This window comes from Sminthopsis crassicaudata, chromosome 3 (assembly GCF_048593235.1).
Source record: "Sminthopsis crassicaudata isolate SCR6 chromosome 3, ASM4859323v1, whole genome shotgun sequence".
NCBI lineage: Eukaryota > Metazoa > Chordata > Mammalia > Dasyuromorphia > Dasyuridae > Sminthopsis > Sminthopsis crassicaudata.
In genome coordinates this window covers 77,272,369-77,560,726 of record NC_133619.1, presented here as the reverse complement: position 1 = coordinate 77,560,726, position 288,358 = coordinate 77,272,369, and the positions used below count along the sequence as shown (strand labels likewise).

Genomic DNA, 288,358 nt, shown 5'->3' with positions numbered 1-288,358 from the left:
TCTGCTGAGAATGAGGGGAAAAGTGGGAAGTTTGAAAAGAAGTTTGGAACAGCCATTGGAAAGAATCCAATTACAATTAAAACTTGAATAAATTTATTTCTTTAATGTAAATATTCTTTCCACACAGGCTCAAATCACACTTCTTGATCTATGCAATTCTTGCCCACTAAGAATCTAGCCAACATGCAAGAGGCATGAAATTCTCAACCTCAAGTCTATGGATTTGGATTTTTTTTATTATAATATAACTTTACAGTTGTAATATAAGTAAATTTTTGTTTTGAAATGTATTATGAAATTCTAATATTGCACTAAATAGAATGACTTTTAAAGCTGTATAATTTCACAGATTAATGTAGATCTGAATGTATAACTTTTGTTTGTCCCAAATGAGCAGTGAGTTTCCATGCCTTCCCCCAACACAGAGAAGAGAAAATCAGTACTTTATTTAAATATAAACCTTTCTGGCAAATCTGAGATGAGAATATGGCATTATAAAGTTTAAGAAAATTAAGCAGGGGCAGCTAGGTGGCAGAGTGGATAGAGAACCAGCCCTAAATTCAGGAGGACCCGAGTTCAAATTTGGTCTTAGACACTTAATACTTCCTAGCTGTGTGACCCTGGGCAAGTCACTTAACCTCAATTGCCTCAGCAACAACAACAACAAAAAATTTGGTTGAAAAGCTGCCTTACTTTCCTTTTTCTCAGACACTGAAATCATTTCTTCTAAGAAGGGTGGGAAAGGAAATGTGTTTGATAGGAAATAAAAAATATTGTATGATGGGTAACTGGTGACTTATGTGCAGTTATTTTCACTGTTTTATTTGACCTTTGGTTTTTCATTTATATTAACAAGTTTTTCCTCTTGTTTTGCTTTGGTTTTGTTTGGGATTCTGTGGAACAGTAATAAGCTAGCCATTTTGGAAAGTAGTAAAGCACTGACTTTAGCCACTTCCCTTCTTCCTTTGTTCTAATAAAGTGCAGAAGTGATTCATTTGTTTTCTATTATTTTTAGATATGTAAATTAATATTTATTTAAAACACAACTGACTACAAACCAGTTAACTATTGCATTCTGCTTTTATGTTGGTTCTGTACTGTTGCATTGTATGAGTAAGACAGCAAAAATGTGAATTAAAATATTTTAATAAACATCAGCCATGAGTTACTTATTTCTTCAGAAGAATAAAACTGCACCTTTAAAAATTATAATTCATTTTACATAGTTGGTTTTGTCTGTAATCCTATTTCATGCATTTAAAAACAAGGTGATAAGAAATGGTTCATAGACTTCACCAGACTGCCATCAAAGGGATCCAAGACACAAGAAACCCCTATTGCAGTTCTTTTCACATTTTATAGTAATCAATATATCACTCAAGTTTGCCATCTGTTTTCTCTCACTCTTGCTCATTTCTTTTACAGTCATATTATATCCATTACACTACTTTTCATGTGTAGGACATAATCAGAAATATGTTCTTATGCCTACTACATATTTCCATATTGGCCTTCAAATCACTTAAAAAATTGGTTCTTCAGATATTCTGAAAGTTCAAGTTTCCTATCTAAACAATCACTAGGGAACACTTGTTTGTTTGTGTTTTTAAGATGGACTCCAGTGTTGTTAAACAGTTTGGTATTATTTAAAGTATTCTACAATTGACCCAACCTCCATTCCTCCTTATATTCAATTCTCATCCAATTCACTTGCAGTACATATTTATTGATGATATACTACTCAGGGAACTAGCCTTCTTACTATATATCATGATCTGAGAGAGGTTAGGGGAAATCCATTTAGTTTTTCTAATATGAAATCAAATCAGTCTCCTTTTAATAATCCTGGATCTCACTGAGGAATTACTGTAATAGTCTTGGGCTTGATGCAATCAATATGGCATCCAACAGAGACATAATTAGGAATCTTTACACCGAAGATAAATATTAATATCACAACCTATGCCGGGGATATCCTAGGTTGAACAAAGAAATGGAAGGAGAGATCGACACATCTCAACACAAAAACACTAAAAGTGCTCTTAAAACTTTATAAATTCAGCATCCTTGAGCAAAACTTTGGTCATCCTATTCTAATTGCAGCTTTATAATCCAGAAACAAGAACCAAAGGAAAAATCGCCTCCCACAAGAAATCCATCTTCCCTATGAACTCTGCTTAGAATATCTTCTAATGTAGCAGTGAATATTTTGGCTAAAAATATGCACTGGTTTTATCCCTCACCTAATATTAATAAGCAGAGGGATATTATCTCTATAATTAACATTTATTAAGGAATCTTGTAAGATCTTAACAGAGATTCCTTGTGGGAGAAGGGAGAACTTCTAATGATAACAGAGTCACCATATTTGAATCTCCAACACCTCAGCCTCTGGGGTGCTATAAGAGAAAAGAGACAAGGTAGTTAATAAGATGAAGTCAAAAAGAAAACCATTGGGAAACCTACCTGTTCCCTCAAAATATTTTTATCCAAGTTAACCTTTAATGTATGTACATATCATTATCACAAAGATTTTGCAAAGATGAAAATATAAGGCTTATGAGCCAATAGTTATTAATATTTTTACTTGCTATATAAATAATATACAGAATTTTTCCATTATTTTAATATCTTTTTCTCCACAAGAGATCTCATAAAATGCATTTCTTTCATTGCTTTCAGCACAGATTTCCTCAGTGTATATTTGATTTAATCCAGCCACTCTTTTGGACTACATGCCAAATCTATTTTCTCATAAACCACCACAAAGACTGAGGTGTCAAGATTCAAATATGGTGATCATTAAAAATGATAATATATTGTTATACAAACAGGTAACCAATCTGTTCTCTTTTCCAGATATTTGTTGTCCTTCTGACAGCTTTATCTATGAATGCTCCTGTGATAATTTAGCTTACTTTGGTCTACTGTCAAGCTTTTCTTAATTTGTTTCTGCCTCCACTGCTTCTATTTTACAAGGTAATATTAATTGTAATCTTCCATCATCATCATCCAAAAATGAGCTTATCTCCTAAACTTTTAAAAATATTGCCCTTGGCTACTGCCTCTCTGGCACTTGTCAAGGAGAAAAAATATTTGCTTGACAGAATTCAGAGTTAATTAAAGATGAGTAAAACAATTGCCTTGAAGTACTGATGACCCAATTAAGGTTAGATAGTAGAACTCAGAGAGAGGACCTTGGGACTTGAGTGTGGACCACAACATAGCATTCTTATTCTCTGTGTTGTTGCTTGCTTGCATTTTCTTTTCTTTCTCAGTATTTTTTCTTTCTTGATCCGATTTTTCTTGTGCAGCAAGATAACTGTATAAGTATGTACACATATATTGGATTTAACATATACTTTAACATATTTAACATGTATTGATTTATCTGCCATCTAAGGAAGGAGGTGCGGGAAAGGAGGAGATAATTTGGAACAGAAGGTTTTACAAGGGTCAATGTTGAAAAATTACCCATGCATATGTTTTGTAAATAAAAAAAAACTTTAATAAAATAAAAAGGTTAAAGAGTAGATATTGTAGGGACCCAGTCAGCACAGCTTCATGATTTCCTCCAATTTGTTGAACTGCTTGTGTATAGAAGTAATAGGAATAATATTAGAGGAATTGCATGGGTTTCAATGATATTAATTAAAGAAGAAAAGGAGGAAAAGAGATTTAAGGATGGGGGAGGAAAGCATTATTGAAATTGCTGACATTAGATTGTGAGCTACTTGCTTTTGCATTCCCAGTGCTTGACTCAATCCCTGGCACGTTCTAATAGGTACTTAATAAATGCTTATTAACTTGACTGCTAATAGCTTCATGACTGGGTAAATACAGAAAGTGAGAATATAGTAAACAAACCTTTATTAAGAGTTTCCTGTGTTCCAAGCATGTTTTAAAAGCTAGAGAGACAGAGACTGTCCATGCACCAAAGGAGCTCACATTTTAATGTTCTAGGCACTGTGTTGAGCATTTTACAATTATTATCTCATTTGATTTCATTCTAATAGGGAAAACACTTGCAAAAAACTACATACATATATGTATATGCATGCACATATACACATACCTTATTGTTGTTGTTCAATTGTTTTTTACTCAGGTCCAACTCTTCAAGACCCCATTTAGGATTTCCTTGACATAGATACTGGAGTGGTTTGCTATATCCTTCTCTAGCTCATTTTACAGATGAAAAAACTCAGGTAAACAGGCAAACAGACTTGCCCAGAGCCACGTAGTAGGTGTCTGAGACCAGATTTGAATTCAGGTCTTCCTGATGTCCTATTCTTTTTGCCATCTAGCTGCTCCATGTCTAAGTGAAAGCTAATCTAAGAGAGGAGGCCCTAGGTGTGGGGCGGGGAAGGGGGCGGAGGTATGCCAGGAAAGGCCACCAGTGGAGATGGGATTTATTTAAGCTGAGTCTTGAAGGAAGCCAAAAAATGAGCATGAGCAAGCAGAGAATTCCAGGAATGGGTAATAGCCAGACAATCAAAAGAGTCCAAAGCTAGAAAGTTGTGTGTGAGAAACAACAAGGTCAATGTGGAGGATATAAGGAGTATAGAGTGTCCAAAAACTGGAAAAATAGGAAAGGGCCAGATGGCAAAGGACTCCATTTAGGGTTTTTGATGCAAATATAAATGCAAAACAGCATATTTTATACTTTATTCTGGAAGTAATAGGGAACTCCTAGAATTTATTGAGTGTGCATGTAGTGACGGAGTGACAAAGAGCTGCATTTTAGGAAAACTAGTTCGACTGAGTGAAAGGTGGATGAAGTGGTGAGGGATCTGAGGCAAGGAAACCAATTAGAAGGTATTTCAATAATCCAGGTGTGGGATGATAAAAGCATGTTCCAGGGTAGCAGTTGTGTGACTGAAAATAAGGGATGTATTATACAGTAGGTGTTGTGAAATATATAAATGACAAGGCTTGACAACAAATTTCACATGTGAGATTAAGCAGAAAAGAACAGGATGATACAGAAGATTGTGACATTCTCAATAATAACATAATGACTTCTGGTTTTGAACATGCTGAGCTTAAAATGTCTATAGAACATCCAATTTCAATGTCCAGAAGGGAGTTGGTGATGTAACAAGAATGAGAAGCTCAGGAAAGAGATTGAGACTGGATTTATATTTTGAATTATTTGTATGTATATGATCATTGAATCCATGGGAAGTGATGGGATCACCAAGTAAAATCATGTAGAAGGGAAAGAGAAAGTACAGAACAAGAACTTGGGAGACACTATTTTATGGCTGGCTAAAAGAGACACAAAGCATGAAGATTGTGAGTTGGGTACCTTGCAAACCTTTCATTCTCAGACTTCAGATATATTTCTGCACCACTTACTCCTAACTTACTCCCTCTCAACTAATGAATAGTTAATTTTCATAGAAAAACATTTCTTATGTTAAGCTCTGTGTTTTATAACTACATTTGCCCCATGAAACATGAATCTCATTTAAGGGGTCCCACAGACATTTTTTGTTCTTCTCAAGATTTTGAACACAGTCTGAACAGAACAGAATAATATTTAAATAAATTTATATAATGGCTTCCTGGATTGGAACAAATCAGTGGGATAAAATCATTAGAAGTAAATAGATAATCTCCAGGTGGTGTTCCTGCAGTTTTAACAGTTCACCTCAATAAATAAATATTAATTAAGCACCAATCTGTGCAATACACTGTGACAAGGAGCTTCGAACAATATGAAGATAAAATAAAACTTTAAAAATAAATAGATTCCACCAGCCCTGAATTCAGGAGGACCCAAGTTCAAATCTGCTCTCAGACACTTAACACTTCCTAGCTGTGTGACCCTGGGCAAGTCACTTAACCCCAGCCTCAGGGGAAAAAATAAATAAATAAGAAAAGACTCTTCTGGACTTTTCTAGATCTTTGACCTAAAAAGAACTCTTTTTTTTTTTTTTTGGCTCTTTTCTAGATTCTTAATTTAGAAATGTCTCTTTTCTAGATTTTTGGTCTAGAAAGCACTCTTTCTCAAGACTCTTTTCTCTATTATAGGTCTAGAAAGGTCTCTCCTAGACTTCTAGATTCTCAATCTAGAAAAAAAAAAAAACTTTTTTGTACATTTTTCAATCTAGAAAGGACTCTTTTCTAGATTTCTGCAAAATTCTCAATCTAGAAAGAACTCTTCTAGACTCTCTTCTACATTCTCAGTTTAAAAAGTTCTTATTCTAGATTTTTGGTCTAGAAAGTGGTTTTTTCTAGTCTCTTCTAGATTATAAGTCTAGAAAGAACTCTTTTTTTTTAGATTCCAACTCTAGAAAACTTTTGCTTAACTCTTTTCTAGACCATAGATCTAGAAAAAACTCTTTTCTACACTTCCAGATTCTGTCTTGAAAGCATACTTTTCTAGATTCTCAATCTAGAAAGTATTCTTTTCTAAATTTTCAGTCTAAGAAACACTCTTTTTTTAGCCTCCTCTCTAAATTCTCAGTCTAGAAAATGCTTCTTCCCAGACCCTTTTCTAAATTTTCCATTAGAGAGGTATTTTTTTCAGACTTTTTCTAGATTCTCAGTCTACAGAGAACTCTTTTCTAGATTCTCAATCTACATAGAACTCTTTTCTAGATTCTCAGTCTAGGTAGTGTTCCCTTCTAGATTCTCAGTTGAGAAAGTATGGCTTTTCTAGACTTTTTTCTGAATTTTAAATCCAAATCCATGCATTCATGTAACATATATTCTAGTTGAGAATAAATATAAATAAATATAAGAAGTATAGTTCCATATCTATTTTGAGTCATATATAGGTTTTCCCATAAGTCTTAGTGAAGTTTTAATACCTTCATAAGTATAAATACTATAAACTTTTTTAAAATAATATTTAAAAGGTTTTTTACATTGCTAAAATTTTGACATACTCCTTATTAAAATTCATCATTACTATCTTGAGCTAGACATCACTCTAACCAGTTTTTTTTTTAACATCATCAAAGGATATTTTTTAATTATAAAATTTTTTGACAGTATATATGCATGAGTAATTTTTTATAACATTATCCTTTGTTTTCATTTTTCCAAATTTTCCCCTCCCTCCCTCTACTTCCTCCCCTAGATGACAGGCAATCCCATACATTTTACATGTGTTACAGTATAACCTAGATACAATATATGTGTGTAAATGCAATTTTCTTGTTGCACGACTCTAACCAGTTTTTGAACTTGGTAAAAAAAAAAAAAAAACTTTCATCCAAAGCCATTCAGTAAAAAGATTGTAATACTAGTCTTAAGATCATCTAAAAGTGAGAATTTGATGCATATGTGACAGTCTTAATATGTCCCCATGAAAAAAAAATGTAACAGAGATAGATCAGGTGACCAAGATGACTAAACAAGAAAAACTCTTTTATCCAGCTACTAATCTGAGAAAGCAACCCCCAGGAAAGTCGATTAAAATTTGTTTAATTCACAAAACTAAATGAATGTAAACAAAATTTTAATAATTAAGCTTTGACATTCTAGATGAACTGAACCAGGCACAAAGGTGCGAGGGTATAGGACATTGGAGGAGAAAATAAGTATTCCAGTTTACAATGAACATGTGATCCTTGGACTGGAATGTAATGAATAGAGTACTAGACCTGCAGTCAGAGCTGAATTCAAATTCCATCTCTAATGTTTATGAACTGTGAACTTGAACAAGTTATTTAAACTCAGCTGCTCCATTTGTAAAAAGGTTTTCTCACAGAGTTTTTGTGAGGTTTATATGGAATAATTTGTGTGGCGTGCTTTAAAGAAAATATTTTTGTTATTGTCCAGTCATTTCCGATTCTTTGTGATCCTATTTGAATTTTCCTTGGCAAAGATACTAGAATGGTTTGCAATTTCCTTCTCCAGTTCATTTTACAGATGAGGAAACTGAGGTAAAGAGGATGAGAAGTGACTTATCTAGAGTCACATAGCTAGTTAGTGTCTGAGTCAGAATTTGAACTCAGGTTTTCTTGACTCCAAGCCCCAGTGCTTGAGCCACTGTACCACTTAGCTATAAGGGATTAAATAAATGACAATTGTTGTTATTATTGTTAGCATGAAACGTCCTGTTAGCATCTTGGGAGAACCAAAGCAATGGCAATGGAATTAAGATGGTCCCATCCTTCAGTATGGAACGGATTGTGCTGATCAGCCTCACTGATTGGCCTTGCACAGTCCTGGTGCACCATTCCCCCTAAAACCATTATTCCCTTGAAGATTCAGTACGGTCATTTTCACTCGCAAGGACCTTTCTTTAATAGACTAACCTTCACAGCAGGCCATTTGCATGTGCTGCAGAGCCTTTCAAGTCTCGGGCTCTCTTGGGAGTCATTTTTTAGTGACAGTTGTGGTTTTATGACACTTTTTTTTAAAGACTTGTTCAGCTCCTTGAAAACCACAGAGCTCAAAAGTTTCCAGACGTGATGCCATATCATATCCTTTGCAGTTTCTGATGGCATCAGCTCATCTGGTTGCCAGCCACAAGACAGCTTCCATTGACTTCTAGTGAAGTCAACATTTAGATTTATTGACTGAGAAGAACGTTACTGACCGAAGCTTCACCCAGCTCAATATTTGCCTAGGGACAATAAATCTTGGTGCTGACCAAAAATGAAAGTCAATGGATATGTATTGTTAAATACTTTGCTTTGGCAAGAGGAATCAATTGCGCTATGGATTTTTATATAATTTTATTTTGAAGTGGCGTATAAGGCTAGATTCATGAAACACGGGATGGAAACTATGATAGGAACACTTGTTCATTGTAATCCTGTAGTTAAATGTGGTACTGTGTGCAGCGCTTTAAAAAAAAAAAAAGAAGAAGAAGAAGAAGCTGTCAAATGTCATCTAGAAAGGCTGTTTTATGTAAGATGATGTCATCATAATGGCAGAGGGTGTTAAGTCCTTTGTGAATTCCCACAGGGTATTTGTCCCGCATGAGAATCAATTACTGAAAAGATAAATGGTGCATTAGAAGTGTTTTTTGGCATATATTTCACTCCTGATATATGTTGTTCTGCTGAGGAACAAACGATTTAGATAAACCTCAAGGTCATGTTTAGACCAGAGAGATGTTTTTTATTAGCCAGGCAGTGACCATCCTGATAAGAGAAAAGAACAGCTGGCCTGAACACTGTAAAACACTCCTCTCCTAAGGGGACAGATCTAAGCAGCTTACCTGGCCAATGCTGATCACCCTGGTGTTCACGGAAAGGTGATATTATAGGCAAGCTGGGAAAATAATTTGTATTTATGGAGATGGATGTCTTTGGCGCTGTCTCCCCTACAATTTATTATTCTGGGGCCTCTCGATGAATATTGCTTTGAACTAGAGCCACCTCTCAAGGCTCTGACCTCAAGAGGATGCTCTTCACAGTAGTTTTCCAGCAATCACAAATCCATAGGGTTACTGGGACTGGATTCCTTTCCTACTGAGTTTTATGGACTGATTATTGTTCTTTGTATCATGGTCTCTGTCTCTCCTTGTCCTTTAGGACTCCTAGAGATCGCAAATATGGTAAGGGAAGGAGAAAATGTGAAGGTTTTTGTAGGTGGCAGGATGTGTTTGGGGCTGATTCTTACTGGTTCATCTGTGCTTTCTGCTAATCAACAGGGTTCTGAAGTCCATTTCCTTAAGGTATCTGAACTGTTTCTCCTATTAATGTTTCCCTCTCAGCATCCTACAGAATAACTACCAGCTCAAGACCTAAAAGCTCTATAAATATTGCTGCAGAAACTCCGTGGAATTCCAGTTAAGATTGTTTATTAGTCCTGCTACAGCCAGATTCCTTATCCTTTCCAGTTTGTTGTCATTCAGGACCCAGAACTGAACTGCATGCAGCCTAAGAACTCAATATTTTAGCCTATGTGCCCAGTATTATTGGACCAAGTTCAGCCCAGCCATGACCCATTATCCCTTCTCAAACTTCTGCCTTATTCTTCCAAATTTTTTATTTAACTTTTTAAAATCCATTCCCAAAACTTCAGATTATAAAACACTTAGTTCTATGATTCCCATTTGGGTACAGGCTTTAGGCAAGATGGAGCATCTTTTGGTTTTGGTATCTAGAATGATAGATCTAGAACTGGATAGAACCTAGAACCAATTAAGTAAGGAAATTGAGGAAGAGAGAGATGAATGGCTTCCCTAAGATTGTAAAGGAAATCACCATCTGAGAAAGGATTTGAAGCTGGACCTGCTGACTATTATGTCAGTGTTCCTTTCCCCGTAATAGGCTGAATCTTGATATACCAGCAGGTTTGATAAAGCCTTTAAGATGGTTTAGAGACCTGGGAACAATTCTACTTGTTCTGCTAATGGTGGAGGCTGGGGAGATGTTGTAGAATTTATGGAATCATGGAATTCTGAACTGAGTACAAGGGGCAAACAGGTTGTAATTTACAGAGACAGGATTCTGAGCTTTATTGACATCTCAAATCCATTGAAACTTGAAATCATCGTTTCTCAAATATTCCCCCTCTGGCTGTTCATAGGCAGAGTTTACGAGACTTCCTGGAGTGCTGTGGTAAAAGAAGCCACCTTGAGTAAGATACCTAGCAATCCAAGGAGAGATATATTTTTCCAAGGGGAAGAATATTAGGGGTTTCAACTTACTCCTTATTATGCAAAGCCCATGCACCCGTGTCACTTCTACTCAGATCTAACATCTCTTCACCACTTTAGAAGCTTGTACTTCCCTCCCTCCTGCCTGAACAGTCACAGCTTAGAATAGTTTGTTCTCCTGTCCCCTTTTAACCTTGTGAAACTCTTGACTGTGTGAAATCTCCTTTTCTCACTTACTGAATATTCAAAGACCTAAATCCCAGAAGGTTAACTAATGTGAAGATTCCAACTTTTAAGTTTGGTAAGGATGTTGAGGTTTGGGGAAGAATGTAATTTTTTTTAAATGGGATTTTATCTTCAGTTGCTATTCTGAGACAACTTACTTCTTTAATAGGGCTGCTTTAAGGCACAAATGGCTGAGTGGTATAGTGGATAGAACAACATGCTGAGAGTCAAGAAGACTCATCTTCTTTTGAGTTCTGATGGATTCAGACTTTGCTAGCTATGTGAACCTCAGTTTCTCATCTGCAAAATGGTCTGGAGAAGGGAATGACAAACCACCCCATTATCTTTACCAAGAAAACCTCAAATGGAGTCACAGAAAGTAGGACGCTCCAGAAAAAAAAATGCTGAACAAGAACAAATTATAAATATTGAAGGCTCTTGAGATAAAGAAGGAACCATTCCAAATTTCTATGAAATCTCTTGCTTTGTAATGTCACACTCAAATTGATGATTATTCCAAACAGGTATGGAGATTTGGATAGCATCCACACCCATGTTTTATAAGTGGATGATGCTTTTTCCCTTCTTATAATATCAAATACTCTGAGTCACAAATTTTCCCAAGGCTCTAGCAAAAAATTAAATTACATACAAGTCATTCCTCAGTGGATAAATGGTTAAAGGATATGAACAGACAATTTTCAGATGAAGGAATTAAAGTTATGTATAGTCTTGTGAAAAAATGCTCTGTCACTATTGATCAGAGAAATACAAATTAACACACATCTGAGATACCACTTCACACCTCTCAGATTGGCTAAGATGACAAAAGTTAGAGGGGATGTGGGAAAATTGGGACACTGATACAATGTTGGAGGACTTATAAACTGATCCAACTATTCTGGAGAACAACTTGGAACTATGTCCAAAGGGCTATAAAACTTTGATCCAGTAGTGTCACTACTGGATCTGAATCCCAAAGAGACCATAAAAGGGGGAAAGGACCCAGATGTACAAAAGTATTTGTAGCAGCTCTTTTGTAATGGCAAAGAATTGGAAATTGAGTGAATGTCCATCAATTAGGGAATGGCTGCATAAGTTATAGTAAATGAATGCAATGGAATATTATTATTCTATAAAAAAAATGATCAATAGAATGATTTCAGAAAAGCCTGAACTTACATGAACTGATGCTGAGTGAAGGGAGCAGAACTAGGAGAACACTGCACAGTAACAGCAAGATTAAGTGATGATCAACTGTGATGGACTTTGCTCTTCTCAATAATGTGGTGATTTAAGACAATTCCAATAAACATGGGGTGGAAAATGTCATCCACATTAGAGAGAGAACTATGAAGACCAAATTTGGATCAAAAGCATACTATTTTCACTCTCTTTTGTTTTTTGTTTTGTTTTGCTTTGCTTTGCTTTTTCTTTCACTTGGTTTCTTTTTTCTTTTTTGGTCTAATTTTCTTACAAATGACAAGAATTGTACGTGTTTAACCTATATCAAAATGCTTGTTGGCTTTAAAGAGAGGCGTCTAAAGGAGGGGAGAGAAAAAATGAATGTTGAAAACTATGTTTATATGAATTTGAAAAATAAAATACTACTGAGAAAAAAAGAAATTTAATTACAGGTGATATAATTGACCACCATTGTCTTTTCGACTAAACTATGAGAGGTAGCATAGCCCAGTGGAGAGAGTATAAGTATCAAAGCAGAAAGACTTAGGGTCAAGTCCCATCAATGACATATGAAATATAGGCAAGTCAAGGAAAGGAGGGAGGGAGGAAGGAAAGAAGGAAGGAAGGAAGGAAGGAAGGAAGGAAGGAAGGAAGGAAGGAAGGAAGGAAGGAAGGAAGGAAGGAAGGAAGGAAGGAAGGAAGGAAGGAAGGAAGGAAGGAAGGGAGGGACGGAGGGAGGGAGGGAGGAAGGAAGGAAGGAAGGAAGGAAGGAAGGAAAGAAGGAAGGGAGGGAGGGAGGGAGGAAGGAAGGAAGGGAGGAAGGGAGGAAGGAAGGAAGGAAGGAAGGAAGGAAGGAAGGAAGGAAGGAAGGAAGGAAGGAAGGAAGGAAGGAAGGAAGGAAGGAAGGAAGGAAGGAAGGAAGGAAGGAAGGAAGGAAGGAAGGAAGGAAGGAAGGAAAGAAGGAAGGGAGGGAGGGAGGAAGGAAGGAAGGAAGGAAGGAAAGAAGGAAGCGAGGAAGGAAGGAAGGAAGGAAGGAAGGAAGGAAGGAAGGAAGGAAGGAAGGGAGGAAGGGAGGGAGGAAGGGAGGGAGAGAGGGAGGGAGGGAGGAAGGAAGGAAGGACGGGAGGGAGGGAGGGAGGAAGGGAGGGAAGAAATGACAATTGTTGAAGGGCCAGTAATAAAATATGCATACTTATGTATTTGGTGGTAGAATTGTGAATTAGGTTTTCTTTTTTTCATCCTGAAGGAGGTTGGGAGAAAGAGGAAAGCTAGGATTGAGATTTTCAAAAAAGAGCAGAAGAAAGAAAATGGGATTATCGAGAATTTTTTAATATACAAAAGTGAACAGAAGGAAGACCAGAAAGAATTTTTTAAAGTTTAACTTTGAAAAATACAGGTTGAATTTGACATGAAAAGAATTTTCACATACATGAAAAGAAAAGCAAACTGCCTAAAGCAAATTGTAACATACTGGGGATACAATTCCTTTCACCAAAATAAATCATTAAATCGATACAGTCTTAAAGTAATTTTAAATGCCGTACCACCTCTTCCTCCGTCATCACAGTCCCTTCTTCCTCTGAAATCAGATAGCACTTAGCCTTTTTGATACCTTACCACAGACGTGTCATCTTTCCTGTAGGACTGTAAGTTCCTTAAGGTCAAATACAATGCCTCATGTATACTGATATTCCTTAAATTGCCCTAGCATGATTCCTTGCTGCATACTGTAGCAAGCACTCAGTAAATGCTTGTTGAATTAACAAATAAATATACACTATATAACAAATAAATATACACTGAAGCTAGTTCTTCAGGTGGATTTGTTTAAAATGGTGGAATTAGACTTTACTAGATGCATCTCCTCAGTCCTGTGACACAGAGCCCTAAAGATGACCAGGGTTATGCAGAAGGACTCCAAATATCCTGATTTCAGAATGGCTGAGATCAAACATAAAAAAATACATTCCTGAATACATATTTCTATGTGCTTATTTCTTCATATATCTGTACTAAATACATAAAAAGGAAGGGCAGAGAGATCATTCCTCAACAAACAGGCTGTAAGTCACTTTTTTATGACTGAATCAACAAAATTCTGCTCATAAAGTATTTCAGATGCAATTTTGTGCAGCTCCAACTGTGTCAGAAACTTTCCTACAGTCAAGGAGGAAAATAGAAATGGATTGTTTCCCCCCACTCTCCTATCTGCAAACTATTTCTCACACATTAGGAAGTTGTCTGTGTTAACATGAGGAATGTGACATCGTCCCCTAGAAAACCACTAGTTACACTTTGGTCAAGTGACTCTGAGACTACAAGGGGCAGAGCGCTGAACACTCTAAGGTTTTGTGGAAAAAAATCCCAGAAGGCTGTAATTGTCAGAGGGGTTTAAATAAGTATATTAATCAGGAATGGCCTGCATAGTACACTTAATAATAGCTTCCCGTGCTTTTTGATGAGTGCAATGAATGATTCTTTGCTAAAAAATCCTCCATTTGGGAAATGGCTTTTCTTGAAGTCATTCAGAAATGGGGAATGCTCAGTAGATCTTTGGTCAATATGATTTTATGGTTTGTTTGCAAATAGTTAAACAGCTATTAAACCTCTCTCTGCCTGTCTCTTTGCCTTTAAACAAACCACAGATCCTCTTTTTCTTTCTTTCTCTCTCTCTCTCTCTCTCTCTCTCTCTCTCTCTCTCTCTCTCTCTCTCTCTCTCTCTCTCTCTCTCTCTCTCTCTCTCTCTCTCTCTCTCTCTCTCTCTCTCCCCCCTTCTCTTTCACTTCTCTCCTCTCTTGTCCACTCCTCTTTTTATTTTTTTTCTCCCTCTCCTTTTCATTCCCTCCCTCCTTCATACATACTGTTTCAAATCAGGCAGGCCAAATTATGTTCTGTGTAACACACACGCATACACATGCACACATAGAGAAATCCCAAACATCATGGTTTTCCATCCCTGTTTATATTAAATTGAATTTCCATGGACCTCACCTGTCTCCAATTTCTCAGAGATTTACCTTTAGCTATATAGTATGTGGCCTTATTGAACCAAGATTTATGACCAAGGTGTATATATATCCTGTCTTGATCCACTCTTGATTTCAAACAGCTCAATAAAATGGGTAAAAATTTAGAAAGTTTTCTTTGCTTGGTGATTGTCCAACCTACTATATTTTTATTTCTGCTAGATTGGCAAGAGTGGGAAGGTAAGATTGTTAACCAGGTTTATTACTCACACACAATTCAGGAAGTCTAAGTAAATACAATCCAGCTAAGCAGACTTACAGAACATAGTTCATGATCTCATATGGTCCACCGGCTCAGGCAGGAAGTCTCTTGCAGGAGCATATTTTAGTAGCTACAAGCTGAATTGCCATTTTGATCAGAAGCCAAGCCCAGATTCTTTTCCAATGTCACTCCTGGGAGAAACTCTGAAGCTGTGAGCCTTCTTCTGGGAGAATTCCATCAAACAGTTACACAGAACATGAATTTGCCCTGCCTGGTTTGAAACAATGCAGAATAGAATAATTTTCACTACCTTTATCTAGATAGCATAAGAAGGTTTTGGTTGGGATGGATTCATATTTCCTGTTATGATACACTTGGGCAGTTTTCTACCTTCTTCAATGTGTTAGCTGAAAAAATATTTAAGGAAAAAAGTCCTTAAAAGATAAATGTATTCTGGGTTGTGCTTTAAGAAGAATAAGGGGAAAGGAAGCAGATAGTGAGACAGAAGGAGATTTAGATAACCAATATATATAAGCTCCCAATCCCTAACTTCTTCCCCATTAGGAGATTGAATTTCAAGTCTTCGATCCTCAGAATAAATTTGTATTAACCGAATTGTCCCCAAGGACATAGACAATGTTTTTAGCAGTTTTACAGCTGTTCTCAAATTCAGAAATATCTTAATTTTCATTAACTTCCTCATTTATAAAAAACAGAGTAACTCAGGAGTTTCCAACTTTCTGGGCATATAAAAAAGACTGACCAACTTCTTTCCAGAAGCATGTGCTTATTACAGAAACAGATGAGCTTTGGAATGGGAGAGACTAGCTTCTTTCCATTGGAAAATGAGGAAAAGCAGTGAAATCAGGAAGAAGACAGTGATAAAAATGACACAAAATTTCTGGCAAAAGTTTGCTGAAGAAAAGTTATAGAACACAGGAACAAAAAAAAGTCCTTGCAAACAAAAATCACTATTTTAAATCTAAGTGACAGTTTAGTCTACGTGGAAATACAGGTCTCCCATGTTGCATGGTTTGAGGGGAAAGGAGAAGGCCCCCTCTACCACAGAAATACATTTTCCACAAATACCTGAAAATCCATTATTATTTATTTATGATAAGCATCTATTTTCTCTGTGGGATCTTCTCTTAAAAGCCAAATGCTCCTAAAAATAGTCTCAGAATTTGGAACTAGAAAGGACCATAAAGAAAAGTTCTCTTATTGATAGTTTAAGGAATCTATGGGAAAACTGGGGAAAAAACTTCCCCAGTAAATATTTCAGGTAAGTGTTGAATATAGGGAATGAATACAGATACATAAGACTAAGACCATTAGATCATATATTGATTCATTCATAAACTAAAAACCAAAGGTGGTACTGCTTATGAAATATCAGGATTCCTTAGACTGGATGAAATTCCAATTTCTGTGCAAGGCAACATACTTCTCTCATTGAGTGTTCTCACCATTATAAATGTGAAGTTAGAAGGAAGCCATATTCATCTGAGTTAATGTATTCTTATTGGTTTTTCTTATGATTGAATACCTTTTATTAATAAATATGCCATGGCCCACAAGTGTGTCATTGTGTTCTAATCCCAAGCCTGACCCCCTGGATTGTCCTGAGGGATGTGTTTTCTAGACTCCATCTTTGCTTTTATCCAAGCATGATGCCCATGACTACTTCTTGTTGTAATCATTCAGATTTGTTTTTAATCCATCTTAATTGTACTTTCATACACTATATTTCCATCTTGTCTTCAAGAATCCACCCTCAACTGGGAAAAAAACTTTCCCATCAAATAACTCAGGTAAGGATTGAATATCCAAGACACATAGGAAATGAATACAGATACATAAGACCAAGACCATTCCCCAATGGACGAGTGGTCAGCAGATATGAATACATTGTTCTCAAAAAGATGGATTGCAAACCATCAACAACCATATGAAAGACTGCTTCAAATACTATTTCACACTTAGAAAACTGGCAAAGATAACAAAAATTTTGAAACTCAATATTGGGAGAGCTGTATGAAGACAGGCATGCTAATAAATGATTTGTGGGAACTGTGAATTGGTTCAACCATTGTAAAATGTAATTCAGAATAATCTTTAAAAAGCAACTAAAATATCTACATCCTCTGACCCAGTTATTCTCTTCCATGAAATTCAAAGACAAAAAATTCTCATAAATACCAAATTATTCATAGCACTACTTTTGGGTTAACAAAGAACTGGGAAAAGCCTATAGATTGGCTAACAAATCATGGTGTGTGAATTTAATAAAAGTATTACTGAAGTATAAGAAATGACAAATACAAAAATTCCAGAGGAGCAAGGAGAATACTTAAGTGAACTGATGCGGAGTAAAGCAAATCAAACCAAGAAAGCAATATGCAAAATGATTACAACAGTGACAGCAAAAAATGCTGAATGCTAAGTGATTATATTATCCAAACTTGACAATGAAGAACAGTTAAGAAAATTCAGCACCCTCCTTTCTTGCAGAAGAGGGGAATTATGGATGTAGAATACTGCAATTATTATCAGACACAGTTGATGTATCCATTGGTTTTGCTGAATTTTTTTTTCCACTTTCTTGCTAATGTTTTGTTATAAAGGTTGGCTGGGTAGGTAAAAGACATTCAGAAATGCAGGTGATATAAAAATAGAAGATACCAACATTTTCTTTTTTAAGAAAAAATCAACCTTCTTCCCTTTTATGAATATCAGAACAGCACTTAGCCAGTGTGCAGGACAACATCTGTTACTCGTGATTTTTCAAAGGTCATGGACTATTTCTATGTTCCTGTTGCATCCACACCAAAACAAGGATTCTGAGCTGTTGCAAAGCTGCAACCTGACTGTCACTCAAGTGATCTTTCAAATACTTCAGGTATTCAATAGAGAAACCATTGTATAGAAGTGGGAGAAACTCCTCTTTTAAATCTAGAGTATTTTTTCTTAACTTTAAATCCATTTCCTAGTCTTCTAGACCCTTCCCTACACATAGTTGTGCTGATTCAAGGTTTCATTTTCAATGAAAAATTTGATCATTAAGAAAGTACTATTTGCTTTACCATTACCATGAGGGCACTATTGTTTTATGGAAGTAAAAAAGTAACTACCCTACTGATAACGGGGAAATATTAGAAAATAGGTGACTGACTGCTGATCAATCTCTTCTTTCATTTTGTGGTAATTGCTCATATTGTGGTAGGGAAGAAAAGTAAGCTGATTTGTCATTGGGTAAAAATTAATATCTTTGTACCCTACACAAAATGTGTGAGCAATATCCTTATCCATTTCTTGATTTGGCAGTGGGTTGCTAGGATATTAGACAGGGACAACTGTCCTTGGGACCTCCCCAGCCAACCTTCTTCCCAATAGCTAAACCCACTTGCTCAGTAACTCTTGACGATGCTTAATTGGCCGTGGCTATTATTAATAATGATATAATGTGTATGTACTCTGCCTTAGGCTTTATATCCATTGGTATTCTATCCGTTTAGCAGACATATAATTAGAGAAATAGAGCCTTGAAGTGACTTTCTCAGGGCCATAGAAGAAGTCAATGGCCAAGCTCAAGGATAGAATCTAATTGAAAATGCAATTCCCAGAATTCTCAGCTCTAACAGACCATTGTCCTGTCCTCTGACAAGGATAGAGATACACTATTGAAGCTGTTTAGGTGAAGATACTGATACATGACCAAGCAATAGATCCAATTTAGAAGTGAGCAGGAGGAAATGAATGTATTTTAACCACTCTGCAGGGTGATCACTCAACAGGCAGCCAGGGATGCTGCTCAGTTCCATGCACGTGCATACCCTATTGATGATGGCCATTTAATCACCTCCCTGGGTGATGGTGGAAACATCTTGTTCTCATTCATTAGATCACAGTATTTTTTTTACATCACAGAAAAGTGCCTTAGACAAGGTTCAGCACACAATGTCATTGACAACATTGCTAATTGAAATCCCATCTTAACTGTTGTGCCTACATTGAGGAGACCAGCCAGATATAGCAAGATTTTTCATAACAACCTTCCTCTTGATCCCTCCCCAGACTCCTGAACCTCAATCCATTGGCCAGTTCATTTTTTTGGTAGATTTTCAGCAACTCAGGGGTGGGGTACCACAAGTAATCCAGAAACCACAAGGCCCTGTCAAGATTTGGTTAACAATTGTTAAGCCCTCTACAATGGCTGATAAGGGAGGAGTGATCAGGGAACAAGGTCATTTGAAATATAATGGTTCATAATTTATATTTGTATTGATTCATAGATTGTTAGGTTTGGTTACAGACCATAGAAATCACTTTTTCTGATCCTCTCTTTTTACAGATGAAGAAACTGAGTCCTAGAAAGTTTAAATTATTTAGCCAAGGTCATATATTGTCCCATATACAACCTTGCTCTGCCATAGTTAAACTCTCGGGAACTTAAGCATGGAAACCCGCTGAATTAACTCTACTATGTCCCTAGAAATTTCCAAGTACATTTCCCTTGCTCAGAGGCTACTTCCCAGTGCCAGTGAGGTAGATCTACTCTGTCTGCTCTGTTCCTTCTAAAACTATTTTGGCCTTACTTCTCCATATTAGGATAATACCCCCTAGGCCTGATATTCCCACTATCACAACACTATTGAGTTGCTGACTTGGAAGATTAACTGTGGCCCAAAGGAAACCATAGCACTAATGATGTGCCAGTGAAGAGTTTATAAGGCAAAAAAAAAAATTTTAAATAGAGAGGCCACAGGTTCCTTGGAAAGGAACACTTTGTCTCTTCTAGACCAGTCCTTGGTCACGAAAGTACATAATTTATTACCTTTATCTTGGGATATAACCCAAGGAAGCAAGACATTCTGTAGTCAACCAAATTTCAGCCAGCTTGGAAATGTCGATTGTGTCTGGAGATTGCACAAGTTTAGTTATTTTTTAGCACTTTGGCCTGTCATAAAAATGCTCTCTCAAATCCCAGTGTTTCTCCTTCGCCCGCATAATAACTTCGAAATGTATTATTGCTGAGAGACTCCACACTGCCAACAAGTCCCTGGAGAGATGGTTTAGCAGAAGAAAAAACTTTTTACAGTCATTGCATGAGAGAAAGTCACTCATCCACTGGACCTAATCAAGTTTTCCAAGATATGGCCCAGAGCAGGCACCCAGAGCCACAGTCTTTGTATTTGTTCTTCTTCAGGGTGTTTTTGTTTTTTTGTTTTTTTCCAATTCTCTCTTTTAAAAAAAAGGGCATAAAGTTATATACCTTCTCTTCCATTGCAAACATAATAGGCAGTACTGAATGACTGTTATTATGTGAGCACTAATAGAGAATCTAACTTGTAAGTAAAAAGGACTTACCAGAACCGGAGGACTAATTAACAGGTCAGCCTGATAATGTACTAACACAGTAGGAAATGTGTATTTAAAAAACAGGGTTGAGTTAGTACAGCAGGCTGTCTGCTGAATTTTTAGTTGCTCTTTCGGCTCCGTGGCAGAGTATTAGCATCAGGGGAATGGAAATCTCAGTTCAAGCCCCATTAGTGACTTCTTCTCACCTCAATGAATCATGCCTTATATACTGAACTGAAGTCTCCAGAGGCCAAGATTTGGACTGAGTGGCTTTCTCTTCCATTGCTTAACTTAGATTTTAATATTTCTGAACATATCCAGTATGTAATACATTTGATAGGAAAACTAGATTCATATACCGTCTCTAATATTTACTCACATGGCCTTGGGCAAATCCCTGGACCTCAATTTTCTGGATTGAATTAGATGGTCTCTTCCAGGTCTATCACCTTATGATGTGATCAAGAAGTAAAGGTCTTACCTTCTCTAAGGCAACGTGACAAGGATCTTTACCTCTTCCTCAGTGAGTGTATATGCCGGGGCACTTCCCCCAAACATATACAAGCATTTCCATCAACAAAAGTCTCCTCAGTTTTACCAAATGGATGAATAAACATGTATTATTTAAATACATATATGTTTAGATGCAAAACATACTTCTCCTACACATTTTTTATAGAAAACATTTCATTATTCATTTATTTATATGCTATATATTTCTCTAAATTATATCTGTATATATAGGATTACATGTGGAGAAGTTGGTGTGTGTATTCTTATTTATCATATACACATTATTAGTTGGACTTGTCTATCAAATGGAAATGTCCAAGGTGCTATGTCTGTATCTCTCCAGCACAATAATCATTGATATTCATGATCTAAAGAGACTTTAAGATTCTGAAATGGCTTCTGAATTATCAAAGAAGCATCATATGTTCAACATAGTTTTAATGTTAACTTCATTTATTCTAGATTTTTTAAACTGATAATTCATGCATTGTGTATATAAACATATGTATATTATGCATATAGGATGGCTCCCTTTTTCTTCCTTCTCTTCTTTCCCACTTGGTTTCCCCCCAACCAAAATCTGTCCTCTAGAAAAGAGCTTATAAACACCAACCTACATGCTGTCTGCAGTGCTAATGGGACTTTTCATAGAGATGTACCATAGGCAGTTGAAGATGAAGATCATAAGACAAATTTCGATCTAGAAGGGCTCATAGACATCTAATCTAGCCTTCTCACTTTAAAGAATTAGGGGCCGAAGTCCATGAAGGGTTAAATAATTGGCCCAGAGATAATAGAGCAGTGGATAGAGTGCCAGACCCAGAATCTGAAGCCTCATCTCCCTGAATTCAAATCTGGCCTCAGATACTAACGAGTTGCGTGATCCCAGGCAAGTCACTTAATCTTGTTTGCCTCAGTTTCCCTATCTGTAAAATGAGCTGGTGAAGGAAATAGCAGAACTATTCCTTTATCTTTGCCAAGAAAATCTCACATTAACGCACAAAGAGTTGGACACAATTAAAAAATGATTGAATACACACACACAAATAATGAATAGCAGGGTTATATCACAGAATAGTGTTGGAGCACAGAATGTAGCATTAGAAGGAACCTCAACAGCCATATAATTAAGCCATTACTAGAAAGAAATTCCACTGCAAATTTCTTGAGGTAACAAATCTAGGCTTGAAGAGGTCCAGGGAGGGGAAATCCAACACTTCTCTTAGCATAGTACCTGGTATATGGTAAGCACTTACTAAATGTGTATTGATTGATGGAGTAGATTTAACAGAGATTTTTTTCATTCCAAAATCTATGTCTTATTGAAAACAGCCAGAGTTTTGAAGAATCATTTTCTCAGGTGCAGTAGTGGAATCTATAGAGCAAATAACATTACCAAGAGGAAGAAGAGGAGAGAGTTAAGGGCAAATCCACACAAAGAGATTAGGAAGATGATCAAAAGTACAAGGAGTGGTGAGAGAAAAGGGAAACCAGCAGATTGGGATGTCACTGAAGCTAAAGGAGGAGAGCTTAGGAGAAAGCTGCTCATGAGAGAAGACTGAAACAATCTTCAGCTCTGGAATATCAGACTTCAGGATACAGGTTGAGAAGATGTTTGGGAGAGCTTGGAGTGCCCTTGATATCACACCACATAAATGGAGGCCCATAAATGCATTATTGTTAAATGCTGACTTCATGTGGCTGGATATTTCCTTTAGACCAAAGCTTCTCACCTCATGATCCATGGACTTTTCTCCCTAAGGGACTTAGGAATAGATAGTGGAAATTCTTGAACTTGGGTGAGAAAAAAAGCCATATATTATTTCAATTTAATTAGTTTACATTATAACTTTTTACATTTTATTTTATGCATTTAAAAACATTATTCTGAAAAGAAGGGGCCATAGGTTTCACCAGATTGCCAGGGGAGGTATATACAGGAAAATTGCAGAGACCAGCTAGAACTAGATCCCAATTGTTAAATTTTCAGTGTAAACATTTATATCTCGGGAATCTGCAAATACTATAAGTCAGGGTTTGATTCTTTTTTTGTTCATATTTTAGACTTAAGAAAGTGATAGAGAAAATGTTAGTAATATATATTAAAAGCCTGTCATGGGTACACTCCCCCACCTCAACCACTGACAGTTTTTAGACATTTATGAGCACACTATTGGGTCCATGATACCAAAAAAATGGTTAAGAACTTCTGCTTTAGTTGGGTGTTTGGAAGAAAGAGGAATCTTTATTTAAACTACTGGATCAATGTCAGCTTCCTTAAAGGACATTAACTTGAAAAAAATTCTGAATTATCAGGTTTTTTTGGGGAGGATATATTACTGGCTAGAAAAACACAGGAGTCCTCTATACAAACTGAAATACTGTCAATAACTTTAGTTCAAATTATTGGATTTCAAGCTTAAATATAGATAGAATTCCTAGAATATTCAATTAACTAACTTTCCATATGAGTAGGGAGCCATACTTTCACGGGCTTCCTTATGGTGGTGATGTTCACTTTTTTAGTTGTGTTCAACTTTTTGTGATCTCATTTGGTGTTTTCTCAGCAAAAAAAAGCAGGAATGTTTTGTCATTTCCTTTTCCAGCTCATTTTACAGATGGGGAAACTGAAGCAAACAGAGTAAATGACTTGCCCAGAGTGACACAGCTAGTACAAGGGTCTGAGGCTAGAATTGAACTAGAGGTTCCTGATCCAGTGCTCTAAATGCCATCTAGTAAATAAATGACTAGTTTGATGACGCTGACCTGAAAAAAATCATAAAGTTGGGAAAGGAAAGGGGATCAAGATTAGGTTCAGTTGGCTTAGCTGAAGGGAAGAATGATTAAATTAGAAAATAAAGGAAATGGTAAAATCATAGATGCCCAATGAGAATATGAGATGAATAACAATACTGAGTCCAGGAGGGGAAATTTATGTATTATAAGCAACAGATTGGTAAAGTGTGATGAAGCTAGATAACCTCATTATTTTCATCAAAATGTTGCAGTTAAATTTAAAAAGCAACTGTAATCAAAGTAGAAATTTTTCTCTATTGCTGTCTATTGGTTTAGAGACCCTTTGTGTTTCTGTGTTTCTATGCTATAATATCATTTCAAGTCTTTGAAAGAATAGAATATCACTTTTAATCACAGCATCAATAAACTACATAATGACTATCTGTTATCTTCATGTTTGATTCAAGGACCACCCACAGAGCTCTGAAGAACCCCGTATGGCCCTGGAGGGGTTTAGCACCCGTAACAGAAGGGAAAATAACTTTGGCAGCTTCTATAGTGGCTCATGTTTATTGGAGGGGGATGAAAAATATGACAGTAAGAGACTGTTTCAGTTGGCTACTGAGTAGCACATTAAGCAACAACAAAAACTGTGGTTTAGCTAGCCACTTCATAATGGTCCTGAAATAATCATTCACAGCACAGAGCAGGCAGACAGGAAGATAGACATACAGAGAGAAAGAGGATCAACACATAGATGTTAGATAATAGACAAGTAGATCATAGAAAAGTAGATGATAAAGATATGCAATAGATAAATAAGCAGATAAATGATTGATAGGTGATTGCTAAATTCATAAGTCTGACAAATAGATGACAAATGACAGATAATAGATAGACAGGCAGAGATCAATAGAAAGCTAGATGAACAGATGGACACATGGATGGATACCACAGCAAATAGATAGGACAGATCAATAGACAGATGGATGAATGATAGACATACAGATAAAGATAAACAGAAGGACAGACCATTATATAACTATATGGACATAGATAGATAGACAGACAGATAGATTAGTTGACAGAGAGACAGATAGACAGAAGGACAAATCAGTAGATTGAGAGATGGATGGGCGGGCAAACAAATAGATGGATACAGAGAGAAGCAGACAGGAAGACAAATCAATAGAAAGACAGATGGAGGATGGACAGACAGATAGACAAATGGACAAACAGACAGACAGAGAGATAAATGAATGGATGGATGGACAGGCAGATAGGTAGGTAAGTAGGTAGGTAAGTAAGTAGATAAAGCATTTATTGTTTACTATGTGCCAGGCACTGTGCTAAGTGGTAGACATGCAGATAAAGCAAATAAGACAGATATTGCCTTCAGTAATATCCTCCTCCATGCCTGGCACGGAGGTGACCTCAGGTTTTAAAAATCTATGTCAATGGAGCGCAAGCTCTGGCAGGCCCTGCCAAGTTGGCAAAGCTCCAAGGGCAAACCTGGCAACAGACTCTGTGTCTGTCATCTGAAAACCAGCCCTTCTAGATTCAGAGAGACTTATCACTGGAGAGAAAGCCACTAAGTAATAAATGTTTTCATCTATAGCAAGTCACGAACACCATCTACTAAGGAAGGCATGGAGGGGTTGTGATCTATATCAATGTCAGTAATAGCAATAAGTGATGCTTTATGGTTCGCAAAGTTCTTTATACATATTATCCCACTGGGTTCTCACAACAATATTATGAGATAGAATTAAGCTCGTCTTAGCTCTGAAGAAACTAGTCTCAGAGAAATTAAGAGGCTTGGCCATGGTCAAAAAACTGATGTGTCTACACTAAGAGTCACAGTTGTGCTGTACTCTGGCACCAAATCTCATTCCCTAAACTATGGTGCCATTCCTCCTTCTATCCCGAAAGAAATCCCATCTTCCCAAAGTATTAAAGCAACCCTAGAGAATGCTTGTCTAGGCTCCATCCCTACCTTTACTTAAAGGCAAATCTTGCCTTTCTTGGCAAGAGCTCACCTTTTAAATAAAGATATGAGAGTTTCTGTGGGAAACTAATTTTTCAGAAGGACTTCAGAAGTTTCACATTAAGGATGAACATCCATGAAATCCTAGGCAACTTATCCATAAGCTATCATTTTCCTTTGAAATAATGAATATAGCAGATACCAAATGGAGCTCAAATAGACTGCTGGAAAATTAATAAAAGCCACATGGCATGCATTCCACCTGTACTCTTGGTCTTATGAGCTTACTTAGAACTGCTCACTTTAATCCATTCTCCCTTAAAAGGGGATGAGCTGGAGTTCATTACATAAATTTTAAAAAAGACAAAAAACATGATTTGATCAGTGTGGGTTCTTCCTCTACATCTTAATTAGTGGTTTCATGAATTACTGTGGATCTGACTATCTGAGGGTCGTCAGACAAAGGACACATAGTCCATCATCAGACCTATACCCAGAGCCTTTTCATCCTGATAGAATCTGCCAGATCTTATGCATTGTTGGCATAGGCTTTGACGACTTAGAGTTCTTGCTGACGTATGATGAAAAATTAGAATAAAACTAAAGTTAAAAAGGGTCCCAGTTGCCAGTTATGTCAGATGTGCTAAGCCTTTTTAGTGTATGGTAAAGACTTTCTACCCCTTCTCAGACATAATTTTTATGTGTATAAAATGAATAGCTTTACAAAGGAAATCAATTATGTTTAAATAGATGCACACACACACGCCCATATGTATGTGTGTATATGTGTCTTTTACACGGATTCTTAATCTGGGATCCATTAATTTGTTTTATATGTGTGTGTATATGTGGATAAATAGATAACTACATAGACAGATACATGGATAAATGGCTAGATAGATGGACAGGTAGATATCTATATAAATATATAGAAACATACATAGATATGAAGATATGTCCACATATGTGTAGAGAGATCCCTATCTGTCTATCTATATCTCAAATTAATAGACATCAAATAAATCAACCTTAATTCAAAAAAATAAGAATTCCTGTAATTTAGGTAAAATGTCATAAAAACCTTCAAAATAGCTTCCAAAAAGATCATGTTCCATCTATTGACTGTTGGGATTCAGGGTCTTGAAAACAGGGTATACCTTTAGAGATGCCCTTCATTTTGTTAGCTGATGGAAGCCATATCTGCTGATTAGTTAATTTAACAAGGACAAAAAACTGACTTCAGAAGGCACCCTCTTCATGACCTAGCCTCATCTGCCCACCAATTAAATATATTAATTTTAAGATCAGGTAGAGTCCTTTAACCAAGTTATGTTATGTTTTCAGTTAAACTTCTCTATTGGGACCACTGAGACATTGTGGTAAACGAGGAAGAATACTAGAATAAGAGTAAAAGAAACAGGGTTTTAATTCTGGATTAGCCATTAGCTATATGATACTGAGCAAGTCACTTCATTTCTTTGAGTCTTGGTTTCATTGTTTTTTTTTTTTTTTTAAATTGAGAATCCTTCCTTCTCTGAGTACATTTTTGGACTGTTGCACTAATCGATACTACAAATTGTAAAACATTAGCAGATGTAAAGTATTGCCTCTAGAATGAGAGGTTCAAATCTTGACTTTGATATTTACTAAATACGTGATCTTGGATCATTCACTTTACTTCCTGGATGCTTAGTTTCCTTATCTGTAAGATGAAGTGGTTGGTCTTTGAGCTACCTTCCAGCTCCAAAGCTAGGATACTATTACAATTTTCTCTATATGTCTGATTTCATTGGTGTAGGGAATGCCATGAGGAAGCTTTTTTCACCAACATAGATATTATTGTTATAATTCATAATGCCTATGTAATATAGTACGAAAGGCATTCAAATGCCCCTCTGCCTAAACATGTCCTTCAATGGCATTGCCATAAATCCTGCAGTTTTTGCAATTATTCATTCCTTTGAGTTAGGTCATTGAAGGCCCTGTCAGAATGTAAATATATGTTTCAGGAGAGATAATACATTAAGGTATTGTCATTCATGAATACCTTATTATGAATTAATTCATCCGATTCAACAAGTATTATTATTTTAATAATTTTTCACCAATTCCACATAAAAACAATTTTTAACATTCATTGGGTTTTCTTTTTAATTTAGAATTCCAAATTCTATCCCTCTATCCCCTCCCCCTTCTTTGAGTAAATAAGGAATCTGATAATAGAGAACAAATATATTGAGTAACTCATCTGTGTCAGGAATTATGCTGAGTGGTAAGGATACAAAGACAGAAAGGAAATGTGCATTGTCCTCAAGGAGCTTATCTGAGGAATATATCCATAAAAGCAAAGTCATTTTAAGAGTTAGAGAACATTAAAGACCAAAGGATAGGGAGACCTTGAAAAGGGGCAGTATTTGAGTTTAGTTAATTTGCTTCTTCCCTCACTCTCCATGCTTCTCCACATTCTTGTTGTTTTCTTTCTTCCAGCAGAACATAAGGTCTCTTTCCCCTCTCCTTCTCTTCCCTCCTTCTGTTCCTCTCCCTGCTTTCTTTTCTTTCCCTTCCTTCTTCTGTGTCCGTCTTTCTTCCTCTCTATTTTCCTCCCTCTCTTCCCCCCCTCCGTCTCTCTCTCTCTCTCTCTCTCTCTCTCTCTCTCTCTCTCTCTCTCTCTCTCTCTCTCTCTGTCTCTCTCTCTCTCTCTCTCTCTCTCTTTCTCTCTTTCTTTCTCTCATTCTCTGTCTTTTCTCTCCTCCTCTTCCTCTTTCTCTTTATTTCTGTCTTTCTATCCTTCTCCTTCATATACATCTCTCTCTATATATATATGTATATATATACACATATATTTATATACATATATATGCATAGATACACACATATCATTAGAGCAGATGGACCTGAAGAAATGGAATAGAGAACAGAGAAGTTTAATGATATATCAGAAAGTTTTAGAACTTGGAAGGTTTCTTTTAGAAGCAGGACTGTAGGAACATTTAGGGGAAATGGGATGTTAAACCTGAGGTAGGGATGGCAGATTTTCCTGTATCACAATTTTGCCAACTATGGATGTAAATGTCATATTAATTCCACGGCAGAGCATGAGTCTGCCTCATGGTGGCCTTTTAAATATCAAAAAAAAAAAAAAAAAAAAGAACACAAAAACTGACATTAGAATAGGTTGCAATCATACATCACAAACTAGCTCTATACAAGGGGCCAAACCCTCTTTGAACCGTGGTTTCCTCATCTGTAAAAGGAAGGAATCTTGTAAGGACCCTTTCTGCTCTAACTTTTTATAATTCTAAATTTGTTGAAGGGAATGATAAGTGGAATGCCCTCAAAAGTTCATCTACAGATATAATATTTAAAACATAGAACATATAAAAATTCGGAGAAGCAAAGTGTAGTAATGCTGAGAGCTAGATTCAATGCCAACAAGACCTAGTTTAAGCCCTGGGTTTAACTCATATGAACTCAGGACATGGGCAAATCACTTAACCTCTCTATAAGCTGGGCAATGATAGAAGACTAATTTGAAGGCAGGTAGGTGGATAAAGGGATAAAGTGGATAAAGGGCTGGATGTGCAGTGAAGAAGATCTGAGTTCAAAATCAGTTTAGATATTTACTAGATACGTGACAACCGCTATGTGCCTCAATTTCCTCATCTGTTTAAAAAAAAATGGGGATGATAATAGCTAGCTCTCAGGATCAATGTGAGGATAGAATGACATAATGATAAAGTGTTTTGCAAACCTTAATACAAATGCCAACTATTATTATTTCAAATTGTAGGTGGGGTTGCCCATTTGCAGTGGGGGAAAAAATAATGTTGCCTATACAGAAAAAAAATTATAGGTCCAGACATCCCTTACCCCCCCAAAACAAAAATTAGAGAAAGCATTGTAAGAAAAGAATCCAAATTTGCAGAAGTCCTTGAATTACTGGCAAAATGAGAGAATGCTGTTTAGGTGAATGGATCTACAGTTGGCCAGGAAATTTTAATTAATTATTTTTTTTTTTAAAAGCAAAGTAATTTTTCTGAAGAGCAATGTACCCAGCCAGGGAATGTACTCTAAGCCAAACAAACATCCATCATACCGCTGAAAGAAGGGATTCGAGGGTTACTGCCGAAGAATTACTGAAATCATCAGCTCTGTATGTGTGTAGAATTGTTCCCTCAAGGAAAGCAATGGAAGCTCTGTCATGTGCGACTCTTAAAGCTGAACTGGACATTGTGTGAGGAAAGCTACCACAGGAGACAATCATGGATTGGTGGAGACTAGATGGCCCAAGAGCTAAGACCCTTCTAGACTTTGCCCCTGTGATGTGAGACATGGCCGCCATCAAAAGGAGAAGCAAAGCCACCATATATTTGGTCAGGTTAGAATGGGACAGGATAGGAAATGTGAGAATATCCTTATGATGAATGGGCTCTTGGGGGCAGGTATTACCATAAAGTAGTCATGTTTCTTATTAACAGAGTGGACCCTCCTGCTGGTGGATCTTTAATAAGCAGAAGCAGTTACATGTGATAAAGCCTGGACATCCTGGAAGAATCCCATACTTGGTTTTTTCCTAGAGACCTTTCCCCTTGAGCTGGCTACTCTACTTGATAGACTTACTCTTATTTAAATGAGTCAGTGTGAGTAGAAATAGAGTGGTAGACTTGGAGTTAAAAAGAACTGGATTCAAATCCCACCTTTAATACTTGTTAGCTGTGTGATCACAGGGGGCTTACTTCATCTCTGATAGTGAACTGCCACATCTATAAAATGAAGATAATAAGTCCTTACCTTGTAGAATTACTGGGGAGATCACATGAAAGAGGAGTAGAAAGCACTTTGCAAATGTTAAAATGTTATATAAACACCAGTCATTATGATTCATCATAAAGTCAGTCCTGATAAAATAAGGACCCAGAGACATTAAATCTTAGAGATAAAAGGGATCTCAGTAATCTTCTACTCCATCCTTTTGATAAATCAGGAAACTGAGTCCCAATGAAGTGAAGTTGCCATAGATCATGCACAAAGCAGACCACAAGCTGCTACCATCTGACTTCCTTAATAGGAACAACCTGAAGTAAGAGATGGTCAGACACTGCATTAGGAAAAATCTGAAAAGAAAGAGTTATGTGAATTAAATAACCCTACTCAATTTTGAAGGTCTTTCTAGAAAACTAATAGGAATTCTTCGTCTGAGGTGGTCCATAGATAGATTTCAGGGGTTCCTAGAATTATGGACTGGAAAAAAATCACATCTTCATATTCATCATCTTCTAACTGAATTTTAACATTTCCTTCAATTATTTAAAAACATTAATGTGATAAGGGGTCCGCAGGCTCCACAAGACTGCCAAAGGGGTCCATAACACACAAAAAAGCCAAGGATCTGTGCACTAACAGGAACAGATCAACCCTCCTGAGGATAAAAGGATCCAGGGGCTAACTATTGCTTTCTCTTAGGTGGTAAAGCTCAGTGAATTACCTGCAATGACAAGATCATCACCCAGCCGCCTGCCACCCATGTGAGCAAGAGCCAAGCACAGCACCTCCCTCTAGCTCCAAAATGCGGCACACCACTTAACCAGCTTTCAGGGTTGTGGAGCCTTTAATCAGAAGTCCCTCCTAATAGGCATTTCTCTTCTTTTCCCTCCTGTCCCTTGCTTCCTTTGGAAACTACAAAAGGTCCCCAAGAATCTTTCCCTCCTGCCTCTCCCTTGATCTCAGGTTCAGAAGTCCCCAAGGAGTCAATAATCTTTCCTTTCCCTCCACTTCTACTGATGTCAACTGCTAACCTTGTTACATGTGCCTCAGCCAGGCAATTTGAGCCAATCACAGCAAGCTAGAAGGAAGGTGCATCTTGCCCTTTGAGACCTGAATATTTATCTATGAGAAACAGAAGATAAGCTCAAGAGATCCCTTCACATATGAAAAAGCTGGGGACAAATAATTGAAAGCAGGTAGAAATGACAGGGTTTTTTCAACAGAATTTTTTTTTTTTTTGCTCAGATTTTTGATGATGATGGTAATGATAAATAATTCATCATCATCATCATTGGCTAGAATTTATATAGTACTTTAAGGATAACAAAACACTTTACAAATATCTCATTTTATCCTCATAACCACCTTGGAAGGTAAATGCTACTATTATGTATATTTTATAGATAAAGAAACAGAGGCAGACTTGTCCAGGGTCACATAGCTAGTATCTGAGGTTGGATTTGAAACAGATTTTCCTGACTGTAGGTCCAGCACTCTAAGTCTGCCTGACTTACTTGATTTTTTAGTGTATCAACTTCTTCTACCAAAGCAGATGAGCAATTCATCTATAACTGATAGTCTTTGAGACTTTTTGCTCAGAAACAGAACTTGAAATGAGACCTTTCTGCTATCAAGACTGGCTCACTATGTCCCCTTTGCTCAGAAACAGAACTTGAAATGAGACCTTTCTGCTATCAAGACTGGCTCACTATGTCCCCTTTGCTACACTGACTCTCAACAGAATAGGAAAAGTCAAACTCATAGCCTTCATCACTGACTTGCCAATACTTCTCTCGATGGTTTACATCAGGGTTCATAAATTTCTAACATTTAATTGTTCAAATAAATTTGGGAGGGGAATGGAAGAGAAGGGAATGAGAGGGAGGGAGGGAGAGCATCCTTTATTCATTTGTTAAATATCACAGCTAGAGGTGAGATTGAAAAATGGTTCCTTAGGGTTTTAAGACAAGACCAACATTTGTTAAAGTGTTCCATCTAGCACCAGCTGGTGACCTCCAGGACATTATATTTGAGACCCAGGAATGTTCCAGAAGGGGATGCAAAATCAGGGTAGCCTTTCTGAGTTCTAAGTAATGTGACCTTCTTCTTACTTTAATGATTTTTTTTTAAAACTGAGGCTTGGGTTTGAGTTTGTGATGCCATCCCCTGTTCTTTGGAGGCACTGCTGCAATTTCAATAATCCCATGACAGATGGGGTAAGTATATTTTGTTAGAAGTTGGCTGGACCTTTTCTTCTGTTCGTGAACTTAGAGTACCACCTACTGGACATTCCTGAGAAAAAAAACTACTTATAGGTTAAAAAAAAACCCGCTTTCCTGATGTAGACAGGACAGTATGTGTTTTTCAGATGAAGACTCCCTGGAGCATTCTTAGACACTGACTAAACACTGGCTTCCCACAAATCTTCAGTCCATCGTGACTGGTTCTGACCATTTGAGAAGGATTGCTCTTCCTGACGATTAAACAGGGCTCAGGTGATTTTGCATACTTCCCAAAGGAATGTGAAGATAAGATTGAGCAGAATAAAAATGATCAGAGTTGCAAAACCCTTCAAAATATCAACTACAAAAGGTTATAACAAACAGCACTTCGGGGATGGCTTTCAGCTTTCATGAGATCTGACTACAGGGGAAGGCTAGGAAAAAAGGGAGAGAATGGGGAGGAAGAAAAGAGAGGAGAGACAAAGTGAGGGCATAGAGAGGGGGTTATGGGGTTGGGGGGGGAGACAAAGAGAAAGCTTCCAATCTAAGCACCCTAGAAATCTCTGAAATGCTTTGTTGCCACCCTAGAGTAGAATGAGTCATTCAATAAACAAAATCGTATTTCAAATGGGGAAAGTAAGGCTTGAGAGGGAAAAAAAATCAAAGGTATACAAATATTTGGGGTAAGGGGACTTGCATTCTTTTTCAGGGAGTGGAAGGATGGAGAAGGGAGGAGCCAGAAAGGAATTATAAGTGGGAGAGGGATGAGAAAGAAATATTGCAGTGGTCAGTAGTAGGAATTAAGAAAAATCACTTGATTTGGGATTCACTTGACCCGGCAATGATGGAATTTCCCACCTCACCTAGCTTTGGAGTAAATCACTCTTGAAATGTCCCAGAGATAACAACAAACAAAACATTGCCTTCTATAGCATCTTTCATGCAAAGTGTCCCAAAGAGGTTCAGCAGAATGGAATTGAGCCCAGTGCTGAAATGAGAAAGCATATATGCTATAAAGGAGCATTCTATATAGAAGCAATCAATCCAAGGTGATTCATGCAATCAGTCAGTCAGAGGTGTAAATCCCGCGAGGGGAATGAGGTAAGCGCCTGGCCAGGATGCCTATTTTCTAGGGGCAATGAATGAATGGATTCCCCCCTCCTTCCCAGGCTCCAATGCTTTTAGCAATTGGCACTGTGGCTGGATTTATACCACAGTCCTTGTAAATTGTACCTTCTCTCTCTCCATTTCAAAGGTTTCTTTCAATAAAATGCAGATGGAATTGTTCAAGAGTTGCTTTTCATGTGTTTATAGGTTACTTCTGCTCCACTGCTTATGCAGGTGCTTGTCCCTAGGCTTCTTTGTTTTTTATTTTCTCTGCCTATTAGGGAAATAGAAACATATGGATTTCTTGTTTGGGCCCAGTGGACCTTATACAGCAGTATCCCAGTTGCCTTCCTCACACATCTTCCCATAATCACATGGCTTTGAATTAGGCTCTCAATCCCAAATGAAAAGGCTATGATGGGAAGCATTTTGGGAAAAGTTACATGCCATTTGAATGTTGATAAGATATTTACAAATATGGACAGAAATGGGATTAAATCACTAATGAACAATGGTGTTGTCATGTCATCCTAGCAATGGCAATATGGGTAAAAAAAAAAAATGGCAGATTCCTACCAATGCTCGGACAAGCACAGAAGATTGATTACAAGGTGTTGCAGAAGTAAGGAAAACGCTCCTGAAATACAAACACATTAATCTAAAGAGAACCACTGGCATATGAAAAACCTATATGGAACACCTGAGGGAGCCCCTTCTCTGTAGATGAGTGTACAGTACAGAAAGACAGGTATGGCAAGGTGAGAGTGTTCCACACGTAGGTGGAACTTAAATTATGTGGGTTAGGCTATTGCATTGCATTGCCCTGACACAGTGAACATAGCCTGAGTTCATATCCAGCTTCAGGTACTTGCTAGCTGTATGACTCTGGACAATAGCTTCCAGGCTTGTTGTGGGGGTCAAATGAGATAATAATTGTAAAACACTTAGCACAGTGCTTATAAGCTCTATATAAATATTAGCCATTGGGGCAGCTAGGTGGTGCAGTGGATAGAGCACCAGCCCTGAAGTCAGGAAGACCTGAGTTCAAATCTTACCTCAGACACTTAACACTTCCTAGCTGTGTGACCCTGGGCAAGTCACTTAACCCCAATTGCCTCAAAAAAAAAAATTACCCATTACTATCTGGGAGGGAGGACAAGAGGAAGAGAGATGTGGAAGGGGACAGAGGAGGGAAAAGAGGGATTGACAGAAAGAAAGGGAAGGAGAGAAGGAAGCAAGAAGGGAGGGAGGGAGGGAAGGAGGGTGAGAGAAAAAGAGTCGCCATCCTATGGAAGAAGAATGGAGATGATCATCTTGCCATACTGATCATAGAGCCAGCCTCTCTATGGAGAAGAAAGATGGAAAGAGGTTTATAGCCTCAATCCCAAACATGCTCCATGGGATACTTTCCATTGCATTTGTTTTAATTCAATTCAACAAAATTTTATTAAAAGCCTATGTGTACATAGAAATACAAAACAAATGCAAAATACAAATACAAAAACAAAGTTGAAAAAATTCCCTATAAGACACCCTCATCTTCATCTCAATACTCCTTTTTTTTTTTTTTTTTTTGCAAGTGGGAGGTTTTGGGGATCCGTCGGTGTGGAAGATTATATAAACTGCCAGATGCAATGATTGGTTTTGCAGAATTTTTTTCTTACACCTCATTTTTTTAAAGTTAAAAGTTGACTATGAGAAGAGAGGAAAAGGGAAACCAAAAGAATTGTAATTAGTAATTGTAAATCAATTACAATTGGTATTTTAAAAAAAAATACAATTGGTATAAAATCCATTTTTAAAAATACAACAAGCAAGGAACTGAAAAAAAAATTTTAACAAAAACATTCCCTCTCCTCAAGGAACTTACAATTTATTTAAGGAAACTTAAGCTACAATATTGTAGTATAACATTACTTATTGCAAATAATTATAACACCAAATTATGCACATATGTTATTGAAATATCTTATGTATCCCAACCAGCTGGAAAAGATAAGAAAAAACCTGCCCATGAGGATGTCCACTGCCCCTAATAAGAAGAGATTACTTACTTACTTAATTAATTAATTGGTAAAACTTCCCTACTGAGAGCAAACAATGTCTAAAGATGCTGTCCGAGTCAGCTATCTTACTGGAAATTATCGCTTCATAATTCTCCTTACACACCATTCTGAAGGACAGCTTCTTTATCAGAAAGGTGAAGAAGTGAAGTACACATATCTCAGAACTCATCTGATGCTGGAAGCAAACACCAAATGTATGTCCTAATATCCAAAACATTCAAGGTCTTTCGTGGGCCATTAGAAATGGAGGCAATATCTCCTGGTGCGTGACTCAAGCTGGATCTTTTCATATTGGGAACACTGCTAAAATATCATCAAACAAATGGCTTTGTTGTTTTTTTTTCCTTCTTTTTCCATATCCTGAAGCCTAAAGGAAGTGTCTGATTGTCAGTCTCATAGATCAATGATTCTCCCACTTTTGTTCTTTTACTATCTGTAGTAGTAATATTACTAAAAATTATTGAGTATCTGTCCAAAAAGTTTTTGCCAATTTGAGTTATATTTGTAGATATTAACCATATTAGAAATGAAAATTAATTTTAATTTTGTAGATCCTCTTAGAGAGTTTCAGGATTTTTTGGACCACACTTTGAGAAACACTTTTATAGATGACACCCAATAGCTGAATTTAGGGTGATTTTAATATATATTTAAGCATAGATAGATATGTATGTACATGTTGCTCAGTCATTTTATTCCCGTCTAACTCTTCATGACCACATTTGGGATAAAAATACCTGAGTGGTTTGCCATTTCCTTCTCCAACTTATTTTACAGATGAAGAAACTGAGACAACCAGGATTAAGTGACACACAGCTAAGTGTCTGAAGCTATTTTTGAACTCATAAAAAAATGAGTTTTCCTGACTGCAAGCCCGGATGCTCTGTGCACTCTGCCATCTAGCTGCACTGTGTGTACATATGTGCATGTATATGCATGTGTGTGTGTATGCATAATCCCAAAAGTCTTAGAAGAATTTAAGCTTTAGTAACTCAAAACTGCTCTAAGACTTAGGAGACACTGTATTTGCCAACTGCATCAGGACATGGGTACTGCAGAGCCTCCTAAATGAGATTCATAATCCCTATAATAAGTTTATATTAATAATAAATCTAGAAAAGACTAAGTATATGAAGCCTACTTATTGCCTAGATTATAATATGCAGTTGAATAATGAAAGTATAGAGCTCATCTATTGGTATATCTCCATCTCTTCCTCTCCCACCCCATGCCTTTTCACTGACTATCTCCCATTTAATGCATTCTCTCATATCTACTTCATAGAATCCTTCTCTTCCTTCAAGATGCAACTAAAGCACCAGACCTTTCTTGATCCCCCTGGTTTCTTATGCCCTCCCTTCCTATCTTACATTTATTCTTCATGAACTCATATATATACATGATGCACAATAGAATGTAAGAATTGGGATTGTCTCATTCTTCATACTTGTAAACACCTAGCACAGTGTCTGGTACATAGTATGTATTTAATAAATGCATGTAATAGAGATTCAGACATAGCTGTGTATATAAATACATCTATCTATGTGCTTATTGTTTATCCTTTATTTCAAGGAAGACCAATAATATTATGGGATGATATCTTGAATCTTGAATTCTCTGTGTGTGTATGTGTGTGTGTGAGAACTGGATTTAAGTGAGACAGAATTACACAAAGTTGTCATCCCGACATCAAAGTCCAATAGCAAACAAAAAGTAGGATGACTGGTCCAGAATGCAAAGCATTTTTGATGAAGTTCTGAGTGCTCCATGAGGTCCACTTCAGCTGTCTTCTTGGCTATTGGAACAAATTGGTCTCATCTGCCCATTCCTCTAGAGACGAGTCTTCATTTGCTTTTGTGTAGACATCCCCCTAACTCACCAAACAGTTGAAACTTGTTGATACCCCCCAACAAGGTTTAGACTGTCTGGGGTGTGACCACTATGCATGCTACAGCTTCTTAGAACTACAGGGGAGAGTTGGGTTACAGGTGGACACCAAAAATGTATAAGCAGCCCTGAAAAGTGCTTGGCAAGCCCTCACAGCAGAGAAGCTAGTCATCCCTTAATACTTCATATGTAGATATATATTATATATGTGATAATATGGATGATAAGTTATGAACAGGCATCTAGATGGCATGGTGGATGGAGCACTGGATTTGGAATCAGGAAGCATTTTAAATCCAGTCTCAAATATTTATTAGCTGTGTGATCCTGAGCAAGTTACTTAATCTCTGTCTGCCTGTTTCCTCATCTATAAAATGGGGATAATAATAGGATTTATCATTTAGAGTTGTGACAATAAGATGAAACATTTGTGAACCACATTTCAAATCATAAAGTGCTATATAAATGCTAGTTATTTTATTATCATCGTCATCATTATTTTTACAGAAGTGAACAGAATGAGAAGGAAGTGGATTGTGGGAAATAGCAAAGTTCTTTTGATGACCCCTAGTTTTTTTCCCTAAAACAAAATATTCTTCTGAGTTGATGCACAAATGAGAGATAGGGAAACTACTGTGTTTGAAAAACTAGAATTGTGGTGACACAAAGGACAAAAAAGAGCCATAATAAAGCTTGCAGCCAGCAGATTACAATATATTGCAAACAAGAAATTAGGAAGGAGAAGCAAAGTGAATGATGTTGTCAAAGAAATGAATGAGTGAAAACTAAGATAGGTTTATCATGTGGTAAGAGTTCAGGAAAGCCAATGAATAGACCATGTGCTTCCCTGGTATTTTCTTTTTCTTTTTTTAAATTTTAAAAATTTTATTAAAGTTTTTTTTTACTACAAAACATATGCATTGGGTAATTTTTTAACATTGGCCCTTGCAAAACTTTCTGTTCCAAATTTTTCCCTCCTTCCCCCGACCCTCTCCCCCAGATGGCAGGTAGTTCAATACATGTTAAAAATGTTAAAATACATAAATCCAATAAAATAAAATAAAATATGTAAATCCAGTATATGTATACATATTTATATAGTTATCTTGCTGCACAAGAAGAATCAGATCAAGAGGGGGAAAAACAAACCTGAGAAAGAAAACAAAATGCAAGCAAATATCAACAGAGTGAAAATGCTATGTTATGAACCACAATCAGTTCTCACAGTCTTCTCTGGGTGTATATGGCTCTCTTCATCACTGAACAATTGGAACTGATTTAAATCATCTCATTGTTGAAAAGAGCCACGTCCATCAGAATCTTCACTGTTATTTTCAAGAAATCAGAAAAAGGAAGATTCCTCACTGCTCTCTCCCCACAATTGGATGCAGTCCCGTGGGAAACTCATGTCCAATAGTAGCACAAGATCAACAGACATGGCTGGATTGCAATCTGCGTCGATGAGATCACTGGTTTTTGAGTATAACAGACAGACTCTTCTGTTCTCCTCCTAGGAGAATAATGTCTCCATGACTGGGCAGTGAAGCAAAAATCTGAGTTGTAGAGGATGTTCTATTACCTAACTGTGAAACCTTGGTCAATAGAAATGGTTATACTTGCATTCTTCACAAGATCAGTGATTTCATTGATGTGAGCATTCCTATCACTTAGGCAGATTGAAATGCCTTGGTCAATAGTTTCAGGAATTACTTCAACCATAATTGCCTCCCCGGTGACCAACTTTTTTAATGATGGATCTCTTTAGCCTTGGTTAACCTGATCCACCGGAGGGCAATCTTGGGATGGATCACAGGCTTATATTCCAAGGATTTACTTGGAGAGGACATTCTACTGGCAAAGCTTTCAAGAACCTGAGCCCACAGCACTATGGCAAAATACTAGGGAAGCCTTTATAGTGGAGAAATAATGATAATAATTGTTATTATTAGAAATCTGCCTGGGTCTCTGTTTCTCCTCATTCCTCAAATGGGAAATTTTACTGGATGACCTTGAAGGTGCCTTGGAGTTTTAAGTCTCTAAGTCTCTAAGGACAATATTAGAATGTGCTGTCTGTGATACATGAAGGTGTTCCTGGCCAATTGGTTTTTCAGAATGTTCCAATCCAGATGGCTTCGTCCAATCGCATTCTCTTGCCAGGTCCCCTTGTGACCACCAGCCCACAACTAAGCAGCAGCTGGCCAGGAAAGCTCAGTGCTTGCTTTTCAATATCTAATCATTTCCTCATTTTGTTTCTTTTGCCAGGTTCAAGATACAAACAGTAATAATTAAAATAATCTTCTGTGGTATCTTTCACCCTGACAAATAGTTCTTCTCTCTCCTTACATAAACAAATTAGAAAAATAATACAAACACATATAGTTCTGTAGAGACAGAGGGAAAGCCTACTGTATAAGGCATCCAGAATATGTCATGAGTTATATTGTGTGCCAGGAATTGCTGTTATTTCAAATGTAATTATTTCAGCCACCCCACCCCCTAGGTTCCCACTGGACAGGGACTCTTCGGATGCGTACAGATTCTATTGTATGCACATGACTGGTATTCAATAAGTGACAAATACAATTATAATAATTAATAATTCATCTGGATAATACACAATCCCACCCCCCCTCCCTCCATACACACACGAGTAATGCCAGACAATGCAATGCAGCCGATCTGGACATTTCTCCAGACTGGCTGAAAGTTGCTTCAAAAGGTCACCTTGAATAGATGTTTGCAGCTGCCTATCAAAGAGAGATCATGGGTGAGAAAGCTTCATTTTCATCTCATTGCTTCACATTTCAAATATTTGGAACTGTCTACAGGTCTCTACCCAGAGATAGAAAGGCTCTTGTTTACAAAGTTGATAGAGGTCTGCAGTTCTCAGGAGCCCTGGAGGAGGGAGGATGCCCAGAATCCTAATATTTAGTCCAGCTGAAGTGCTTTCTTTATCAATACATAACACACACACACACACACACACACACACACACACACACACACACACACATACACACACACTTGAATTAAGTGAGATTTGCATTCAGAACCTACTTGTTGTCTGGGCTCCATTGGAGCAGTGGAAAGAACCTTGAATCATGCAGAGTTGCTGATTTAAGGCAAATTGGTGAACTTCATTTGGCTAATCCTTACCAATAATGAACCAGATTGTTCATTTCAGACACAGTCACAAAAATCAAAAACTCAAGCAGGTTATTAATATCCTAGCATGTCTTCCCAGGAGAAAGCTAGTGTTGTTCTCTTTATCTCTTCTATGTTTTCCTTTTTTCTAGCATTCTTTGATTTTATCACAATGCAGGTAATTCTACCCTATTTGATCAAAACTCATTCAGTTGCCTAATGAATTTCAATTACCTCTTCAAGTTTTTCCAGGTAGCATCACCTCCGCCGTGATTCTGATTGATTTCCAAACTGAGATTAAAATTAGACTTCGTAGTTTGCAGATTGTCATTTGTTTTCATTTGAGATTTTTCTGTTTGCCCAGCTCAATGTATACAGTTGCCAGACCTAGAGTCGGGAAGACTTGAATTCAAAAGCTATAGCTGTGTGAACCTGTATAAGTCACTTAACCCAGTTTGCCTCAGTTTCCTCATCTATTAAATGAGCTGAAGAAGGATATGGCAAACTACTCCAGTGTCTTTGCCAAGAAAACCCCAAATGAGGTCCTGGAGCATTTGAAACAACTGAGCTGTCATTTTTTCATTTATACAATGAAGATAATCTCTAAGGTACCACAGAGTTTGAATTATTCTAAGATCTGATAATAAACTCTAAATATAGGACAAAGAGTCCATTAAAAGTTGATGGCATTACACCAATGGACTTTGGGCCTTGAAATATAGTGACAGAGCATACCCTTTGATCCAGCAGCCTCACTGCTGGGTCTGGATCCCAAAGATATAATGAAGGAATAGTAAGTTGTACATAAAAAAAGAAGAAAAAACTATCTTTACATGTGTTTGGAAAAACAAAATACTATTAAAAAATATATAGTGACAATTAGAAATGGTGACATGAATAAATAATCTGGGGAAATTTTGCAATTAAACAAAGTATAAATAAAAATTGTTCTAAGTACTTTTGAAATATATGAATATAATATATATTTACTATCATAGAGGGAAAATATTAGTATAAACATTTTCTAATAGAGCTTGTATTTATATGGCACATAGTACATAATTTGGGAAATCCTGTATTAGACAATCTCTACTTATTCAAGACTGGTGCTATCAAAAATGTGCTATCCAAGTTACCTCTACTCAAATTATTACATTTTCAATATGAGGATTTACATCTCAGAAGTCAGAAAATACTGCAAATCAGAATTTGATTTATTGGTTTATCAATTGTCTAGGTTTAAGGAAATGATGGAGAAAACATCAATAATGTTCATTAACTTTTAAAATGTGCACATATGCAAAAATCTTTGTAGCAGTTCTTTTTGTAGTGGCAAAGAATTGGAAGGTGAGAAAATGCTCATCATTTGGGGAATGGCTGAATAAGTTATGGTATATGAAAGTAATGAAATATTATTCTATAAAAAATGATGGACAAACTGATTTTAGAAAGGCCCTGGAAAGATTTAACTGATGCTGAGTGAAACAAGCAGGATCAGGAATACATTATACACAGTAATAAACAGTAAGATTGTGTGATGATCAACTATGAAAGGCTTGGTTCTTCTCAGTGGTTCAGTGATCCAAGGCAATCCCAATAAAATAAATAGAAAATGTCATTTGCATCCAAAGAGAGAACTATGGACAATGAATGTAAATCAGCACATGCTATGTACACTAATTTTTTATTTTCTTTTTCTTCTGCTTTTTTTTCCTCTCATGGTTTTTTGCTTTTTTCTGATTTTTCTCTCCTAACATGATTCCTATGGAATGGGTAATGGGTATTTTTTAAAAATTAATGTACATGTAATATAATATACATGTAAAGAAAACAATTAAAATTTAATAATAAAACATACCCCCAAAAAAATTTTAAATGTGTTCTGCATACATTTGCACCCCCCATCTACATCCCAGATATCTTTTTTTTTTTAAATGATTCTTGGTTGGCAGGGATAAAATCTATGATCTTTAAGCTCTCTTCTGGTTCTCCTGGCACATGACTGTATCCATGGATATATTCCAAAAACTGATAAGTTAAAATTTCAAACATAATTTTGCTGAATGCAAAGTAATGAATAAGAGCATCAGTCAGAGAATCAGCTTTTTATCCCATCTCTGCCCAACTTAATGTTATTTAAAGTAACATTAACAGCTAGGTGGCACCATAATGGGTACAATGCTGGATCTGGAGTCAGGAAAACTCACGATCCTCAGTTCAGATTTGATCTCAGACACTTACTAGCTGTGTGACTCTGGGCAAGTCATTTAACCCTATTTGCTTCAGTTTCTTCATGTGTAAATGAACTAGAGAAGGAAATGGCAAACCCTCCAGTATTTCTGCCAAGAAAACCCCAAGTGGGGTCCCAGATGATGATGATGATAATTCTCTGTAGCCCCAAAGAGGCCTAATCCAGTTAACTGCATATTGACTTTTATTCCAGAGCCCCATCTGTAGAATTACAGATATCACTACTCCTAACTCCAATCTAATGCTGAAGAAGGTTTGAAAGAATTCCCAATAACTGAAATGGCTGGAAAATGACAAAAAGTCACTTAACTGACTTCTCTGAAACTGTGTTCTTTGATTATTGAGTATTTATTATGTAGGTTAGGAACTGAACCTGTGATTTCACTGGAATAACCAATTCCTAAGTGGAGAAACTCCCTCTCTCCACACAGGGTGAACTTTCCTTGCATTTTATCGCCTTGGAGAGTTGTCTAGACCACTGAAAATACAAGCCAGTATGTGTCAAAGACAGGACTTGAAGCTGTATCTTCCTAGCTTCAAGATAAAATCAGCTCTCTGCTGACTCCTAAACTGGCTCTCTTTGTTACCATTATTGAAATTAATTCAAACCCTAATCTGTAAGATGAAGGTGATGCTGGAATAGGTCCCACATATCTGCCAAAGCAACAAAGCAAGATAATGGATGTAAACCACTTTGTAAACCTTAAATCTTTACATAAATAAAAGTTATTATTTGGAATCATTTTTTTTTCTAATAATGGTAGCAGTTTCTCTATACAAGCCAAATCTATCATAATTTTCCCTTCAGAGGAAAATGTATATAAGCAAACATTGGAATTTATGAGGTAGGGGGAGTTTGATTGGCAGATAGCCATCAAAAGAATATTTAATAAGAAAGTTCAGTTAAGCCCCTAATTGATGCAAATATTCTCTAAATAGTTGTTGGGGTAAAAAAAAAAAGAGTTTCCTCATCTATATAAATGTTGAACTTTTTTTGTGTCTACTCCCACCCCAACCTGTAGGAAGTACTTTGTATATATTTTGTCTATAATGTAAGCATTGCAGGGGGCTGGGAAACATATAGAGTTCCTTAGTTTTTTTTGTTGTTTTTTTCCTCCCCTCTGCTCTCTCATGCTTCTGTTTTCCAGTGGGTGTCAAAGGGATTCTGCCACTGCTTTAACCCTTTCTGGCCAGGAATATTAAAAGGCATCTTCTACTGTAGCTAAGCTTTTATTTTTTCTCATTGCATTCCAGTCATATCATTTTTTTTAAATTCCACTGCTTAGCTAGGAAGCACTCTAAGAAAACTCCATTGCTTGAGCTTCTTATGTAATTGATATCCAGTATCCTGAATGGTCCACTGTCATTGGCTGGATGGCAATGGTCTTTTGAGTTTTTTCCTTTTTTTTTTAAGAGATTTTATAGGGGCAGCTAGGTGGTGCAGTGGATAGAGCACCAGCCTTGAATTCAGGAGGACCTGAGTTCAAATTTGATCTCAGACACTTAACACTTCCTAGATGTGTGACCTTGGGCAAGTCACTTAACCCCAGCCTCAGGGAAAAAAAAAAAAAAAAAAAAAGAAGAGATTTTATTAGTATCTTTTATTTTGACATCATTTATATTTCACCCAATATCCTATCTCCTCTTCTCTGAGAACCATTCCTTAAAATATAAAATTTTTAATAAGAAAAAGGTGAATAAACAGTAAAATCACTCAACACAGAAAAAAATCTGATTTATAGGTTCTATACCTCTGTGAAGGACATGATGGGGAGGAGGAAGAAATACCTCCTTTGGAGTCTAGTTTGTTTTGTCTTGTTTTTTACAAAGGGACATTTACTTCAAAGATATATTGAGAACAAAAGTACACATATTTTTCCAAAGATCTGGGATATTGGGAGGTGGGGAAGATGGAGAGAAACATTCTCACATATTACGAACATCTCTGGAGGGTGCTTTATTACTTTAAAAACTATAAAAAACTGCCTTAGTAGTTTTTCTATAACTGTGGCATAGGACAAACTCAACAGATGGATGTTTTTATATCTTTGCTACTGCTGGAATGAGCCAGGAAGGTTCCTCAGGACTTTACCCCTCACCATCTGGCTTCCAGTGAAGACCAGCATGGACTCCACTCTGGGACTTTTGGGGGTCTCAGGCTGCTCCTGACTTTTCAAAGGTCACAAAGTCCTCTCTATCTCTAATCTCCTTCAACCCAAAGTAGGACATAATAAATGCAAAGGCCAAGGTTGGCCTTGGGTAGGAAGGGCTCACAGCTTCTCCCCTTACAGTACTGTCTCTGTCATCAGAATTCAGGGAGACAGGAAATATTCACACCACAAGTATAAAATTTATTCTTTTTTCTCATTTATCTTTAATATGCATTGCTTTTTGAATCATGTTGGGAGAAAAAAATTAGAACAAAAGGGAAAAACCATGGGAGAGAAAAAGAAAAACAGAAAAAAGAAGTGAACATAGCATGTGGTGATTTACATTCAATCTCCTGGATGCAGATGGCACTTTCTATGCAAAGTCTATTGGGATTGCCTTGGATTACTGAACCCTTGAGAAGAACCAACTCTTTCATAGTGGATCATTCCACATTCTTGCTGTTGCTATATACAATGTCTTCCTGGTTCTGCTTGTTTGGCTCAGCATCAGTTCATATAGACTTTTTCAGGCCTTTCTAAAATCAGCTTGTTTATCATTTTTAAGAGGAACAATAATATTTTATTATCTTCATATATCACAACTTACTCAGCCATTTACCATTTGATGGGCATTTACTTATTTTCCAATTCTTTACTACCACAAAAAGCTGCTACAAACATTTTTGCACATGTGGATCCCTTTCCCTTCTTTAAAATCTCTTTGGGATATAAGCCCAGTAGAAACACTGCGGTCAAAGGGTATGCCCAGTTACTTTGGGCATAGTTGCTCTCCAGAATGGTTGGATCATTTCACAACTCCATCAACAATGCATTAGTATCCTAGTTTTCCCACATCTCCTCCAACACATCATTATCTTTCCCTGTCATCCAAATGTATTCTTTATAATTTGACAGAATTCAGTTTCTATTATTTTCCTAGTGTTCTTTTTATTTGCATTGTAGTAGCTGCTACAAATCAGCTACTTAAAATCATTAAAATTTGAAAAACCTCTGAAAAGATAATCCTTTCCTAGGCAAATCTTCAAACAGAAACCGTCTGGTAGGTTTTTTGATAGAATAGTAAAAAGTGCACTCCAGGAATCGAAATTCTGTCACTGTGACCTCAGGAAAATTTCATAATATTTTTATGCCTCAGTTTCCTCATCTGAAAAATGAAAAAGTAAGTTAGATACTGTGCCTTGTAAAAATCCTATCTAAAAATAAAATTTCATGAATTTAAAGAAAACTCTATATTTTATGGCCCCCAAATACTTATTAAATGAACCTCCTCTGTGCAGAAAAAGTGCTGTGTTCAATGCTGAGATGAAAAGTCCAGATAAGATCACTTGGACTATTTTCATAGTGTAGTGTCTAATAACAGAATATAGTAAGGTGATTATGAAGGGAGTGGTGAATAAGACTCCAGGTCTTTGGTGGCAGGGAATGGCATCACGAGAGAGCCTGAATTTTAGTGATTGGGCTGTTTCCTGGGCTGCAAGATAGAAGGAGCACTGAGAATGGACTTTTTGTTCTTAAACAGACTTTTTATCCCTTGTCAGATACCTTCCATTGGCAAGGTTATTATAATCCCACAGTTTACTGTATCCAATCAGAAAACCAAGTTATGATGTCAATCCCTGAGATTATATTTCCCCTATAGAAGAAGCTATCTATATCTTACCAACTCACTAAAATCTATGGAACTCTAACTCCTTTTTAGGGTGTCTTTCTCCTTGTTATAACTAAACTTCTTTAAGAATTTAATCTGGGGGGCAGCTAGGTGGTGTAGTGGATAGAGCACCAGCCCTAAAGTCAAGAGGATCTGAGTTCAAATCTGATCTTAGACATTTAACACTTCCTGGCTGTGTGACCCTGGGCAAATCACTTAACCCCAATTGCTTCAGAAAAAAAAAAAAAAAAAAAAAGAATTTAGTTCACATGATCCCTAATTCTTTTTTAAGGTTAGACCACCTTACAGAGCTGAAGGTTCACTAAGAACTTGCCTCTTTAATGGTGTCCTCCCTCTGGTTAATTGGGAATTCCACTAGGGACATTGTCTTTCTCCTTATTAACTTCTAAAACTCCCTTTCTTTGCTAAAAACCCTTGTGGATTTAGCCTGCTCTTAACAACATAACAAAATCTTTGCCCTTTGATCTGGAGAAGGTCTAAGCCTACAAATTCTTTTGAGATACCTCATGACAGCAGCTCATAACCCCAATATACTTTTGACTTAACAATTCCTCTCCCCAACATTTGGTGGCAAAATCCTACCATTTTGGAGGCCCAATTGAAGTCCTAAAATCCCAATATATTTGGGGGTTCAACACCTTACACCCCATCATTTGGTGGGCAACCCTAACATTTAGGCTATAAGCAACAATTGTTACTCCAAACAAATCCTCCAAGAAATCTAAGAGAAGTAGACCACCCTGCCAAAGCCAATTAATCTAGCTAACAAAAGGCTTTACACCCTGATACCTATATCAGGTAAGAACACCCACTTCCTTGACTGAGTTACTGAACCAATCAATCAAGGGTATAAAATAGATATGATCAACCTACTATTGAGTTGGGAAGGAATAAAGTGTTTCTAGCTATTGGATGAAATTAGATGATGAAATATATTGGGCTAACATGAAAGAATAAGATATACCTCTGGGTCTCTATATGTCAGAGAAGGAAATTCCAGGAGGAGATTCAATTCTGGCAATTGCTTTGAGAATTAAGCTTTGAAGAGACAGGCCCTTGTTCCTGTAACTGGAGTGAAGGAAAGATGGAATGGAGTTGAAATGATCCCAGAGGGAGCAGTGCATTCCCGTCCCCTTTCTATTTAAGCATATCATCAAAGAGACTAGACCTGGAATAACTCTTTCACCTAGCAAGGCAGTGAATGAAGACAAAATAGATACACTGAGGAAAGGCAGCGTTAGGTAGGGATTGTGACCTCTTCAGGGTAGAGTAGTGCAGCTTTAAGATTCTACACTTTTGGCGCCCAGCAGAGAGACATAAAGCTCAAGGGAATTTCATGAGCATTCCAAAAAGGGAGGAAAGAACTTTCGTCCAACCAAAAGCTCTGAGTTATTACCCCTTGCTCACTTGTCTCTAAACTTGGTCACATTTTGTCCTAAACTCTGTATGCACTTATGGAAATGTGTTCCAGACTTTGGAAGAGGAACATTTTGTACCATCTCAGTAAACACCCTTTCTAAAAGCTAATTATCTCTAACTAGCTAATTGATAATCAATGGTGAGCATGCCAGTAATAGAATTAGGAAATTCTTCAAAACCTTTCATTATCCTTGAAACCCTGAGGGATGAAGAAATCAGCTGCCCATTATAATCTTAGCCCGGCAGTGTGAGTGCACATTGGGAGGAAGCTTTATAGGTAAGAACTTCTATAATCTCATGAAATTAACCATGCTCCCACCACACCTTCCTCTACACCCATCCCAATTATTATTTACTCCAAGAGAAATGATAATGATGGTAATTTGAGGAACAGAGAGATAAATAACTATGTTCTGACCATAGCTATGCTTTATCTCCCTTATTGAGAAACAGAGACTAAGGACAACACACCTTTGCATAGTTCAAAGCCTAAGAACAGAGAGGAACATAAAACAAACAGAAGAAAAAACTTGTTGCTCAAGCATAGATCTGCCATAGCCCTTGCTTTCATAAGCCATGTTGGAGACAGTGAAAGAGTGAATCCCGGGAGGTCAGGCCTGCATAAGCAAGTGAGGTCCAAAGAACACATAGTGTGGAATCAGGAACAAAAGCTATCAATGTGGGGACCAGGCACAGAGAGTGGAAATTCAAGAATAAGAACAGAGAGGAGAGACTTACCACTGAGATGAGGTAGCTTCAAAAGCAAATAAAACCTCATCAGTAGGTGAGAAGACTGGAAAACTGACCCACAACTCCTGGTATTCCCTTTTTTCCTTTTTTTTTTTTTTTTTTTTGCTATCCTAGATCAAGATGCCTCAGTCATCAACAATTCTCCTTTTTCCTTTCCATAACCTACACATACGAGAGAAGTTTCTAGATATAGTAGGGAAGAGGAAACTCATAAAAACATTTTGCTTATATTTACACTATGTTAAATTAAACCATTTAGCTTCAGAGAGTTGATTGCTAGTACACTCTAAATGTTGAGAGTTTATTTGGATTGGAGGAAGAAATTCCAGATAAGAAATAAGAGATGTGGCAAATGTTTTTTTTTTTCCTAGAATTTTCTAATAAATGGGGGCCATATTTTGTTATCCCCTTGTCTAAATTCAGAATCTACATGTTAGTGACAGGGTTGTTGTTATTGTTTTTGTTGTTGTTTAATTGTTCCTCTCCTCTCCCGGGATCCACACACACTGAGATGTGAGAGGCTTTACCCAAGAAGCAACCAGGGGGATCCTGCCTATTATCACTGTTGCTTGGAGCAGAGCACCACCTGGTGAGCTAATGATAGATTACACTCCTTTGCTGATTAATGCAGTGACATTATGCCTTCCTTAAGGAATATAACCCATTCCCAGTGTGAGCTCCTACACTGCTAGAGGGCCCAGGTGTCTCATGAGCTACCCACCAAGTGATCCACACAAACTAGAGTACTGTGGGAAGGACTGAATCTATGATTTCACTGGCATTGTGATATAGAAAACTCCTCTCAGTTGAGATTGTGTGTGTTTGATGAGCTTGCTTCAAGAAACACTTGATGACATGTCATGGAATGCCCCGTTCTCCACTTCAGAGTAAGATTATTTCCAGTCCACTAACCATGAAGTGAAGAAACCAACATAAAAAAAGACTTGATTGACTACTGAGTCAGAACTAGAGTTTTTACTAAAGACTCCCTCAGGGGGAAATCAGTTCCTTTCCTCTTTCTTTGGTGTCCAGTAAGTCATACTGCTGGAAACTTCTGGGTGGAATAAGGGCTTCAGGCATCTAATATTAGAAAGAACACACTGGCATGATGTAGGTTGAGGAGAATTGATGGGTGCCATGATTTAAGCCCTCATTCTAGTATGTTCACCCTATATTAGGTGTCATTGCTTGTTATTACTGCTCACTTGATTGATGAACATCAATTAACTTTTACAAAGAGTTATTTGTTGAGAAAATATAGCAAGAATATAAATGTAAAATATTTTCCCATGTACTCAGGACACATACATCCTATATATAAAAGAAGTGCTATATATCGTGCTATAAGGAAATATAGAAGCTTCTTTCCTATGGAAAGGCAGTTCAAACTTAACTCAGCTACATAAAACCTTTGCTCCATCAGGCTCATTTCCCAATTCAAATTTGGCATAGAATTTGGATAGATGTCTTTGTTGTTGCAGGACCAGAGTGTTGGCTGCAGGGTCAGTACATGAAGGGACTGGATGATGGTTGCTTCTTCAGGTTGAGCTGACCATCTGTAAACTCTAGTTTCAACTCTGGCTCCCTAAACTCTGGGCTCATTCTCCTGACCTTTCAAAGCTCACAAGATTACAGCCTAGTCTATTCTTTCTCTAAAATATCTCCACTTTAGCAGGAAAGAAGAGATGCAATTGGGGCAGAGGAAAAAATAGTCATACACTCACAGTTTCACATGTGAAAACACCCAGAGTGAAAGCACCCAGAGGTCCACTTGTCCTACTCATCCCAGCTAGATACCAAGGAAGAAAAAATGGGGAGCTTAGCAGCTTCCATTGAGTCCTTGATATAAACTCCCCAGTTTTAGTTAGCAGCCAATCAAAAATCCAGAGCATGAAGTAAAGGTCAGGGTCTCTTCCAGGCACTTCCACTGAATCCTCAAATAGCCAATTCCTTCATCTCCAACCCATATATCAGTGCTGATGATAGTGTCTATTTTGGGAAAGGGGGGGTCTTATAGAATTAACTCTGGAAACTAAGAGGTTAAAAAAAACTACTATAAGTCACACACAGTATATGTCAAAACAGAATCTAAACCCAAGTTTTTTCTGGCTCCCAAGCTGGTTTTCGATTCACTAAGCCATGATGCAACTCAGTGTCATATTCCATATTGCTCAGAATATATTATGTAGGAATCACCTCCTGCATGTATTCCTCTCACACCCAAACTTCCACTGGGTCCCCAGGAATGGTATGAAGCATGATCTCAAAAGGGGAGGGGGGAGGCACAGCCCAGCAGCTACAACCCAGAATTTGAATGTTCAGCCTCTGCCCTTGCCCATTGCCCAACATGGTTCAATAAGGTTTATGGTGATCATGAATTTTAAAAGAAAAATAGCCAAGATCTTGGGAAGATTCATTCACCTTCAACACCAAGGGACTACTACATTGATTCAGAAAAGTTCTGGGAAGGCACACATATTTGCTAAGAAAACTCACCTGTATGTGACATCTAAGCTTTTCATATGATCAAATTTCCTGTTAGGTAGCCAGAAACCTGGGTTTACTTCTGAGATCCAATGGTGGCTGATATAATTAGGTGTTTTATTGTTCATTACTCCCTCTTCCTAACTGCAAACTAGCCAAAATTCTTCTCTCTCTGCCTCTTCTCTAGAATGCACTCCCTCCTTAACTCCATCTCACAGAATCTTTCCCTTCAGAACATCATTCAAAAACAACCTTCTAGATGAAATTCTTTCAAACTCTGTATTTGTGTCCCCCACATGTAGCGTAATATTGTTGATTAATGCCTTTGTTACTCTCCATTAACTGCTTCTCATAGGACTATTCAAAAGAATGGCAAAGCAGCAAAATTTGGCACACTGGACAGTGCTGAAGTCAGGTGTAACTGAGTTCAAATTCAGCCTCAAATACTTAGTAGCTGTGTGACAAAGTCACTTAACCCAAACTGCCTCCAAAAAATGCAAAACAAAAATATGGCTAAGTTAAAATAAGCCGACATATTGGTTATGACTGACAATAAATACAATGATTCTCATTCCAGAAGGCATAATGATTGGCAAAAATAAATATAGGAGGAATTTTTCCCATAAGAAATACAACTCTAGTCTGCAGCCTAACCATCTTCCCTACACAAAGAGGCAAGTGGGACTTCCAGCTTTGAACAAACAAAGCAGCCCACACTATCCCATCTGGCCCCCTCTCTAATATTACTCCCCCCAATGTCATCCAAACTTCCTTTTGTGGGGAAGAAGCCTGGATGTGCAGGTGGAATCTGTGGCTTGGTACCCTCCACCATCCAGGGCTCTGGTCCCCACCCAGAGTTTGGGACTGCCAGGAGTTCTGGGTCCTCTGGTGCTTTGCCTCCGCTTCGGCTTCCACTGCTAGCAGCTGCTCAAGCCTGTTCCATGCTCCTTCCATGATACTATTTTAGGAGCCAGGAGATTACATTGTCCTGTAGGAATTGCCCTAAGACCTGCCCAAAAGACATGAATGAACAACCTTAGCCTTGTGGGCTCCAACCTGACAGTCCCCGTCCACCCACTGGGGAGGAGCTGCCATAGCCAAAGACAAAAGCAAATGGCAATAGCAAGCAGTGGAGTGAGCCCAGTACACCAGGCCAATCTCACAGTCCTACTGCTCAACCAATATAACAGCCAAGTCTGACAAACACTGAGCAAATATTAAGTGCTGAAGCACTTTTTTCTCCTCAAAATGCATCAAATATCGAATTCGGTGACAAATGCCAAGATACTCCTGCATATCTATAGATAAGCCTGGGCCAATCACTTAGTCTTTCTTAACTTCCATTTCCACATCTGTTTGGTTTTTTTTTTAAGGAGATGGGGGATGATAATATCCCCCAAATCTCAGTCTTTCTGAGGATCAAATGAAATAATGTATGCAAAGTGTGTTTTTTTTAAACTCCTGATAAAGTGATTCTCTGTCTCACAGACTATACCTCCCCCCCTTGTATATTCCATATTCTTAGGTACCAATGCGAGATGGAAATATTAAAAGATCACTTGTCATAGATCATACTCAGACAAAACTTTTCTTTTAAATAAATAAATAAATATGTATATTTATAAATATATATAAATATATATATATATATATATATATATATATATATATTTCTTTCTTTTTTCAAGGGGAGCAGACTCATTGCTTTGAAGTTGTTATTGTTGTGATATCAATCACATTAGAACAAATTCATTTCTTTCAAAATAATCATTATCTGACAATAAATGCATTCAGCCTGCTTACTTCTGGAGCTGTGCTGAGAAGAGAAACAGAAGAGAGGACTCTGAAAGAGGGCTAGAGACATTTTGATAAATTATGATTTTTAAAAGAAATAATCCTACCCCCTATGTAAAAAAAGTGTGAACCCAGAAACACTTAAGTGCATACAGAGGCTGGGAGAAAACTGGAAAGTATCCTAACATGCCCGGTTTGTAACAAGCTGGTGTAGCAAAGGTTCAAGCACCACCTGGTGATTTGCACAGAAAGCAACTGTAGCAGTTGATTCAGTGGAGAAACACTGTATAAGTGCATTCTATCCATTATGGAAAGTGTTTTAGCTTTTTAAGCTTTAAAGAGCTATGTCAGCATGCACAACTATTATTTTCAGAGTCAGTTACTAGCCCCTTCTTTGGTTAGAAACACATTACAGTTACGCTAGTGTGAACTCATAGGATATGTATGTGTATGTATATGTAAATATACACAAATACATATATACATATATATATTGTATGTATGTACTATACTATGCACACTACAATTTAGTATTATTATACTAGGATGAACTCATATCCAAATGTACATAGATATACATATCTATACATATAGATATGAATGTCTATACATATATTTATGTATATGAATGTCTGCACATATATAGCTCTATGTGTGTACATATTGTACACGTGTGTGTGCATATGTGTATATACATGCACACACATACACTAGCATGTAAAAACATACTAAAGAGTTTGGTAGGCTATTATGCTGGTGTGGATACATACATACATGTGTGTAGAAATATGTGCATATGTGTAAATATGTGTGAATATATACACCAACATCTAATAACACACTTCAGTTTGGTGAGCTATTATGTATGTCTGTGTGTGTGGATATATGTATTTATATTGTGTATACTACAGTTTGGTGGACCATACACATATACGTATATGTGTATATAAATATGTTTGTAAGCACACATATATCAACATGGAAGAATACACTACAATTTGGTGGGCTATTATCTAATGTGAACTCATAGGAGATATGTATGTATGCATGTATTGTATATGTGTATGTGTACTTACATGTAAAAATAAATATATGTAAATATGTGGAAACATACCCACATATATGCCAATATCTAAGAACACACTATATATGTATGTATATATGCACGTAGGTACATGTACACACATATACTGACATTTAAGAACACACTAAGTACAGTTTGGTGGGCTATTATGCTAGTATGAACTTACCAGGTACACACACATATACATATGTGTACATAAATACATGGAAATATATACACACATATACCAACATCTTAAGAACACACTACAGTTTGGTGGGCTATTATACTTGTGTGAACTCAGAAGATATGCACATATACATTAATATATACATATCCCAACATCTAAAACACTTAAGCTTAGACACATTGCATTACCCTCCTAAAGGAACATGAGTTGAAAGTGATAGACTGAATTTGAACCCAGATTCAAATCTACTGTGCTTTGTACTCTGCCAACTGCTCTGACAAGGTCTAATGAAACAATAGAATGATGTAATCCTTGTACTTAATTAAGGAACTGCCATTCAGTGGATGCAAAGCAAGTGCAATGCTACTCCTTGCTACACAAGCCTATTATTCAAAATAGTTGTCCTGTATCCCAGAGACTTGCCGATAGGTGTAAAGTAAGACTGTTGAAAAGGAAAAAAGAAAAAAAAAAAAAAAAAAAGGGATAGATTTTCTCTGTCTTACTTCAACTACAAATTTTCTGGGCTATACGACCATGACAATTGATTTATTTTTCATTTAATACAGATTTATTTTGTGCAGCTTTGAATACTCTCTACCTGAGAATGGAGAATTTTTACTTTAGCAAAGCAAACACCCAATAAATATGATTGGATATGAAATTTGTTAATCTGCACTTCCCCTGTTTGGAGATAACCAGGTTTTCTGCTGCTCCATTTGACATATCTCCAACATTTAGCATTTCAATGTTAATCTAAATGATGGGTGATCCAAACCCATTTTCTTCTCAAAATTTAGAACTGACAATAAAAAACAATTTTTTTTAAAAATTCAATCTTTACATTTTCCAAAGAGCTAATCAGGACCCCTAGAGAAATCTAAGATCCATTATGTTAATCATAAAGGATGCCCCCTACTCCAGAAAAGAAAAAGGATTTTTAAAAACTAGACAGTAAATTGCCAGGTCTAATGGATTCACCGTGTGACCAAATCATTGTATTATTTCTCATGTTTGAGGATATATACACATTTCATGGATAGGTTCACTGGATGCATCAATACTCCTGCTTTTACAGCTGTTGGCTGTTCTAGTATCTAAGGTCAAGCCTGCCAAAGATAGAGCCCAGAGTTCTTAACAGAACTGGGCCAAAGGCATGAACAGATAAAAGAATTTTTTGTTGATATTATCCTAATACTTCAAGAACTCTCTCCACCCTGCCCCAGGGTGGAAAAGTGCCTGATGGGAGGAAGGGAAGAAAGGGGAAAAAATCTCTCCAGCTCATAATAGGAGGTGGGGAGGATTAAGGGATGGTAGCAGATGATGAAAGGTTCTTAAGGGTCTGGGAAGCCTGAGATGGTTCAATGAGGCGGGATCATAGGATTTAGAGTTGTAAAGGACTTGAAGGGATCCTCTAATCCAATCACCTCATTTTACAGATGAGGAAGCTAGTGCCCACAGAGCTGTGATGACCTTGTCCTTCCTCCTCAGAAGCCAGAAGGTGCCCTAGCACTAAAGTTTACACTGGCTGGCTGCCCCTCCCAAGTAGTTTCCAGCTTTGTCCTTCCCTTTCAACTTTCATAAATCTTCTTCTGACTCTCAGTGACCATTACTTGCACTCCCTCCAAGGAAAACACAAGCTTTTATCTTTGCACTTTTCTTATACCATATACTCAGAAAGCTCTCCTTTCATCTAACTATAACTTAAATATCAAATATAAGCTGGCCTTCCAGGCAATCCCTGAACTACTGTATTCTCCTATCCCATTTCCCTCATCAGAAGCTTTTTCTCCAGCCCTGTTAATCTGTTTACATACAACTTGCTCATTTCTATGGCCAAGTCTTTGAACATGCCATTCCCTCATCCTGGAATGTTCCCCCTCTTCTTTTCAATCCACATCCTCACCTCCTTCAAACCCCAAATCAAATCAAGATTCTAAGAGGTCTTCCATACCCTGAGAACAAAATAATGGCTGCTTGAAGCAGACGCTTTGATCTCTGTTCAAGAATGTGCTTTGTACCACAATGTGGGAAAGGTGGAAAACACAAGGCAGATCCAAATCTCAAGAGTCTCTTTGGTCAAGAAAACGGGAATTGCAGTAGGATTTTCTTATTCTGAAACAAGAATGAAAGGCATTATCTTGGAAGAAAATGGAATATTTGCTCAGAATTAAATCTAAGAAATAGATCACTGGAACTAAAAATGATTTTTTTACTGGTCTTAAAAAGGAGGAAAAAGGTCATGTCCTACTTGGCTTCCCAAATATGTGAAAATTTGCTCTAGTTAATAAGCTCCTTATGAATTTTCTTTAGTTAGTACATCTAACTATAACAAATCATATTTATATCAGACTGTGAGGTTTGCAAAGCACTTCATCACAATAAATTTCTGAAGAATTCTGAGAAGCTAGGCAACTTCTTTGTGGTTAGACAATTTGTAGGGATCTAAAGTATGATTTAAACCCAGGTCTCTTTGAATTTAGCAATCTTCCTTGATACCACACTGTCTTTCAATCAAATTATAAATTCCTTTAAAAAAAGAAATCATGTTATAATATGATTAATTCTGTTGGACATGGCTCTCTTCAACAATGAGACGATTCAGACCAGTTCCAATGATCTTGTGATGAAGAGAGCCATCTACATCCATACTATAGGAACTGAGTGTGGTTTATAACAGCATTTTTACTCTTTTTATTGTTGTTTTCTAGCATTTTATTTTCTTTTTTCATTTTTCTCCTGTTTGATTTGATTTTTCTTGTGCAGCAAGATAAATGTATAAATATGTATTCATATATTGGATTTAACATATTTCTACCATGTTTTTAAAAAAAAGAGAAAAGAAAAGAAATCATGTCTTCTATATCAATGGAATCAGGCCTCTACAAACAACCCTTTGAACTTGGTGAACTCAGGTAGTAAAAGTTGTTGACTGACTTTCAAAGTTGGCTATTCAGGAATTTTTTGTACAGGAAACCCAGCAGTTTCTATAAAATTGTTTGAGTACTGAAAATAATGATCCTTACACATTAGAAAGGGAAATTAGGAAATACCTCTTTCTCTTCTCAGACTGATCTTTTTCCTATCAAGGTGTCATTTGGGATGGGCAAAGGAAAGGAAAAAGAATCTCAGAGCCTCAAATGAGAAGCACAGCAGCTTAGGAAGGTTCATTACACCTGGAAATGAGATAGACAATCCAAAAGCAGGAATCACTATCTATCTTCAGAGCAGAGGAGAACTTACCCAGAATAACAATTTCAGGCTAAATCTCAAAGGCAGCTAGCAGGCAGATGGTGAACTAGAGCCAGCCCGAGAAAGCACACAAAATAAAGTCAATGGATCAACAAGTGTTTATAAAGCATTTATTATATACCTGGCACTGGGGAAGAGGGAAGAGGGTATACAAAGAAAGACAAAAGAACAGCCTCTGACCTTGAGGAACTTATTTTGGAATAGGGGAGACAAAAGAAAAATGATTTAGGTACAAATAAGATATATGTGGAGTAGATGAAAAGTTTTCTCATAGGGGAAGGCACTAAGCAACAAATGCAACTGCTTTTGAATGCAGGTTGTATTTTCATACTAATATTTAAAACTCTTTGAGAAAAAGACAACAGGTCTAATAGAAAGAACTTAGAATTAGAGCTGGAACCTGATTTCCTCTCTACCTCTGTGTGAGTTCTCCAGACCTAGAATTTCTTCATTTGTAATTTTTTTTTTTAATTTTAGATTATGCTTCCAATTGTTCAGTTATTTTCAGATGTATCTAACTCTTCATGACCTCTTTTGGGGTTTCTTGGTAAATACTAGAATGGTTTGCCACTTCCTTTTCTAGCTTATTTTATAGATGAGGAAACTGAGACAAATAGAATTAAATGCTTTGGGTGTACACAACTAGTAAGTGTGTAAGGCCTGATTTGAAATCAGAAAGATGAATTTTCCTGACTCCAGGCCCAGTGCTCTAAATTTTGTATTACTTATTTGTCCTAAATATGATTCCAAAAACTGCATCCAAATTGAAAAGGGTCTCTTTGTCCCTCCATATTCTTTTTCTGCTAAGATACATAGATGACATTTTGGAAAGGTGTGGTTTACATATAAACTTGAAAAATAAGAAGCTGAAAAGTCTGTGGCGTTTAATAAAATCAAGACTCATGACAAGGTTTAGTCAGACAACAATGACTTCTGAGTTTTATTTCCCTTCCTGTACTATCAGTTAGTCACATATCATTTCCCCAGTGTGAGCTATAGTTGGATTTTTCCCCCATTGGTTCAAGTGAAACTTCTCTTGGGACCTGCAGTTTCCAACAACTTTCATTTGGTGTAAAAATGATGATACCTGAAACTTGAAAAGTTACAAGATTTAAGGCAAAGAAAAGACAAAAGAGCTATTAGGCAGATTTCTTGAGAAACCAATTAAAAAACTCACAAAAATGACTGGAAGTAGCTTTATACTGAAAATCTGGGACTGTGAGCCTTCGAGTTGTCAAGATAATTGAGGAAAAGCAATTTCCTAAATGATAATGAGCTAAAGTGGAAGAAATGGATTTCTTTAGCACTGGAAACAGGTTGTACCGAAATATCAAATTTAGGGAGATCCCAGTGAGACAGCTTGACATATGTAGCTCTGAGACTTTAAAAAATGGCATCCTACACAGCAAAGTCTGCTACAGAAATCAGAATGAAACTTGACTTTTAAAAAGCTTTCCACACACAGTCCCAGAAGAAGGTGGGGCCAAAAGTAAAGAGGTCAATCAACCACATGAAAGGATAAGGTCTTTGTTCTGACTTTAACCAAATCTCCTTGATGTATGGGCCGGCAAGAATATCTAAACTTTGAACCTTTGAAACCCATGAATGAAAGTTTTAAAAGGGAACAGATTGGACTGCAGTCCCTAGGAGTCCCATCTTCAATGAGGTTTCAGAATATTAACAAGTAGCATTGTTAGCAGAGTTGTGAACTGATCCAATTATTCTGGAGAGTAATTTAGGAGCCCCAAAGGCTATCAAACTTTGATCTAGCAATGTCTCTCTCTCTACTGGGCCTGTATCCCAAAGAGATAATAAAAGAGGGGAAAAAAACCTCAAATGTGCAAAAATGTTTGTAGTAGCCCTTTTTGTAGTGGCTAGGAATTAGAAACTGTATGAATGCCCATCAGCTGGGGAACAGATGAATAAGTTTGTTATATGAAAGAGGTGGATTTTATTGTTCTATAAGATATGATGAGCAGGCTGATTTCAGAAAAACCTGGACTTACATGAACTGATGCTAAGTGAAGTGAGTAGAACCAAGAGAACATTGTACACAACAATAACAAGATTATGTGATAATCAACTGTGACGTACTTGGCTCTTTTCAACAATGAGGTGATTCAGGCTAATTCCAATAGACTTGTGATGGAAAGAGTCATTGGTATCCAGAGAAAACTATGGAGAGCGAATGTGGATCACAGCATAGTATTTTTACTTTTGTTGTTTCTTTGCTTGGTTTTTATTGTTGTTGTCCTCATTTTTTCTCTTTTGATCTGATTTTTCTTGTGTAGCATGATAAATGTGGAGATATATTTAGAATTGCACATGTTTAACCTATATTTGATTACTTGCTGTCTGGGGGAGAGAGGGAGAAAAAATTGAAACACGAGGTTTTACAAGAGTGAATGTTGAAAACTATCTTTGCATGTATTTTGAAAAATAAAAAGCTATTATTATATATCCCCCCCAAAAAAATTAATAAATATCAAGAGCAAAGGGCAAAAAGCCTGGCGCCCTGTAGGAGGCACAACCAAAGTCAGGACAAAATGCTTATCTTTAACCTGGTCATACTTTATATGTCTCCATGATACTTGAAGTTTTCCCAGCGCCCACTGCTGTTGTTGTTTTGTGACCCAATGGATAATAGTTTGCCACTGCCTTCTCCAGTGCATTAAGGGAAACAGAAGTTAAGTGACATCCCCCAACATTCCACAGTTTGAAAGTATCTAGAGCAGATTTGAATTCGGGTCTTTCTGACTCCAGTGCCAGAGTTCTATCCAATCCAACTGCCCCACCTGACAAGTATCAGTGATCTATTCTTGTTAACTGAGCCGGCCAGTGGGAACTGCCTGCTATAAACAGCTCATCATTCCTTCCAGGAGAGCTTGGAGGCAGTCCATAGACAGGGAAGGTGACATTCAGTTACAAAGCAGAGAAATAATTTGATTAAGATTCTTCCTAAAAAGTGGAAATCTTCAACATAAAGAAGATCCAACTCACTTCCAGTTGATCAATGATGGACAGAGGTAGCTACACCCAGAGAAGAAACACTGGGAAGTGAATGTAAATTGTTAGCACTAATATCTGTCTGCCCAGGTTGATTGTACCTTCGGATTCTAATGTTTATTGTGCAACAAGAAAATGATATTCACACACATGTATTGTACCTAGACTATATTGTAACACATGTAAAATGTATGGGATTGCCTGTCATCGGGGGGAGGGAATAGAGGGAGGGGGGGTAATTTGGAAAAATGAATACAAGGGATAATATTATAAATATATAAATATATATAAATATATATATATATATATATATATATATATATATATATATATATATATATATATATAAAAGATTCTTCCTAAAGGATCTAGTGTTAAACCTGTTGGTTTTTAATCAATCAATGAACAGGTATTTATTAATTGAACTAAGCACTGTGGTAGGTATCCAGGATTCAAAAATAAAAAATGATCTTTATCTTCAAGGGGTTTTCTTTCTAGCTGGAGAGGAAAAAAAATATATGCATAAATACACATTCTCCTGGTGAGAAATCTGCAATCAAAGGAATTTATCCACCCCCTAGGAAAGATCAAATGGAAAAAGAATATCTATTGTCCATATGTTAATATTTGAATGGATACTCAAATGGGTCACCCAACAAATGAACAATGAGCTGAACCCAGAGTTGAAAAGAAGGAGCTAGGAGGCTGGGTTGCTTTGGGGGATTTGAAAAGCACTTTTACTGATGCCAGACTTTCCCCAAGATTGGGGGGGGGGGGCGGGGTATGTAGTGAAAGTGAAGAGTGACAGCCAGATGGCCAGACACTTACACTGGAATCTCAGATCCCTCTGTGGTGAACTTTCAGGAGGACGGGGAAGAAAGTCATCTGGATACAGAAGGTTAAAAAAATGGAGGAGAGAAAACACTAATATCTGGGGAAACAGGATGGGCTTCATGTAAAAGGTAACACAAGCAATGTTCTGAAGAAAAGAGAATTCTTAGAGGTGGAAGTGAGGTAGGAGTGCTTTCAAGGCATAGGAGACAGTACTAAGGGATGGAGGAAAAAATGGGCTTCAAATGTAATAGCAAGAAGACCAATATTGTCAATCAATGAACATTTATTAAGCACATGCCAGGCACTATGCTAAATGCTGAAAATATAAAAAGAGACAAAAGAGTGTCCCTGCCCTCGAGGAGTTTGCAATCTAATGGGGGCATACATTGTATTGTATAGGAGGATTGGAGAGGTAGATTGAAGCCAGAGGAGCTTATCTTTGATCCAGAGTTTCAGAACTCTTAAATGAATGGCTTCTTTTCCAGTACTATACCTCCTGAATTTCGCAAATAAAATAAGTTAACATTCCAAGCTCCAGTTCCAAATAAACCAAAGTCTCAATAAGAAAGAAAGAAAGAAAGAAAGAAAGAAAGAAAGAAAGAAAGAAAGAAAGAAAGAAAGAAAGAAAGAAAGAAGAAAGAAAGAAAGAAAGAAAGAAAGAAAGAAAGAAAGAAAGAAAGAAAGAGAAAGAAAGAAAGAAAGAAAGAAAGAAGGAAGAAAGAAAGGAAGGAAGAAGGAAGGAAGGAAGGAAGGAAGGAAGGAAGGAAGGAAGGAAGGAAGGAAGGAAGGAAGGAAGGAAGAAAGAAAGGAAGAAAGAAAGAAGGAAGAAAGAAAGAAAGAAAGAAAGAAAGAAAGAAAGAAAGAAAGAAAGAAAGAAAGAAAGAAAGAAAGAAAGAAAGAAAGAAAGAATTGAAGAAAGAAAGAAAGAAAGAAAGAAAGAAAGAAAGAAAGAAAGAAAGAAAGAAAGAAAGAAAGAAAGAAAGAAAGAAAGAAAGAAAGAAAGGAAGGAAGGAAGAAAGGAAGGAAGGAAGGAAGGAAGGAAGGAAGGAGGAAGGAAGGAAGGAAGGAAGGAAGGAAGGAAGGAAGGAAGGAAGGAAGGAAGGAAGGAAGGAAGGAAGAAAGAAAGGAAGAAAGAGAGAAAGAAAGGAAGAAAGAGAAGAAAGAAGGAAGAAGGAGAAGAGAAAGAAGGAGAAAGAGAGACACAGAGAGAGAGAGAGAGAGAGAGAGAGAGAGAGAGAGAGAGAGAGAGAGAGAGAGAGAGAGAGAGAGAGAGAAGGAAAAGGAAAGGAAAAGAAAAGAAAATCCCACCCACTTTATTTTATTTTATTTCCCCAGCTATTAGGAATAACCCCCTTTTATTTTCTCTGAATTAGGTGTGGTTTGTGATTGGAGCCTAGGGGAAGGAAATCTGGGCAAGGAGCCAGGGAAAAATCAGTCTTTGGCTTTAACTCTGATTCTGGTTCAGCCATTAAGACAACCAATGTGACCCTTAAATAGGACCCAGCCTCAATTCCCCACTCTGTAAACAGGTATTACAGTACACGTAGCAGCTGACCGCTGTGGGTGTGGGAATAAGGGAATGCTGCTTAAGGAAGGGGTTATTCACTATATTTTCATGGCTATGGGATATACATGTTCTTACTCTTTCTATTTAAAAAAAAAGAAGGGAGGAGGAGAGTAATAGATCATTCCAACCCACACAAAACACAAATATAGAACGGAAACAAAAACGGAAATGAAAGGTGAAGGAGAGACTTCACTTCAGAAAGTAATAAAAATTGCTATTCTCCACCTCCACCCTCCTTTTCCTATTCCTTTTCTTATCTCCCCCTGCCTCTCAGCTCTCTGTCCGTTGTATTCTATCTATAGATGGACCCTGTACTGAATACTACAAAACAGGCTACTTTTTACTTCTAAAAGGAATTCAATAAAAATGAAATACATTAAAAGCCATGCTTATAGATTTTTTATTAAGATCTTTTTTGACTAGGCTTTAAAAAGATTCTCTAATGTTGGTAGAAGCAGCGGAACCAGTAGTGTGTCTTACTCAAGGATTTGAGATGTAAGAAAGCAAAGCTGGATTGTCTACACAAATAGTCTACCAGCCAAAAATAAGAATTCAGACTTTTGAGGAAGTCCTGCTCATGATCGTTCTTCCTCAGCAGACTCTTGGTTACTGTAAGGGAGCCTTGAACAGTTTGGACACTGAAGAGACATGACCCTGAAGGTTTTCAAGAATTTTTCATGGACAAATTTATTTTTGGACATAATCAATGCGTATTTGCCTTGTTCAACTATATAAATATATTTTCCTATTTGATCTGGAGTTTATTGAATAGGTGGGCTGCCATACTGCCATGGCAGGATCTTCCCTGCCTTTAGGAAGATTATTTTGGCAGTTGATTGAAAGATGGATACCCTGGAGAGTTTCCTTCTTCCCAAGCTGCCCTAGATGGTTTTTGAGGCTTTTCATGAAAAAACCAAGTCTTTTATATACATATTTAAATAATAATAATAATAATAAGGGATTTTTTTTTTCTCCCCACCTCTCCTCAGTGTTTGAATGGAAGTGGGAGGGTATAATAGGAAGGCCTAACTCAGGTCTGATGTTGGAATGAAATGAGACATGGCACTTGGAGATCATTAGTTAACAAAACAAGATTTCCTTAACCTTAGCATAGAAAAAATATTTAGGATGTAGGATTGCTTAAGGGAAGGAGGGAGAAAAAATTCAGAACACAAAATCTTACAAAAATGAATGTTTAAAACTATCTTTACATGTATTTAGAAAAAATAAAATGCTATTCAGGGGAAATAAAAGCAATTAAAAAACTATACTGTAGCACTTAGCTTAGGTAGACATGACCCTGATCTGCATATGGAAATGCATCCTATTAGCAGGGCAAGAAGTGGAAACTTGTGAGGTCTTGGAATATCTGTCAAATGTAAAGGTCCTGATTTCATGTGAATGGGTCTTTTATGCCCTCAGGTAAAGAAACCTTGTCATTATAACCAGAAGTTATAGGAGGCTGCTTCAAAAATAGTCCACCTGAGTTTTAGCTCCTTAGATAGATCAATCAAGTTCCAGAGACAACTTAATCATCTCTTAGGGAAAAACTAGTCTAACTAGTATGGCGAAGATTTGAATATTGTTCCCACCAGAGACAGAAACACACACATATAAACTCAGAGAAAATACATTTTTGTTCATTAAAAATATTGACTATTTAAAAAATAATTTTTCATTAATTCGTTAAAAAAAAAAAAAAAAAGGCAGGGGGCAGCTAGGTGGCGCCGTGGGTAGAGCACCAGCCCTGAATTCAGGAGGACCTGAGTTCAAATCTGGTCTCAGACACTTAACACTTCCTAGCTGTGTGACCCTGGGCAAGTCACTTAACCCCAGCCTCAGGGAAAATAAAAAAGCAGTCATAGACAGGGGGAAGAAATTTCTATAGAAAATTAGATAAATGGTGATTGGGCTAGAAGATGTTCTCCTAATGTTTATGTAGCCTTGTCAATTAAGAGGTTTTAAAATGTAACAGGTACTAAAGCTATGATGTGGAGAAGAATCTTGGGAAAGGTTCCTATCTGTTCCAAAGCTTAGTGTTTCTGCTCAGTGTTGACAAACAATTAGGTGTACGTTGGAGAATTAGAATACTGAGTTTGCTATTTACTAGTTCTTTGAATTTGGGCAAGTCATTTTGTTTTTTAAACTTTATTTATTTATTTTAATACGCATTGCTTTATGAATCATGTTGGGAGAGAAAAATCATTGGAGAAGAAAAAAAAAAACAGAAAAAAAAGAATTGAACGTAGCATGTGTTGATTTACATTCAATCTCCATAGTTCTTTTTCTGCATGCAGATGGCATTTTCTGTTCAAAGTCTTTTGGGATTGCTTTGGATCATAGTTGATCATCAGGCATTCTTGCCATTATTGTATACAATGTATTCCTGATTCTGCTTGTTTCACTCATTATCAGTTAATTTTTCCAGGCCTTTCTAAAATCAGCTTGTTCATCATTTTTTATAGAACAATAATATACCATTACCTTCATATATCACAGCTTATTCAGCCATTCCCTAACTAATGGGCATCTCCTCATTTTTCAGTTCTTTGTTACCACAAAAAGAGTTGCTACAAACATTTTTGCACATGTGAGTCCTTTTCCCTCCTTTATGATTTTTGGGCAAGTTATTTTAATTCTCTGGATTTTGGTTTGGTCCCTTTATTTATTTTGGGTGAGGCAATTAGAGTTAAATGACTTGCCCAAAGACACCTAGTAAATGTTAGATGTCTGAGGTTGGATTTGAACTCAGATCCTCCTAACTCCAGAGCTGGTACTCTACCTACTGCACCGTCTAGCTGTTCCTTGTCTCTTCAGCTATAAAATGAGAGGTAGTTTGCTACAATGGACAGAGCACTGACTTTGAAATTAGGAATACCTGAGTTCAAATCTTGCCCTCAGAATTTAATAGCTGTGTGAAATCTCAGAAACGCAGCCATTGTCAACTCCATACCATTCTTAGTGGCAAATGGTTCACTTCTTTAGTCTAAGTTAGTATAATAGTGCATATTGTCCAATCAGAATCTAAGGTCTCAAGCCACCACCCACTGGGAAAACTCTATCTTTTCCCTAATTTGGTTGTATTGCAATGATCACTAATCACTTAACCATAGTAACATGAAACTGATGGCACAAGAATGATATTTGAATGTATGTAACTTCTTTATTCATGACCATAGAAGCAATAAAATCAATTCGAGCAATTACTGCCTGGGTTACTAGCCCACAGCTTCTCTCAGGCTGAGGTCACCCATCGTCCCCCTTTTACAAGAAAGCCATATCCACCAAGAGTGGGCAAAGATCCCAAATGTTAGGTGTAGATGGAAAGGTCCGTGGCTCTTAAGCCTGTAAAGCCAAGGACACTGGATTTATTATTCTCATTTTGCAGATGAGAAAATAGACTCAGGTTAAATAGCTTATCCAAAGTCATACACAACTACTAATGGGCAGAAGAGAATTAAAACTTGGGTCATCCGACCTAAGGCAGTTAGTAGTTTTCCACTATATAACAGGATTCTAATCCAAGGGAAAGAAATCAAGAGCAAATACACTCTTATAACATCTGGCTCTGGTTTGCACTTGGATCTTCTATCACTCTTGTTGAAGTTTTTGCCAAAGTCGATGGCTTATGGAATTTGGTTGCCTCATTTCATTAGGAGAGAAATGAAGCTTCCCAGCTTCCCATGCAGAAAGCAGTAGGTTCAGGTCACTAATTATGGGATGAGTAAGCTGGGTTCTGAGGATACTTGGATTTAACTCTGGAAGGAATGATTTGCAGTATCACATGTGACCCTCTTTGTTTTACTTTGTATATGTGTTTAAGTTCTGAATGAAAAGAAAATTAAAAATCAACTTAGTCCAGTTACTTTGTGTAGGGATGAAGAAACTGAGGTTAGGGTCCTGCAAGTGGCAACTGGGACTGTTAGGATGGAGGTAAACATGGAGGAGAGGATGCATAGATATCCAAAGCACAAAGCAGTTGTATAGTTAGAATTAAATTCCTACTAAGGGCCAGGTGCAATGCTACGTGCTGGGGATAGAAAAAGAAAACAAAACAAACCCAGTGCCTGCTTTTAGGAGGTCACATCTTCTGGGGGAAACAAGAGGAAAACAACTATGTACAATAAGGATTAATCAGGAGTAGTCTGAGAGGGAAGGCACCAAGATAAAAAAGGACTACCATAAGCATCTTGCAGAAGGTAAGACTTTAGCCGAGACTTGAGGGGAGCCAGGGAAGGTAGGGGGTTATGAAGAGGAGGCCTGGGAAACATCAGAATAAGATAGTGCTTGTAATCTCTACAATAATAATTGACATAAATTTGTATTGTAATAAAGTTTGCAAAGTATTTTAAATAAATTACTTCACTTGAGCCTCACAAAAACCCCTGTGAGGTAAGCACTACATATATTATTTACATTTTACAGATGAGGAGACTGAGGCTCAGCTGTTAAGTGACTTCTCCACCATCACACAAATAAGAAGTATCAAAGACAGATCTGCTACATTTTGCAGCCTCTCCATTTAAGGGGAAATAAAAAAAAAATAAAAAAATAAAAACTCCTTTGAGCTTTAGGAAAAGGGTGACTACAAAACCTTCCTTGGTAACCTACTATAATGTTTAATAGCCCTGGCAGTTAATTTTTCTAATTAAAAATTGATAATACATTTATTCTGTGTTGCAGCCAAACTAGAGTACTTATAATTACCAAATTCAGCACAGGTCATCTCCCATGTATTTAAAAGCCCTTCTTTCTTACCTCTGCCACTTCCCTGCAGGCTCATCTCAAGTGCTGCCTCCCAGATTCTAGTGCTCTTTCTCTTCTCAAATTATTGTGCATTTATTTACCTGTGCAAATGTTGAGATCTCTCAGTAGAATGAAGCTTCTTCAAGATTGGTTTTTGTTTTCTCTTTGTATACCCAGCTGCTGGCCCAGGGCCTGGCACATGTTATGTGCTTAATAAATGTATGTTGAATTAAATTATTTTTAGCATTATTCTTATATCAAAACTTCATCCCAGTCTTCTGACATCGTGATTTCAATTAAAAAAACTATATAACTCTGGCTCTGATGCAACTGTCCCAAAACCTGGAAAGCCCAGCCCTGGTTTTTGCCTTTGTATTGCCAATGCTTTGCAGGGTGCCTCAAATATAATAGGAATTTAATAAATGATTGTTGGGTGGGATTTAATTGGAGTGAACACAATAGTAATCTGCAGAATGAAAAGGATGCAAAAGAGAAAGAAAAATTCTCCTGCCTGCTTATTTCTTACAGCTGAGTTCAAGGGGAGGGGAATGAGAAAGGTGTTGGGGGAAGAGCCTCTTTACAATCCCCTCTGGTCTTCCTGTTGGTGGACCTCATTGGCACCTTTTTCAGTGCTCATACATTTTAGTAGGGAACATATCTTTGCACATATTATTTACATACACAATACTCATGGGCTTGAGTTGAAGAGAAGGTCTTGGAATCCTGTTGTGCATTGAGTTTTGCCTATTTTTCTTCATTTGAGGCATTATTGGTCTCTCTAGAGCACACATCCACATATGGCTTCATAAACCCTGCTATCCCAGTCCCAACACTTGCACTAGGATTTAAAAACCTTAGTAAAGCTTCCTCTCCTCTCTCCTGGCATTTCTCCCTTCCTCCCCTCAGGATTCTGCCTATTTTGCATTTCATTTGCATGGATACACCCGATCTAGCTTTGGTCAGGGAGTCTGGGAAGTCAAATATTTCCTCTGATACTTAGTAAGTCTGTGACCCTGGGCAAGCCATTTAAACTTTCTGGACCTTAATTTTTCATCTGTAAAAGATTTATTCATCTGTAACAAGATCTATAGCATCTACCCAATAGGATTGTTCTGAAGATCAGATTAGATCATATATATAGGTAGGATGCACTAGTAGAGAAACTAAGGCTTGGGGGTCACTTGAACTCTGGAATTCTGAGCTACAGTGGGACTAAAGTTGACCATGTATTTTTATTCAGTCTGGCATCAATATGATAAGCTCCTGGGAACAGGAGATAACACAGCTGCCTGAGGAACAGCAAACTGATCTATTCAGAAAAACAGTGCAGGTCAAAGCTTCCATGTCAATGGATGGTGGGATTTGGCCCATGAATGGCAGCTGTAACTCCAGTGGAGGCATAAATATGGAAATTAATTTTTTAAAAAAAGTATATGTAAATTACTTTGCAAAATTTAATGTCAATTATGATGGTGATGATGATACTTATCCATAAGATAAGTCTTTTCTTTCCCTGAAAATACAGAACTCTTACAGACATTTCTCTGATCCTGGGCTTCTTACTCTCCAAAGTGCATTCTAAACCCCTGCAATTCCTCTCACTTATATGGGAAATAGTAATCTGAGTCAATTTTCATCTATTTGTGTCATTGAAAAACAGCTGAAACTATTCTATCAGAAAGAAAATGAGCTTTTTAAAAATTATAAATAAATATAAAGGAATAAACAAACATAAATAAATGAGCAAACAAGTGAGATTCTAGGGATTTAGGGATACAGGTGGGGACATGTAATTATTATACTCTGGCAGAAAATATCACCAACTTCTAAAACAAAACAGCACAGGATTTAACTTTCCAAAGCGCTTCCAAAAGAAATAACTTTTTTCTTAAAACAAATCCACTGAATTGAGGCAGCAGCATATTGTTTTTTCCAGGTATTTCAAGAAATAAGGAAAAGCCACCTTCAAACCACTGAGAAATAATTTTCTGATGTCACCGTGGCACCATCTGGTGGCCAAAAGGGAAATTATCTCGTCTACAATCTAGACCACATTTTAATGAAAATGAATATTGAAAAATAATATTGAAAATTGAAAAAAATAATGAAAACAAAAACTGTCCTAAGTACAAGTTTGACAAGCAGGCAAAGTTATGACTCCTTAGAACACAAGGTTTTGCAAAGGTGAATGTTGAAAACTATCTTTGCATGTATTTGGAAAAATGAAATATTATTAATAAAAATTTTTTTTTAATTTATGGCCTTGAAGGAAAATTGAAACAAAGGAATTAAAAATCTCTTGTTCTAAACCTACCCAGTAGAGAAAGGATTAAAAATGTTTGGATGCAATCATTAGGCCATAGGTACGCCTGCCTTCTGGCAATACAGAAAGGAAAGGAGAAAAGGAGGTAGGATAGAAATCAATATTATTCAGCCTCTATTATATATATCAGGTATTGTGCTAAGCAATTTACATATATAATCTTTCTCTCTTTCAACTTTCACAATAATCTGGGGAGAATAATCCCATTTTACAGTTGAGGAAACTAAGGCAGACAGAAGGCTGAGTTGTCCAGATTCACAAAACTAATCTGTGTGTGATACTGAATTTAAATTCAGGTTTCCCTGGCTCTAGTGCCAAATGCTATATCACCTAGATGCCTCAATGGAGAGCATAATATATCCAAGATGGCCCTTCTGTGATTTTTGCCATATCATTCAATAAATCCCTCAAAAGGAGTCCATCTAACATGCTGAGGGTCTTATAATTCTCTTGATATCAGTAGAACACAAAGGCTATGCAGGGACAATAATGACTCAACTTTTTCTCAGATGACATTTTTTGGACCTCTTCTCTTGCATAATTTTTTGTTTACAGAGTATTCTACCTGTCCATGTCCACCATAACCTCTCCACTTCCCTTTGGAAGATACTCAAATTCAGTTTGTCACAGACTCATAGCCATATAACATTATCAGGAGAATTATTTGTCTTTCATTCTTGACGAAGGAAGTGATATCATGACATGCAAGTATCATGCCTTGTTTTTAAGTGAGAGAGGGTTGTGCAAAGTCATTGTCTCACTTTCCCTCCGGAGCCATCTGGGTCCAGCGGCCACATACACATCATACTAGAAATGTCCCCAGACTGAATGGGAAACTTTGGCCTTTTAAGCTAAGATCTATTAGGTCTTAGTTTGATTGAAGCTGCAGCCATTCAGGAATGAAGGTCCCATAGCAATTGAGGCAAAGAAAGTCTTCTTCCACCTAGTCCAATCAAGAGAAAAATAATCTTTTTTTTTTTTTTTTTTTTTTTTTTTAATGGTCCTTTATTTCAGAGAGAAGATTAGCTCACTGAAAAAAACTGCTGGACCCCCCTTACTCTCAGAAGTATATTGAGCCCAATAATCAATCAAGAAATGCAAAAGTAATAAACATAAAATATGCCCATAGTTTAGTAATATGGAAATTCTATAGGTTTACCAGTGATGTTGAGTTCTCTATTGTGAACAAAAAAAATAAACGAGAGAACTTTTCTTGACAGTAAAATTGAAGAGGTAAACAAGTGGAGTGAGAGCAAAGCCACAAATGAGACCCTACAAGAAATGGTGGGGTGTACGTGCCATTTATAAGGCAGCATTTTTCAAATTCCTCATCTTTAAAAAGAGGGGATTGGACTAGATGGCCTTTTAGGAACTTTCCAGGCCTGAATCTATGATCCCGGGATACTCTTCTGGGAACTGGGAATTAACTTTGGAAGATTGATGGCAGCAACAACGGCAAACCTAGCTGAGCAAAATGGAAAAGAGGAAGGAACACTACTTGGGCAAATGAGGCAAACAACATATAGATTATCTTTCTAATGACTACATCAAACACAATCTAGAATGGGCAAGAAACTGGAAACTGAGTGGCTGCCCATCAGTTGGAAAATGGCTGAATAAGTTATGGTATATAAATGTTGTGGAATATTATTGTTCTATAAGAAAAGACCAGCAAGATGATTTCAGAAAGGTCTGGAGAGACTTCCATGAACTGATGCTGAGTGAAATGAGCAGAACCAGGAGATCATTGTACATGGCAACAACAATATTATATGATGATCAATTCTGATGGACATGACTCTTTTCAACAATGAGGAGATTCAGGCCAGATCCAGCAATCTTGTGATGAAGAGAGCCATCTGCACCCAGAAAGAGGAATGTGGGAGCTGAATGTAGACCACAACATAGCATTTTCACTTTTTGTTGTTTGTTTGCATTTTGTTTTCTTTCTCATTTTTTTTCTTTTTGATTTGATTTTTCTTATGCAGCATGATAATTGTAGAAATGTGTATAGAAGAATTGCACATGTTTAACATATATTGGATTACTTGTCATCTAGAGGAGGGAGGTGAGGGAAAGAGAGGAAAATTTTGGAAGACAAGGTTTTGCAAAGGGCAATGTTGAAAAATTATTCATGCATATGTTTTGAAAATAAGTAAATAAGCTTTAATAAAATTAAATTATTAAATTATTAAAAATTTAAACAATAATCTAGAAAATCTAGAGCTGACTTGCTTGTTACCCAAAATGGCCCATTGATGGAAAAGACCACTTGTAAGTGGGTTAAGTGCCTCTGCTTTAAAATATACATTTTAGAAACATCCGAAAATATACCTTGCTTGATACCCTTTTTAAAAGTCTGATTGCCAACAGGATATTGGAGGTGGTGAAAAAGAAATCCATACTACAGAAAAAAGCAATCTAAGGAGAAATATCTACAGCTAAAAACAAGACAGATAATATTAGTTTTCTTTCTATCATTCATAAGAATGTGACAGTCTGCAAGTTTAGAAGAGTTTTTGTTCCGCCCTCTTTGTGGTGGCCAGAAACTGGAAACTGAGTGGATGCCCATCAGCTGGAGAAGGGCTGAATAAATTGTGGTATATGAATGTTATGGAATATTATTGTTCTGTAAGAAATGACCATTAAGTCCTGGAGAGACTTACATCAACTGATGCTGAGTGAAATAAGCAGAACCAGGAGAACATTATACACTTCAATAACAATACTATATGATGATCAATTCTGATGGATGTGGCCATTTTCAACAATGAGATGAACCAAATCAGTTCCAATAGAGCAGTAATGAACTGAACCAGCTACACCCAGTGAAAGAACTCTAGGAGATGACTATGAATCACTACCTAGAATTCCCAATCCCTCTAATTTTGTCCCCCTGCATTTCTGATTTCCTTCACAGGCTAATTGTACACTATTTCAAAGTCCGATTCTTTTTGAATAGCAAAATAACTTTATGGACAAGTATACATATATTTTATTATTTAACTTATAGTTTAAATATTTGACAGCTGCCATCTGGGGAAGGGGGTGGGGGGAGGAGGGGAAAAGTTGGAACAAAAGGTTTTGCAATTGTCAATGCTAAAAAATTACCCATGCATATATTCTGTAAATAAAAAGCTATAATAAAATTTTAAAAAGAGGGTTTTTTTTTGGTATTGTCGTGAGAATAAATACTATTTCACTGTTGTGCTACAGTTCTCTTTTAATGCCCTGACCCAGTTTCCCTAATTGTCCTCAGGTTTGTTTTTTTGTTGTTTTTTTTTCCCCCTGAGGCTGGGGTTAAGTGACTTGCCCAGGGTCACACAGCTAGGAAGTGTTAAGTGTCTGAGACCAAATTTGAACTCAGGTCCTCCTAAATTCAGGGCTGGTGCTCTATCCACTGCCACCTAGCTGCCCCCTGCCTCAGGTTATAACCATTCCCTTTTAATGTTAGGATAAAGGTCTTATATCTTAGACCTTAGGCTGTAGTCACTCCCTCTTAATGTTTGATGGGATAAAGGTCTTTATCCATTTTAGACATCATTAGAATATCAGGAGTCTCTCCAGTACCTCCCGGTATGTCATCCTAGGTGCCTCCCCCCATTAGGTCAGCCTCATCCAGGCACCTCCCCCATTAAATCATTGTTCTTGTTACCCCATAAAAGAATGCTGTATCCAATATTCACAGCTGGATTCTTTGAGTCTATAGTTTCGTTCAGCCCTGGGACCAGTCATGGATCCATTGATCCATTGATAAATCTCTCCATTTAATAAATTCTCTATTGAATACTCTCTAATCTCTGTCTTGCTCAGTTTCTCCGCCATTACATCATTATAAACCTAAATAAAGTGATAGAAGATAGGAAGTACAAGATTTAATAAAAAAGTCTTTCCTTCTTGATCTCTCTATATTCACCTGACTTTATGACCCACTCCTTCTCAGTGAGGTAACCTCTCTGCTTCAGAATTTTGCAATGCTGCGTTCTTATGGTTCTCCATTTGAGGCTCTGGGGAGTGCTGTCAGACCCTCCCTGTACAGGCCAATAAACTGAGGTTGCCCACCAAAATGATGCAATACAGGGTGATATCCCAAAAGTATATTAGGGTTACAGGCTAGTATTATGAAGTGTCTCAAAAGAATTTGTAGGTATAAACCTCAAAACCAAATGGCAAAGATTTAATATGGTGCCAAGAGTTGGCTATAAAAGGAGAAAGATGCCCTGAGGCAAGAATACTCAGCTGACTGGTTACCCTAAAAAGAAGTTACTCAAGAAAATGGTATTTACACACATATATTGTATCTAGGTTATATTGTAACACATGTAAAATGTATGGGATTGCCTGTCATGGGGGAGGGAGTGGAGGGAGGGAGGGGATAATTTGGGAAAATGAATTAAAAAAAAATAAAATAAAATAAAAAAAAGAAGTTACTGTGACATTGTGTCATTTAACAAGCAGACTAACCCCAAAAAGGAGTTGAGGAAGATCTAATGTATGAGCAGGTCTTTTATAGGGGAAATATAATCTCAAGGGTTTGACATCATAACTTGATTTTCTGAGTGAATACAGTACACGGTGAGGTTATGATGATTTTATCAAGGCTAAGTAGGACTTAAGAACAAAAGGCCCACTGAAGGCTGAGATGATCCTATCAGTGTTTCTCCAAGCTTGCCTCAGGGAAGTAGGTAGGCTTGCAGATGGTTTCCAGATTCTAGCTTTCTCAGCTAATACCCACATGGCTACCTCATCTCTCCCACTCTGATTCCTAATAGACCACTCCTCAATTCATTTCTGATTGATAATCTTGTCAGATAACTTTATTTTTATTCTGCTTAAAATAGATTATTTAAAAGTAAATGCTTCCCTCAAGGTCTTCTCATTGATCTTCCTCTAGGTTCCCTCCCTTGGGAATCTGATATAAAGGACCACCATGGTTTTAATTGTTACCTTCAACCAAATGACTTCCAAGTCTGTTTCTACTCTGAACTCTACCCTGAATTTCTAAGTTCCAGCTGTTTGCCAAATATATCTTCATGTGAATGTCTAGCTAACTCTTCAAACTCTACATATCTAAAATGGAACTATTTTCCTTCAAGACTCCCTACTTTTCTTCAAGACCATTTCTTCCTTCAAGACTCCCTACTTTCCTTCAAGACCATTTCTTCCTAACTTTTCTATTTTAATTGATAGTGATAGTATCCTAATAGATGGTAAGGTTGATTGGAAGTCAATAAATCAAGAAATAAGGCTAGATGATTAAATGGCGAATAAGCATCAGATGATGGTGGGCAATTGTCAGGTAATTGACAGTTCCTCCAAACAAAAAGAGAGAAACATATACACACACACACACACACACACACATATATATATATATATATAATTTTATACAGTCTTAGGGCAACATTATAGGCTGCAAAAGGAGCCTAGGAGGTAAGGCTTACTCAGCCACTTTCCACCTTTTATTTGGAAGGTTAAATAAGATAAATAAGATAAGATAATTTGGGGGGGAAATGTCTTAATCTTGGGGTTGTAATTTGTTCATCCAGGTGTTTCATTAATTGCCCAAGATTAGATTTATTGTGGTGGTTCTTTGTAGTTAATCCCATCAGTCCATCTAGGTGGGATTATCTAGATGAAAGAAGTAGTCTTTAGATAGTAGAGCTTTTTCCTGACAAAACCTAGTAGTTTATTCTACTCTTGAATAAAATACACACTGAGGGTCTGTACCTCTGTGTAAACCTGTACAGGGTTCTATTACAAAAAAAAAAAAAATTGAAGTTACTTTTATTGAGGAGATATTCCTAACAAACTCACATTACACAGATTTTATCTGTTTCCTCCATAAAATCATTCCCCCAATGGATAAGTGGTACAAAGACATAGACCGTTTTCAGTCACATAAATTTTTTCATTAATCATGAAGCAAATGCAAACCAAAACATCTCTGAAGTTTCCCCTCCCTAGCAATGATGACAAAACATGGAAATAGGGCAGGTGGGGCTGAGAAAAGATAGGGTACTAACATACCCTGTGATAGAGCTATGAAATGGTCCAATCATTATAGAAAGCGATTTGAAATTATGGCTAAAATGTCACTAAAATGATTACATCTTTCCAACAGTTAGATGGCTCCCATGGAAATCCAAATATTCACAGCAGCCCTTTGAATAGTCACAAAGAACTGGAAACAAGGCAGATTTCCATCAAATGAGAAATGGCTGGACATTGGTGATACATGGATATAATGGAACATTACTATGCTGTAAGAAACAATGACTATGACGAATACTGAGAAGACATATGAACTGATGCCAGATGAAATAAGTCAAACTAGAACAGCAATATGTGTGATTACAACTGTATAAATGGCAAGAACAGTAGCGCCAACCAAATCAATGCTGAATGCTGCAAAATTATAATTATAATGGCCAAGCTTGGCCCCAAAGAAAGCCAAGATACTTTTTTTTTGGAAGACACATGAGATCATGATTGTAGAAAACAACATATAATGTCAGATTTTTTCATATGTTGGCTAGTTCTACTGAACATTTTTAATCTTTTTTTTTAATCATAAGACTGAATCTCTGGAAGAGTGTAAGGAAAAGGATATAGTGAGAAATATATGTAAGATTAAAAACAGAAGATATCAACAATATTTTTTTAATCACTCTGAGGATACGTTTATCAAATTCCTTGATCAAATCCAGATAAAATATGACTAAAATAAAATTCTCTAGAAGCACCAGCCCAGCAAATCTGTCAAAAAAAAAAAAAAATATATATATATATATATATATATATATATATATATATATATATATATATATATATATATGGAGTCTAAAATGACCTGTTCTTGATGGAACTAGCCCAGATCTTGGGAATTATCCTTACTTTTCTAGATACCTATCTAGTACCTATCTGTACTAGTATTTTCCCAGGGATTGAAATCAGCTCACTGACCAGTAGTTTTGTGCCCTTCTCTTTTTTGAAAAATTGGTCAATTTTGAGGATTCTGGGAAAATGGTGAAGTAGATTGGTAAATTTCAAGCTCTCCAGATTTCCAACACAAATAAAACAAATTTGCACCTCAGAGTGAACATAGATTGATGAAAAATCAAAAAGACTTGGGGGAGAACAGAGGTCCTCCAGGTACTACTCAAGAAGTCCTGAAGACAGACCCAGAGCATGGGATTAACCCTTTTGAATTGCAAACACCTCAGGCTAGCTCCCTAGAACAGTCAAGAGGGGACCCTTGGGGCAAGCTGGGTGTGGCGAGAGCTTCTACAAGAATCACAAAAACTTTCACCTCCAGGACAAAGTATGGAGTCAGAAAGACTGATCTGCTAATCTGGAATGCTAGGCCCAGATGTGCTGCTTAGATACAGCCCTTGGCAAGAAGGAACCAGCTCACAGGGAGTGCAGAAGCAGCGGAAGGGAAGCTGAGGGCACTTGCAGGAGGGTGAAGTTCTTGGTTTGGGGTTCCAGGCCAGAGGGGAGAACTATAGTTACCACCTTGCGCCATCTTCCCTCATGATTAGCAGTGCTTATATATATACCTCTTACTTAAAAAAAAAAAAAAAAAAAAAATGAACTGGCAAAGAAGAAAGAACCCCACAATAGAAACCTACTATGGGAAGAGAGAGTTCATTTTCTGAGGTGCACACTGAAGTTAAAAAAGCTTCTACCCCAAAGAGTACTGTGAAATGACCCAAGGGAGAATTTATACAACACAAAAAAAGCATTTAACATTCAAATGAGTGATATTGAGGGGAAAAAAATAAAAATTTAAAACCATTCAAGAAAAATAAGAAGTTTATGAAAAAAAAAAACTAATCAACAAGAAAAGGAGATTATTTTCATCTCAAAGATGAAAATAATTCTTTGGAAATTATAACTAGGCAGAAGGAAGTCAGTGAAGCTATGAGACCAAGAAGTAACAGATTTAAAAGAATGAGAAAGTAGAATAGAATGTGAAACATCTAAGAAAAAAGACAGATTTGCAGAACACATTAAGAAGAGAAAATATAACAATAATTAAATTGCCTGAAAGTTGAGACTCAAAGAAAAAGAACCTCAACACAATAATGCAAGAAATAACTCAAGAAAATTATTCTGGAGTGATAGAATATAAGGGGAAAGTAGAAATAGAAAAAAAAATCCACTGATTACCACTTCAATGAGATCCTTTGTAGAAAACCCATAGGAATATTATTTTTTTTTAAAATCCCCAGATCAAAGAAAAAAATTTACGAGAAACAAGAAAAAACAAAAAACAATTCAAATATGCTAGAGCTACAATTAGAATTGTACAGGACTTAGCAGCCACAATAAAAAACAATAGATTCTGGAATCATATCTACCAACAATCATATCCAACAAAATTACCTATAATATTGAATAAGAAAAAATGGACATTCAATGGAACTTGAAGATTTCTAGGACTTTTTCTCAACCAAACCTGAACTCAATAGAAAATAAGAGCCAATATCAAAGATCACTTTTAAGGAACTCAATATGGATAAATTGTGTTTTGTTTCTTTTTAACATGGAAATATATGGTTTAAGATTGACATCAATAATAGGGTAAGTCAAAAGAAAGATTGGGGCAGAGTTAAGGTAAAATCAGTCATTATATTATACAAATGAGATGCAGAGGAAGAATAGACATAGAGGCATTAGAGGGAGAAGGAGGGCTCATAGTTCTAAAAACCTACTCACAGGAATGGGTTAAATAGGCAACACTACATAGATACCACTAAGCGTATATTACCCTCCAAAATCTATAAAGAAATAAGGGGAAAGGGATGGACAGATGGGAAAGCAAAGGAAGAAGATAAGGGAGGGATCCATGGGTAAGGGGAAGTTAAATAATAGCAAGGGTAAGGAGGGGAAAAAAATGTGGAACACAAGGTCTTGTAGGAGTGAGTGTCAAAAACTAATCTTTGCATATATTTTGAAAATAAAAATCTATTATTAAAAAAAATTTTTTAAAGAAAAAAATTACTAAATCTAGAGATACTCAAAAATCTCTTAGAAAAGTTATGTCATAACAACTTCAACAGGGAAAAATTGATTTTTGACAATAATTATATTTTAAAAACCTCTTTTGGAGTTTCTTTAGCAATATAAAGAAATATTATTTTCCTCTAAAGCCCTTTCCAGACTCCTGGGAAAAGGACCCTGAATAGGTGAGTGATATTTAGGACAAAGGAACAAAAAGGTTTTTCTTAGGGAAATAGATTAATGAGATAACAAACCTTTCAACCAAGAATAATTCCAGTCCAGTTTACCCTAGAAATGCTTTGGCTATTGGCCCAATCTCTTCTAGTGACTGGCAGGCAAGCACTCACCCTTTTCCACAGAAAAAGGATTAAGATAGCCATGGAAGGGAGGAGGAGGTTTAACTCCAGAAGTGGTCCAGGAATAATGGGACCATGATTTGGTGAATTAATCTGTTAAATAAATAATGATGATTAATCAGTTGTAGATAGTTAACCCTGACAATATGTTAAGATATCTTTTCCTTATTCAAAATTCCTATAAATGTTATAAGAAATTTCCTAGAAATCATGTTCTAGGCCACTGGAGGCATGAGGAATTATGCCAACTTGGACATCTCTTTCTCTACAAACTATTAATGTCTTGCATTATTAAATAGATATGATACTAACAGAAGAACCTAAATTGCAGAATACACTATTAATATTAATATTTTTTCCTTGATAACATGAAAACTAGAATAAATGAAGCAAAAAAAAATTTTTTTTTTAATCTACTGAGGAATTTATAAGAATTCAAGTCATTCTCCAATTGATAAATGGTCAAAGGAGATGAAGACAATTTTCAGATGAAGAAATTAAAATCATTTCTAGTCATATAAAATATACCCTAAATCACTATTAATCAGAGAAATGCAAATTAAGACAACTCTGAAATACCACTACACACCTCTCAGATTGACTAAGATGACAGGAAAAGATAATGCGGAATGTTGGAGGGGATGTGGGAAAATTGGGACACTGATGCGTCGTTGGTGGAGTTGTGAAATGATCCAACCATTCTGGAGAACAGTTTGGAACTATGCTCAAAAAGTCATCAAATTGCATACTCTTTGACCCAGCAGTGTTCTACTGGGCTTATATCCCAGAGAGATATTAAAGGAGGGAAAGGGACCCACATGTGCAAAAATGCTTGAGGCAGCCCTTTTTATAGTGGCTAGAAACTGGAAACTGAGTGGATGCCCATCAGTCAGAGAATGGCTGAATAAGTTATGGCATATGAATGTTATGGAATATTATTGTTCTATAAGAGACAATCAGCAGGATGAATACAGAGAGGCTTGGAGAGACTGAGCATACTGAGTGAAATGAGCAGAAACAGGAGATCATTGTCCATCAATATTATACAATGATCAATTCTGATGAATGTGACTCTTTCAACAATGAGATGGCCAATGCCAATTCCAATGATCTTGTGATGAAGAGAGTCATCTACATGCAGAGAGAGGACTGTGGGAACTGAATGTAAATCAAAACATAACATTCTCAATTTTTTTTGTTGTTGTTGTTCGCTTGCATATTGTTTTCTTACTCATTTATTTTCCTTTTTGATCTGATTTTTCTTGTGTAGGAAAAGGATTGTATAAATATCTTTACATATATTGGATTTAACATATTTTAACATGTATAACATATATTGGATTGTTTGCTATCTAGGGGAGGGGGGAGAGGGAAGGAGGGGAAAATCTGAAACACAAAGCTATGCAAGGTTCAAAAAAAAAAAAAAAAGGTATTGAGGAAAGATTTAGGAGAATAGCTAAAAAGAGAAAGTGGCAAACCTTGCTGGAGAAAGAGTCCCTAAAAACTAGAATAGAGCAAATAGAAACTGGTGACTCCATGAGACAAAATCCAAAATTGAAAAAATAGAGATAAAGAGGAGCTGAAACAGAACCTTAGCAAAAAGATAAAGAGGATGAAGAAAGACACAAGTGAGAGAGAGAAACCAGCAGAGTATAGCATCAAAGACGATAATGGTATGTTGCAGTAAATCATATCATACGCCACAGACAAGTCAAGAAGAATAAGGACCTGCCAAAAAAACACAATAACAGCTAGCATTTATATAATGTTTTACATATATCATTTGATCATTATAACAACCTTGGAAGATGCCACATGCACACTACAGAGTTATTGTGTTCAGACCACTGTAATAAAGTGAATATCATAATAAAAAGAGACACAAATTTGTTTTCAGTGGTATTTAAAAATTATGTTTACATTATATTGCAAATATAAAATAGCATGTCTAAAAAATATGTGCAAAAGTTTTGTTTTTTTTTTTAAAGTACACACCTTCATTTAAAAATACTTAACTGCTAAATAAAAATTGCTAAGCATTATTTGAGCTTTAAGTGAGTCATAATATTTTTACTGGTGGAAGGTCTGGCCTTGATGCTGATTGACAGGAATGATGGTTGCTAAAAGTTGGGGTAGCTATGACAATTTCTTTAAATAAGACAGCAGTGAAATTTGCCATACTGACTCTTCCTTTCACTCAGAGGCCAATGTAAAGTCATTAATTAGCCTGATTTCAATATGGGTGTGACTGGGAGAAAAGGGAAACCAAATGAGAGTTAAAAGGTGGAAAAAAGCAGTGATGGCTGATCACTTCTCTGCTGGAGCAGTCAGAACACACACGACATTTATTAAGTTTGAGCATGGTGCATGATCCAAAAAATTACAAAAGAAACATGAAAGATTATTGATCACATAACATATAACAAGAATGAAAAAATAGAAATCTCCTAAGAATTACCAAAAGGTGACATGGAGACACAAGGTGAGCAGAAGCTGTTGGGAAAATGGCACCAAGACTTGTTCAACAGCAGATTACCACAAACATTATAACTGTGAAGTACTCAATAAAGCAAAGTGCAATAAAATGAGGCATTTCTATATATTTCTTCCTCATTTTACAAAGTTTGCCTAGGGTCATACAGCTAGTAACTGTCTGAGATTTGAACTCAGTTCTTCCTAATTCTAATTTTAGCACTCTGTCCATTCAGATATCTAATTTTATTGGGTTTGGTGATAAAATACCCATTAATGGCCTTATAAAGAATTGTTACACAAAATTGTTATAAAGTCAAATCAGATTTTTTAAAAGTGGAAAAGAGGGACAGCTAGGTGGTGCAGTGGATAGAGCACCAGCCTTGAATTCAGGAGGACCCGTGTTCAAATGTGCTCTCAGACACTTAACACTTCCTAGCTGTGTGACCCTGGGCAAGTCACTTAACCCCAGCCTCAGGGAAAAAAAAAAAAAAAGTAGAAAAGTAGGGATGAAGTGGGAAAAAGGGAGAAAGAAGGAGAAGGAAGAGGAGGAGGAGAGAATATGAAAAATATTATTTGGCCATACCATCTCTAAGAAAATCAATGAGTCAGTCATAGGAAGATCAGCAAGTAATAAATTCTACCCCCTTTTTTATATACCTGGATGACTTTTTAAATGTAGGGTAGGAGCAGCTAAATGATGCAATAGAGAGCATCTGCCTACAGTCAAGAGGACCTAAGTTCAAATTTGACCTCAGACACTTGACACATTAGCTGTGTGACGCTGGGCAAGTCTTTTAACCTTGATTGCTTCAGAAAAAAAAAATGTAGGATAACAAGAATGAGGGAATTTTTGGTCAACACTGGCTGTCTGGTCACTGAATAACATCAGAAAAACTATCTATAGAAAATAGAGAAAACAGCTGTGGTTGGACTTACTGCTTACAGCTATTTAGGTCTTTGTTTTCCTTCCAGGGTACACATGTTAAGTCAGTAGAGTGAACTATCCAAGGTCTCAGGAAGTACTGGTTATGGTGGATGTGACAGGGAGGGGGAGAGAGGAGAATCAAGATGTGAGAACTGGGGGATGAGAATGGTTAGAAGTATGGGGAGAGGCACTAAGATTGCACAAAAAAGATGTAAATATAGGGATAATATTTAAGTATGAGGATCACTGAAAAGAGAAGGGGAAATAAGAAGTGAATATTATAAAGTCATGTTCTTAAAAGTTTGAGTGAAAAGAGAACTGAAAAATAAAGGTGATTTAAAATCCTTAAGCTTTGGAAAACTCAGAAGGAAAAGCACCAAAATTAAAAAGTTGCAATAATCATTAGCAATATATTCTCAAATTTTAGTATTAATGTAGATGGAAAGATGAAGCAGACCTGGCCCTTACTTAAGATCTCTGAACCTGGTTAGGATTACTTCTTTTTTTTTTTTTAATTTTTATTTTATTTTATAATTATAACTTTTTTTGACAGTACATATGCATGGGTAATTTTTTACAACATTATCCCTTGCACTTACTTCTATTCAGATTTTTTCCCTTCCTCCCCCAACCCCCTCCCCCAGATGGCAGGCAGTCTTGTACATGTTAAATATATTACAGTATATTCTAGATACAATATATGTGTGTAGAACCGAATTTTTTGTTGCACAGGAAGAATTGGATTCAGAAGGTAAAAATAACAGTTTACACTCATTTCCCAGTGTTCCTTTTCTGGATGTAGCTGGTTCTGTCCCATCATTGATCAATTGGAATTGGATTAGCTCTTCTCTATGTTGAAGATATCCACTTCCATCAGAATACATCCTCGTACAGTATCATTGTTGAAGTGTATAATGATCTTCTGGTTCTGCTCGTTTCACTCAGCATCAGTTGATGTAAGTCTCTCCAAGCCTCTCTGTATTTCTCCTGTTGGTCATTTCTTATAGAACAATAATATTCCATAACATTCATATACCATAGTTTACCCAACCATTCTCCAATTGTCCAATTGATGGATATCCATTCATCTTCCAAGGATTACTTCTTAGAACATCAATTTCTTCATTTATTGAATAAGGGTAATAAAAACAGGTATGTGTACACTGGATAAAGCACTGAACTCACCACCTCAGAGTTGACTGTATAATCCCTTGGCAAATCACTTGACCTCCCTGTATCTCAGCTTTTTCATCTGTAAAATGGGTTTAAGAATAGTAGCTATTCCCTTCTCTCACCATAATGGTTGTGAGGATAAAATGAAATATTTTTGTAAAGCACTTTGCAAATCCTGAAGTACTGTATGAATGCTATTATCATTATTTTACAAAGATCATTATAAGGAAGTATTTGACCTTAAAGTTCTGCTGAAATGTGAATTAATCCAATAATGCTGGTGATATATAAGGATGATAATAAAATAATTGGCATACCAGGAGAAAAATAAGCTCTCTCCCTCCATATTGTACAAATTTAAACTGAAAATAGAAAATCAAAATTGATTTCGAACTTCAATCTTCTCTTTCATTCATAGTATCTTACAATCCATGATTAAAGTAACAACCTTATAAGGTACTATTATTATTTCCATTTTACAGATGAGGGAACTGAATCTGAAAAGGGATAAGTAAGCATCTCTTGCTAGTATGTAGTCCTTTGCATGTCTGTCTCTGCCAGCAGCTCCTTGAAGAGCAGGGACAGTTTTTTTGGTTTTCTTTGCAATCCTTCAGAGAGCTTGATAAAAGCTCATTGATTATCCCTAATCCCCCTGAACATTTGCATTTGTCCATGATTTGCCTTATAGTCCATACCAAAAGAACCCAGTTAGAACCTATCAGCATTTCAGAGATAACACCTACAGATATAGACTTATTTCCAACATGCACATTACACAGAGAAAGATGGTAGATATGCATATAGAAGTGAGCCCTAAGGTCATAATAGAGATGTAAGCTCTGAGATCCCTTCCAGTTCTAAAAGCAGGTTCTTCTTATTATCTATGTATCTATGTATCTAGTTTGGGCAGTCACCTGGATGTCAGGTGGCTAAAGCATGATAAGAAAACCTATGTTCAAATCTAGCCCCATATAAGAGCTAGATGGGTGACCTCTTTTGTTCTCAGTTTCTTCATCTGTAAAACATGGACAATAACCATATTTATCTTCCAGAGTTGTTGGAGAGGTGTTTTGCAAACATTAACATGCCCTATAAATGGGATTATAATTAGTTATATGTATTTATTGGTTTATATATATTATATGTAACAGGATCTAGATTTCATCGGGTCAGGAGCTCCAAGTAAGGAATTTCTTGTTCTAATTACATTTTCTCTCAATTTACTGTTTCAGAACATTGCTGGGGGGCACTGAGTACCCAGAGGAGGTTAAATTTGAATCCAGACCTTTAGGACTAATACTGGTTCTCTATTCACTAAGCCACTCAGTTTCTCTGTTTAATATAGAAGGCTTAAAAATATTAAAGTAGATGAAACCTTGAGAAGAAAGGAGCAAGGAATAAAGATAAACATAAACTTGGGAAGATAGGGGGAAAAGGCTATTTATATTTAACCTTTCAATTATTTTAAGCTGTTCCCCTCATCTACCTATGGAGTTATGCAAATTTTTCTCTGGGTTATACTTAGAGGAAATCTTTTGATTGAAATTGGTATTCTTTTCATACATAAAGGGGGGAACCACCTACTTAGATGCGGAGTATAAAATCGTTAAGCTAGAATACACAGCAGGATATGCCTTATTGGGCATGAATGTGCCAATGATTGCTTTGTCCTTGTCAAGTCTTTACTGTAATTATACATCTTCTTAGCGATTTCAATGGAAATGAAGCTCTGAGGGGTTCTTAAGGAAGAGATGCACAAACCACAGAGCAAATCTCTTTGACTCAGATTGGTAAAAGCCAGGTAACTTGGGACTCCCCTCAGCTTGATTCCTGGAGAATAAAAAGAAAAGCATCTAAAATAAATCTCCTTTTTAGGGAGGCCTTTAAAAACCTTCAAAAGCAGACAAGGCTAAATTTACATCTCTTACCTCCACAAGCTACCATCTTTTCTTATAAAAACCCAACTTTGAGGTTCATTAAAAATGAACTGGGGAAAATGTGGTTACTGCAATATTAGGGTGAGCTTACAAATGTAAGCAAGAAAATATTTAATTACAGTTAAGCAAAAAAAGAAAAAAGAGAGAGAGAGAGAGAGAGAGAGAGAGAGAGAGAGAGAGAGAGAGAGAGAGAGAGAAAGAGAGAGAGAGAGAGAAAGGATCAATGCTATAATGTAAAAACTATACTGTAAGTGCCCAGAATTTATAGTACATCTTATATTGTCCACCTACTAAAACTGGTGGTGCAAGGTGGAGTGTTGAGCTTGGAGTCAGAAGAGCAGACACTACTAGCTGTGTGGCCCCAATCATGCCATTTTACCTTTTTGCCTCAGTTTCCTCCACTGTATAATGAACATGATCACTGTAATTTACCTAACCTCTGATGGAGTAGTTCTCTCCCTTCCAGATTTCACACAATGCTATATCTACAGAAGAAAGTATGCTGTATTGGAAGAAGAAAAGGAAGATCTGACCTTGAATTTCCATTCTACTACTTATTATGTGCCACTATGGCAAATCACATCATGCTTCATTTTCCTAATCTTTAAAATGAAGGGCTTGATCTTGATGAATAGTTCTTTTTTTTTTTTATGTTAAACATAGTAGAAATATATGTTAAATCCAACAAATGCACACATATTTGTACAATTATCTTGCTGCACAGAAAAATAAAATTAAACAGGAAAAAAATGAGAAAGAAAATAAAATTCAAGTAACCACAACAAAAAAGCGTTTAATTGCTATATTGTGAACCACACTCAGTTTCCACAGGCCTCTCTCTAGATGTAGATAGCTCTTTTCATCACAAGATCATTGGAACTGGCCTGAATCTTCTCATTGTGGAAGATGGCCATGTCCATCAGAATTGATCATCATATAGTTTTGTTGTTGAAGTATACAATGATCTCCTAGTTCTGCTCATTTCACTCAGCATCAGTTTATGTGAGTCTCTCCAGGCCTTTCAGAAATCATCCTGTTGGTCATTTCTTACAGAACAATAATATTCCATGACATTCATATACCACAACTTATGCAGCCCTTCCCCAAATGATGGACATTCACTCAGTTTCCAGTTTCTTTCTACTACAAAAAAGTACTGCTACAACAAACATTTTTTGCACATGTGGGTCCCTTTCCCTCCTTTTAGGTCTCTTTGGGACATAAGCCCAGTAGAAACACTTCTGGATCAAAGGGCACACAGAATTTAATAACTTTTTGGGTATATTCCAAATTGCTCTCCAGAATGGTTGGATACATTCACAACTCCACCAACAATGTATTAGTGTCTCAGGTTTCCCAAATCCCTCCAACATACATTATTGTCTTTTCCTGTCATCTTAGCCAATCTGAGATGTGTATAGTAGTATCTCACAGTTGTCTCAATTTGCATTTCTCTGAACAATAGTTTTTTTGGAGCACCTTTTCATGACTATAAATGGTTTCAGTTTCTTCATCTGAAAATTGTCTCTTCATATCCTCTGACCATTTTAATGAATAGTTGTTAACCTGGGTTCTATGAATTTTTTATATGTGTGTATGTGTGTGTAACTCTTATATAATATAAAATATAACTAATATAATTGATTTCTTTTGTGTTTCTTTCCTTTCTTTCCTATGTCTTTTATTTTGTGCATTCAAAGACATTCTCAGACATGGTCCATTGGCTTTATCAGACATTGTCAAAGGGGAATGTTCCACAAAGACATGATCTCTAAGCTTCTTTTTAGGTCTGTGAGCCGATAAAACTCTGTGGCCTTTATTCAAAGTTGTTAAAATGTAAACCCTATGTGGAAAAGTCTGCTTTTCTTTTGTGCTTGCAAACTCCTTTGCTTTGGACAATGCCCAGCAGACACTAGGCATTTCATAAATGCTAACTGATAGACTGAAGTCTCATAGACTTTTCACCTTTAGGTCTAAAAAGCTGCATAGAGAACTTGATCAACTTGACTTTTTCAGCTGAACAAAAGTACCTTATCCTTGACTAGGTTAATGGCAGAGCAGCTCCCCAAGCAATCCAGTGGCATCACAAGCTTAGAAATGACAGATGCACAGTTTACCAATATCCAATAATATCCAGTCTTCTCTGTTTGTTCCTTTTATCTAATGGCACAAAAATATCCCTTAGAAAATTTCTGTAGGGAAATTACAGGAATAGGATTATGAGAAATGTCATTATATCTGTTTTTAGCCAAGCAGGAAAGAAAAATACACACATACAAATGAAATGAGTATTCATAACTACCATCAAACATGCATTTCCCAATTGTGTTATCAAAGAATTTAGAATAAAAATGAAATAGCGTTTTAATATCCTACATTTCTGTTTCTGTTGGAAAAACCCATTTGGTATGTTGAAGCATGGGGACCTTAACTGTTTATCCTCTGCATATATTAATCAGTTTGCCATTTACATTTATGCCTTTTATTTATATGTATATTTGTTTTTCTTATGAAAATCATAAAATATATTTTTCCCTCAAAAAGGCAACAATATCCTTACACATTGGGGTTTCCCTTGAGATTCTCAGCTCCCTTTTACATATTAAGAAGAAAAACAGTTTTCAAGAAAAGTTGATTATTAGATTTATTTGCTTTAAAAAAATCCATTTTCAAGCTTAAAAATGAATTAGAGTATAAAGAGAAATTACTTGGAAAAAGCTGACTGTCAAGTCTAGGTTTAAGTAACATATCTCTGCTACAGTTTACTTTTACAAAAGATGTGATCTATGAGATAATGCTGTATTAACTGAAAATTCTCAGGGAAAATGGTTTCCAGCCCTGAACCAATTTTGACATAAGCATTTTCAAATACAATAGAGTTAATAGAATATCATCAGTTTTCTGCCTCGTGATAATAAAAATAACATCAGCAGCACAGTAGATAAATTCTGTTTGCATCATCTGCAAAATGGGGATAATAATACCACCTACCTCAAAGACCTGTGAAGATTAAATGAGAAAATATTTGTAAAACACTCAATTCAGCGTCTAGCACATAGTACCAAATAAATGAAGGAAAGCTAAATTTCTGATAGAAGCTAATGAACATAAAGATGCAATTTTTTTTCACTATCCAAGTTCACAGAACCCAATCCCAACCCTATATAACCTGTAATCTAGTGATGGATGGACAGACTCCAAGGTGAAAAATCCCAGTTAATAGATCATTTGTATATTCCTACCTCTTTCAATTTTTTGATAATTTTCAATTTTATTGATGTTTTTTGTTTTCATATTAACATGCATTTATAGATTATATCCAATTTCTGAGAGATCTCTTATAACAGTTATAACTCTTATAACAGTTAAGTAAAATTAAATTTAAAATTAAACTAAAATTAAACTCATCTGAAAGTGTATATACATTTTACATCTATATGACAACCTCCTCTAAAAAAACAAACAAACAAAAGGAATCAAAATCTATTTTCTCTCCTTCCTACCTCTAATTCTATTGAAAAGGGGGAAAAAATTCTTGAAACAAACATGCATTCTATTTCCGTAACATTTTTCTAATAATATTTATATAGTCCACCTACTATATGTAAGACATTGTGCTAAGCACTTTACAAGTATTACCTCATTTTATATTCACTGCAGCTGTGGGAAATAGGTGTCATTATTATCCCTGTTTTACAGATGAAAAAATGAAGCCAGCAGGGGTTAAATGACTTGCTGTGGCTCAAACAGCTGATCAGTGTCTAGGGCCATATTTGAAGTTGAACTCTCTTGATTCCTGGCTCATTGTGTCTCTCCACCAGGTCACTCAGCTTCCTGTCCTAGGTGGGGGACCTAGAACACTGGAGCACAAAGAGGCTTTTCTAATATCACGGGAGCTAAAGGGAAGTACAAAGTTCAAAATTTCCCTTCTTTCTTTGACTTAACCACCTGATAAATATGATTTACTGGTTTTGTTGAGCTCAATCTTTTCTTTGTAATTCACCAGACTGGGGATGCAGTTCCACTAGGGCCATATAAGTTCCTGGGAAAACAGCCAGAAACTAAAGTCCACTGACTTAACTGTCTTTTTCTTTGAGTGTTTGACCATTAACTCATGGGTTTAAAAATAAGGACTTTTTTTCCTCTCTAATATTTAATTTTTCTACTATGGGCCCCTGTGTATTAATGAAGACTTACTTTCTACTGGATACTCTCTTCTCATACACTAAGGATTGGGTGCAAAATAGCAATAAAAATTGTGTATATGTGCACATACATGCATGCACTACATCACATTCGTGGGAACACATACTATGAGGTTGTGAAGGGTAGCTAGATAGAACATGGAATAGAGCACTGGGTTTTGAATCACAAAAGTTCCTGAGCTCAGATCTGGCCTCAGACACCAGCTGTGTGACCCTGGGCAAGTCACTTAATCCTGTTTGCCTCAATTTCGTCGTTTGTAAAATGAGCTGGAAGAAATGACAATTCACACTGGTAACTTAGCCAAGAAAATCTCAGATGGGCTCAAAAAAAGTTGGACTTAATCCTATTTACCTCAGTTTTTTTTTTTTTTTAATCTGTAAAATGAGCAGGAAGAGGAAATGGCAAACTACTCCAATATCTTTGCCAAGAAAGCCCCAAATGGGATTATAAAAAGTTAGATATAGCTGAAATGACTAAACAACAAAAGAGGCTGAAGGAGGGTGCTTGCCATTTATAGATCTGATGGAGAAATACAACCTACAACTTAGATAATTGGGGCTATATTTCATAATATTCTAGATATTAAGAGGTATGCTATGGCATAGTGGGGAAAACAAACAAACAAACAAATAAACCACTGATTCCTCATTTAGTCAGGAAACCTAGAATTTATTCCTGGTTCTGCAAATAATTTTGTGAGCATGGGCTAATTTCTCCATTTCTCTTAGCCTCCATTTTACCATCTGTTTAAAAAAATATATAAATATTGACCTAGATGATCTCTTAGGTTTTTTCCAATACTAAAAATAAGTGTCTGGCAAACAGTAGGTGCTCGATATAGTTTGGGGACCAGTTATGTGTTATCCCTTCCAAAGATTTTAACAGAAATGGAAAGTAAAACCGAGGAAGAGCCTACAGAACCACCCAGAACAAATCAAGTCCCACTTTCCCAGGAAAGACTTGAAAACACTTCTAAGAAATCATCATGTCGCACCATCCCCTTCTTCCACAAACCATTAAAAAAATGCTCCTCTAGACAAATTTACAGGAAGGGCAAAGCACTTTTAATTAATTATGTGACAGCAAAAATCAGGTATAAAACAATAGAGCTGGGGCAGCTAGATGGCTCAGTGGATAGAGCATTGGCCCTGAAGTCAGGAAGTCCTGAGTTCAAATCTGAAATCAGACATTTAATACTTCCTAGCTATGTGACCCTGGGCAAATCATTTAACTTCAATTGCCTCAGCCAAAAGAGGGGGAAAAAAAAAAAAAGCTTTTTCTCTCCCTCCCCTACTTCCACTCAGAAAAGTTTTTACTCCAAATTCTCTTCTCAGCATGTATGTGACTCTGGGTCCTCAAGGCTATGCCAGTGGAGTGTAAGGTCTGTCCAACTGGAAGGATATTGCATATGGGTTCTATGGCAGACTATGAACCCCATCTCTAAGCACCAGGTTAATTAAGCTCCAAGGCTTATCACTGGAAAGGCATCCCCTAGTGATGAATTATTTAGCCACAGCAAAATACAGTCAACATCTACTAAGGCTTGAAAATGCTGTCCTGAATATTTTAAGGTGCTGAAATATGAAGTCCTCAAGAAGCATTTATTAAACTCCTACTATATGCTAAATCCTGGTGATAATGTGAAAAGCAGCACCTGAATTCAAGGAATTCACAGTCTAATGGAGAGAAAGGAAAGAAGTAACTGATTAGTCACTAATTAAACTCGTTTTTCGATTATAGACATCAAAATGTGAAAAAATTTAAGTGATCTGGCTGGGATTGATCCTGCTGCAATCATGCAATGTTAGTGAATGGTAGAGCATGGATTAGACCCTAAATTGGTGCTCTTAGATGAAATGCTAAGTCTCGTGATATTCAATAACATATTTATGAAATTCATGGATAAGAATGCAAACTATAAGGGGTAAGAATTAAATTTAAATAGTCAAAAGATTAGCATTAAAATGACAGAAATATAGATAAAGGACACTAATGAATTTGCTAATTAGGCCCTTTGCTACACATACATAGCAATACTCCAATGGACAGGTAATCGCATCTAATTGGTTATTTCCTCCAACAATGCAGATCAAGTCCTCCATTCTCATTCCCATCTTTTCACTAATCTTCTATAGAGGGTTCATCTAGTGTGGAAGAGACCTTTCGGGTGTGCTTCTGAAACTGACTGGATATCATCGGAGCTTGGTGGCTCACCATTGGTCATCATCCCTCATTCTGTTAAAAGCTAACTCTTAACGTGGGGGAGATTTGATCTGCAATACCTAAACTTATTATTTATTGTGATTTAGTCCGAGGGTGTCTTCCCAACAAGTCTATCTGTTATAGCAGAAAGTGTGGAAAGTGGCCCAGCTAATAGGAAAAAGAAATAACTGAAATATTCAAATCACTTCAAAGCTACTTCTGTCACAAAACCTTTTCCCAGAGAGGTTGGGAAATTAAAAACTATCTTCCTTTACTTCCCCAGATCATTCAGGTCAAGGTATACAAGCAGAATGATATATTTAGATAGAAGACAAATAGCCATAAAGGGAGATAAATGATTTATGGTTTGGAGAACAAATAGATTCAATAATTAGTCCCTGAATAATTGATTAATCAGGCTCCTAAGTGGTCATTTCTGCAAACATTCTAATTGGTAATAAAATTAATTCAGAGATTTCCCTAACTCCAAAAGATAAGTGGGCATACAGGTATATTCCAATGGAAGAAAACTTACTTTACAAAAGTGTACACTTAAGAAATTGGGACTAAATTGAAATATCCATGAGTGAAAGTGGCTGCCACAGACAAGAGAATCTCTTTCAGATACTATAAATAAGAGCTCCTCAATCTTTTCCTTTCAGATTATGCTTATAAATTTCTATATTTGATACAGTAAATTTGGAGAAGTGCTATAAATAAAAGATGTACTATGTCTGATAATGAAAAGTAGTACAGGATGAGGGGGGGTTCAAATTAGAAGTCCCAATTGTGTCCACCTTAAGATGGTAGGAGTAAAGATAAAGATCGACAGGGGAAGAACAAATTATCCACTATGAAGGTATACAGGTATTATATCTTTGAAGGTAATGCAGATGGGAAAGAAGGTACAAGAAAGTTTACTACAACACAGCAATAATATCTGAATTTTTATTTCTAAGGATCCTTACAACTCTTAGAAATGAGATAGGACTTAAGCTGTGAATTGAATGAAAGGTCATATTTATACAGGTGAAAAGAATGAGAAAGAGCATTTCAGACACTGAGGACAGCATGAAGAAAAATATAGGTATGGGTGTGGCATTTTTAAGAACAATTTGCAGCTTCTCAAGGTGGGAAATAAAGTGAAGGTTCAGCACTGTACTGGGTACTATGCGGGATACAAAAATACAGTAAGCCTGGTCCTCAAGCAATTTTTTAACTGGTTAAGGAAAATTAGAGTAATTAGAATCAAATCTTAATATGCATTGTACTGACAATAAGTGTGATATGGAATACTATATATATATTGTACCCCTAAGTATAATAATGGATATGTTACCCTATAGTTTTGTTTCAATTCAATTTTGTCATTTGTAATTTTTAGATTAGTAGTTGGTATAGTGATTGTCTTAAACATTAAACTTGACATATGTAAGAGCTATCAGGACTCTATTCTGTTCAATTCATATTACATCAGTAGTACTTTGTAAATCAAAGTAGATTTTCTACCCCAGTGCACAGTAGTATGGCTATAATATCTTGCCCCATTAAATGGTGCTTTGTATTATATAAGATACTGGGGAAAAAGAAAAGAAAAGAGAAGGGAGAGACCAAATTATAATTTAAATAAATGAAATTTCAAGAACTAGATGTGTCCTGAAAGACAGGGAGCTTGCTTGTTTAGGCTGTTACCCCTTGTGATACTTTCTTTTATTCTCTACAAAAATTTAGATGGATGTCAAATTGCCCAGCATACCACTGAGTTAGTTCCTTCATTCAAAATGTTGAGCCACTGGGCAGCTTCTCATTCACATGGCTTTCAAGTAACTGTAGTAGAGAAAGATTGGATAAAGATGGATTTCCCAGTGAGTCAGCTCTAAAAAAGGAACAGATTAATACTGCTTTAAGCTTCAGATCCACATATTCATGAAAGGTATAAATTAATGCAAATAGTAGGTTTGCAAATAATGCAGGCTGATTTTTTAAAAAAAGAATTGCTATTAAATTTCAACAAAGCAGAGAAAAAAAAGTCCATAGAGGTAGTGATACGTTCAAGAGGAGAAGTAAAAAGAAAATACATTCTTTTCAAAACTCCAATTTTTGCTTTCACTTGCCAATCTATAAGGTTCCAACAGTACCCGTTCAAAGATGTCAATTCAACATGGACATTAAGCTAATGAACTTGTCACATAAGAGTATGATTTTTTTTTTATTTTTAAAAATCTGAGTCGGGACAGCTAGGTGGCGCAGTGGGTAGAGCACCAGCCCTGAAGTCAGGAGTACCTGAGTTCAAATCTGATCTCAGATACTTATTAGCTGAGTGACTCTGGGCAAGTCACTTAACCCCATTGCCTCAGCAAAAAAAAAAAAAAATCTGAGTCAAGAACTAAACTAGTACATGGTTTCTAAACGTCTATACCTTGTTTTTGGAAAACATAATATACAAAGGTGGGGGAAGAAACCAAACAAGTAGTCAAAAATGGACAACTCCACCTCTACATAGAAGAGTAGGACTGAATTGATCAAAGATTATAGATTTAGAGGTAAAAGGGATCTTAGAGACCAGTTCCTCTAGCTCCCTTTTTTGGTAGATGAGGAATCAAGAGGCTCAGAGAGGTTTCCACATTTACACAGCAAGGATTTGATTCCAGGTTTTCGTTACTTTAAGTTCAGCACTTGGTGATGCTGATGGTCTCATCAATTTCAAGTATCCCCATCATCTATCATAACTTTTAAAGGGACACAAATGGAATGAACAAAGTTCTACATCAAATTACAACCTCTTTATTCAAGGATGATGCAAATCTAGCATTTATTTTGTAATCTATTAAAAATAGAAGGACAATACCAAAAGGGTAGAACACATGCAGGCTCTGTACACATGCACATGCAAACACAAAAGAGAGCCTTTTATGGGATCTTGTTGCATGAGGATTGCTAATGTTAGTTTATAAATCTGGTCTTAATCTATTTAGTGGCTCTCCATATGTAGGTGGTCCTCAGACCCACAGGCACACAGTTGCAATTGCTAGGACTAATCTTGAGATAGGAACTGTTGTTATGTCTCAAAAGAAGTCTTCAAGAATCCAAGGTCACCTCTAAGCCAAGAAGAAGCATTTGAACAGGACTTATGGGAAGAAATGAAAGCTGACTTCAGATATTTAAAAGGCAGTTTCATGGAAGAGGAATTAGACATGATTCTATTTAGCCACAGAACCAGGAACAATGGGACAGCAGTGGGGAAGAAGAAAACATAGGCTTTATGTAAGGAAAAATTCACTTGCCATGCAATCCCAGAATATATGACTACTTTGGGAAGAAGTTGGCTTCTTCTCCCTTGAGGTTTTTTAATGCAGTTTGAATGTTCACTAGATGGGAATGTCACAAAGAGGGAATGTCACAGGATGGACTGGATGAGGTCTCTTTCAACTCTAACACACTGGGATTTTAATGAATGCTTATCCATATATATATAAATAAATAAATGAATGAATATGTGTGTGTGTATATGTATATATATATACATATACACACACACACATATTCATTCATTTATTTATTTATTTAACTATCCACAAAAGCTTCCCATACAAAGAAAAGGAAGGGAAGAGAAATACTTCAATCAATAAATACTTAAAAGTAGATATAAGGCAAGCTTTTTTGCTTCATCTTTGAATAAAGAGGTTATAATTTGACAGAAAAAACAATTTTTGTCTTTGGGCATGCAGTTTTCACAGTTAAACTTGTACCTGTGGAAATCTTGTGATCATTCAAGAGATATGGTTTTCTGATGAAGTAAACATTGGGGATAATTATGTCAGGAAATGAGAGCTTAACACAGTTTTGGGGAGGAACAGTAACTTGTTAGATTTCAAAATTTCAAAGTGTTGCAACATCAGTAAGTTGGTTACCAACTACTAAATAAATTAATCTATTAGTTATAGAGGCATGAAGATAAAAACCGGATAAGCTTATAAAAAAAATAAAGTTAATGCCCAGAAAGCACTAAATGATACATAACAGTAATGTACCAGCTAGTACTTAAACTATATATATATATATATATATATATATACACACACATAAAGAATAAAAATGCCACAAATATAAATCCCCAGTAATGGAAATTACACTAAAGTAAAACGAGGCTATTTCACAGCAAGATTTATTAATACATCCAAAAGAAAGAAAGAAAAATCATTTTGTCACACTATATACAGATAATACATACAGTGTTTTATACACATATTACATCAGTTTTTACACAAGAAAAATATACATAAAAATGTAAACTTTTGTATACAAAAACCCTTAAACAAATTAAACAAGGACCAGATAACAAAAGGAGACCAATCCATTATTATTTCATCAAATTTTTTTTTTAAATGGTCATACAGTACATTCATTGAGATATATATGGAAAATGTGAGCCAAGTCTTCTTGTTTAAAGGGAAAATACAAACCGGAAGCCTCCCTGCTCCTAAAATGTGGTCCTCCAGCACACCTGCTTTAAGCCACTGGTATGAATTTTGATCAGAACTGGGGGCTCTGGCCAAAAACCATTTCTCTCCTCATCTTGCTCCCACACATTATTTCAAAGCGCTCTCTGCAGAAACAAATGACATCGGGTTTGTGTGCACACTAACTAAACTTTCAGCCACTACTAATACAGAGGAGAATTAAAGTTTGTATGTTCCCTTTAAGCAATTATTATTTTTCTGGGGGGTTTTGTGAGCATTTTCAATATATGGCATGTTAGCAGATTTTGTGTGCCAAGGTGAAAGGGGACAATGAGAAAGAAGGATTGAGGGAAAGGACTGCTAGTCCTTGCTACCGTGTAGCTACTTTAAAAGAAAGAAAGAAAGAAAGAAAGAAAGAAAGAAAGAAAGAAAGAAAGAAAGAAAGAAAGAAAGAAAGAAAGAAAGAAAGAAAGAAAGAAAGAAAGAAAGAAAGAAAGAAAGAAAGAAAGAAAGAAAGAAAGAAAGAAAGAAAGAAAGAAAGAAAGAAAGAAAGAAAGAAAGAAAGAAAGAAAGAAAGAAAGAAAGAAAGAAAGAAAGAAAGAAAGAAAGAAAGAAAGAAAGAAAGAAAGAAAGAAAGAAAGAAAGAAAGAAAGAAAGAAAGAAAGAAAGAAAGAAAGAAAGAAAGAAAGAAAGAAAGAAAGAAAGAAAGAAAGAAAGAAAGAAAGAAAGAAAGAAAGAAAGAAAGAAAGAAAGAAAGAAAGAAAGAAAGAAAGAAAGAAAGAAAGAAAGAAAGAAAGAAAGAAAGAAAGAAAGAAAGAAAGAAAGAAAGAAAATGAAAGTGTGCAAGCTGTCATTCCAGGCGTGCTGCCTCCTACTGCCTTCCCCACTGCAACTGGTTCATATTCTATAGCATTCTAGCAGCTCAACAACTCCCATGAGGTTTTTTGTTGTAAGGCTGCTTCTTATATCTGGTTGTGGCTAGGCTAACTTTTCAAATGACAGAAACACAAACCTCTCTCGGACAGTCATAAGGAATACTCTCAAATCCACAGCTTTCTGTAGCATCTTGAAATTTACGATTGTCCATCTACCTTTTTCTGTTACGTCTTGAGGAGATAATCTGTTCTGCCATTCAATCACAAAATCAAACAGCAATTAAAGGAGTTTTCTTAATATTCTTGCAATCAGCATGATAAATCACTGAAAAACACTTGAGGCTGTAGGTCTAATGAAGAATTAGGCCTATGTCCAGTATGAACAGTCTTAAAATTCCTTTAACAGAATTCTTAGTGAAGATAACTTGTAATTAAATAAGTGAAAGGCTCGCTTCAGACAGCTTCATGAGAAATCCACACTCTCTTAAGGTGTACTTTGAGCAAGGCTAGGTAACAATGAGGTGATATTTTCTCCCTGCAGCAGGAGGAGATTATTTAACTCTCCTCAGTCAAATCAATTTTAGTTATCATTATATATTAATGAAATAAACAGGCAACCAATGGTGGACCACTATTGATCTAGGGGATAGTAGACAAAGTGTACTAAAGGAAAGATTAGGGTATCTTTATAATTGAAATGACCAGACTGGTTGGAGCACATCTCTGTTTCAGAGACAGGAAAAACCATACAAGTTCTTCAAGTGCACCTCCAGCTCTCTCTCTCACTCCCTTTGAATAGATGACAACTTTTAGGAATGCTTCCCATATGATTTAATTTATAGCAACAACAGCAAGGAAACAAATAAAAAATAATAAATAAATAATTTCCCAATGACTTTAGATGATTTAAAATTTTAAAATGTTTTTTAAATAATTTTTTATAATGTTATATTTCTGACAATTTGTTACATACACCTGCCACTGCAGGGACAATATTCCAGGAGGGGCAGCATTTTGCTAAATGTAAAAGATTGCCGTCCAAAACTCATACATATACATGTGTATATACAGTATATCCACACTACTTATATACATATATTAATATACATATGCATGAGTATATATCAGGAGAACAATTATTCATTGCCTCTGAATATCTATATATTCACTCACATAATATATACTAAAGACATACTGTGTGAGTATATATGCTAGTATATGTACACATGCTCCAACATGTATATATACACTTTGTTTAGTGTGTGCATAAGAGTTTAGAAGGCACAATTATAAATGGATGTAAGTTTTCTATAAAACTGCAGCAAAGTTAAAACTCAACATCACTATTGTAAGAATATCAAAGGCCATATTGCCAAGAATTTATCACATAAGAATGAGATTTCACTAGAAAGAGATGAGAATTTAAAGAGCAATTATAACATGAATTAAGAATATGGGTTAGCCACAGATTTTTTAGCTGTCATTAAAAAAGTGAAAATGGAAAGTTAACTATAATGTGAACCAAAATTTTCAAATGCCAAATTAACAAGAGAATAAAGGAGGGAATAAACATGTATTCTCTACAGACACTAGTGTAACTTATAAAAACCTTTAACTGTTACAATTCTTACTCTTTCAGCAACAACTTCATAAAATTTTCTAGACAAAATTCCTAAAATGGTGGGACATTTTTTCAAATAAAACAGAATTTAAACCCACCTTTCGAAATCTGTGCAGTGTATGTTATTGAGACCTCAATTTTCTAGGAAACCTCTGAAATAAAGGCCTTTTTTTTAAAAGGAACAAACAACAGTGATATCAATGAAAGACAGGATGGTTAAACTAAATATTCTGGGCTAGAATGGAAGTGATTAAAGTGAGAGGAGATTTGAAGTTTTGCTTTTAAATGATGAAAGTGAACAACAGTTGGTGATGATGGTAATTAGGACCAGGGGAAATGGACAATAGAAATAATTTTTATAGGGCATCAATTGATTATAAACAGAAAAAAGACCAAGGGATTTCTATCCTAGAGAGTTATGGTGATGTGCCCTAGATAAGAATTTTATCTGGTTTACAGTTTGATCTAGAATCCCACCGCTGACATATTAATCTTTTTAACAAAGGCTATTTATCTATTATACACACACTTTTGGGGAAATATATGTATATAGTTCTATCTATATACACACATATACATACGTGTATATATAGATTTAGATTATACAAATGTATAAATAAACATAATACTTTTAATCTTTCCATTGACAAGGGCAAGTTTACATTCAGCAAAGTGCTACCACATCTGATATACACATCTCTGTACAAATATACATTAAAAGGGTCTTTTTCCCTCCATTGCTGAATGGGGAATTTATTTTGGTAAATCCCATCACAAACAACTGAAGGGAGAATGGCACCAGTACAAACTCTCTTCTTTCATTTGCATGCTTATGTACAAGAAATATGCAGGAAACAAATTTTCTAAAATCCACAGAGAGAGTGAACTTGGGAGATGCTGGAAAAGTACAACTGTAAAAAGAACCACATACAGAGCTTTTCTAGGTTTTGATTGCATTTAAGTAAATGTGGCTTCAAAATCAAATATTTGTGTTTTACAAGAAGCTGTTTTAAAAGATTTTTTAAATACATGATTTTCATTATTAAAAATATGAATGAGAAATTCAGTAACATCTATGGTTTTAATTACTTCAGACTGCTGGATATTACAGTGAAGTATAACAGAACAATGACTTTAAAAACCAAAATAAATAGGAATGTCTCATTTGAAGTTAACTCTTAGATAAAGTTCTAAGAGAAAGCATCATCATCTCCTTGGACAAAATACAGGAAATAAAATTGTCCTAAATCCAAAATGGATAACCCAGATGAGATAAAAATATGTTTAAAATAATTTAAACTTTCCCTAGCTTTGAAGCATAATGAAATGATCCCACCAACTCCTCAGGAAAACAAAGCAGTCACCTATGAAAACTGCATCCTTTAAAAAAAAATGCCAACCACAATACTTGTCAAATTGAAATAAGGGTGATGGACAATGTTTTCAAAGTTAGAGTATAAAGTAATTTACTATTAACTTAAAAATTTACAACGGATATCTGGTCCCACTACCCCACAATAAAATACAGATAACACTTCATTTCCTCTCTCTCATTAATTAAAAAAAAAAAAAAAAAAAAAAGAGGGGATAGAAGGGTGTCTTAGAGCCTGGTATTTCTCATGCCATTTTAAAAAAATGGAACACAATGCAAGTCAATCAAAAGATTTAAAATAAAAAGCACATGATATCAGAGCTAGCCTTTTAACAAAACATAATAAAGAATTTGGTGTATTTATACAATAGTGACAATGAGAAAATAAGTCCAATCCCCTCAACTAAATAAATCATATTTCTACAATACATTCCATCACCTTGTGTTGCTACTTTTCCCTATTTTACCTCACACACACATATACATCTCTCTTTTCTCTCTCTTTCTCTCTCTCTCACACACACACATACACACACACACACACACACACACACACACACACACACACACTCCCCCAATGCATATTTTTGCATGTGTGTAAAACACAAATACATACATGCACACAAGTAATTTAATTCTATTTTTAAGTCACAGTGGGAATTCCTTAGTGAGGAGGGGTAAAAAGTTCCTGAATAAGACACTGAGAACATCTAGATTTGACATTTTCTCTCTTTTTGATTTCCCAACTTACAGAATGAACTGTAAATTAAAGAATAAATCTATAGGAAAAAAAAAGAGGTCTTACAAACTTAGTTCACAATTCCAGCTACAGTAGTTGGAGTTTTTATTTGATCTATGTATTTCTATTTACCCTGTAACTAAGCTTCTAGCCGTCTTAAGTGTAAACCACGATCATTTACTAAAGAATGAAATACTCAAGAATTCTATGAGCAGTAATAAATGGGCTAAAAGATGTTCTACATTTTGTGGCTGCAGGATACCATTTTATTTTATATATCTGCAAGGTAGCAAAGAATAGCTATACACCTTGACACGGCAGAGATCCAGTGTAAAAAGGTGCTTCACTAGTTTGTTTTTCACCAAAAAAAAAAAAAAAAAAAAAAAAAAAAAAAAAAAAGCTCGTATATAATTTTATAGCTATTAAAACACATAGGAAACATAATTCATTACACTCAATACAGCTTTAGTATAAAACTTATAATTTATGAGGTGATGTTAATAGCATAAATTAATATACCTTTTTCTCTTAAAATCTACAATAAGTATTCTGAAAGCTCATTGGGGAAGGGAACTTTTAAATAAAACTTTTAAAGCTGAGCGTGATGGAAAAATATTCTGTATGCTGAAATTGAGATGAGAGCTCCAAGGAGAAAGCAAGAGTCCCTAGACAAGACACTGCGGACTATAAAACTCAATGTGTTTTCTCTTTCTTGCGCTCTCTTTGATGATATTCTACCTTTATTTTCTTTTAAAACTATTTAGGTTTTTGTTTTTTCTTTTTTTTTTTTTTTTATTTATTAAATTGCCCTTATTTCCACAAGGAATCCCTGAGACATACTCAAACTGTACAGTGAAAATAATCATCACTGTTCAGAGGAACTAGTTCAACCCATCCAAGCAGATGAAGATACTATCAACAAGTATCAAACTTTCCATCATTGCAGCATTGATCCATTGGAACCAACTGTACCTTAATGCTGAAGATTGGAGTCATTTCAGGGCAAATCAGTCTACTCCCAAAGTAAAAGCAATGGTGTGGCATTTAGCTGCATTGAAGCCTTCTGCACTGCATGTTGAAAATTTTCCATGGGGAACTCTGGGTGCATATAGAGCTTACTTCAGTGGTCCCCAGCTTTAAAAAAAAAAAAAAAGTGAAAGATGTTTCTTTACTCAGACCAGAATAAAGTATAGCTCATACACTATGTGTATGTGTTTCATTACTGAGAAGTGGGCAGAGGCAAGTAGGCAGAAGAGAAAGAAAAGAACTGTGCTGTCTTAAATAGATTATATATAGATTTCTAAGTTTTTCTCATATAGATTTTTATGTAGACTAAACTCTAGAAGATCAAAAAACATGTTAGACAAACTAGCCAAAATCCCCCAGGGATAGGAGATGATGGATAAAAAGCAAATGATGTCATAGTCTTCCTCCAAATTGCCATATAGAATATATTTCCTTCTACCAAATACAAGATTCGTAACACTTTATTATTAAAGATCTAAAGCAAGTGATACCACAAAAAGAAAAAGTGAGGAAAGCCAACAACCAAAAACAGTGAAAAGGTTTGCTGTTTAGAAAAAAAGCTCCCTGAAATCAATTCATATTCAGCATTCACTGACATAGCAACTGGCAATGAGAAGAAGACTCCATATTGCTATGTGTTTCTAAATTTTTTTTTCCTAAATAATATTTGGAGGAAAAACAAGAGCTACATGAACAAACTCAGCTCCTTTCCAGTATGCCAGTAAAAATCATCCATTGAGAGCTATTCTTTCCAAAATAGTCAGTTGTTTTTAACATGGATTTTCTCTTGGCCATGGGTTAAATCATGAGTTTCAATCTTATAAAATGTTACCCTACAGAAACGGTTACATGATTCTACTTCTATGTAGACTGACTGGGAGAAAGAGAATTGCTTCCAAATTGAAATAAAACATCTATTTTATTTCTGAGCTGTCACACATCTATGGTGTATGTGTGTGTATGTGTGTGTGTGCGCGCACACACATACACACACATACATACAAATAAAAACATTTGTTTAATATGATAGCTATTTGTTTTAGTCAGGAGAAAATTACTCCAAAAAGAATATACTGTTGGTCAGACATTCAATATAAATGTTTGATATAGGGAAACCTTTCCACTTATTCACAACTACTTACAAATTTTGAGGTGACTACAAAAGAATCTATCTGTATTATTCTGACTACCCTAAAACCCCAACCAACCTTTGGTGTAGTCTGAGGGGCCATGGAGAAGGGGCAGATACATATGACACTTGTTAAATGTGACTACATTTTCTTTTAAGGTATCCTTAGAAATGTCCACAAAACCCTAGGGTTCTGTAAACCACATTTAGAAAAGGACTGCACTTAAGGCCTTAAAATACACCAGATTTAAAACTTTTGGCATACTTCATTTACAAAGGAAGGGGCAAGAACTGGAGAAGAACAGGAGGAAGAAAAGATTATAGACATTAAAAGTTAAAAGAAAAAAAACAATTTAAATTAATTGCAAAATTACTCAACAATTAGTGTTGTAAATCTTCCTACCTGTCCTTTTTGCAAGCACTTTACACACATTTTACTCAAAATTGGCAGAAATAGCTATTGTTTTATTCCTGTCATCACTAATACTCCCTCTTAAATGTTGTTCAAGGATGAAAGGGAAGTTTCTAATAATGAAATACCTATGATTTTTGAATTACTATGATTATAATTTCTTATACACATGTGCCCAAAGTTGTAATTGCAATTTAGATGGCTGGTTGGTATCTTACTTAGTAAGAGAAATTCTTTGATATAAGTAATTATTCAAGAGGGAAACTGAAGGGATACCAATGTGCGGCAAATATTTAATTTTCTTACCTTTTAATGAATAAAACTTCCCTCTATGGATTAATGTAATCATAGGCTGAAAATGAGCTCAAATTTAGTGTCATTAAAGAAAACAATACTGATTGATTGATTATATTCTGAACTTTCTAGTTTGAGACTCACTGAATCTTTAAGTATGCAGTCAACTACATAAACATTTCTTCGGAAGAAATAAATTCCCTACAGAATTATTGGCTGAAGAAAAAAAAGCTGTTAGCTTTCTTGAGACTTAAACTATAAGCCATACCACCACCAAAAACAAAAAATAAAATAAAACAAATAAAAAACACACACAACACTTCTTATATGATCTCCATATTCACTACCTTTTTTTTTTTCCCAACAAATTATAATTTTCTCATGGAGGAGCATTTTATACATATGCCACATTGCTTGCTAACATGAAATTGCTCAGAAAAGTTATTTACAAGCAATTTTCCCACATGTGGTAGGTTACTCAAGAAAATAATCCTTCACTATATAACCTACGGAACAAATATTAGAAAATCCTTCCATTGCATAGTCTGGTACTTGGTGGGTTAAGTGTAACTGCCATTCATTATTGTGAACAACTTGTATACTAGCTACATAACCTACCCAGATGTGCAAAATGCTAAGCCAATTCCACAGAGGAAATGAAATAGTATTTTAACTCAAATAACAATAATAATTATTGTGTGGGGGTAACAAAGGAGAGAAAATACAACTTTTCTTCAGATGCTATATTAGATTCGTAATCTAATACACAAGCAGAAGATAGCATACATTGAAATGGTGATTCTGACTCCTACAGCATAGGATAATTCCATTAACTGCAGCAACTCTGTAAACGAAATCAGTATAAACTGTACCTAACTGGCCTTTACAAATGGTCCCAAACCACTGCAGAAAGAAAGTGACTATTCTTGTATCATGGCATTATTCTACTACGCATTGTGTACCTCAGTCTAAAATACCAGCAATTTTCCACCCAAAGAGGACCATATTCCTAATGTAAGATTTGCTTTTTGATGCCAGTATTACCTCTAAACATTCCACAGAAGTAGCTAGTTTTTAGATTTTCAAAATGGAAAAAAAAAAAAAAAAGAAAGAAAAAAGCTTTATTCCATTGTTTTATATAAATAATATATCTACCAAGAGATCACAATTGCTACACTGACTCTTTGGCAAGAGGGTAATTGTTCTAACATTTTTAGTATTATAAAAAATGTACTTCTCTTTTCAACCAAGGGAACAATCCAGGCAAATGGCAAGCGCAAATCAAATCAAAAGCTATGCAATCTTTCAACTGGGTGAGATGAGAAGAAAAGGGAGTATTTGCACTATCTTCAACCCTGCACCAGTGCTTTCTAACGGTGTTCCTCCCTCTGGCCTCAGCACGGGGGACTACATGAATATTAACTTATAAGTTTTTGGTGTGAAGCTATAACTGGCAACATTCCTGATCATTGCATGCCTCCTCACTGGAAAGCAGAAAAGGGCTTTTTGATGCACACAAAACAGAAAATTGCAAACAACAAACATAATGTGCAATTTATTACAGGTTTTGTTAATGAAGAGTTTTAAGCAGCCAATGCACAGGACAAAGAGCCAGGATAGATAAAATTCCAATCTATGATAACAATGATTATGAATTTCCTTTTGTTCAAAAAAGGAGAGGTGATGAGGAAGACATGTTATTTTGTAACAAGCTTTAACTAGTACACAATGGGAATTAAGTGAAATCTATAGGAATGGATAATAATTATCCAATGATGCTTAAGTCTGTACTAAAAATTGGAAAATAGCCCAGCAAACTAAATGACACTTTCTAAGCTGAGGTTAACTACCCATGATCATCCCAATATGTATATTAAGAAAAGCTCACTAACATAAAGTTCATTGATGAAAAGCTATCAAATCATCTGTCTTCCTCACCACAGCAGAATAAATTTACGCTGAGAAATCTTGCTTCATAACATAATTTATAATTTAGAAATTTCTCAATCTGAAGACAAGACAAAGCTATTCAAAAAATAAAATTTTCCAACCAACTTTTCATGATTAAAAAAACTAAATACATTACAAACATTTTTTGGCCCATAAAAGTAAAGGAGTTCAATAAATACTTGTTTTAAAAGTAGGGCATATAAGGATTAAAGACAGTCATGACATTTCCCCTCCATAAGCTCAGGCACATGGTTTCAGCATTATAAATGCTGATCACTGCCATTCCTTTAAAAAGCAAAGAAAAGAAGCTTTCAAAAGAAGGGAGTGGCTAAAACTAGCATGGCATAAAGAGATACATACATGAAGTAGGAAAATATATCCAAAACTTCACTCATTTGGAAGGAATTAAATTCAAATATTCCCTGACTCAAAGGAACCTATTGTCCCACCTCACTGAAGATTATGCTCTATCTGGTTTTGTATTTTTTTTTTAAATATATAAATTAGATTAGATTCGGTAATAAACAGCCAATAACCTATCTCATGAGATGGTGAAACCTCTCTGCAAAAAAAGCAGAAGCAGATTGCTTTTAAAATCTCTTTCATCACACATCTAAAAGATACAAAAAGCAGGCAATAGGGAACCCTTGTATGTAATTTTACAGTCACTAAATTACTAAATCACCCAATATGTTAATCCTATTAATCATGAATCAACCTATAACCTTGAAAAATTTCCCAAAACCAATTTTGAACTTCCTTTGCAAAGAGAACAACACAAAAATCCAATTCTATTTATACTAACAAATCCAAATTTACTTGCACCTAAGTATTTAAATTATTTTAATAAAATTAGGAGGTAGGTGAATTTAAGAATCAGTTCTAATTTCTGGGTTGGCTTAAACAAAAACTATCTGTGTATCCTTCAGGTATTACAATTATTTCATAATTGGAACATTGATTTCATGTGTGTTCAACATTTTACAATTCCTATTCCTAAGAAAATGAAAAATTTCTAAAGCAAGAGATGGCTTAAGGAATTCATAGATTCCCAATTTTTGAAATCCATTTGACTTATCCTGCTTCACATACCAAAATAATTTGTTCAATTACTTTTGGCAAATAGATTTCATGAAAAGGATTTAAAAATGAATGCTAGCCTGATAAAACGCTGCAATGAGGCCACAGAAACTTACAACGATTCTGGCCCGTTTTTTTTCCTGGGACTGTTGAGTCTCTCCTTCTGTTTACCAGTTCAACTTTTCCTTTGACTTTTTCCCCCTCGGACTGCTAACCTTCAGAAGAAAAGGCTGCTGATTGCAAAAGTGCAACTCATATGACCAGGTCAGTTCCCTCACTAATCAAGAAATTCAAGTTAACAAGCAGTAGGAAAGAATGATGGATTTCAGTAAGGTTGGGAATTGGGACAATGAGGGAAAGTAAGCAAAAACCACCTTTTATCCTTATTAGAAAAATATGGGATTGTTGCTTCCTGCCTTTACATTCATACACACAAGCACACGAGGACAAACATACATAGAGGAGGTCAAAAGACGTTTTCTCCTTCTTAAGCACTGTCCTACTTAAGAATGGAAGTCTAGCCTCAATGCAGTGTCTCAGCAGACTAGTGCTAAGTCAGAGGCCTAATCCACCTCTCCACACCATTAGCTATTTTCTTCAATGGGGACTCAGTAAATTAGCAATCTCTCCAGAACCGCCTCTTATAAAATCTGGCAATGGGATGGAAAGTATTGATCTGAACCCTAGGAAGTAGTAAAGGGCACTGGTTATCTGAGGTATCTTCTCATTTCTCAGTCTCACTGCTAAAAATCAATGGCATCCAGTCACTGTGCTGAACCGCTAAGGAAAACGTGAGGGTAACGTGAACCTGTCGGGAGGAAAGGAGCACCGTGGACAGAGCACACGTGAACACTGCAGAAAGGTTCACTTCGGGGGACCCGCCGGGCTTCCCGCCGGCCCCGACCTTATTTTTCAAATGCAGAAGAAGGGGAAGCAGGAGGGGATGCCTACAGAGGGAACTAAAGACAGAAAACACGGTCCCCACCTGCCTGCACACACACAGACACGCCGCTCAGTTAGGGGAGCTGAAGGGAGAAGATGAATTATTGGTACTTGTCGTAGTGGCCCCTGTGACCGTGAAGCCTGTGGGAGGGGCTATCGAGCTGTGGCTGGGCTGCAGGTCTTTCGGGATGCCGCTGTGGGAACTCAGCTGGTGGCCAAAGGCCGCACTGAACTGGGGGAGCTGCTGCTTGGGAGAGGTGGAGGCCATCAGGTCGGCAGAAGGCGGCCCCATGCCGCTGAAGCTGGTCTGGGGCAGCCCCGGAAGCACGCTGGAGCTGCTCGGGGTCACGGTGGCGAAGGCAGGCTGTGTGGTCTCTGAGTTCGAGGTGGTGGGTGGCGTGGACAGGGACGTGGAGAGGAGGTGTCCATCTGCGCCGAGAAGGTTGCTGAACGGAGAAGGGTCACCGAGGTTGACGGGGAGGTTGCCCCAGTGAGTTCTGGGGTTCACTACCCCGCCCAGGGGCACCTCCAGCTGGGTTGGGAGCAAGTGCTGCGCCATGATGGGCATTTCTGCTGAGAAGGTAGCTGCCATGTTATCACCGGAGAAGGTGGTGGCGTGGGGAGAGGTGATGTGATCGCTGTAGGGAGACGGCACGTGCTCGCTGTCGTAATGGCTTCCGTGGGGCGAGGAGTGTGAATGGTCGCTGCTATATTGCTGTCGTGAGGTGATTAGGTCGTCTGCCTTGCTCAGCAGCTGGGCAGGATGTGGCCTCTGGGAGGTATGGCTGCCGTCAGGAAGTCCGTGAAACTGTCCTGGGAAGGCTCTCTCCCCAAGCGTGCTCTGGCTTATCAGAGTAGCCGGAGTAAGGCCGACAGTGGCTGGGGCTGAAAACTGGCCCTGGATCTGCCCTGCCAGGGGCGTCGGCGGGGTGGACAAGGTAGCAGAACGGAGCAAGTTCTCGTCCAGCTCTAGGCTGGAGAAGTTATCGTGCACGATGCGCCCGTTCAACAGCTCCCCGAGGTCTGTGTTTACTTCCCGGCTCAAGGACTGCATTCCTGAAGCTCCAGTACCCGTGGAGAACACCCCTATGCCTCTCTCTGAAAGCTCCTGAACCGGCACCCCGTCTGACTGGGTAAGTACTCCAATGGTACTCAGGCACTCAAGGGAAGTTACAGCCTGCAAAGCCCGCTCGAGTTCCTCCGCCTCTTCTGTTGTAGGAAGGAGGTCTCCATTCTTACCTAGGGAAACAAAGGCCACCAAAACAATCAACCGGTCATCTGACATTGGCATTTAAACAGTGCTCTACTCAGGGAATAGAAAGAAACTATTTCAAGAAATTGGACTGGAAAGAGAAAAAAACAAATATTAAAATGTGGCACACAATTCAAATTTCACACCGTCATAGCAATTGAATCATCAACTTAATTGTACACGTGTGAATCAGTCTACAACTCAAAACTAAAGCAATCAAACTACTCAATGTCAGTTCAAAACTTTTAAATGTTTATTTGCTTATGGGCTTTGCGTATAGGCCCAGACAATAGCAACATAATAAAACATAGCAAGCATATCATATCAGTTGAGTTTTGAGACAAAAAGTTCAGAAGGGGAGGTCCACTCTTAGCTTTTCCATGCTGAGGCTCCTCCACCTGGAGTGGCAAGCTGTGAAAAACTAGAACAAAGAAATTCATTTATATTTCATGTCAAGACTTAAGGGTTTGGCTCACTTCATAGACTTTTTAAAAAAAATTATTTTCTTTGCTCTTTAACTCTCCCCTCTAATCTTCCATATACTCCCAAAGCTTTTATAAACTGAAGTCTATGAAACTATTTTGCTCTGCTTTCTGATGGCATTACAAGCAATTACCCCAAGGGAGAAAAAGCTCCAATGCAACCAAGAGAAATATTCAAAAAGGCATGAAATGAATGACTACAAAATTAAATTGTACAATGTCCAGGAAAGTTTCTAAAAAAGAACAAAACTTTAGTGGTATAAGCAAACATAAATGTATACTTCGCAGTGAGGTTGGGGTAATTAAATTAGGCCAGGTATTAATTTCTTTGAAGAGCTATAATAAACTTTTTTTTTGACATTTAAAATGACTAATTTCAAATGACAATTACAAGGTAGAGATATCAAATAATGAATCTTGGTATACCAAAACAACACCAGTCATACAGAGAACAAATACCAAAACTTTTAAAGAGAGTAAAAACAGCTTTTAGCATTTTGCAATCTCTACCTAAAATAAGATACTATTAATTGATAAGAATGTTTCAACTACATCTCAAAAATTAATTCCTTTCTTTTCAACTCATTTTTTGAACCTGCTTCCTGAAAAACAAATAACTAAAACAAGAAATTTAAAATACCTTCAAAAAAATCAAAATCTTGTAAGTCATCGGGTAGCCGTGGCAGGACATCTGAAAAGTCCTCCTGATTTAATTCCAAGTCGTGTGGAATGTCAGTGATCTCATTGGCAATGTCATCAGGCAGCTCGTCAGTACTCAGCTCCGGTGTGGAAGGGCTCCTGGAAGAAGAGAAGAAACTGCATGTTTAATCACTTCTTATGTTTCTTATTAAAACAGATTTGTTCATCCTCAGAATGTTTTCTTTATTAAAAGAGGAAAATCTTAATATAGGAAGTTTCATATTTTCCTATTTGAATAGAAAACCTACATGAAATGAAAGTAGACAATTCCTAGAAAACAATGGCTTGACAGAAACTACCCTGACACTGTTCTATAAAACAAGATTCTGATCAATAAGCATTTGGTATATAAGAACCAATAACCTTTCCAAAAAATTACTTACATATTAAAAATTACATTAAATATACCCATTTGAAAATTTTTACTGGAGGTCATTTTGATTATTATTATCATCAAATTTGCCCAAATACAGGGACAACAAGAGTCAGTAAAGTTTTGTCAAGAGAATTTCTCAAATACAGAATAGGGATGTTAAAAGGAGGGATTTTTCACCTGGCTCCTCCCATTTAAATAGGTTGTTCTTTTATAATAAATAAAAGGAAAAATAAAAACCTTTCTTTCTCCTTTTTCACTGAATATACATCTCAAAGAGCAGTTTGTAAATCCATTTCTACCCAAATTAGTAATGTGTTAAAATTATATAATTTATTTATTTGGTGTCCATCAAACTACCAAAAAATGCCTTTATAAAGATAGGAGGGGGGAAAAATAAAATTCATTTGGAAGAATAAAAGATCAACACATTAACTGAATCCATTAAAAAATGTAAAGGAAGGGAGCCTAGCAGAATGAAATCACATTGCAAGATGATAATCACCAAGACAAGAGATAGAATGGTCAATCAATGAGATAGATTAAAAGTATATGATATACTTGAGGTAATAAGCACAGTAGCCTAGTGTTTAATAAACCCAAAGATCCCAGGTATGGGAATAAGAACTCACTATTTAATAAAAACTGCATAGATCAATATTTCATACTACATAACAAAGAAAGGCCAAAATAGGTATACAATTTTTACATAAAGGGTGACAACATAAGCAAATTAGAAAAACATGATTTATATTCTTTTTTGCCTTTTTAATAGATGGGGGAGGGGTTAAAGAAAAGAAAATTTGGAATTTAAAAATCATAAAAACTTATTCCCAAGTGCTTTTTATGAATATCTTATCTGTTCCTAACAACACTGTGAAGTTAGCAGGGAAAGAAATGTTCTTCGTATTTTATATGGAAAAACAGGTTTACAGAACTTTAAAGACTTAGCCAGAGTCATATGGTTATGAAAGGGAAGAGCCAGGACTCTCTGGCTTCTGGCTCCTAGGTTCAAATGCAATGCTCTTTTTACTATCCTGACATACAATTCCCTAAAACACAAGTGGTAAAATAGAACAATTAGATAGCACTCCCCAACTTTCCATTTTTGTACTCGTTCTCCTTATTTTATAGAAAGTTTTGCTTTAGTTCTAATATAGCTAGGTGTTATGTAGATTGAATATTATAACTAGATATTAGTAATTGAAATATCTCTTTTAAAAAAATTAATCTGAACTTAAGATAAAACAAGCATTTCCATAACATAAGAAAATAGGAAAAAAATAAAGATAACTACACAGGAAATTGCAAATCTACTATGTATAATTTGCTATTCCTATTAAATATATATTAAAGTTATCATGGAATTTTTTTTATTATCTTTTTTCCCTTCTATCTTCCCATCCCTGCTCTAGAGATAGACACCATTAGACATACATATATGTATCACACACACACACACACACACACACACACATGTATTTTATACATACTTTTATCAGTTCTTTCTTTGGTGGCAGATGGAATCTTCATTCATAGAACCTTTATAGTTAATTTGGGCATTTATAATAATCAAAATGACTTAAGTCATTTCACAAAGAAAATTTTGTAACACAGATTCTTTTCCTTTTTTCCTAATCATTTCTGGAAACAGACCCAAGGAGCAGTATTGCTGGATTAATGGGCTTAGGCAGTTTTAAAAGTCTTTGGGCAAAATCCAAAGTTTTCCCCAAAATGGATTGAATCAGTTCACAATTCCATCAACAATGAATTAGTGTACCAATTTTTCTACATCCCCTTCAATATTTGTCACTTTCACATTCAATCATTTTAGCCAATCTGATAGGTGTAAATTGATATCTCAAGGTTGTTTTAATTTTTATTTCTCTAATCAATAATGACTTAAATGCATGTTTTTCATATGATTGCAAACTATTTTGATTTCATCATCAGAAAACTGCCTATTCATATCCTTTGACCATTTATCAATTGGGGAATGATTTATAATTTTATAGATTTGAAAAAATTCTTCATATATTTGCAATATGAGACCTTTATCTGAGAAACTATAAAATTGTTTTCCCTAATTTTCTATTTTGGCCACATCTGTTTTATTTGTGCAAAATTTTTTTAATTTAATGTAATCAAAAAAAGAGTTTTTGGAAGAACTTAATAAGGACTTCAGAAATCAAATAAGAGAGATCGAGGAAAAATAAGGGAAAAAATAAAAGCAATCCAAGAAAATCAAGAAAATTATGAAAAGAAAGTTATTTAGATTTTACTATCTGTAAAAACAAAAAGTCATCATTTTTTTTCTGCCAGAATGGACTACTCCAAAGGTACAGGTATTAGAAAGACTTGGAATAGTATTTTTGAGACATAATTTTCTTCATCTCACCTAATCACACTCTACCTCCTGTAAAGAGGAATAAAGACTCAAAATATATAATGTAGGTAACTGACCGCAGCTGGGAGATTTCCAATGGCAGTGAGACGCTGGTGGGCATACTGAGGTTTCCTTGGGGCACTGCAGGGGGAATGGGCTTCTGCGGCCGACGTGGTCCACGTCTTCTTTTCTTCTTGTGTTTTTTGGTAAGTGCAGGTGGCTTTGTTTTCTTCCTGGGTTTCCTCTGCTGCTGGTGCTGAACTTTACGGGAGCTATCTCCTCTCAAAAAATTATCCTTTTGTAAAGAGTATGAAATGAAAACAGTAGATATTATGGTTTCAGTTGGCCTGCTTATTATTATTTTTAAATAAAAAAAGCCCCCAAAGTCCCCAAGCTTAAAAATAAGAAAACACTCATTTTTATTATACTTGTTGATTTTAGTAATGGTTTCAAAGGAATTCTTCATTAACAATTTACATAAAAGATAATCATATAAGAGCAACAAAAGAATCACTAAAGGTAAATTCTGCAGTGTCTCATCTAAATTTTCTATGTTCTGCAGCACCAAGCCTAGGGCTCTGCAACATAGAACTGAATTAGACTACAAATGGGTTTCTCCAAACCAATTGCCAATCTAAGATCATTTATTCTAACCTTCATAAATATTTTGGAACACAGAAACCAAATTAATTGTATCTATACAATAAATACATAAGTCAGGGCAAAAAATATATTAGTGGTGGCAGTTCTAAGAAATGCTTTGAGCCCCATGCTTAATATATAAAGTGAGTTTCAAGAAAATGTCACCACGAAAGATGTTGGTAGATAGAGAAAATAACTTTATTTAAAAAGTTCAAAAGTACAATGTCATAATATGCTGACAGTCAAAATAAAGCTCTATAATCAACATTATGGGAAATTTGGGTCACTACAGGTAGTCAGGTATCTATATAAAGAATGTATATAAGAAAATTTACTGCAACAAATATGGAAACTCTCAACTTCCAAAATAAATGGATTGACAGACCAGAAAGAGTCCCTCTCAACATCAATTTGGTCTTTTTTGGATGGTTTATGTTAAAGCCTTCCCTTGCAAGATGAATGCAGAAGTAGCTCTGAATAAGAAGAGTTGGGAGATCTGAGTCTCACCTCTTCAATTGTAACCTTGAGCATAGCTCAACCCTTTTGAGCTTCTATTTCCTCATCTAGAAAAATGGTAGGGAATAGTAGAACTCAGGAAATACCCACACTTCTCTCTTCTAGCTCTGAAGTACCAACCTTCTCTTTCTCTTCCTCTTCAAAATTATCAATAATAATAAACAGGGAACAGTAGCAGAATGAGACCCCTGAAGACTTTCTCTTTCCCTCACTTCACTACCTACATAGGACTGACTGTGCACAAGCTCTCCCACTTTTACCTTCAGCTGACTGGTGCTCTTTCAGACTACTTTTGTCAAAATGTATTGGCAGTTATTTCCTCAAAATGAGTAGAGATAATGGAATCGTAAGGAAGAAGGAAGAACTGGGGAAACAAGAAAAGTTTATGGTGAAGAGCTCAAACAGAACTCAGAAAACCAAGCCTGTCAGAACATGGCCTCCTTGGTCAATTATACCTTCTTCTCCCTCTCTCCCCACAGAAAGAGCTCATATCATGATGGAATTTTTTGGTCCTTTTTTCTTTTAAGCGTACATGAAGCTTGAAGCTGATTCTTTCTGGAACATGCCTGAAGGCCTAATATTCAAAGTAGTCTAGTGAGTCCCATAAAGAGTCATCCATGAATGGGAAGGATAACTTTTATAGTTTTACTATTTGATAAAAATTTAAAATGATATAAATTAACTTTTAATGATTCTCTAGCTCCCTTTGGATGGAAATATACAGGATACTATTTAAGAGAACTACTTTTAAACCCCTTTTAGAAGCACTCATTTCCCTAAAAAAGTGATATTACTTACAAAGTATCTTATCAATCCAAAGCAGGTTCTAAAATATTGCAATTTTATTTGGAAACATTTTGTTAGCCTAGTTGGTTATTATATCCATTCAAAAATATTTAACAGATATTTAAAAAGTATTTACTATATGCAAGGCATTGTCCCCAGAATGTTAGAGCTAAAAGAAATCTTAAAGAACATCATTTACCCTAAAGCTCTTTAAGTGATAGAAGAAGAAAATGAAGGGTAGAACTGAGAAAGCTGGTGACACACTGGAAAGAGCACTGCACCAGATCCAGGAGAAACTAAATTCAAATCCACCAAACACTTATTAGTTGTATGACCCTGGACAAAGTCATTTACTTCTATTTGCCTCAGTTTCTTCAACTATAAAATAGGGATAATACTAGCACCTGCCACAAAGGGCATTTGGAGGAGTAGATAGGATATTTGGAAAGTACTTCATATTGTGCCTGGCACAGAATAGGCATTACTCCATAAATGTTAGCTATTATCTTTATTATTATAATCCTGATCATTTTAAGTTGAGGGAACCCTCTATTTTTAAAGCATTAAGACAATATTTCTTTAAAGAACTTTTTTTAACTTGAATACTTCACTAAGTCATATTGACTTCCTTTCTCCTACTTTATCCCCCCCTCAATTGCTCTGAATCTTTGGCATGGGCCAAAACAATAATTAAGCCCATTTTTTTCAGGATTATATAAAAGCAAATGTGGAAGAAACTGTAAATATAAAAAAATTTTAGAACGTACTAGGTTTGACATTGTAATGATGTGAATTAAGAAAACATTTATACATGTTTCAGGAATACAGAGAGATGGGGGAAAGGGAGAGAGCAGTTATTGGTAGGGAAGAGAATACTTAGTTTTTTCATTTGCAAAGTGAGTGAACAGGACACAATAACTTTTAAATTCTCCTTCAACTATAAATTTGGTGGTCCTATTACCAAAACAGGAACTTTATTTCTTCTAGGGTTTGGTTTAGTTGGTTTGGGGGCAAAATCTGAACCTGGGAATACATTAATGTGGGGAACTCTCTTTAGCAATGCAGGTAGGTAATTTTCTGGAACTTAAATACCTGCCTAAGTAAAATGAGGTGGTAAAGTGATTTACCTTCAGTTACAGAGACAAGATATATCAGAAACAACACTGGAACACAGGCTGAACTTACCATTTTTTTGGCATGTTCTTCACACAGAGGTGTCTGGTGCGTAATGTCAAAAACTGGCACACAACACTGCTGTCCATCAGCAAACTTAGCTGTGCAACTGGAAAAGAGCTGCTGAGATCGGTTCAAGAGGATATCTGTGTTTTTCAGTGTCAAGAACAACACATAGCAAGTAATGATGGAAAATTCTATTTAATTTTTAAAATAATAATAATAATCATCATCACAAAATCACGAAATATATTTGAAATAAATATGTAACATTTACAATAGAAAATTTACCTCTTTTTGTTAAGAGAGGTGGGAGGCTATTAGTCTGGAATAATGCATGTGCTATTACATGTGCATAACTTATTGTTATCTGAATTTTTTTTTTTCGAATTGTTAAAAACTCTTACAAAGAGAAAGTATATTGGAAAAGTAAAGGGATATATTCAGAAATGAATGTGAAACTTAAAAAGAAATCAAAAAAATTTTTTCTAAAGAGAAAATTTTTAAAAAAGTATTTCATACTGCTTGTTGAATATAACTTTCTGAATTTTATCATTAAAACTAAAACTAAGACATCAGCCCAACTACTACCACGGAGGCAAATGGTAAAACTGAATGGCCAGGCATTTATTTGAATATGTTTCTGGAAGTAGTCCATTTTGCTAATCATCTTCCAACTTTCCCAGATTCCTTTCACAGTATACTTTCTGATCAGTTTTGTCATTTTAGAAAATTATGGCCAGTATGTAAATTTCCTTGGAAATTCATTAGTTCATAAACGCCCATGATGGTAAGAAGCTTTTTCATAAAAAAGAGAATATTTTCCCAAGCAATGTAGCACAGAAATTAAATTTCAAATACAAATAATAGATCCAAATCACTGAGTTACCAATTAGTATAGAATTGAGTTTTATATTTCACATTTCCAAATAAAAGCCCTACTTTCAAAGATGTAAGATGGCATTTAATACCAAAATATTGCTTTAAATAACTATTCAGCAACTGTCTCCTAGAACTAAGTTCATGTCCTTCACTATGACTTTAAATACTGTCCAAAGCAACATGGGCACAAAATAAGTTGAAAAACAAAACTATCAAAAATACTAGATTTGAAAATTCAATATTCTTCTAGGGGTGAAATTTATACCCAAAGAAATACCTTTTCATATTTCATATGTGAATTATCAAGGATTTTTTACTTTAGAGTAAATGTCAAATAAGCTGTACAAAAAGAGAACTCAAAACTATGAGTACTAGGACAAAAAGAGACAAGAAGTAAGACGTTTTTTCCAGCTTCTACCATCAAAAGAATCAAAATAGAAAGCTTGTTAATAAAGAATATAAGACTCTTGTAATAGCTAGAGGTAGAAGAACCTAAGCTTAAATGTCCTTCACTTAACCCCCAATGAAAGATATCTTATCTAGAGAGTGATACGAAACTTTTGCCTTTCATACATTCAAGACTACCTCTACATTCACTAACTATAATAACTGCTGACACAACTTGATCTCATTGCAAAAAGTGCATTATAAAATTAAATGATTATGCTATGAGATCTATAAGCAGTTATTGAAACTGTTGAAATGTTATCTATAGATTTTCTTCAGTGAGTACAAATATCAATTCTTAAAATACTACTTGTATCACTAATAATTACAGAAATGCAAATGAAAGTAACTGAGACTCGATCTCACATTCATTAGATTGTCAAAAGTGAAAAGAAAAAAAAGTAAAATGACAAAGGGGCTATGGGAAAAGGGTATCTTAATGTAGTATTAGTAGAGTATTAGTAGAGTTGTAAATTGGTATAGCAATTCTCCATAGTAATTTGGAACTATGATCCAAAAGTTATTAAACTGTTTCCACTCTTTTGACCTAGTGATACTACTGCTGGGTACATATTCCAAAGAGATCAAAGAAAGGAATGGGGTTCCCATGTACAAAAATATTTACGAAAGCTCTATTAATAGTAACAGAGAACTAGAAAGTAAAGAGTTCTTGTTAATTGGCAAATGGTTGAAACAATTATGGTATATGAACTCAAGAGAATTCTATTATGCCATAAAACATGAGGAAAAGGATGGGTTCAGAGAAAACTGGAAAGACTGGTATGAACCGATGCAGAGCAGCATCAGGAGAAAAATCTATACAACAACCACACAATAAAGACAAACGATAGGGAAAGACTTAATAACTCTAATCAACATCAACCAACCATAATTCCAGAGGACCAGGATGAAGTATGTGAATCATCAATTGATAACTTGATAGATCCAGGAAGCAGAATAAGACATATTTATTATAGATATGGACAATATGGTATTTTTTTTTTGTTTGACCAAGCATAATTCTGATAGTATTTTTGGTTTTATTTTTTCCTTTCCTTTTTCCTTTCCTATAATTGAGAAATTATAGGAAGATAAAACAAATGCTTCTTGTGCTGCTACTACTGTGTTTATTCTGAAATGACTATTTAATACAGAACTCCAGTGATTTCCTTAAAAGGAGGAAAGAATAGAAAATTAATTCTTATGGCTATCATAAATAATAATAATGATAGGTGATATTTATGTAAAACCCATTTAAAACAGTATATAATCCTAATCTCAAGTTCAATCACTGAATAATGAAAAACACAATACAAATAGGTTGCTGCTTCCAGCACACATTGAATTCTAATTAGAGGATACGTTGAAAACAATGTCTGGTGAACGGAAGAGCTTTATTAGTGCATGGTTCCCCCTTCACCATTCCACTACATGGTGCTGGTTCCACCTCCCTCAATTGAACCCGGTTTGTGCTAAGGGAAGAAAAAAAGAGAGGAAGTGATTTCATGAAAAAAAAAAAAAAGTTAAGCATTTCAATAAAATGTTACTATAAAATATAAACTGTATTATTAATACAGATACTTATATTACATGTAATTCACTAATGTTTATTATACCAGGTTTTTAATTATAAACTATCATTTCAATTTTGTGCCAAAATATGTAAATAATTTCACCTGAATTATTTGTTAAATGTATTTGTCAATAAATAAGTAGAAGAATGAAAGTATCTTAATATCAACTTATAATCATATACTTTATTTAAATTTAATCACATACCTTAAATTTCATATATTCAAGACTATCTCTACAATTACTAATTTAATAATTGCTTATACAACTCAATCTCATCACAAAAAATTCATTATAAAATTATGTAGTTATTCCACAGGATCTAATAAGCAGTTACTGAAATTGTTGAAATGTAATCTATAGATTTTCTTCAGTGAGTACAATTATCACCTCTAAAAACTACATGTATCACTAATAATTACAGAAATGCAAATTAAAATAATCTCACAACCATTATTTTATTATTTTAGTTATAAAACTCCAATTTTTGGCTCAAATGGGGGAAAATTTTAGGAATTTTAAAAAACATTCAATTTAGTATGTTAAAAGCACACAGTGGCCTATATATAAGAAAACAACGGGAAACACACAATCAAATAATTCTTTCATATGCATACATACAACAAGATTCTAAAAAACAAAGCAAAGCAATTTATATAAAGTGGCTTCAAAGATATTCTCTATATTGCTATATTTAAATAAGAATTTTATTTATATTCTTTAAAATGATGTTCTTATAACTATACTGTAAAATCTACTAAGTAGAACAATAATATAAGTTAAAAAAAAAACAATGTTTTCAATGAATTTTCAAAGAATTGCTTTTCATGTATAAAATTTTACTTTAAGAGAGTTTTGTAGAGACTGAATAAAGTTAGTTAGTTGTAAGACAATAAATTTGTAACAGGTGTTAATATATTTTCCACATATCACCACAAAGGCTAAAAATAATTTTTTTCAGTGTTTTGGATAACCAATTACAAATGATCAAACTGTTAATAAGTAGTAACTACACAGCAAAATGTCTGTGAAACATCAAATTTTGTGTGAGGTTTGTTTTTTTATTTTGCTCCTTTAATGGAAAAATTACCTTAAAATGTGTATCTGGTTAAAGTGTTAACTCCAGGAAAAATAAAGTTATGTTATGCAGAAATGTGATCAGCTGTAATTCACTCTTTTTATTAGAGTATACATCTCCTGGATATCAGTTACAGTAACAAATACACAACCAAAACAAAGGTAAAGACAGCAATGCTCCTACAGAACTGAATATGGCATCTTTGCACTAACCTGGTTCCAGTGCATGCAGCTTTTCGGAGTTCCTGTATCACTTGCCCAGCACATTCTGGTTCTCTACTGGCCGCCTGCAGCAAGGCTTTTCGAAATGTATGCCGACATTTCTTCTGACGAGATTCTGCCCGCTCCAGGCGGCAGAGGTGCTTATATTTCTGCTGAAAGTAAGTGCAAAGTTGGGTCACCCTGGAACTCCTGCTGTCTGTATCATCATCATCTGACCTAGAAAGATAAAGAAGAGGAAAAGAAAAAAAAAAGTAACTTTATCAAGCTTTCTACTCATTTTATGTAAGTAAAATTAGGATAATAGAGAAACAAATTTTCTAAGTATACAATGTGCATTAACACCCATCTATCATAACAAGGCTAAAGAGAATTCCACTAAATAGGAATAAAAACCCAGCTTTTCATAAAGGAATCAGACAGTGTAAGACACTTTAATATGCCTTCTGAATTTTAAGATGCTTAACCTTCTTAGTACATCATAATTAGAGACTGAACCAATACATCATAGCATCGTCTTTGACATATTTGTTAAGGAACTTTGGGAAAAGAAAGAAATCCATATCTTTACCTTTGCTTACTGTAAATGTCTCAGTAAAAGACATGCCTTTAAATCAAGCAACAGTTATGAGGAAGCACTCAGCATAATTTCATGAGAGAAAGGTCACAACACAAAAATACTTTGAATTTTAGCAGCAGAATATCAGAGTTGACCTTTTTCAGATATCTGACACTGTTTTTTGTTTTTTTTTTTCCTTTTTCTGAGGCTGGAGTTAAGTGACTTGCCCAGGGTCACATAGCTAGGAAGTGTTAAGTGTCTGAAACCAGATTTGAACTTGGGTCCTCCTGAATTCAGGGCTGGTGCTCTATCCACTGAGCCACCTAGCTGCCCCCTGACACTCTTTTTTTTGATACTATATTCAACTCCTCCCCCTCTTCAATATAAAAGTAGCAATCTCTGAGCTGATATTTTACTGCACTTATTCTGACAAATACTTAGTCTTCGTGAATTATCAACTGACTTCTGTTGTGATGAAAGAGAGAGCAAGACTACAAAACAATTTCAATTCCTAAGTTTTATTGGATTTATGGAAAGAAATGGTCAACAAGCTAGGAAGGCATGGGGAAGTTGTTCTCTGTGTCATGGAAAGGGACTGTCCACATAGATAATCTATACTATAAAACTACAGAGATAGCACTCTAGAATCACATAGGATCCCAGAATCTAGTATTTCAAAGATCTTTGTAACCTATGGCACTAACTTCTCACTTTGAAGAATTCTGAAGCCTCATATGTTCTTATGCAATTATAATTCAGTTTTCTCTTTCCATCTAGAACTAAAAGCCATGTATTTTCTTTCTTTTGTGATACCACCTTGCCTAGAACAGCACAATATACTACTACTAATTTTTTGATGATTAAAGTAGAATGTCAATGCTTTCAAAAGTTTTTCATAGCCTCTTAGTACACACAGACAAATCAAAGAATCCACTTTATTCTTTCAGTCATTCAGTAAAAATGTACTGAATGACTATTTTGCTATTTGTGATAGGTGCTAATAAAGAAATATAGAACAAGTTTACTTCCCTCAAGTAACTTACAATCTTTGGGAAGAAGCATGTATTTTTGGATGCATGCATGTAAGTGTATACCAATATACATTTTAAAAATTTAAATATTTACATAGGTGTATATATGTGAAGATACACACACACATATTTGAAAATACACACCATATTGTTAAGAAGGAAAAGTGGCACAACTGATAAGTGTTAAAGGAAGTCAAAGATAAGACGTTACTGCTGCAGTCTGAAGTAATCTTAATGGTTTCTTGAAGAATGATTATTAAGGAAGTGAAAAAGGGCATTTTTGGAGGAAATACAGCAGAGTACAGTGAAAGACCACAGAACAGGTGGTCAGTTCCACTTCTGCCATTGATTAAATTGATGACCTGGCCAAGTTGCTTAGCTTTTTAGCTTACAAAATGATGCAACTGAACAGAGATCCCTTATATCTCTAGATAGTTATAAGCAATAATGGTTCAAAGGACAGAAAGAATGGAAGATGAAGAAAAGGCAAAGAAGATTATGGCCTTGAACTAGGACAACTCAGCAAATGGTCATATAATGGCTAGGAAGTCTGTAAGGAAGAGCTGAATTTCCAAGAGGGAGATGAAGACATTGGTTTTTAAGGCGATGATGGAAAAATAAGAAGCTGGAATGTGGCTAAGAGTTCAGAGCCAGAATTGGTCATTTGAGACGCATCAGCAGAGATGATATTTTGTAAAGAATAGATATTTTGTAAATGACTAGGAAAGTCAGGTACAATGAAGGGATATAGTTTCCTATAGTAAAATATTTTTTAAACTAAGTAGGGAGTAGGTTACTTGAAAAGCAAAGGGGGAGAAAATGGCTGAAGAGGATGTTTACAGAATTGGTCAAAGAGCAGAGATATATAGATACTACATTCACCATTCTAAAAATAAACTGTGTGAAATACATGATAAAGAAAATTATCCCTGTCATATTCCCTTCAGATAACTTAAAAAGTCTAGGGGAAGAAACATGAAAATGCAAAGCATATATCCATAAATTTTTAAAAATAACAAAAAAAAAAAAAAGTAATTAGTGCCGCAAAGTAGTTATGAATCTACCAAAGTCAAGTTCTTTCCTTGTTTCTATAAAGCAGGGGTTCTCAAACTACAGCCCGAGGGCCAGATGCGACATGCTGAGGACATTTATGTAGCCTACTAGGTTATGGAAAGTGGGCTCAGGGGTGGAGACAGAGTGTGAGCTTTTGTTTTTACTATAGTTGGGCCCTCCCACAGTCTGAGGGACAGTGAACTGGCCCCCTATTTTAAAAGTTTGAGGACCACTGCTATAAAGTATAAATCTCGGTTTACAAATCTCCTGACAAATCACCATACTCCTACATCACCCCACTGACAAAAAACCTTAGATATATGATCCACTAGAGTCGTTTAGTATTTCTGGATTATCCCTAGAAGATAGCAGACCAGAGCAAATCCCACTGAAAGCTTTCCCTTCATATATGCATAAAAAGTTAAAATAAATCACAAAAGCAAAACTGATGCAGTTTGGAAAAGTTCCTACAGTAATGTTTGTCTGAAGTACAGGACGGGATGTGGCAGACCAGAAACATTTGTCTAGGGACTGGGGAAAAAGAGAAGAGACAAAGAGTTTTAGGAAGTGATTAGCTAGATGATTAGCTAACTGTAACTAATAGCCTCCAGTTTTTCAAATTTTGCCACAAGTTTTTTCAGTAAGGGGATAACTAAGTCAGTAGTAATATATAATTTTATAGAGTTGATTGAACTACTGAGGGAGTCCCTCAGATAGTGGGGGTTGGACTCAGTTCAGATCCTCAGGACCTGAAAATCTTGCCAAAGGATCCCACAATCTAGTGTTTGAAAGTCCTTCATAGCTCACTGGTCCAACCCCCAATTTTACAACTAAGGAAACAGGACAGGAGTCAGCCTGAAAAGCATTTACTCAAAACAGAGGATTATGGGTATGACCCAAATCTGCCAAGATATAGAATAATGAAAACCACCCAGATCTGGGGACTGGAAGGCTAATGCCAATTCAGATCTGGGCTGCCACTGAGTGATCTCAAGTAAGTTGCTTTCCCTCTCAGGATTTCAGTGATCTTGCCTGTAAAAATGGAGATAGGAGAGGATAGGAACCAGAAAGATGCTAAGGTTCCTTCCAATTCTAGAGTTATGATCAGTATATAAACCTTAAGAAGTACACAGGAATGTTTTCTCCACAAAAGTACTGACTCTCAAGCTTTCCAGTGGTGCTGAGACCACCTTGGGATCCTCAAGGCTCTGTCAGTGAAATACAAATTATGTTAGGTTCTACTAAAGTGGAAAAGCTTTGAGTAGGATCTCTAGGGCAGATCATGTTAACTCTCCATGGCTGATAAGTAAAAAGAAGTTCATTAGGAGAGTCAGGATATCTATCCTTATGAAGAATTTTAGAAACAATGACAAAATCACATAAAAAGAGGAGGCATGAAGGGACTGTATTTTACATGGATTAAGGAAGTATTCACAAGGATGAAATCAGAGACTCATCAGTGTAAAAATAAGTATAGATATATAAGTAAAGGCCACCTTGTAATCCTATTTTTGAGATTTTTATCTTTAAATATAGCTAATGATCTTTATAATAGAATTCTTTTTGCCTTTTCAACTACAATTCAAAATGAAACATGTTATCCCTTTAGAGTAGGGTTGTATACTCCCAAAATTGAGATTAAAAAACAAAAAGTTGGTAAAACACTGACTGTCCACGGCATTTCCTTATCCAGATATACCCTTCAAATGAATAAATAAATAACAATAACAACAACAACAAAAGCTCAGAAAAAATCCCTTAGAAAACCTAATATCTGATGAAAACTACAAACATAAGTTTTTGTAGTGCTTGAAGATCTATTATAACATTAATTTTCTATAAATAACATATAGTCAAAGATAGCATTCCCATACAAACTACTACAAAGAAGGAAGGAAAAGTAAAACTGCAACAATTAGAGATTTACCAAAAGAAATCCCTTAAGTTTTAGAATTACCTTATGCCTTCCTATTCTAACCAGGAAGGAGCTTATTGAAGTATGATGACAAGCACATTCTCCCAAGAAATCTTTTACAAACCACATTTTTTCCCCCAGTGTTAATTATCCCACATCCTCAGAAGGTCAAGTTTCACTTTTACATAATGACTGTTAGCTAACAAATTAACTCTAAGGGAATCAACTGTCTATACAAGCAGAAAGCATTCTGGGAATATAGCATTACTTCTACAGTAGCCTGCTTTTTAGGCCACTAACCCTATTTCAACTTAAGCCTTTGAAGAAAATAAGATGACATTTAAAACTTTCTTTTTTTTTTCCCCCTGAGGCTGGGGTTAAGTGACTTGCCCAGGGTCACACAGCTAGGAAGTGTTAGTGTCTGAGACCACATTTGAACTTGAGGCCTCCTGAATTCAGGGCTGGTGCTTTATCCACTGCGCCACCTAGCTACCCCCGACATTTAAAACTTTACTTAAATTTTCATCCACTATTTTTCTTACCTCAAAAAGGTTTAAATATATATCTTAAAGACAGGATTTATATTCCCTATAACACAACAATGATATTCACTCTATGTGATCTAAGTAAAGATATCCATAAGGAGATGGGTATATTCTATTAGAGCAGATGTTACTAAAATAAATACAGCTTGGTGCATGGGACTGATGGGATGAAGTATTTCTCAATATTGAGTCACATGTTCCCAGGATGAGACCTTGGGGAGATCATTTACTCTCTGGAGGAATGAGCTTTGAACCTGAGATACAGGAAGTTGCAGGAAGTGACATGACCTGTGGGAGGCAGCCAGCATTGGTGATCATTGGTCAAGGATGGTTGGAAGCAGGTCAGGTTCCAGGAGCACATTTCGGGAGTCCGAAATAGCTCCCAGGTGTGTGTCTGGGCCTCTCTCTGCAGGATTAAATACATGTTTTCTCTTTGTCCCTGATGATGTCTCTGATTAGTTACTTGGATTGGGAAGGGGGTCTTGCACCTGACCCGTCCCACACATTGTTATGTGGAAATTACAGGTTCAAAAAAGAATTTTAGGAATATACTTTTAACGCCCTCTGTCCTAAAACGTCTAGCTATCAAGAATAGCTTAACTTTGATGAAAACACCTGTTGTAAATTCTTTAATAGGAACAGGGCAAAGAAAATAGAAAGACATGGAAGAAAAAGTTAAATAGAGATATCTTTTATACCTCTAGTTAGAAAAGTTCTTAAACAAAAAAATGATAAAATCACAAAAGATAAAGGACAATTTCAATTACACAAATTTAAAAGCTTTTACATGAATATAATTAATGCTATGGAAAACTCAAATGCAGTAGAGAGGAAATCTTTGCATCAATATCTCTACTTAAGATCTGACATATCTTAGATATATAGGGATTTAACATAAATATGTATTAGAAAGGTCAATTCCCAAGAAGGTACTCTAGTAGCATATTGGTAGGTAGGAGAATTGGTCCAATCATTCTAGAAAATAATTTAAAATTATGTAAATTTTCAAAAAACTAAAAATAAAATTTCCACAGCCTTTGACTCAGATATATATATATATCACTGCTAGTCAATGTCAAAAAACAGAAAGAAAAGTTCCATGCATACCTACTATTGAAGAAAGACCAGCTCACAAGAAGAGCTTTTTTGTTAATGTCCTAACATTTCCATCCATCCCAGCACTTTTTGAAGCATTCAAAGACCAGAAACAAAGCAGGTGCCCATTGACTGAGAAACAGCCAAAGGAATGTATATGTATATATGTATATGAATATAACAGATTAAATTGCTGTAAGAAATGATGAATATAACAAAAAGAGAAAAGTATGCAAAGATTTAAATGAATTGATGCAAAGTAAAATAAACAGAACCTAAAATAATATTACAAAGATATAAATGGAAAGACCATGGGGGATGAGTGGTAAGGAAATGGTCACAAAATTATAAAGACTAAAGTTTAATTGTAAATAAAAAGCTATTAATTTAAAAAAGAATTTTTAAAAATCTCCATAACCTTTTACTAATATTATCTCATTTGGTTCTTACAATAACCTTCAGGGAATATATTAGGGTTATCATTTTACAGTTGAGGAACCTAAGGTAGAGAGAGGTGAAATGACTTGCACAGAGTCACATAGTTGGAAAGTATCTAATAAACTTTGATCTCAGGTCTTTCCTGACTTCAGGCCTGATGTTTGATCCTCCATACTAGTTGTCCTTTATGCTTATGATAATAATAACTAATAATTCTCATGAGTTAAGTAATGTGATTGACTTCTATTTCTCTGCTTCTACTACTATGCTTCTTTACTTCAGTAAAGTTAGAATGCTTTTATTAAGCAAATCAACTTTCTTGCTTGTCAGATTGTTCTTGCAATGTGAAAGACTAAAAATTCAGGGAAACATACTCCAACATTAGGATTTGGTTTTGCCATAGGGTTTGTGATACAAGGGGCAAAAAATGTGATTTTTACTAATGCTGTCATCTAATATGATTAAGCCTTTTGCTTAATCTGACCATTGAGTCAATAAATAAATTATAAAAATATTGTATTTGGAAATGCATAAAACTGAGAAATAGTTTTCATTTGAGGAATAGTTCTACAAACTGTGGTGTATGAATGTCTTGGAATGCTATCGTGTAAGAAACTGCAAATGTGCAGAATTTGGAGAAACACTATTCCTACACCTGGGAGCTAGGGATCACTTCACAAGAAGAATATTGCAGGTAACATCATGGTTATCTCTACAATATGTCATCATCTCCACTTCCTCCACACCTGAATCTTGGAACCATGGAACCACCCAGGGTTCTGATAAGCCATCTTTGACTATATTTTGCCAAGATCCAGGATTCCAACACACATTTAGGACATCTCCAAACCACACCATTATTGTACACAAAGTTCTCACTCTCTTTTTGTATTATTGTTCCCCATTAGAATATAAGCTTTTTGAGGGTTAAGATTGCCTTGCTTGCTTGCTTGCCTTTATCTCCCCAGTTCTAGTATATTGACTGGCATATAAGCATCTAGAAAATGTATTATCCATCTATTGGATTTTTAGGTTTTTTAATCTCTTTTTTATTCTTTGTTATAAGGGGTGGTAAGGCAAATGCCTTGGGAAGAGTGGGTGACCAAAAAAATACTGATAAAAATATATTTTTTGAAAAAGCAACAATAAAAAAAAGGAAAAATTGTTTTTTGCTGTACTATGATGGATCTGTGATCTAATCAATGTCAATACCTTTTAAGCACTGGTATAGACAATCAAGAAGACCAGGATTCAAATCCTACCTCGAATATTTATTTACTAGCTGTGTGAGCTTGGAGCAACTCAAAACTATCTTAGTCTGTTACCTATTTTACATAATGGGAATAATAAAACCCACTTTACAGGGTATTTGAGGTCAAATAAGGTGATATATGTATATACACACATAAAATTGATAATATCTATCTAATAGATATGCTTTATATCTGTGCTAAAAGAAATGTTGACATTAATTAGATCATAGATCCACCAAAGAAGGCATCTTTCTTTATTATATTTTCCTTTAAAATCAGACTTCATTAAAAAGACCCTTTTCCTTGTCAAGATTGACCCCTCTTATTTCATGCTTCTTTGATCCCATTTCCTCCCAAATTTTCTAAACAATAGCTTCCAGTATTATCACTCTCTTTTTTCTTATGTTAAGGCTCCTTCAAGCAATCTACAAATACACCCATTCTTCTACTCCCATATCTCTACTCTTCTCAGCTAAAAAACTTGAGAAACTTGAGAAAGCACACTAGATGTCTCACCTCCCTCTATTCTCATTTTCTCCTAAACTCTCACTATTCAATTCAAATTAACTTTTTCCAAACTTGGCAATGCTCCCTTTAGTTTTGTTATTTTTTTTATAATAAATTATTTATTTTAGTTCTGAATTTAAACATTAAAGAAAACAGATAATTTATTTCTATGTACAGAGTAGAAAGGGGAAAAGGATTATATATCAAACTCTAGATCTCTATTATATAGGTTATTTAAAAATTCTATATTGAATTTGAACACTAGTCCTGAAGTCAGGAGGACCTGAGTTCAAATCTGGTCTCAGACACTTAACACTCCCTAGATGTGTGACCCTGGGCAAGTCACTTAACCCCCATTGCCTTAGCAAAAAAAAAAAAAAAAAAAAAAAAAAAAAAAAAAATTCTATATTGAATTCAACCTGCAGCTTTCAAAGTTACTTGCCTAATTCTTTCTGAAGTCCCATATATTTTTTTCTTTGGATTAAAAAAGGTGCCAAAATGACCCTTCCTCATTCTCTAAATTTTTATTTTGCATTCTATCTTTGATCCTCAACTTACTTCTTTTCCCCATAATAGGAAAATGAAAATTCTTATAATATACATAGTTAACAAAACAAATTTTCACATTAGCCATGTCCAAAATATAGGTGTCTTTTTCTACATTTTAAGTCTATCATCTTTTTGTCAAGAGGTGGGTAGCATACTTCATCATCAGTCTTCTGAACTCATTCATGATTAGTCATTTCTTTGGTTAGAAGACTTAAATCTTAAAAGTTGTTTGTCTTTACAATGTTCTTGCTATTATATAAGTTGTTCTGGGTTTGTTCATTTTATTATTTCAGTTTATAATAACATGCAAAGATTTCTCCAAACTTACTTTTTGGCAATTTCTTACTGTACAATAATATTCCATTACAATACAATAACACACCACTAAATTCATATGCCATTTATTTAGTTATTTGTTTAGTCATTTCTCAAATGAGATATCTCTTAGATTCAGATCTTTTTCACTACAGTTTTCATAAATATTTTCATAAATATCTTAGATTTCAGATGTTTGCTTCCACAAACATTTCTATAAATATTTTCAAAAGTATGGATCCTTTTCCTCTTTCTTTGAATTATTTCGATGACAGAACTAGTAGTGGTATTGCTGGATCAAAAAGCATGCAGTTTGGTGACTTTTGGAGAATAGCTTGAAAGTGCTTTCCAGAATGGTTAGATCAATTCACAGCCCAACAGCATATTAGGGTGTCTCTTTACTGCAGCCTTTTCAACAGCTGTCACTTTCTTTTTTGTCAACTTTGACAATCTGATGAATGTGAGATGGCATCTCAAAGTTAATATAATTTTCATTTCTTTATTAGTGATTTGGAATATTTTTACATGTTGTTGACCTTGGATTTTTTCGTTGGAAAACTGTTTGCTCCTATCCTTTAATAAACTTACAAATCTGAAAGTTTCTTATACATCCCTCTTAGATATACAACCTGAATCAGAGAAACTTGCTGCAAAGATTTGCAGCATCTTTTCCCTTTTGATATTAACTGTGTTAGGATTACCAGGTAAGAACTCAGGTTGTCTGGACAGTGACAAGGTGAGTCTGGATTGGGGAAGGACAAGAGCTGGAGGAGATTCAGAGATTCAGAGCCAGGATTCAGGAAGAAGAAGAGGCTGGCTGGAGGCTCCAGAAGCCTCCCAAGAAACCTGCTCATAGAGGAAAAGATTATACAGAAAAGAAATCTCCTCCCAGAGAAGGATTACAACTGAGAGACAATCAGAACATTACAAAGACCCAAATTTAAAGTGCTTGTTATAAAATATTCTACTCTTCCAACTTGGGAGACACTCATTCTTCCTGCTCTGGGGAATTCTTTTTTCCTTTCTCAAAATCCCCACAAAGTTCACATTTAGGGGTGCTGTAATTGGTAGGAATATCACTCCCTTTCTTTTAGGACAGCTGCTGGGTCAGTTCATTGCTGGACTACTGCTTAGGGACAGCATCACACTAAGCTTGACAGCTGACAATGGATTCTGTAACCAACTTCTGTTACTTTGATTCTGATAGTTCTTCTGACCTTTTAAAGAATTCAAGATAGGAACTTGGTTCCATTTATGGTTCTGAGTCCCCTTTGACCAGGAAAGAAGAAATAACAGAGATGGATGAAATAGTAGTATAATGTAGGTCACGCGGTGACCTCTCTTCCTATCCAGATGTTTACATCAGTTCTTGCCTGGATCACTACCAACAGGAGAGAGATTTTGTTTATTCCAGACTTTTGCATGCCTTCTCAAGTCCAGCTCAGCAGCCAATTAAAAGGCTTTTTTCATTACTGAGTAAGTCAGAAAACCACAATTACCTGTGCAAACTCTGAATCAAAAAAGGAAAGGGACTCTCAATTATGTATTTTCAGAAGCAATCTCACTCAGCCTCCATACATATTAACATCAGATAGAGAATACTAAGCATGTTCCAAAGATTTGGCCCTCATTGGCTTCTCCTCCTAGAATTCCTAAGGTGTAAACTCCCTTTAAAGGCCCAAACCAAAGGTCTGAGCCAGAGAACTGTCAAGTCAACCTGAGTTCTCACCTTGTCACTGTCCAGACAACCTGAATTCTTACCTGGTAATCCTAACATAACTGCATTTTTTTGTTTGCACAAAACATTTTATTTTTATCTCACTGAAATTATACATTTTATCTCTTGTGATCTTCTCTTCTTTTAACTATAAATTTAAAGGGCAACTTCTTCCTCAAGCCTCCAATTTGTTTATGAATTCTCATTTTATGTATAAGTTATGTATCCATTTAGAATCTATCTTAATAGCTAGCATTTATATAGCACTTTTAGGTTTGCAAAACACTTTGCATGGGATCTCATTTGATTTCCCCAATGACCTATGAGGTAGGTGTTACTGAAGAGGGAACTGAGGCTGAATGAAGCCAAGTGACTTGCCCAGGATCACAAAACTAATAAGAATCTGAAATTAGTAAGAAATCCAGATTTTTATAACTGAGGTTCATCATTCTATATTCACTGGCCCACCTATATGGTTGGCATCTTATTCTTTGTTAAGAGATATTTGGTGTATGCCTAATTTTTGTCAGACAATCCACATTCCTATTTTCATAGCAGTTTTGGTTATTCAATGAATTTTTATTTTAATGGTTGTGGCCTCTAGGTTTGCTGTGTATTTTTTGTATTTATTTACTTCTTGATTTTTTAATTAGTACTAAGTTATTCTGATGATTATTGCTTCATAGAACAATCTGAGATTTGGTGCTATTAGACCTTCTTCCCAAGGTTCTTTTAATTTAATGACATTTTCTCAATTCTCTTTCTCTTTGATCTTCTTGTATCTTTTGTCATTATTGATCAATCTCTTCTCCTGGACAGAAATTTATTAAGTATTTACTATATCCCAAACAATGCATAAATATTAGGGCTATAAAGAAAAAGAGTACCTGAGAGCTCACAATCTAATGAAGGAGACAACAGACAAACATGCATAAATAAGCTATAAAAAAGCTAAATTTGGGATACTCTCAGAGAGAAAAACACTAGTAGTAAAGGAGAATCTCATAACTACTTCTTCTGAGTTCCTCCTCTCCATCCAACTGGTTCTTCTCTGTTTCCTTTGCTGGCTTATTTACTCTCCTGTCTCAAATCACCAACTGCCTTTTGCAGATCTTGAACTGGATATTACACAGTCATCTCAAACTCAACCTATCCAAAACAGAACTCGTTATTCTATACTAGCCTCTTCTCTCTCCCATCTATTCTCTTTTATTTGTTAAGAGTGCTACCATTCTCCCAAGCACTGAGGATCATAATAACTTCAATTATGTCATCACCCAAGGAGCTACTGCCTATGCCCATGAGATTATCTCCCTTCTGTTCTCTTTATATAGTTCATGTATAACCTACTTTTCACCCCTTTTAGAATATGAGCTTCTTGAGGTTAGGGAATTTTTTTTTTTTTTTTTTTTTGCCTTTCTTTGTATCCCTAGCATTTAGCCCAGTGCCTGACACATAATAAATGATTAATGAATGCTCTTTTGGTTGAATCAAATATATATAATGTATTCAAAGCCCTTTTTACCACCATAAATTACTATATAAACATGAATTGCTTTTCTGCTAAAGATCAATAATTTTCTAAGGGAAGCCATCTCTACAATCTGACTGCTATGATTAAGGTATCATGCTTCAGTATCTTATGTCCTACAATGCAGTCAAGATTAGAAGGGAAACCAAAAGCTGGAAAACAATTTTTACAGCCAGTTTCTGATAAAGGCCTCATTTCTAAAATACATAAAGAGCTGAGCCAAATTTATAAGAATACAAAGCCATTCCTCAACTGATAAATAGTCAAAGGGTATGTACAAGTAGTTTTCAGTTGAAGAAATTCAAGCCATCTATGGTAATCTAAAAAAATGCTCTAAATCACTACTGTTTAGAGAAATGCAAATTAAAACAATTCTGAGGTATCACCTCCCACTTATCAGATTGGCTAAAATGACAGAAAAAGATGATAAATGTTGGAGGGATGTGGGAAAATTGGGGCACTAATGCATTGTTGGTAGAGTTGTGAAACGATCCAATCATTTTGGAGAGCAATTTGGGACCATACTCAAAGAGCTATAAAATTATGCATACCTTTTTTGATCTAGCAATGCAATGGCAATGGATTCATATCCTAAAGAGATAATAAAGGGGGAGTGGAAGAACCACGTGTGCAAAAATGTTTATAACAGTTCTTTTTGAAGTAGCAAGTTGTTAGAAATTGAGTAGATGCCCATCAGTTGGGGAATGGCTGAATAAGTTATAGTACATTGATGTAAGAAATAATGAGCAGGCTGATTTCAGAAAAACTTACATGAACTGATGCTAAGTGAAGTGAGAAAAATCAGGAGAACACTGTACATAGTAACAGCAACACTGTGTGATGATCAACTATGGCATACTTGGCTCTTCTCAGCAATGCAGTAATTCAAGGTTAATTGCAATAGACTTGGGATGGAAAATGCCATCCACATCCAGAGAAAGAATTATGGAGTCTGAATACAGAACGAAGCATAGTTTTTGTTTTGTTTTGTTTTGTTTTTACCTTTTTTGTTGTTAATTTCTTATGGTTTTTCCCTTTTGTTCTGACTTTTTTTTCCCCCAACATGAATCATATGGAAATATGTTTAAAAGTGATTGTACACATGTATAACTTAAGTTAGATTGCTTGCTGTCTTGGGAAGGGGGAATGGAATTGGAAAAAAAATTTGGAATTTACAAAAATGAATGTTGACAACCATCTACTTGTAATTGGAAAAAATAATATACCGTTAAAATAAAATTTAAAAATTTAATTTATCTCTAGCTTAGCTACTAGACTTCTTACCTGAACTGTCTTGGGCTCTTTAGATTTAATGAATCAAAAAGTAAATTTGAAATTTAAAGTGATGTAGCAGCTAAAATACTAACTTCAAGTTAGAAGACTTGTGTTCAAATCCCATCTCTGATAGGGCAAAGATTTGTGACTATAGGTAAGTAAATTTCTCTGACCCCAGTTTACTCACCTGTAAAAGAATCTCTAAGGTCCCTTACAATTCTAGATTTATGATCTACAAATACTATTCAAAACCTGCTCCTTCTTCCAACTTCCCCAATTATATAACGGACACTTGCCTGCTCCTGGTTAGTTTGACTAACTCCTCTCACACATCACAGTCCTTGGTACTGTCCAGTAACTCACCAAGACTTTCTGAGACAATCTGTACATCTACAAACAGCATTTATCCCTATTGTCTTCTTCACATTTTCTCTGTGACTATTCTAATCCAAATCCCCATTACTTTTCATCTTGACAATTGCAAAGTCCTCCTAAGAAATCTTTCTGCTTCCATTCTTAGCCCAAGTATATATCTCATCCAGATTGATCAAATAGCACTACAAGAAGCACTGAATCTGGAATCAGATGCTTATTAGTTGTTATATCCTTAGTTATTTACTTAATAATTTCTACTTCCATCAGTTTCTTCATATGTAAAATGGGGATAATAACAGCCACTATCTCCCAGAGTTGTTGTAAGGATCAAATGAGATAATATTTGTAAAGCCCTTACTTAGCTCAGGGCCTGGCACACAGTTAGCACTGTATAAATAGTAGCCTGGACAAGAATCAGGAAAACCTGAGATCAAATCAGCCTCTGATACTGTGGAAAAGTTATTTACCCCCGTTTGCCTCCATTTTCTTATCTGTAAAATGGAGATAATCAGAGCACCTCTTTTTTTTGTTGTTGTGAGAATCAAATGAAATAATAATGTAAAGCTTCCTAGTGCAGTACCCAGGACATTACAAAAATGCTAACAATTATTATTGTTATTGACATCTCCATTGACATCCACTATCTACATAAGAGGAGTGTATAAAACTTCACAGTTCATTTTTTCTCACAATCTTTCACATCTAATTCCACCAGGCAGCAGTGACAAAAGAACCTCTTCAAGAGCCTCCGGAAGGAACTGATATTATTCAAAGATTGATATTATTAGAAATTTTTTTTCCTTTTGAATATTCACTTGCTCTGCTTGGACAAGTTAGGTAAAACTTTTTAGAACTTACCTTAAATTTTAAGGTAAAATGGGTGTTACACCCCTATGAACTATTCTAACCTGGTAGCTCCCCTTAGAGCTACTCTTAATGCCCGTCCGTCGACGGCACGGCTAGGCCACGCTTACCCTTCTTCGGGCACCAACCCGGATCCCATAGAGACAGACCACCATTAGGTAGGGGTGAAGCGAAAGAGAACTTTATTCTGAGATAGCACATATTTATACCCCACTGATGATATGGGGGAAGGGGGAGGTCCTCTAGGAACCTGGCATAATGGGATTGGCCCAAGAAGGAGGGAGGAGTGTGAGGCTTTGAGAGCACTAAGGAGGGAGGCGTGGTACCTGGAATCAGACACAGCCTCATGGGGCTGTGCCCCACCTCCACGTAGGACTCGCCTGCGCCTCAGAACCTCTCATCCCTCAGGTCCTCCCACATGCCTTGAAACTGCATTTCTTGCTTCTAGAGGATTTTTAATCCTTATAATGGGTATCTCAGAGGAAATCTTCCAAAAATAAAAACAGTTTCCTTTACCTTAGCTACATGGCTTATAAACATGTGCTACTGTTTACAACATTGAGAGAGAGAGAGAGAGAGAGAGAGAGAGAGAGAGAGAGAGAGAGAGAGAGAGAGAGAGAAAGCTACATCATTACTATTGGCAAAACATTTCAAAGTGCATTCTCTGCTGATGGATCAACAAGTATTATCTCTCCACAAGGAGTGAAATATAACTCATAAATTGTGACCACTCAATTTTTCATATTTAATGCACAATTCCTTTTGATCCATAAATTTTTTATTTTTTTAAAAATTAGGTTTTGGATATTGGATCCATTTTCTTCCCTGGAGGAGGAAGCTTCACTCAGCTTCACATGGTAAAGAATTTTTTATTGTAAACCTCTATCTTATTGCCTTTTGGAATATTGTATTCCAAAATCTCTCATTTTAAGGAGAAGCTATTGGGTCTTATGTGATCCTGAAAATTCCATGGAATTTGAACTGCTTATATCTGGATGCTTGCAGGATATATATATATATATATATATAAATTTTTTTTTGATGTGGAAGCTCTGATTTTGGCTTTAACATTCCTGGGAATTTTCCTTTTAGGGAGCTTTTCAGAAGGTGATAGGTGAAATCTTTCTATTTTTATTTTGTCCTCTGGTTAAAAAAAAAAAAAAAACTCAAAAATTTTCATTTCTGAAATGTAATGTCAAGGCTTTTAAAAGTCAATTGTTTTCAGAGAGTCTCATCTTTTCACTTTGAGCTATCCCAAGTCAATTGTTTCTAACATCAGTTATCTTATATTTTCTCCTATTTTTTTTCAATCTTTAGCCTACACAAGGATAGTAGCAGTGGGAATTTAATTTAACGGGCATTTATATTATACTTATTCAAGAACAAAGACATTGTACTAAATGCTAAGAATACAAGAACAAAACAGTCCCTTCCCCACAAGAAGTTTTAGCATTTTCCCGAGTAGAGACAAGTTATCCATGGATAAGTAAATACTAAGTAGATACAAAATAAACAAAATGATGGGGAGGGCATTGGTTAGAATATTCACAAGAAGGAAAGATCAGGAGAGAAGTTATACAGAAGGTAGTAAGTAGTTGAAGACAATATTAAAAGGAGCCAGAGAATCCAGAGTCAGACATGAAAAGGAAAAGCATTTCAGGAAGGGAAACAACATGTACATGGATACAAATTTGAGACAGAAAGCATATCCTGAAGGAACAGAGGATTTGTGAGGGCAAGGACTGCTAAGCACTTAATAACTAATAGTTGTTTGATTTAGAAAAATCATGTTTTATAACAAGAACAGCAATGCAGGTTTGCATCCTATATATTGTAGACTGAAGAGAAGTACAGCGAGGTTTTGATAAAGTAGTTGCATTATTTGAATTTATACTACATATTTCCACTAAGAGAATCAACTACCATATTTTGCATATGTAACCATTTTATGGGATTCCTAATTTGTATTAACTGGGACCTAACTGTAATGTGAATTGTCTTTAAAAAAAAAAAAAATAGATTGGGTCATACTGTAAAGATCCAAAAAAAGAATTTTATCATAGTGGCAATTAGGAGTCAGTGAGCCAGGCTAAAATGACATAATGAGATCTATACTCTAACTTGATAGCTATAAAGAAGATGGGTGGAGAAGGGAAAGGAGAAAGTTATTATCACAATAATCCTGGTAAGAGGTAATGAAGGCATGAAGTTAGGATGGTGGTCAAATGAGTGAAGAAAGGACAGATGTGGGATATATTGCAGGAAAAGACTTAATAACTAAATGAATATGAGTAGGTGGTTGATTAGGAAGAGAGAAGAATTAAAGGATTTTCAACTTAAGAGAAAGGAAAGGTGGTGGGATTCTCTACAGAAATAGGAAAAATGAGAAGAGGGATGGATTTAGGGAGAAGATAATATCTTCTGCTTTGGATATAATGTGTTTGAGATGAACATGAGTCATACAGATGAAAAATGTCTAGTAGAAGTTGGTGATGCAGAACTAGTGTAAAGGAGAAAAATTAAAAGCTGTCTTCATAGAAGTGATAAATGAATCTTGAGGAGTTGAGGTGCATAAAAAAAAGGGCTAGCAAAAGATAATGACAAAGAGGTTAGACTAAAATCAGTAAAGAGTGATGGGGAGTGATGTGCAAAAATGTTTGTAACAGCTCTTTTTGAGGTAGGTAGTAAAGAATTGGAAAAGGAATAAATGTTTATTAATTGGAAAATGGGTGACCAAGTTGTGGAATATGAATGTTATGGGCCAGAACTTGAAACAAGGTGCTTAGTTCACACCTTTAAAGGAGTTTACACATTAGTTCACACCTTAAGAGAGCATATGTAAGGAGGTGATTCACAAGTAGGGCAGAAATATAAACAAGAAGCTCTCAGGGCTAGAGCCACAAGCCCACAGGAACCCAGAAGCCCACTCTTGGACTTCTGGGAGATTCACAAGTCAGAAGCCCACAATCCCACTCTCGAAGGTGAAGCCAATCATTCCAACTTCCACCTTTGTGCTGGCTGGAGACATTCAGAAAGAGCTCTCGGAACCAAGGAGAGAGATGGGCCTCTAAGAAAGCTAACCAGGCTCCAGGAAAAGATTCAAGACTCTGAAGGAGAAAATAAAGGATCTGGACTTTAACTCCTGGCTGCATTTGGGATTATTGAACTGAACTGAAACTAAGGCTGCCTCCAGAAGCTCCCCAAGAAATCTGTTCCCAGAAAATGATTATAATTTAGAGAACATTACATATGAAAGTAATGAAATATTATTGTTCTATAAAAAATGATGAACAAGATGATTATAGAAAGGCCTGGAAAGATTTATATGATCTGATGCTGAGCAAAAGAAGAACCAGGAATACAGTGTTCACAATAACTACAAGAATGTGCAATGATCAACTATGAAAGGTTAAGTTCTTTTCCAGTAGTTCAGTGATCTAAAACAATCCCAATAGATTTTGGACAGAAAATGCTATCTGCAACCAGAAAAAGAACTAAGGAGATTGAATGCAAATCAACACATGCTATGTTCACTTCTTTTTTCTGTTTTTTTCCCTTTTGTGCTCTGATTTTTCTCTCCCAACATAATTAATAAAATAATGTATATAAAAGATAAAAAATTTAAAAAGAGTGGCATAGCAAAAACCAAAAGAAGAGAGAATATCCAGGAGAAGGGAACAATCAACATTATAGCAAACTATAGAGATATTCAAAGATGAGGAGTGAAAAAGAGATAGTAGATTTAGCAATTAAAAGAAGACTAGTAATTTTGAAGAGAACAATGGGTGATGGGAAGGAATTAGAAAATCAGTGATGAATTGGAGAAAACAAAATTATTTCTTTTTTTTTGGAGGCTAGGGTTAAGTGACTTGCCCAGGGTCACACAGCTAGGAAGTGTTAAGTGTCTGAGACCAGATTTGAACTCGGGTCTTCCTGAATTCAAGGCTGGTGCTCTATCCACTGCGCCACCTAGCTGCCCTGGGAAAACAAAATTAGATGTTATTTTCCAGTATTTTTATTATAAAAGGAAAAGAAAATACAGAATTATAACCTGAAGGATTGATATAGTTAAGCGAAATTGACCAGGAAGATTTCAAGTATAGAGAAGGTCTTGTCATAGCTGTCCAACAGAAAAGCCAGTGAAAAGTGATTAAAAATTAGAGAGATCATATAATCAAAGAGAAATTGATAAAGAATGCAAATACTGAATATTTCAAAAGTTGCTGTGAACTTTTAACCTACTAAAACTTGGAACTGAAAAGATTTGGGGGACATAATATGTAAGGGCTGCCCTTAACAAGAATGGCCACCCCTTCTTTTAGACTAGAGCAAAGCAGAAAATGTAGGTGATGAAAGTACTGGAGACAGGAAGATAAGAAAGGAGAGCTCATAATGTAGATGTGAGTAACCCTGGATTGAGTTTTGGAATAGGGCAAACAGTCTTAGAATAAGGACAAGAGACTTGAGAATTTAAGATATAATAAGTTGAACTGGGATCAACTAGAAATTTGTTACCTAATCTCAATTGGGTCCTTACTGTATCAAAGCAATCATTCTACTAATTTTGAATTAATTTGGCTATCCAATTCTTCAAGGTCATACGTTCCAAAAATTCCTATCTCTCCTCAAGGCATTCCCTAACCTTACTCATTCATTAAGGATTTTGATTACACACAGAAACTTTCTTTGGCTTTTAAATCTCCTTATAACCTGATCCCTTCCAACCTGTCTAGTTTTTTTTTAATATTCTACTCTTCTCCACCTACTCTATGATCCAGTTGTTGTGTATTGACCTACTTGCTATTCCTCAAACAGGACATCCAGCTAATCCCATGCCTGGAATGCTCTGCTTCTTTGCCTCCATCTCTCAAGCTTTCTTGAATTCCTTCAAAACTCAGTTCAAACAACTATACACTTCAACAACGATACTGTATAAAAATATATTCTGATTGAAGTGGATATCTTCAACATAAAGAAGATCTAATTCACTTCCAGTTGATCAGTGATGGACAGAAACAACTACACCCAGAGAAGGAACACTGGGAAGTGAATGTAAATTGTTAGCACGACTGTCTTTCTACCTAGGTAACTTATACCTCTGAATCCAATTCTTACCGTGCAACAAGAAATTTGGTTTTACACACATACATTGTATCTAGGTTATATTGTAACACATGTAAAATGTATGGGATTGCCTGTCATCTAGGGGAGGGAGGGAGGGGAAAATCTGGAAAAATGAATACAAGGGATAATGTTGTAAAAAAAAAAAAAAAAATTACCCATGCATATGTACTGTCAAAAAATAATTATAAAATTAATTAAAAAAAAAAAAAAAACCTCAGCTCAAGTACTACTTTGTGCAGAAGGCTTTCCCCTTCCACCAATTGCTCTTCCATCTATTCTATATATTTCTCTTATGTACCTACTTATTTGGACATTGTCTCCCCCATTAGAATAACCCCAATACTAAGCAATATGAAATGTTCTTGGCAATATTAAATGATTAATAAATCCTTGTTGAATTACTTAACTAATGTGAAAGAATCCAACCATTCTGGAGAGCAATCTGGAATTATGCCCAAAAAGTTATCAAAATGTGCATACCCTTTGACCCAGCCATACTACTACTGGGCTTATACCCCAAGGAACTACTAAAGAAGGGAAAGGGACCTGTATGTGCCAAAATGTTTGTGGCAGCCCTTTTCATAGTGGCTAGAAGCTGGAAGATGAATGGATGTCCATCAATTGGAGAATGGTTGGGTAAACTATGGTATATGAATGTTATGGAATATTATTGTTCTGTAAGAAATGACCAACAGGAGAAATACAGAGAGGCTTGGAGAGACTTACATCAACTGATGCTGAGTGAAACGAGCAGAACCAGAAGATCATTATACACTTCAACAATGATACTGTACGAGGATGTATGCTGGTGGAAGTGGATTTCTTCAACATAGAGAAGAGCTAATCCAATTCCAAATGATTAATGATGGGCAGAATCAGCTACATCCAGAAAAGGAACACTGGGAAATGAGTGTAAACTGTTATTTTTACCTTCTGAATCCAATTCTTCCTGTGCAACAAAAAATTCGGTTCTACACACATATATTGTATCTAGAATATACTGTAATATATTTAACATATATAAGACTGCTTGCCAAATGGGGGAGGGGTTTGGGGGAGGAAGGGAAAAAATCTGAATAGAAGTAAGTGCAAGGGATAATGTTGTAAAAAATTACCCATGCATATGTACTGTCAAAAAAATGTTATAATTATAAAATAAAATAAAAATTAAAAAAAATTACTTAACTAAGAAACAAGACTTCAGAGAATAACGCAAAGACAAAGTAGGGGTGATACACGAGAAAAGCAGGGAGAGATGAAATAATTAGAGGTGATAATGAGGACAGATTACAGATTTAGAAGTAAGGCAGAGGGAGAGAAGCAAATATTAAAGAAGTACAAGAAAGGAATTTTGGCTTTTTAGATATGGAGGACTAACAGTTATAGGTGATAGTAAGTTCAAATGTGACTAAATAAGTTTTAAACTAGTTTCAGCATATTTGGGAAATGACAGGTGAGCACATCCCTTTCAATGATTCTTTTCAATGATTTACACTGTCAGCATTCATTCACAAAGTTTTTGTACTTACTATACTCTATATTTTCTTCTATTAAAAAATTAAACATAATTTTTCTTAAGATGCACGTGGTTTCTTTTAAATGGTTTCTAACTAGAAGAACAGGCTGATTACAATAGTAGGCAACTTTAAAAAAAAATAAATTCTACAATTTGGAACTATGTTCAAAAAGTTATCATGCATACCGCTTGACCCAGCAGTGCTTCTGGCAGCCCTTTTGGTAGTGACAAGAAACTGCAAACTGAATGGATGCTCATCATTTGGAGATGGCTGAATAAGTTATGGCATATGAATGTTATGGAATATTATTGTTCTATAAGAAATGATCAGTAGGATGATTTTAGAAAGGCCTGGAGAGACTTACATGAACTGATGCTAAGTGAAATGAACAGAACCAGGAGATCATTGTACATGGGAACACCAATATTATACAATTCTGATAAACATGACTTTTTCCAACAATAAAATGATTGATGTCAGTTCTAATAATTTTTGTGATGAAGAGAGCCATCTACACCCAGAGAGAGGACTGTAGAATCTGAATGTGGGTCACAACATAACATTCTCACTCTTTTTGTTGTTGTTTGTTTGCATTTTGTTTTCTTACTTATTTACTTTCTTTTTTTGACCTTGATTTTTTTTGTGCTGCAAGAGAACTGCATAAATATGTTTATGAATATTGCATTTAACATATATTTTAATATGTTTAACATATACTGGATTGCTTGCCATTTAGGGGAGAAGGTGGAGAGGAGGAGAAAATCTGAAACATAAGGCTATGCAAGGGTCAATGTTATCAAATTATCCATGCATATGTTTTGAAAATAAGCTTTATAAAAAAGAGAGAGAAATGCCCTAGTTTTTACATTAAAAAAAAAAGAAAGAAAGAAAAAAGAAACTCTATTACATAGAATGGAATGTTAACTAGCTGTGTATATTTGGTAGTATACTGATTCTGACATAATAATCATACAGAATAGTATACTGACACTAACATTTTAATTTACACCTACTATGAGTTTTTTTAATAGACTGCTTTATAGTGGTACATGTTTTAATTTTCATTTAATCATCTAGTTCCCAAGCTAAATTCATAAGCTCCATCAGATTAAGAACTACATTATGATTTTTTGTATGCATCAAAGCACCTAGAATAGTTCTTTGTATATGTTATATATAATTTATGTAAATGTCATCTTCCTCAACAGAATGTAAATCTTTTTATCTCCAGTACCTAGTTCAGTTAACTGTTTGGCACATGGGAGGTGCTTAATAAATGCTTAGTGATTGAAGAAAGTATGATGAAGGTACAAATCACTGAAGGTGCAGAGACTGATTAACTGGGAGATCAAGGTGTGTTAGAGGAAACCAAAGTCCCCAAGTAGGATAGCAACAATCGAGGAAAGGGAGACCATGAGCTAGTTACTGAACTGCACTAGAAAAGATGGGAAAATAACCTAATGGCAGATAACAACCAGGATCTGTATATCTACATATCTGAATATCATGAAACTAAAAGAAGGAAAGGTTGTTAAATAATGGATAGGGGTGGTAGGGAGGGTAGGACAAGAGAAGGTACATCCAGTACTAGAAAGAGAAGCTAGAGATGCACTCTCTGCTTGAAAAGGGTCAAGTTTCCATTTGAGCAAGAAGGAAAGTTTGTTAACAATAGAATGGGGGAGGGAACAATGGAAATGGAAGCAAAATAGAATAATGGCATCATAACAAAGGAAGGGAGTTTTCATTTAGTTTTTTTTTGACAATAAATCATAGAGATTCAGAGGATGGAATAAAGAGAAAGATTTAAAAGACATTTTAAAGGAAAAAATAATGATGGGACTTGGAGATAAAAAAAAATAACAAAACTCAAAAATGATACTTAAGTTTTATTTTTATTTATTTATTTATTTATTTTGAGGCTGGGGTTAAGTGACTTGCCCAGGGTCACACAGCTAGGAAGTGTTAAGTGTCTGAGACCAGATTTGAACTCCAGGCCTCCTGAATTCAAGGCTGGTGCTCTTTGCACTGCACCACCTAGCCGGCCACCTAGCCGCCCCCGATACTTAAGTTTTAAATCTAAATAACTAAATGATGGTAGTACCACTGAGAAAACTAGAAAAAAAGATTAGAAGTAGATCATTTAGGAAAGGAAGGTAATAAGCTAGGAAATGTTAAATTTTAAGAATAGTAAGATTGGGATGTGATAAAACACTTAAAAGACATTAGTACTGCTCAGATCTAAAGTCAAGACTAGAAAGATCATTATACACTTCAACAATGATACTGTACGAGGATGTATGCTGATGGAAGTGGATTTCTTCAACATAGAGAAGAGCTAATCCAATTCCAATTGATTAATGATGGACAGAACCAGCTACATCCAGAAAAGGACTGGGAAATGAATGTAAACTGTTATTTTTACCTTCTGAATCCAATTCTTCCTGTGCAACAAAAAATTCGGTTCTACACACATATATTGTATCTAAATTATACTGTAATATATTTAACATATATAAGACTGCTTGCCATCAGGGGGAGGGGGTTGGGGGAGGAAGGGAAAAAATCTGAATAGAAGTAAGTGCAAGGGATAATGTTGTAAAAAATTACCCATGCATATGTACTGTCAAAAAATGTTATAATTATAAAATAAAATAAAAAATTAAAAAAAAAAAAAAAAAATAAAGTCAAGACTAGAAAAGAGCAGGCAGCAAAACACAATTATCCCTTCAACATCAAAACTTTATCAGCATAAGAAATTAAATGATAATTTTGAGGGAATTTCATAGAAGCCACAGACAAAATGTAAAGGCCGCAGACAACAGAAAAAGTTCAGAAACTCAGAAATACATAAAATATATGTATAGTATTATATAATATCAACCACAATTTTACTTATTTGGATTATTTATTATAAGGTACTTATTATAAAAGAAAAATAATCAGGCTTCTCCAGTATGAAAGGAAGGCAAAAAAAAAAAAAAAAAAAAACATGGATATTGCAGACTGCAGAGGCACTTTGCCCATAATCCTTATGATGTGAAAGGGTGTCCACCAATGGATAATGGCTAAAACAACTGTGGCATATGAATGTAATAAAATATCACCATACCAAAAGAAAAATATTTCCCACTATATGAAGAATTCAGAGAAACATGAAAAGACATAAGCTGATAGATAATAAGCAAAATCAAGAAAACAATATATGCAATAATTATATAATGCAAGTGGAAAGAAAAGCAAAATAATTAATATTCTGTAATTATAATAACTAAGCTTGGTTACAGAGAAAAATATGCAACTCTTTTTGTTACAGATAGGGCACTGCTAGATATAGAATACTGCATGAATTGTCAAACATAGTAAATATGTCATTTAGTCTTGCTGATTTTTTTTTCTTTCTTTTAAAGTATTTTTTTATAAAACATAGCTCATTGGAGGTGGATGGGGAAATCAATTGGAAATGAAGGTGTTGTGAAAACAAAATATCAAAAGAATTCAAAGCTTGACAATTGTCTGCCAAAAAAAAAAAAAAAAAAAAAAAAAGTGATGGGGAACTGAGACTCTCACAGCTTCAATTAAAGGAAAGACTATAGAAAAAGATGATTGCTAGGTAAAAGTTAAATTGCCTTAAATTTGAATGAAATGAAAAAGCAAAAGAAAACAAACAAGCACTGGCTAAAGAAGAAGATGATGCTTAATGGCAGAAAAGACAGGAAATAATTTAATATATATGTACGATAAAATGTTAAAGGGATCTAGAACACTAAAAACCATACTCATCAACTGGGGTAGAGCTGAACAAATCATGAAATATGAATGTAATGAAATATTATTATATTAAGAAATGAATGAGACACGAGATTAACACTCAGATCCAAAGTCTAAGGACTGATAAAGGAAAACCTATATCAACTGATAAAAAAACAAAAGAAAGCAGAACCATAAGACCTAAAATAACAATAACAACAACAACAAAATTATACTAAAAGGCTGCCACCTAAATTGCAAGTGACCAATCATGGCTCAGGAAAACAGATAATGAAATACATTTCTCTTATCTCAATACACAGGTGGGCAGTTATGACTGTGGAATGTTACAAATAATGCTGGATGCAACTGTTCTATGGGTCAATCTTTCTGAATTGTTTTTCTTTGGGAAGGGAGAAATAATGGGAAATAAATGTGACATAAAAAACAAAAGACATAACAAATAGCACATTTTTCATAGAAAAGAACTGAGAAAAAGCTCATCTGTCCTAAAAGAACTGAGCTGAACAAACTGGAAATAAACAAATATAGTAGAATATTATTGCATTGTAAAGGAAAGATTCAGAGATATATAGACAAACTTCTATGAAATTTTGCAGAGTGAAAAAATCAAAGTAAAAAAATAATAATACACATGATGATTACAATACTAATAAAAGCAATAAAACTCTAGCCAAATATAATGGTCAAAGTTAAGGCCATATCTTAATAATTGAAAATTTATTTTTAGGGAACAAATCTTAAAGACAAATTTAAGTTTTTATTGGGAAATGATTGCTATAGCAAAACAAATCCCATCAATACTTTTTTAAAGGTTAAAGAAAGAAGAAATGTTTGTTTGTTTTTAAGGAATTGATGATCTCTATGAATTTGTTCCCTAGGCTATAGGGAATCCTGGAAATTTTTTTAAGAAATAGAACACTATCATGGAAATGATGTTTTATGTACTTAGTGGATGAATAAATAGGTGTGAATAAATTAATCAAGCATTTATCAAACAATTTCTGTGTCAAGCATTACACTTGGCGATAAAAGAATTAAAAAGTAGTTCAAGTCCTCAAAGAATTTACATTCCAGAGGCAAAAGTCACCAAACAAGAATGTGCAATATTCACCATCTTCCCAAAAAAGCAGAGAAATGGAACTGGATTTTCCTTGTCATGATGGTGCCTGTCCTAGTAGAGCTCAGTAGTCAAAAAAACCCTATATTTCCAGAGTACATCACTCTACTATTAAACAAAAAGCAAAATAGTCTCTCATTGTTACAGGATACAACACTGCCTTTCTGAATTCCTGTTTAGAAGTCAGAACTAGAAAAGAAAGGTCAAAGTACATCTCAATTTTTTTTTAGTAAAGCTGAAAAAAAAATAACATTGGAATTGAAAATAACTACTGAAGTTGTCTTGTACAGGTATTGCAAGAGTGAATGTTGAAAACTATCTTTGCATGTACTTTGAAAAATAAAAAGCTATTATAATTTAAAAAAAAATAAACAACAAACTCCTTTTTAAAAAATTGTCTTGTACATAGTTGTACAATACTAAGCAAAACTCTGAAGAGCAATTTGGAACTATGCTCAAAAAGTTATCAAACTGTGCATATCCTTTGACCCAGCAGTTTTGCTACTGGGTTTGTATCCCAAAGAGATCTTAAAGAAAGGAAAGGGATCTGTATGTGCAAGAATGTTTGTGGCAGCCCTCTTTGTAGTGGCCAGAAACTGAAAACTGAGTGGATTCCCATCAATTGGAGAATGGCTCAATAAATTGTGGTGTATGAATGTTATAGAATATTATTGTTCTGTAAGAAATGACCAATAGGATGATTTCAGAAAGGCCTGGAGAGACTCACATGAACTGATGCTGAATGAAATGAGCAGGACCAGGAGGAGATCATTGTATACTTCAACAACAATACTATATGATGATCAATTCTGATGGATGCAAAAGAACTCTAAGAGATGATTATGAACCACTACATAGAATCCCCAATCCCTCTAATTTTGTCCGCCTACATTTTGGATTTCCTTCACAGGCCAATTGTACACTATTTCAAAATCCGCTTCTTTTTGTACAGCAAAACAAATGTTTGGACATGTATACACATATTGTATTTAATTTATACTCTAACATACTTAACATGTATTAGTCAACCTGCCACCTGGGAGGGGGGAAGGAGGGAGAAAATTAGAACAAAAGGTTTGGCAATTGTCAATGTTGTAAAATTACCCGTGCATATACCTGGCAAATAGAAACTATTAAAGTAAATATATATATATATATTGGCCTTTTTGTTTTCTGGGGACAGGGGACATGGACACGATTTATAAAACAGTAAAAATAATAATAAACTGAGTTTGGAAAGTGAGGCTCAAGTTACTTCTCTGCCACTAAACAGCTATATCACTTTGCATATATAACCCCTTTGGATTTCAGTTTTCTCATCCATAAAAGAAGGGATTGGACTTGATGATCTTTAAAGTCTCTTTTCAGCACCAGCATTCCATAAAGCCAATGTCTGTTCTGAGTTGTAAAGGAAAGATAAAGAAATGAGTTTACCAGGAAGTTCTATCAGATGAAGTGAATTTCTTAGAAGAAACACATTTTGCTATAGCTTCCTCTTCATCAGACTAACCCAATGTGATGGTCAAAGAAATTTAATGTCCATATACAAAATCTGTGGGTTATATCAGTAACTTATCTTTAATAAGAAAAGAAAGACTTACTCTTGTCTCTCATATCTGAGGGTTTCTCGGATGGACCATGCAACCTGGTATGGCGAGGCTTGCTCTGATTCCTCTAATTCTTCTCCACTATCTTCAGACCAGTCCAGCCCTGAGGGAGATGAGCAGATAACATATAGATAGAAAAATGAAAATTCAAAGAAATAATTTATCTTTGAATTTAGGAAATAAAAACTCTTCAAAATTGTCCAAGCTAATAATGGTAAGTACTATTATAATATAAATAAATTCTATCTAAGATGCCTGTCTGATTCTAAGACAGTACTACAATAGCTAATTAATATTCATTATTTTTAAAAAAACTGACCCTTAGATGCAACAACAAAAAAATGTTTTCTACTTTTTATTAAAGATGCATATCATCAGCAAGGATAAAAATAAGGAGCCATAGGATGTACTTTAAGATATAAGGAGATTATACCCTTTGATCCAGCAGTGTTACTACTGGGCTTATATCCCAAAGAGATTTTAAAGAAGGGAAAGGGGCCTGTATCTGCAAGAATGTTTGTAGCAGCCCTCTTTGTAGTGTCCAGAAACTGGAAATTGAGTGGATGCCCATCAATTGGAGAATGGCTGAATAAATTGTGGTATATGAATATTATAGAATATTATTGTTCTGGATGATTTCAGAAAGGCCTGGAGAGACTTACATGAACTGATGCTGAGTGAAATGAGCAGGACCAGGAGGAGATCGTTGTATACTTCAACAATAATACTATATGAGGATCAATTCTGATGGATGTGGCCATCTTCAACAATGAGATGAACCAAATCAGCTCCAATAAAGCAGTAATGAACTGAACCAGCTACATCCAGCAAAAGAACTCTGGGAGATGATTATGAACCACTACATGGAATTCCCAATCCCTCTATTTTTGTCTGCCTGTATTTTTGATTTCCTTCACAGGCTAAATGTACACTATTTCAAAGTCTGATTCTTTTTGTTCCGCAAAATAACTGTTTGGACATGTATACAGATATTGTATTTAACTTATACTTTAACATATTTAGCATGTATTGGTCAACCTGCCATCTGGGGGAGGGGTGGGGGAAGGCGGGGGAAAGTTGGAACAAAAGGTTCTGCAATTGTCAATGCTGAAAAATTACCCATGCATATATCTTGTAAATAAAAAGCTATAATAATAAAAAAAGAAAGAAAGAAAGAAAAGAATCTATAAGGAGATTTACAGTAAGGGCATACTTCTATCCTTCTAGCATTTATAGTTCACTGCTAGGGATATTCACTTTACCAATGTGGATCACAATCCCTCTATAACTTGATAAACAGTCTTCTTGAGTTGAAATAGCCATCACTGCTTGGCTAAGCTGATAATAAGTCTATGAGAACTTAAGTAGGCAGAAGAAAATGGCTGGTTGCTGTCCATTATTCTCAAAGAAGACCAAACTGACATTATGTTAGAGTCAAGTTAGGGGGATTGACTGTGGCTGATCAGAACAATATAATCTCAGAATGCTCAGCCATAGGTCTGGACATAAAAAGTCCATGTGAACATTTGAAGTGAACTCTCAAACTTTGTACATCTCACATTTCTTCTGAACTAATTCAATTGTGCTTTGCTCATACAGCACAGCCCCTCTTCTGATGAGGGCACACCATGTTGTGCCAGTGTCTCCCACGTTATACAATCAGTTCTAAAGTTTTTAAGAGACCTTGAGAGTGTCCTTGTATGTTTTTTCTGACCATCTAGTGAGTGCTCCTGTGTGAGTTCTCCACAAAAGTCTTTTTTTAACAAATGTACATTTCAAATTCCTTTGCAGATAGGACCTACTCTGCTGAATTGGCCATTGTTTAAATGCCAAATGTATACTAGGCAGAACAAAATACAAAGTACATCAACAAGTAGTATGAAAATATCATTAAAAATTAAATATACCACAAACAAAAACACAAATCTGGGAGTTTCAGGGAGAAGGCCTAAGGGAAGAAGAGAAAAGGTAAACAAGAATAACCTGTATTCAGGACTCCATTTGCTCATGAAGTTTATAATGAATAAACTCAGATAAGAGGACAAGAGTATTATGAGTACTTGAAGTGAACCAGGGAGTCACTTGCAGTGAAGGAGGGGAGATGCAAAAATGGAGGTGAAAGACAAATTTTGCCAATTTCTTAATTTGGTCAGAGGCAACCCAGTTTATCTTCAACTATTTGAAAACAGATAAAAACTATGTATGGAGTTATTTTTGTAATGCCCAACCAACTAAGAATAACCCTGCTCAACTGATTTATGAAAGTTATATTTATTTTTTACATGGCTTACTTTGTTATAAAGGAGCTTCAATCCAAGAGCACTTATTAATCAAACTAAGTCTTTTCAGTTTAATGAGCCTTTACTTGTGCTCTAAGATAAAAATAACTACCCCATCATTGAAAATTAAATTATATTTTTAAAAATTGAAAATATAGCACCCACCAACTTCACACAGTAAGACTAAATTACAAAGTTAAATACAATTAGTTTAAGAAGGACAAATGAAAGAAGGTAAAAACCATTGATGGTTAAATTTGACCATCAATTCACCTAACTCACAATGATATATCTAGTCTTAAATGACTTCAAAAGACTTACAAAGATTTTATTGAAGATTATGGATAGATTTGGAATTCATTCAGTTCCTTCAGTAAAGAATGGTAAATTCCCCCTGTCCTTCAATTTTCTAGGATCCAAATTTAGAGAAGGGTAATAGGGGATGAAAAATAAACGACATGATTTCTAATGTTACTCTGAGGAACACTTAATTACGCTGAATGAATGATAATTATTAACTCTGCTTAAAACTAATTTCATTATATTAGTATATATTATTATTCCTATTTTAAAACTAAATTTTGCATATCCACTTTTTCTTTTATTTTTTAAATCTTAATTTCTAAAATAATTTTTATTTTCTGAGGGAAGAGAATAAACATTTAATTTGCTCAGGGTCATAGAACTAGTAAACATCTGAGGCTGAATTTAAATTCAGGGCTTCCAGACTCTAGGCCATACACTCTATCCATAGTACCACTGAGAGAGTGACACGAAGTCAGTCACAACCATGGAAATACGTTACTCAGTCTTTCACATGGATATGAAATTTACTGACTTTGGCAATTAATATTACCTTTGTAAGTTCGTTTGTAAAGATTTTGACTTTAGCAAAAGGGCTTCCACCCGATTTCATTAAACAAGTATTTGTTAGGTCTACTCTGTGTGCCAGGCACTGGTTGGTCCTAGGGATACAAGGAGAAAGGGATATAGACCCTGATAACAAATAAGAGATCAGGTTATGGAGGGAGACTAGGAAAAAGCCTCTTTTAGGAGATGGCCCTGAAGTTAATTCTTTTTTTTTCTTTTTTTGCTGAGGCAATTGGGATTAAGTGACTTGCCCAGGGTCGCACAGCTAGGAAGTGTTAAGTGTCTGAGGTAAGATTTGAACTAAGGTCCTCCTGACTTCAGGGCTGGTGCTCTAACCACTGCATCACCTAGCTGCCCCACTGAAGTTAATTCTTGAAGAGAATTAGAGATTCCAAAAGAATAAAGTTAGTAGGAAGAATATTCCAGTTCTAGAGGGACAGCCCCTTCAAAGACAAGGAAGCAACAGACAAATTATTGTGTCTACCACATAGATCATGTCTGAATATCTTGCTATCAGCATAGCAAGCAGGCCAGTTTGACTGGAAGATAGAGTGTATGAGTAGAATGTAATGGGAACTAGGTTTAGAAAGACAGACTATAGTCAGATCTTAGAATCAAAAAAGGAATCTGTGTTTGATTCTAGAATCACCAAGAAACTACTGCAACTTTTTAAACAGAGAAGTGTCAGACAGACCCGTATTTTGAAAACATTAATTTGGCAACCATACAGGGGATAGATTTTTAAAAAGTGGAGAAAATGGAGGCTACCTCAATAATCTTGTCAAGATGTGATGAAGACTCGAAGTAGGGGAGTGTCAGGGGAATGAAGAGGTCAGATGCAAGAAATGTTGTGGAGCAGATGATGTAGTGGATGGAACACCAGCCTGGAAACCAGGAGGACCTGAATTCAAATCTGATCTCAGACACTTGATACTTCCTAATTGTGTAACTTTGGGCAACTCACTTAACCCCAATTGTCTCAAAAAAAAAAAAAAAAAATTCTGTGGAGCCACCAAAATATGGTAACTGGAAGATGGTGGTGCCCTTGACAGAAAATAGGGAAGTTATACTTAAATTGGATTCATCATAAAAAAATAGTTAAATTGATCATTCTCTCAAAAGATTTTAAGTGGGTTTATCCATGTCAAAGAACATTACTTAACAGAACAGCTAAGAAAAAAAATCAACTGAAAAATTTATTGAGATTTAAGATTAGATAATATGTTGCTACTGACATAAAGAAATTCTTAAATCTACACTTGAAATTACTGGCAAATGTAAGGTCACCTTAAAAGGCACATTACTTTCCTTTGCCAAATATAATATTCTAATTTGCCCCAAAAGATAGAGTCAATAATAAAATGATCACAATAGCAACAATTTTATTCTGTGTACCCCAAGTATATAATATATATAATATATATATATCCCAAGTATATAATATATATATTGGGCTACTGTATACCCCAAGTAAATAAATCTTTCATAGACAAAGATGATGCTCTACCATTAATAAATAGCATAAGTGAAACAGGTTTACACTAAATCATCCAGACCCACTCACCTGGTAAGCTGGTGATCAATGTTACATACCTATGAAATGCCTAAGATGAGGAATGCTGTCTATGATCATGGGAATGAATGTCTGTTCTAGCATGAAACTATCAGAGCCTTAAAAACAAAACTTTTCTAACCTTGGCCTCATTTGTACTAGTTCTAATATAACCAACTAAGCTAACCAATAACAGATTATAGGTGAGCAAAGTCCCCTAATCTGGTCTTCTAGCTTCTAGAATGTTTCCTTTTGCTCTTAGCAAAACAAATATGATTTAGATGATTATACTTGCTAATGGGTTTATAAGTATTATTTTCCCCAAAAATAAACGTTCTTTTCAAAATTTTTATTTGAGTCCTAAAAATATGGATTCTGGTTAAAGACAAATAAGTATTTCCTGTTTCTTTTATGTTTATAGCATCAAAGATTAATTCATAGGTGCTATATTCTCAGTTTTAGTTAGTCATTTTAAAAATTCAATGATATTAGGGAATAGGGTTATTTAAAAAGTTAAAAGATTATCAGTTATCATTGTTGTGAAGTTACCACTGTTGTAACTGAAAGTTGGTGGTGTCCTTGACAGAAACAGGGAAGTTATCTTTAAATTGGGCTCATTATAAAGAATGTAAAATGATAGTTGTTCTCTCATAGATTAAATTTTAACCCATTTAAAATAATAAAGATTAAATTTTCCAAACACTTAAATAACTATTTCCTTAGATTTTTAGTTTACATAAGCTAGCTAAATTTATATTTATAAAACTACAAATATATTTCCAATTTTAATAACTTTGCCTTTAAACCCTATTGCACTGTTGGTAGAAATGTGATGTAGTTTAACCATTCTGCAAAGCAATTTGGAACCATGTCCCCAAAATTATTCAATTGCTTATACTCTTAGAATTGATTATACATACCACCATTGGGCCTACATCCCAAGGAGAGCAAAGAAAAAAGGAAAGGGCCCACATGACCAAAAATACTAATATCAGCTTTTCATACTAGTCAAAATTTGGAGACTAAGATTGTGTATTGGGAAATGGGCAAACAAATTATGGCATAGGAATGTAATGGGGGATTATGATGCTATAGGAAATGATGAAATGGACAGTTTCAAAGAAAAATGAGAGCACTATGAACTGACGCAGAAGGAAACAAAATTTAAAAAAAAATTTATACAGAACTAAGAAAAATCGACTTTGAATGACTTAAAACTCAAATCAGTGCAATGATAAACCACAAATCAGAAGCTAAAATATACCACACCTGACAGAATGCATTTAATGATCTTAAAATGCAAACACAGACATTTTCACATAGACTAATTCAGAAATTTGCCTTGCAGAATTATGCATATTTGCTAATATGGTTTATTATGAAAGTGGTTGCTTCCAATGCCTGGAATTTTCTCCTTCCTCACTTCTGTCTTCTGACCTCCCTCAAGTGCCCAATAAAATTCCACGCTGTCTTCCCTTTTCTGATTATCTCCAATTTATTTTGAATACACCTTGTTTGCATATAGTTATTTTTGCATGGTGTCTCCTCCATTAGACTATAAGCTTCTTGAGAACCCTGGTTTGAGAGTCAGGAAGATCTGAATTCAAAGCCAGCCTCAGAAACTTACTTGCCATGTGATCATGGGCAAGTCACTTAACCTATCTCAGTTTCATCTGTAAAATGGGTATAATAACAGCATCGACCTCCCTGGGTTGTGGAGGATAGAACAAGGTAATATTTGTAAAACTTGCAAACCATATAGCACTACATAATGCTAGTTACTAGGAGGCAGCTAGGTGGTACAATAGATGGAGCATTAAAGGAACTCTGGGATCTGAGGCAAATCATTTCACTTCTATTTTCTTCAGTTTCCTTTTCTGTGAAATAAATAGAGCCCCTGTACCTCTTAGTATTGTTAAAATGCTTTTCAAACCTTAGAGTGTATATAAATGCCAACTATGCTGATTTTTTTGGCCTTTCTTTTTAGCCTCAGCCCTTAGCACATAATAGGATAAATGTTTGTTGAACTGACCTAATTTTCACTTTTCGTTTTATTATTGTAGTTATTCATGTGAGGGGAAGGTGGAAATGGAAGAGAGAGAATGAAATAATATGCAATAATAATTACAATTTTTAAAATTAACTCTCACATAACACTTTATAATCAGCTAATTTATACATTTTAACAGAATATTTTGCTTTATAAAGAAATGTAGGGTCCGAATACAATTCTTCCTTTGCAACAACAACAACAAAAAAATTCGGTCCTGCACATATATATTGTACCTAGAATATACTATAAGATATTTAATATGTATGGGAATGCCTGCCATCTAGGGGAGGGGGTGGAGGGAAGGAGGGGAAAAATTTGGAACAGAAGGGAGTACAAGGGATAATGTTGTAAAAAAAAAAAAAAAAAAAAAGAACCTATGCATATGTACTGTCAAAAAAAGTTATAATTATAAAAATTAATAAAAAACAAACAAACCAAAAAAAGAAAAAGAAAAAAAGAAAAAGAAAAAAAAAAAAGAAATATAGGGGCAGCTAGTTGGTGCAGGGGATAGATCACCAGCCCTGAAGTCAGGAGGATCAAAGTTCAAATTTGGCCTCAGACACTTAACACTCCCTGCCTGTGTGATCCTGAGAAAGTCACTTAACCCCAGTTGAGAAAGGAAGGAAAGGAAGAAAAGAATACCAAAGAGAAAACAACAATTCTGAAGCGCAAAAGCAATGGTGAGAAGACCAGATGTGTCAATTACCAGCTCTTTGGTCTGTCCCTAGATCCCTAGGCCAGAACCGATTATCCACTCACCTAGATGGGGAAACAGATCTGTGTCCAGCTGCCGTCTCCGAGTGCACAGTTTCACCAGTCTCTGCAGCCGACTCATGCAAGCCGAGTGTGGAGAGAAGGCCGTGGCTTTCATGAGGACCCGGTCAGTCCGGGGCGGGTCCACAGCAGGAGCCCTACCGGAGGGCGGGAGAGGCAGGGGTCTCTTCTGGGACGACTGCCTGGCTTGTGCTATAGTGTGTGTGGTGGATGCCACTCCCTGCATTGGTAGGCTGGTGTTCTGAGGTGGAGGGGACTTGCAGACCAGACCCTGCGGCAGCCCAGGAGGCTTTAAAGAAGTCGATAAAGGTGGCAGATGGGCGTGCTGCTGCGGAGGCTGCTGCTGCAAAGGTGCAGGAGGGGGGCTAAAGTGCTCTTGGCGGACTTTTAAAATCTCTGTCTCTCTCTGGCGTTGCCGATTCTGGGCCAGCTTACTCTGCAACTTCTTCCTCACGGTTGCCCCTTTCTTTAGGTCATCATCTTCCTCATTGAAAGCAAAAGGATCTTCCAACTCTGTCTCCAGGTAGTGGAGAGGGACCCTCGCCCCTGGTGGTGACAGGGACATTCCATCAAGTCCATTGGGCATCTTCAAGGCCAGGGTGGGCACCGTCAGGCTGAAGGCCATGGTATCCATCTGGTGCCTGGCCTTCGCCTCCTCTAGTGGATCATTCTTTTTCTTCCTCTCTTTTTTCGGTATAAAGCCAAGTACCTGCAAGTGGCTGTTGCAGTACCTTTAAAAAAATGCATACACAATAAGTTCTGGATTTCCTTTACACAGGATGAATAGAGCTAAATGAAGGCCTCAAGACCCATTTGGGTACTTGAAAAGTGTTTGTTACTAGTTAAAACCCACATTCGCTAAATAATGAGAAGTCTGATACTGGCAAGGCCTGTCATTCATTTAAGGATAATTAGCAAGAAGACTAGGCTGAAATGGCCATTTTAAAAAGACCCAAACAACAAAAGATGTTCTTTTCAGTTTATACAGGCATTTTAAGGTGATGGAGGGCATCTTTGGTTTAGAAGGGTTTCAGTCCAGTATTGCTGTGAGTGTCATGTTTCTTATAGTAATCTCTAGCTAAAGAGAGCAATGGAACATGGCTAGCTAAATCAAGAACTCAGTCTTCCTTCCTAGTTATTTATTTTATCTCACTCAGATGACAAAAGTTGGGGAGAGCAGGCAAGCCTTCCATTCTCCGTAAATGATCACACTTTTCAACAATGTTTTACAAAGTTCTCTTTGAAGAAAAGGATAAGTAGTTTTGTGATGGGAGAGAGCCATCTGCATCCAGGGAGAGGACTATGGAGACTGAATGTGGATCACAACATAGTATTTTCACCTTTTTTGTTGCTGGCTTGCTTGTTTCCCCTCCCCTTTCTCATTTTTTCCCTTTTTGATCTGATTTTTCTTGTGCAGTATGATAAAATGTATAGTAGAACTTCACATGTTTAACATACCTTGGATTACTAGTTGTCTAAAGGAGGAGATGGGGGAAAGAGAGGAAAAAATTTAGAACACAAGGTTTTGCAAGGGTGAATGCTGGAAACTATCTTTGCATATACTTTGAAAATAAAAACCTATTATTAAAAAAGTAAAATAAATTAAGAAAGAAAGGGATAATAATAATACAAGTATTCCATAAACAGTTTAATAGAATTTATAGGCATTATAAATGCTATGTCCAATAGGATGGGGGGGGGGGGGGTTGCATGCACGCGCTTACATAACAGAGAAGGATGTGTGTGATGTGTATATGTATGTGTGTGTGTGTGTGTGTGTGTGTGTGTGTGTGTGTGTGTGTATAAAATCTTTACTTATACTTCTATTGTAAATTTAAAACGTATTTGTTTCAATTAAAGTCTCTTTAGTCTGTTACTGACATTAGTGCCTTTCAGTAGGAAATAACGAATTTGGGCATATGTATTTCTATAAGTAAATCCCCATTAAGTCTCTCACTTTTTACAAAATAATTTCTAGCAAAGATAGGAAAAATAGACAAGTCTTACATATTTGACTGTGCTAGGCTTAAGAACTACTGGCCTGCAGCATATCTGAAGAGGATCAACTAAAGAAACAAGTACATGGGGATGATACTGTCTAAATGCACATAAAACTTTGGTTCAGTAAATAATTTTAAAGATAAATTTAAAATAATTTAACAGCTTTTATTTAGGCCTCAAATCAATCTTTTCTCCTCCCTTGAACAGGTCCCTTTTGCCAATATACATATATATTGTCCCAACTACAAGTGATCTTACATTTTTTGTATTAATATAATAATTTATAAATTGACATCCCCTCATCCTTACCGTAATTTTTTAAAAAAAGAAAAAATACTACTAACAATTCTGTTTATCTCTCATATAACTTTCCTATATAGTGTAACTCTAGTGAGATTCTAAAACAGTGATTTTTAACCCTTTTTGTGTCACGGATCTCTTTTGACAGTCTGGTGAAACTAGAACCCTTTTCCACAATATTGCTTTTAAATTTATAAACAATATAGGGTTACAACAGAAACAATTACACTGAAAAACAGTCATCAAACTTTTTTTTTTAAGTTCACAAACAAACCACAGGTAAAGATCTCTTGTTTTAAAATTATTTACAAAAATACTAATTTCTAATCTTTGTGTACAAAGCATGACAAATGGATGGAGGCAGCCACAGAGATGGGAAAATCTGGTTTCAAGTCCCCACTTTTGATGCTGTTACCCTAGGCAAGTCATTTAATTTTTCAGTGCCTCAGCTAATAGTCTAAGTTTGTAAGTAAAAGAGCAGTTGCAGAATTGCATTGGTGGGGAGTTTCCTCACCCAAGTTCTGTGTACTTATGAATAAAAGTGCAGACTACTCCTCCCCAAATATATAAATATACACAAGTTCTCTGGGAATATAAACAGGAAATTAATTATCAATTAAAATATAGTTGTCATATATTGCCAATTATCTATCATTTCTGACTATCTATGCCAAGAAATTTCCATACCGCTTTGAATATTCAAGAGCTGATTTTGTGATATCACTGAAAATTTAATACAAACTTAAGACAAATTATAAAAGACTGATCGTTAACATAATTATTAAAAATAAAAATCTTTGGCAAAAACCTGAGCTGACTAAATTGTTTCTAAGTTGTTGTCCTTTCTTTCTCCCTTCCCCATTGGACTATAAATTCCTCAAAAGAAGATCCTAATTTTTGCCTTTCTTTGTATCCTCATTGCTTAGTGGAGTGCCTGGCACAATACAGGTACTTAATATATGACACTGACTTTATAATTCAAAGTAAGGAAAAAACCTAACAAAAAATAAAATTTGCTTTCTAATCACTCTGGTGCTTCCATTGAGTACAATACAATGCAATTCATTCTGTTTTATCAAGAAAGGGCCTCTTAAAGCAGAAGCTGTAATATATTTGGCCAACTGTAAGCTATTCAATACTAAGAAGTTTCCTGAATTCTCCAACTCATCAAAATTATATTGTAAATTACTGTCCTTAGTAGTCTGTTAGGGAGAAAAAAAAAAACAAAAAAACACACACCCTATAAAACAATTTTAAAATATTCACCCTAATTATCCAAGAAGAACTTTATCATGAATCTTTTTTTTTGTTACCCATAGAAGAAGCAAACAAATATAGCCTTATAATAATGAATAACATCTGTAAACAGGTTCAAGCATGATATTAAATATTACAATCTAGATTTCTTCAAGTTATTTTAAAAACCTTCTTCTCCCAAGTTCTAGTCTAGCAAGTTAGAAATAATTTTGATTTAGATTTTTTTTAGGATTTGAAAAACAACAGATTCTAATGACATCTAAGTCAATACAGAATACAGAAAAAGAAAATATAATTAATATTGGTTTGTGGGATCATCCTGTAAAAATATCCAAATTAGTATTTAATCATAGCATCTCCTAATAGATTTATGAGGAATTAACAATCCTTAGTCCATTTTTGTCTTTTAAAAAAATCTTATGTGTACTTCAGAGCTAAAAAGTGAAAGAAAAGAGGTTATCTGAGATGCCTATAACATTGTGGGGAATTTCTGATTGGCCTCTCATTTTAATTTGTGCTCTTAACTCTGGTAATAATAAGTCTTTAGTACTGGCCCTTGGGAAAATATCCAAGATTGGCAAATGCGTCAATGCTGAACTAAATTTAAAAGCAAAATTATATAGATATTAAAAAATATTACTTAAGGCAATGAATTAATTTATGTTCATCCATCATCCTAAAATAAAGAGTAATGAGAAATTGTAATTTTCACGCTACTTATTAATCTATAAAATCAAATTCTGACATGAACATTTTCTGCAAAGTATGAGTCTTTTTTTCATCTAAGATTAAACTTTTATTTCTTCCCTCACTAAAAAACTGTCTATAACTTTTAGGTGTTGTAATTTGAAGCCTGAAGTGCTGATTAGTAATTCTAAGGGAGTAGTCCCAAATCACTGTACCAAACCACACAGTTATTTTACTATGATCTCATTTTGTACAAATTATTTATTTCACACATTAAATGTAAATTGCAGGTCTGGTTGCTCACCAGAACAACTTTTATACTCCAATTAAACAAATTATTTACTTGAACACAGAAAGGTGAAGGCTGAGTATCAGGTTTTCCCTCCAATGGAAATATAATACATAAGAAAAATGCAAAACTAAAATTATGATTTTCAGTTACTTATATAAAAATATGTCCAGTTTTTCAAGGGATAGCTAGAATTGTTAGGAAAATGTCCAATATTTGCTGTACTGTATAATCCTTTACATGAGTAAATAAAGTAATCAATAGGATGGACATTGCTCTTTGATGATGAAGAAAATCACAAAGGGAAAAGTAGCCCTTAAAAAAGAATATGAATTCTCTTAAGAACATGCAAGATGTATGATCATCAGCAGATCATCTTTTAATTCATGTACACATTTTATTTTAAAACTTATTTCCAAGACATTGTTTTCTTAGAAGGAATTCTCTTGGGCATCATTTTTCAGTTTATATCTTAGAACTATCTTAGATGTAAAAACAAAGTTTTGTGTTCTGTGAGTACACTACACTATATTCTTTTTTTTTTTTAAATACCAATCTTTATGTCACAAAAAGGCTTAAAAATCATTTTAAAAGAACATAAAGCCTGAATACTATCTTTTAGCAGGACAGATTGAAGCATAATCCAATAACATTTCTGGTCTCCCCCCCCTTTTTTTAAAAGAAATATGTACTTATATACCCTACCACCTTTTAGCCAAAAATGTCAAAATTCTTGAAAAAATATTTAATTTCATAATCATATTTCCTGCAACATTCTGTTTTTAAAAATGTCTACAAAATGGTTTTCATTTGCACCAATGAAAATAGATTTTCTGAATGCCATCTTAATCAATAAGTGACCAGTGAGCTTATATATCAGAAAAAAAAAATTCCTTTTTCAATTGCTTTCATTTAAATTACTATTAAACTTAAAGGAGTCAGAGCCTTCTTGAAAAGGTCTTCATAAGCTATAGAAATAATAGCAAATTTTATGGGAGGGAGTAAAGTTTAATAGTTAATTCTAGATTGCCTACAAAATTAAGAGGGAAAAATACTCGAACATGCTTTCCTGGAACACTTCTTTTATGAAATATTCTCTAATCCCCAAAGGAATAAAAATACAATCTAAGCAAAAAATAAATAACAAAACCAAAAAAATTCAAATCACAATTCATATTAACTACATGTAGGCCCCAATAAATCTTACCTGCGATCCTCAGATTTGGGGATGGGGTTGGTGCAGCGTTGACTGTTATACTTGGCCACATATTCACATTGCTTGAAGGGGGCAGTCTTGTCCTCCAGAACGTGTCTGATACAGAAAGCGTAGCCGTTGAGCCGCCGCTGCTTGCACAGTTTGGGGCTATATGAGCACAAGGGCTTATTGTCAACCTCAGAGAAGTGTATGTGTTTCCCTTCATACATCACGTGACTCTATTCCTTGTGAACATCAGCTAAAAGATGGCCAAAAAAAAGAATCAATATGTAATAAAAATGTGTCCAAATGCATAAAACTTAAAATTTACATTTCATTGATGAATTCTGGCCAAAAAGTCGTACCTGATTTTAAATCTTCTGTACCATATCAATGTTAAGAAAGAGCCCCAAGGACACTTCTATCCTGGAATGCTGCAGAATCAAAACGAAGCAGATTGTCTATGAAAATATAAAAAGACCTAGTTAACAACTTGAAATAAACAGAACAACATCACTTAATTTAAAAAGTAATTTCTTCAATATAATTCAACATCTTAATTAAGAGACTTTAATTACTACTAAGAAAAAAAGGCATATTGCAAAACTTAGAAATGATTCCAAGATATCAAACTTAATAACATGAATTCAAGGTAAACCTTGTAAATACCTAATAACAAGAAGAATTTTTCCATAAATGAAAGATATTTTCACTAGTTACCAATGTCACATCTTGTACTCTGTTCAGACCTTAAATTCTTTAAATGCAAAAGTAATTTTCTCTAACGCTAAAAGTAGTCAGCAGAAATTCATTTTGTAAAACCAATAGCAGGCTGGTTAAACTGTTAAAAAAAATTGCCTATGGAATGTTCAAATAGCTAATTCATCACAATAATAAAATATAATGCTTTGTGATTTATAAAGCATTTTCCTCCCAACAGTCCTGTGAGGAAAGCAGATAAATGGTGTTTTACATCCATTATCTAATTTGACCCTTACAGCAGCCTAAGGTAGCCAGTTAGATAGTACTATTTCAATTTGCAGATGGAGAAACTAAGGTACAAAATGAGTAAATGATTTGTTTAAAATAACACCCTCAAAAATGGCAGCCTCAGGTCACCTGCTTCTACATAAAGGGCTTTTCCCACTATACTTCAATGTTTCTTAAAGGCAAAAGCTTCTTTCTTCATTACCGACTCTATCCTTCTTAGGTAACTTTGTATTTGCTTTATATTACTACTGAGTCTCCTACTCTTCAATTAACACCATATTATTTAACACACCATATTACTTAACAATTTAACATTCTTTTATAAGTATTACTATTCATAAAAGTGTTATGAGTGTTAAGGAATTTTTTCCTCTCTTCTTTTCCAGAGAAATCTTCAATAACTACCTCTACATATACTGTGTCTACCAATATTAGTGATATTTTATGCTAGATTACATCTATGATAACTCAACTATCAACTGTTAAAACTGAAACAGATATTAAAGATCATCTAGTAAACATTCATTGTACAGCTGAAGATAATGAAGTTGAGAGAAGTGACTTGCTCACAGACATTAGGTCAGCCAACAGCATAATTTAATTCCAAGGAATGAAATACTCTCTCTCACAGAACAGGAAGGAAATGCCTAGAACTATTGAATGACAATATAAGAATAAACATATTTTCCTTCACACTGCCAGCTAGCTTTGAGTGGAGAGATAAGGATAAAGTAGGAAGAGAAAGATTTAAGGAAATATTTCTTGAATCAACCAGGTTCTCAGGTTCCCTAGGAATTCCTAGACTCTTGTCTGGGGCTGTCTTTCAGTCATTTTTTTCCAGTCATATCCTACTCTTCAAGATATCATTTGGAATTTTCTTCACAAAGTGATTTGCCATTTCCTTCTCCAGCTCATTTTATAGATGAGGAACTAAGGCAAACAAGTTAAATGACTTGCCCATGATCACAGAGCTATTAAGTATCTGAGACCAAATTTAAACTCAAGAAAATGAACCTTCTTAATCCAGGCACCTCTCCATTCACTGCACCACCTAGCAACCCTTTGAAGGGATATAAGAAGTCAGAACTATTTTCATACTAATTATAATGCATCTTAATTTCTAATACAGGAAATGTTGATAAATATAACATGCTGAAGTCCTCAATAATTTTTAAGAGTATACACAAGTCCTAAGGCCAAAAAGTTTGAGAACTACTAAACTAGGGAACATCCAAAGATTCTTTTCAGATTTTTCAAATAAATCTCAAGTGAAGAAGGGAGGTTTCATTTTTTTTTTCTAAGTAGATTTTTCCTTCCTAACATCATGAGAATTGACTAGGAATAAGATTTTTTACTTCTTACAAAAAAGCAGCCAGGAAATTTCAAGTTGTATCCTTAAAAAGTAGCTAGTTATTCAAATTAATTATTTTCTACCAAAAATGCCAGTGCACTGAAAAAAAAAAATTTAACTAGAAGAATCTGATTCATGTGTCCGCCACAGCTTAGCTGTTATTCCTTGGCAGGTTCTGAACTTAACTGTAATTGGAAATTTAAATTTACATAAGAGATCTTTTCTACTTGATACAAACTAGGGAAAGACCTAATATGCAATCACAATTCACAAGATATCCACATGTTACACATATAATACAAAAGACAAATACACACACACACACCCATTGGAAATGGACTCAGCCAGGTAAACTAACTAGAAAGCACACATATGGAGTCAGTTTAATTCAGCAAACACTTATAAAGTGCCTGTTGCATGAAGAGTGTTGATCTCTCCATGTAATATAGATATGATACAGATAAAAATAGTGGCACAAAAATGCAGCTGATATCCCTTCAGCAAAGACTGCTCATTCAGCCAACCTCTCAGTAAACTCATAGGCAACAGAGCCTGTATAGCTCTGGAAGCAGCAAAAGCTGAGGGCTCCAATAAGTGAACCCCGGGACAATGAGAAAACTCCCATGCATTCAGTGCCTGAAGTCCCTAACACTCTATCCTGAGATACAGACACCAGAGAGGAAATTCTGAAAAATGGAGATCAGTACAGATAGACCTGGGTGACTCAGGGCTTCCAGAAAAAAAAAAAAAAAAAAAAAGCAGTTCAATTACCATAGAATTATACTCAAATTCACAAAAGACCTGGCAGTTCCTGCTAAAAACCAGAGATCTTGAAACATAACATTTTTAGAGGTAAACGATAAAGGTATACAACCATTTACTCTACAAAATCTGAGATATAATCAGGAGTGAGAAATGATCCTTTAATGGAATAGAGCACTTTCAAGTATTCCAGATGAATATATCAGAACTAAGTAAATAGGAACTCTGAAATACAGAAACATGAGTCCAGAAAAACTTAGAAAGGTAAATATATCTGAGCAAATGGAAAGAATTATATGATGATGTAGTACTAACAATCTAATGGGGGGAAGGGGAAGAAAGAAACAAGTGTTACCCACCTCCTAACAGAGGAGGTGGGTACAACAAACATTTCTGGATATGGCCACTGCATGGATTTATTTTGCTTGTCTATGCTTACCATTAAAACAGAATTTTTCTTTGTTTCTTTCTTTGGGCTAATTAATGTAGAGGTCTGAGATGAAGCAGGGATGCTTCCCCCCCCCCCCAAAAAAAGAGGAGCAACAAAACATTTTTTTTTTTTTTAATTCAAACAAGAAAACAAAAAGAATTTCAGAAGGGAAGAAAGGTAGGGCAGTTTTGAAAGTAAGAGCAGAATTTATTTCTTTAAAAAACAGTGTAAAATAAAGATATATAGTTTTATACAGAATCTTCTTTTTGTTTTCTTCTTTGTATATGGAAATGATTTTGGGGGGAATATTTTAAGTTCTAAATTTATAAAAAATAAAAATAAAGAAATTGATTCTATAACCTCTTGCAAAAAAAAAAAAAAAAACAAAGAATCAATACTATCTAGTACTTTGTTAGTGACTGGAAAGCATTAAAAAAAAAAGAAGAAGAAGTAAATTTCATAATCAAAGCCCTCAACAGTTTAAAATCTATTGAAAGGGGGGCAGCTAGGTGGCACAGTGGATAGAGCACCAGCCTTGAATTCAGGAGGACCCGAGTTCAAATTTGATCTCAGACACTTAACACTTCCTAGCTGTGTGACCCTGGGCAAGTGACTTAATCCCAGCTTCAGGAAAAAAATAAAATAAAATAAAATAAAATCTATTGAAAGACAAGACTTAGAAAAATGAAAGAAAGGGGAAAAGGAAAATGGGGGTGACAACTCATAGAAGGGAACAGAATAGAGTTATTAGCTATAGTTTCATAATTTGCCAATATCTTCTCACCAAATGTTCACCAGAAGATAAAGTCATTAAAATACTCCTGGATGCTGTTTGCAATGTGTTTCCTAAGAACAGATTAATAAAGTAATTTCTCAAGCACAAACATTATCAGACTGAAACTTGAGGAATTCTGAAGATCGCAAAAAATCTGCAAAGTTCTTATATAACTGTAGAATATTTCAAATGTTTCAGTGATTCACTATATCTCCATACGTGATACACCTGTAATTCATATTTGGAATTTTACATAAATTCTTAAGTTCTAACAATATCCCTACAATGTTTACAATCTCTGTATTCAATTTTCTCCCCAATCTCCCAGTATAGAATCTAATCAGCTCTCAGGATTTCTCCAAACGCTACTATGAAGAAGTCAAAAGCTGCTATAAATCATCTCTTTTCCATAATCACACAAATAATGTGGCATATAATTTCTATCCTTAATATTCCTTAAAACAGTAATAATCACAACCTCTCTGTTTTTAGTATCTTTTAATAAACATGTTCTCTTCACCTTTAAGATTATAGGACCCAAATGGCTGTGGAGGAGAAAATGAGGCAGATGACCTTCTACAGCCCTCCCTCATTTAAATCCAACTCACTTGCATGTCATGGCCTCACCTTCCTGATGTCATGGTCCACTTGGAGGATGAAGGAAAAACAACAAGACAGCAAATCTTTGACTAGGTCTTTTTTGCTGTATCCTATGAATTCTGGAGGCTCTTCTCTACCACAAAAAAAAAAAAAAAAAAAAAAAGCCTATTTCACATGTATTCTCATGTATTACCTTAAGATTGGTTAACTGTTCTTACTGTGGCTAACTTGTCTTTCTGTAGCAGAGTCATTTTTCTAGATAAGGCTTAGAATCTTTACATTTATGATTTCAGTTCCCTGCTACAGTTAGTCTTACTCTAGGCATAATTAAAGAAAAAAGGCCCTTCATCCCTAATATTTAACTACCTTCTAAATACATATCCATATTATTTCATGTATAAAACCGAAAGCACATAGCAATCATGTCTTTGGGGGGGTTTATATAGTGTCAATATTCAACTTGGGTTTTTTTTGTTTGTTTTTAGGGAAAAGGAGGTGGGAGGAAGGAGTTCAAGACAAAAGTAGAAATGGGAAAATAATCTTAAACTATTTGCCCCTGACATAATCAATTATCAAGACCTGAGGTCCTAGAATCCCCCAAATATTTCATAGAGGAGTTGCTATCATCTCCAGCTTTTCCCTTGAGACATAAAGAGAGGAGAAATGAATATATACTACAAAAAAGAAATCTGTGAAATCTAGTCAGGTACTTTAAAACTTCTGTCATACAGAAAATATTTAAATTTTCTAATGTTATTTCAGAATAAAAGCCACTTCTATGAAGAAAAAATGGCTAAATTCTAGTTATTAATATATGTTGCTATAGATTAAAATTTGAAATACTGGGGATGAGGGAACTCTGCTATTTTTAGCTATAAAATAAAATGAACTAAATCATTTCTGCTTACAGAATATAGATTGGTTTATGTGCCTTAAAAAAAGAAAACAAGTGATTAAACTCAGATCATTAAACATAATCAAATTATTAGTTAATATTAATAAAAGCCAAAAACAACTATTATGAAGAATAGATAATATGCAAGTAGATCTTTTCAAAATAAATACTTTCAACATCTGTAGGTGCATTAGATATTGCCAAGTGTAATGTAATAATGGCATAAGCACTGCTCTTTGGCAAATATAGATGAGTTTAAAAGACCTTGAAACAAGGTGTTACATTTTTTAAACAGAATAACAATTCACTTCCACGGTTATCTTTTTAGTGAAAGCTACAGTGGAATAAGATATAGGGAGAAAAAAGTGAGAAGTGGAGAGATAAGGTTTTAACAAAAGCTATGTGACAGCACTTTTAGGCTTCCAAAAGCAGTATAAAACAATTTGACAAAAATATGAAGATTCTACTGTTTGGGACTGCCAATGTGTCATTTCAATGTGAAATCACTGATATGTCACTTCTGTTCTTTTGATTCTCATGTTTCAGAAGTATGGTTGTTTCACTGCCACAGCATTTTTCTTTTCAGTCTGTAATTTTATATTCTACCACCTTTTAAAATTTGAGAGCAACAATACGCATGACACCTTTCCTAAAAAGGATATGAAACCAAGCTCTCAGAATGATGATATAACAACAACAACAATAATGGCATGTACATAGCACTATGTTCCAGGCAGTGTTTGTTATACATTTCACAATTATTATCTCATTCGATCCTTACAACTCTGGAAGGTAGGTAGTGTTATATCCCCATTTTACAGTTAAGAAAACTGAAGCAAACAGAGGTCAAGTAATTTGCTTGAGGTTACCCAGATAATAAGTATATTAAGTAAAATTTGAAATCAAGTCCTCTTGCCTCCAGATCCATTGCTCTGTGGCATCATTTAGCTACCTGACATGTGACATGTGACAAAGTGAAAAGAAACTTATCGAAGGTATAACTAATGGTCAAGATGATGCTAACATGAATTTTTAAGATATTAAGAATGTTTGTTGCTTTTTGTCATTTTGATCCTTAAATAAATAAGGATATTAACAAACAATGCTAACCAGCATTTCTGAAAGACATTTACTTTTAATAATTAATAGAAAATAGATTAATCTAAAAACTGGTAAGCCTACCTCATTCATTTGTTCTGATTAACTTGTGAAATGAACTTATGAAATATAATTCTAAAGGTAAACAGTATGATTCAGGTGGCAGAAAAAAAATCTATTGTGTGGAACAGGAGAGGAAGAGATTCATATACATATTGTCCTAAGTCTTGAGCAATATTTAGCATGCACTTAAAATATTATTCAAGTTATTCAAGTTGGGATAAAAGAATTCCAAGTAGCAATAATGCTTAAACACATTAATATAAAACAAAATTACATATTAAACCATTCAAATGGTCTATTATGCTACTTTTCTTCTTTTTGTCATATTGTCTTAATTCTAATTTTTATAAGCCTTCTACAAGAGTAGTTTGCAAGTAAGTGGTTTTTTTGGATGGCTCAGTATATTATAGTTTCTTACTGCTATTAGCCATACATCCTCTCTATACTTATGCCTCCGTGTTACCTCTGTTAACAATTAATTCCCAGTTTGTAGTTCCACTCAGAAAGAGTTGTTAGGAACTACTTTGTGATTATCCACCTAGTAAATTCACTAGAAGGAACATCTCTGTGAAGCCCCTGAACAGATAGGTTAAATTATAATAAATATAACAAAGTGTTCTATTATATTATTATTTACATGAACAGTGCTTGCAGATGATCAATAACAATAGCATTTTGATGAAATGCTAATAACAAATTCTTTACAATGCATAACTGCATACCAAAAACTAATCTCAGTTCCTTATCAATGTTCCTCTCACCTATAAAAATATCTGAGAAGAGATAGAAAAGAAGAATTAGGTTACATTTGAGCTCTTTAAAGCTCTTTTATTCTGCTAAGAATGCCCATTTCTCATCTTTCAATTATCATTATCCAATCTCCAAATCATCAACTACGATAAAAACAAACTAAAAAATACTCCTGGGACAGGAAGAAAGGACTGAATAAAAATATAAACATAAAATGTCCCTCTTCATCCATCTGTGCCCAGAACACCCTATTCACAACATGGAGGTTGGGCATCTGTTTCTTCTCCAGCTTCTAAAAATGTCAAATATTACATTCATTTAAAAATTTTATTGCAACAAAAATATTTAGATTGTTTGTAGAATTTGTTATAATAGAATTTTATCTAGGATCACAAATTTTTAAAGCTGGAAGGGATCTCTGATACCATCTGTTCCAATCTTGCCATGTTAGAGATGGGAAAACTGAGGCCAAGGATAGGCAGGTTTCTCATCCAAGGTCATATAGCAAGTGAATAAAGAGACTCTTGCTAGTCTGCCAATATGTCTCTGAAGCTGCTTTAAGTACAGGCTTCTTTGCTGCCTAAACTTAACACTGAGTGATTCTTAAGCACCCAATGCCCCTAGTCCAAATATTTCCTTCTCACAATGAAAACCCAAAAGCTAAGAGTTTTGCCAACAATAATGAAGCAAGTCAGTAACAGAACTGGGAACTACAAGTCCCATCAACCTTCATTAATGATAACATAGTCTTTCCTGTACTTAAGAAACTGCATAACTGCCAAATAACATCCAATTTTCTAAAGAAAACATTCAAAATGTAAATCATAATTAAAAACTTTGGGGATAAAATATCGGTCATCTCTGCAGAAGACACATAAACACATAGCCAACCGCAGTCCCTCCCCTAAGCTCCTATATCACCAATGACTTATTATGCATTTGAAACATCTGAGACATCTCAGATTCACTGTATTCAAAAACCTTTTGTCCCCAATCCCTGCCTTCTTCCAAATTCTATTTCTATCAAAGGCACTGCCACTCTTCCAATTTCAAGTTCATAACCTCAAAATCATGCTCCCTTCTCTTCACATATCCAATCAGTCCCCAAATCTTTCCTTTTCTACACTCCTACAATTAACATCAGGTCCACATCATTGCTCTCCTCTTAGATTACTGCAACAGCCATCTACTTGCCCTACACATCTTAAATCTTTTCCTATTCCAGTCCATCCTCCACTCCGCAGCCAAATTTTCTTTAAGGGCAAATCTGACTTTGTGATTCTCCTAACTAAACAAACTCAAGGGCCTTTATTACCTCAAGATAATATATAAGCTGGCCTAGACCTATCTTTTCAAACTTACTGGATGTTACTATTCCTTCCATATTGAGTCCAACCAATTGGACTCTTTTTTGTTTCTCTGTCTGTATGCCTGCATGTCCCATATACTTGGAATGAACTACTTCCTAAATTTTCCCTCAATGTTCGGTATTCCTTTCTACCCTTAAGACGAAGCTCAAACATAGTCTTTTGTATGAAGCCTTTTCTAAGCCTCACCAAATTGTTCATGCCCTACCTCATACTATCCTGCATCTGACAACTTTATATTTATTTACTTTATATTTAGGCTATACATATAGATGTATGTATACTTGTCTCTCCCATTATAATTCTTTCTAGTAGGGACTATTTTATTGATTTTACTTGTATCCACAGTGCCTAGAATACTGCGTGTCATATAACAGGTGCTTTAACAAATACCTGTTGGTTTACTGAATGCTACTGCCAGACTATGATATCTGGTTTAGTGGTACAACCAAAGGCAACTCACTGAACTTCTCTGAATCTGAGTTTACTCATCTTCAACATTACCTGAGACATCTCCCTCATAGAGATGCTATGAGATTCAAATGACAATGTATATATTTTTACACGATATGTGTGTATGTGTGTGTGTGTGTGTACGTCAGTTATCATAACTAAGGGTAAAGATAAAGTAATGATAATATACCATGGCAAAATAAAATAAGAGATCATATGATCATTAATCTAGAACTGGAAGAGATTTAAAGGTCACAGACTTCAAGCTCCTAATTTTAAAGATGAAGACACTGTCACCCAGAGAGTTAAGTCACTTGCACAAGGTCATACAGGCAGGAAGTTAACAGCTGGGGAAGTAAGTAGCAAAATAAGTAAGAGCACCAGTCCTGAAGTCAGGAGGACCCAAGTTCCAATTTGACCTCAGACACTTAACACTTCCTAGCTGTGTGACCCTGGGCAAGTCATTACCCCAATTGCCTCAGCTAAAAAAAGAAGTTAACAGAGCTGGTAGTGCAACTCAAGTCCAGTGCCTTTTTTGTGACTGATTGGAATAAAAATTTTTCCCGAAATAAAATTTACCTAGAAAAATGCCTTAAGATTATTACACTAAAATTATCTAAGTTTTTAATCTAGCATGAGGGACAATAATCACCTTTCAATTATAACCAAATAAACTAATCTGCTATCTCCTCCTTTTTATCACCTACTACCTTATAAGTTAATAAGTCTAAAAAGAGTCATGACTGGGAAAAAAAAGGCTAATTATCTAAGAATGTATGGATAAACATGACTTCTTTATAATGTAAGTAACATTATTATTATTATTATTATTTTACTTATTCCTTCTATGAGTCTTATGCTTTCCTTAGTTTCAAGTAAAAGTATTTCTTTTTTTAAGTGAAACCTACTATTTCTCTTAAAAGGAAAGTAACCCATTTTGGACAAATTAGATGAACTGGGCTAGAGTAAAAAAAGGGGGAAAAGTTTTGGAATACAATGTATATGCATGCGCGCAGTCGGCGCGCATGCACACACATACACACACACTTTAAAATACTGGTAACTTTCCCAAAAGCAATGTAAAATTCCATACATCTGGGGCAGCTAGGGGGCGCAGTGGATAGAGCACCAGCCTTGAATTCAGGAGGACCTGAGTTCAAATCTGATCTCAGACACTTAACACTTCCTAGCTGTGTGACCCTGGGCAAGTCACTTAACCCCAGCCTCAGGAAAAAAAAAAAAAAAAAATTCCATACATCTGATGTTACTCAGTCATGTTCATGTCTTTTGCAAACTTTTATACAATATGTGTGTGTGTCAGTTATCATAATTAAGGGTAAAGATAAAATAGATAACAATATACCATGGTAAAATATGAGTCATATGATCATTAATCTAGAACTACAAGAGATTTAAAGGTCACAGAGTCCAACCCTCTAATTTTAAAGATGAAGACACTGACACCCAAAGAGTTAAGTCATTTGTCCAAGATCACACAGACCCATTTGAGGTTTTCTTGTCAAAGATAGAGTCATTTCCTTCTCTAGCTCATTTTACAGATGAGGAAACTGAAGCAAATGGGGGGAAGTGACTTATGCAGGATCACACAGCTAGTAAGTATCTGAGGTCAGATTTAAATTCAGGTCTTCTTGCTTGATTCCCAGCTCACTTTTTATCCACTGCTACTATGTGCCATCTAGCTGCCTATATATCTATATTTAATTAATAGGAAAAGAAAATAGATGCTTTTAAAATCATAACGTATTGAATTTAAATAAAACAAAACAACTAACCTTTCCATTAGTTAACCAAAATAAAACTCTGTTCTTTTCTTTTTGGAATGATACCAAACAACTTTAGCATCTATGGCTTGTTAAAACCATGAATTTTAAGGTTGCAAGGATAGGACTCAAATCAAAATGTAAATTTTTTTGATACCTGTTTTAACTCCTTTTAGAGGCTGAGTGGTAGTGAGAAAGCACTGGACCTGGAGTCAGGAGAACCTGAGTTCAAATCTGTAGAAAACAGGACCATAAGTTTAGAGCTGAAAAAGGCTTGAAAGGAATTAGAGACTTAGAGCAAAAATAAACTTTGGAGTTAATCTAATCCAATCTAGTGTCATTTTACAGATAAAGAAACTGAGGCCAAGAGTTTTTTTTAAACAATTTGTCCAAGGCCACACTAATAGGAAGTGCTACAAAATCTAGAGTCATACCCAGGTCCTCCAATTCCACAACAATTTTTTTAATTACACCACTCTACTTTCTTGGCTCAACACTCATCAGCTGTTCACTAAATAAGCCTCAGTTTTCTTATCTGCAAAATTTAAATATCTTATGTAATATATAGAAAGTAATTTGCAAAACTTAAGATGCTAATGTCAGTTATTTTTATTTCATAGCAAAATTGGAATTGCTGAATGACACCAACCTTTTTTGTACACACTTAAGTCAGAAGATACTGTAACACTTTAAGATGAAAAAAAAAACAAGTCTATTTAAAGAAGTTAAATAGGTATAGATGCATTTGCTATTGTAATCTGTATCAAGTTCAGCCTTCTTTGCATTCAAGATCTTTAGGACTGTGGCTAATAAAAGATTTGGTGTCATTGGTTATTTCAAATGCCTTGTTTTTAAAACAGAATGAAATACTTAATAAAAAGCAACTAATGGGTCTCCCTTAGAAAAGTAAGCAATGGGGGGCTGGGAGGGAGGGGGAAGGGATCATAGTTTATCTACTGTTTTCCAAGTGTCGGATTTTCACTACTTAGTATTCTAGAGGTCGAACTGTCACGGAGTGAAATACTCTGCCAGCAGAATCCCAGCATGAAGCATTGGTACAGGACAAGAGGAGTGTATGAGGAGACATACTGCCCTAAATTTACAAAAATAGCAACAAGAACAAATTGGGGGTATGTGTGGGGGGAACACTGGAGAAGGAACTTAGCAAAATCATTAACACTAAGTAACAAAATCAAAGGTTAGCTCCAGGAAAGCACACTCTGAGAAGTAGGAAACCTGAGTTTCAGATTAAAGCAATATATTTGTTTTCTATAGCTGTTTCAAGGGTCACAGACCCTAAATATAGCTAAAAAAAAATCATTCAAACAAATATAAGAAAAAGTAAGTAAGCATCCGGCACAGTGTATCCTTTTAAGTTCTTTCTGATCCTGCTACATTCAGTAGCACCTATTTATTATATCTGATGTCAAACAAGAAGTTTCCTTAAAATTCCCATTTTCTTGTTCTGATGCACGGCTAAGAATAGTCCATAAATCCAAATGACTGTCTACTAAGGTAAAATTTCATAAATAGAAAAAACCTTGATTCATGAGTTGCTATTTCCATGAATCAATCAAGAAGCATTTTAAATGCATTCAGTGTACCTTTCTCCTCCTCCTCCTTCTCCTCCTCCTTTTCCCACCCTCAGCTATTTCTAACCCTTCATAGTGTTTCAGAATGGGGTATCTCTCGTAACTTCTACCAGACATGGACTAAATGGGAACGAGAACCCCTGGAATCGGGGGCTGGATCCAGAAATCCCTGCCTACTATCGGTGACAATCTCCTCACTGATCCCAAATCACATCCCTAAGCCCAAGAACTACCCAGATCAGTGCATTGCCTTCCTCTCAATCACCCACCCCCCTAAAGAAAACACAAGAGTTTGGGATTAAGGGGATTTGGGTGCGAAAAGAGCCACGCCGGGTTCCAGGTTGGGGAGGGGGCGAGGTCCTGGGTCCCCTTCCTTTCCAGTCCCCCCTCCCCCCCGCACACATACACACACACACACACATATATTCCCCAAAGCAAACCCACGGGAGGTTGAATAGGGAAACTTTTCCCTAAGGAAGGAGGAGATTCCCCCTCTGGGAGCTCGGGGGGCTCTGTGGGGGAGGTGGAGGCAGGGCTGGGTCGGGGGTCCTGATCTAGGAAGGGCTCTCCGGGGAGCGGGGTGGGGCAAGGCTGGGGTGGGGGACGCCGGGGAGGGATTACCCTTAGAAGCCAGAAGCCGGCAAAGAGTTTCTAAAAACCCCACCCCGCGCGCTCCCTAATCGCATCCCAGCCGGAGATGGGGGGCTCGGGCGCAAATTCCGGGGTCCCCCGCGGGCAGACCAGCCCCCCAACGCAGGCCTAAAAGGAAACTTTCGGGGCCGCGGCTGCACCTGCCTCCCCACGCCCGCCCCACCCACCCACCCACAGCGGCCACCCCAGGTCACAGCTCCTAGCTGGAGGGGGCGAGGATCCGGGGGGGCTGAGGATGGGCCGCTTGCCCCCCCCACTACTGCCCCTGCCAGGCCCGCCGCCCCACAGGGGCCGCTCCCGGGCCAGAGCGTGGGGGCTGGCTCTGGGCCGGGGCTCCCCGGTGCCAATCTCAAGCCGGGGTGAGCCCGCTCCCCTTGCTATAGGTGGGTGGGGGGCGTCCCGGAGGCTCAATGGGGGGTCCCGGAGCGCCAGGGGGCCCGTGTCACGGGGGTCCCGCCGGCCTGAGGCCTAAGCGGCCCCTCCCCCACGCACTTTCACACCCCCCCCCCCCGGCCCGGTTCCCCAGCCCGCAACCCTCGCTCCCCTCCCGCGACGGAGACCCGTGTGTGGGGAGCGGGGCTCCCGGGACCCCCCAACCCCTGGGCGGCCGCTGCCCCAGCCCCCGGCCCCCTTACCCCGGCTTTCCCGGCCCCGGGCCTGCGGCAGCCCGGCGCCTCCCCGGCCTCACGTGAGCACGTCAGGCGCCCGCCCTGCCTCCCCGGCCCGGCCCGGCGTCCTACGGGAGCCCGGGGATGGGGGCCGGGCCTGGGGCCGCCTCCGCTTACCTTGGAGCTGCTTTTTTTCCCCTCCTCTTCCCCCCTTTCCCCTCGGCTGGGGCTGACAGACGAGAGGCGCGGAGAGAGGCGCTGGCCGAGGGCGAGGAGCCGCCGCCGCCGCCGCCGCCGCTGCTCCCCCCCGGGCTCCCCGAGAGCCTCTCCCGCTCAGGCCGGGGCGCCGAGCATCATCTTTTTATTGGGGAAACTCCGGAGCGCTCCCGGGGTCGGTGATTATTGAGGGGAAATCCCTGAATCTAGGCTCCAGCCAAGAAGGCAGGGCTGCTGGGGCTGCACCACAAGAGGAGCCAGCAGCCTCCTACAGCACCACTACCGGCACTGAGAGGACATAACACCAGACAGCCGCTCCTCGGCCCTGCGAAACGACAACTTTCCTACCATCTTGGAGCTAGCGAGGGGGGCAGGGGCAGAGAGGGCACGGCGCCGCTGCCCGGGGACAGGACGGGGGCAGCAGCCCGCGACCCCCGAGCCCGAGGACGAGTGCCCGGCGGGGCGGGGGCGGCGGCCGCCTGCACGGCCGGCGGGGCCGCCGGGGCAAGGGCTCTCTGCTCTCCTGCTCCAATGACTTTTTTTTTTGTTGTTGTTGCAAGAAACAGGTGTTTCTCTCTCACCCCCTTTCTATCCTGATCCCCTCTTCAGGAGTGATTTTAATTTTTTTTTAAGGTAATGATTTTTTTCTCCTCCCTACTTCTTTACAGGTCCAACTTCAAGGGCTTGTGGCTAGTTGTTTTATTCCTACTTCCACTAGCCACTTTTATTATCCCTTCCTTCCTCCCTCTTCATCCTTCTCCTCTCTCCTCATGATCATTCTCTCTTCATTCTGATTTTACTTCTCTTCCTCATCCTTCCTCCTCCTCCTCATCATCCAATTTTCTCATCCTTATGCTTTTGTTCTCTTGTCATTTTAAACCTCTCTCTTCATCCTTATGTTTCCTCTTCATTCTCATCCTTCATCCTCATCCTCTGTCCTCATCTTTATGCTCATGCTTCCTTGTCATTCTCATCCTCTCTTCTGGTTCTTATAATCATTCTCCCCCTTCTTCTTTATACTCATCCTCATCCTCCTTCTTCTCATGGTTATGCTCATTCCCCCTCTTCATCCTCCTCCTCCTGTTCATCGTTTTTGCTTCCTCTTCATCCTTTTACTCATCCTCATCCTACTTCATTCTCGTCTTTCCTCGCCCTTATGTTTATGCTCCCTTGTCATTCTCATCTTCTCTCTTCCTTATGCTCAGCCTCCCTTGTCATCCTTATCCTCTCTCCTTATCCTTTATGTTCCTCATTCTTACACTTCATCCTCCTCCTTCATTCTAATCTTCTCTCCTTGGGCTTGTTTATGCTCCCATTCTCATCCTCTCTCCTCATTCTTATACTTTCTATTCATCATTTTATGCTCATCCTCCCTTTTCATCCTTATACTCATCCTCATCCTCCTTCATTCTCATCTCTGCTGTCCTTATGCCCATCCTTTCTTTTCATCATTATCTTTTATGTTCCGCATCCCTATGCTCAACTTATCCTTGTCATATTTCCTCATCTTTATGCTTATTCCCCCTCCCCCCATCTTCATCTTCCCTTTTCAGCCTCTTTTCCTCCATACCCTCAAAACAAATTCCTGTGTGACCAAGGTAAAGGGATAGATGCTCCCAGCTTCTTTTTTCTCCTGGCAGTATAAATAAAACTTTTAACTGTCCGGGAGGAAACTCTGTGGTTCCTTTTTTTTTCTGCCCTTTTGTTTGCCTCCCTACCCCCACCCTCCAAGTCTTCCTATGCAAAAAGAGGTAGTCTTAGGAACTCTTCCCTCATCTAAGTAAGTATAACTAATTACATTTTCTAGAACGATATCCTCAATCTGAAGTGTTCTCTGACCATGAAGGGGAAGGGAGACTTGGACTTAGTTTCAAAATAGCAGGTGGGTTGTTTGATTATTTGTTTGTTTTATTTTTTTAATAATGGAAAAGTTGTTGCAAACCTTGTCCACTGGAAAATATTTTTTTAGGTTCCAAATGATTGGGCTCTTTTTGCTTCTAGTAACTATAAATATACTTATGTCACAGAGGAAAGAGCCAGAAAAACAACTTTTTTTTTGGTTGCATAAATGCTGTCTTTTATAAATAATAGCATTTGTCTATTGCAAGTAGAGGTGGTTAATTAATTTTAATTTTTTAAAGAGGAAAGCTTCTTTGATTAAGTTGGATCAAAAGTACCTCCATGATAAAAAGTATCTAGAGGTGAAAGACCAAGAGTTTGAACACTCATGATTACAAGCAGTAATTTTCCAGCAGAATTCTTCTACAGAGGTGAGCAATTGCGCATAGACCTTTTTTGTTTTGTATAAAAGGAATGTGCACATAGAAAACTACAATCTTCTTTTTTTAGCTTATGGAGATAAATGTCAATTAAAGCATATATTAAAGTTATTTAATACAGTTGGGATAATGCGAAGAAAATTTAAAAGTAAAATTAATGTTTTTTTGTGGAGTGGTGATTTTGAGGTGGCCCAGTATATAGTTTTATTCAACTTAAGTTTCACTTAGTCTAATATAGAATATAAAGTATTTCCAGATGACTTCACTCATAATGTTTGTTTTCCAAATCTACAAAAAAGTTTGTTTATCTGTAACTATAAGCTAAACTCTAAAAAAATATCAATTAACATAGAGAGGGAGAGAAGGAGTGAGCTACATATAGTGTTATATATTATGTAATATATACATGAACTTCATCACCTAAGATTGAGCTTTTCAGTAATATTCCTTATTTTGATTTGGTAAGAATAAAGTAAAATACAGATTAACCTGTCCATTTTATCATTAGAAAAACCACAGATGTGACTTTGTGTTTTATTTGTCACTACAAGCTATATAGCACAGAGCTTAAACAGTAGTGAGTGTTTAATAAACAAATGCCTATTTGCTGAAATAAGCTGATGGACCTCTACTTAAATTTTTTTTTAAAAGCATAATAAGCATATAGTTTTAAAAGCAAAATTCCAGTAAGATAAACAAAGAAGTTAGACATAAGAGTTCTTTTTTTCTCCCCACCCCACTTTTTTGGAATTCCACTTCAATTGAAGAAGCATTATATTCTCCTCTATCAAACTGTATACTCCTTAGAGAGTGTAAATAGCATCTTTATAGCTCCTTAGCACAAGCACTCCCCAATATATAAAGTGTTTATTTAATAAATGTTTGAATTCTAGAAGAGAAATCACTGAAAGATAACATGTAGTGTTTTGTATATGACAATACTGATTCACAATCAGGAAGGATACGTACTTTTGAGTTTGTCTAGTAGTGGTGACAGACTTTTTCATTAAACTTCACACATTTATTTCAGTTCCCTTTGTAGTCGTAGAGATCCAAATTTGTAAGATATATGTGTAAGGCAGTAGTTCTCAGAGCATGACCCAGGAAACTAGAACACTTTAAGAAGGGTTAAGAAGCTATTTTCATTATAAGACACTTAATTTCTAATACTATAATTAACAAAAGATATAACTCACATAAACAAAAGTTCATTGTGGGGCCCTCCATCATCTTTAAGAAAGTATGAAATTGGGGCAGATAGATGGCACAGCCCTAAAGTCAGAAGGACATGAGTTCGAATCTCTTCTCAGACACTTAACACTTCCTAGCTGTGTGACCTTGGGCAAGTCACATAGCCCCAATTGCCTCAGCAAAAAAAAAGATGAAAGAAAGAAGAAAAAAAAAGTATGAGATCTACTGGACTAAGGAAAGGACACAATTTCTGGTTATGGGCTAGATAGTTTTCTTTTTTATAAACCTTTCTAGGGATCTCTACTATGACTGTGACCACATTTATACCAGACACCAGTCAACTTAGCTAAACAACTGAAACCAAAAGGGCTAAAATGAATGCCATTGAATTTGAAGTCTCAGAGAAACTAAAAAAAAGTACTGTTCCAACCACTTCATTTGTAGGTCAGTCTTTGCCCTTTATCTTCACCTTAGCACTATGGAATACTATAGGATGTGACATAGCTTGGGGAACAACCTTATAGGTACAACTCCAGCAAGCTTGCCAAAGAGTTTTCTGTAGCTTGGTTGATTCTCTTTAGTCCAGGAACTTTTTTCTTTATTGCTATGCTCTGTTCCTGCTATCCAGGAAAGCATACCAAGGCTTTATGTCATAAGTTTCCCAAAGTATGATAGAATAATAATGCAACTGTGTTCCACAAGTGGGATTTGGGCAGTTAGTAACAATCCCATTGAGGCCAACCAAGTTTAACCCGTGACACCTCTGTGAAATCTGGTGCTTAGCATCCATTGTGGCAAATTTCTAATCTTAGAGAGAGATTCAAAATTTTAACCAATTCTAGTGCTCTTTAGTTAGGAAAATAGAATTCCTTTGTGATTTCTGCAATGATTAACTTGTATTCTATAGCATGAAAATAGATTGTTTTTAATTCAGCTTATATAATTAAAAAGTTATTTAGGATTATGAAATAATATAGTGATTTTTAAGATGAAGCCTAGTTTTGAAGACCTCTCCATGCTAAATACAAGACTTTATGTCTGACTGAGGAGGTAGTGAGGAGCCACCAACATTTATTGAGGCTGCTGGTAACAATCACTTTTTTAGATGAGTGGAAAATGGAAATTGCACCCTTAGTCTTAGTAAACTTAGTCTTATGTCTTAGTAAACAGTTTCAGTTGCTGTGGTTAAAAAAATAATCTTATCATTTGATATAACCCTTCTGATAATGAATCGTTCGAAATTTAGTTAGATCTCTGACTATTGCTAAATCTATATTCAAAACCTTTCCAGAGTGGTCTCTTATGTTCATCTTATAGTCAGCTTATGTTCCATTAGCATAGGCCTGGAGAACCTAGGGTCATCTCTATATCATGATGAGTTATTAGACTAGGAATTTAGTCCAGACTTTTTATGCAATGATTAATAAAACTTTAAGACCCAGGATGATCTCTACCAAATAACTTTTTTAAAGTTTTTAAATTTTTAAAGATTTAAATATACTGATATGTGGTGCCAATTTGTTTTATTTTATTTTTTTGCTGAGACAATTGGGATTAAGTGACTTACCCAGGGTCACACAACTAGGAAGTGTTAAGTGTCTGAAACCAAATTTGAACTCAGGTCCTCCTGACTTCAGGGCTGGTGCTCTATCCACTGTGCCACCTAGCTGCCCCTGGTATCAAATTTTTAGAAATAGTTAGACAAATTATTAGAAAGTTTAATTTTCATTATGCCATACAGCAAAGATAGTCACAATGTCCTTTTAAATTTCTAGACATTCATTCATTCCATAAGGATTTATTAAATATTTTTGTGTTGATAATATTCATCTATTTGGGAACTGAAAAAAAGCAAAAGATAACATGATAACATTGTAGTATTTAGAGCTCAAAGGTAAGTAACTTTTAAATCAAAGAGTAATTCCTAATAGCCCACCTGTATTTATATCACTTTAGGGTTTAAAAAGTGATTGACATCTAATCCAGGCTGAGGTCCAGAGTCTTGCCCTAAGCCATTTAGAGCTGACAAGCCCAGGTCTATCTTGAGATTCATTTCTCTTCCCAAAATATCAGAAGTTCTTCTCATGTGCATTCATAAAACAACCAGAGAACAATTCAAAATAAGAAAAATGTTATCATGGACCAGGAGGCTTCATGAAAGACAAGGCAGATTGTGGACCATAGGACCATGTTGTTAGGAAGTGAATTATTAAGAGAGGAGGATATGTTATAAAGGCATGAAGGCAACAAGGAATCCCATTTCTATGAAATATACTGAGAACTAGTCTAACTGAGATAATGAAAGGTAAGACTAGATTAAGCACCTTAGCTTTTCAGATTAAAAAGGTAGTATTCAAATATCGTTTCCTTCTTTCTACATCATTCTCTTTTAATCTTGCCCTTTTTTTTTTTTTACAAATAAAATTTAAAAGACCCTTATGTTAAGTTACATATAAACCATTAAAAATATGACATTAAAAGTTAGGGCGGTTAAAGTTACAACAGTCAAAATAAAATTTCCTAATTTTCATATACTTAAGGTATAACACCACTATTGTTAAAATTTTTGCTTTTCCAATTATTGGCTTTTAATTATCTGACTTCATATTGTACCAGTTTTTTTTTTTAATTTTATATATTTGATGGGTTTTCTTATAATAAACTTCATGGTTCCATGATTTCATTACTGTGGGTGCTTCCTCTATCGATACAGATCTTGTCCCCTTCATGCTTTAGTAAACTCAACATCAAACATCTTTAAAAATTGAGTCAGTAAATGTATGAATTGTTTGATATCATTTCCTTTATTCCTTTAGAAAAAAAAAGTACTTCTATGTTGATTGAGATGTTAATTTTTCCATTCTCAAAATTGTTTGGAAGTCTATAGTAACTATATATCAAGGATGTTACAGATATAGGGAAGTACTGAATTTATAAATGGGTTACCTTATTAAAGTTTGTTAATGAATTATTTGTCAATCAATAGTCAATAAACATTTATGAAGTACTAACTATGTGCCAGGAACTGTGATTATCACTGGGGATACAAAGAAAGGAAAAATACAGTCCCTATCCTTTAGGAACTCAAAATCTAATGGGGAAAACAACATACAAAAGAGCTCTATACAGGATAAATAGAAAATAATCAACAGAGGGAACTAAAGAAGATTCCTGTAGAAGGTGGGATTTAAGCTGAGACTTTAAGGAATCCAGGAGGCACAGATGAGGAGTAGAGAATAAATTGAATCAGAAGAATATATTGTAGCAGACAGGATCAGAATGAGGAGAAGAAAACATATTGAGAGAAATGTTAAAAGGTGAAATTGACAGGCCTTGCCAATAGATTGGATATGGTGGATAAGAGGTAGTGAAGAACAAAAGGTTGTGAGTCTGGGGACTTGGAAGAATGCTGAAACTCAATACTAATAGTAAAAACTAGAAAGTAAGAGAATTTGAGGGGGACTTGGAATACATTTTCCTTTAGAAACAATGTTATAAATATTGGTTGGATTCCTTCCTAGGTTATCATCAGAAGCTTATTTAAGCCACAATCTACTTGAAATTAATTTACATTTCCCCTTTCAGTCAATTCACCTACTGTAAATCATCTACCACTCTATAGGGTCTATTTCTTTCATCCAGAATCTTCCAACTATTTTTTCGGTAAATAAAATCTTTGTTTTAGATAGAAACACTACCAACAAACATTTCCAAAATAGAAGTGTTTAAGGTAAAACAAACATTTGTCTTTGGTTTTTATAAACACTTCCATAATCTGAATGCCACTTATCTCAACTTCCCCTTCTCTTAGTCTTTTTCCTGGGGTAAGAAATTTTAACAAATCCATCTGTGTCCTTAGTTCCACGTTAAAACAACAAGATAAGCCATATGTTTATTATAATATTATTAATTTATTAAATATATTATATGTTAATATATTATAATATAAATATGAGCAAATATAAAAAATATTTGCTAAGGAGTTGGAGAGGGAAAAGTGAATGACATAGTTTTTAAGGAACAATGATGGGGGAAAGGTAGAAAGGAGGACTGAGTCAGATAAAGAATAACAGGAAAAAAAAGTCTAAGTTACCATAAGAATTCATAGCAAATTGACATCACTTTTGATTTGATGGAGACCATGAGGCAGAATGTAGAAAGGTGACTTCATTTGAGCTAGGCCTTACAAAATGAGTAGGATTTCACAGAATTGGATCTACAACAGGGCAAAAGGGACTTTGACGTTTTTAGATATGGGTAAGGGAGAGGCATAAGCTTCTACTGCATAGCAACCATTAGCTAGGTTTCTGTTTAGACTTTCTGCTATGGCATGATGCCATAGGCATGCAAGGATGCCACTACTAGGGTACATTCTCAGGGTCATACTATATCAGAGTCTCATCCCTTCTCTGACTGATTTTCCCCAGCTGTCTGGGATTACATTTGAACTCAACAAGATGAGTCTTCCTACCCCCAAGCTTAGCTATCCCCAGCTCTATAGATCCAACTATAAAATCTTCCCTAAATTCTGTTCTTCATTACTTATTGCTTGCTGGACATGCTTACTTATATATTCCATCTGCATCTCTTAACACATCCAAAATGCAATTTATTTTTTTCCCTAAACTCATTACTCCTCCCTACTATCTTGTTTCTGTTAGAATATTGATGCCCTTAACCCAAGTTTCTATGGGGTCATTCTTAACTTCTCTCTTCTTCAAAATAGTTGCCATATTTTAACCATATGCAACATTTGTTATAGTTATTTATTTCTCTCCTCTCACAGAGCTACCTCCCTAGCTTAGATTCTCCTCACTTGTCACTTAAACTATGGTAATAGAACCGGCTGCTCTCCCTTATAGTTTTTTCCCTCCCTTGTCTATTCTTCAGAGAGCTGCTAAAATGATCTTTCTTAGCCATAGGTGTGACTGTGACCTTCCCTCTTCTACTCCCCACCTGTTCCCCAAATACTCTTGAGTGACTACTTATAGCTTTTAGATTAAAAAACAATTACCCTGTCATTAAAACCCTCACCTTTCCAGTCCCATTTCAATCAAGCATTAAGATCTTTTCCATGACCAGCTACTGTGCTACATGCTAGTGATATAAAGACAAATATGAAGTAACATTTCATAATATTTTCCTTCATACACTTTCTGTTCTGGCCAAATTGGGCTGCTAATTCGTTCTAAAACTTGATATTCCATCTTCTGTTTGTATAAATGTTGCATATATTTTCCCCAGGACTAAAATATAATCTATCTTGATCTCTCATAATTCTTATCTTCAAGGTTTGGTTCAAGTTCTTCCTAAAAGAAACCACCTGTGATTGTTGTTGATACTGTAACATTCATCAAATTACCGTTTATTCACTTATCTGTGTATAAACTGCATTTCTTCACTAGAAAGTATTCTCCTTAAAGAAATGTGCAGTAGGTTTTGTCTTTGTCTAGCACAAAACTTTGAACACATCAAGGGCATTAAAAATGCTTATGGAATTGAATTATTTGGTTGGCATAAAGGAGTCACAATACATTCTCTTTATACATATGATAAACAATATGAAACAATGTACATGCTTTTGAAAACTTCGGCATCATTTCTGCAACAGACTCACCAGCATATACACTGTTCAAGTGTTTCTAAAAGTATACTCTTCATGTGGAACATTCACAATCGCCCATTTTACTTTAATACAATCTATGAATCAAACTTTTTTTTAAGGACATAGGTTATAATAATAAAATAATTGACATTTATATGGTACAATAAGTTTGACAAAACATTTTTCATAAATCATCTCATTGAATTCTCACAACCCTGTGAGGTAAGTACTACTCTTGAAAACTTTGGGACAGTATTCAAACTAGGATGCTATAGAAAGCTGTCAATTTTTACAAAGGCTAAAATAATTAAAATTAGAGGGCAGGTCATTCAACAGCAAATAAAAATAAGGGTGTAATGGAAATTATCAGTTAATCTTATTTCAATGAAAAAGAAAAGGTCCTGTGAAATTAATTATTGGTAACAAGTAAAATACTATTTTTCAGATAAAAAATAGTTGGATTGTGAAATTCCCTGAATGGGCAGAGACTTGAGGAGATGAGGCCAGATAGAATACTGTTGCAATAATCCAGACATTAATGAGGAATTGAATTAAGGTGATGGCGATCTATAAGAGATGTTGTCAAGGAAAATCACAGATTCAGCAACTGATTAGACATATAGGCTGTCCCAGAGAGGAATCAGGGAAGACACCAAAGTTATATACTTGGGTGACTAGAAAGATGATTGTGCCTTTGACAGTAATAGGTAAGTTCAGATGAGCAGTGGTTTGGGGGAGAAAGTTGAATTCTATTTTAGACAGAGTGAATTTGAGGTGCCCAGTAGCCAGCTGATGATGAAGGATTAGATAAACTAAAGAGAAAGTCTAGAGTTGGATCAATAGATCTGGGAATCATTTCTATAGAGATAATTGAATCCATGTTAGCTAATGATATCACCAAATAATTGAGTATAAGAGAACTGAGGAGAGGGCCTAGAAATAGCTTTGAGGGACACCTGTAATTAGTATGTATGATTTGAATGAAGATCAGAAAAAGAGACTAAGAGGAGAAAGGAGGAGGAGAATCAAAAGAGAACAAAATCATTAAAAAACCCATAGAGAGTATTTGAAGAATAATCATTAAGTTATCATTGCTATTTCTTAAACTATTATTAAATTATTTAAATAAAATTATGTAGATTAAAGCTGATAGTATCCTTGAATAAATAAAAATATTTCATTTTCAGATAATTTTAATTGTTTAAAGATTAGATCATTCCTATAATTATTTAGCACAGTCCCTGGGCCACTCAGGGACCCAGTCCTCTCTATGAGCTGATACCTCTCCATATTATTTCTACCCTTTCCTATAAATCACCTTATTAATGCTGAATTTAGCTCAGGTGAGATCCTCCAGCCTAAGCTTACAGTGATGTGCCACCATATCATAACGAAATACTGATATTCCAAATACCTTTCTCCAAAATAACAGATTCATAAAATACAAAATATTATCAGTACTTAGAATATCATGTGTAGTTCTGATCACCACACTTCAAAAGAGAGATAACAATACTAAAGAAAGCCTGAATGGAGAAGGGAAAGGTGAAGTAAATGGAGGCACTCTCTGTGAGAACAGGTTGAAGTCAGGTTGAGTTCAGGATGGTAAACTGAGAAAACATGACTGAAGTATATGAAAATGAGAATAAGAATCAGGTGAACAGGCATTCACCAAATCCTGCAATGTCTCTTTTGAGTTTCACAGAGACAAAAGGAAGTATGATTTTGTTTACCTGTTACCATGGAACAAAGACTATCTGAAGCTGTCTCAAAGGTCAACAACTCAAGATAATGACAATAGTAATAATAGCTAACGTTTATTGTTTTAAGGTGTGCAGAGTATTTACATTTATTATCTCATTTGATAGTAGAAACTTTGTACCTTTTTCCATTTGATCTTGGGTTAAATATGTATAAAATATTTTCTGTTTGCTGGGAAATACAAAAAGAACAGAATATTTTATTTTACTTCAAAGCATTTATGGTCTCATTGCAGAGCATATAGTTACCATTACATACAGACCTTTTCATATCTAGGACCTTTTTTAGGACCGTGTTCCTCAGATACCCAGCTTAAACAGGACACACATATACACTATGTGCATTATCTTTATAAGCTATGCAGTTGGAAATATATAATAACCTACTGGTGATGCAGGACTGGAATTCAGAAGAGACACTAAGGCTAGGATTTATATGGGTATTTGTCTAGGAGTAATATGTCTGTAGTTGATATGGAAGTTTATGTAATCACTGAGAGATTGCAAAGACAAAGTAAAGGTACAGGACAGAGGTAATGGATAATAATCTAGCAAAAGAGATTGAGGAGAGGCTAGATAAGTAAAAGGTGAGCAGGAAGGAAGAAAATTGTGAAAGCATTGTCACCAAAAACAAACAAAAATGGAAAGAGTTTCCAAGCGAGAGAATAGTTCACCATGCCAAATGTTGCAAAGAATTAAAAAAAAAAAAAAAAGAGGACTGAAAAAAGATTTGGTAATTAAGACATTGGAAAGGATAGTTTTTGTGATCAGAAACTAAACTATAAAAGTTGATAAGTGATTGAGAAGAGAGGAAATGGAGATAATTGTAGACAACTTTTTTTTTTTTTTTTAAGTTGACCACTTAAAGGAATAAAAGTTACAAGCAAGAAAGTACTGTTAAGAGACTAGGTGAATTTAAAGATCCTAAGCGAATTTTACCCCACAGGTATCACCGAAACTTGGTAAAATGAGACTTACTTTGCTCTGAAAAAAAGCACAGTTTATACAAAAAGAATAGAATAGCAAAAACTTTAGAAAATAGAATTGGTCGGAACAGAAGTGAGTACAAGGGATAATGTTGTAAAAAAAATTACTCATGCATATGTACTGTCAAAAAATATTATTATAAAATTAATTTTAAAAAAATTTAAATAAAAAAAATAGAATTGGGATCTTTGAATGATATTGATAGATCAAAATTTTACCTGACTTAAGATAATATCTGGTAAGAATAAAAGTAAATTTTTATACTTGGATTAAAATCATATTAATAACTGTATAAATCTAAGATGAAGATTGTGTGGCTAGACAGATTTATCTAAAAAAGACCTTAGGGTTTTAGTGGACCACAAACTCAATTTATCAATAAAATTATTGTAATTTCACATTACAGTAGAAGTGGCCCAATGTAGGTTACATGGGAAGCACCATTCCCTGTAATCTTCTCTTATCAGGGCACATATTGGGTATTGTAGTCAGTTCTGGGCATGGAATTTTAGAATGCTCTCTAGATAGGGAAATGCCTTGAGATTATGCCATAAGAAGCTTAGTTACAAAAACTGAGGACATTTAGCCTAGTAGACAAGAAGGAAGAGAGATTGTTTAGACTTGTCCTACTTGAGCCTTAGAGCACAAAACTAGTATACTGCAAAGGATAGAAGTTTCAATGGGGCAAGTTTAAACTTGAATAAAGAAAGACTTCTAACAATCAGTCATCCAAAAGTAGAATAGTGTGCTTCACAACTCAAGGTTCCCCCTCATTAGAACTCTTTCAGGAGACTGGATGATCATTTGTCATATGTGTTTTAGAAGAGATTCTTGTTTGTGTACAGGTTAGATTAGATGATCTCTGGAATCCCTTCTAACTTGGAGATTCCGTGATTCTTTTTGAATTCTAAGAAACTTGATCACACTGAAGATAAAAAATGTGTTTGGTTATGCTCAGCAATATCCTCAGCAATACTGGGTGATCTTTTAAAGCTCACATCTATCTGTCCAGGAAGAGGAGGAAATGCTCTCTCTCTCTCTCTGATTTTTTTTTTTCAATAAAGTAGCATTTTCTTTACCTCCTCTGAATTAGCAAAAGAAAATCTAAACCATCGCAAATATTCATAACCAAACAAAAAAAATGGCAAAATGAATGTCATCATTAGTCCCCTGAAATCTTGGTTGATTAAAATTCTCAAGTAGAATGCATATTTCTTGTTCCTCAGTGCCATTTCCAAATCTTCCTTTTAGTACTATCACTTAGTTATTTCTCTTCCTCTGGTATTTATCCAACTTATTTATACCATCCTGTCCAAATTTGATTGCAGCCACTTATCAGCCTTCAAGTCTCCTTTATCTAAGAAATTAAAAACCTAGCTTAAACTTTGCACCCTTATATTTGGGGAGAATAGTGAAAATCCCCTGAAGTATCTTTGGCCTTTCAATGACAACTACATATCTTGAACGTTCATTTCATCTCAAACACTTATATTAATGGTCAGATCTTAGATTTCATCATCACTCAAAACCTTCTCTATGAGTTTTAATGTTCTATCTTTGGTTATATCTTCATCTCTATCTGCCACCCTTGTCCTAAACTTATTTTTCTTTATCCCACCAGTCTGTCTGATAGCCTGGGTAGAAACAAAACTACATCCATACATACCGTATTGTTCTAGGAAGGTCATTGTAGGGATAATGTTATCTTGAAGGTTCTTGGTAGTTAAGCCAGCTAGATAGAGTACTGGCCACGAAGTCTGGAGGACCTGAGTTCACAAAGGACTGGAGACACTTAACACTTATTAGTTGTGTGACCCTGGGTAAGTCACTTAGCTATAATTGCCTTGGGGGTGGGGAGGGGGTGGAGATCTAGATTCTTAAGCCTCTAGACTCCACCTGGTTACTACTCAATGCCTTGGAGGGTGGAGCAATGAACTCCAAATTTCCATTTAAGTAGAGAATCTAGCACAGACTTTTCTTTATTTCCAGCCTGTTATCTCCAGTCTTATCAGAGACTTCTCTGACTAAATTCTTCACCATCCCACCTATGCACATGCCTTCTCTGGGGCTCCATACACACAAATATATACCTTTTCATCTTTTTATGTTTTGTCCTTCAATCTAATTAGATTGTAAGCTCCTCAAAAGTAGGGATGGTCTTTCTTTTTTCTGTTAGTATTGTGCTTAACAGTAGTAGGCACTTAATACTAACTCTGTGATTTCATTAGTATGGGAAACTTCTAGATGGAATATATATATATATATATATATATATATATATATATATATATATATATCATCCACCAATGCAAGTCAACATCTTCTCTGCAACCTATAGTCTTAGAAAACTGCCCACAGCCCCCAAAATCTGACTTGGTCTGGTCTTCCAGTTGTTGTGCCTTTGGCAGGACTTGAATCTACATTTTCCTGGCTTGGAGCTGGTGGCCCTTTATTCACTGTGCCTTTCTTGCTGCTCTCTGTTGTAGCAATGGTAAATAGGAATTCAGAGAATTTGAATACGGTAAACATTAAGAGGGTTGGAGTGTTAAATACTGCTAAACAGTAAGAATGGAAAGATAAAAGTGACCATGCTCAATCTTAAGAAAATTATTTTTTCTTCTGAGGTAGACACAAAATGTTCACAGATAAATATCACATGGAAGGTGAAGAATTATGGAGGTAAATGAGAGATCCAGGTAAAATACTCAAGAAATATAACAAAAGAGGAAGCATAGCATAGTGGATAGTGCACAGGATTTGGAATAAGGGAGATCTCAGGTTGAATCCTTTTTTAGACATTTTTAGATATGTGATATTAGAGGAAATTACTTAACCTCTGAATTTCCTTCCCTGTAATGTAATGACACCTACCTCATGGTGCTGTTGTGAGGAACAAATGAGACAATGTTTATAAAGCATTTTGCACACTTCCAAGCACCCAATACATGTGCTTTGATTATATTTGAAGAGGAATTCTTTTTAGTAGGGAGCAACAAAGAAGAGTATACAGAAGAGGTAACTCTTGAACTGAGCCTTGAAAGGAAAGATGAGAGAATATGTTCCAGGGTGGGGGTCCATAAATTCTTTGGAGATAGAAAGCACATTTGGGGAACAATTGCTATTCTGGTTCCACTGACATGGGTAAAGGGAAGTAATTTGAAATAAATCTGGAAAAGCTAGCTGAATTTTGTTTGTGGATGGCCTTAAATGCCTTGGCAATAACTTTGAATTTTATTTTAGAGGCACTAGACAGTTACTGAAGGGTTCTTTGTGCAGGGGAGTGACATGGTCAGACTTTTGCTTTGGGAAAATCATTTTGTAAGCATTGTGGAAAAAGGCAAGAAATTGAAGGCAGGGAGATAATTTAAGATGCTTTTGCAGTAGTAACCTCAATAAAGCAGTAAGTAGTCTCAATTAGAACATGGTAACTAAGTGATTGTTCTCAGTCAAGTAGGAAAAAGTTATCTGCTGCTGTTGAGTGGGGAGAGAACCAAAGAATAAAAGGTTGTAATATAATATAGCAGAAAGAGAACTGGGTTTAGAATAGAATACCTAAATCTGAATCTTTGCTCTGCTAGTCACTTACCTATGCAATCTTGGGATAATCCCTCACTCCTCTGGGTTTAGAATTTAGGGATAGAACTAAATAAAAAATCTTTCATTTTTAGAGGGCAAAAGGATCTTAGATTTTGATATCCAATCACTTAATTTTCCAAATGATCCCTAAATTGCCTTCTACTTCTTAAATCCTGTGAGCCTATGAACTGCTGGGAATATGATAGTCACTAAGAGGTGAATGAAAGAATTGTATAGCAGTGAGGGCCCAGTTGAAATTGGATAGCATATATTTGTAGTGAATACAGACAGCATATTTTATGTGAAAATATATTGAGATTTTGTACCATACTAAAGATTTTTTTTTAATATAAATGTAATTTCTGTGATTGCTGTTGCTTAATTAAGAGTTGGTTTTTAATTAGATTTAATGAAAGTTGCTCTTGAGAAAATGAACATAAATTTTCTGTTTATGATCCTCTCTAAAGAAGACCAAGCTGATTAGAAGCATATCTATAAAAATTCTGTTTACTGAAATAATCCTTGAATATAATATGACAATTAATACATTTAGGAATAACTTTTAAATATTGCACTTTGTATATTTTTATTATGAACTATGTTTCTAAAGATAACTCAAATATGTGAATAAACTGATATATTTTTAATGGTTTGAATGTAGTTTAACATTAGAAACTTAGGGAGAAAAAGGAAGAAGCAGTCTTTTGGGGCCTAGAATACAAAACAATTGCTTAGAGTAAAAAGGAATGCACAGTTTCTATGTATAATAGAAAAATATTTTTTTTATATGGTCTTGATCATGGAAAGTCTGAATCATATTTGATAATGCCTTCAAATATTCCTTTTTCCTAATATGTTGGACATGATGAACCAGAGAATTTGTCATTCCAGATAAGTTGGCAGCTGTTATTTGGCAAATATTATCCCCTGAACTTTGGAGACACTATAAATCACATGAGAACAAAAGTACCCCAAAGCTGCTATGGCCACACCAATTTTGATGAAATCATAGAGAAACAAAATGATTGCTACATGGAAAGAACTAAATAAATATGATATGTCATTTCAAATATGTCAAGTCATTTCATTTCTTTTTTTTTTTTTTTTTTTTCCCCTTTCTGAGGCTGGGGTTAAGTGACTTGCCCAGGGTCACACAGCTAAGGAAGTGTTAAGTATCCAAATTTGAACTCAGGTCCTCCTGAATTCAGGGCTGGTGTTCTATCCACTGTGCTACCTAGCTGCCCCCAAGTCATTTCATTTCTCTCAGAGTATTCCCAATGATTAATCTGACTAAATGTACTATAGGAGCTAGTGATGCTTGCTTCTGTACTGTTTCTTTTATAAGACACTCTATCTCCAAGGTAATACATTCTGCATTTTCATGGCTATCCCCCATTTCAGGAATTGAGTTTTCCTGGCTCCCTTCAAGTTTCAAATAAAATCCTACTTTCTGCAAGAAATCTTTCCTAGTTCTCTTTAATGTTTGCACTTTTTTTCTGAGATTATCTCCAATTTAATCCTTAATATATCATCTCTATATAGTTGTTTGGATGTCATCTCCCTCATTAGAATATGAGCTCCTTGAGGGTAGGCACTTTTTAAAATTTATTTTATTTTTAAACTTTTCTTTGGATAATCAGTACTTAGCACAGTCCCTGACCCATGATAACTATTTAATAATAATAATAATAATAATAAGCTTCTTGGCTTAACAACTTGATTTTAAAAAAAACATAAAATTGATTTTTCGTAGCTTAAAAACCTTGAGCAATCAAGTTATTTTGCAATTCAACAGAAGTTTCTGCTTCAAATAAAAAAGAACTCACCATCCTATTTTGCCAGTAACATTGTGGTATGGTACACAGATGCTTCCTGTTGCCCTATTGAAAATGATTAACCTCAGAGGAGATCCGTTAAGCCACCCTATAGCTAGGTAAGGAATGCTATGTTCCTCTATAAATGTAAGAAGTATTAGGTAATAGTGTCTGATTGTCTGAGTAAATAGCTATTAGAATTTTAATATACTGAGCAACTTAGTGTTAATTTCAGTCCCTAGGGAAATAAAGTATAGATACAAGGATGTAGTTCTTTTAGAAAACTCAGGCAAATATGTTATAAAGGCTAATATCTCTCATCTATTTAAAGATTAGAGTTTTCTGAGTACTTGGCATCTAACACAGATGAACTTTTTTTTTTTAAGTTATACATGTGCCAAAATGCATGTGACAACCCTTTTTGTAGTGGCTAGAAACTGGAAACTGAGTGGATGCCCAGCAGTTGGGGAATGGCTAAATAAGTTATGGTATATGAATGTTATGGAATATTATTATTCTGTAAGAAATGACCAGCAGAATGAATACAGAGAGGCTTGGAGAGACTTACATGAACTGATGCTGAGTGAAATGAGCAGAACCAGGAGTTCATTACATACTTCAACAGCAATACTGTATGAGGATGTATTCTGATGGAAGTGGATATCTTCAACATAGAGAAGAGCTAATCCAATTCCAATTGATCAATGATAGACAGAATCAGCTACACCCAGAAAAGGAACACTGGGAAATGAGTGTAAACTGTTTGCACTTTTGTTTTTCTTCCCAGGTTATTTTTACCTTTTGAATCCAATTCTTCCTGTGCAACAAAAAATTCGGTCCTGCACATATATATTGTACCTAGGATATACTATAACATATTAAACATGTATGGGAATGCCTGCCATCTAGGGGAGGGGGTGGAGGGAAGGAGGGGAAAATTCAAAACAGAAGTGAGTGCAAGGGATAATGTTGTAAAAAATTACCCATGCATATATACTGTAAAAAAAAAAAAAAAGTTATAATTATAAAGTTAATTTTTTTTTAAAGGGAAAAAAAAAGAAAAGAGAAAGGAAGAAATTTAGAGACAACAAAAAAAAAGTTATACATGTCCATTCACTTTTTACATATTTCCATATGACTCATGTTGGAAGAAAAAAATAAAAAGGGAAACATCACAAGCTAAAAGAAGAACGTGGAGAAGGGAAAATAGTATTCTTCGATCTGCATTCAGTCTTCATAGTTCTCTCTCTGAATATGGATGGCACTTTCCATCCAAAGTTTATTGGGATTGCCTTGGATATTACTGAATTACTGAGAAGAGCCAAGTCTATCAGAACTGATCATCACACAATCTTGTTGTTGCTGTATGCAATGTTTCCTTGGTTCTGCTTGCTTTGCTTAGCATCAGTTCATGTAAATCTTTCCAGGCTTTCCTAAAATCAACTTGTTAATTTTTTATAGAACAATAATATTCCATTACTTTCATATACCATAAACTTACTCAGCCATTCCCCAAATGATGGGCATCCACTCATTTTCCAATTCTTTGCCATCACAAAAAGAGCTGCCACATTTTTGCACATGTGGGTGCTTTTCTCTCCTTTATTATTGCCTTGGGATACAGACCCAGTATTGGCACAGCTGAGTCATATATAGTTTTATAGTCCTTTGGGCATACTTCCAAATTGTTCTCCAGAATGATTAGCTCGTGGACTAATATTATTAAAGTTCTGAGGGATCTGTCTTTTTTTTTTTTTTTTTTTTGCTTGCATCCAGGAAAATTTGAGGAAATATTCTTGGTGCTATTTGAGATTTTCAGTATATAAAGTTTTACATATAATTTTCATATTTCAAAGTAAAATGTAATTTGATTTTTAAATGATCCCCCTACAAAGTCACCCCTCCTTAGCAAATCAAAGTATTCAAATAGTATTATCAAGTTGAGTACACTGGTACATAACAATTATTTTCATTAACATATAATTTATGTATCAAAATGTCAAGGCTTATTAGTAAGTAAATCCTTTGAAGTGTGTCAAATCTCAGCAAATTATGCCATCTTGAAAATCAATGAAAATACTTAGGTTGAAATTTTAGATGATTATTACTAACATTTAATTCTAGATTTTATCTAAGCTCAATTTAATAGCCTTTTCTTAGTAGCAGGGGCAAAAAAATGAGGCACTAATAAGTGATTTTTCCATCATCATTTAAACTATCATCGTTAAGTCATTTCAGTCACTTCCAACTCTTTGTGATTTCATTTGGCGTTTTCTTGGCAAAAATATTAGAGTGGTTTGCCTTTTCTTTCTCCAACTTATTTTACAGATGAAGAAACTGAGGCAAATGAGGTGAAGTAACATGCTCAGGATCACACAGGTGGTAAGTGTCTTGAGGGCAGACTTGAACTTTTATCTTTGTGATTCCAGGTCCATTATGCCATTTAGCTTCCTCATTTAAACTAATTCTGTTCTAAAAAATGTTTGAATTCAAGAGTCTTAGAATTCTTTTTTTAAAATAAAGTTTTATTTATATACTTTGTTTTTATTTCACCTAGGTTTTTTTTCTCCTTCCTTCCTTATTGCAAACCTATCTATCCATTATGATAAAGATTTTTAAAAAAGAAAACGGGGAAGAAAAAAAACCAGTAACTCCAATATCTTTTAAAAATCTAATGTTATATACAGTGTTCCATAATCATGAATTCTCCCACATCTACAAAGAAGCAGGGAGAATTGTCTTTTCATATCTCTTCATTGAGGTCAAGTTTATTCTTTATGATTTCACAATATTAATCTGCAGTTGCTTTCCATTTACATGATGTCATTGTATATATTATTTTCTTCAAACTAGTTCAGTTTACATCAGTTCATGTAAGTCTTTACATGGTTCTCTATATGTTATATCCATTATTTCTTAACAGTAGAGTAATTAATATTCCATGACATTCATATTGCTATAATTTGTTTAAACATTTTCCATTCAATGGAATTTATTCTGTATTCAGTTTTTCTTACTACAAAAAATATTGCTATAAATATTTTTATGTGTTATAGAGCCTTTCTTTTAGTCATTGACCTCTCTGGGGCCTATACTCAAATGATCTCACAGTCAAAGAGTTGCTTTCTCTAATGGTATACTAATTTACAGCTCCACCAATAATGCATTAGTAGGTCTTTCTTTCCATAACACCTCCATTAGTAACTATTTTTCTAAATTAGGTATGAAATAAAACTTTAGAATTTTTATATCATTTTCCTTATGCTTAATAACTGGGAGCATTCTTCTATTTCTCTCTCTCTTTCTCTCTCTCTCTCTCTCTTTCTCTCTCTTTTTGTCTGTGTGTGTGTGTAGGCAGAGTTAAGTGACTTGCCTAGGGTCACACAATAAGTTTTTGAGGACAGATTTCAACTCCTTCTGACTCCAGGGTGAATGCTTTATCCTCTGCGCCACCTAGCTTCCTCTTTTATGGTTGTTAATAGTTTTCATTTGTTATTTTTTGAGAACCATATATTTGTGGAAATGACTTTTGGTCTTAAATAATTCTGTTGGTTGTATATTTTTATCTATTTCTATACACACAAACACACATGAAATATGTTTTCAGATTTTTTTTTCAGTACTAAATTTTTTTTGCTTTTTCTTTTTTTTCTTTAAATATTCTATTATGGGCTGACTCTGGGGAGGGGAAAAGGAAAGGAAACAATGAAAAATGTTAATATAGAAATAAAACATTTAAGAAATACTAAGATTGTTAATATTCAGCTTGCATATACATTTTAATTTGTTGTGAAATAGTGTAAGGAGTTGATCTAAGCCTGATTTCTGCCACATTGTTTCCCAGTTTTCCTAGCAGTTCTTATCAAATACAGAGTTATTTTCTAGGGAATTTGTATTTTCAAGTTTTGATATCTTTTTTCTTCCAAAAGAATGTTACAATTTTATCTAGCCCTATGATCTTTTTGGTAGTTTGATTAGCAAATCATTAAATCTGAGAATTAATTTTGTTATTATTTCAATTTTTATCACATTGGAAAGGCCCAGCCATGAGCACTAAATATTTTCCAGCTATTTAAACTATCTTTTTTTTTTTTTTTAAAGGACTATTTCTGAAGGTATTAAGTATGCTTTGCTAAATTGGTTCTGAAATATTTTGTGCAAATTTGCAGTTATTTTAAATGGGATTTTCCTATCTATTATTATTACTTTTTGGATATTATTGCTAATATGTGGAAACAATATTGATATTTGTGGGTTTATTTTTTTTGTCTGAAACTTCACTAAAATTATTATCTTAATTTTTGTCATTGTTGTTGCTACTGATTAGCTAGGATTTTCTAAGTAAAGCATCAGGTTAACAGGGACTAGGATGGTGAAAGAGACTTGCCACTATAGAAATGGAAAAAACAATTAACCACAAAACAACTGAAAAAAATACTGTTTCAAAATTTAAAAAATAAGCATGAGAAGCCTTCTTTACAGAGGTGAGAGGTCCTTGGATATGAAATATAGAATATGTTTTCAGATTTTTTTTCAATGTATTGATTTCACTAATTTTTTTCTTTTTTTTTTTTCCTTTTTTTCTTTAATATTTTGTTATATGGGCTGACTCTGGGGAGGAGGAAAGGAAGGGAAACAATGAAACATGTTAATATAAAAACAAAATTTCAATAAAAATTATTTTTAAGAACTAATATATAAACTATATTCTAAAGAAGTATTCATTCAAAGACTTGGAAGTCCAACTTAATGCTATTTGAATATATGATATACAGTGACTATATGAATTGGATACAAAATTATCCAATATTTGGGATATTAGAATTGTCAATTCAAGTGATTAAAGCTCAACTGGAATCTTCTTCAGACATTTATGTAATGCCCATTGTCACTTTTCCTTTGAATATCATAGCTACAGACTTTTTTAAACATTACATATTTATCCATATATACATATTATCATTTGTGCATAAAGACAAAGCTACTGCTGTAGCAAGTATATTGATTTTGTTTTGTTTTTTTCAGAAGTGTTTGTGTTGCTTAATTCCTCCCCACATTTCTCTTTCTTTCTTTCCCTTGATCATCTTTGTATCCAAAGCACCAATTACTTCCAATTATAGTAAACATGGCAAGCTAGTTGTAATTTTCCAAAATACATTATTAGTCTTCCTATGAATTGAATTCTCATGCTACTGAGTTATAACTGTTTGTTTAAACTGCTCCTGATAATGACATGGACAGAGCCAAATAAAACAAATTGGACACTCTGTGACAGCCTTTTCTCTCTTAGACACAAATGAGTCATAGCCCTTCTAGTAGTCTCGGAAGGTATCATGGTAATTAGCACTGTGGGTAAAATTAAGATGTATAAGATAGGACTCAGAAGTATCATAATGATGATGCTTTTGGCAACTTAACAACAAAGTTAATAACATTAAGATATTCATATGTTTTTATGTAATCAATGTTATTTCCCATTAGTTGTCTGGAAAAGAATTTCTGTAACCAAATGAGTTTGTTATATTTGTAACTTTTGAATAGTTTGACAGAAAAAAATTTGGTCAAGGACTCTACATCCCTTTTATTTTTTATATTCCAATTCTACTAATCTACTGACATTTTTGTTAAGCATCCAAATCCTAGAGCATGAACTGGAAAAATAGCACCTTCCAGTATTGATGAAGATGAAAATATATATTAAATTTATCAATAAACTAGATCATGGATTACAACAGCAGCAACAAAAAAACAATAATAACCAAAAAACTATGTTCTCAATAGATAAAGAGATGAGATTAATATGTCAGTTTTCCTTTTTACACATGATAAACAGCCAGAACATTATGAACCAAACTATATTATTCTAAGCTCCACAGTGTTGCTGTTTCTGACATAAGGGCTAGTAAAAAAAAAAAAAAAAAATTTAAATTCAGAATAATTGGGGAAATTTTAAAACTTATGATAATGGAAAATTTGTTAACAATAGGATACTGTTAGTATTCTGACTCATGTTAGCAGTTCTTTTTATAGATGAAATCCCAGTAGCAAAAGGTCTGGTATTTGAGACATGAGTCCTCATAGCTAGGGCCTAGGGTTAGAGGCTTTACTTCTGCATGCAAGATACCTGAAATCTGAGGCCCTAGTCTGCAGTGGCTTGTGAAAGTGAGAGGTATGGAGTGTGAGAATGAGACCAATCTAGCAACGAGCTTTGCCCAGCTCCTAGCTCAGTGCTAAGTGAAAACCAACATAATTGCCAAACCTATTCACAAGGCTTTTCTATAGGTTTATAAGAATTTAGTTTTAGCCCATGAAATAGAGAATTCTATAGACCCTAATATATATTCCTTATTAAGTAAAATTATATAAAATTAAGATGTTAAAATAAAATTAATAGCAATAATAAAGACTAATGATTTTTTCCATAAGAGAAGTGGCTGATACAACATTTGTTTTCCAGCACGAAATATGAAAACATACAGTATATTCACATATACAAATGGTATACAAGAGTACAGTTGTCAATGAATAATAGCAAGGGCCATTTCTATCATACATTAAATATGTGAAATAAGAATATGATTACCTAATATCATGTTAAGCAACCAAAAAACACCAAGTACCCACTACATTCCAGGCACTGTATCAAGTGGCAAAAAGAGGCAAAGACATTTCCTGTCCTCAAGAAGCTTACAATCTAATGGAAGATATAACATGATGGATTTAATGTTATAGACAATAGGACCACTATATGACAGCCATTTTGGAAGGCAAGATATTTTTCTAACATCCTCATCCATAAAACATTTTGGATCCGTGGAATCTCTGACTCTAGCACCTTCCTCCTCGCCCTCCCCCCCCTTTATTAATGAGCATGAAGAAAAAGAGTTAAGAAAAATGATTCCTTTGGACTTTTAACATCATATTCTTTTCTGTATAATAGATACCATATTTAATAAGTTTTTACCTAAGTACTGTATCACATTGTGTGCTGAGTCAAAAGCTATGCAAATTCTACTTTCTGGAAGTATGGCTCCCAAGGGAAAGGGAATATGTTCTTTCAGGACAGCAGGGTCCTACTTAGAAAATTGTCTCTTCTAGCATATTAATTGGTGTCCTGGTGCCCTGGAAAAACTCCCATCCCCAGGGTAAGCAGGTTGCTTGCTCTACTCAATACAGGCTCAGGCAAAATAATTGGAATTAATAGCATAAAGATATTAACATTTGAGAACATGGTACTTGCAGGGTATAAAATTTAAACAGTTGGACTGAACTATAGAAGTATTAGAAGTAATATCACTATGTGGTTAGAAACAATAAAGCCCCTAATGATCTTTTCAATGGCTTATCTATCAAAGATTTCTGCTGTCTTTTGAACTTTTTAAATGGTCTTCTATTTCCTCTTTCCTTGCCCTCACCTTCACCAATTGTTATACTTTCCTTGCACATTATTAATTTATATCACGAGGAATAAATGAAAGAAATAATCCTGCTTTAAAAAATTTCATAGGAAATAAAACATGGATATTTAAGACACAAGTATGTCATTTAAATAATTGAAAGTATCTTCTGGGGTCAGCTAGATGGTGAAGTAGATAGTTTATCAATCCTAAAGTCAGGAGTATCTGAGTTCAAATCCAGCCTCAGACACAATACTAGCTGTGTGACCATAGATAAGTCATTTAACTCCAATCACCTTGGCAACATGTCAGTCCCTACACTAAACATACCTGTTCTTAAACCTTCTTTTTAAGGAAATACTGGTGTCAATGCCCACTTTTTAAAAAGTAAGAATTTTTCCATATTTAAACTTGTAAATGTATACAATTCCAGGTTATTATGAAGCACTGTATTTGTGCAATGGAAAGTCACAGGCAACTATTTAACACTTTTAAGATTCAATATACAATTTTTTTTTAAATTGGAAGAAATTTAAAATTGGAAAGTGAGCTAGAATATAATTCTTTAATATTCACACAAGCTCAAGAATGATATGTGGGAAGGTATAATAAACAGACCTGAAGCAGATCATTCAAAAACCAGTGCATGAAAAATGTGTCCTGTTTCTTAGAAACTGGCAAGTTATATAAAGAAGAACAATGAGGAAAAAACAGGGTAAAGTGAACAATGAATATGGGTAAAAGACACATGTCACATACATAGTTAATTCAAGATAAATTAAGCCTTAACCCCAAGACCTGAATGAAAGATATACATCTTCTTCTATCTATCCCTCCCTCTATAATGACTTGCTAACGTTTGTTTTCTCCTCTATCTGGGCTCCTCTGATTTTGTAAAGTACAAGCAATACACTAAAAAGGGTTATGATGGTTTAGGAGCTCATTAACCCAGGACTCGGAGCCAAGTTTTTTTTGTTGTTTGTTTTGTTTTGTTTTTTAACTCTTTCCCTCATTTTATAACCTTGAAAAAAAAAATCACTTCATCTTTTTGGTCTTCATTGTCCTCATCTGTAAACTTTAACCTGTAAATCTGTAAATTCTAGATCTTCAATGTTTCTTCAACTTTTACCAAGTATATATGTAACTAGTCAAACCAAAAAAAATTTAGATATTGTAGTTTTATCTTTGTGCCTGACACAGACTAAGATTTTTGTTCATGTTAGTTAACATTGCTTAATCATTCATTGAACTTTGAAGGCAGAATGCTGTGGCTGGTCTTGGTTTAAGAAAGACCTGGGTCCAGCTGTTCTTTTAACACATATTGGTGTGTAACCCTGGGCAAATGACTTAACCTATAAGTGTCTCAGGTAACTCCTAATATTATTAGTTGTAGAACAATGACTGGGTCCAAACTGATTAAGATAATTTCTTCATAGTTAGGTGCTTTTATATATATATATATTTTTTTATATATATGAAATTCCTTCCTCAAAAAAAAAAAATAAATCTAAGCCCTTTTCCCTAAGGGATTTCCATCATTAAAAAAATGTGTGATGAACAAGAATGTATATATCCCCAAAAGGAATTTTGATTTCACTTCTAGCATAGTCACTGGTACAACAAATTGAATTAAATTCCATCTGACAATGATGAACAGGTCAAATCTAAAGCAGTAAAAAATTCCTATACTGAATTAATCATGAACTCAACAAAATACTGTATAAATGTATTTGCCTTTGGGATCTGAAACGAAAGGAATGAAGTCTTATCCCATTGTTCTTATTTCACTCTCTTCCCAGAGAGCAGAGTGGTCTCCCATGGCAGCGAAGGAGGTCCTTTCTTTCTTAGAACAAGATAGGCGATGAACGTTACCCTACCCCAGAAGAGAAAAAAAAGCTGGAAAAAAGCTCTGATGACTTGGAAGTGTGTACAATCCCAAAATAATCTCTATTTCAAATTTGTATTCATTTATTCTTCCATTATTTTCCATTCTCTTTTTTTAATCCTAGAAAAAAACATTTGATTCATAATATATTATCTAATACAGAGAACACTTTCATTGTTGTTGAAACCCAGAAGAGGTACAGAAAATTTCTTTCCTATTAAAAAATGTGTTATAAGCACGTAGATAGAAAATTAAGGAAGTTGTTTTACCGCAGCTTAAATTCTCTTCTAAAGTTTTGTAGCCATCCATGAGAGGAAGAAAGGGGAAGAGAAAGTAATAAAGATTTTATTTTTATAATGCCTACTATGTGCGGGGTGCTATGCTAGTACTTTTTTTTTTTTTTTTTTTTTTTTGCTGAGGCGATTAGGATTAAGTGACTTGCCCAATGTCACACAGCCAGGAAGTGTTAAGTGTCTGAGATCAAATATGAACTCAGGTCCTCCTGACTTCAGGGCTGGTACTCTACTCACTATACTACCTATCTGCCCCTTTGCTAGGTACTTTTTACCAATATTATCTCATTTGATTCTTCTATCAACCTTGGGAGATAGGTGCTATTATAATTCTAATTTTATAGATGAGAAAAGGGTAGTGTGATATAATCAAAGTTATGTCCTCAGCTCCTTATTAGAAGATGTCCATCTCTCATTATAATATTTCTTTGTATTTAAAAAAAAATATATATATAATATTATAGTAAATTTCTTTTTAATATACATTGTTTTATGAATTATGTTGGGAGAGAAAAATCAGAGCAAAAGGGAAAAACCATGGGAGAGATTTTAAAAAATAGAAAAAAGAAGTGAACATAACATGTACTGATTTGCATTCAGTCTCCTTAGTTCTTTTTCTTTAGGTGGCATTTTCTGTCCAAAGTCTATTGAAATTGCTTTGGATCATTGAACTACTGAGAAGAAACAAGCCTTTCATAGTTGATCATCGCACATTCTTCCTGTTATTGTGTACAATGTATTCCTGGTTTTGCTTGTTTCACTCAGCATCAGTTCATGAACATCTTTCCAGGCCTTTCTATAATCAGAGTGTTTATCATTTTTTAATAGAACAATAATATTCTATTACTTTCATGTACTACAACTTGTTCAATCATTTTCTAATTGACAGGCATTCACTCCTTTTCTAATTGTTTGCTACCACAAAAAGAATTGCTACAAACATTTTTGCACATGTGGGTCCTTTTCCCTTTTTTATGATTTCTTTGGGATACAGATCAATAATGGCACTGCTGGGTCAAAAAGTATGCACAGTTTTATAGCCCTTTGGGAATAGTTCTAGATTGCTCTAGATTTCACAACCTCACCAACAATGTATCAGTGTCCCATTTTTCCCATATCCCCTCTAACATTCATTATTATCTTTTCCTGTTAGCCAGTCTGAGAGATGTGAGGTGGGACCTCAGAGTTGTAATTTGCATTTTCCTAATCAATAGTGATTTAGAGCATTTGTTCATATAACTATAAATGGCTTTAATTCCATCATCTGAAAATTCTCTCTTGATGTCCTTTGACCATTTATCAATTGGGGAATGACTTGTATTCTTATAAATTTGACACAGTTCTTTATATATATTTTAGAAATGAGACTTTTCTCAGAAATGCTGGCTATAAAGATTTTTTCCAGCTTTGTACTTCCCTTTTGATCTTGTTTCTCTTGATTTTGTTTGTGCAAAAATTTTTAAATTTGACATAACCAAAGTTGTCCATTTTGCTTTTCATAATATTCTCAAGTTTTTCTTTGATCATAAATTCCTCCCTTCTCCAAAGATCTGATAGGTAAATTATACCTTGTTCTGCTAATATGTATATGTTATCCTCATTTATACCCAAATCATGTATCCATTTTGACCATATTTTGGTATAAGGTGTGAGATGTAGGCCTATGCCAAGTTTCTGACATATTTTTCAGTTTTCCCAGCAATTTTTGTCAAATAGTGAGTTCTTATTCCAGAAGCTGGAGTTGGGGAGTTATCAAATACTAGATTGTTATAGGCTTTGATTATTGTGTTGTGTGTATCTAATCTATTCCACTGATCTACCACTCTATTTCTTAGCCATTACCAAACGGTTTTGATTACTGCTGCTTTATAATATAATTTTAGGTTTGGTACTGCTAAGCCATCATTCTTTGTACTTTTTTTCTTTTTTTTCATTAATTCCCTTGATATTCTTGGCCTTTGTTTCTTCCAGATGAATTTTGTTATTATTTTCTTTAGTTCTGTGAAATAATTTTTTGGTAGTTTAGTATAGAACTGAACAAATAGACCAATTTAGTCAGAATTAACATTTTTATTATGCTAGCTCTACCTAGCCATGAACAATTGATATTTTTCCAGTTGTTTAGATCTGATTTTATTTGTGTGAGAAGTGTTTTGTGTTCATATAGTTCTTGGGTTTGTCTTGGCAGATAGATCTCCAAGTATTTTATTATGTTTCCAGTAATTTTAAATGGAATTTATTTTTCTATCTCTTTCTGATGGGCTTTGTCAGTAATAAATAGAAATGCTGATGATTTGCATTATTTTATATGTCCTAATTGCTAACTGATTAGGGTTGATTGCTGTCTGTGGGGAACATCTACTTTTCTAGAGGGATATAAGCATCAATAGGCCACCATCATCTATCATTGGTTCCTGTGAGATAGCCAAATAACTAACCCATGTCTCTTGGACTTTTTATATATCACAAAACAAAATGCTGTAATGATAATGACCAAACTTCATCACAGAGAAGAGTTGAAAATATCAATCTCTGCCCCTCCATTGCATGTATACACACACACACACACACACACACGTAGGTAGTACTGTCAATAAAGCACTAGGTCTAGAGTCAGGAAAACCTGAATTCAAGTCAGCCTTATTCACTAACTATATGACCCACAGCAAATCATTTAATATCTGTTAGTCTTATTATCTTTCTCTATGGAATGAGGATGATAATATGTCTATATTCCAAAATTGTTGTTAGGATCCAATGAGATAATAATTGTAAATCCCTTAGTATACTGGCTGCTATATAGCACTAAATGTTACTTATTATTATCACCACTACTATCAAACATGGTTTTTATGTTGGATAGTTTGCTTAACCTCTTTTGAAAAAAATCATTCATATAAGAAACCAGATGAATGATGAGTAAAGATACATTTCAGAAACAAAAATGATGTAAAAAGTAAATACACCAAGGAGAACAGGCTAACTTCTTCTTATTGCATATTCAAATCAATTTAACAAACATTTATGGCTTTAGGCACTGGGGACAAAAGAGAAAATCGGATATTCTACTTGGGGACATAATAAAGACAATAAGTAAACACAAAGGTTGATATAGAGTCAATACTGGAGGGAGAGAGCCTAAGGAAAGGTTTGGTTCACAAGATCAGTCATTATCTGGGCACTGATTTTTCAGCCTCTTCTAAGAGATGCTTATTGTGAGGAAGTAAAAGGGATGAAAAACTTATTGTGCAAAACCAAAGAGGTAGGAAATGAGATTTTTAGCACAAGAAATAGTTAGTAGACTGGTTTCACTTGAATGGAATTTGTCTGGAGGGAAATAATGCAGAAAGACTGCAATATTAGGTGAGATCCAGACTATGAAAATTTTTAAATGTCAAGCATAGTGTTTCTTACTTATCTTGGAGGCAATAGGGAAAACACTTGAGATTTTTTATAGAATGATATGGTTTCTCTTGTATTTGGGAAATATCCATTTAGCAGTTATGTGGAAGATAAATTAAATAGAGACAGAAAGCAGGAAGGCTGTTATCTATAATATGCCAATAGTCCAAGTAAGATGTTTTAAGGGCCTAAATTATTAATTTTTTAAATTAAAGCTTTTATTTACAAAACATATGCATGGATAATTTTTCATCATTGACCCTTGAAAAACTTTTTTTTTTTTTTTTTTTTTTTTGGTGAGGCAATTGGGGTTAAGTAACTTGCTCAGGATCACACAGCTAGGAAGTGTTAAGTATCTGAAGTCAAATTTGAAATCAGATCCTCTTGACATCAGAGCTGGTGCCCTATCCACTGCACCACCTAGCTGCCCCTGCAAAACTTTCTGTTCTGTTTTTCCCTCCTTCCCCCCACCTCCTCCTAGATGGCAGGTAGTCCAATATATGTCAAATATGTTAAAATATATGTTAGATGCAATACATGTATACATTTTAATAGTTTTCTTGCTGCACAAGAAAAATTGGATCTAGAAAGAAAAAAACCTGAGAAGGAAAACAAAATGTAAGCAAACATCAACAGAAAGCATGAAAATGCTATGTTGTAGTCCACACTCAGTTCCCACAGTCCTCTCTCTGGGTTTATATGGCTTTCTTCATCACTAAACAATTGGAACTGGTTTGAATTATCTCATTGTTGAAGGATTAGAATTGATCATCATATAATCTTGTTGCCATGTATAATGATCTCCTGGTTCTGCTCACTTCAATCAGCATCAGTTCACATATCTGTACCAGGCCTTTCTGAAATCATCCTGCTGGTCATTTCTTACAGAACAATAATATTCTATAACATTCATATACCACAATTTATTCAGTCATTCTCCAACTGATGGGCATTCATTCAGTTTTTAGCCACTACAAAAAGAGCTGCCATAAACATTTTTGCACATATGAGTCTATAAGGACCTACATTAGAAGTAGAGAGGCTTGCAGAGATAAGATACCTGTGGAATTGTCCAAAAAGCAGATAGCAATTAGGGACTGGACTTTAGAAGGAAGATTAAGACTAGGTATATAAATTTGGGAGTCATCTGTAGTTGAATATTAAAGAGAGCAGTTTTAGAAATTAAAATTGAAGCCAAGGGAGATGGTGAGATCACTAATCAATCAACACATTTTTTAAATGATGAAGACATTATGCTGGAGAAAAGAGTGTTAGGGAGTTTAAGAATTTTGGGAGATCACCTGCTTAATGATTAGGAGAATGATGATTCAGTAAGGTATACTGAAAACAACAGAAAATAGAAGAATCAGGAGAAAACAGTGTCATGGAAGCTAAGGGAAGGGATCATATCTAATAAGTAATTAATGCCAAAAACTGAAGCAGGGTCTGATAGGTTAATTGTAAAATGGCCACGAGAATTTTCATTTATGAGGTCACTGGTGACCGTGGGAAAAGTCATTTCAGTTAAGTGTTTCAGTCAGTCAAATTACAGAAGGTTGAAGAGTGAATGGAAGGGGAAGAGATGGAGGCAATAGTCTAGATCAGTGATTTTCAACTCCTGGAAGTTGAAAAGCTTCTGAATTATAACCAATAGGATTAAGAGTGCTAGTAAAGGATAAGTTTAGCAAGAAGAATCACCTCTGTCTGAAAATGGACTGGAGTGGGACAGAATTGGGGATGGTGAGGATCTAGAGTAAAAGAAGTTCACAATGAGTAATCTTAATACTCTCAAAAAAGAATGAAGTTAGATCTGCTAACATCTGAGGTTGCAAGGACATAAAAGACTTGAGAAAAACTTTGGAATAGCCCATATGAAGAATGTGAAAGAGAAGAATTTAAGGATGATCTTGCAGCAAAAAAGATGCGATTATGACTAGATAAATTTGTTTTGGACTCATTCAGCATAATTGTATGAATTCCTCTGCTCCCACACAGGAACAGAGAGCTCAGGGTTTGGGTTTTTAAGAAATAATTTGTAATAGGACAAGGTTGTAAGGAAATCAAAAGTAGAAGACAAGGCATACCTGAACTTTACCATAAGATTTACCATAGGATCAAATTTTTAAAGGTAGAGAAAAAGAAGAACAGGACTAGTATTCTGGGAGGAAGAGAGAGTTAAAGTGACTGAAAGTAATGGTAGGAAGATTTAGGAGAAGGGAAAGGAGCTTGTGATCTAACAGAGAAATTCAGAATCTTGATCATAAAGATGATCATGAAAGATGTGAGGTCAAAAGTATGACCATATCTACACAAGACTAAGGTAAGTGAAACTACAGATTATCAGAGATCAAAGGACACAAGGGAAAGGAAGGCAGAGAATTGGGGAGACCTGTGAGAACTAGATTTGGAAAACAGAGCTAAAGTGGATAGTGATGGATAAAGCAGCAATCAGAGGTTTTCTGTGTAGCTAACAGTTCTGATGAATCACAAGATTTAGGAGGCTGGAAGGTAGGCGTTTTTCTGGCCTTAAGGAGGGGAAGAACCTTTTGATTGGGCTCCCACACACTTATAGCTCTCTGATGACAGCCTTTTATTTTGCTTATTCTCATTCACCAGGAAAAAAGAAAGATTAGTTTGGGAATTTGGTTGAGTACATACTGGTGATTTTGTCCACAAGATCTTAACTGAAAAATGCCCTACACATGGAGCATGTACTCATTTCCCCTTTTTCAATGATCCTAAGATCTCTCATGTACCTTCATGTACTTCACACACTAAAGTGAAGTTGAACTCATCAAAAAGAAAAACTAGCTAAATGAAGTTGCAAAAAAGGTTTTGAGGCATAAAATTGGGAAGAAAAGAAAGATTATAATGGATAATCTTGCAGGATGGTGACATGTGAACATTTAAAAACGTAAAAAAATTCTAGAAAAAATCACCTGCCAAAAAAGGAAAAATATAAGATTCTTGAAGAGAAAGGGAAATATTTGGAACATCTGCTATGTGCAGCATGATAAAAATCAAGCTAGAACTACTAAAAGCATTGCTGTATTTCTGTAAAGGCCTAGTTAAACTTGGATAACATGAATTTGCTGTGGACCCATCATCCTACTTGTAGTTCTTCCTTTGGCAGCATCCATCAAACTGGGGGAAAAGCAGAAAAGAAAGATAAGTGGGGATGTCCCTGAATAGAAATTTAACTGATAAGAATGTCAGGAGGGTAAGAGTATGTAGTTGAAATTATTATCTCTAAAGTCAAGACTGTGAAAGGAGAGCAAATCAAGAGTAGGGATGATGGTTTGGATATAGTAATGGATGTAGGGATTTGAGATGATAATAAGATCCAAGAATGAGTTTAGGAGTAATAAGGCAAAAGAGATAGAAGAAAAGATTATGGTTAAAGGTGAGGGAATTTTAAATCACCCAACTCCCCACATGGCTATCTTTTTATTGACCCACAATAGAGAGGAGTCCAAAGGACATCTTTTGAAATAGAGAACAGAAGAGAATAGTGATTGATAAGACTTGGGAAGAAAAAAGATAGTAGCAGACAGTATGGTCTTGACTTGTTCCTTTTGCTGTAGATCCTGAGTGTTTTGGATTCTCCTGCCAAAAGGTGTTTGTCCTAAAGAGTACAATCTGAAATAAAAAGCTATAATAATAAATAAATAAAAAGAGTGCAATCTGCTTTGTTCTAAGCTGGTTGAAAGATACCTGGGGAAAACGGGAGAATAGACATCAGACTTTGATGATAGAGATGGCAATTTAAGGGCTAGATGAAGGAGAGGATGAATGAGTAGGATTATACAAGTCTGAAAAGCATTCCCTTGCTCTATTCCTTTAGAGAATTGTCTCCTTGGGATGTTGGCAACTAGTCAAGGCTCTTATAACTTTGTGCTAGTTTTGTTTTTCCTAGCGCCCTTTATTCATCACTAATTTTTTTTTTCTGAGGCATTTGGGGTTAAGTGATTTCCCCAGGGTCACACAATTAGGAAATGTTAAATGTCTGGGGTCAAATTTGAATTCAGGTCCTCCTGATTTCAGGGCCAGCACTCTACCCAGCACCATCTAGTTGCCCCTCTGCTATTTCTTTAGGTATATATAGAGATATCTCTCTATATAAAGTATATATAAAGAAATATCTTTTATGATTACATTTCTAAAGCACAGCATTTGAGATTATGTTTTCATTTTAATGGAGTTAACAACAATGGGGTTGTTTATAGGTTCTGAGAGATTATGGGAAAATTTGAAAGAATCTCTAATGATATCCTTTCAGTTAGATATTACCCTTTGAAATATATACCAATAAGTCTCATTTCCTTACAAACCAGCTAATAATCATGTGTTCATAATATATTTTCTGATAGCTCCTAACATCCTAATATTTACAAAAATAATTTGTTTACTGACATTTTCTAATTTTTTTTATCTTTTGCATTGAACTCTGCCTTGCTCTCTTCCTATTCCTGCCTATTTTTGTTATGTTGCTTGTGAAAATAAAACTTTATTTTTATGAAAACTACTTCAGGGGAAAGAGAGTATGATGCTCTGAGGTACAGATAGATAGGTACAGGCTGGCATTTGGTGGTAGAAAACAAATGTTCTCTAAGGAACAGAAGTCTGCACAAAGACCCATATATACTTATTTTAAAAAGTTTTATATATGCCTTTTGTGGTTTTTTTTTTTAAATCATAGTAATTTCTCAGTATAATTCATATCCCATAAACTAAGGGAAATTGATTAAGCAAATCAATCAGCCCAAATAACTATGTCTGATAACATATGCAAAATTTCAAACACTTAGCTTTCTATTTGTTTTTTTATTTTAATTAAAATTTATTTTATTTTAAAACCATCTTCCCCTTTCACCAAACCTCTCTCCTACCCCTCTACCCTTGTCCCACATTGAGAAAGCAAGAAAAAGAAATTCCTGTTACAAACATATATAGTCATGCAAAACAAATTTCCACATTGAATATGTCAAAAAAAAATTTAGTCTGTTCTTTGAGTCCATCCCTCTATGTCAGGACCTGCATATCATGTTTCATTTGTGAGTCCTCTAGAATTGTATCTTTGCAACATAGTTATTATGCAAATTATTCTGGTTCTGTCCATCTAATTATGAATGAGTTCATATATATATTTTTCCAAGTTTCTCTAAAATTGTTTTCTTCACTGTTTCTTTCAGCGTAATTGTAGTCCATCATATTCATATGCTTAGCCATTCTCCCATTAATGGATGCTTCAATGATTTCCAAGACTTTGTTACCACAATAAAATAAAATAACTTCTGTAAATATTTTTCTCTATATTTGAACGTTGCCTCTTTCTTTGATAGTCAATTTGCCAGTCTGATGGGTATCTCAAAGTTGTTTTAATTTGCATTTCTCTAATTTTTGATTTAGTTATTTTTCTCCCTTATTATTATTGATAGCTTGTATGTCTTTCTCAGAATATTGTTTCTTCTAACCCTTTATCAATGAGGGATGGATCTTATTCTTGTAAATTTTAATCCTTTCTTTTTAATCTTGGACATAAGACTTTTACCAGAGAAACTTGCTGCAAAGATTCCTTCATTTACCTGTTTTTCTTCTAATTTTAGATGCAAGGATTTTTTATTTGGGCAAAAATTTTAAATTTTATATGTTTGTTTTACCTTTTGTGAACATTTCTTTCTATTTTTTGTTTGGTCATGAACTCTTCTCCTATCCATAGATGTGACAAATAATATCTTGTTCCTCTAATTTGTTTATGAGGTAATGAATTCTTTGTGTCTGAGCATGTACTCATTTTGAACTTATCATGGCATACTGTGTAATATCTTATAACTAATTTCTGCCCAACTGCTTTCCAGTTTTCTCAACAGTTTTTTTGATAAATTGTGAGATTTTGCTTCAATAGTTGGAATCTTTGGAATTTTTCTAAAACTAGAATACTCTGCTCATTTGCTTCTTTTTATCATGTACCCAATATATTCCACTGATCAACGTCTTTTTTTTCTTACCCATTATCAAAATGTTTTTAATAATTACTGCTTAGTAGGATGTTTTGAGATCTGGTACTACTAGATCCCATTTCTTCCTTCTGATTTTCATTAGTTCCTTTGATCTTTTGTAATGTCAGATTAGTTTTATTATTTTTTTCTAGTTATATAAAGTATTCTTTTGGAAGTTTGATTGGTATGAGCCTAAATAAACTAATTTAGGTTATATTGTCAGTATGTTGGCTTTATTTAACCAGGAACAATTAATATTTTTCTAATTCTTCAAATTTGTCTGTGCAAAGACTGTTTTATAATCATTTTCCTATGTTACTTCTGTATATCTTGCTCATAGAATACCAAGTATAAGATTTTCTATAGTTATTTTAAATGGAATTTTTCTGTCTCTACTAGATTTTGTCAATACAGTATCAAAATGCTGATGCTTTATGAGTTTGTTTTCTACCTTATATTAAATTTTACTATTTATTATTTCAATTAAAGTTTTAGTTGAATGGCTATTCTCTACAAAAAGTGCTAATTTTTGGCTTATGCATGCAACCTCTTTGTCTCTTTGTCTTTCTCTTACTCATTCACTCTCACTTTTGCTTTCTCTCTGTAGTATTTCTATAGCTAACATTTCTTTAAAGTAGTGCTGACAGTGGATATCTTTACTTTGTCCACGAGTCTAATGGGAAAGACCACTAATTTTTTTTTTTTCAGTTTATTTTCATTGCAGATAATACCATGTCTTGGTTTTAAATAATTACTTCTGGGGCAGCTAGGTGGCACAATAGAGTAACAGCCCTGAAGTCAGGAGAACCTGAGTTCAAATTTGACCTCAGACACTTAATACTTCCTGGCTAATCATTTCCTGGGCAAATCATTTAACCCCAATTGCCCCAGCCAAAAATAAATAAATAAATAATAATAATAATATTAAGGAAGGGTCTATTCTTATGATTTCCAATTTTAAAAAACTAAGAATAGGTGTTTGATAAAACTTTTTTTGCATCTATTGATATAAATTGATAGTTTTTCTGCATCTGATTTTTATTGATCTTGTTATTAATTTTATCAGTTAAATTTATACTTTTCCTAATATTGAATAAGCCCTGAATTTCTGGCATAGATATGGCCTGGCCATTGCATATAATCTTTATGATATGATGCTATAGTTTTTTTGTTGATAATATTTTATTTAAATTTTCTTGGTTGTAAGCCTATCATCTTTTGGGTTCTGAAATATTCCAAGGCAACAGGAACTTAGAATATAAAGTCAATCAAGAAATTTTCCAAGAAATGTATAGAACCAACCTTTTTCTTCTTCTTTTTTTTTTAAAGGAAGTAATGGATGTTCTGTTATTCTAACATGTTAAGTAAGTAAGCATAGCTTAGGTTTGAGGATCTGAAATCTTTCAGTGTTCCCAAAGCAATCTGATCTAGGGAAATGTTTGAATCTTTTTCCCCAGTTCTGAACTGTGTATGTTCCTTATGTGGCTTTGAGTCTGTGTAATATTCCTATTTGTGTTGCCCCTAGTTGGAAGCCTTAGTAAATTTTTGCTGATTTCAATCATTTATTGATCAGTTGGAAGCTTTGCAGGTTCAGTAACAGAGCCAGAAACTCCTCTTTTGGTCTGGGATTCCTCTACAAACTTTAAACTGGGTTGGAGATTGAAGCTAAAACTCTATGCTTCTTTTGGAGTCAGCCACACAGCAGGAATTTGCTGCTATGTTTGTTCTTTCCTCAGTATATAAGTGACCTGGGTCCCACTCCTTATCTTGGGCACAAGTGCCTTCCTCAGTCCACTAATGATCCATTACCTACAACTGGGTAAATAAGTGCTAGCATGGCTATTGTTCCCATGGGAGATCTCTTCTGATCTGATTCCTGGAATGCTCAAACTACACCTGGCCAAACCCTGACTCAGTGTCCACAAGCCTCTCTGTTCTGATATGTTGGTCTGGGTTGGAAAAATGACTCACTGTAACTTTTTTTCTTGAATTTCCTGATCGGGATTCAGTCTCATGCACTTTCTAGGTCTTTGTGGAGGAGGTGTGGGGGAGAGCTCAGATGTTCTTCCTGTTACTTTACCATTTTGGCTCTGGTCCTAGAGACGTAGTCTCATTTATTTTATTATTTGTCCTCAGGAACCAAAGTTGATCATTGAAATTAATTTGAGTTTGTAGGCTTTTTAATTAATTTAATTTATATTATTATAGTCTTTATGTGTATTGTTCTGCTGGTTCTTTTTTCTTCATTCTACATAAGTTCATCTATTTCCCTAAATTCCAAATCTTTGTCATGTAGGATCACAATAGATTCAGACGTGGTATAGGCCATCTGATCAATTATATCAGAGGAAATGGCACTCAGATTTTGCAATTTGATGCATTGCCTTAGAAGTCCAAATCCTACTGATGCTGAGTGAAATGAGCAGAACCAGAAGATCGCTGTACACTTCAACAACAATACTGTATGAGGATGTATTCTGATGGAAGTGGAAATCTTCAACATAAAGAAGAGCCAACTCACTTCCAGTTGATCAATGAGGGACAGAAACAACTACACCCAGAGAAGGAACACTGGGAAGTAAATGTAAATTGTTAGCACTACTGTCTATCTACCCAGGTTACTTATACCTTTGGAGTCTAATACTTAATGTGCAACAAGAAAATGGGATTTACACACATATATTGTATCTAGGTTATATTGTAACACATGTAAAATGTATGGGTTTGCCTGTCATCGGGGGGATGGAGTAGAGGGAGGAAGGGGAAAATTTGGAAAAATGAATACAAGGGATAATGTTATTTAAAAAAATTACTCATGCATATATACTGTCAAAAAATTTTTTATAATTATAAAATTAAAAAAAAAAAAAGTCCAAATCCTAAAACCGAATACCAGAGCAAATATGGAGAGTTTTGATGCCTCTTAAATTTGAGTGTATATTAAATGGAAAAGCCTGGCTAAAAAAATAACCCCCTTTCATATTCTGCTGATTATAACTATCAAAATTTTAACTACCTCATTTAAACCATACTATTTGCTTCTTTCTTCCTAGACTTCTTCCAGGAGCTAATTGAAAGTCATTTCCCTTTAAAGCCATCTCTGAAACCCTCAGAGTTCATGGAAGTCCTGGCTTCCTTCTCTAAACTACCAAATCACTCTGTATCTCTCATTCCTTTTAGCTAGCATGTGTTATGCTTTATCTCCCTGACTAGACAACAAGAAGTTGCTTTAGGACAAAGACCATGTCTTAGGTAAATTTTGTATCTCCCAAGCACATAGTACAGTGCTCTACTGAAGACTTAATCAATGTTCAGTAGAAATTGCATATTATGGAAGCTAATTAATAACCTTGGTTTAATGCTACAGAACTCTAGACTTGGAGCCCTAGAGATATTAGGACAATCCTATTTGTTGTATGTACTAACTTTGTAACATTATGCAAGTCATTTGCCCCTGAGCCTCAGTTTCTGCCTCAATAACCTTAAGGATGCTATCTGTTCTAGCTCCTTCACAGGATTGCTATGAGAAAAGTGTTTTATAAAGTGTTATAGAAATGTGAGATTATTACTGCTTAACTCACTTCAGGTTTCTCAGCATGATGAAATGATGACTTGGGGGCCCTAAAGCACAAAACACAGATTCTATCAAATGAGGGAAGTCTTCAGTGTGTATAGACAGGCTGAGGGGTGATGGATTGTAACAGGTCTGTTTTCTGAGTACAATCCTAATCCAGTTCAAAGGTCTCTTGCCAGGCTAAGTGATAGATTTTTTTGGTAACAGAACGACTCAGACCATTTACAATCCTAGAGGATTGAGAATTGCTTGAGGAAATATCCATACTAATAAAATCACAAATCCTTTACATGTGCTAGTGAATGAAAGAAATATAAAGAACTTTTTTATTTATTTACTTATTTATTTTATTAAAGCTTTTTATTTTCAAAACATTAACATTTTTTCCACTTGTAAAACCTTGTGTTCCAGTAAAGAACCTATTTAGAAAACAAGTAATATGCTAATTACCACCTTCAAAATTTGAAGGACCACATTTGAGGCATTCTATAAGCTTTTCTCTTTCTATACATTCTTCTTATAGGCCTAGGTACCCCAAAAATATTTGTTCATTGTGTTCATCAATAATAAAAATGATACTATAGAAGATTTACAATTGTATTTTTAGCAAATCTTTTGGTACCAAATTTTTTCAAACTACATTAACACATCAACTACTTGTGATTCTTAGAACATCTGCCACTGCTTGCCTTTTTCCAAAATGTTATAATTTACGAGTCTATATTATTGCCAACTTGATTATTTTTAAAATGTGCCAACACAGTTAAAGAGCTCTGAAAATACAAACTAAATAACAAAATTATGCATTTTAAAAAGCAAAATGACTTGAGGATATAGATTGTCTCAAAGGGCCACATTCTAGAAATTATAAATTGGAAATGCCAGTGGCAAGCAAATTAGTCTGATATAATTTGTAAAAGTTTACATTTATTATAAACGTTAAAATGTTATGAAAATAATGTCTCTTACATGTACTTAAAAGTCACAAACATTCTTTATGTTCAAAATTCAGGATTGGTAGTCAGAATTGAGATAGTCTTGCCTTTGACTTTCACAAGGGAACTTGAGTTAGGTAGGCTTCTTAGGCCTAGTAAAATGCTGAATAACTATTTATGGTACTGACACTAGTGAACTCTGTAAAAGTTGTGTAAAAAAAAAATCACTGAAAAAAATTGTGTAAAATAATCACTGAAACCATGTCCCCTTTGATCTGCAAAAGAAGAAGAAATCAGGGATACCCGGGCTCCAAGGAGTCTAGAGAGCGGGCCCATCCTTCCAGAATGAGAGAAGCAACATTATTCAAGGGCAAATCAACTCCCATTGATCTTTTGGGAAGTCACATCCTCATTCAGCAAATTCTAAATTTTCATTCAATTGAGAAATCCTGGTCTGATTATCAATTCAAACTGCCCCAAATTTGCTCTTAAAGTGGATCTTTGCTAGTTATTCTTTGCAAAAATATTTCTTCATTAAGAAATAGGCCTGCTAAGGGGAAAAGCCTCTTAGTGTAAATCTTCTTTTTGCTTCTTGGGGTTAGGGAATTCTTGTGCTTCTGAACCTGTGTCTCCTAGCAGTAGGGATCTTACTCATTTACTCACCTCATCATCTGGTGGCCCGTACAGGGATCCCGAGAGCCAGCTGAGGTAAGCCCCCCTTTCTCTGGCCTATTCTATAGCAAGAATAGCCCAAACTCCCAGGAACATTTTGGGTTGTCTGGGGCTTTATGCCCAAGCAGAATTCTTTGACCAAGGATACTCGGCCAGAAAATTCCTGCGACTTGACAAAAATTCCCTTTAACCTGGGAAAGTTTTTGTCATATCTTTCTCTCTCTCTAGGGACACCTACAAAGAATGGAAAGCTATAGAACTGGAAAAGCCTGTGGCAAAAATGGAACAGTTTACTTCTTCTATTCTTAAAGATTCTCCTTTAGACTGTCTCTTAAAAAACAGGGACAAATTCAGTTTGAAAGATCTCAAAACAAAAAAGCTCATTTATTTTTACAATGCTTCCTAGCCTCAATATACCTTGGACAACCAGGAAAGGTGGCCAATTAACGGGTCAATTAATTACATCACTATTAAAGAGCTGGATTTATTTTGCAGGAGATAAGATAAATGGACTGAAGTTCCTTATGTTCAAGCTTTCATGGCTTTGTCTCAAGACCTTAAATTAAGGCAAAATTGCTGAATGTCACAGATCAGTTTAATGCAGCAGAACTGGAGATAGAAACCAACTTTTTTAGATGATTCCCTCTTTTTTACTCCTTTAGGGGAACGAGAAACATCTGCTCTCCATTGCAGCCCTCATGTGGAGGCTTGCAAATCCCCTCCAAAACCATCCCCTTATCAAAAACAGGACCTTGGGTCCCACAATATCCGACTCCTCTCTCCTCTGGAGCCAGATTCTGGGATCACCCAGCCCCCACTCCTTAGCCCTTCTCACAGGAGAAGTGGGATCCCTTTCTCCTCCACCCACTTCCTCTCACCTCCTTCTAAGTCTGCCCAGCCCCCAAGCCTCAATCCTTCTCATACTGAGAGTGGAGCTCCCCTTTCTCCTCCCCAAGAGCCTGATTCAGCTGTGGCTCCTGTTCCAGATCCTGATTTAGTTACTTCTCCTAAACTCTGCCCCTTGAGGGAAGTTGCCAACCCTTGGGGAAGAACACTTAGAGTGTAGATGCCCCTTTCCATGTCGGATCTTTCCCAAATTAAGGAGATACTAGATAGATACTCTGAGGACCCACCAAGTATATTGAGGGGTTTAAAGCCATTGCCCTCCAATTCGATCTCCTGAGGAGACATTAATATCATTATCTCCTCCTGTTGTACCATAGAGGAGAAAAAGAGAATCTGGGATCTGGCCCAAAAGTTTAGGGATGACATGGCACAGAGGCTCTAGATTCTGTGCCCTCCAGTAGATCTGACTTAAGGGAAATTCTTGAGAACCCAGACAGGGAATGGTTCACAGATAGGTCACAGATTCTTGAGAATGGGGAGAGAAAGGCAGGCTATTCTGTGGTGACTCTTCATAGTACCCTGGAGGATGAGCCACTATCTCCGGGGACTTCTGCTCAGAAGGTTAAGCTCATTGCCCTGACCAGAGTTTTAGAACTGGGGAAGGAAAGGAGAGGTAACATCTATACTGACTCCAAATATGCTTTTCATAGTTTGCATGCTCATGGGGCTATATGGAGGGAAAGAGGTCTGTTGACAGCAAAGAATTCTCCCATTAAACATGCAGAAGAAATTCTGCATCTGTTGCAAGCTGTCCACGAACCCAGGGAGATCTGTCATACTTTGTAAAGGACACCAGAAGGGAGATTCATTTCAGGATAAGGGAAACAGGCTTGCAAATTTAACTGCTAAAGCTGCTGCCCATTTACCCTTGACTATGGCACCTTGAATCCCCCAGCTCCCTGATTCTTTTACCCCTTCCTATAGTTCACAGGAAAATGTCCTTGCAGGTGTGTGGAGCAAGTATGAAGTAAGAATATGGTGAAGAACTTACAGCAATGTTAAATTCCTTTTCTGTATTCTATCTTCTCTAGGTCTCTGTGACCTGCATAGGTATGTTCAATGTTTAGGCTACGAATTGCTTAGATTTTTTGATGACATTTATGTCTGTCCAGGCTATCTATGTTTAGGCTACTAATTGTTTAGTTTTTGAGATATATGATGACATTCAATTAACTGGTGGGGAAGGGGGGGCACCTATCTCTTAATGTTCCCCAAACTCATGATGTAAACCTTTTGCAATTAAACCTATAAAAACTGTATATCTTCCCTTAGTTCTTTAGCCCTTCTACTGTGAGCTTTCTTGCTTTCCCTCCTCACGGTGGAATTGCTCATTCTTATGAGAATTTGTTAAATAAAAACTTTTTTGCTTTTTACTTTGAGAGGTCTCTGAGAAGTCATTTTTGGATAGGATTTTCTTTCCCTCACACAGGGAAAAGGAGTTACATCCTTTCTCCCTCTGGTTGGTTTCAGATGCCCTCAAGACCACCTCTTAATCCTAGAGGCAAGTCAGTGGAAACTGATCTTTGGTCTTCATCAGGCTACACACCTGGGGAGGAATGCTCTTCAATCCCCGGTGAAAGGCATTTTCACTGGGAGACACAAACAGGTTTGCCAGGCCTGCCCAGTTTGTGCCCAGGTGAATCCTGAGGGAGCTGTTAAGCCTCTGTCTCTCCGGCAGCCAGTTTAGAAAAGGGGCACGTACCCAGTGAGGATTGGCAAATAGACTTCACGCATATGTTCTCCCTAGAGGTTTTTTGCTTTTGGTCTTTGTTGACCTATTCACTAAGTGGGTAGAAGCTTTTCCTTCCAGGACTGAGAAGGCTCAGGAAGTGACAAAGTGCTTGCTGAACGAGATCACACTTCGTTTTGGCTTGTCCAGCTCCTTACAGAGTGATGATAGCGCTAGAGGATAGTCCCCTAGAGGACCTGAAAAACGATGTAGTTACCTATAATCTCCTTCCCTCCTCATCATGAGAACTCTACTCCAGATACTCTCTCTCCAGCTTTCCTGGTCTTACTCTGTGGGCCTTCACCAGTGGGTGACAACTACCTGGTCAGACTAGGGAAGTCTGTGGGGAATAGGGGTGTCCAGGATTGCTGGGTATGCCATCACCACCCCCAAGGTGGGCCACAGATGCGGCCTACTGCATTCTTTGCAAAGGTCCCATTCCCACCTGTTGCCATCTCCTCCCTGGACACCGACCCCCAGGGGAATTACCCTGACCCGACTGTCCCCTGCTTTCTGGCTGGGAAGGATCTCATATCACCACACTACAAAGACAATGGATGTCTCCGTGGCCCACAATGGCCATGTTTACATTCATAAATGTGGGGCCATTGACCTGTACTACCAACACTGTGGGTGCAAGTGAATGTGACCCCTCTCAGGCCTGCCGCAATTTCACCTCAGCGACTTGCACCAACTGCACAGGTGGATCACAGGCCAGGTACACTTATGATGCACCTCCCCAGAGGGTAATTGTGGGGAATCCATTCCAGATTACCCTGGCAAACTCACCCACAATGCTTCTACAGCACCTTCCATGAAGCTTCTTCATAACCTCCTGAAAACTGACATTCTGATTGATAGAATGCTTTGTGACTACAATCATCTGTGGAGAGGAGCTACCAGGAGGCTGCTACAGAACCTGACCTCAGGTACCACCTGTGCCCCTAAGGGAGATGCTTTGCTTTTCTCTATAAACTAAGTCCTCCATTCCACCTTAATGCTTTAAGAGGCCTGATAGGAGGAATGCCTCTGACTGGGACCTTCCCCCACCTGTAATTCTCTCTACCTGGTGCTGACCTTTTTTAAAACTATGGGTCTTGTACCCTGGGCTACTTGAGTACTCCTTTCACAGCATACAATGCCAGCACGTCAGTCACAGCCCCCACCCCTTCAAAGAGATTCTAGCAAGGATGTTGGGAAAATATTCTGGGGTATTAAAGGCACAGAAACCAGTTCCCTGGTTTGGATATTTAGAACATGAAAGCATTCTCTCTAATCTGACAGCCACAATCAACCCTCTGGCCAATGAAACTTCACTTTCTCTGCTGGAGATTCAAGAATCCCTGGATTCTCTGGCTAACATGGTTGTAGATAACTGAATGGCCTTAGATTATCTCCTCGCCTCTAGCAGGTGTGTCTGTGCCCTGGTCAACGCTTCTGCCTGTATGTACATTAACAATTCAAAGGAAGTTGAGCTTTGCATTGAGAGAATCTTAGTGAAAGCTGGCTGGAGGTAAGACATTCATGAACAACTCCTTACACACACCTCCCAAGTCTTCCTCTGGGTGGGGTTCCTGGCTATGGTCTCTACTAATCCCTATACTAACTCCACTTCTCATTATCTTTTTGCTCATATTCGCCCCCTGCATTTTCAGACAGCTCATGAGATTTGTTTCCTCTAGGCTTCAAGCTGCAAATTTTCAACTGCTCCTGCAGCCTGGAGATCATGGGGCAACTGATGGGAACACACATCATCAACATCCGTTGGATGCCGCAGCTGCTGTCTTCAGATCTCATATTTCCCCTCCTAGCATGAACTCTCCATGAGATCAGGGACAGCTCTAGACCCTTCTCAGCTAAAAGAAGTTACAAAAGTCTGAGATCTTCACCCTTTTTCCCCAAATGAATTTGGGGGTAACTGCTTGAGGGGGGAAATGACACAAGTGAACTCTGTAAAAATTGTGTAAATTAATCACTGAAACCATGTCCCCTTTGATCTGCAAAAGAAGAAGAGATCAGGGCTTCCCAGGCTCCAGTGAATCTAGGGCCCATCCTCCTAGGATGAGAAAAGCAACATTATTCAAGGGCAAATCAACTCTCATTGATCTTTTGGGAAGTCACATCCTCATTCAGAAAATTCTAAATTTTCATTCAATTGAGAAATCCTGGTCTGATTATCAATTCAAACCACACCAGATTTGCTTTTTAAAGATTTGCTTTGCCAGTCATTCTTTGCAAAAATATTTCTTCATTAATAGGCCCACTAAGGGGAAAACCTCTTAGTGTAAAATAAAACGTTGTTTTTGCCACAGCCTTTGGGGTTAGGGAATTCTTTCGCTCCTGAATCTGCGTCTCAGAGCAGAAGGGATCTCACTCATTCACTCACCTCATCAGTATTATTATTAAAGGGTTTTTATTTTATCTACTTTTTAAGGAAATGTTAAGGGAGTTTTAATTCTCTTTAACTTTAGATAAAAAGAAGTCACTTATCCTTCTTGTTCTAAACAATTTTATCCGAACTTACATAGCATTTTATTTAAGCAGAAACATTCCATTCTTTGTATTTGTGTGTGTATGTCTCATGTTTGGGACATATGCTTACCAGCCTGAGGAGCCGTTTTCCAAGGAAAAGCCAACACACGGATGATACATTTCCCTTCATTCTAATGTCTTGTCTCTGGGATTATGAACAATTTATCTGTAAGGTTGTTTACATATTGTCCATTAGACTGGGAGCTGCTTGAGAGGGGGGTTTTTGGGGTTTTTTTTGCTTTTCTTTGTATTTCCAGGACTTGGCACATGCCTTCACTTTTTCTTTGGAAGCTCTGTCACCCCTAGCTCCCTAAAGACCTCTATTCTTTGCTCCTAAGTTCGTTTTTCTTCAGGTCCATACCGCTAGTTTAACTGCTGCCCATACCCATCCTTGGACCCCCAAGGATCCTGTTTTTCTACTTCCTTTCTTCCAGATCCATCTCCCCTCCATCTAACTATTTTTGCTCCAGTAAATATTTCTAGTTCTGACTGTTATTTAAGTTCCTTGAGGACAGGAGACTTGAAGATAGGGTCTTAATCATCTTTTTATCTCCCCCAGTGCCTAGCATTGTAGGGGCTCAATAACTATTTAATGAATAATGATGATTCAAGGCATTTCCCATGCACATATTCCCTAAAGCCCAAGTTAGCTTAATCATAATATAAACACAAGGGCTTATAAAAAATATTCAAGGAAGGGATTAACCTTTAAAATGTGTTATCCATGGAATCTTTTGAGTTTTTCTGTTTTTCATAGTTGCATAATGCCCCTTTGATAAGGGTTTGTAATGACAGCCACTGACATCTTAACAGAAGTTATGTACACAGTGTTAATTTATTAAAACACATTCAAACTCCTTTAGTTGCTAAGCTGCTTTATTTTCTTTCCCTCCCCTAGGTTGCATGAAGACTGATGTAGCAATTTATTTCGGTGACCATAATGAAACTGGCAGCTAGCATCGACATAAAGGTTTTCTGCTGGAAAAATAAATCAAGTATTTACATTTTTCCAGAGCTCCCACTGTTTGAGCTCCTATGAGACCCAGAGTGGCAAATATAGAAGTTTCCCTTTTAACTGCCCTACCAATGAGATTCAGTGAAACAGGTAAAACTCCATTACAATGGATATTTGAAAAGGATTTCTACATGAGAATAAAATCATTTCCATGCCCCTGAGGATGCTATAGTAACAGAACTAGGTTAACCTGATTTGACCTTTCTTGGGACAGTCATTTCATATTTATCATTCATAAAATGCTTAGATGATCTCTAAGATCCCTTCTAATTAACAATATTCTGTTCACTTTTGCAATAAATTCTCTCTCTACAAAGAAGTATGTATAATAAATGCTTAATCTGGTGCTTGTCCATGTAATAAATAAATAATAAAAGAGTATTTCTTTTTGTTCTGTTTGCAATTGTAGAGGCAGAAAAGCTAGGTTGAGACCTTTATTATTTTAACATGCTCTTAAGCAGTTCCTGCCAACTTTCCCTTCTCCTTTTCACCACAGCCCACAAGGGATTTTAAATAACTTAAAATTGCAATGTGGCTAAAATAAAACAATACCTACAAAAGGGAAGTGAGAGAAAGAACTAAACTTATTTAGTACCTACTGTGATATCAGGCATTTTCTTATAAATCTCATTTGATTATCACAACAGCCCCATTTTATAGTTGAAGAAAGCAAAGCAAATAGAGAATAAGAGATTTGTCCAGTATTTAACTAGTTATGTTAGATTAGAGGGCACAGACTCTTCCCATATCAGGCCATCCAAATCATTGAAAGGATACAAGGTGATACTCCAAAAGTATGTTGTTGGATGTTTTGGATTATCTGAAAAGAATCTGTAGGCTTAGACTTTCTCCAAATCAAAGGGCAAAGATTTCATTACAAGGCTAAGAGCAGGCTGACTCCAAAACCATCTTAGTAAAAAAGGGGTTTTTAGCAATTAACAAGGGAAAAAGCAAGTTTCCTTTCAAAATGCTGCAAGTAGGAAATTATGGGGCTAACCCTAAAAGGAGTTTAGGGTCCTATTAGGTGTTAGCTATTGTGAAACTTAACAAGCAAACTAATTCCAAAAAGGAGTTAGCTATAATAGAATAAATGCGATGATAGGCTAAATTCACAAGGAAGTTGCCAAGTTGGTGGGGTACAGTCAAATCTTTTTATGGGGGAAATATAATCTTGACTTTCTTAATGATTATATACAGTAAAAGAGGGTTCCCAGAGACTTCCACCTGAGGTAGGACTGCAATCACAAGTCCCCTTGAAAGAGCCTCCTTAAAGGTGAGAGGATCCCTCCCCCACCTCGTGTAGCTAGGCTTTCCGATTGTATCCTGGGATATCCTACATACCCAGGTCCTCAGCACCACTATGACCACAGAGCTGTCTTTAATACCATTCCTTGGGTCTCAGATAAGTCTTACTCTTCCAAGGAATAATAGATTTAGAACTGAAAAGAACCTTAGACTCCAGATGTTCCAATCCTGGGTTCGAGAACTTGTTTTACAAAAATAACATAGTAATTTTAAAATATAAAAACCATTCTTAATGGGGTGTGTGTGTATTAGTGGAGTGGAAATGGGGCCTAAAGGCTTTGCTGTTGGTTTGCTCTAGCCCAGTTCTCTTACTTACATATGAATATAAGCCTCAGAGGTAAAGGGTTTCATGAATTGAGGGAAAAGCTAGGAATCAAGCCTCCTCATTCCTCCAGATTTCCATACTACCAGGCCAACATTCATTTGGGGGCAGCCCTTTCCTTTCTCATGTTCTTTTATAAAATTGACTTTCTTCTTCATCTCACTACATTTTTTGATGAAGTTTAGAAAAGATTTTTGAATAAAATTTAAATTTCACTTACATAATTTATAACAATTTCAGATTTACATTGGGTAAATTTGAAGTGATAATATCAAGTGAACAAAATTAATATAGAGAGCAAAGAGAGCTTCCTCTGCAGAAAGATGTTTTTTGTTTTCTGCAATAGGGCTGATAATTCATAATTCAAAGGGTATATGTCTGGCATATTAGGAAAATCAATGGCTTCTCAAATCTAGGTGTCATGGTCTTTATCACTATAGGCAACAAGGAGCAAACTTTTAAAATACAAGTGTTTTTTCCCTCTCAAATATACACTAACTATTCATGGCATTTCTGAAATTGGAGTATGATTAGTTTTCAAATCAACTGTTGTAACTTATCTTTTACTTTCTTTGCTGTGACAACGAAAGATTATGAAAACTGATGGCTTTGTTTTCCAATGGCACAGTTGATTTAGGACTTTAAATAATGAGATGTGATCACAACTGGAGTTTAATTTGTATTTCCTAAACTATGACTTGCTTTATTCCAGGCCTATTTTTCTATTTGTACCAATTTCTTTATTTCTTGTAACTTCCTTTACTTCCCTCACACTAGCAAAAATTTATTATAGAAAAATAAAATGCTGCACAACAAGCAGACATATAAGATCAAACCAATGTAGGAAGAACAATGTGGGTGTCAAGAAAGCTTGTAAATGTAAATTCTTAGGAATAACCAATAAAAACTGCCTAAAACGAACACATTTGAACTCGGGTCCTCCTGAATTCAAGGCTGGTGCTCTATCCACTGCGCCACCTAGCTGCCCATGATATAGAGTTCTTAGCCCTAGAAAGAGAAAATTTTAAACCTCTGCCCCCACATTTTAACTCTGTATTAAATCTAACTGACACATGAAGATAAAACAAAAACTTCACTTCTCGTTTTCAGGATTTTCTTTGTATTTGCTTTTACAAAGACTTCTTATTGAATCTTTGCTCTCACACAAAAGAATATCCATATTTGTATTTAATAAACTATGCAATTAACAACATTTGTACACAACCAAACATTTCAAATGCATAAATGTTTCTCGATACAGTAAGTTCTTTGTTGAATATAATTTCCAAGTACTGGTGTATACAACCTTAAATATTACATTATTCAAACTGTTTTTATAGAGTGATGAACCTCTATGGGATCATCACAACATAATTTTGTCTTTGTTAGCTATTTGCAGCAAAACTGGGTTTCCATTCATTGTGTGTGATGTTTCAGCATATGGATGGCTCCTCTACTGCATGAGCACCCTCAGTTACAGCTTTCACACACTTGGCCATTGTCTGTGATGCTCTGCTAATAGAATCTGTGAAAATATACAGAAAAGGCTTTATTTATTTGTAAATAAAAGGCATAAGGTACAGTCAGTCTTAAGACAAAATCAAAGAAGGATCAATGTAATATGATGACACTCAGAGGTTATAATATTAGCCAATATATTTTTAAAGATATGGAGTTTATTTTATTTAAAGTAAATTATAAAATAAAATATATTATTCTACTTTAAACAGCTTGTATTACACCATGAGTTCTTATAAATACTTTCATATGCTGCCAGGTAGATGATCAATCACAATGACCCAATACTATTATCTTTATCCTAGTTATCTAATCTACTACTTTAATGTTTTGACCTTTAATATATTTAAAAATCTTACTCAATAGAGAGCATGACAAATTTAGTTTTCAGTTTACAAATATGGGAAGACAGAAAAAAAAATAGGATATGTTACTGCAGGGATTTTGTATCAACTTCAGAGACCTAAATAAGGGTGATCATCATGGGGACAGAGCAGTTTCTTGAAATAACCTCTGGAAATGCTTAAAGTAAAAGCTATATAGATTTGGCCAGGATATTTACTTCTGAAATGAAGTAAATATATATGAATCATTTATGAAATAGGCAGAAATTCTGGTGGGTTTTTCTAGAAGTAACTGCTACCAATAGCTCTACTGATCAATTAAAAGGTAGAAAAGGAAAATGAAAGTGTCTGCAAGGACATACCTGTCATATAGAAGTCTTTTATTGTAAGCTGAGGTGGAACAAGAGGATGAGCAAGGAGCTTTTCATTCACTAGCTGCAAAAAAAGATGAGAATAGTAGAAAAATATAGTATCATTACACAAACTCATGTGTGCCTTAAAACAAACAAAAAACAACAAACCAAGCATTTCTCACCTTTGCCAGTTCACTTGCTTCTTGGAAATAATTAGCCCCCTCTACATTATCATAACGAACCAGGTTGGGGGAAACTTCCTCCAATCTATTCCTCACTTGATCCAGTGTATCATAAGGAAGGGTCATACCTGCTATCTAGAGACCATCCAAACAGAAATAAAAGTGCAATTATAATGTTGGAAAAAGTGAAATGATTTTTAATTTTAGTTAACATAAAATAGTAATACTATTACAAGTTACAATTTATGCCCAATAGTGGATGACTTTTTAGACATTAGTTTGGAACACAAGAGAATTATCAGAACCATAATCTCCATTGATACTGCTTAAATTTTTATAGAATTTGTGCTAACACTTTCCCAAAAGTAACACTGTGAAACAGATATTGAAATTATCAGACTTATTTTCAGATGAGGAAACTAAAGTTCAGAAAAGTTGAATGATTTGCCCACTAAAACATGGTTATTCAATGGCAGAGGAAGGCCAAATATTTTGACTCCAGGATCAGGCGCTCTTCATTTTATTTCCCTGTTTTTTTCAGTTGATTGTTTTGCCTTAAATGTAACGAACACAGATAACATACCCTTAAGAGTGAACTCATTTAGAAATGAAGTGATAATTGGAGAGGCAGGAAAGGCAACATGTATGGAATGTTGTGTGTGTTTTCTGACACAGTTGACGTATTGGTTGATTTTGTTCAACATTTTTGGAAGAATGGGGAACTCTTTCTAGAAAGCTCACAGATTGGATAGGAAGGGTTTATATTAAAAAATGACTGATACCAAAAACAAATGGCACAACACTTTTTAAAAGGAAATTAAAGTTAAATTTGAACAAACATCTGCTCACCTGGTGATTAATCAAAACCTATAATAATCATGTAGAAATTAAAAATTTCTGTTTTGCTATAGGTATATTTTCATAAAAAATTGCAGACACACTAACATTTTGCTGTCTTTGAAAAATCTCAATAGTGCTATGTATATCTTTTAACAAAAGGTAAAGAAAAATGAATGATAACACCAATTGGGGGTGGGGGTGGGGGTGGTTCATGGTGAATCTGGACTTTCATCTTTGACTTCTTTAAAAACCCTTCCAGTGGGGACAGCTAGGTGGCGCAGTGGATAGAGCACCAACCCTGAATTCAGGAGGACCAGAGTTCAAATCTGATCTCAGACACTTTGCACTTCCTAGCTGTGTGACCCTGGGCAAGTCACTTAACCCCAGCCTCAGGGGAAAAAGACAAAACAAAACAAAACAAAAAAACAAAAAACCCTTCCAGTGTGATGCACAATAATGGCTAGAGCTCTGTGCAGCAGGCTCCTTTTGAAATGTCTCCTACCTCAGAGAGCGCTCGGATGATCTTCCAGTCTTCTCTGGCCATGCCGGGGGGTGTTACTGCTACTTTAGTTTGCTGAGCTCGGCCCTCTGTGTTGACGTAAGTAGCAGATTTCTCTGTGTAAGCTGCTCCTGGGAGGATAACATCAGCTATGGGAGCTCCCACATCACCATGATGTCCTGACAAAAAAGATTAAACAGAAAACAGGTTTAAATACAAAATTACTTTGATACAAAAAAAAAAATTGAGTACTGCCTACTAAATTTCATTCTGAATAATTTTCATTCTAAAAAGATCACTCCTTAGTCACAGGTTAAAAAGCCTACTCATTTATAGAGGTTTCAATTGCACAAGGGACTTCTGAGGCAGAGAGAATTCAGAATTCAATGAGAACTAAGAGAGCCTCTAATCCAACTCCCTTCTTTTCCAAACGAGAAATGTAAAGCCCAAAGAAGTGACTTTACAAAGGTAAAATGACAGTGGGATGAGATTTGAACCCAGAAGCCCAGAAAAGTTAAATGACACAAGTTACCCGAGAGCAGAGAATGGATTTGGAACCCCAGTTTTCTGACATCAAATCCTTCTATTACATAAAATAGACAGAGACTGCACCAGTCTCCAGTCTGAAGGAGGACTTCAGGACACTCCAGGCCCCTCATGCCCCCTGGTCTCCTCCACACCAGGGGCCAGCTCCTGGTTATCTGCCTCCCTGTGGGTCTGTGGGCTCAGGCAACTAGCCAAATGGTTCTCAACACCACAAAAACTACAGAAATGGCAGGCCCCTAAGGCACTGGCCTCTTTTCCTTGCTAATACAAGTTTAGATAACACCATCTTATTTAAACCTTGTATTTCCCTCAGCACAGTGTTCTGAACACAGTAGATAGTTTATATTTTTTTGAATGAACAAATGGAAATAGGATACAGCTTAAAGTGTGCTGTAGGTAAAAGCCAGATTCATCTGCAACCCAAGTACAGTGATTCTCTGGTTCAGAATCTTCGGAGTTGAAGGAGCTTTAGAAAGGATCGAGCCTCAGCCTTAGCCAACGTATGAATTCCTTCCATAAGGGTCTGTCTTGAAAACTTACTGAACAGAAACATGCTAAGCAGAATGAGTATAATTAAATTTTAAGAAATGGGTGGAATGAAATGAAAAAGTCCCTCCTTTCTCTTCTTGCTTAGTGCATAAAATATCAGTGAAAAATGATCAAGAAGGATAAAAGTAGCTGTTGGACTACAAAAGGACAAACTTGTAAATGTCCCTCCAAGAATCCAGGCAACCTAAAAATTATCCTAGTTCTCCCTCTCCTTCAATTCACAGGCAACAGGATTCCATTAGTTTACTGAGACAAAGAATGATGTGATAAAAACTGTTTTTTGGAAAATCACTTTAGCCATCTGTGGCACTGAGAGAAAGTTTAGGCAACAAGGTGGTCATGGGAGAAGAAAAGTGAGCAGATAGAAAAGAGGAAGAATCAATAAAATCTGACAGTTGATTGAATTGGAAGGGTTGAGGGAGAGTTGCATGGGAATGAAATTAACAAAAACAGATTAACCAAAGCCATTTTTAGTTAAAAAAAAAAAAAAAAAAAAAGAGAGAGAAGAAGAAAGCCTTAAAAAATTAGTTAATATGCTGGAGCACCATAGTGAAGTTATGAATATTTCAAGACTCATAACTCATAACATTAAAATATCATATAGAAGATTCCCCAAATAGCTCTTGATACTAAAAGCTGACAGTTTAAGGAGAAAGGCTAGATTAACATAATTTCCTTTTAGCATTTTTTGTCAAGATGATATTGTCTACACTTTATTCTTACATTATATATTTCTCTGATATTTGCACACGAGGAACTTTACATATAAATATCATAGTTTCCCTTGGTGATTTGAAGTGATTAATTACTCTTACTTCAAAACTACTAATAGTAAATTTCATAAAATTAAAATTTATAATTAGGTCCAACTCCCCAATATTCAAGTAGACTATATTTAATTCACTATCACAGAACAAGCAATTTTAAGTCAATAGGATAAAAGGTGATAAATTTTAAGAGGAACTTAAACTGACTGTATTGTTCCCTCCCATTCCTATTCAGTTTCAATATATATGACTAATGCTACTTACCTTGGTAGACAATGAAGCAATCCTTTGGCAAATCTTGACGGGTAACGCAACCGCCATCTGCTCCCAGAAGGAACAACATTTTGGGAGGGTTCTTCCGAATTGCCTCCACTCCAGGTTTAAAACCAAGGTCCAAAGCAGCTACCTGGCTTGCCACCCTGTGGTGTATCAATAAACCTTGATATTAAAATGTTTTGCAGAAAATACCTAGTTTCATTTCCATTGACTGCTCTTTTGCAATCCTGTGAAGAATCAGGTGGTGATCTGCTGCCCTCAGGACACAATTTTTTCCACAGCACAATATTTGCCAAAGGAAATATTAGCTAAAGATCTTTAACTACAATATTCTCTTTTGGTGTTCTCATGTACCACAGCAAGAAGTCATGCATTCTAAATATGCTTTCATGCTGTTGAAATTAGACATTTTAGAGAGAGAGGACTAATTTCACTGCCGTATGCAGCGGAGGAAACTGAACCTCTAAGAAGTGAAGGGACCTTTCCCAGAAGATAATACTATCAGTATCAGAGGCACAACTCGAGCCTGGGCCTCCAGATATCCTGAGAGCAGTTCCTTTCTACTAATACACATTTCTGTCAACTTTTTACTATATGACATAGCATCTCCACTGCTCCTACCAAGATGACCATATATATATATCTATTGGTAGGGTGTGGGAGGTAAAAAGAGAAGAGGGGAAAACCAGACCTGAACCCACGCTTTTCCGACTCCAAGATAGGCTCTCTAACTACTATGTCACAACATTTCTACTTTATACTCTCTTTAAAGAATAGTTATCCTTTTGTGCTAAAATTAAAAGCTAGACTTTTAAAAAACTCACAAATGTAAGTCAGTAACAAAATGTTGAAGAGAGAATTTACACTGCTAACAATAATGTGGAAAATTTTTTTTTTTAAATAGAAAATACTGCTGTCCTATCTTGCTGCTTCTCTGATACCTAGAAGTCTCTGACAAAATGTCCCTCCCCAAACATTACAATGCTTCAATTTCTTCTCCTTTAAATCCTTTGCAATCCAGTTTCCAACTCCATCATTCAATTGAGACTACTCTCCCCAAAGAGCTCTCCTCTGTCTAGGTCCGCAGGCCCGTTCTCTCCATCCATGTCATGTTCCACTCTGAGTGTACCTGGTGATCTTCCCTGTTCCTCGGGGCTCAATAATTTCTGACTGGTCCAGCATCACTGACTCTGGACTTCCTGGATACATTCCAAACTCACCATGCCTAAACTCTCCCCAGAATCTAGACCACATCAGTGCTCACTTTCTTCCCTCCCCTCCCCTAGCTAACCCACTAACAAATCTTAGATCTCCCTCGACATCTCTGCTCTCTCCATTCCCAGTCATGACCCTATTTCAGGCCCTTATCTGCTCTTACCTGATCTTAACTGTGTTCTCTGCCTCAACTTTCTCTCAGGTCTAATCCACCCTTCACTCAGATGCTGGGGATTTCCCTGGGGCAAATATGACCAGGTCATTCCCCTTCTACCACTCCTGGCTCTTGTTACCTCTGGGATTATAAATGAAGTCCTTTGGCATGAAAAACTCTCCACAACCAGCCTCTTTCTACCTTTCTTCTCAGCTTGTTATTGACTTGCTGTTCCTTATCCATAATACTACATCCTCCACCTCTGTCCCTTTGCTCTGGCTTTCCCCACTGGAATGCTCTCTATTATTAAAACATAATCTTCTAAAGGGCAGGGAATTGTTTTAATTTTTTTTTTTTTTGTTTCTTCAGTGTTTAATACAGTGTTTGTTGGCTTAAAAAAAGCTTAATAAATGCCTTACTGATTGCTTCCATATTTCATAAATGATTAAGTTTTTGATATAGCAAATATAGCAGTAATTATGCAAAACAGCAGTACTTTCTAAGTTTGAAGTAATCTATAGTTCCTTGTGTATTTCTGAAGTCCTTTACAAGACTAAGTTCCTAGAAGGCACAGAATATATTTAATTTATCTTTATTCCCTCACAACACCTAGTATAGTATACTTTATACAGGTATCTAGTAAATATTTGTTGTTTAAATTAAACTCAATCTTCTAATCTGTTGAATAGAAAAGTGAGTAGCCTTAGTTTTCTGCAAACTTTAATGTAGTATTAAGAATTAGTTTGTAGGGGCAACTAGGTGGCGTAGTGGATAGAGCACCAGCCCTGAAGTCAGGAGGACCTAAGTTCAAATCATCTCAGACACTTAACACTTTCTAGCTGTGTGACCCTGGGAAAGTCACTTGACCCCAAATGCCTCAGCACAACAACAACAAATAGAATTAGATTGTAGAAATTATTTTTTCTCATCTTTGGTTGATATACACAGTCCTATATGGTGTTTCATAACTGAATGTGTGAGTCATGAAATTATGACTCATTATCAGCAAATATTTGATTTGTATATCTAATTTATATACTTATGGTCATGCAAAGGTTTCTTGGATGAAAAGGGCATAAGTGGAAAAAAGTTTAAGAAGTCCTCATATAATGATGTTAATGAAAAGAAACAGATTTTAAGTGATCATGATAAGTTTCTGTTAACCTAAGGTACATTATTATTATTATTATTTTTGAAATAAGTGATACTTGAATATAAAACAAATCCAAAAGGGAACTAAAGCACTTATATAATCTGTTTTGTTAACCCTGATTTGTATAATTAAGTCTTCTTACATCCAGGACCACTTACACTATGTGATGTGCTACGGATTGAATTACTGTGTTCTAGTACCTAATAAAGGGAAACCAAGAACAGAAATTTTAGTTCTGAATTCCCTCTGCCTATGAAGCTAGCTGGTTTTCTGCCTTAAACATAACTGGAGGGAACAGGAGAGAGCATAACTCTCAACTCTTCTTGTCTTCAATAAATGTTTTGCTCTATAATGACCTCTCCTCCTTTTTTCTTGAGCAGAAATAAAGAATATTGACATCAAGTCAAACAAATGATCAAAGCTTTGTGCCCTTTTTCTGGCTCCACTGCTTTCAAAACTTTTACAAATCAACACATATTTCTTTTGCCTTTCACTGCTCCAAGTTTTAGTTAATAGTTTATGCTCTTAGGGCTGAAGTATAAACAATAAAAAAAGTACAATATTTGCAGAGTCCTAAAAATGTGAAGACAGGGAAACCAGCAAAGATAAAAACTTTTCTTCACTTTACATAGAATATTTCACACTTAAAGGAGGGTCAGTGGAAATGCCAAGGCATTTTTTCATGACTATTTTAAGGAATGCAAGAATTGGCCCACAAACATTTCACAACCTCTATCTTACAAAGAAACAAATGTATTCTGATTCTTCTCATTTCTTCAATTCAGGAAATGCCCATTATACAACTGCACAGAGATTAAGCTGACTTAATTACTTAAAAGACTTTCCTCATAAATACTGCCAATTAAAATACTTTTTTTTCCCCTTTCCCATAGAATCCACTAGAATAACTATTGTTTCATTAAAGTGCTGAGCTAATATTCAAACTCTACCTAAAGCTAAGAAGAGGATACTACACACAGTACATAAAACCAAAGGCATTAAAATCAGAATATGGATAAAATTTTTCAACAAACCTATGAAGGATATTCATAATTTTCCAATCATCACCAACATTTCTCTCCATCCTGATGTTCTGTGCAAGGGTAGAAACAGCTGCCAAAATTGCACCTCCATCACTTCGTTGGAGTGCCGAGCTGCCTAATACTATAATTGGCTTTTTGGCCTCTTTCAAGACCTGTGCAAAAGAAACATAATGAAAATAGTGATTTCAAAGGCAAGAAACACCTTTAACATGTGCAGGCATACATATTCATACATGCACGTGTGCAAAGATACCTCCTGTCCCCCAAGGATAAGAAATATTAAGAAATCACCTATTTAAAAAACTAACCAAAATTTGCATTTGCAACAAGATGCTCTAATAATTTAGATGTAAATAAAAAAACATACTACTTACTAGCTAATGCAGTACTATAGAGATGTCTTGCTTTATGGTCTTAACCAATATAGTGTGACAGCCTACTAAGGCAATATTGTGTAAAGTCTGAATAAATGTATTACTATAAGAGAACCTGGCTGAATGGATGGCTTCTTGAAGCAATTTCTTGAAGGACATTTGGAGAATCTCCCAGATGATCATAGCTGTATGTCAGATCAACTTTTGTGCCTATAAGGGCCACCTTTAAGTCATTATGAAGCCAGCTGGAATAACAAAGACAATAAATCACAATAAAGTTTCAATTTTGAGTGAAGTACTTAAAACTTTTTGTTATTGCTAGTCCAATCAAGATACAAAAAAATAGCACATTTATTTAGAAAAACAAAATACCTAAATTTGTAATTAACCCAAACTATTTAATATATCAACCAAATGGAAGCATAAATACTGTTCAAGAGAGAACCAGGAATAAGTTTAAAAAAAAAAAAAACTCATGTTTTACTCTAATTTTCCCTGTCTATACCCTCTTATCCCTCTTCTACTCTTCATAGAGATGATCTATGTACACTTCCAGCAAATAAACTGTTGCTCTTTTCAAATGCAGTAGAAGACTGACAGAAGTTTCAAAATATATAAGAAGTGGTAGAAAAACCTTCCAGGGTATGATTACCTTTACAAATCCAAATATGTAATTTGTTTTACCTTTTATATTTCTATTTCATATTATATTCTTTTAAACACCAGGAATGAGACATACATGATTTAAGCAAATCACAAAAACAGGTGCGTGAAGAAATATGAATCATTATCTTATAGAAACTTACATCTCTGGAAATACCAACCTCTTCCGAAGTCTGGCATTAAACAATGGTGCCTCAAAACGTGGATTTGTACCAACCAAAAGGACAACATCTGCCTCCTCTACACCAGCAATTGTTGTATTAAGTAGGTAATTAGAGCGTAAATCTGTGCTAGAAACACAATATAAATATAAAGTTATAGAAACTAAACTGGTAAAATGATAGGAAGGGAATTTGTGACTGATTAAAACCATCAATTAAAAAAAAAATCTAATCAATTGCACTGCTTGTGAAGAAGCTATGTAGTATTCTCCCAATTACATTAGTCTTGAACAAGTATTGCATCCACCTAGAGCAATTTCCTACACTTCTATATTTTGGTCTTTGTCAAGGATGGCATGGCATAGGATAACATATGAACATATATTTTTGAATATTTTTCTTGGACTTTCAAATTTAAATGTTTTGGGAGTTATGTTATATAGTATTCACACCTAAAATAGAGAAAAGATTCTACATGAGACCTTTTAAAAAACATCTAGTTTATAAGTTGGCTCACCCAGCTCCTGCAGTGGGGAAGACTTCTTCTGTACACAAGGAGTCAGAGTCTACTCTATTAAGTAAGTCTTTAATAGATATGAGGGCTTCTGCATCCACCAAACCTCCTGCAATTGCTGCCACATTCTTGCCCTGAACTGTCTGTAACTAAAAATAGGAGAGAATAATATCAATGAATCAGCACTGTGTCTATGATAACAGATTACATAAAAACAGAGAATACAACCATTACCCAAAATAGAAAAAAAAAGTTGACCAAACTTCTGCTTTTTAGGGCTAATAAATTACAAATTCAACACATAGCATGGCAGAAAGTCTTTAGTGCTACTCTGTAAAATTGCACAGCCTTGCCTATCAGAAACTAATGTTGGGAGAAGCAGGGAAACAATTCTAGTGTGGGTCCTTTTTGAAAATTTAGTTACCAGAGTATTTTAAGCTCCTTACCCTTCCAGCTACACGAGAGAGTGCATCCTCCCATGAAGTGTAAGTTAAAAGCCCATTTGAATTTCTGACCATTGGCTCAGTAAGTCGTTGCCGTTTTAATCCATCATAGGAAAACCTGGACAACAGACATGATACTATTTGTAGGATTTTCCTAAAAAATCAACTATAACTTTCAAATTATACAATTTCATATTAGAAAAGCAACAAAAGTACTACATTGGTTAAAGTGTCCAAAGCAATTACAATGTAGTCCATTTTTGGGAAACAATGGATTAACAAACAACAGAAAATCTGTTACTAAAACATTACATTAAAATTCAAACTAAAATTTGGTGTTTTCCAAAAAGTTCAATCAGTTCTGAAAATATACACTTAAGAAATCAGCTGCTAAATTGCAGACAAATTTTGTGAGTGTGAACATGGATCATTTTTGCCTGAAAATAATTTTCCTCTATTATCATTAATTTGACAAATATCAGCATGCATGAAGATTTTCATATACAAAGAATACAAAAAAGGATTACACATAAAATCAACAATTGTTACTATGTTAACATGGAAATTTCAACAATGTCCTATTTTTCTGTGATTATTTTTACTTACAAATATTTAAGTTTAGTACCTCTGTTTAATCAATATTACATAGTATGAAATATAATCACATATATTCCCAATATAGAAAAACTTCAGATTAAGTTAGTTCTCCTTAACTATTAAAAAAAAATAAAAAAAACAAAAAAACTAGAAATAGTATTTTTTGGTCTGCTAACCATCTAGTTCCTATTCAGTAGCCTACATAGGCAATAATATAGCAGACAGAGAATGGCAATCAAAAGCCACCCTTTAACTGTTTTGCTTAAAGGTGTATGTTTAAAGTATTCACAATAGCAGAGATAAGAAAAATTGGTGTACTTGTATATCTACCTAGTTTTATCAGAGATCCATTCTTCATTGATATCTTCATGCATCTTTGGCAAAATCCTCATCACCTCTCCTGTCCTTGTGCTGACTACAATGTTACTTCCAACTGCATCCATAACATCAATAGATTCTGTCTTTCTGAGAAAGGAGAAAGAAGGTCATATAAATTTATGTTGATTCCAATAAAGAAAAGTGATTTTGAAATTCAAAAATTAGCTTCAAACCTTAAAAAAACTGATGTTTCTACTCAATTTCTGACTTTCTAATAATCAAATAAAGATTTAAAAGGAGTAATTTTTAAAAATCTACCTAAAATTTGAGACAATTTCAATTAAAATCAGCTTTGTAAATGACTTGCCACTAGAAAACGATGAATACCAAAAAAAAAAAAAAAAAAAAAAAAAAGAGAGAGAGAGAGAGAGAGAAAGAGAGAGAGAGAGAGAGAGAGAAAATAAAACCCTTTCATTTAAATTTATTACCCGTGCTTAAGCTTTCTGGTCTTTCCAAGCCCCTTATATGAATATAATATTCATAGGCTAAATATTATCACAGAATGCAATGTAGTCATTGTCTTGAATTTTTAAAAGATACTACTAAAATCACCAAACCAACATAATTGATTTTAAATAGTTTTTAAAAGTACTTATAAATTGTTAAACTGGGACAGGAAATGGACTCTAACTTCACAGGTATAGAGAACTCTGGCACCTCTTTGATATTTAGTCTTAAGAGAGAGTCCCATGACTTGCCCAGAATGAGAGAGACAGTAAATGTAAGAGATGCGATTTGAACCCAGGTCTTTCTGCTTCTGAGGCCAGCTCTGTAAACACAATTCCATTTTCTTTTCTTTTTTTTTTTTCCAAAGTAATAGATAAATGACAAAAACAAATACAGTATGTATATGAAGATACAAACCTTGTTTCCCAAGGGCGTGCAGTGAAGGCATAGGGTTTAGATGTAAGAGCCCCTACTGGGCAGATATCAATGATATTTCCAGACAATTCAGACATGAACATTTTTTCTATATATGTTCCAACTTGCATTTCATTTCCTCTTCCTGTTGTACCCAAATCATCCACTCCTGCAATCTCACTAGCAAACCTAGGGGATAAAACCATACTATCAAATCCTCAGACACAATATTATACAATTTTCCCCATTCATTAGCTTAAAAGAAAAAACCTAACATTTTATTTTCAAGAACCTCCTAAGTTAAAAAAAAAAAAAAGAAAGAAAAGAAAAAGAAACACCCCAAAGTGGTTATTAATTCTCTATCCTACAGAGGATCCATATAGAGAAAACAAAATTAGAAATAAAAAATAACCCATTTGTCTCTAAAACTTTTTAAAATTTTTTTTTTCCCCCCTGAGGCTGGGGTTAAGTGACTTGCCCAGGGTCACATAGCTAGGAAGTGTTAAGTGTCTAAGATCACATTTGAACTCGGGTTCTCCTAAATTCAAGGCTGGTGCTCTATCCACTGCACCACCTAGCTGCCCCAACTTTTTTTTAATTTAAAAAAAAAAAAAAAATTATCTCCACACAATTCTTTTTTTGTGAAGTTTTTATCCAAGCAATTCACTTGGCAATTGACACCTTCTCAAGACCCTGAAACAATAACAGCAACAACTCTGATCTACAGGTAATTGCTTTAGAATTTATGAAATCCTTTTCTTACAACCCTATGAAATAAATATGACCAGTATTTACAGAGGAGTCGACCAAGTTTCAGAGAGCTTCTTCTAATCACCTAGTGTAACAGAAAATCAAACCTTTTTCCCCAAAGCCTTGTCCTTACCCATGTATTTAAGTCTCACATCGTCAGCTAAATTGTGAGGTCTTTTGCACACACTCCTACATAGATATAGGAACATGCTGTCTAAGCAAATAAATGCTTTCTTAAAGGCAAAGACTATTTTCACTTTTTCTTTGTAGTTCAGGTCAATCAATGCCTGATGCACAGTAAACACTTAATAAATGTATGAATGATTCCACTACTGAGCAGTCTTTGCATATAAAAGGCACTGAAAAAATGTTTATTAATACCTGAATTTGATTTAAAATCCAATCTAAGTTGAGCAAGTCATTTAGTAACACCTGACATTTTTATAAGACTTCAAGAGTTGTGAAGCACTTTACACATTTTTAGGTAATTTAATCTTTATAACAATTTCAGAGAATTTATTACAAGTATTATTAAAAAAATAAATAAGTAAATTTAGGCCTGAGATGCCCACAAAAACACAAATAAGTGCTATGTAGACAGGGGATGCAGAGGTTGATTGAACACTTGTTTCCCCAGGTCTGGTGCTTTTTCTATCATGGTTTCTTCTTTGTTCTTTGGATTTCATCTTCTCCATCTATATAATTGGAATATTTGCAACTACTCTGCCTAGATCACAAGAAAAAAAAATGCTATATGAATATTTAATTAGGTCAAGAGATACTTGAGTACTTCAAAAATTTATAATTTCAGGGATAAAGTTTACTCATAAAACCTTAAATTTAGAATATGGTTTTCAACAGTTGCTATGGGCAAAGAAAGTTAGTCTCCAGACAACCTGGTGATATATGTGAAAAGTTTAAAACAAAACAAAACAAACAAAAAAATCCATTCTGTGTGTGTGTGGGAGTGTAGAAATAAATTATTGTTGTTTTATTTATGTAGTTTTTTACTATTTTGGAGTCAACAGAAAAAGCCAAAGAAGGCAAATACATAACCAAGTTGCTCTAATAGCCACATTATATGCACTATTCCTTTTCTGTATCATCTTAAACCATTTTCTCTACTTTAAATGCCACCTTTGCATCATTTACCTAAATCACCCAGCTTAAAATCTTACTTCCACTTGGCCAATTTTGACTTATGACCTAGAACTTTAAATATTTGAATGACTTATGCATTATACAGAAAAGTGTCTAGATGATACAAAGTGAGCCTATTTTTCCCCTTGGATCTTGATATTATTATTATTTTTTTAAATGCACAACATATTTCCAAATTAGTCATGTTGTGAAAGAAAAATCAGAAGAAAAAAAAGTGAAAATATGTGTTTTGATCCACATTTAGTCACCATAGTTCCTTCTAGATGCAGATAGCATTTTCTATCCCAAGTCGATTGGAACAGACTCGGATCACTCTGACTGCTGAGAAGAGTTATGTCTGTCACAGCTGACTACCACACAATTTTAATCTTACTATGTAAAGTGTTCTCCTGGTTCTGCTCACTTCACTTGGCATCAGTTCACTGATGTCTTTCCAGGCTTTTCTGAAATAAGCCTGCTCATCATTTCACTAATTCTGATATTTTTAAGGAATTATTTTCTTCACTATTTTTTGCATCTCTTTGGCCAATTCTCTTTTCATAAATTTTTTTTGCATACCTTTCACTCTCTTCCCAGTTTTTTTTCTATGCCACTCTTATTTGATTTAAAAAAAAAAAATTATAATAGATTTTTATTTACAAGATACATGCATGGGTAATTTTACAGCACTGACAATTGCCAAGCCTTTTGTTCCAATTTTTCCCCTATTTCTCCCCACTCTCCTCCCCAGATGGCAGGTTGACCAATACACGTTACATATTTTAAAGTATAAATTAAATACTATATATATGTCCAAGTTATTTTGCTGTACAAAAAGAATTGGACTTTGAAATTAGCCTGTGAAGGAAATAAAAAAATGCAGGTGGATAAAAATAGGGATATTGGGAATTCTACGTAGTGGTTCATAGTCATCTCCCAGAGTTCTTTCGCTGGATGTAGCTGGTTCAGTTCATTACTGCTCTATTGGAACTGATTTGGTTCATCTCATTGTTGAAAATGGCCACATCCATCAGAATTGATCCTCATATAGTATTGTTGTTGAAGTATATAATGATCTCCTGGTCCTGCTCATTTCACTCAGCATCAGTTCATGTAAGTCTTCTCCAGGCCTTTCTGAAATCATCCTGTTGGTCATTTCTTACAGAACATCTTATTTGATTTTTAAAACATCTTTTAAAAGTCTTTTTTTTTAATGACAGGAAGATAATGAAAAATGTTAGAGGGGATGTGGTAAAACTGGTACACTAATGCATTACCGGTGCAACTGTGAACAGATCCAACATTTCTGGAGAGCAATTTGGGACTATGCCCTTTGGCTATAAAACTGGGCATACCCTTTAATCCAGCTATCACACTAGAGATCATAAAAGAGGGAAAAGGACTCACATGTGCAAAAATGTATGTAGAAACTGAGTGGATGCCCATCAGTTGGGGAGTGGCTGAATAAGTTATGGTATTTGAATATTGTAAAATGTTACTGTTCTATAGGAAATGATTTCAGAAAAGCCTGAAAAGATTTATACGAAGTATGCAGAACCAAGAGAACATCATACACAGTAACAAGAAGATTATGTGATGATGAACTGTGATGGACTTGGCTCTTTTCAACAATGCATAATTCAAGATAATTCCAATAGACTTGGGGGATGCCACCTACATCTAGAGAGACAGAACTATGGAGACTGAATGTGGATCAAAGCATAGTATTTTCACCTTTTTTGTTTTGCTTTTTTTCCCCCCATGACTTTTCCCCTTTGTTCTGATTTTTTCTTATACAACATGATAAATATGGAAATGTTTAAAAGGATTGCACAAATTTAATCTATATCAGATTGCATGCTGTCTTGGGGAGCTGGGAGAAGGGAAAGAGGGAGAAAAATACGCAACTCAAGGTTTTGCAAAGGTGAATATTGAAAACTATCTTTATATGTATTTGTAAAAATAAAATAAAAACTGAAAATTTAAAAAAAACAAAAACAAAAAACAGACCTCTTTTTCTCCCTAATTATAGACATGTCCAATCTGCATTTTTTCTTGGAGCTTTGCTCGTGGTCACTTCATCACCAGAGTAGCATTCTATAGTCAGGTTCTTTAGTTGTTTGTCCATTCTTCTAGCCTATTTTTTGATTTTGGACTTTATATTAGTGTAGGGCTTTTCTCAGTTGGGAAGAGAGAAGAGGAAGGAAGAAGTCTGGCTTGACCTTCTGTCTTCTATGTTCTTCTGCTACTTCAACAGCTCAGTCTGAAGGCTGACAAATTTTCTGTGCTTTTAAGTAAGATGATGTAAAGTCTGTTCATTGTTCTCTTAGTCTGAATTCTACAAGTTCCTGATGTAACCTATATCATCTGGGTTATATATGGTTGGGTTTCTGTAGATTGCTGCTAGGATCATCACTGTTAGCCTGCTGGAAGGCTCTATAGGTTCAATGACTCTCAGAATCAGAGCCACATGGCTTTCTTTTAGATCTTGGTCCTTGTTCCACACACAGGTAGGTTCTCTGCCATGAGTAACCTCTACATCCTGAAGCTGTGAAGCTGACTAGGACAGTGAGCGATACAATTGCCAGATGGCACCTTTCTTGCTCCCTATGCTAGCAGAGATCCCTTGGGAGCTCTTTTTACTCGGCTGTTTCATCCCCTTGCCATTCCTGGGTGCTACATGCTTCTTTGCTCTGCTAATGCTATAAAATGTATTCCTGGTCAGCTTTTTCTCTAGTGCCTAAAGACCTCTCTTATCTTCCTAAGCTGCTTCTGGAGGAAAAATGACCCACTCTGATGCCACATTGGTTTTCTGAATTAGAATTTAATTTGATACATTTTCTAGGTCACTGCAAAGGAAGTTGTGATAGAGCTAAGGCAGAATTGCTACTGCTCATTCAGTTATCTTGACTCTGCTCCTTCCCATCCCCTACTTTCACTCTAAAGCCTTCCTTAATGACCCTAACCCAGGGGTCCTAGGAATTCTTGAAGTTCAGCTCTGTACTACTCATCTGACCTTGAGCACATATATGCCTTGCATTTTCCATATGTCCTATACTCAAAATTAGATAAATTCCTTGATAACAAGGACTATACCTTATACCTATACCTTGAAAGGACCCTAGAGCCTACTTCTATTCTAAATAAAATCTAATAATAACTAGTAGTATTAGAAAGAAAAACAAGTGTATATCAAAGTTACCCTCACAACCTTGTGAGCATATTAACAGTGCTTTGTCAATATGGTTATCAACACATTTTCTAAACTGAATGTATACTCTGACTCCCATATGTCATAGCTAATTCTCTGTGGCAAAATTCTTGATTTATGCTGACCATATTATAGGCAGATAACAGTGAAATGTTACTAAGCTTTTTATAATTATTTTTTTCCTATTTTCTTCCCATTTTTAAATAACTCCCAACAATGGAATCTCATCCAAAAAAAAAAAAAATCCACCTAAACTCTCATGCCATCCACTAAAATAAACTAGTATCACTCACTCAAGATGTAGAATGACTTCTTGAAATAGTTAAAAAAATTTTTTTAAACCAACACAGCCAAAATTAGGAGAGAAATAGTCAATATTGGAAAAATTATTCTACTGCTAAATAATCCAGAAACCTTATAGAATTTATCAGGGGATTTTTACCTGTAGAAAATTTTATTTTCCACTGTTATTATTCCAAACACATTTTATAAACACTAAATGAACAAGGAAATTAATGAATGAGCCAGAAAAAAGGGAAAAAAAAATTACCTGATACACCGAGTGCACTGTATACATCTAGTCATAATGGTCTTTACGAGTGGACCAATATTCTTGTCTTCTACAGCACGTTTTCCCTCTAAAAATCTGCTTCTATCACTTCCAAACATCATTGACTGGTCCTAGATGAAGTCACAGGAGAGAGCTAAACGAATGCACCTAATAAAATCCAATCTGAGAAAAGCTCAATAATTTTTATAGCATTAGATTACATACCTGCAGATCACATTCACCTCCCTGATCACATATAGGACAGTCTAGTGGGTGATTTGCTAATAAAAACTCCATTACACCTTCTCTGTAAGAGAAAAATAATGTGTACAATTAAGCAAATAATTATCATCATCCATGTTACTTTTCTCCCAAGGACATCAAAACATTTCACATATACTTATTCCTTAACAATGACTCTGATCAGGAGATAAGGATAAGGAATAACAGAAATCGAACCTGTGATTTCAGCAGCACAAAGAATTCCCAATTGAAGGAATTTCCTCTACTGAAGTAGGTTTATACTTTCTTTGGAACTTACAGTGTAAGAGAATTGCCCAGAGCAAAGTTTCTTAAACTGTGGATATGATCCCAATCATGGTCATGGGGCTGCAAAATTAACAGTCAATGTATGATTTGTATATTTAATTTTATAGACCTATCCATGTAGCTGGGGTCACGTAAAAATTTCTAGGGTGAAAAGAAGTTGCAAGTGGAAAAAGTTTAAGTTGGTACTCAAGGCCAAGATGTTAAGTAACTTGCCCAATGTCACAAACCAGGATGTATCAAAGTTGGGACTTCATATTCCTGGCTTTGGCTCTGCTTCTCTATGCCATACTGACTTTTCTTGACCCAGAAAATAGGAAATTCTTTTTAAAAATCTTGCCTTTGTTATTAAAACATGAGTCAATACAACTATTTATTAAGTTATTCTCAAAAAAAAAAAAAAAAACAAAAAACAAAAAACAAAAAAACAATATAAAAATAGTGAAGGGATAGAATTTAAAACTTCATTGAAAAACCTAGAAAATTATGACCTATAACAACAAAAATGAGCATTCATGTCTCACTTCCCCTCACAATTACCAGTAGAGCAAACTATATCTATTGCCAGCTCTAGTTTACCAGACTGACAACTTCCCATGGCTCAATATCAACACAATTTGCTTCCCAGCAATTGCCTTTTTCTCAATGCCCCACTCTTTTATTAACCATAAAGGTCAATTTCTAACAAATTTGAAGCTGAATTCTGGACTCATGGAATAAAAAAAGAGATTAACATTCAAAATACAGTAATAGTAAAGTACCTTGCTTTTCTGGATTTCTCTGAGTTTGTAAGGATGTTCCACACCCTTCATTACAGGCATAGCACAAGCAGCTACAGGCTGGAATTTCAATGGGGAAACCCATTAACACTTGGACCTCTCTGACAGTAAAAATAATAAATTCTCTTTAGATACATCAATGAAATATTTTGCAGGAAAAAAACTGAGGCATTTGCAACCAGAAAACAAAGTAATTACACAAATTAAATTAAATTTTCCCATCTTATTTTTTTCATTTTCTTTGGGTAATGGAAGGAAACCACTGTTTTAGTTTATTCTACTTGATATTCTGCAGTCCTGTATAAAAGATATCAAAAGAGTTTCTAGGTTAGATAACTCGAAACAAAATGCCACTGAATAAAAAGCAATACTCCCTCCCCTGCAACTCAAAACTTCTTTCTATATAAAGTTAACCCATTAAACTCCTCTCCCTTTAACTTGTAATAGATTTGGATTTATATACAAGATCCTCTTCTAATGATGACAACTCAAATATTTCTCTCATTTAACAATTAGTGTTTTTATATTCATTACATGACCTGTTTCTTAAATTGATAGACCAACATAGCAGACCAGCCAAAGTTTCTCCTTGGTCTAAATCTTATATTCACTTTTATAAAAGAGAATTGAGGGAGCTGAGGGGATCAGAACAGCAAGTGGCTAATTATGGGAATTGAGTGAACCATACTTACTGTCTTTTCTCTCAAGTCTGTAGCTAGTTCAGTTCCCTTTCTATTTAAATATGGGTCTAGTCCAAATTGTATTATTCAACTATGAGAAAACCTTATTGTACTATTTGAATCTACCCCTGTGGCTGGAAAGATGGACCATCTCTGACCTGAGGCTTAGAGATGCTCAACTAAGAATTTAGTTTATGCTGACCAAAAACCCAGTGAGACCCAAAGATTGATGCAAGGAATTTTCTGACAATTATACATTTCAAGCAATCCATGTATCTTATCTGAAAACTGGCCTAGTACCACTTAATTACTATTTCCACGTTCTTTTAATTTTCACAAATACTTGGGGGAAATCGTGACTCCACTTTTTCTGATTTCAAGGACTTGCACCTATTTGCTCTCTCTACCCCAAACTATAAAGTCCCTCATCTTGACTCTAATTAGAAATCATATTACTTAATATCATATTTTAAGTGTTTAATTAATTGGCATTATTTGATCATTTTTAAGGTATAAAAATCTATCTCCCCCTGGTAGGGTTCAATGCCAAAGCTGAGGAAGACTATTGGTCCAACTTGTTGAGCAATTGATATGCACTGCTTATTAAACTGATATGTAATGGAAGCTCAAACTAACCCTCCACAGTACGGCATCTTTTGCAGCTACTTTTTATATGTGAAATCTGAAAAGTAAAGCTAGATCATTAAAAAAAATTTTTTGAAAGGAAAAAAATCCTAACAAATAAGCTGTCAAGCAAAATAAGTCCACTCAGTAATATGCACTATATATATATATACACACACACACATGATTTCAACCAATTTGTACGCATCACTTCTGTCTGGAGGGGAGTAACATTCATAAGAACAGATTCTCTGGAAACCCAGTTGATTATTATATGATTAAGAGTTAAGTCTTTCAGAGATATTTTAACAATGTTCTTGCACAAACTGTTCTACTCACTGCTTCACTATTACTTAGTACAACCCAGCATTCTCTGAAATTATCACTTTCATCACAGTAATATTCCATTACATCACATAGTACAATCTGTCCTAATCAGTTGTCTAAAAGGCGATCTAAGGCACACTAATGTACTCTGGTTCTATTTTTCTCCCTCCTCAGTTCACCTACTAATTTCTCTTTTAGGACCAGGAAGTTTGTTTATTTTGGCTATTCTACCTTTTCAACTCCTCTCTTCCATTCCCACTGTATTCCCTGTTGAGTTTGATATATCTCCACGGTAAACTCTTATGGGTTTTTCAACCTTCCTTTGTCCATTTCAGGCAAAGGATTCATCAGATGCCAGCTCCTACTTTCTCCAGGTTTGCATACCTTTCATTTCATCTGCCACAATTATAAGAAATTTCAAGTTTCAAACTCTTCTTATTTTCCCTCCTTTTATCCCACTTCAAACTCTCTGAACAGAACCACTGTACCAAGTTCTACTTCTCTTACTTGTTAGTGGTCCTTGAAAACATTAAAATTAAAGGAACACATTTTTTCTCTTGTTAGGAAGTTATCAAGACATTTTCACAGAGTAGTTCCAATTCCTTAAATAAATCAAACTTATGTTTATGTTTATATCTCTCTTTTTTTTTTCCCACCCGTGTATTATAATCAATGCTGTAGATTAAGTCATTTTTGATTTGTAAGTCTTTCCCTTTGCCTTCTGGCTTTTAACAGATGATGTCAGATCTTGAGTGATCCTGCCACTAGTTTGTTAGTTCTTGAACTGCTTCATTCTGTATGCTTATACTTTTTCTTTGATGGGTAAATTCTCAACTTTTTTCAAGAAGTCCAAATATCCATTTTTTTTGGTGGAGGGAGGGGAGGAAAAGAGGGCTCCCTATCTTACCCAGGCTGAAAGTGCAGGCCTCTGATAGCCTCAGTCCCAACTCTTTTCCTTTTCCAACCTCTGACAGTTTACCTTTCCTTAAGTAAAAGGGGTTCTCTCTCTCCTCATACTCCAGGCCTCACCATCTTGATGCTAGACTTGGTGCAGACAACTAACTTGACTGTCTTGGTTCATCTAAATTCAGAACTACCCAGATCAAACAATTCAGACTATATATATCCTGCTTCCTGAGTAGTAGGGATGGGGTTTGTACCACCACACTCAGCCAAATGATTCTTAAATTATCTCTTTGGCTTGTTTTCTAGGTTAAAAAAACATACATGCATTTTTAACAGATAGCCTTTATTTTGTGCTGTCTCATGAAGTTACTGATCATGGAGTTTGCTCTATTCTTGTGTTCAGGAAGTACATTTCTTGAGTAAGGTTTAAAACTTTCTCTTCTAAACTATTTCCCTTTTAATTCTTTCCTTAAGAACTTTTATTTCTTGTTGTTTTATTTCATTTTTTTTAGGTATTTATGTATTTCCCCCCCCATTAAGTTTCTATTTATAGCTGTTATGGGTATCTCTAGGGTGATGATAATTTTGAATACTGGCTGGGTTTTGGGTTTTTTTGTTTTGTTTTGTTTTTAAATTTACTTTTCTCTCCAGCTTATGTCCCTGAAGTGGAGCCAGGTTCAGATCTCTATATGCATTTATGTGGGCTGCTCCTTCTTGATTGGTCTCTTCTTAGATTCCTGTCCTGATATTTATCTCCAGGGGGGGAGCCCCTCTTCTTAACCCTCCGATCTTTGAGGTTCAGTGATCCTAGTCACTGGGCTGGAAGTTCTCTGAAGTACTTGTAACTCCAATATGCCAAGGAACTATTTAAGTGTCTATAAAGACCAAGTGAACTGAACTTCTGATAAAGGTCCACAAATCATTAATTTCAGGGACAGAAATAAAAACATGGTGCTAGGTATGCACTATGATATTTAATACAAAAGTGATTTTTGATTAAGATTTTGAAAGCAACACAAGATCATAATTTAGAGTTGAGAGGGAAACTAAAAGGTCCTCTAGTCCAATCCCTTCATTTTATAGATGCAGCATTTCAGGATCAGAAAAATTAATTGTCTTAAGAATTCATAGGTAGCAGAGCTGACATTTGAACTGAGTCCTAACTCCCAACAAGTACCCTTCCATTACAGTCCACTGTCTGTTACTATAGCTACCATTTAAAGACTGGTGGTAGCTGTCCTTGAAATCTGTGAATCCTAGACAAGTTACAAACCAGGACTTTTTGTTTTCTAACCTTAGGGGTTGAATTGTAGATTTGTAAAGACCAAAGGAAATGACTCTCATTGGAGTTGTGCTGTTCACTTTTGGAATGCATGGTCTACATGGAAACAATGCTCCTGCCACTCTTTTCCTCCTAATAACAAACGAAACAAGGAACCCAAACATGCTTATAACATGGAGAACTCAACTAGGAGTAAGAAGACATCATTTCAAACAGGTCCCACCACTTAATAGCTAGATGACTTTGGACAAGTCATTTCAGAAAATTAAAGCTATTTTCTCAATCTGTAAATTATAACAATGCCTCCTGCCCACCCAACAAAGATCACTTTCACTCAAAAACATACTATAAAGCATGATTATTTTAGTTTTTTTTTTCCTTTATAAAATGGAGTGCAATATTTTTAAATAACAAGTACCTTAGGGGCTTTTTCTATCTCCACAAGACACATCCTACAATTTCCAGCAACAGATAATCTTTCATGATAACAGAATCGAGGAATCTGCATGCCAACTTTCTCACAGGCCTAGGAAATAAAGAAGTTAAGTTATATAAGAAAAAGGAGTATTTACCTTCTAAGTTGACTGCTACACAGAAAGTAATTTCTTCCCCCTATGGCTGTCAATTACTTGTTAGACCTTGGAACTAATGAATTCAGGTGATTAAATATTGATTATAGAAACCAATCTAAAGGAAAAAATATATATCCTTTATGCCAAATAAAACTCACTAATGTAGAATCAAAAATATACAGGTAACAAAGAAGGGAAAATCTTCAAGAGGTACATGATATAGAAAACTTTTATAGAAAGCTTGCCTGGAACACATGATTTTATGTTAGCTAAGAAAGAAAAAATATATTTACTGTCCTTTTTAGTGACAGCCAAGTTGGTATATTTTAAACTACAAATATTTTTATACTTTTTGTTAGAATAAGTTGAAGAAATGGATATGATAGGACCATGAAAAAAACAGTAATAGAATAATTAAACTTAATAAATATTAGGTGTGTAGGTATGGCACTAGGGATACAAAGATGAAAAATGATCTTATAATCTGACAGGGGGAAAACATTTGTACTAGATAAAGTTTAGCATATGATTGGGTACAAACGGGGGGGGGGGGGGAGGGAAGGAAAGGAGAGATGGGGGAAGGAATGTAAAAGATATTTCAGGACAGAAATATTCCATTCCACTTCCAGATGGGAAATAAAAGAATCAGAAAAGGAATTAAGAGAAAGGCTGCCTCTGAGCTGGCACCTATTGGAAATGAAGGATTTCAAAAGATAGAGAAATGGAGAAAAATCATACTTGGAAAGAAAAATAACATGCTGGATACATGGAATAGAAGACAGAATGACTTTGAATGGAGCATAGAGAACAAAAGGAAGATAAAGGATAGTAAATCAATTTAGAATAAGCAGGGATAGTTTATAGTTATATTAAACTTCAATATGTTTTTCGATTAGTTCCATAAATACTTATTCATTACACAATATTTATCACATAATCTTAACATCTTCAAAGAAAAACATTTAAAAATAAGCTTTAGTAAATTAAAACAATAAAGAAAATGCTTAGAACTTTAAGTTCACGTTTACCTGGAGCACTGTAGTTCCAGGTTCCACCATGACAGGCTGACCATCAACAAACACTTCAATCAAGTTGCTGGCTGCTGTGGCAGTTGTTCGCACTGACCATCAAAAACATTGAGTTGGGAATTCAAGTTAGCTAGAGTTGAATCTGCTATGGCATAGGATAATGGATTTGTTTACTCTAACCACTAAGCTAAGAAAAACTGATTTTAAAACACTGAATTTATACAAGAGGTTATATCTAATCAAAAGATGCATTTTCACATTTGCCTATTTTTACATTGAGAAGTGGCACAAATGAAAATTCATTCTATCAATAAATGACATTGGCATTAAGGTAGTAGGTTATCAAAACATATATATATATGTTGGTAGGAAATCTGATAGCTAGTTCTAGTGTCAATCTTGAGAAACTTTGTTGATTACTTTTTAGCTCACCTTAAAAATTAAAAAACATATCAACTGAGAAATACCCTATTTAATTTAGCCAATGCATTTTTATTTTTGCAGAAACAAAATCAATTTTGTACTCATAATGCAATTCATTAAACATCAAAGAACCTAAAAGACACTTTTAGGACCATTTACACATGTAGGAAATTATAAGTTATTTCTGCGACTTATCAGAGTTGAACAGTTTAACTCCACATATTTATTAAAGAACATTTTTCTTCCATAAGAACAAACTTAAAAAGAATACTCACCACATCCTTTAGGACACTGAATAAGGCCAGCTAAGGCCTTGCGTACAGGTAGTCGTAACATGTTGCTAAAAAAAAAAAAAAAAAAGCAGAAATTTTAAGGTTTTTTGTAGGAAAATATTCTAATTGCTAACTTTTTTTTTTTAGATTTTTAGCTTTATTTTGTAAAAGTTCATGCTGAATAAGAATTCCATTAAAATATTTTAAATAAATTTTATATATTAGTACATACTGTTAAATAGCTATGATTAGTTTGACCTTCAGCTAAGTGAAATGAAATTGCATGGCAAATTAAAAGAGATGATTAAAAAACCTGAAGTACTATTTATTTTAAGTAGCAATAATATTAAGTACTGAATGTTTTTTCTTTGAAACAAAGGAACTATCATTCACAAAGCTTTAAAGCACATAACTTCCTTGACATACAATATTCCAAGAATAGGACTGTTCAATATCATAAAGGACTCTCTCAAACTATGTACTGAAAAACTTTCCATACAATACCTTCAAGGCACTTAAAATTTAGCAATCATCTAGGACTTTGAAAGGTCAATAAATTAAAACCTTAAAAAAATCAACTCTCAATATATCACATGGTGATTATCAACTGCATTTTTTAAATGCCCCAAACTAGTTTTCTTTTTCCTCCCTACTTCTGAAGTGCTTCTCCTAAATATTTTGCAAATATTTTTGCAAATATATTTGCAAACATGGAATGCTTAAAATAGTTATAGGATCTACTTAAAGAAAATATAAATTAAGAAGCTAAGTTTTTTTGTACAAAGATACTGTTACAAAAAATAATTACTTTCCAAATCAAATATGACAATTTTAAAAATGAGTAGTAGTATAAATAATCAAGAGTCAACTATACAAAGTTCAGTGATTCATGATTTTACTGTAGTGGATGATATACAGACTGTGACTTTCTTTGATTCGATAAAAGCTAAGTTGCCGTGGCTGAATTAAAAACAAAACAAAACAAAAACCACAACTTGATAAATTTCTCTGGCACTTAGCCAGTATGGTCCTTCTGACCATCACAATTAAAGTCTGTCTGTTCTTCTAGAATGCCAAAATTTGTGATTCAAAGTCATTGTCACAGGAAACTTGGTATTATCTCTTTGCCACCAAAAGACCCTGGCTTCAATAGATGTCTATATAAAATAGAATTCAAAAAAAAAAAAAAAAGACTTCCATTTACAACTCCTGGCTATCTTGTTACACAGTGCCTACTACTAAGGTTAAAGAAGCATTTTTACCTCACTACTTTTGGAGGGAACTGTTGATGCAGTGTACTGGGCCTGGAATCAGGAAGATGTATTCAAATTGAGCTTCAGACACTTTCTGTGTGACTCTGGGTAAATCAATTCACCTCTGCCTTAATTCAACTGTGAAATGGAGATGATAACAACAGTATCTACTTTTCTAGGCTGCAGTTAGTGAGATAACGCACTAAAGTGAGTTATTTGCTTTAAAAAGAAAAAAAAAGTGCTTAGCATAGTGCCAGACACATACATACTAAGAGCTAAATAAATGTTTATTCCTTCCTCCCAACTTTTAGGGATAGCTTAATTTTTCTGTAAAATCCACTCACAGCCTATTCCTGGCATTAATAACATTTGTGCAGTACTTTGCTGCTTACAAAGACCTACATATATTATCTCATTTTGTCCTCCCAACAATCTTGGGTAGTATTATGGATATTTTTTTTTCTTCCCAATTTATATATAAGGAAACTAGTGTGGCCAACTAGTTTCAGAGGTAGGATTCCAAATTAGATCTAATTCAAACAACTTATATTAAGAAAAATTTGTCATTTAAAAAACAATCTTTTATGAATCAAACAGATTCAAATTATGGACTAAATGGGATTTTCCAAATCAAAAAAATTTTGAGTACATATTTAAACATAAAGTGAAAATCTCATTAAGCCCAAATTTCTACTCAGAATTTATAATCCATTATCTACTCACTTTCCTCAGGACTGACTTATGTAAAACAAACTTCTCCCTAGGTTCTCTACTAACCTACCTGGTTAATTCTAACCAGTTCCCACAAGAAGCTGGCCATTATTTTAAGCATATGCATATCTCCAAGTAAAAGTTATCTGCTTTTGGGTCTACTCTCCAACCCGTGGGAAAGATAAAAACTGAATTACAATTCTTCAGCATTTGCTGAGTTCTTTCCATATTCTATTTCTAATTTTGTTGTCACACTATTCATCAATTTGTAGATATTATTATTACATAAAATGTCTCCAGAAATGTGAAGATTCTTCTTTTATAAAGTGTTAAGTACAATGTCATATCCAGTTCCCCTCAAAAGTCTTTATTCAATAAGTATCTACTAAATGACTACCCTATGCAAAGCAACTGGAGAGACAAAGATCACTCACTCTCTCCATCCCCCCCCAAAGTTTATGTTGTCAATAGACATTTTACTGAGAACACACAGGAGTCAATAGATTAACATTCTCGTTAATTTCCAGATGAGGATATTGCAATCTCCAAGTTATGGGATGCAACTTTGTTTAAATCTTGCAAATGTTATCTTTTATGTTTGTGTATATGTATATTTGATTCATCCTCAATGATACTACTGCTTTATAAAAAATGATGCTGACCACCCTCCTACAAACTTGTATTACAAGTTACAAAAGCCTGCAATTTGTTAAACACAGGAATTATTTTGTATTCTCTCTCCCTTTCATAGTTCCTAATGCAATGCCAAATGATCCTACTCCTTCAAAGAGTAGGAGATGCTGATGGAACATTTGTGTCATTTTCAGAAAGGATGCACAACCAAGTCAAAGGAAGTTGTCCGTTTCCTCATTTGTCAGGTAAAGACACCTGATAAATCACTTAGGGTTCCTACTAGAACAAATTTTTTCCAATAGTCACAATCTCTAAAAAATGATTTGTGTAATAAATTCAATCACTGAAAATCAAATCGTTCCTAGCTCAAATCCTCCTTAATTTGCAATAAGTTTTGCTCTCAAAAAGTACTGATAATGGCCCAATAAATTCATTTTCCCAGAACGGTGAGGCGCCCCCCCCCATCAAAGAATTCTGCTCAATTCAATATTTTGATTACTCAAGATTATTTATAAAGATTACAGACGGGGCAAAACCCCCCAAAAGCAAAGAAACACATGGTGTCCTAAGTGTCTGAGAGGGAGATCTGGACTCTGGGATCCCCGGCCCAACACCTGGGAGTCGGCACACCCGGTTCACCCTTTCTTCACTCTCTGATTCTGGGCCAGTCTCATCGCCTTTCTGGGGCTCAGTCATCTCATCTGTTAAATGGTTGAGCTTCTACACTACTGATCTCTGATACATTTATCTTAAAAGTTTCACCCCACGTAATTCAGTCAATCCCGGTGCCCCCGAGCAGTCACTTGGCCCCGCTAAGGACAGGTATAAAAGGGGGGATCAGGCTGAATGACTTCAGGCTCTCAGCAAGATAATCAGATGACGCCAAATACTCGGTCCCTCTCCCGGAGGGGTGATCCCCTGGGGAGGTTCCTCGGCCCTAAAGGTTTCCCTCCGGAGATGGGGCTGGCCCCCGCAAGCGGCTATGACGCCCGGGAAGGGCCCCAGGACCACAGGCCGCGCCGCCCTCCCCCCTGTCGGAGGTCACTCAGCTCCCGGGCCTGACCCGAGGCTAGTACGTGACCCCGGGTCTAGGCCCGGCTGCGGCCCCGCTGGCCGGCCTCGGAAGAGGCGCACGAGGACCAAGGGCATCTGCGCCGCCCGGCCCGTAGGGATCCGCGGTTCGGAGACGGGGACGCCGGCTGACCTGGACTCAAGGACAAGAAGAGGCTGAGGCCCTGCGGGACCGAGGAGCCGGCCAACACGGCGCCCCCTCTCCCCTCCCCTCCCTTCCTACGCCCAGCCTTACCTTCTGGGGAGTAAGGGGGAGGGTGTCGGCACCGTTGGGCCTGCAGGACCGGAGCAGCCCCTCAGTTACTCCGTCCTTTATTCTCTATGGCGGCTTCGGCAATTTCCGTCCACCGGTACGAACTACAACCAGGTTAAGAGGAGAAAGCCTTCGGCAACTTTCGGCCTGTGGGGAGGGGCCGAACTCAGACATGTCAATCAGTCGACTCCGACGGAGGCGGGGCCAGCCGGGTTCGGCAATTTCCGGAACCGCCGGCTGACGTTTCGGTAATCCTCTAACCCAGGCTCCCAGAACTTCGAATGTCTCCGGTTCCTGTGAGGGGTAATCGGAGGAAGGCGAAAATTTTCGAAATGACTATTTTTATTCTTTCCTATCTGCGCATTGGGGAAACAAGTGCCGGAGGGTCACTTGAGGTTTTAACACTAAGTTAAGGAATTGTAAAGGCCAAATGGGGGCGGGTACTACAGAGGACTTTGCCCTTTGAACTCCGCCTCCCCTTCCTTGCGTGGCGCAGCGGAAGGATACTCACTGACCTATATAAGGAGGGTGCAGCGTGCGCGCGTCCTTTTTTTTACTCGGCGGCGGCGCTATTGGATTCGCACGCGGCGCTCTTTCCTACCCCGGGCTGAGCTCCTCCGTCGCCGCGCCGCCGCCGCCGCCTGCTACCCAGTCCCTTCCGCACCATCACCATGGGCTTCGGAGATCTCAAGACACCCGCTGGTCTGCAGCATCTCAACGACTTCTTGGCGGACAAGAGCTCATCGAAGGGTGAGCGGGAACGCGGGGCCTGGTGGGTGCAGCGCGGGTGGTCGCTAACCGGGCTGCCCGGCCTGATGAAAAGCGGGCTGGGGGGGGGCACCGTTGGGGAGGAGGAGGAAGAGAACGGGAATGTCCGGAAGGTCACTCAGGAGTGGTGGGTAGGTAAAGGAAGCCGCTGCGGTCGGGGCAGAAAGGCTGTGGAAGGGACACGTGGCCGAAGCGCCGCGGGAAGGGGGCGGGGCCAAGCTGGGCCGCGCTGCCCTCCGAAGTCCCTGCGGGCGGATAAAGGGGTGAAGTTGCACACTCCGGGGACGCCGGACCCCGATTCTGCCCCACGTGGGCGCCGTCCTTAATCTTCTACCTTCCCGGAGACAAATTTAAACTACCCTTTAACTGCCTCCGCCCTTAGGGCGATCCTGGAGTCGGCGTGCCGACTCTGCTCCCTGACCCCCCTGTTGGTTCCGCAGGTACGTGCCGTCCCAGGCCGACATTGCGGTGTTTGAAGCCGTCTCGGGTCCGCCCCCCGCCGAGCTGCACCACGCTCTGCGCTGGTACAACCACATCAAGTCCTACGAGAAGCAGAAGGCCAGGTGAGGCCGGGCCGACGAGTGAGCCGCGCCCGAAGGAAGCCACTTAGAGAGGATTTTCACTTCCACATCTGGACCTAGGCCATTCTAGTTGTGCTGAGATGTTGTAAGCTAATTAATTGCTTGTGCCACCTTGCTAGGCCAAGAGACTGAAGTCCTCCATTTTTTCACAGAACAGGTAGAACATGGACAACAGCAATTCAAGTTTTCCCACATTGTCCTGCCAATATGCCTCGACCCTGACCTGGGGGGGCACCTCTGGGGTGAGAGGGGTAGTTCATCTATGGCTCATTCATTCAATCCTTGGCCATGCTTCTGAAACTGCAACAAGGGTGGAAGTTTGGGGAAATGGACAACCAGTTCACTAAGAGCCAACAAATGAACATACTGTTATGAAATCTCAGACAAAAATGTTCATACTGAAAGATTAAATCATAGTGAGTATCCCATATAATGTCTCCAGGTAGCAGAGTGGTTTGGGTGTGAGGATATTTAAAAAGTGAAAATATTTACATGGGGTAAAGTAGAAATGTTAGTTTTGAGTACTAAAATTTTATTGACATAAAGTAATGTTAAAGTTATCCTGTTTATAGAGTGAGAGATTCATGCACTTCTCCCACGTGGTATAATTCCAATTCCTATAAACTAGGTCAAAAGTAATCCATTTCAGCTTCTGAATTAGATTTTAACAGAAAATGCATCTTGATTGTTAGTATTCTGAGAAGTATTGGAGAAAATGCTACTTTTTTAGATCTTATATTTATTACTTTTTGAATTGTTGAAAAGGCTTATGTGAGACCTTGGTAAAACTCCTTAGTGCTTTTGATACAAATTTGGTTTCATGACCTCAATTTTAGCATTTGAAGTTAAATTGAAAGTATATTTTTCTTTTAAGCTTGCCAGGAATTAAGAAGGCTTTGGGCAAGTATGGACCTGCTGATGTAGAAGATACCACTGGAAGTGGTGGAGCTACAGATAGCAAAGATGATGATGACATTGATCTCTTTGGGTCTGATGATGAGGAGGTATGTGTGATATTAAGTAGAATGTGTTGATTACAGAAGAAAAATTTGGGGCAAATCCTAAAATGGATTTAGTAGTTGGCAGCTAGTTACTAGCTATGGATAGTCTTTTCACAGATAAGTGATAGTGGGAACACTGATATTAATTTTGGGTGTGTTATAGAAGGGTTCAAAAAAGAATTGGATGAAATAGTTATATAATCAAGTAATTAAATCTGATACTGGCTACATGATGAATAAAATCAAATCACCATCTTTCGGCTGAATTCGTGATGGAATTGCTTTTTTCTGATTGGCTGGTCTATTTTCTATGTGAATTGTTAAACTAGTTTTAATAACAAATTAATGCCCTGGAACTTACTTAATTCTCTTCACAGGAAAGTGAAGAAGCAAAGAAGCTAAGGGAAGAACGCCTTGCTCAGTATGAATCAAAGAAATCTAAAAGTAGGTTATCTTAATGCCTCACCTTACAAATTATAGTTCTTGGGAGGGAAGCAGGAACATATTATTATAATAAGCTCACTTCCTTGGTAAGCTTGAATCTCTGGTTGCACCAGCCCCTGCATTTACTATTGGAGTTCTAAGAGATAGAAACATTCCACAGCTACTGGTCTGCAGCTGCTCTCATCTGTAGCAGTTGTTGTATTCCACTGTGGAAGAGAAACTGTTACACTGTTAAATCTCCTCTTTCTAATGCAAAAGGAAGTGGGTTCCTTGTGTGACAGACATTTTATTAGGGAAAGTTAATACTGAATATCTTCGGCGATTTCATGTTATAGAATAAAATTTTATTCTGCATTCTGTTAGAATTTAGCTATATAATAGAGTAACAATTCATGTTTATAATTATGGCACTGAAGCACAAGCACCTCAAGACCTTGAAGTACCTTCTTAATTAGACAAATTTTATTTGGTGACCATATTCTTAATTCTTATAACTTGAAAGGATCCGTATAATTTTCTGCTAGTTGATCTTAATCTTCTTTCCAACTTGAATAGTTTGAGTAGTGTTTTAATCAATTAGATGCCATTAGTTTATTTCTTCTACAGCTGAGTTCCTTATTAGAACAAGAAGCTGTGTGGAAAAAAATGACAAATCCTCAGTATGGAGTTTAATAGGGGGAATTATGTACATAAAATAGAAAACAGATAATTGCTTATTAGAATGGGGAATTATCACTGGGGAGAAGATGGCACTTAATTTAAATGTTGAAGAATTTTAAAAAATTAGTTAATAAAGCTTTATAAATTTTTTTGTTTTTAGAACCTGCAATTGTTGCCAAGTCTTCACTCTTGCTGGATGTAAAACCTTGGGATGATGAGACTGATATGGCAAAATTAGAGGAATGTGTCAGAAGCATTCAGGCAGATGGCTTGGTCTGGGGCTCTTGTAAGTTGAAACATTTTAATTATTGATTAACGCCTGACATGAATTTGTGTTAGGATTGGCACATTATCTTGTATATTTTTCCTTCCCAGCTAAACTTGTTCCAGTGGGATATGGCATCAAGAAGCTTCAGATACAGTGCGTAGTTGAAGATGATAAAGTTGGGACAGATATGCTAGAGGAACAGATAACTGCCTTTGAAGACTACGTGCAATCCATGGATGTTGCTGCCTTCAATAAGATCTAAAAACCTATCATCCTCATAAATTGCATTTAAATAAAAATATTTGCAAGCAAGACCTTTTGAGTCTCTGGTCTTTAAGAGTAGTTAAGTAGGCCTAGATTTTTTTTTTTCCACATTTCCCTAGTTTCATTTTCTCCAAGCTACTATGCTAATTTTCATTGGTTTCCCATTATCTACAGGAATGCTTCAACAGATTTTCCCATTCTTTTGAAAGATTGGGGGAATGTGATTTGTGTGTAGTGGTGAAAGGTATTTCTAAGGATGAAACGGGCTTGCTCAGGATCATGGCTAGTAAGTGAAGCCAAATACCACGATCCCTTTTTCCTTTCCTACACTGAGCAAAATTAAAGTCTGCAGGCAGGAAAAAAAATTTCCTCACTGGTTTTATCCAAAGCAGGATATGAGTGGTATTTTTTTTTTTTATCTTAATTATTTTTTTGGACTCATGGTTATACTATTAAGTCATTTTTCTCTATGATGTTATACTTTACATCATTACAGTTCACAGAGATCTTCCCAGTATCTCCAAAACTTCATTTTGTCACAGCACAATAATTTCCTAGGTTCCCATACTGAAATTTATTCACTTCTTGAAGGAAATCCTGCCTTAGTTTCCCTTTTTTTTTTTCCATCACAACTGTTCAAAATATATTTATACATAGCTTGTTTACCTCTTTAATTCCTTTGGGACATAGTCCTAGTAATAGGTGTCTTGTGTTTTTTTCTTTTAACAAACTTTGGGGTCTGCTTTCTAGAATGGTGACCAATTCAGATCAGCACAGATAAAATGCCTAGGTAGTTAATGATGGTTTGCAGTCTAGGGAAGCAAGGCTGATGTAGTTTAATTTTATAGATGATGAAATGATACATTAAAGAGGTGGAGGAGAGATTTAACTCCAATCATTAGACTTCAAATCCAGCAATCATGTATCAAGTAGTGAATTGGATTTTTTGAAGGAGGACTAGGCAATTTTCACCTGCCTCACTTTAACTGGAACCATCTGGGTTCAGTTGCCTTAGAGATCAAGATGGTTGGACATGGCCCTGCATGAAATTTGGGTTTCTTCAGCTACTGTCTATAATACGTCTCGTTTTGACAGGCAGAATCCATTCCTTAATTAAGGCTAGAAAAGAAACAAGTGGCTTTTTTAAAATAGGGTTTTGGTTTTGTTTTTTAACCACTCCAGAAAGGGAAGACCTTCAGGGTTTTTGTCAATTGCTATTTACTTAGAGGCAATTGGGGCCAAAACAAAGCAAGTGGTAAGAGATGGGGGGCAGGGAGGGGAGAAGAAATAAAGGAATATGCAATAAAAACACGAAATTCAGAAATAAAGGAAGATTTTTAAGAAATGAAAAAATTGTAACTGAATCAAGCTTAAGGAAAATAGTTAAGCACAAAACACTGGAAAGGGGACAGTAAGAGGTGAACCTTAACCATCCCACAACATGGCTTATTTCTGCATCCACAAAATTTCTTGCATCTGCTACCTCCACTTGCTTGGATTTTAAGTTCACACTCACTTTGGCACTTGCTTAACAAGAACAACTAACATACTGCTTACTATGTGCTCTCCATTGATCCACACAACTCTTTAAGAGGTAGTTGCTCTTATTCTCATTTTAGAGGAGAAAATTGAGGCAAACAGGTTAAGGACTTGGCCAGGATCATACAGCCAGTGTCTGAAGCCAAATTTGAACTCGGATATTAACTCCAAGCCCAGTGCTCTGAGCATTGTGGTGTCCTCTACTGCTCAACAAATTCTGATTTCTTATGGCCTCTAGGGTCAAATAAATACCTCTCTGTTCAACCTATCTTTCCAAAACTTCTACCTTTCAGAATCCCTCTTTCCCTTTAAAGCTCAGAACAAATTCCCCAACCCACAAAGCACTTCATATTTATTTTCCATATATTTTGTCTGTCCCTCTACATATACCTGTTGTTCCGGATTAAATGTAAGCAACTTGAAAGCAAGGGCTATTTCATATTTGTCTTTGTAAGGTACTGGTCACATAATGGTTGTTTAATAAATGCTGGTTAACTGTCACTCGAGTAGGAACAAACAGTAGCTGTTTCTCTAAAAATATACCCCAGTAGAAATTGTGAATAATCAAGGAATAGAGTAAGAATGAGTTAGGCAGGAATCTATGGAATTATGTAACTCATGATTAGCTTTTTTTGTTGTTAGCTTTGCACCAGGAAATAAAGGCAGAAACTTAGATGCCTACCATTTCAATTTTTTTTGTTTGTTTGTTTTAAAGGAATTGCTGCTATTTTATTTATGGTCACCCTTAAATATCCATATTGTATTAATAAGAAATTTAGATTTGGAAGGGAGATGAAAGCTTAGTTTGTTCTCATTTTAGAGCTAAAGAAATAGGCTCAGGGAATTTGTATCTTCCCCATGGTCAGAAAGCAAGCAACGCAGGAACAATTATATCATTCTCAATAAACTCCAATGGCTCCCTGTTGTCTCCAGGATCAAATACAAAAATACTGTTTGGCATTCAAAGTGATTCATAGCTGAGTCCCATTCTACCTTTCTGTTTTTTTGCACCTTACTCCTTGACAGGTACTTTTGAGTACAATGACACTGGGCTCCTGAGTGTTCCAGCAAGAAACTCTTCTCTAGGTTGGGCATTCTCTCTGACTAACTTAATTTTGGTGCCTTGTTTGTGAATTATTTATCTTATGAATAACTTACTTTGTTTATATTTGCACATTGGTTCTCCTATTAGATTGTAAGCTCCTTCAAAGTGGGAACTGTCTTTTTCCTCTTTTTGTATCCTCATCCCTTACCTGGCACATAGTTGAGGGTTAATAAACATTTATTGATGTTTTGTATAACTACACATGTACAAACTACATCAAATTGCTTGCCTTCTCAATGAGGGTGGAGTAAGAAGAAAAGGAAAATTTGGACCTCAAAATTTTTAAAATGAATATTAATTGTTTCTATATATAATTGTAGAAAAATAGAATACTAATAACTAATTTAAAAATATTTGTTAATTATTGATTGATTGACTGAAAGGGAAAGTAATATTAAAATCCAGCTTTTAGGAGTCCTGATACTATCTTGTCTGCTGAAAGGAAAATAGATTTCATTACCTGTCCTTGAAGACCATTTCTAGTTTTTCAATTACTCAAGAGTTCAATTTCCTTTTAAAGGTCTTCTCATTTACATTGTTATAGTCCTGTATATATTGTCCTTGCCTGTTCTTCATATATCATTGTATCAATTCATAGGAATTTCTGAATTCTTTATATTTAAATTTTTTGTTTTATGATAATATTTCATCACTTTTAATCATGCTACACTTTGTTTCTAGTTTTTTATTTTTGTTTTGATTGATTGTCAATAACCATTTATTAAAAACTTACTATGTCCTAGGCACTGTGCTAAATACAGGAGATTCAAATAGGGACAAGAGAGTCTTTATTCCAAAGAAGCTACCTGTCTAAAGCAGAAGTCAAAATGCAAAAAATTATGCACAAACGATATATAAGATAATTAGAAGGCACCAAAGTATTGGGAATTGGGAAAAAACTTGTTAAAATAGGATTTTAGCTAGGACTTGAAGAAAAGTAAAGAAACTAAGAAATGCTGTGAACATTTTGATATATGTTGAACCTTTATTTCTGTCTTTGACCTTCTGGATTGGGTATATCCCCTATAGTAGAATTCCTAGACTGAAGAATATGAACGATCTATATTTTCTTTGTTTTTAATTTTTTTTAAGAAACAAATTTATTTTTCTTCCTCCTCTCTAAGATGTCATTAAAAAGAAAAACAAAAATAAATTCCTTATAATAAATATGCATGGTCAAGTAAAACAAATTCCATTATTGACTGTATCTAAAAAAAAAATCCCTCTCTGTATCCTGAGTCTATTGCCTCACTGCAGGCAGTGGTTACAGAAGATTTCATCATTGTCATATTTTGTTTCTGTTTTTAACGTCTTTTAAGTATTTCTGTTTTCTTTTTTCAAATTTCCTTGAGATTCTAGTTATTTGATTTCTTCAAATGGATTTTGTTATTTTTTCTAGTTCCATAAAGTACCTTCTTAAAAGTCTGATTGATATGGAATGCAAATTGTAAATCAGTTTAGGTAATATCATTATTTTAAATATTACATCAGTATCTCCCTTCTAGGAAGACTCTTCAATTATTTTTCTTCCTTTATTTTCATAACTCATTTATAAATGTACTGATAAAAATCCTGTCCATGTCTTTGTTGGTTAGCATTCAGATATTTTGTGCATTTTGTAGTGACTTTTTGAATGGAATTTCTCTTATTATTATTATTCCTGGTTTTTATTATTATTATGCGGAAATACTGATAATTTCTACATGTTTATTTTGTATCCTGCTGCTTTACTGAAATTATTAGTCTTCTAAATGAGTTTCTTCATTGAGATCCTGGAGGTTTTTTTGCTGACTTAAATTTGTGAAAGAAGTAAAATCATCATATTCATTATGTCACCATTATTCAAGACTAGGGTAGATTTAGCCTGATATTACAAAGTTTAGTTTCTTAGTATTAGGGGGAGAAACTACCATACTTCTACCACCAGAGGGCAGCATTTATGTAGCTCCACAATAGAGTCCGAATTTGACTTGGAACTGAATCTAACAAAACTGATTAGAAGAAAAAAATGACATTTATAGTAGATCAAGGCACGATCTCTGAATGACTAAACCTAATATTGTTTTCAATTTTATGTATCTTAATTCACCTAGATATTTGGGCATCACACTTAAAAGGCATTTAAAAGATCACTGTGTGCTTTTGAACCACAATTGTTGAATTATCAATAAAATTTGTTTATAATTGCAAAATACAAACAAACACTTTCAATGGAAAGTTCCAATTAAAATCACAAAAGAGATGGCTCTATTGTGCACCTTAGTGACAAAGCAATGGGAGGAAAACAAAACTTATCTATAAATAATGATTGAAATTAATGGTATTAAGGGTAGCTAGATGGCTCAGTGGATAGAACACTGGCCCTGGAATTAGAAGGACCTGAATTTAAATGCCACCTCAGACATGGAATACTTTTTAATTGTGTGATCCTGGGTAAGCCACTTGACCTCAATGAGGAAGGAAGGAAGGAAGGAAGGAAGGAAGGAAGGAAGGAAGGAAGGAAGGAGAGAGAAAGAGGAAGGAAGGAAGGAAGGAAGGAAAGAAAGAAAGAAATTGATGGCATGCATATCCCTAGCAAGTGACAGAGAAGAACAGGAACCATGATTAGACTATTAGGCATGGCTAACACTTATTGTGTCTAAAGCTTATTTGATCCCATGAGAAAAGGACTGCTATCAAACTGATTTTACAGAAGTATTTCAGAGTATTTCAAGTGACTTGTCCATAATCACCCAAGTATTTCCAGTTTTAAATTGATTTTATTATAAGCAGCTGTCATATATGGCCCAAGTCTGAACTTGAAGCTTAATTCCTTGAATGAAAATCAAGTACAACAGACAATCTTTTCATTGCTGTTTTCATTATATCTTTTACAATAATTAATTAAACATTTTGTTTTAAATTCTTTTCCAGGATTATAGTTTGCCTAGTTTAGCTATAACATACTTTTCCTGTTGTTTAATTCCTACTCTTTCTCCTTTTCATTATTCAGATTTATGGATGAAATGTGAATCCTAAAATTTCATCTGTTTTCTATAAAAAAATAGGGGGCAAGAACTTTCATTTTCTTTCCAAAGCATGAGTATATTATCCTCCAACTTGTTCAGTACTGTCCAACTCTTCAGAACCCTATTTGGGATTTTCTTGGCAAAGATAATGGAGTAGTTTGTTATTTCCTTCTCCAATTCTTTAACAGCTGAGAAAAACTTAACAGGGTTGAGTGACCTGCCAAGAATCACACAGGTCAGATTTTAACTCAAATTTTCCTTACTCCAGATCTGGAGCTCTATGTACTGCACCAGCTACTTGACCATTCTCAAACTAGCCCATCTTTTTAGGCAGATCACTAGCACAGAGTTAAAAATTCCACTATAAAATTTTAGTAGCTATATGAGGTTGGACAAATCACTTTACTTCTGTTTGCCTCAGATTCCTCATCTGTAAAATGGGGGTAATATTTATTACTACCTTTAGAATTGTTGTATCAAAGGAGATGATATTTTTTACAGTGCCTAGTACATAGTATATAAATGCTACCTGCCACTACTATTATTATTTGCTGCTAATAATAACAATAACATTTTTTTACTTTGATTCAGAGACAGATGCATAATCCATCACTGGGACCACATTTTATTGCTTTGATGAGGTTTGGCTATATACTTCATTAAGAATGTGATTGTCTTTTTACTAGCTGTCCCCATAATGGGAATTCTGCCTTTCTCTCTTTATATCTACCTCCATGCTTCCCTGTTCTCCTTCAAGACTCAGCTAAAATCTCCTTCCTCCTAGTGCCTTTCCTCTGAGATTACCTCTGACTGCATGTTTGTATTTGTATACACAAAATTGTTTATCTATTATCTTTCCATTTAGAATTTGAGTTCCTTGAAGACATGAACCAGGTTTTTGCTTTTCTTAGTACAGTGCCTGATACATAGTGTCTGTCAAACAACAAACAAAATTATCTCTAGATCATTTTTCTTTTTTTGTTGTTGTTGTTTTGTGTTTCTTATTTTTATTGATATTGATTTCTTTTAAATCATCTGTTTTCATGGAAGTGTCTCAAAATTTTTAAATTACATTTTGTTTTTTTTATTATAGCTTTTTATTTACAAGATATATGCATAGGTAATTTTTCAGCATTGACAATTGCAAAACTTTTTGTTCCAACTTTTCCCCTCTTTTCCCCCACCCCTTCCCTCTGATGGCAGGTTGACCAATACATGTTAAATATGTTAAAGTATAAGCTAAATACAATATATGTATACTGGTCCATACAGTTATTTTGCTGTACAAAAAGATAGATCATATGTCTTATGAGGCATGGTAGTTTGGTAAAAGGTTTGATTTTGGTACAGATAAATGGGTATGTCATTTCTTCGACAATTTGATCCCTTTCTTTGAGTTGTTATTGATATTATTATTATTGGGTTTTTTTTTTGTTTGTTTGTTTGTTTTTGCTGAGGCAGTTGGGGTTAAGTGACTTGCCCAGGGTCACACAGTTAGGAAGTGTTAAGTGTCTGAGACCACATTTGAACTCGGGTCCTCCTGAATTCAAGGCTGGTGCTCTATCCACTGCGCCACCTAGCCACCCCTGTTATTGATATTATTGACAGTTTTCACATGAATCCACTAAAAGATGAGATATTTTGCAATCCTGTATACAGGATTATTGTAAGCTTTAATTTTTTTTTTTTTAATCAATCATGAAATAAAATATATGCAGGTTACTATTTAGGTAATAATAAAGATAGCATATGATTAAATATCCAAATGAAAGTTCTTGGAGTTCAGAAAGGATGGAGCAGTGAAGAACAGTTTTGTTGAGGAAGTGTGCTTTGAACTGGGCTTCAGGATGAAAAGATTTTTAGAAATTTAGAAAAGCAATCTGACACCATGCCCCCAAATGTCCTTAAACTATATATACCCATTGTCACGGTGATATCACTGTTATGATGATACCCCAAAGACATCATCGAAATCTTTTTTTGAGGTAACCAAGCACTGGAAACTAAGAATGTATCCATCATTTGGGGAAAGGCTGAACAAAAAATAGACACAGGGCTTTGGTTGTCCTCCCTGAACAATCTCCTCCTTCTTATATCACAGAACTAAATTCTGAGGAGGACACAACAATGGCATTGCTAATTTGGTATTCTGGGAAGTGATGCTCCTCTTAATGTAGGGCAAGATTATGTTTGCTTTTTTGGCTGCTATATAGCACTAGCCTCCTGATGAGTTTATACAGTCCTTTAGGTCCAACAGATCTTTTTTAGAACAATTATTGTCAAATGAAATTTACCCTCTCTTATATTTGTGAATAGATTTTTTTGTAAGATGAATATAATTATACCTATGAGAGCTACTTGTGCCAAAGTATAGAACTTTACATTTATTTTTATTGAATTTCAACTTAAAAAAAAAAAAAAAAAAACCACATGCAATTCAGTACTAAATCAATCAACACATTGAATGGAAGCAAATGAGCATCAGAAGTCTCTTCAGCAATATTTTTTTAAATATTTGTACTTTAGCAGATAGAGCATACTTCTTATGATGTGTGGTGATTTGGTAAAATGTTTGGATTTGGTACAGAATAAATTGGTATGTGCAGCTTGGTCTTTCTCTGTTGTTTCTTTGAATTGTGACTGATATTTTTGACAGTTTTTATGTGAATCTACTAAGAGATGGAACAATTTTGCTTCTATATCTTTGCAAGAAATTTATTTTTCCTAAAAGTCTTGTGGGAATACTTTCTGAGGAAGTTGCTTGTATACTTGTACCACAGTGGTAAAATAAGTGAAAGAGGCTTGCAGTTCACCTAATTAGATTTAGCCCAATGATAAATCTATGCAGTGTTATGCAAAGCATTTTGGATCCTGACTGTCATACAGTGTTTTATCTACTCTTTTTAGCTTAATGTCATCTACAAATTTGGTGAGCAAGCCATCCTTACCTTTATCCAAGTTAGTGATAAAAATGTAAATAGCACAGGCTTGATTGGAAAAAAATTATCAAAAAAAAGGAAAGTTATATTCATTGGAGGGCTTGTGAGGTAGGTAAAAAGGATATGGGAACTAGGATAGAGTAGGCTCCTCCTTCTGAGAAAAGAAAGAAAAGATGATAATTGAAACATTTTTAAAAATGCTCAGAGGAGGCAGCCAGTGAGTTAACAAGCATTTATTAAGCAATCTTAGTCTATTCCAACTATTATGCTAAACTTGGGGGTTATAAAAGATAGATAAGAATCAGACTAGAAAGTCAGCTTTGAAAGTTACACAATCGAATTGATTAGATATTTTAAAAAGACAAGTAAATTGTATGTAACAGATTCATAATTCCATGTAGATTCTTTTTTATTTCATTTTATTCTGAAATGGAATTGCCCATTTTATTGACGTTTGTTAAGTTTAGAATAAAAATACATTTAAAAAAATTTTTAAATACACCTTTAAAATAATAGAGGATCACACAAGGGTACCTCATTAGAGATCTCCTGCCAGACAGTTATTAAAAATTACTTTTTGTTTCTTGGCATATAATCAGTTCTAAATCTGATTGTTATAACATCCAATCTAGAACTCAAACTGTGGTTTATGATTCCATAAAGAGTTACATAACTGAATTTGGGGGTTATGGAAATCAAATATTGTTCCAAGATTTATTTCTTTATGTAAAAATAAAAAAGCACATCTATCTCAACAAACACTCCCTCCCAAAATGAACTCTTTCAATTATCACATATAGCACATGAAATCATGAATTTTTGCTTTCATCTTTAATAAATGGTAAAATTATATGTGTACCAAAGAATTTTTAAAAATAAATTTCTTTATGATTTATTATAAGTAAATGTTTGATATATATACCTAGTTTATATTACTACATATCTGGGTCACATAAAAATTTCTCGGGGTGAAAAGGGGTTGCAAGTGGAAAAAGTTAATTACATTACTCCATCTTCTTCATAAGAATTGCATGAGATAACTTATCAAAAGTTTAGTTGAGTCCAAGTAATTTATATCCACAGCATTCCCTTCTGTTACTAGTTTAATATTCTTATCAAAAAAAGAAAACAAATTACAACCTCTTTTTTGATGGTCACACTTTTCTCTTTCTTTATAATCATTGCTTCTCTTTTCTAGAATTCATTTACCATCCCTTTAGTGACCCAATTTCTCAGGAAGTGAAATCAAGTTATTTGTCCTGTAATTTAAACCCATTACTTTCTAAAAATCAGGACAATTTTCCCTTCTCCAATCTTATGTCCCGCCTCTTTTATATGATCTTTCAAATAGTACAGATAATGGCTGAGAGATCACATCTGAGAGCTTTCTAGTACTTGAGGATGTAGTTCATCTTTCATTTATTAAGGACAACTAGGTCTTTTCTCCTTACTTATTTCTTTATGTCTCTTAGTGATAATTTCCCTGTCCCTCACCCTGTAGGGTGTTTGTGGGGAGGTGTATTGTTATTATTTAACCTCTCTGAATCTCACTATTCTCATTTGTAAGATAAGTATAATTATACCTATGAGAGCTATTTAGGTCTTTAAGTTGGTGTGAAGAATCAACTTTATGAATTACAAATTACTGAAGAAATGTGAACTTCCAGTATTAATGCTTTTGCTACCAGAAAAGATTGAGAAATCGGCTTTTCATCTTTATAAACAAAACTGGTCTTTCTTATTGAGGATGATTCCAGTAGAGTCTGCCTGGCTATAAATGGATGAATTAGACAACAGACTACTAAAGATTTTCAATTTCATCATCTATGAAATAAGGAGTCAGGTGCAGAGGATGTCTAAGGCTCCTTTCAGATCTATCAATCTATAATTGCTCATTTTCGTAGTTTTTTTGAATATAGGGCTGGAAGGGATTTTGGCAGCTATTTTATCCAACCCCCTTACAAATGAGAAAACTGAGTTTCAGCAAAGTTAAGTGATTTTGTCTGAGATCACACAAGATTTAAACCCAGGGCTCTTTATAATATGATCCTAATTATGGACTTAGGGGTTCCTATTAGAGACCCTGCATTTAGTGCTTTCATTTAATTTATTTAATGGAGAACATTTTTCTTCTTGCCTTTTTTTTTTTTCCTTGCCCCTAGACCACGGGCATATTTTAAAAACTGAAAATTAGATTTAAACTCAGGAATTTCAAGAATCAAAGAGTTGGTGTCTATAAACTTGAAATTTAATGTGCTCTAATACACTGCAAGCATTCTTCATCTGGGGTTTCAAAATCATTAAGTAAATGGTTTAATGCATGTTGGCATTTGGATTATTTGTTATAGTCTTTGGGTGAAACTGCTCAGAAACAAAACTGGTACTGTTAGTTCTGATTTCTTAGCTCTGTTAGAGGAATCAAAAGTTCAAATTAACAGTGGCAATAAGAAAAGAGGGATCTGTTACTTAATTTCATTTTAAAATAGCTTGAAATAGGAATTGCTGAGGGAAAACAGCCTTATAATAGGAAAAACAGCTTTATAATATGAATTCAAGTTTTCTACCTGAAAGTTCTTTCCTCTATGCCAGGTTGCCCCTACAACAACTTTTACTTTTCTTAACTTACTAACTTCTTAACTTTTTCTCAACAAACACTCCCTTCCAAAATGAACTCTTTCAATGATCACATATAGCACATGAAATCATGAATTTTTGCTGTGTCTCTTTTTTAATATTTGGCTTTCACAAATGCCCTGACATTAATTTTTGTAAGATTTTGAATTCCAAAAATTTTTCCCTCCCTTTTTTTCCTCCCAGTCCCCAAGATAGCAAGCAATTTGACATAAGCTATACATATATAATCATTTTAAACATATTTCCATATTTGTCATATTGTACATGAAAAATCAGACCAAAAGGGGGAAAACCCCCACAAGAACAAACAATAACAATAATAGAAAGGGGGAAATATTATTCTTTGATCCACATTCATTCAGTCTCCATAATTCTCTCTCTGGATGTGAATGGCATTTTCCGTCCCAAATTTGTTGAAATTGTGTTGGATCACTATATTGCTGAGAAGAGCTAAGTCTATCATAGTTGATTATTATATAATCTTGCTGTTACTGTGTATAATCTGATAAATGTGTATACCTGTGTATAAACTAGTAACAAAATTTTAATTTATTTCATGTCTGTATAACAATAATATTCTAATTAGTCTCTTAGCCTTGAATCTCTCTCCATTCCAATCCATCCTCCCCTCAGCTGCAAGAGTAATGTTTCTAAATCATTTGATCATGTTACCCTCTCTCATTCTCAACCTAACCCAGTGGCTCCCTGTCACCTCCAGGATCAAACATAATCTTCCACATTTGACCTTGAAAACCCTTCACAAACTGGCTTCTTCCTACTTTTCTAAGCTTTCTTACATGATCCCCCTCTACAGACCCTACAATCAACTATATTAACATACTTAACTGTTCTATCTTTATACTTCTGTACTCCTGCTTTCCTCCTATGTTTGGACTAAACCCCTTTCTTTCCTGGTCACATCTCATCATCCTTCTTCCCCTAATATTGTTACTGCCTTCCCTCTGAGATTTCCTTTTATTTATTTAGTATTTATTTTATATGATAGTTATTTGCATGTTTCACTTACATTAGAATGTAAGTTACTTGAAGATAAGGACAATGTTTTGCTTCCTTATAACTTAATGCCTGGAATATAGTAAGTCCTTAATGAAAATTTGTTGACCAATTGAAGAACAGAACTTCTAGCTTCCTTTAGAACATAGCTCAAATTCCCAGGACTTACACAGACTTTGCCTATCTATCATTCACCATTCAGTTATTTGTACTTCTTGCTTCTAAAATTGATACTACTTACTTAGCAGACAAGATAAGAAGAGAAATAACTTTTTACATTTAAGAGTTCCGATAAAGGCCTCATCTCTAAAATATATAGGGAATTGACTCGAATTTATAAGAATCCAAGCCATTCTCCAATTGATAAATGGTCAAAGGATATGAACAGACAATTTTCAGATGATGAAATTAAAACCATTTCTAGTCATATGAAAAGGTGCTCTTCTAAATCATTATTGACCAGAGAAATGCAAATTAAAACAACTCTGAGACACTACTACACACCTCTCAGATTGGCTAAGATGACAGGAAAAGATAATGAATAATGTTGGAGGGGATGTGGGAAAACTGGGACACTGATGCATTGTTGGTGGAATTGTAAATGGATCCAACCATTCTGGAGAGCAATTTAGAACTGTGCTCAAAAAGTTATCAAACTGTGAATACCCTTTTATCCAGCAGTGCTACTACTGGGCCTATATCCCAAAGAGATCTTAAAGGAAAGGGACCCACATGTGCAAAAATGTTTGTGGCAGCCCTCTTTGTAGTGGCCAGAAACTGGAACTGAGTGGATGCTCATCAATTGGAGAATGGTTGAACAAATTATGGTATATGAATGTTATGGAATATTATTGTACTATAAGAAATGTTTAGGTGGCTGATTTCAGAGAGGCCTGAAGAGACTTACATAAATTGATACTGAGTGAAATGAGCAGAAGCAGGAGATCATTGTACATGGCAACAAGAAGACTATATGACAATGGTCATGGTTCTTCTCAACAATGAGATGATTCAGGATAGTTCCCAAGATCTTGTGATGGAGAGAGCCATCCACACGCAGAGAGAGAACTGTGGGAACTGAGTGTGGATCACAACATAGCATTCTCACTCTTTTCTTGTTGTTTCCTTGCATTTTGTTTTCTTTCTCATTTACTTTCTTTTTTTGATCTGATTTCTCTTGTGCAGCAAGAAAATTGTATAAATATGTTTATGCATAATGGATTTAACATATATTTTAACATGTTTGACATATATTGAATTGCTTGCCATCTAGGGGAGGGGGTGGGAGGAAAGAGGGGAAAATATGAAACTATGCAAGGATCAATATTGAAAAATTATCTGTGATATGTTTTGAAAATAAAAAGCTTTATAAAAAAAGAATTTTAAAAATTGATACTATTTAGTACATACTGTTGTAGTTTTTTACATGTAGGTTATATATGCCTATGTGTCTAAATGACTTGCAGGGAGTTCAGAAAAGATAATTCTAGATTCTCTTCTTCCCATTAAATCTCAATCCTTCTCCAAGGGAGGCTTTGTATCCTGCTGGGAGGAGAAGCAGACCACTGTGTTTTTTTGAGAGAGAGAGACAGAGACAGACAGAGACAGACAGACAGAAAATGACAGACAGAGACACAGAAACAGGGAGACACGCAGGGACACAGAGACACACACAGAGAACTAGGCTACAATTATATCTATCTGAAATATTTAAATATTTATTGTTAATATAGGGAAATAATGTTTAGTTCAAGCTGAACTCCTTATCTTTGTTTCTTAAAGGAAAAAGGGCTATAAGCTATATATCCAAGGCTCCATTCTTCTTGGCAGATGTCAGTTAATTAAAGACATGTAGCAAATAGGGGATAAATCCATTTATTCAAAAGAGAGTAATCAGAAATCAAAAAAGGCATACATATGAGATTATACCAGAAAAAACACAGGAGGAATGGGCTTTCTCTTTGAGAGTGAGGTAATTCATCTCAACTAAGAGAGTCTCAGATCTCATCCAAGGGGAAATTTCCAGTCTCTAGTGTTGTAAACTAGGAATAGGGACATGATTGAAATGACGGCTTCTATATATGTCAACTTCTTCTCAGAAGAAGGTCTTCCTGGATCTTTCTCTCTTCAGCAACCTGAAGAGATTCTGAAATGACATAACTTCTCTCTTGAAATTGGAAGCCAAAAGACCAGGATGTCATTTTTTTCTAACTCTTACCAACTCTACTTCTTGGGGTGGAGATCAATCTCCACAAAATAGGAGAGCCTCATGACTCTCCAGTGGACCATAAGCTCCCTATAGGCAGGAATTATTTATTTCCCTTTTGTCTATATGATGCCTTGTATACAGTAGGTACTTACTTTGTTAAAATGAGTTGTTTTTTTTTATTTGAGATGACTTTTGCATTGGACTTTTAAAAAAAATCACAATATGGAGAAGTAGTGGAATGAAGTTGTGTCATCAAATCCTTCATTTTATGAACTTATAGGATTGTGGGAAAAGGAATCCCTACAGTTTATCTTTTGTTCCAACTTTTTAATTGTAAAAATAAATAACTGAGACCCAGAGTAGTTAAGTAACTTGTCTAATATCATGGAACTGGTAGAATCAAATTCAATATTGAGTCCCAGGCTTTTTGACTTCACATTCTATATTTTTCCCATTATCTTTTGACCAAGTTTATTGTTTACTTAGATGTCAATCCGTGGCTTTTTGATGTTCTTAACATTCACTCAATCTCTCTCTCATACACACACAGTTTTAAGGATCTAGTTATATTTGTAATAATAAATTTTTTCATGAATATAACATCTATGCTATGGGGAAAATGCATGAATGACATACACTTAAGAATAAACCTATTAGTAATTTTGTGGCTATGTCTGTGAGCCTATTGGCAAAAATGAAAATTAATATTAGAAGCCACATATAACTTAACATTCTTGGAAAGATCTTAATTAATAAACTCCAAGATCTTTTAAGTTATTCTAAGAAAATAATAAAATACTTCAACATCAAAGACTATGTCAGTATAGCATAATAAGAATCAAATTAAACAAGCTTCTTCCCACGTCTGTGACAACCCTAAATGGGGTCACCTCAGTCAACAGATAGAAAAATGACTCACTGGATATCTTATAATTAGATTTGATTCAAAGATATCCCTGTCAAGAGTCACACACAGAAGCTAAAAAAGTTGTTAATCAGCCAGTATTTGCCTGCCTTAAGTATTTTATCAGTAAAATCAGTTGCTTCTTACTCAAGTGTCGTGTCATAGTCAATTTGGCTTTCTTTAGTTTTATATTGTTTAAGCTTTAATTTTGTGATTCTCCCTCACTGAGTCATTTCTAGGAGGCAGAGATTCTTAGTCTCTGAGTGTTTAAACTGTTCAGTCATTGTTCCTGACCAGCTAACCTCCCGTAATGTATGTTTTAAGAGCTCAGCAACTGAAGTCCGGAAGCGAGTCTGGAACTTCTTACTAATTAAGACATAAAGAAGAGGGTTCAGGCAACTGTTGAAGAAAGCTAAACCAGTAGAGAGGGGAAGTCCTGCCTGAAGCACATGGTGGAAGTGGTTGCTGTGGTGAATTGAGAGCTCCCAGATGCTGAAGAGGTGAAAGGGGGTCCAACAAATTATGAAGGCCAGCACCACGGCCAGTATTGTCCAGAAGTGCTTGCTGGACGTTAAAGTCGCTCTCTTCTTCACCTGGAGGACAAGCAGTGAATAACAAATGATCATGGTGAGCAGGGGAAGGAGGTAACCAAAAACAAATTTTATCCAGGTCAGAACGTGGTGCCTCATTAAAATAATGCTGGTATCATTCTGGTGGAAGTTGTTGTAGCAGATAGTGTGGTTATTGAAGTTCAGAGTCTCTCTGAAGTACAAGGCAGGACCAGCGATCATAAATGCCATCAGCCAGACTAGACCAATGACAAAAAGGGCATTCTTTAGCGTTCGGTAACGTTGAGAGAAGATGGGGTGAATCAGATGAATGTAACGGTCCAGGCTGATCACCGTGAGGAAGAACACACTGGCAAACATGTTCAACAAGGCAATGAAGGAATTGGCTTTACACAGCCAGGTGCCAAAGGGCCAATGGAAATTCATGGCCACGTAGGAGATGTAAAGAGGCAGGAAGAGAACAAAAATCAAATCCGCAATGGCCAGATTGAGGAACCAGAGAGTGGCAACTGTCTTTTTCCACTTAAACCCTGTGAACCAGATGACAATGGCATTTCCTGGCACCCCAAGGACAAATGCTAAGCTATATAACACAAGAGAAATCCACTGTACAGTTCCCAGGTGAGCCTTCTCTTCCAATTCCTGCTCTTCTTGAGAATACTCGAAGGAATAGGTGTAATTCTCAGAATCATCAAAGAGATATTCAAACTCTTCCATGATGTCTTCCTGCCTGGAAAATTAAGAAATTATAAAACAAGTTTTTAAAAAAGAGGAAAACTTCATTTAATAATGAGCACAAATGAAGGAACATTTTTTCATCATGGTGGACCTGAAATACTACAATTAGTTTCTCGTCAGAAGTTCAAACTCTACTACAAATACAAGTTAACACATTTTCTGAGTAGGCATTGTGCCAAGCAACTTTTCTAAATAATTATTTCCTTGGCCTCCCTTTTTTCATTTTTAAATAGGAAAAAATAATTATCATTCACTTAACTTGTTGAGAACTTGTGAGGTTTTCTAAAATAACATTTTATTACATGTCTTCTAGTAGAACTAGTAGAACTTAGTCTGATTCAGATTAAATTTATTGGGTTCATTAGAACTTTAACATATAATAAATAGCCTTTGGGTACTTAATGTTTGCACATGGAGAGATACCAAATCTCTATATGCAAATGTTATGATCTACTTAAGACAAAAGTATAAATTCCTTGATATCAGGAATTATGTTTTATAAATCTTTGCATTTTCTGTAATAGTGCTCAACACATGCCTTGAATATAGAGGATACTAAATAAGCACTTGTTGAATGAATGAATGATTCCTAGAATTTCAGAGCAAGAAGGGACCAACTCTTTCAATTTTAGGGATGAAGAAATTGACTGAAAGAGGTCATGCTGTTTTGACAACATTATGCAGGCAAAAAGTAGCAGAATCAGATTTTGGTCACCTAACACCAAATTCCATTAGCTGTAGGGAATTTTCACCAATCAGAGCTATAAGTGAATAGTTAAGTTCTGGGGAGTTGGCTGAGGTACTACCTCAATTAATGTAAGGTCACCATATCTAATGCCAGAGAGGTAACATTTGAACTCGGGTCTAGCTCTCTATCTGTTAGACCAGGCTCTCTCATGCACAGAGAGCAATCAAGGACATAAGTAAATTTAAACTAGTGGAAAAATGTTTAAGAAACAAACTAAAGGAGACTTTTAGATACAAAACAAGCTTAATGTATAAGCAAAGTAGACAGTCATCCACATAGCATAATTTGAATGGATTCATGAAGGTTATCTCTTTAGAGTATCTCTCCTACCCAGATGCCAAAATATTTGAAATTCTACCAGTTTAAATCTTTTTCCTTGGACTAAGCATTGCTCCCTACCTGTGAAATGCAAATACTACTAAGAAGAGCAACACATTGGATCACTTTTTTTTTTTGTGACATGAGAAACTGAAGTGTTGCTGTTGTTCAGCCATGTCGGATTCTTTAGGACGTTATTTGGGGTTTTCTTAGCAAAAATACTAGAGTGGTCTGCCATTTCCTTCTCCAGCTCATTTTACAGATGAGGAAACTGAGGCAAACAGGATTAAGTGTTAAACCAGGTCACACAGCTAGTACATATCTGAGGTCATTAAATATGGATGGTGCTGGACAAAAATCAAAGGAAGAAATCCCTTTTACTAATACTGACAAAACCAGAGGACAATCCTTTTTGATAAGTAGACCTTACAGGTAAAAGATGCAAAGGGAAAAAAAATAGATGTGTCCCTTCCTCTAGAAACATCTGGTACAGTCCTGTGGTTCTGGTGTGGTCTGTTCTTCTGCAGCTCAGAGCACTTGTAGAAGTTTCCCACAAAATTGGTTTCAAATAAATTTCCCATTTACTTTGCCAATAGACAGATAACATAATGAAAGTTATGTCTTTTCAAACCTTCATATCTTTTCAAATTTGTAATCTTTTATTAGATTAGGAAATTAATAATTTCACCTATCATCTATATCATCTATATCCATCACCTATATCGCTCCTATCACCTATCGCTATATCTAAAAACAGAAATTAGAAGTCAGTATCATAAGATGGATTCCAATAGAACGCAAAATTCATCTAAAGTTGACAGATTTATTTAAAGTTAACATAAGTTTTGGGGATGGAAACACAAATAGATTGAGTAAAAATTTATAGTTATCTCAGTTTAAAGTTTAAAGCAATGCATATATTATTTATAATAAGACATTTAACTTTTAGATCTGTTCAAATGAAGACTTCTTAACAAAAGCATTTGTTATATATTCAAGATATCTATTCCTTTCCTTAACACAGAACAGACAGTTCTTATATTATATGCTATCACTTTTGAAAATGTAGTGGTGAAAGGAAGAAACAATATATTGTCCTGAGTGATCAAGTGTCAAAAGAAAAGTTGTATTTATTTATTTTGCTAAGGCAATTGGGGTTAAATGAGCCACACAGCTAAGAAGTGTTACATGTCTGAGGTCACATTTGAATTCAGGTCCTCCTGACTTCAGGGCTGGTGCTTTATCTATTGCACCAACTAGCTGCCCCAGTTGTATTTTTTTTTCTTCTAGAATTGATAAGACTAGAGACAAATATATTTGTAGGCAAAGGAGAAAGTCAGAAAAAGGAAGAGAATGAAGATGAGAAAGGAAATGTCTGATGGAAATGCATGTTCACGGAGGAAGTGGGACAAAAGGCAGAAATATAAGAGTTAACTTTGGTATCTCTTCTCCATCACTATGTCCCCCTTTTCAACATATTCTTTCCCTTCAGCTATGTTTCTTTATCCACCTTCTCATATGCATTTTCTCACAAGTGTGCTTCCCCTTAAGATTTCTTTTAATCTCATGCCTCTCTCTCTTTCCTGGGTCCTCATGCTACTTGAGTTAAATGTAGGTGGAGGAATCTATAGCTTGAATCCCCATCCAATAAGATTATATTCACAGAGCAGGCCAGTGATCAGAAGGTTATAAAATCAAATCAGTTAATTGAGTGTAGTAAGATGAAAAATAATGTAATATGTAAATAAAATCATCCTACAAGCTCCTCATAAACAAAGGAGAAATAAAATGTGAGGCTAAATTTAATTTCTTCCAAACCACAGTCAATTTTCCCAGCAGCTTTGATCAAATAATGAGCCCTTAGGAATCTTTGGGTTTACTGAACACTAGCTTCCTAGATTCATTTTCTTCTGTATGTTGTATATCTTATCTCTTCCTCGGAATGACGCTTCTCTCTCCCTCTCTTTCTTTCTCTCCCTGCTTCCTCCCCCTCTCTCTTGCTTAATTTCCAAATTGTTTAAGGTAACAGTGGGTGTCAGTACAGAATAGCTCTGTTTGTACATGATAATGTCAGTACAAGATAATTCCACAGGGTCAGCTTGTTCCTCCCTGGGGCCCACTTAGATACTGGATTGCAAGTTACCAAACTGATTTGATCTTTTGTGCTTTGTAGTACAGTTTGAAATCTAGTCCTGCTAGGCCATTTCCTTCTCATTTTTCTCCCCAGTTATTTCCCTTGTGATTTTTGATCTTTTGTACCTCCAGATGAATTTGGTTATTATTTATTCTAGTCCTATGGAATAATGATTCTCTCTTTTTTTTAAAATTAATTTTATAATTATAAATTTTTTGACAGTATATATGCATGAGTAATTTTTTTATAACATTATCCCTTGTATTCATTTTTCCAAATTTTCCCCTCCCTCCCTCTACTCCCTCCCCTAGATGACAGGCAATCTTATACATTTTACATGTGTTACAGTATAACCTAGATACAATATATGCGTGTGAATCCAATTTTCTTGTTGCATGTTAAGTATTAGACTCCGAAGGTATAAGTAACCTGGGTAGATAGACAGTAGTGCTAACAGTTTACATTCAATTCCCAGTGTGGAACAATGATTCTCAAAGTGTGGTCCAGAGAATCCTAGAAGTCTCTGAACCCTTTCAGAGGGTCCACAAATTAGAAAAGTAAATTTTATTTCTAATATGGTAAATATCTATAAATATAACTCATTTAAACAAAAAACTTTTTCGACAGATCCTCCATAATTTTAATAGTCTAAAGATACTGAGAACAAATGTTTGAGAGCCACCACTATAGAGTGCAGTCCTTTGGAAGGTCAGTAATTTCCTGGTACTCTTCCATGCCAATGGAAATGGGAATGAATTCCCAAATTGGGATGAACTTCCACGCAGAGGACACTAGAGGGAGGGCTACTTCATCTTGTTGCTGCAGTGTCCCTAAGGGCAGCTTCCTCAGCTGTCACCTGCAGAATTTGGATGTTCAATCTGGGGGAAATTGACTGCAGCTGGTCCCCTCCAAAGCCCCACCTCCACAGCTGTCCGTTGCAAAAACCCTTACTCTTCAATTGTCAATTGTTACAGCTCTGCCTCTCTATGGCCATCTCTAACGGCCATTTCCACAGCTGTCAATCTCAGAAGTCTGTTTCTGTAGCTGCAGTGGACCCCACATTTCTTTTCTGTCCCTGCTGCCCCACACTTCCTAGCTGCTTTTGGTCTCAGCTCAGCAGAGCTGTTTAAGTTTTTAGTGCGTTTTGTCCCCCAGCTTTATGTGATCCAAGCTACCTGCATTAACCTGTTAGAGCCAGCTTTTTTTTTTTTTTTTTTTGTCTTTTGTTTCACCAGAGAAGTATGAAAAAATGGCTGCTTAGGCTGTGGTTCTATTTTTTCCTTGTCTTCCCTCAACTAGAGGTCATCAGCTCTGATTCCCATCTAGGATAGAAGGAATTATTTTAAATGCCTTTCTCACAATGGAATGGAACAAACACCTCTAAGGGTCTTTCCTCTTGCTTTGTTCTCTGTGACTTGGAACATACTCATTCTTCTCTCTGCAAGTCTCTTTCCTTTCTCATCATGGCAGCTAGCACCTGGACATGCACATTTTCCAGAAACTTGACTGAGCCTGAGGCTAGGAAGTAATACCAAAAGGCATAATTTAATTGTCTCTGCCATTCCTGGTGGCAGAACAAAAATCTCATGCCTCTCACTCATTTTGGGCACAGATTGGACATTTAATGTTAAGAAATACTTCCTTCTTTCCTTCTTCTGTGTTTTTCCCATCAAGATCTCTCAAATATGAAATATTTCTGTGCAACCCATTTGTTTTCATCAAAATTAATATTTCATAATCCATATCTTTATTTTCCTCTCCCTTTCTCTCTTTCACAGACATATCACATGCATACAGTTGCCCAAATATATTAGAACATTATCTGGTATGATTGAAATTCTTAGAACCATCCTTCCAAATTGGTGGTGTGACCTGAAGGATTTGAAGATGCCTATTTCCCAAAGAGACCCATGTGCTTTGGAAGTCGTGAAAATATTCTATTTTCCATTTATTTACCTACCCCCTGGTCCTATATCACTTTGGGAATAAAATGCCATTTAATGATTTGAATCCAAGTTATGCAAGGGAATAGGTGAGCTTGACAACAGAAAGGGTAGATGGATTACTAATCTATAAAGTCAAGATTATTATAATAATCAGATCCTCAGTAAGTAAGTATATTTGGTCAGAAATGAATTTTTTTTTAATTTGGCTGCTAATTTTAGGTCTAATATAGAGTGGGAAATTTGCTATTCAGACCTAGTTTAATTCCATGAAGTTATGCTATTTATGTGCAATTTAGATTACTTCTCATGCTTGCACCAAAAAAACCTACATCAGGGCTTTATGATAATATTTTCGTACTTTACAAAGTCCAGACAATCATATAGAGAGGAAAAAGAAAATGTAAATCAAACATCATACTTTAATCACCATTTCTCTTTTTCCTTCCTTCCTTCCTTCCTTCCTTCCTTCCTTCCTTCCTTCCTTCCTTCCTTCCTTCCTTCCTTCCTTCCTTCCTTCCTTCCTTCCTTCCTTCCTTCCTTCCTTCCTTCCTTCCTTCCTTCCTTCCCTCTTTCTTTCCTTTCTTTTTTCTTTCATTTTTGTTGCAGAAACCTCACAAGTTTAGATTTGGCTCCCCCTTATTTTGGGGATCAAATCAGTTTGAGATATTTTCTTTTACCCCAGGTTTTCCTCCATGGATACCAAAATTGTTCTCTTCTGTGATCACTTTTGGCTGAAGCTATTTACTTTGGATGAATAAAGAGAGGAAGGAAAAAGCTTTTCCTTGAATTCTCAGTTAAAATATGAAAATGACTCCTCTAGTGTGAGAGACATTAAATATAATGATAGTAGTGAGACAACACCCCAAAATTTGGGGGATGTAGCCAAAGTAGTCAGGGAAAATTTGAAAACTTATATGAATTTACTGAGAGTGAAGTGAGCCAGAAGAATCAGGAAAACAATTTCATAATATCAATAAACAATTTTGAAAATTTATATAAACTGATAAATAATGAAATGAACAGAACAAGAAACTTTATACAATAACAGCAACATTGTAAATACAAACAACTTTGAAAGATGCAAGAACTGTGAACAAAGCAAGGATCATTCAGGATTCCAGAGAACTGGTGAAGAAACACTGTCCAGTAAGAGACATGGCAGAATTAAGGTGGAGAAAGAGATGTGTATTTTTGTATTTATACCCTTTGTGGGAAATTCTTTTGCTTGGTTGCATATTTGTCCAAGGAAAAAAAAGTTTTTCTTTTTAAATGGGGTAAGGAATAGGAGGGCGCAAAAATGGATTTTAGGCATTTGTTTTTGTTTTTTTTAAATTGAGAATTTGGAGGGTTACAGATGTGAAATATTGCATGCATTTTCACATAAGATCACTATATTATTGGTTTTATTTGTTTTTTTCCATATAAATTTTATTTATATTTTTTGACAGTATATATGCATGAGTAATCTTTTTTATAGCATTATCCCTTGTATTCATTTTTCCAAATTATCCCCTCCCTCCCTCTACATTTTATTTTGTTTCAAAAGGCTTATCATGAAGTAGAAGGGGATTGTAAATGTATGCAATATAAAAGAAGACAATTCAATAAAACTTTTTTAAAAATCACAATATTCAGATTATAATATATTTTTAATTGTGAAGTTGGACTCTTGTAAAGAGGCAGCTAGGTTTTACTATAGATAAAATTCCAGGCCTGGAGTCAGAAGACTCATCTTTGTAAATTCAAATCTGGCTCAGACACTAACTGTATGATTTTTGGACCAATGCCTTAACTCTAATTGCCTCAGTTTCCTTTGCTGCAAAATAAACTGGAGAAAAAAATGGAAAATTGCTCTAATATCTTTGCTAAGAAAATCCCCAAATGGGGTCATAGAGTTGGAAACAACTGAAAAACAACCAAAAAATGCTAAAGACTCATAGCAGAGGATTTTTGAAAGAGTATGATCTATGAAAGAAGCCCATTTTGCTCATTAAGAATCATTTATAAAGTCCATTTATAAAGAACCTCATTCTAGAGGGACACAAGATACTTGATTCGTGAATTTTATGGACTACTTATTTTGTGAGATCTGTCAGTCTTCCTGGGGGAAGTGAGCTTGACCTAATTTTAAAAATAGGAGTGGGTGGGGCTTGAGTGGAGCTATAACTGAATGTTTTTTACTTGGGGCAGAACATAAAATGCTGCCCCACCCAGGACATACTCAAAATGTTTGGCTTCGGTGATATCCCTAACTTCTCTTAGGAAGAATGTCCCCTGGGAAAGATTACAGGAGGGAGAAGAGGCCAAGAAATAGTTTATCAAACCACCCTGCCTAGCCACCACCCAAGGGAGGACTGGCAATGATCCTTCTGGAGTTAGAGAATGTGGATTCAAATTCTACCTTTGTGTGACATGGGGCAACTGACTTCTTTTAGGTCTCAGGCTTCTGAGTTGCTTCTAGCTCTAGATTGGATCTATGATCCTGTGAAATGGGTTGACTATTATTGATGCTGACAATTCACTTCTGATTGGTGTTCAATATCTAAGTCAGTTGAGGAAAAAAGGGTATTTCCTCAACTCAGTGACAATATGGTCTTGCATCAGTCTCAGCATCTTTGCTCTTCATACCAATGAATACCATATTGTGGAATGTTCAGTGTCTATCGGTGAAATACTTGCTCAACTTCAGGGCATGGTGGACTAAGGTTGCCAGGCTATGGGAGTGCCATTGATGGATGCTGAAATATGGTCTTTACCCACAGCTGGTCAACAGGGTAGGAACATGTCACCTGATTACCTTCCTCCTGGTTTTTGCCATTCCACATCAAGGAGTATCAATTTCCAAAGGAAGACAAAGGTAATAAGTGAAGAAGGAACTCACATTTACATGCAATTCAGTTCAGCCAATAGTAAATGCCAGTCATATCCAAGGTTCTGTGCAGATCATGTAGGAATTTTACAAAATAAAAATTGTCTGCCCTCGCCTCCAGGAGCCTACATTCTACTGGAATGCAAATCCTTGACAATATACAAAGCATGTTCCTCACAACCACCCTTTAAGATAAGTCTCTTATTTATTGTTCCCATTCTAAGGATAAAATAATTGACGCTCACTGTGCTAAAGTTTGAAGATAGGAGGGATCTTAAGAGTCCAACTTCTTCATCTTATAGATGAAGAAAATGAGACCAGAGAGGTTAATAATTCTCCCAAAGTCAGAAAATGGCAGAGCTAGATTTGGACATTTCTCTGCAACAAGCTGTTCCCTTCTTACTAATGAGTTGGAGTGATTACTCCATCCAACTCAGAACAGAGGTAAGAACCTTAAGGGTAATAATGACCAATCACATGGAAAAGTGACCAAACTCTGAAAAGTCTTCCTGGGTCTAAATTCTCATTCACACAATTCTCTCTCCAATCATTGCATTCAGAATGAATGGAAACTATCCACATGCAATATTGCACATCAGCCTCTGGGATGCTTCCAGTTAAAATTATTTTGTTAAAAAGGGAGAAGCCTAAGTCCCCAGTATAAAGATTGATTCAAATTTAGAAATTTCAAATTTAGAAATCACATTTTGAATTACACTTGAAATTTAAGGGGAAAAAAAGCAAAATTGCCTTTTATCCCATATCTATGACTTAAACTTGATTTAGTTATTTAACTTGGCTATGGAATCTACAGGACAATTAACTAGTTGGCTGTGTTTCTCTGGTTATTTGTACCACAGAGATGAATCACACAAGAATATTTCAGAACTAAAAGATATTACAGATGATCTAGTCTAATCCTTTTATTTTACAGATGAGGAAACTGAGGTCTGGGAAAGGCCGCACAGCTAGGTAATAGTGAACTATTTAAAAAAGATTTGATGTATTCCTCATCCAGTGTTCTTTCCACCACACCATATGACCTCATTTTAGTTTTCCTGAATTTATGATCTTGCCTGGGTACCATTACAGAGCTTTTATAATTATATGATTAAAATTCCTGAAGCTCCACTTTTCATTCTGGAATTAAAATTATAACTTGTTCTTATGCAGTGCTGAGTTCCAGGATAATTTGTCAGAAAAATCAAATTAAGAAAGCCAAACCATATGATTTCCAAAGAATAATGATGAACTTGTTGGCTGTTTATGATTCTTGAAGTGTGCTACATGATGACTGAATGCTTAGAGGCAGTGCTCACAGAACAGGTTCTATATGGGGTTTTTTTGTTTTTTTTAGAGGTGCTTTTAGCAGTTACAAGGGATAAGGGACATTTTTGTCCCATGATCTACAGTCACTTCTAAGATAATGATAAAAAGGTACTTTCCATTCCCACAGGACCAGAAGGGTTTGGCTCTCCCTCTATAGAGTGGGAGTGAGGCTGGGAGGAAGCATTGGTTGCTAAAAATAAGCGACTTTGATCTTGACTATATTATTAGGATTTTTAATGTCCAAGATGAAGGGAGTATGTAATAGTGGCTTTGTACTCAGACAATTTCTGGACCTTTGTGCTTAATTTTAAATGCCACATGTTAAAGGGGACATTGACAAAGGAGAGCATGTCCAGAGGAGGATGGTCACATGATGATGGTTTGGAAAAGTGTATCATTTGAAGAATAATAAAGGGACCTGGGGGCATAGTTTAGAAAAAAAGGTATTCAGGGGTGGGAAAAATGAACATGTCAGTTGTCTTCAAATGCTTGAAAGGCTAACTATATGGAAATGGAGTAGGTTTTTTCTGCATTGTTTAAGAAAGACCACCAATAATGGTTGGAAACTATAGGAAAGCAGATTTCAATTCAAGATTTAGTTTAATTTAAAATCTTTCTAATAGTAGAGCTGCCCAAAAGCCAAAAGGGCTGCCTCATCAAGTAACTTACTCTCTGTCACTGAAAGAGACCAGGCATCTGTCGGGAATGTTTATAGAAGGAATTCATCCATGGAGCGAGAAGATGCTCTGATTGACAAGAGTCTTTTCTACTCTCACCTCCAAAGAAGGGAGCAAGCGGGGTTTTAGGTACTAGGAATTTTTTCAAGCCTTCTTCAGCATGAGATTAGAGTTAGGAGGGAAGATATCTATAATTCCATAATAGATAATGTTCTGGACTAATAACCAATATGGAAATAAATGGACCAGGCCTGTCTTGGGGTTACGGAGGCTCATAACAACAGCAACAATAGTAGTGTTCAGTTGTTTCAGTTGTGATTTTTTGTGACCCTATTTGAGGTTTCTTGACAGAGATGTTGGAACAGTTTGCCATTTCCCGTTCTAGCTCATTTTTACAGATGGGGAAACTGAGGCAAACAAGGTTAAGTGACTTGTCCAGGATTACCCAGCTAGTAAGTGTCTGAAGTAGGATTTGAGCCCATAAAGATAAGCTGATTTTAGATTTGGTGTTTTATCTACTGTGTCACCTAGCTGCTATTTGTTGTATAAATAGCTAAGCATTTATACAATAGCTATTGCAGGTCAAGCATTGTGCAGAGTACTTTAGAAATATTTTCTCATTTGATATGCACAATAAACATGGAATATAGGAGCATTATTATATTCATTTTACGGTTGAGGAAAGTGAAACAAATTAAGGTTAAAGGACTTGCCCAATCACACAGATAGCAAGTATCTGAAATTAGATTTGAATTTGGGAATTCCAGACCCACCTCTATATCAACTGCATCACTTATTGATATAGAAGGATTCTTTTTTAAAATTTTATTTTAATTTAATTTTTGTGGTTGTTGAGGCAATTAGGGTTAAGTGACTTGCCCAGGGTCACACAGCTAGGAAGTATTAGGTGTCTGAGGATGGATTTGAATTCAGGTCCTTCTAACTTAGGGCCAGTGCTCTATCCATTGCCCCATCTAGCTGCCCCTTGAAGAACTCTTAGAAGGCATAGTCAATGTTTTTGGTGGTATCATTACCATATACTTCAATTAACTTGACATTAAAATTTCATTCCAA

The 288,358-nt window shown here is 35.6% G+C and overlaps 4 protein-coding genes, 1 long non-coding RNA gene and 2 other non-coding genes across 14 annotated transcripts in view; 4 read left to right on the top strand and 3 right to left on the bottom strand.

Moving 5' to 3' along the window:
- Positions 1–102,593: 102,593 nt before the first annotated feature.
- On the bottom strand, positions 102,594–177,062 carry INO80D (INO80 complex subunit D). 6 transcript variants are annotated; one of them, XM_074298941.1, is made up of 13 exons: positions 176,961–177,062; positions 174,090–174,166; positions 167,553–167,658; positions 162,983–163,078; positions 162,630–162,876; positions 156,874–157,619; positions 149,355–149,463; positions 121,197–121,421; positions 119,697–119,806; positions 117,018–117,151; positions 113,966–114,183; positions 111,071–111,228; positions 102,594–109,935 (listed from the first exon to the last, which is right to left on the bottom strand). In XM_074298941.1, the coding sequence occupies exons 5-13, from the start codon at positions 162,845–162,847 to the stop codon at positions 108,767–108,769; spliced, it is 3,087 nt and encodes a 1,028-aa protein (XP_074155042.1). In that variant the 5' UTR covers positions 162,848–162,876; positions 162,983–163,078; positions 167,553–167,658; positions 174,090–174,166; positions 176,961–177,062; the 3' UTR covers positions 102,594–108,766. The 6 variants fall into 6 exon arrangements, with proteins under 6 accessions (XP_074155042.1, XP_074155047.1, XP_074155046.1 ...); XM_074298946.1 differs by lacking the exon at positions 167,553–167,658 and having other exon boundaries at positions 102,594–102,997; positions 108,740–109,935; XM_074298945.1 differs by lacking the exon at positions 176,961–177,062 and adding an exon at positions 176,811–176,911.
- A 404-nt stretch (positions 177,063–177,466) lies between these two features.
- On the top strand, positions 177,467–226,948 carry LOC141560553 (uncharacterized). Of its 2 annotated transcripts, none has more exons than XR_012487744.1 (4): positions 177,467–178,881; positions 196,540–196,593; positions 215,484–221,932; positions 222,686–226,948. It is a non-coding gene; the product is annotated as an uncharacterized LOC141560553 (long non-coding RNA). The 2 variants fall into 2 exon arrangements; XR_012487743.1 differs by having other exon boundaries at positions 215,484–222,516.
- Positions 226,949–227,280: 332 nt separating this feature from the next.
- NDUFS1 (NADH:ubiquinone oxidoreductase core subunit S1) lies at positions 227,281–256,762 on the bottom strand. Its single transcript, XM_074298947.1, is given in 21 exon segments — positions 227,281–227,702; positions 228,402–228,474; positions 228,575–228,709; positions 229,917–230,092; positions 232,040–232,194; positions 235,608–235,768; positions 236,106–236,235; positions 236,815–236,943; positions 237,332–237,477; positions 237,775–237,889; positions 238,699–238,833; positions 239,611–239,796; positions 245,259–245,389; positions 245,484–245,565; positions 246,566–246,606; positions 246,608–246,643; positions 250,821–250,928; positions 252,003–252,094; positions 252,701–252,765; positions 253,960–254,088; positions 256,601–256,762. Coding segments are annotated over 19 exon segments (2,184 nt in total). The 5' UTR covers positions 252,762–252,765; positions 253,960–254,088; positions 256,601–256,762; the 3' UTR covers positions 227,281–227,610.
- Positions 256,763–257,236: 474 nt separating this feature from the next.
- Positions 257,237–260,654, top strand: EEF1B2 (eukaryotic translation elongation factor 1 beta 2). Its single transcript, XM_074298948.1, has 6 exons — positions 257,237–257,372; positions 257,827–257,949; positions 258,842–258,971; positions 259,346–259,412; positions 260,233–260,358; positions 260,448–260,654. Exons 1-6 carry the CDS (start codon positions 257,290–257,292, stop codon positions 260,600–260,602), a joined length of 684 nt encoding a protein of 227 aa, XP_074155049.1. The 5' UTR covers positions 257,237–257,289; the 3' UTR covers positions 260,603–260,654.
- Positions 259,190–259,267, top strand: LOC141565243 (small nucleolar RNA SNORD51). Its single transcript, XR_012488921.1, has one exon. It is a non-coding gene; the product is annotated as a small nucleolar RNA SNORD51 (small nucleolar RNA).
- Positions 259,565–259,699, top strand: LOC141565253 (small nucleolar RNA SNORA41). The gene has a single exon (XR_012488930.1). It is a non-coding gene; the product is annotated as a small nucleolar RNA SNORA41 (small nucleolar RNA).
- A 14,048-nt stretch (positions 260,655–274,702) lies between the features above and the next one.
- The window catches only part of CMKLR2 (chemerin chemokine-like receptor 2), a 59,959-nt gene continuing 46,303 nt past the window's right edge, over positions 274,703–288,358 (bottom strand). For both annotated transcript variants that reach the window (XM_074298939.1, XM_074298938.1), the window contains one exon: positions 274,703–277,255. In XM_074298939.1, the coding sequence (XP_074155040.1) occupies positions 276,178–277,242 (1,065 nt within the window). In that variant the 5' untranslated portion in view covers positions 277,243–277,255 and the 3' untranslated portion in view covers positions 274,703–276,177. The remainder of the gene's footprint in view (positions 277,256–288,358) is intronic.

Bases quoted from the DNA above. Each gene is read 5' to 3' on its own strand.
- INO80D (XM_074298941.1), bottom strand. From the start codon at position 162,847: ATGTATGAAGGGAAACACATACACTTCTCTGAGGTTGACAATAAGCCC. The intron at 121,422-149,354 runs GTAAGTCTTTCT...TTATCTTTCTAG, and splicing joins CTCAGATATGAGAGACAAGA to GTCAGATGATGATGATACAG. The intron at 111,229-113,965 runs GTCAGTTACCTA...CTCTTCTTCCAG, and splicing joins TTGGAAATCTCCCAGCTGCG to GAGCCCTTCCACACCGGAGC.
- EEF1B2 (XM_074298948.1), top strand. From the start codon at position 257,290: ATGGGCTTCGGAGATCTCAAGACACCCGCTGGTCTGCAGCATCTCAAC. The intron at 257,950-258,841 runs GTGAGGCCGGGC...TTTTCTTTTAAG, and splicing joins TACGAGAAGCAGAAGGCCAG to CTTGCCAGGAATTAAGAAGG. The intron at 259,413-260,232 runs GTAGGTTATCTT...TTTTGTTTTTAG, and splicing joins TGAATCAAAGAAATCTAAAA to AACCTGCAATTGTTGCCAAG.